This window comes from Carassius auratus, chromosome 34 (genome assembly GCF_003368295.1).
Source record: "Carassius auratus strain Wakin chromosome 34, ASM336829v1, whole genome shotgun sequence".
Taxonomy (NCBI): domain Eukaryota; kingdom Metazoa; phylum Chordata; class Actinopteri; order Cypriniformes; family Cyprinidae; genus Carassius; species Carassius auratus.
The window spans coordinates 5,102,184-5,310,130 of record NC_039276.1 but is presented as its reverse complement, the minus strand read 5'-3'; the positions used below and the strand labels follow the sequence as shown (position 1 = coordinate 5,310,130).

The 207,947-nt window shown below is 36.2% G+C and overlaps 3 protein-coding genes and 1 pseudogene across 6 annotated transcripts; all 4 read right to left on the bottom strand.

The window, feature by feature from the left end:
* Positions 1-1,636: 1,636 nt before the first annotated feature.
* On the bottom strand, positions 1,637-23,874 carry LOC113053697 (coiled-coil domain-containing protein 141-like). The gene is made up of 25 exons (XM_026218953.1): positions 23,422-23,874; positions 21,772-21,894; positions 19,743-19,934; positions 18,637-18,745; positions 17,999-18,252; positions 16,630-16,749; positions 16,095-16,289; positions 15,526-15,698; positions 15,230-15,371; positions 14,501-14,620; positions 14,153-14,344; positions 13,882-14,061; positions 13,589-13,768; positions 13,368-13,493; positions 13,084-13,272; positions 12,077-12,238; positions 11,695-11,844; positions 8,296-8,436; positions 7,889-8,086; positions 7,480-7,663; positions 7,084-7,196; positions 6,927-6,989; positions 5,657-6,127; positions 3,804-4,627; positions 1,637-2,631 (listed from the first exon to the last, which is right to left on the bottom strand). Exons 1-25 carry the CDS (start codon positions 23,521-23,523, stop codon positions 2,358-2,360), a joined length of 4,977 nt encoding a protein of 1,658 aa, XP_026074738.1. The 5' UTR covers positions 23,524-23,874; the 3' UTR covers positions 1,637-2,357.
* Positions 23,875-27,714: 3,840 nt separating this feature from the next.
* Positions 27,715-53,446, bottom strand: LOC113053004 (SEC14 domain and spectrin repeat-containing protein 1). 2 transcript variants are annotated; one of them, XM_026217586.1, is made up of 20 exons: positions 53,317-53,431; positions 51,676-51,767; positions 51,494-51,557; positions 50,324-50,402; positions 49,575-49,683; positions 48,771-48,861; positions 45,446-45,559; positions 40,269-40,382; positions 39,287-39,381; positions 39,025-39,080; positions 37,629-37,855; positions 35,700-35,822; positions 33,394-33,588; positions 32,547-32,661; positions 31,894-32,053; positions 31,712-31,793; positions 31,502-31,624; positions 30,101-30,292; positions 29,625-29,746; positions 27,715-28,861 (listed from the first exon to the last, which is right to left on the bottom strand). In XM_026217586.1, the coding sequence occupies exons 4-20, from the start codon at positions 50,376-50,378 to the stop codon at positions 28,705-28,707; spliced, it is 2,130 nt and encodes a 709-aa protein (XP_026073371.1). In that variant the 5' UTR covers positions 50,379-50,402; positions 51,494-51,557; positions 51,676-51,767; positions 53,317-53,431; the 3' UTR covers positions 27,715-28,704. The 2 variants fall into 2 exon arrangements, with proteins under 2 accessions (XP_026073371.1, XP_026073370.1); XM_026217585.1 differs by lacking the exon at positions 51,676-51,767 and having other exon boundaries at positions 53,317-53,446.
* A 14,264-nt stretch (positions 53,447-67,710) lies between these two features.
* Positions 67,711-183,731, bottom strand: LOC113053003 (zinc finger protein 385B-like). Of its 3 annotated transcripts, none has more exons than XM_026217582.1 (9): positions 156,450-156,465; positions 156,075-156,374; positions 101,655-101,797; positions 89,833-89,943; positions 75,214-75,388; positions 71,534-71,845; positions 70,079-70,263; positions 69,714-69,815; positions 67,711-68,846 (listed from the first exon to the last, which is right to left on the bottom strand). In XM_026217582.1, the coding sequence occupies exons 1-9, from the start codon at positions 156,463-156,465 to the stop codon at positions 68,634-68,636; spliced, it is 1,557 nt and encodes a 518-aa protein (XP_026073367.1). In that variant the 3' UTR covers positions 67,711-68,633. The 3 variants fall into 3 exon arrangements, with proteins under 3 accessions (XP_026073367.1, XP_026073369.1, XP_026073368.1); XM_026217583.1 differs by lacking the exon at positions 156,450-156,465 and adding an exon at positions 183,619-183,731 and having other exon boundaries at positions 68,634-68,846; XM_026217584.1 differs by lacking the exons at positions 156,075-156,374; positions 156,450-156,465 and adding an exon at positions 128,425-128,969.
* A 4,145-nt stretch (positions 183,732-187,876) lies between these two features.
* LOC113053802 (pre-mRNA-splicing factor CWC22 homolog) lies at positions 187,877-191,913 on the bottom strand (annotated as a pseudogene).
* Positions 191,914-207,947: the final 16,034 nt, after the last annotated feature.

Sequence of the window (207,947 nt, the reverse complement as noted above, 5' to 3'; positions counted from 1 at the left end):
ATGCCCCTCGTAAAGAGAGAAATCTTCACTTGCTTTATCTCATAAATTAATCAATCACTGAACAACATGTTGATCCTCAAGAAGTGAAAAACCAAATGGGGGAGAAGGGCTGTCACTGTCACTCAGACTCTGGGTGTACGAGGTAAACGATAAACAGTTTACTCATCTGTTTTTCTTTTTTTTTCTGTATAGTGAGGAAAAAAAGTGATTGTTGAAGCTTTAAAAAACAGAAGATGATATAAAATATTAATATCACCATCATTGTGGAACCAAGTTGGTTTTGCTGCAAAAATTGACAGAGAAACTGACAGAGACGGTGTTAAAGATAGCCAGTGACATGAAAGAATGGAATGCATGACTAGTGATAGCATTGACAAGGACATTTGTGAGACAACAATCGAATGACAAAATGTGACAGCAATGACTATAATTTTATTTTATTATAATTTTTTTTATATATAATCTCTATAGCTTCAAACGGTCTTCACTATACAAAAACTTGCACACATATATTAAGATAATAATTTGTGGGAGTTATATGATAGTAACGATTCATGAATTTGACAAATTTGTCCACTTTCGGCAACAAGCACTGAATAACAACTTAAGTCACCGCTTTTTTTAAGTTGTTTATTTTTGTTCAGAATGTGTATATGACATTTATTGCTATTGGATACAGAATACTTTTGTGAGGCAATGTATACCAAGTTATCAGTAGGAAACAACAGTTTTACAGATACAATAATTATGAATAATTAACAAAGAAAGTGAAGATCAGGCTCGGTGAACTCTGATATCCAAAGTTTTTCCCCTAAACAGCATCTGATGAGGGATAATGTGTTTTCCAGATCCTTCTTATATGTTCCATAATCAGTGGCCTTTATGATAGTTTTGGCTTGTGTCAAAACATACATATACAATTAATTTTAATGTGTCTATTGGACACATTTTCTTCCTTCTATTATGTCCATTTCAAAGGTATGGTGACAATGAAACAATTGCAGAATGCTATGGTTTCAGACTTTGTATGCTGTTTGACTCACATGCTGCAACCTTATATTCTTTCTTGCAAAGCATTTGAGGATGAGGTGAGCATTTGAGCATTTGAGCAGTCTTCTTCTATTAAGACTTTTTGCTCATCCGGTCTGGAGAGGAAGTGTGGAGTGACCCTGTGCACTGAAGAAATCAGGTTACATTATGATTTACTGCACTGAAAAGACGAAGCAGGAAGGATGACATCGTTATCTCAAACAAAAACTGTCTAACAAAGCTTTATAATTCAAAAAGGGTTGTCATAGCTTGAGCCTCAATAATCATGTGTCAGTTTTCCAAAGCTGCTTTATTGCTTACTGTGGGGAAAGAAAAGCAATAAGAAGTAAAATTAAAGTAGAGGGCCCATGTCTGTGCGACAGCTGTATCTGAATCAGCTGGGGTGCGGAATGACGCCTCAGACAACTTCTCAGTAGGGTGACATAGCAGCGAAGCAAAGCTGTAACCTGAGAGCCCTGAGTTACCCATGCTGTGTGTGATAACATTTATAACTTTGTGATTTCATTATCTTTTATCTTTCTAATCATGAAAAGCTCAGTAAATTTAACAAAACAGAACAAAATGTTAACACTAAATGTATAGTTCCCCCCCCCCAAATTTTTTTTTTTTTTTTTTTTTTTTTTTTTTTAGACATGAGGGAAAGTAAATGATGCCTGAATTTTCAGTTTGGAACCATTTAGAAATGGGTTTGTTTAAAAAGAACACATTCTTTAAAAATAAATAAAATGTAGACCAAGGCTTCATTACCGTCACAAAAGGAACTGCGTAGAGATCCAATGCTACTTCCATAATATAACAGGGGAAAAAACACAATAATTCAGTTCATTTTATTATTACAAAACATTGTTATAGTGATTTTAGTGTTCAATGACAAATCTGTGAACAAATCTGTGGGAAGGTGGCGCATGTCAAGAAAAAAAAAAAATATATATATTTGAAAATGTATGTGTGTATACTGTATATAAAATATATATATTTAGGTCCTGTGTCTAACCACCATTTCAAAACACGTTTTGCTTTCACTAGTTCACTGAAAGATTCTACAGTGTGACAGATTCATTTTTATAACTACAGATATTTGAATGTAGTCTTTCAAACAACATCCCAAGGGCTGCGTGCATTATAATTCTAAAATAATTACTAAACTACTAGTTTAGAATAGTTTTAGATTACGTTTCATATCAACAACACATGTGCTCTTACATTTGTGCAGTCACCAAAGACAGTTAATTCTGTGCACACCACTGGTTACGCTACATGAAGAGTCCACATCCATGTGTTTTTCCTTATGTTAATGGCAGTGTCCATTATAACAACAACAGACAGAGAAGCCACAAGAAGAAACAGAGGGTGCCGAAGCAGGTGTGCCAGTCCAGTTTGAGAATGTCCAAGTCAGGGCTGTTGTTACCTTTGACCTGCAGCATGGAGCTGGATGTGACAGTGGCAGCTGAGTTAGAAGCAGTGACCACATACTGCCCAGAGTCCCTCACTGCAGAGCTGTGAATGAACAATGCATGTTTGCCTTCTTTATGGGACAGTTCTATGTGCTCATCATTGGCCAGTTTGTGTCCATTCTTGAACCTGAACAAAGATTGAATTATTACGTGTTAAAATCACACCACAGCAAAAAAAATTAAAATTAAAATAAATTTAAAAAAGGGGTTAGCACACATTAATACACACTCAGTGAATGAAAGAAATTATAGGTAACGTTAAAGTGGATGGTCCTACAGAAGGTATAAAAAGGAAAGGTTAGCAAAAGGAAATGTGTATTAAGATACAAGAAATATATGCATGACATTACAAAAAAAAAAAAATAGATCAGATAAATGAGATCAGAATTAATGTAAAATGTTCATAACAAACCTGCTTCATGCAGGCACACAAAAATATATATATATATTTATTTGATAATCTATCTGAACTACAAATACTATGCTTTGATAAGAATTTGCTCATTTTTTAACAACTGGAATATCAATCATTATTTTGTATAATGAGAATTTGCCACCCATTTAGATGCGATAGCATTTAGATTATTGATAATCTGTATATATTACACTACCATTCAAAAGCTTGGGGTTGGTACAATTTTATTTTGTTAGAAATAAGTCTCTTATGCTCACCAAGGTGGCATTTATTTGATTTAAAAAATGTAAAAATGTAAAAAGTACAGTTAATATTGTGAAATTTTATTGCAATTTAAAGTAACCATTTTCTATTTGAATATATTTGAAAATATAATTTATTCCTATGATGGCAAAGCTACAGTAATTGCTCATTACTCCAGTATCACAAGATCATTGAGTAAACATTTTATTGATTTACTGATTTGTTTCTCAAGAAAGAAAGATTTGGGGCTTTCTAACTACTTACTGACCCATTTGAACAGCAGTAAATATCATATTGCATTACATTATTTAAATGTGTAATAATAAATTAAAATTAAATTAAAATTAAATGTATGCATTTAGCAGACGCTTTTATGCAAAGGGACTTACAGTGCATTCAGGCTATCAGTTTTTACCTATCATGTGTTCCCGGGGAATCGAACCCCCAACCTTGCGCTTGATATGGCAATGCTCTACAAACTGAGCTACAGGAACACTAATAATAAATAATAATAATATATTAACAGATTTTAAGAATAATATTTTAATATAGACTATTATAAAAGAAATAATGGCTAGTTTCTCTTCCAGTTAGCAAAGAATGTTTTAATTTATGGGTCAAGTTTGTTAGAAGCTACCCACCAGGTTAATGTAGGCTCAGGGAATCCAGTGACTTCCACCTCCAGGGTCACCGGAGAGCCCTCCATTACTATGGCATTAGACAAGGGTTTGGAGAAATTAGGGCCTGTGCCAACTGCCAGTTTTCCCACAAACTTTTTGGAAGATGCCCGCCTGATCTCTTCTCGGATGGCTGTGGGCTTGCAGAGATCCGAGTCCTGCTCAGTGGTTAATGGAGTTGGGATAGCATGCGTGTTATTGGGCTGACCACTGTGGTACTGACTCGTACTAGAATCATGCAAACACTTTTGCATCTCTGTGCGACTGTCATGCACTGAGTAAAGCGTTTCAGTGATGCTGCTTGGTGGCAGGTTGCCAGATTTGCTTTTTAAGATGCTGGATATGGTGTTTGATACAAGGCTAGGGGCAGGTACTGTGAGGGGGCTTTGAACAAAAGAGGACGACTCTGCTCTGAACCTGGCCCCCAAGCCAGTGGTGGGAGATGGGTAGCTCTCGGTCTGACTCGACATCCACTCCCGCTGTCTCTGGTGTAGTGTGTCGCCGTGCTGCGAGTGAGACTGGTGGCTGTACTGGTTGATGTGAAGGCTGTGAGAGCTTACGCAATAGCCGTCATCGAGGTCATTTTCTGACTGAATAATGTTGGATTCTGGGGTCTCAGATAAAGGAGGTAGGGAGATGTCATCTGGGGAGGTGCATTCGTACTCATCATTGGAGAGCGATTCCTCAGTGAGATGGTCAGCATGGAAGTCATATTCGGGTACAGGAGCTTCCGGCTCTTGTGTCCCATGTGGCAAATATTCCTCCTCTAAAGAATGATGAGCTGAAGTCTATAAAAAGAACAGAAAATCTGTATTATCCCTGTAATACCATTTTGTTAGTCAGCATTTAAAAGTACCATTAGAAAATAAACAATTAAGTGTTCTTCTAGCTTAAATATATTACACTGATATACAATATATAGTTATTTTATTAAAAATATTTCATGTGATTATAGTGTATAATTTATACATAGTTTAAAAGAGTATGCATTTTACATATCCACAGATGCAATATAAATTATTAAAAATATTTCTAAAGTGATGGTAGAATCAAGAAATTGATGTAATATGTATGTTGTACATATGTAGAAGTTTAAACTAAAAAAAAAAAAAAATAAATTTTTATATTTTTTTTTACTTAGCAAGGACATGTTGGATTGATCAAAGTGACCGTAAATTAATTTATATAAAGTTACAAAAGATCTCCATTTCAAATAAATCCTGTTCTATGAACTTTCTATTCATCAAAGAATCCTCAAAATATCTAAGCAACAATACTGTTTTAACACTGATAATAACTAGAACTGTTACTTGAGCACCAGGTAAGCATATTCCATCACATGAATAATTTACATTTTGAAATATATTAAAATAGTAAACAGTAATTTTAAAATGTAATAACAGTTCATAATATTACATTTCAACTTTATTTTCGATCAAATAAATGCAGTGTAATATATTCTATCATATTACAAATCAGTTATTTTAACTAATACAGCATTTATTAGTTTCTGTTCATATTTTCTTGTCACACCACTTATCACAAAATAACAATTTTAATTCTCAAAACAAACACAAACAGAATTATCAGAGGAGCCAAAACACACAAAAGAGACTTTATTAAATGAGTCTTTATTTTGTCATAAAAGTCATATTGTTGAATGTATTATCCCAACATATATACTTACCTCATAATGTAATTTATTAGCTCTTACAAAATAAGTGTATTCTTTCTCTTAATAAAAAAACATCTTACCTACTTGAAATTTGATAAATAAATAAATAAATGGAAAATGACTGTGTCAAAAGAAGGCTCACCTTGGAGTATGAGTGAAAAGGATGATTTGTACTACAGGCCTCTGTTATGATGCTGGGGCGTGATACGCCTGGATCCCGTGGAGATGGAGGAGGAGGAGGAGGAGGAGGGGTTTCTTGTGAGTCTCTCTTGGTTTGCTGCAGAATGTGACTCTTATCCTGCTCTGCAGGGGAATGGCTTACATTAATGTTTTGGGAGTGAGAGAAAGAAGTGTGCATCTCTTCTCTCCTCTCTATAGCAGATTTGCTCGTGATGGTCTCCACTTTGCTGGTCTTGGAAAAGGCCTCCTGTGTGTACGACCTGGTCTCTGACAGCACGTTTTGAAGCTCTGGATAATGTTTGTCTAAGAGATCTTGGCTTTGTGTCTTGCGAAGCTGAGGTTTCTTGTTTTCTGGATTCTTGCTGACAGTTATCTCTTTAGTACTGTCTGGGCCTGTCATCTCAGGGGTATGCCCACTTTCCTTTGATTCAGGCTGAAATGGTAACAGGAAAAAAATATGTTTTTTGGAATACTTATGATATATTTGCAGTGTATTTGCTGATTATATCCTTTAAGTCAATACACTGGTTTTATGCTCATCTTGTAATTTGTCTCCGATTTAAACTTTAGCAGCAAGTATTGTGTTAGAATTTGTATGTGAAAAATCTGATTTAATGATTCTTTCAGATCATATACGTGACTCTGGACCACAAAACCAGTCATAAGAGATTTGAAAAAGCGGAATAAAAAAAAAAAGACTTCTTTTGATGGTTTGTTATGGTAGGACAATATTCGGCCGAGATACAACTATTTGAAAATGTGTAATCTGAGGGTGCAAAAAAAAAAAAAAAAAAAAAAAAAATCTAAATACTGAGAAAATCACCTTAAAAGTTGTCCAAATTAAGTTCATAGCAATGCATATTACTAATCAAAAAAAAAAAACAAGTTTTTGATATATATACGGTAGGAAATATCTTAATGGAACATGATCCTAACTTGGTATCCTAATGACTTTTGGCATAAAAGAAAATTTGATAATTTTGACCCACATAATGTTTTTTCTGCCTAATGCTAAAAATATACCCCCAGCGACTTAAGATTTGTGCTCATCAAATATTCACATACTTATGTGGATAGATTTTATTAAATAATTAATTCATGAGTATTTTTTATATTTAATATGTTGAACTTTAAATGTAATTTATCGCAATAATAATTTTGGATGAGCAATATTAAGGACTATGTCCTTCTGGCATCTTTGCAACTGCAAATCATGTGTTATTGGTGTTTACCGTATCAATGGTGTCTAGTTTGTTGTTGTCTTCAGGTGTTAAAGGCTGTTTCAAGGTCTCCAACTACAGAAATAATTCATATAAAATGTTAGTAGAACTATATTTCATATTTTTAGATACTTATAACTGTCACAACTGTGTTTGACGTTTTCATCACCTGAAGTTTGGCCTCAAGGTCCAGCAGTCCATTTGACAGTTCTTTTATTGATTCCACAATTTCATGGTGTTTGTGGATTGTTTTCTCCATATATTTCTTTCCTTCTTCCACACCTGCATGCATTAGAAATAGCAGTCATGCTTTGAGGCCAGCAACACTACTACAGCTTAATAACATAAACATTATTATCCCTTAATATTATTTATGTAACTATATTGGAAGTTCCACATTTTAAAAGGGCAGGTCCACTTTGCGAAAGCACACAATGTTAAACTAATAATTCTGGGCTTTGAATAGGTCAGAGAAACATAAGGGATTTTAAATGTTTAAAACAAATAATGATTGCTAATTGCTGCTAATACCTTTATACTTCAGAATTGATTCTTAATTTCTCACCATGTAGCCGTACTGCCAGCTCGGTGATCTGGCTAATTCTCTCCTCTTGCTGTGGGATTGTGGGCCACACAAATTTTTCAAACTGTTTGTAGAGAGAGCTGACTGCTTCCTTAGTCTTACACTGAGAGGAATATTTACCCACACGTACAATTGTGGAGCTTGCTTCGTCGCACCAGAACTGATACTGTGTTTAAAATGAAAGTTGAGAGGAGAGACTATTTTCAGAGACTATTTATAGCCGTTTACTGTGATACTGCTTTAGAGTCATACATAAGCAAAGCATATTCAATTTGTTTTCTACTTAATTTAGCAGAATTATCAATGGAATGATTTGAAAGTCAACAGAAATACAAGTAAAACTGCTGCTGAATTGTAGTATAGTAGCTCCTATGTTCCTGGCGTACCCCACCTCCTCTAAGGCTTGCTGGAGCTTGACATTCATGTCCAGGTTCTGTTTGTGCTCCTCCACCGCCCTGTCAAAATCGCCCACCTGTCTCTGCAGCTCATTTAAGGCATCCTCAATCGCTCTGAGGCTGTTGCCATTTAAATGCCTCTCACTGCTGCTGGATACTTTCAGAGTGAAGGCTTGCAGCTTCTTCTTCAAAACCTACAACAGAGAGGGATTTGGATATTACATTTTATAAATAGACAACTGTCAAAATATTAAAAGATAAAGAAATCGCCTTCAGGTATGAGTCTGTATAATCCGGCCACTGCTGAGTGGAGATATTCAAAATATATACGCGCACAAACACACACACACACACACACACACACACACACACTAGCAAGAAGATTAAAAGAAAGCTTCTTTACCTGTAGCTTTTCATTGTAAATCTCAATTTGCTGGATCTGATTTTTCACCGCCTTTAAGTTTCTCGACTTCTCGTTTTTCTTCATGTAGTTGAATTTCAAATTGTTGAATTTCTTTTTGAGATCTTTTAAGGACTCTCTGAGCTTAAAAAATAAAAAAGGAAACATTTTAAGAAAGCAATAGAAAATCATCCAAAGACACCTTATTCGCCAATTAAAGAAGAAAAAGAAGTGATTGTGACCAAAAAAAAAAATAAATAAAATAAAAGGTGAAAGTATCTCAAATACTATACTATTTTTTGTTTGTTACTGCTGAATATTCAGAAGGCTACTGTGAAGATTTATCATTCAGCAGGGAATATTTTCAGTACTTTTGTTCTGTATAAAGTATACACACATACACACAATTGATTTGCCCCAAACATGTCTCATAATATACCAAATGGATGTATTGAAATATGAAGGTGATAACATAAATTACATTTTAGGGTGAACTATCCCTTTAAACCACCTCTCTAACAACACAGTGTCATCCTCTTCAAAATGCTGATTAATAAACGTGTAAGCAAATATAATAGCATAATTAATTATAAGATTAGGTGTGGATGGATATGGGTAGGGTATATAGCAGAGGGAAGAGTGAGGTTCGGCTGAGTCCAGGGTGATTATTTTAGAGGGATTTATTGTCAGACCAGTGGATGATTTATAATGCAGATCCATTTCTGTCCAGCCCGATGAGCTTTTGCAATGGTGTCGTGTCTCCAAATGACAGGCTCAAGTGTCGCTGAAGGACAGCTGCAGCCCAGCGTCTAGAGCCAGTTAAAGAGGGCTCACGACTGTCTTACTGGACTGTCCCAACAGAGGGCTGTAGAGCACGTTTCTGTTGCAGCCTGAACAGAGGGATGCACGCGGAGGAAGTTCAGATACATTCATACTGTATGACTGTCACATGTGCTCAGTTAACATTTATGGTGGCATCGGTTTCTCAGGGCCTTGTGATCTGTGTCCTATACGGACTAAACTGGCAAATCTGGTGAAATCATCACTGACATTTTACTTCTAAATCAACTCATCTAAAAATATAAATGGATCAATGCGACTACGATAAAATACTATCCATTTGTAGTCTATGAAAGCTAGACTGTGAGAGCGAAACAGTCTCACTTCTCCTCGGAGATGAACAGCAGCAACTGTCCGAGCTAAAGTGTCAGCTTGTTTATTCATGCATATTTATGACTGGGAGGTGGTTTGACTGGTTTGACGGACAACATATGGTCACTCACACTGACACTGAACTAGAAATGGTTGAGACATGGCTTATTCAAACAAACTATAAATTATCGCAAATAATCATATCACAAATGTGAAGTATTCTTTCAGCTTCTACTGTCTTTTACTGTTGAAGAGTAGTGTAAAGCGCTGACTGCATGTACTACTTTTAGATATTTCCTTGCTCTATTTAAAGCCTTGCAGCAGTCATACATTCTAACAGCATGACATCACGTGACATATGGAACTCGGATATGTTTAAGAAGCTTTGAATTCTGCTCCCGTTGAGAAGTAAGAGTAAGACATTGAGCTTCTAGAATATCGATTTGCAGAAAGAGATCCAAGAGCTGCATGGGTTCAATATAATTCATGTCTTTGTGTGAAATCTCCTCATGGAAAGATAAAAGAATATTTGATTAATTCAGTTCCCATCATTATTATTATGCTCTCGATCCATCTATCTGAATGTGACAAACCTTAGCACGATTAACGAACCCTTCCAACATTTTATAGTTCCAAGCGATTATTAAAATGGTCTAAAACTGGTTTTAAACCTTTTTGTCTCCAATGACCCTAATTGTATACAACAATGTTTGAAGGCCTCATGACTTTGCCAGTGTGCATTAATATATATATATATATATATAATGTTTTTTTTGTTTTTTGAAAATCACTGGTCTAAATGCCTATGCCTATTGATTTAGAGAAGGCAAAAAGTAAGATTGTCCTCTAGAGGGAGACATAGATTACAATATTACCACAATAGGGTTTTTTAAGAAATTCTAAAATATATTTAATGAATTATGGTATCTCTGACCAAATTATGAAATTAAACTATTATTGACATTATCCGTGTGTCAGTAAAACTGACAACAATCAATCATCAAAACAAAAAATCATAAAAAACAAAAACAAATATGGCTGTGCTTCCCCCATGCAGAAAACTATTTGTGCAGTAATCAAAAATCATAAAGGACATCATGAAAGTAAATCTATCTGATGTTCTGTGCCCTGTGAGGTTTGTGGTGTAATCCTGGGGATTGACTGGTGGATTTTGTGGCTGGGGGGCAGTAAGTCTGTGATAAGGGTGGAATCCTTCCTGCTATCTGAAGTGATGAGAGACAAATGGCAGGATCCCTCAGTCAACACGGGGAGAGACAAACCCTGCAGTTCACAGACTAAATTTAACAAGTGCAGACGAGCTATAAATAATTCAGGGAGAGAGACGATGAGAGTCAGCCACAAAAGCTCAACACAAGTGTGTTTCTAAGCCCTGGATCTGTGGGCTGGGAAAAAGAGTTAACGCATATTTAAAGAAAATTAAAAATCAATAAGTGCATAAGGGATCAAATCTTCAGTGATCTTTTAAAATACAAATACAATTTTTAAAAAGTACTATGAAAACATACTTGCGTCCAAAACTATTTATTCCCCAGTGAAAACAAGAGCATGAAACTTAAGCTGCTGAAATGGCTTGTTCTATTCTTTTGAAACTTTCCAGCATTATTCAGATTATGATCATCATTCAGAAAACATTTACAAACATGACCAGTGTTGGGCAGTAGCTATAGTAATAATATTACCTTTTGCAGTAACTAGTAAAACTAATATTACAGCTACAATCCATAAAACAGCTAGTTACTTAATTACTTTTAATGCCTCAATCCGGAAAGCTTGGAATATGCAAAAGCTTACATTCAGGGGAAGGAAACATTGCCATTAGAATGATTTTGTCAGTAGGAAATGTGATTTGAACACTGATGTGAAAGTTGTCGCATTACTTTACTCTGACATTACACTGGCTTGCCCAGCCTCAACCTCTGATCCCAATATAAATTACATTACTATAATGAAACATCTTATGAACTTATGTGATTCAAATAATGACCCTTTGAGTTCTAAGAGTCAGAGAGATGGTCTTATGATTTTAACTTATGATTGTTTGGGGCACACAAATAAATCTTTTATTGTACCCAAAAGACCTCTATTAAAATCACAAGATGAAATTGAGACACACCAACATTGTTTTTCCATAAAAAAACATTTTTCCTGGATTGAGCTTTAGATGAAATTAGTAGAAATCTGAGAAATTAGTGATTGATCCAAACCCTGACTGATAAAGACGATACCTACCTCACCGATCTCTTCCTTACAGAGGCAGAAGTGGATGTTGCTCGTCAAACTCTCTTCACACTTGTTGGCCTCAGTAATCCATTCAGTGCTCTCTCTCTCCAATTTTTCCAGTTTCTCCTGTAACTGCTGCACTGACAACACCAGCAGATGCTTGGAGAATAAATAAAGGGTTAAATGGAGAAAAATTGTCATTTATGGCAGTTGTTCATACGGTTTCTATCAAAGCAACAAGTATCAGTATGTATTTCTGATAGAAAATTATCAACATGATGGTTCTAAAGGTCTGTTCACATTATGTTTGTAGGTAGGGATATCCAAAGAATGCCTGAAATCTTTTGAAGAAAATGAGGGCATGCAATATTGTTCAGTAACTGACACACACCGACTGCTGCACAGTGCTGGTGAGATCTGCACCCAGAGAGAGAGCCAGCTTGTACAGATGCCGGATGTGACTCTGCCTCTCTTGATGTTGGGTCAGCTGAGTCCTGGCCTGGCTGGGGTCACTGAACACAGTCACTGGTTCTACATGTAATACAGTATCCAGCTTTAAAAAAAAAATAAAAAAAGAATCAGACTGCTTAGGCAACAAATGTCAGTATATATAATATAATATAATATAATATAATATAATATAATATAATATAATATAATATAATATAATATATATTTTTTAGAAACTATTGATCATTTCTATTTTGAAAAAAAAAAAGAATCAGATTGCTTAGGCAACAAATTTCAGTATATATAATATAATATAATATAATATAATATAATATAATATAATATAATATATTTTTTTTAGAAACTATTGATCATTTCTATTTGTAAAAAAAAAAAAAAAGAATCAGATTGCTTAGGCAACAAATTTCAGTATATAATATAATATAATAAATATAATATAATCTTTTTTTTAGAAACTATTGATCATTTCTATTTGTCTACAAAATCAAAAAAAAAAAATACATTTATTATTTACATAAAAGTTAAAATAATATTTGTAGCTCAAGGTGGTTGAGATATGGAAAAACAGTTAACAATTACCCAGCAAGTGTTCACTCATTCAGTACTTTTTAAAACAATTGTAAACTATTATTACATGATAATGATGATGATGATGAAATAATACTATACTATAATAATTTATAGACGTCAGGATACAACTTGTGATGCTGACTAAATGAATGAACACTGTCTGCACAGCTGTTATCTAGAGAAATTAAATTTTTTAGCCATCACAATTTAATTCTCATAATCCTATTATTTCACATAATTCATTAGAATGAGTAGGCGGCTGAATTTTAACAGTGCATATTGATTCTGGTTTTGAAATCCATTACAATCTCTTGTCAAATGATTCTTTAAAGTGTTCTGACAGAAATGGGACTTTACCTCTCGATAGAGCTGATGAAATTTACCGGCCATACTGAGAATGGTTTCATACTCCCTGATTTTATCTCGGAGATGCTGATGTAGCTGCAGGAGCTCAGAAACTCTCTCGTTCTTCTCTTTTACCGGTATTCCCTTCAAGCTGAGCAGCTCGGATGTCTTAACCAGGAATTCCACTTTTGCATTCAGCTGCTGTGGAGTTTTTAAAACTTAGGTTAGTTGTATAGACTTTTTTTTTGCTAAACAAATCATAAACGATGATGAGAAATCAAAACGATTATTCTTACCAGGAATTCTGGCTTTACAGTGCTGAAGTTCTCCTGTAGTTTAGACACAGCTTGAGAGTCACCCCCCAAATCAACTTTTGAAGCCGGAGCAAAAATCTCCTCCATTGCCCTTAAATCATGAAGAACCTGCAGGCAATTAACAAAAAAGTCGAGGGCAGTCTTTTTAAATGTTTTAATAATTATTTAAAATAATATGATGTCTAAAAGAAATTGAAAGTTACCTTTTTTAGTTGTTCCTTCATTTTTTTCCACTGCTTCTTTACAGATTTTATCTGACTATGATGCAATTGCCAGGATGTCCACAAGTCTGCTAGTTCAGATTTCTTCTTGGTCAGTGTCTCCATATATTTTTCTACAACATGCCCTGCTGCTTTAACCTTTAGATTCAGGTTGCCGCTGATCTGCAATAATAATGAAAAAGGTTTTCAAAGTTTTAAACCCTAAGACACTGCCATAGATTTCTAAAGAAAACTAGTTGTAAGTTTGCGTTACAATGCTTAACAAAGTTTCTTACCATGTTAGAGGAGTTAATAAAATTGTTGCCCAGATCCTGCATGGTGAAGAACTTCTGCAGCAATAACTGCCACTTAGCATCGAACATATCCTTCATGGATGCACCTGCTCCATCATGTTCCTCCTCTTCCTCTGGTCTGTTCTTGTAGCACTCCTGAAGTGTCCTTATTTGCTCCTCGACCTGTGCCACCACACAAAATGCCATCATTGGAATACTGATTTTAGTCTGGATACCTCAATACTATGAATATGTGTTATAAACATTATCATACCTCATCTGCACAGCGCAGAAAGTCTACATAGGGTCTGAGGCTTTCCGCATGTGATGAAATGTTTCTAACCAGTGTTTTCATCTCCTCTGCCAGAAGTGAAGCTTTGTTAGACAACTCGAGTGTACCTGAGGATTCCAGCCCCTTTAGTTCCTTTATAAAACCAGCTATAGCCTCTGATTCTCTCAGAGCATCCTGCAGAAACAACACCATTCAGAGAAAGATCACTATGAGAAGATCTTCATAACACTTTTACTTTACTTTAGGGATTGTATGAAATGGTAATATAACAACTCGTTTTGAACTTTCTGTATCATATCGTATTCTCTGTCTAGGTAAGCATTAAGTCACCTGAGACTGTGAGAGTAGTTCAACATGCTTGTTAAGGGTGTCCTCAGCCTCAGTCAGAGATGAACCAGGCTCTGTACTAGAAGAGAGGACACTGTTGCTGCTCTTAATCCAAGCAGAGACCTGTGGAGATTCAGGCGTTTGAATGAGGAAACATATGCACTTCTCAACAAGCTTCAACATTACGGCAAATTTATCAGCATATAAGAAATAATCGGATGATGCATTGAAATTTTAGGTTCATTTTAGGAAAATATGCACATTATAAATCAAGTTTTTTTAACAGCAAAAATAAAGAAATGTATTTATTTTCAATACATTTTTGCATTTTTAATCAACATAAAAGGCATGAGCAAATAAAGCCATGATGTTTGCACACTTTGCATAAATTATGTAATTTAGTTATTGTTATGAAGCTGACATTATGAAATACAATAAATAAATATTAAAATGTAATGTGTTATTTAATTAGCATAATAAATAATAAGCAAATAATTATAATAAATTATCGCATTTCATTTGTTTTTAATCAAAATAAATAAGAATAGCAAATACAATCACAAAGTAAATACTTGACATAATTTACTTTTTGTTTTTAATTATTATTATTAATTTGCCAAAGAAAATGACATTTCATGACATTAACCCTCAATTATTATCACCCTCATTTATTATTATAATTATTATTAGATTTAGATATCAACTACACACATAGATTGCAACAGATGTTACCTTATCCACTAGTTCTTCAAATGAAGACACCAGCTGCTGCCTTTTGTCTGTTAACTCTCTGTGGGCATGACACTCATGGCTCAGAACCTCCATTCTCTCTTTGATGTATCCCAGCATCCTTTGCAGCCCTCCACCTTGGCCACTAACAAACAAACACACATGCTCTATGGACGCCTGACACTGCACAGACCATCCCAATCCTTTTATCAATCCACCGAAACCTGGAGTCTGGATATCTGTTGTGATATAGGCTCTATTTTTCCCCACACTGCAGCATCTGCTCATTGTCTTCTCACCTTTGTGGGTCGAGCTTTTGAATCAACAGCTGACCTCTCTGAAGAGGCTCGGCGGATGTGTCTTTTATACTCCGTGAAAACTCTTCATGTTTCCTAGCCAGTTCAGGTAATGGCAGAGGTTGATTCTTCAGTTCCTTTATAGCAATCTCTATGGTGCCCAGCACCTCAAATGCCTGACGGCCAAAATAAATAAAAAATAATGATGGAATTAAATCCTGTGTTTTTAATGCACAAATGTGGACGACTAATGTTTGAGTCGCTATTTGAAAGCATTATGACCAACATAAAAATATATCACATATCAAATTGCTGAGGGAACCCAAATGGCGAATTAATCGTTTGGGTTGGATACAAATCGATGTCATGATGCCATGACTAAATAGCTCTATACCATAAATCACTCACATTATACAGTACATCTCCACTAGGGGTCACTATCTTCAACTACAAAAAAATAAAATAAAAAATAATATAGCCACTGAAATGTTTACCAAGAGTTATGGCTCTGTCAGTTCAGTTATCAAAGCCTCAACTTGAAAGCATGTGTTACGTGCTACTACATTACATACTTTATTAGCACTGCTGAAAAAGGCATTGCTCTCCTTCAGATGAGCCAGACGATTCATCATGAGGCTCCAGAATTGCTGGTGTGTAGCTTTGAGTTTTTCACTCTTCTCGGACATGTGCTGAAATTGCGTGGGCTCATTCGAGGAAAGCAGATCTGATGCCTGCTGTAGCAACCTCTCGACCAGCACACTCCACTCCTGAAGAAGAATAGATTTTAAAAAAAAAGAGAAAAAGAAAAATCACTAATTACACATTAAAAACACAACACAGCTAGTTTCGTTGGAAATATTTGATTACAGAAAGGAAAACATGATGATACACCTGAAATATTTTTAGCAAATTAGTCTATAATGCTTGAGGACAAATGCCAATATCCACTTAGACCAAAGATCTGAAATGATGTTACATTTATCCTTATGTTCTCTTAACTATAATATTTTTAGAAAAGAAAACAAAATTGATTTGATTGAGTTTAATATTTTATACAATATATTAAGGTATTTTATCAGCTCGTTAATAAGTCTGACAATCTTTTACCTTGGCTTTCTGTTCAAACTCTTTGTATTCACGTAGCAAGTCCTCATTTTCTGACAGAGATGAACCCAGCTGACTGGTTCCCAAAAACAAAGTAGCCTTTTCCTTAAACCACTGTGTTACCTGTTTAAAAGCACATATTTTCACAGTTGTAATATGAAACAGGGTCTAAAAGTGTCAGACCTCAAGAGAAAATGATTCTACTATTAGCATAACAATATGAGCTAAAATTGTTATTATTATTATTATTTGATATGTACTTAATGGCAGAAATTCTCAATCTTACATGCATTAAACCTGATGATTATGCTCCAAAACCAAAAAAAAAAAAAAAAAAAATCTGACTGAGTGCTTCTTTTCTTTTCTTTCTTTTCTTCTAAAGTTTAACTTATTTAAACATTATACATTTATTTCCAGGTTTAATGAGACAAAAATAAATAAATAAATAAAACATTTGACAATGATTCAATGAAAATATATCTTAGCTGAATAATAAAAACAAGTAATTTATGGATATTATTCACAGTGATTTAAAAAAGTATATCAGCAGTAACAACATTTAATAATTTTTGAAAATTAACATTGTTATTCAAAGCATTAGTGTCCTTTAATGAAAGCAGTAAGTGGGTTTTCCACAGGGATCATATCAAACACAAGCATGTGCCCTGTCCTCTCTCAGCATGTTAAGTGTGCTGGCCGGTTATTTCAGTTCAGCATTTTTAAAAAGTCAGCCGGTTATCAGTGGGTTTTGGCGGAGTGCCTTTGAGAATGCTTCAATAATCTTTACCATATCAGAGTTCAGACTATCGACAAAAAGCAACTGATTATAGCTAGATTTGTCATATTGTATTTAATTACCAAGCTATTCACTACACAATGGCAACGAAAATGTAATTTTTTCTTGAATTATCAACAGCAAAACTACATTTTCAGCAGCCATTGATCCAGTGTTACATGATCCTTGAGAAATCATTCTAATACACTGATTTGGGGTTTAAGAAACATTTTTTATTATTATCAACGTTGAAAACAGTTCTGCTTAATATTTTTGTGATTTTTTTTTTTTCAGGATTCTTTGATAAATAGAAACTTTAAAAGAACAGCATTTATCTGAAATAGAAAATGTTTGCAACATTAGAAATGTCTTTAAAACTCAATTGAATTCATCCTACTGAATAAAAATTAATTTTTCAAAACAAAAAAAGAAAAGAAGCCTTACAGACCCTAAACATTTAAATGGTAGTGTACTAAAACTGGTGCAACTGATGCCATATCTATAGTTTATTTATTTATTTATATTGAATGGGACTTTACTTAAGACAGTACAGTCCATTTTCCATAATAAATGACTTTTTCTCTGCGAGAGACTTACCTCCTGTTCCTGTATCTCCCATTGTCGAATCTGGTTGATCATTTCCAGCTCATGCAGTTTTTGTCTCATGCAAAGGTCCACCTGTCGGCGTCTGTCTTGCAGAATCTCCATTAAACCTTCCACCTTACCAAAGCTGCTCCAGGCCCCGTGAGATGCTCTGCCATACTGCAGGGCTTGCAGGGACTGGAAGTCCTTCAAAAATTCCAGCAACTCACGACTCTTATTCAACACCAGCATTGACTTCTCCAACATCCCTGTAGATAGAGCACAAGCTTCATAATACATTGGTGTGGTTTTTTCTACAGTGTTTATGTCAGATAATAAAAAAAAACTCTATTTGAAAGATATTTTGAGGTGAGAAATCCAATCATTCCTGATTAAGCTCCCAAAGGCCAATCTGAGAACAATTCCTCTTGATTCATTAGGTTTATATCTGCATGGCCCCTTGACAGTAACACAGTCTCATTATAGCATTACTTGTCTGTCAAAGCCCCCAGTAGAGATTGTGCTTTTTGGCAGGTGCTTGGGTGCTGCTAAGGGGTTCTAAGGCAATCATAAGCCAGTTGTGAGTTTGTTACAAGGGTGTTCAGAATGGATGCTATGGAATGACAGACAGAACTAGTGAACAAAGCTCTTACCTCTTCTAATAGTGCTGTGTTTTTGAAGCAGTTCATTCGTGTTGTCTGCAGTGGATGATTTCTGACCAACGCTCTGGAAGTCTTCAGCTTCATCTATCCTAATGGCAAACTGGAAATGAAAAAGTTTCAAAAGCAGCTGAAAAAAACTGGTAAGATTGAGAGGCAAGTATGGATTTCAAATCAAAATTGGCCAGATGAACATATTCATCTAAATTTCAAAAAGGCTGCATTTATTTGATCAAAAAAGGTTCAATCATATTTCAAATGTAATTTATTCCACAAAAGCTGGAATTATTCTAGAAAAGTATTTTAACACTCCCTTTTGATCAATTGAATGCATCATTGCGGAATATACATAGAACTTTTCAATGGTAGTGTAAATAGTTTCAAAATAAGAGCATGATATCAAAGTTTAACAAAAATTGTATGCAGCAACAAACGAACTGTGTAAGCGATTCATGAACAAATGACTCACAAACTATTATTTTTTTTTCATCTCTCTAAAAGACTTGAGAATGCTAATTGTTAAATTCCTTTTGATTCTCTTAGAAAAAATGATATCGGAGATCTAGTATGTTATATTTCTTTCAACATCTGCTCGGAAACACTATGTGTGTGTACAGTATTCTGCATAATCAGATTCTAGTGAATGACAACTCAATCACATCACATAAATGACAGCAGCAACCTTCAACAGATGAATGCAGTCCACTCTACATACATCATCATAACACTAATTTAGTGGGAAGCATGTTTGATGAAATTGTTCTGAAAAATACTCATGCTTGAGTTTATTATTCACACATTTTCTGCTGCTGTCATAGAGATTTTTCACGTTGACCAACAGGAAGCTACTTTCTCAATAGAAGGCTGCTTGCTTTTTGTGGGAACAGTCTGTTGACTTTGTTTTGCATTTTACATTTCAAAATTCAAACAAAGTATTAAGACACTTTCTGGTTAATGTGAATTCAGCATGTTTTACCTTACCAAAAGATAAATTACATTCCTCAGGATAAGGCAATAAACAACAACAACAACTGTATTTTCCTTCAGCGAGTCTCTGATGGCTCAAGCACTTCAGCAGGTTGTATAGGAAACCACATTACCTCCAGAGCACACTCAAAGAAATGGCATGCCAAGATCAGGAGTGATCTCCTCTTCTCCAGGTGGGTCACCAGTGATTTCCAAGCCTCGCTGAGAGAGACCGCCAAGGCCTTATAAACCAGCTCCTCTCCTTCCTTCTGAGCTGCTGTGTTATCAGCCTTCTCCAGCAAAGCCCACACACCTCCTTCATTTTTCTGTGTAAAATTTAAATTCAATTAATGTCCAGATCCGATCACGTGAGCGGAAATCGGGCCCGATCGCGTGGTTTCAGACTCGATCGGAATCGGAAGTTACCTCCAGATCAGGAATCGAATATATATAGCTATATACTCATTCGTTTTTAACACACCTTTAGTTATGCGGTGGAACAGAGTTAGACCCTTTTGACTACACACAGAAACAGCAACGCGTGCGGCAAGACACCACTTTGTTGAATCAAGAGCTGGTGTGAATAAATATAGATTCAAACTCAAAGAGACAGGATAGTCTTGCGCATAATCTGATATTTCATTCGGACCCAGAATACAGCGAGATGAGCATCACGGAGCGCTAAACTCTCATGCAGTGTGTGTTTCATTCGTTCATTCATACTAGAAGCCAGAGCGCGCTCAGGAAACTCCTAATATGGACAAAGGCGTCCAAATAGCGCTGTGGTTTTCCCAGGAAAGCAAACACGAAGACATTAATATACGATCACGACAATAAATTGTTTTTTAAGTCATCTCCAGCAGGTGATCAATAAAATATATGAACAATGCAGTGCTAATTGACATTTATTACAGTATAGAAACCATTCTGCCTTATTATGTGATAAACAGTGTTTGTAGTATATAAACAAATCATTATTATTTGTTATTGTTCAGCATTTAAATTAAAAGCTAGAAAATAAGAGAAAAATTATAGTTGCCTATACTACCAGTCAGAAGTTCTTGAACAGTAAGCTTGTAAGAAGTCTCTTCTGTTCACCAAGCCTGCATTTATTTGATCCAAAGTACAGCAAAACAGTAACATTTTTGAAATATTTTCACTAGCCTATTTAAAATAGCTGTTTTATATTTGAATATATTTCTAAATGTAATTTATTGAACATCCTGGATCTGCTTTTTTCGCTCTTCTTTATTCTTTTTTTTTTTTTATGTAGAAGTATCAGATCGGGACTCAGAACAAATGACTCGGACTCGGACTTGAGGGCAAAAAAACCTGACCGGGACATCCCTAGACTTGACTTACAGTGCCGTAGCGTTTTAAGTGTACACAGTACTTCTTATTTTTATTACACTCTTTTATTTAAATTGTAAACAAGAAGTAGCTCCCATGCTGATGAGACACGTCTGGTGGGCAGATGCACATGAGTACATGATGAAATATTTTAACTGTGGTAGAGGATTTTGTTCTGATTAAAGGCTGTACTCTTCTTTCTGAGTCTGTTGTTACTTTTGGTCAGATAGCTGTATGTAAAACCGACAACTATACAAATACATGCTAGCCAAAAATTTGAAAACAGATGCTATTTTTCACTTTATAAAGAAGTAATCAACACTACAATATTACACAACTAAAGTTTAGGAATGATCAAAACTTTACTATATTTGAGCTTCTTTGAAATTCACCAGCATTTGTCTAAGTTCCATTCTCTCATGAAACTTCCCGAGGTGCATCTTGGGATGCGCTTTAAGCTACGTCTAACGAGTTCACATATACTACTGGATGCTTTTACTTTGCACTTATCCCAATCTTCAGTGCCACATGATCCTTCAGATATCATCTTGTGCTCAAAAACAAACAAAAAAACTCTTACTGCTACAAATGCTGCAAAAATAATTCACAAGAAATGTAGATTTGTCTACAAAACTTCATAATAAGATTTAAAGTAAAAAAAAAAAAAAAGATTTATATCATGTGAAATGTAAATTTAGCTGGGTGTTTCCAAACGTTTGTCTGGTACTGTAGATAAGCTACTACTGTACTGTATAAGCTATTGAGCCTTAAGATCAAAACATTTTTATTTTGCATTGGTACAGTAGAGATTACCTTAAGTTTGGCAAGGAGCTGCTCATGTTCCTCTAGAAGCTTTTTGGTCTCATCCTGATTGTTTCCAATCTCCAGCAGGTTGGGTTGTGCTTCAGTCAGTTGTAGATGCACCATCTTGCCACACTTTAAAACACACACACACACACACACACACCCAAACAAACAAACATACACACACGCAATCCACACACCCAAACACTTAATGTATGTCTGTGCTGCTGCACATGCAACTCTAGTATCATTTACCCAGCCTTAAGTGCATCTCATGACTGTAAACAAGACTGAAAAACAATGTCCCCCACTGGCACCTGGCCAAAGAGGACTTCGATTAGATTGCAAAGCCCCCTCAGTTAATTCTCATCCGATCAATTGCAAGTCCCAAATGCAAACTTTGGCATGCAAATTGTACTGGTTTGAATTGCATTGCAATTTGCAAGTATGTGAAGAGCCATCGAATGAGAGAATGAAATGTTGAGCTGCCACAGCTGCCACAGCCTGTCATGTTTGTTATGTAGGTATGTGGACTGATGGCTAATTATCATTTCTGTATACATTAAGGCTGCTTACAGGGTCTGTTGCAGGCATCTGGTGATTTTTAATTCTAACACGCATTAACTTAACTGCTTTGTGTATGAAGAACAAAGAAAGAGATGAAAGCTACAGTACACCTAAAAATAAATTATGGCAAAACAGAACTCTTAAACCTAGACATGAGGACAACCTGTCACAGAATCATTATGAATAATTCAGGCCATAAGGAGTTTGGACCATCGCAGAGCTCTTTGTTTTTCTGTCAGCTGTCTTGCCTTCCCATTAAGTCATTGAGTCAGGCATTTTGGAATATTCATTCCACATTCAGGCAAAAACAATAAAGTTTTATTCATAGACAAAGCCAAGAGTCTGTTGAATAACCTGAGCGTCTGCCCATAACATCACTGGTGAGAGCAGTTTGCTACCCATGTTTGTAGCAGTGCTTGGGATTTTTTTGGTAGTCAAAAATATAAATGAAATTTGAAAAGCTTCCTTGGCAACTAACTGAAATAAGCTGAAGGAATGTATTTGAAATTAAATGTCTTGTAATATTAAAAATCATTTCAGAAACTGAATAAATATAAATATTGCTGATAGAAAATAGAATATTAGATGAAAAATTGTAAATGAAAAAAATCTAACGTTGCTTTGGCAACTTATTGAAAATGTTTCAATTGAAGTACTTAATTTTCTAAATACTAAAACAGATTACAAAAGCACATAAAATTACTCAAATTCAAGTGACAACTGATAATATAAAAATAAAAGCTATAAATTAAATAAATACTATAATAATATAAATAATGCTAAAATAACACTTGAGCTGGGACATTCTGCTACATTTCTTCTTTTGTGTTGCACAGAGGATATAGTCCCGCTGATTTAGAACAACATGGAGGTGACTAAATGACTTTTATATTTGAGAATTTTATTTCAAGACAAACTAACACTACAGTACAAGTCACCCTCATTCACCAAAGAATGTTCTGATTAACTGCACAGTAATGCAACTGAAATAATTAAAGCTGTATATACTGCACTTCCAGTGACAAACATTCAGTTCATATGTTCAGACTACATCTTTGCGCTGTAAAGCAGAATAGTTCAAATGCACTTTACCTTCAGCACTGCTACAACAATCTGCGAGTCTCCAGCCTGCACGGCTACGGTGCTGATTGTTGTTGTGGAAGCCTGACCTCCAGCATCACCTTCACTGGACATTGTGGGCTTTGTCCCGTTGAGTCCACACGTCCAAGAACCAGAAAGGTCAGAACTAAGCTCAGTACACACAGGTTCTTGCTGTAATCCAAATCTCCCCTTTTTCAAAAGTCCCCAACTGTCCCGACAGGTGGCTAAACCCAAACAGAGGGATGTCCTCTGTGGTTTTTAATGTGACACAGCCCACGTCCACATCAAAGATCCACTTGCACTGCAGGTCAACTCTTTAACATTTCAAAGATTTACCAGCATTCCTGGGCTCTTGCAGGCTCCACCGTGGACCACTGGCATGAATGAACAGTATGGTGCAAATACAGCCGTCTATGTTGACAGGGCAGAGAGAGGCGAGTTAAAAATAGAAATGTCCACTAAGTTTATCACACCATGCAGAAAGCCATTTGACACACCCGGTTTGGTTGCTCTGGCGAGTTTGTTGCTCTCTCCCCTCCCCTTGCTTTTCTCACTGGCTAACCTTTGCTTTCCATCACAATAGAGCATATTGGAAATAGTTACACTTAGAAAAATAGCTATTATTGAGTCATTTAGTCTCATGTCAAAAGGACAAAAAAAGCACAGTATATTCCAATACTGAAAACAAAAATCATGACTGAAAAGCACTATAAGACACTCCCTGTAAAAATCATGCATCTGCTCTAGCTTTCTCTTATTATTTTATCTTATTCTTGAACAATTACATTTTTCAATGATCCAATTCACAAAACCTGTCTAGATGATTCACTAAGACTGAATAAGCCTATAGATTGTTTCGAGATCATCTGACTGATGCAAATCACTGAAGGATAAGAATATCTTACACTTTAGTCCATCACACTAACATACGGCTTCAAAACACTGAATATAGCACACAAGCCATGTCAAAGTTTTCTTAATGTTTGTGAAATAAGCCTATTTTGATCATAAGCTCCGTTTATTTTGTCATAACTTCTTTTTTAATTTATTTGACAATAATTTATTTCTGTAATGGCAAAGCTGAATTTTCAGCATCATTACTCCACTCTTTACTGTCACATAATTCTTCAGAAATCATTCTGATATGGCTCAACTAGTTCAAGGCTAAACTAACGTATCTTAATATTGATGTTAAAAACAGTTGTGCTGCTCCTTTTTTACCCATTATTTAACATCTTTTTTGCTTTACAATGTCATAGAAGTTTTGGACAACTTGAGGGAAAAGAAAATGACAGAACGTAAATATTTGAGTGAACAAATCCTATCGGACTATTTTGTAATGAGTTTTATTGTTTTTGTCTTGTCATGCTGGTGTTCTGCCTGGGATATGCATCACAGTATGGCAAGGGGTGTAACATTTCCGTCACAAGCTTGAGGCATTCAGCCAATCACCACACACTGGATAGCTGGCCAATCAGAGCACACCTCGCTTTCCAGAGCAATGAGCTTTGTAAAGATCGACACATTTCAGAAAGGCAGGGCATAGAGGAGAAACAATAATGTACATTATGTGGGAAATAAACCACATAAACACATTTCATTACACCAAATACACAAAATAATGTTGTTTTTAGCAACATCATATGACCCCTTTAAAATTGATCATGGAAGATGCCTGTTCTGTCCTTAAATACCCGTTCCAAACCACAGACCACCAGAAAGCTATTCCTTCCTATTAAATGTAATGGCTACTAAATTATTCAAATAACTACTTTAAGAAATCCCTTATATTTCTTTCTGACACTATTCTAACACTATTCCACCGAACAACAACGTGCAACTCCCAATAAGGAGATGGATACACAATCACAAGAATCAAGTATTTCTGAGATTTTTTTACTTACATGTTCATACATTTATTTAGTATAGATTTATGCAAATGCACAATAATACAAAAAAGGTAACATTGCAAACAATTAAAAATAAATAAATCAACGAATAAAAGGTCATTTGAAGGTGGCATACTTTAATGTTTATCAGTAGGCCACAGTATAATGGACGTAAAAGGCCAGAGAGACTCTCTGATGGTGACCATTCCAAAGAGAAACAGTTCCTTAACCCTTAAAGGCATAGTTCAACCAAAAACGAAAATGTACTCTGATGTCGTTCCAAACCTGTATGCATTTCTTTCTTCCGTAGAACATACAAGATATGAATATAAAAAAAAAAAAAAAATGTCTCAGTGTGAAAAACAGATATCAATGACCACCAAAGCAGTTTGGTTACCAATGTTCTTCAAAAGCTCATCTGTTAAAAGTCGAACAGGTTTGGAATGACAATTAAGTGTAAAATTTATATTTGTATTAAACTGATCTAATCATCAAAGAAAAACAATGACAGGGTCCACAAAAACATTCAGTGAGCCAATTGTTTTCAGCACTGATAATGATTACAAATATTTCTTAAGCAACAGATCAGCATATTGGAATGATTTCTGAAGGATTGTGTAAATTCCAATATTTCACTACTGTTTTTTTTTTTTTTGGTTCAAATAAAAGCAGAATTGACTCACAAGGTACTTCTTTCAAAACATTGACACAAACTTACCAATACCAAACTTTTGCACAGAAGCATATTTCAGTGACATGCGTCAGATATTGTAATATGTGCATTTTATACTGTATAAAATGATGCAGATACTGTAATATGGGCATTCCTAAAATAAAACCCCACTTATGATCACCGTGAAACAGTGGAAAAACACCACATACAGTACTTAATGCTGCAATAATGTTGTCTTTTTCATTCAGGACAATAGCGTCTGCAGAACATCATGAGGTCCTCCTATGGGGTCATCCTATCAAAACCTGATGGAGGAAATGTTTTGAGAGACAGTCGGGAAATTTCTAACAACAGGACAGCATTGGAAGAGCAATTGAGCCTTACGTTTTACATTAAATAATTATTCCTGCATTTTATACAGATGATTTGACATTGTAAGACACCAGTTACAGTGAACATGGTGAGGAATACTATAGACACAATGAGATTTCATCTTCAAAGATCATTTTGAGCTTTTTGGTGAAAATCTACAGGCTGTCTACAGAACTGACTAAAACATTTATTATAACACTCTTTAAACAGGTTTTCCATCAGCAACTTTCTATGACCATGTGATTTCCAGTATAAGTTTTTTTATACAGTTTTTTCATCATTTAAATTCAGACTTAAGTGCAGAAATCCACTGCAAAGACTGGGAACCGTTTAAAAGGTTGGCAGTTAAAAACTACTATAAAGATTAAAGAGCCAGGAAAATGCCAGAGGGCTGTCTTTTTCCACTGTTACAGACATCCCAGCAGTCCTCCCAAAACCAGCACAGAAGAGGCAGCTGCTAAAACAGCTGAAAAATCCAACAGACTTTAGGGAGCACCAATGAGCAGTGCAGAACTAAGAAGGGCCCTGTGGCCCCGGACAACACCCATGCCATCTGTCAGAGACCTTCATAATCTCACAAGTTTATTATTAGACAGAACTCTGATTCTCAGGCCAGTCATCACAAAAACTCTGTAACTAAGCTTTCAGGAAACATGACACCCTAATATAAAAATAAGACCGATTATGACACAGCTCTATGAAATAAGAATATAAAGATGAATGTTGTTTTCACCGGAAATTTATTTTTTGTTGTGATGATGCCTAAAACTAAAATATAACATAAGAACATCACTTAATAAAATTATTGACATTAAGATAATATTGCAATAAATAAATAAAAACACATTCTCATTGCAAACTGTGATATATATAATATTATTTTCATTATGTCCAATTATGTCAATGATTTCCAGAACAAACTAACTGGAACATTTTGAACCTGTAAATAACCAGAAAGCAAGAGTCTGAGATGAGCCGCTAAAGTCTGGAGTAAAACATTGATGCAGTATTAAATATTCAGTTTATAAATATCTTAACCTTTTATATATGTTACAAAATGTACTCTTTCTCCTGAAATGCCACACAGGGCAAGGAGAATGTAAGCGAATAGCAACACCTCAAGCAACTAATAACCTGCCTGACTTATGCACTCAAAGACTGGCATCTTAGGAAGCTATAAGAAACTATTAATACAAAAACAAGTCAGACATCCATGCAATATGCATGAAGAGTTTGGAAAAATATTTTTACTGCACAAACCAGTCAGCAAAATCTTACAGTCCTCAAAGTATGCGTAAACGCACAATAACTAATTACAGCTAATAATTTGGCAAGGCACTGACAAAAATCAAGAAACACAATATTGCCCATGTTTATTGAGGGGTGCTAGAATATTCCTGTACAGCAATGGACATTAGGAGGCAGATTTATGCAAAGCACACATACAGCAACAAAGTCCCGTAAACTAACAAATTGCCAGCTTTATGACATCGTAAAAGAGAATTTTTTTCTTCATTTTATACAACTTATATTTTCATAAAATACACTATAGCCTTTAAAAATGGCAAAAGCATCATACAGTTTAAATGGTATGCAAGGTACAAAAAAGGAAATTAAATATGGAAATAATATTTTATGACATGCATCCATATGCAAGCAGCGTATGCATTTAGACTGACAATTTATGAGATGAAACATCGTTCCATTTCATATTTTACCGTCAAAACAAAGCTCTAAACATTGATTCTACATTGGAACTTAAAGCTTAGCTTTTTTTGTACCTTCATGGTTGAACCACAACAGCTTCACTTTCTGATGTCCTGTCCTGTGTCAATACCGGTTCTACATTAGACACCATCTTCAGTCATTTCTGCAAAGGCCTTGCCGATGGATATTTATACTTTCACAAGAGCGTAGGTTTGGTAATTCTCAACAGAAAGCAACTGAAAGAAAGAAATTGAAAATACAATGCTTATGGTCTGGAAAGGCCTACAGATCTAGAGCCCCAGGTACAAATGGGGTAAAGATGCCACTTTATGTACAATCTATAGGTTTATTAGCACCATTACAAGCTCAAGGCGCCTCACTGGGTGGAGAAAGAGTCGACAGGTAAGCTAAAGCTTTGTAGGGAGGCGAGAGATCAAAGTAGTGTGGTCGATTTAGTATTCAGCTGTCCACACAGGCAATGCAACACGAGCCTGTGAAGACTATGTTTAACTGCGCTTGGTAAGTTAAGATGGCTTGGTGAGGTGGAGTACAACGGAGACGGCGGGTGATCGCGGTCACTTCTGGACCGGGCCACAACGATCGCAACGCTTCCTGCAAGAGTGCATGGGGTTCTCAACTCTCCCTTGGCTCCGCCTCCAGAGCCTCCTCATCCAGCCGCTGCTGCGCCTCTTCCTGTAGGAATCTCTTTTCCTCCACTAGTTTCATCCGCTCACGGATGCTTTCGGCTGAGGAGGCCATGTCGCCCGGGCTGCCGAAGAACTGCTCGCTCCTACAAAACGGGATGAATGAGGAGGGCAGGAAATGATGACAAAAACAAAACATTTCCATCTTAGTGATTGTTGAATACAGGCTAATATGATAAAGCAATCCAGTTGAGGAAATAAATGTAAAAAGGTTGAGTTAAATAAGTTTGAGGCACATAGGAAATTTGCCCACATCATTTATTTACAGAAGTAAAAAAAAAAAAACTCTAACACTATTTAAAAGATTGCAATTAAAAAAAGAGACAAGGATTAATAAAAAATAAATAAATAAATAATAATAAACAGTATTTTGCATGTGGATAAATCACAAAAATTAGGTGAATATAAGTAAATAATTGAATAAATGCATACATAAATAAATGAAAAGCAGCTAACATTTTAAGTATTGACAGACACTTGTTCAAAGTGACATGGGATTTACATTCTATTAATTAATGCATTCCCTGGGAATCAAACCCTCGACCATGGCGTTGCTAGTGTCTACAGGTTGAAAATACATAGGAACTTCAATATGGTTTAAAAGGATCCTATTCTCAAACATATAGCATTATAATAACTATTACAATAAATAATAATAATAATAATAATAATAATAATAATAACAATAATAATAAGGGTATTTTCAATAAATAAATCCTGTGCATGCTGATCCATATAGAGTTAAAGACAATCGTGGAAGGATAGGAGTATGAGACTAACAATAGTTCAGAGAAAACAGAGAGTAGAGAATTTGATAGGCGTGCTGGACTTTGGTCTCTCGGCTCTTACCCATCAGGGAAAATGACTGGCACAGTGAGCCTGTCCAGAAGACCTTTCCCCACCGTCTCCACCTCTTCATATGCCTCCACATCCACCATCAGCTCGGCTAATTCAGGGCTTTCTCTCAGAATCTGAAAGCAGGAAGAAAGCCAAATAGTGCCTGGTCGTAATAAATATAATTAAGCTGACAAAGGTTCTACAAGATAAATTAACTCAATATATTTTAAAGGAACAATTCACAACAAAAATAAATTTATATACTCCCACGTTGGTAAAAACCCATCTGCTTTTATATTTTCCATGGAATACAAAAAGAAGAAAATTGAAATTATCATGCTGCTGGTCAAAATGTCTCCTGCTGTGTTCCATAGAAAGAAGGAAATTCAAACAGGTTTGGAATGCCATGAGGGCAAGTAGATGTTGACAATTATCCTTAAACTACTCTTAAATTTGCTATGACATTTGTTTTGCAGAACTGTACCAACCTTCTCCGCAGCTGTGTGGAAAGCACTGGCCATCTCCAGCCGGTGCTGCCTCTCGTCAGACGTGACTGTGAACTGTTTCCACACACGGTTGAGTCTGGGCAGCGTGTCCCCTGAGGAGCGGGTGGTGCATCGCAGAGACTGGCACAGCACCACTGTGGCCTGCAGCAGCTGGCGGCCGTAATCATAGGTGCTCTGAAAACAAAAAAGGAAATAGTTACTGTGAACAGGAAACAAAACATGGGCTTGGATACTTGAACATTATACTCTAAGATGCATAAAAAAAAATTATACATCATAAAAATATACATTTTATTATTAATTCGATCACATTTGATACAGAAAATTACTTTTTTTTTTTTAACCTTTTCCTTACCTGTAGCAATATATTTTCATACAATACATAACATAGATTTCCCCAAAAAATTTGATTAGGGGGTCTCATTCATGAAACACGAGCAGAACTAATTTTTGTGTAAATCGCGTGTAAAGTGGTTCTGGCGTAAATTTTCGGATTCATTAAAACGTTCGTATTTTCCAAATGTTAGTTGGTACGAAATAAATCTACACCTGCTCCCAGCCACGCGTAAATAGTGCGTTTAACGTCTGAACGTTTTGCTCATTAATACGGCTGCATTTTAATTCATAATCGGGTACATATTTACACAGCATATTGAAAAAAATATTATATATAGTAATTACATACAGTTTTTCTTTTCACTTCTGGGACTGTTCAATTAACAGATGAAACTCTATTAACAGCATCTGTAATATGCTGCCAGTCTTCCTTTTTTTAGGACCTGATACGCCACTATGTACGCTTGAAAATAAAACGTGGCGTTTTGAATGAACTTCTGATAATAAAACTTCAATTTCTGCAGCTGAGATATTTACATTTTTCATTCGCTTTTGAGAAGACATGTTGAAATCCTTCGTTTGGTGTCATAATATGATGCTCATATATAGTTGTCAGTCGGATTTAATGGGCGGGATTTATGGTAATTGAGAATAAGCGTGCACGTGCGTCCCATTTACGACTGATTGGAATTCATTAACACACACACACACACACACACATTTCACTATCACATCTGACGTTTACGAAGTATTTGTGAATCAGGAGAAGAGTTTTCGGGAAGTTCTCTTTACGCGCAAATCACTCACATATTTACTCGTATATTTACAAATGTTTCATGAATGAGACCCATTGTATTAATAAAAGATAAAAACAATTAAATTAAAAAAATATATATATATTAATAATTCATAATAATTGGAAAACAGATTTATTCATTGGGATTTCATGTTGTCTTTGATTTAATATTACTCTGATTATATAATGCTGATTTATTAAGATTAGGTGTGCCAGCAGAGCAAACTCAAAACCTCTACAGTTTTAAATACCTGTGCAACATCCACAAACTTCTTGTGTTTCTCCAGCAGCACTTTGGTTTCTTGCGAATCATCTCCCAGTCGGATGTGGGTCTTCAACAGAGCATCGAGCAACTCTCCTAACCACTCCACCGCCTGTGAAGAAATGAAACGGCCCTTATAGCCCCTCAGGAACTACAGACCCACTTCACACAGTTTTCCATTTGAATTTCACGCTCTGACCTGTGATGCATCTTCCTCACACTTGAAGAGCTGCACCATCTGCAGCATCTTGAGTCTCCTGACATCAACCATGTCCTCACACCTATAGAACACAAGTGAACACATCAGACCATTATCACTTTCTCTTGGTACACCAGAAGTGTGGTGTCCATGATTACAAATCATGAAAAGAGAAGAGGAACCTCTGTTTGCGGAGCTGCATGTCCTCCATGACGCCGTGAATATGGTCGATATTGTCTTTGTTCTCAATGTTTACATCCTTGCCATAGGAAAAAGACGTCTGGGTAGACATCTGGTCAAGCAGTGCTTGGCCTTTTTCTCTTAAGCTTTGCAAGGCACCCTCTAGAAAACAGTGAGAGACTCAATTCACAGAAAAAGAGAAACTTATCTCTGTGGATTTTTACATTATTTTTTTTACTGTAAAGGCATCTATTTGGTAAAACAATTGAGAATGTATATGCTGTTTGAAGCACTAATTACAAAGTAGAGTAGTATATATTGCTTTGTTTTAATGAATGGTTTATGTCAGTTAAATAATTGCTTTTTTTTTTATTTTTTTTATTAGTCACTAGATAAAAGTGTCTGTTAAATTTGAATGTAAAAAAATTAAGTTTGACAATAAATTTTAATGACAATTTCTTCATATTTCATGTTAAAACATGCCTCTGAGATGACCAGCCACAGTTTATTGTATTTTTATGTCTTGAGCGGTTCTTGAAAAGCAAACATTTGGTTATGTGATACGAATGCAGAAGCACTAAAAGTTCTGGTTTGTCAAACTATAATTACATGAACCAGGATCAGGCGTATGAGTAGGATAACAGAGCTTTCTGACCTACGCTCTTGAGTTTCTCCTCCAGATGTTTTAGAGTCTGCTGGATCGCAGCTCCATCTGCAGGGGCGACATCTGCACACAGCATGCCTAACAGCCCATCTAACTGCTGAGACAACTGAGACAAACACATAGAACAGTAGCATCAGAAAAAAGCTTTCTATATATTCACAGTTGAAACGTTCAATGAAATAATCTATAATGCCTTTTAAATAATATGTAGGCCCACAGTGAATATGTAGACCGGTTTTCTGACTGGGGAGGAAATCGGTGTGTAAATGGCCTGTGAATATCAATTTGTATTGCTTTTAAGACAATTTTATTTCTGTTATTTGACATACACCAAAGGGGAACAAGATATTCAGCTAAAGAAAACAAAGTAGGGAGAGATTTGATTTTATCCTTCTGGAATTCGGATTGGAGTGCAAGAAGCGGGTGTTAAATATCACAGTGGAGCCAGATGATTGAGGGGGATTGGATGAAAATCAAAGAGGGATTCATACCATTAAATGAAAAGAAAATTAATTTCAGAGGCTGAGCAAGTTATTGCATTTTGATTAGATTTCATTTGGAATAACATGCACAGACGACTTGTGCACAAAAATACCAGAACTGTTTGTCTGAAAAGTAAAAACGGGCCAATTTGAATTCATGTTGACTTTAAATAGAACTTATAGTGTTAGACTGTACCTACTGATAGCGGAAGCATCACAGTAGCCAAAATATTTTCTTGTTTCTACATGAACAAGATGTTTGCGTTCCGCGGAAATCTGTAGAGCTTTAACTGCAATTCAGTGAGTGCAGATTACATGAGGGTCTAGTGATATCATCGGACCCTATTGAATCTTACATCTTGTGCGGTCATGTGGAACTCATGGGCAGACTGCAGGACGTTCTGTCTGAACTCTAACTGGCTGGCCTGCCGGTAGCAGACGTCACTGAGCTGCTGCTGAAGACCCTTGAGCTCCATCAGGTCCTCCTCATCTCCTGCGCTCAGCAGTGCTGCGATCTGCTGGTTCAGCTCCACATAAACAGCAAACCACTCCTGCAGCAAACAGCATGACATAAGCTGTTAATACACAGTTAAATAAACCACCAGCAATCATAACAACCACAGGTCCATAAACACTGTACACCAATTCTGCAGGCCAAATGGATACAATAGCTCCCATGAAACACACATACAAACACGTGTATGTGTGTGTGTGTGTGTTTGTATGCATGCATGCATGCATCTCTATCTATATCCCAATTTTTTTTTAATACCACAGAGGCCAGTAAACAACCACATCCAGGCAAAACACCTTAACAACCATCTAACACCCTGGCAACAAATCATAACCTTATACCCTTGCATTTTTGATTTTCACATAGACAAAGACCGCTCACATGTTCTTTAGAAAAGGTTAAGATCATGATAAATGTCTATTGTGTTCAAAATCCTTATTTGAAGAATGCCGAAATAACAGCATCGCTAAACCGTCTTCCAAAAAAATAGCCCACCATTATGGCAACACTTTGCATGCTGCTGACTAACACTAAATCATTTTTACAAACCTACAGTTTGAACCATGTCTATAATTGGCTCGGTTCCTGACTCAACATGATAAAGCGGTCTCTGTTCAACAAAACCATAAAGCCACTGAGTCACACACACACACACACACACTCCAAAACAACACCTTCCTGTTGTAAAACATCAACGCCAACAAATCTACGTCACAGAGAACCCTGTAAATCAAAGAGGTTCTCTGGCTTTGTCTCGCTGAGCCACAAACCACACTGAAGAAATACAGAGGCAGTAACTACTTCAGACAAGCCAAGAGCACACCACAAACCACAAACCACTCCAGAGACTACAAGCCAATCAGCTGACCTTCTGGAAATCTGTGTGCAAAATCTTTGGGTGGAAAACCACTTCTTTAGAGAAAAATCAAATGCATTTATCAAGACTGTAAACATGAAGCTTTGATTGGTGACTATGAACTTAAATATATTAAGCAGCCTGAATCTGAGGTTCAAAATGAATCTAAACACAATATAATCTAATTTCCTCCAAAAATGTGCATAATTGGAAGCAAAAATATTCAAGAACAGCATGCGATTACCTCAAGTAAAATACGTCAATACTGCCACCTACAGGGAGGACTTGAATTGCAGCATGTGGCATATTGGCATCATCTGACTGACTTCAGTTGATATGACAGATCACAAATCTTAAATTAGCAATTATATCTTGCAACACAAAACCACAGTAAAATAGAAGACAGTTGCCACAATGTCTGCATTTTTGTCTCTCAGCAAACTGTTTTAAGTTCTATGGTCTACAACTGTGGTTCACAAACTTTTTATGCCAAGTGCCACCACAGAACATCCAAGTGAATCATTTCATACAAGCTTTAATTTTTCTAATAAGTTTGCTTTTAGCTCGTCCTTTGATTCTTTAAAAATGGGTGGAGGTGCAGGGTCAGAAATCAACTTTTGTATTTGTGTGGTCTTTAATGTCAAATACTTATTTTCAACCAAATATTTTACTAATACTTTAAACTATTGCCAGTAACAACTTACGGTTTAAAAATGGGAGCTAATAGGGCTGTTTTAAATAATAAAGAATTATTGTTATTGCTGTTGATATTGTAATAATGATAATTAATGTTGATTAATTGAATAAATACATCAAAATATGTGTCTGAATTTTGGAGAAATCATATGTTCTGGCTCTGGCTTCACAGACAAACATGTTGGTCTATTAAGTTATTCTATTCTAGCACAAGCTATGCAAAAACTCCCGTTATAATCACTGAAGCTACAAAACGAATCTTATTTACATTGTATCTGCACTGAGCTTTCTATATAGTGTTTTACACTCCCAGAAAAGTTCCAATTACCAGTTAAGAACCTTAAATTTCAGTCTGTTTCTTACACAAAGCTATTATTCGACTTGAAAACAGTTGGAATATAGCGCTTGAGCCGCACTGATGCCTTCCATGCTATTTTGTCATTTTTGGATGATTACTTACATGGTTACTCAATACTGTCCTTTTATGGAACAGACCTATGTGAAAATTTGTCAAAAGAATCTCCATTTGCATTCCACAGAGGCTTTACGTACCACAAAAACCATATACACAATCCAGACGTGATTGCTATACTTACACTGTGTTGACTCTCAATCTCCTCGTGTTTCTGCTGCAGGGCCTGAGACGCGCGGATGGAGTCTCCGATCCCCCACTGTGTGCGGAGCTGCTCTGTGCCAGGACCCTCCAGCCAATTCACAACCTGCTCACACACAAACACAGACAAAGAAACCTTTAATTAGGGAATCACTACCACATTCGACCCCCGAGCCACAGAGCAGCCTCTAATCGAAATCAAGAAGGAACAGAGAGCAAATCTAATTAACTAAATGACAGGATCGGGTCGATGAGAGCTCAAATTAGAGATTTCCTTAATCAGATATTTACTGGTTTACGAAAAGACAGATGTAGGAGAGCTGGACAATCCTTCAGCTGTCAGATTTAGAACATTAATTTAGAACATTAATATCAGAGCACAAATGGGATCTTTGAAAGTCCAATAAACTGTGTGGTGATGTTTTGTGCTTTCCCAACTTCTTCAAAATTGGTCCTTTTGTGTTGCACGGAAAGAAAGGCATACAGGTTTGGAATAACATGAAGGTGAACAAAATGATGACAATGTTCAATTACGGGTGAACTGATCATTTAATTAACTTGCTTGATATGCAAGTTCATTCTCAATTCAACAGCCGAGATTTAAACATATGAATTACAACTGAACTGGCAGACAAATTAATTTCACTTCTGTTGTTCAGTGAACTAGTGGAGCAAATGAAAAGCCTGGAACAGCAGCAAGAGAACCTGTTTTGTGAAGAAAGCCCTTAATTTGTCTAATGTGGAGGTGACTGAACTTTTTAAAGAATTACTGCTTAGCTTGCACGACTTCCTATCTGTAATTGCTTCAGGCACGGCGGCTTACAAATGATCTTCCTCTTCCCTGCACGATTTTTCACTGAAGGTAAGAAGGCGATCAAACTTCTTTTCCGATGCACAAGATGTGCACCTCCCAATATCCTGATCACCATGGAAACAGACATTTTATTTCATCTAAGACATAACATAACAACAACCTCGGTTCTCACCATCACTTTACAAGACAAACACCCTACACCAGGTGCCTCTAGATGTGACATGAAGAAAGAGTTTACAATTCTAAATTCTTATTGTCATGTAATGAAGAATGTCTATAAATGCACTAATAAATATAAACTATATTAATCAGAGAATCTATTTTAAAGAACCTAATGTTTTTTTGCCTTCTCATGGTGCCACATAAAGACAAATATCCCTCAAATTAAAAATATTTCATAAAATCTAAATATACTAATAATATAATAAAATGATAGAATGTTTAAAAGTACAGGTTGTAAACCATGTTACACGGATCTAAATTGAGATCAACTAAAAACTGAGGCAAAAGCGCAATATATAGATGCATCTATGCACAACTGCATCAGCGGAGCCCTGCTCTCTCCCAGCGATTCTCCACGATGATCGGATTCCTGGGGAATTCTGTGGGAGCGCATTCTGTAAGCCTTCCAAGAAGACAGAGCAGTAGATGTGTACGTGAAAGAACTGTGTGACAAATCTTTTCTGTGGAAAGACTCAATGATTGTATGGTGCGAAGAACCACCAAAAACTGCTCTATTTGTAGACCAAGACTGCTGATTCACCAAAGCCCAGCCACAGTCTGAACTGATGCTTCGGAATAAGATGTCTTCTTGTAAACCTCAGCGATATTTAGATACACGTATAAAGCAAAATGGATGACAGATGAAACTCCCTCACACTTCACAACATCATGTGGTGTTCAAGAAAGAGAGGTCTCAAATGAATTTGCCAAAACTCAATGCTACCCAGCTCAAACAAAGAGCACAGGAATTTGTGACAGCTGAACAGCACCAGAGTTATTCTACAACACAACTTGACTTATCTGAAAGTGATCGCTCACTTTTCCGTTTACAATTCTTATCATTATCAGTGTTGGTGATGATAAAAAGTGTTTTACCTGCATGACCTTGGTTTGGATTTCCTCTAGCTGGGAGCGTTTACTGCGCTGTCGGCACACTTCTTGATACTTCGTGTACTGCTCCCTAAGAGAGTCCAGGAGCTTCATCACCTGAGGCTGAGCCAGCAGCTCATCATCCATGGGCGACCAGGTTGTGCCACCTCCTCCTCCTCCTCCCTCAGAGCCATTGAAACGCCTCTGCTGGAGCTCCGACAGCAACTCATGCCCTGTGATCAGGCAGTAAAAAAAATCTTTTAAGCCATTTGAAAACTGAATTCAGTAATCAGTAATAAAATGTTTCATAAGCAATGTGTCAAGAAGAAAGAAACTGATGAATGCACGACGTGACGGCGAATGTTCCCATCTGTCATGGAGTGCGGATTCAATTGATGCAGTATGAATCCATCAAGCTAGTATTTCAACTAAATTAGACACGAAGTGACAGACTCAAATGCAGAAGAAAGGAACAGTACTACTGTTTTGTATTTAATTTTGTCCCACTGCTGTGTTTTTATTTGTGCCAATACTTGTGATTTATTCTAACGAAGGTTAGGCAAAATAAAGACTTCATTGAGAATCTGTTGCTTTTCAACTCATGAACATGAATTGAATTGGCCCTACAGGATGTTACATTGGAAAGAAGAAATTAATAGACAGAAAAACAGAGGAACTGAATTAGCCCAAAACAAAATAAGACAAAAATTGAAACATGTTGAGGGCAAAAGGCAAAAAACAACAACAAGAAAACACGGAATTGCACAATCCAAAAATTTAATACAAACCATCAAACCAAACAAACAAGCCAAACAAGATTTTTATATTTATATATATATATATTATTTAATAATTATACTGTTTGACATTTTTTAATAAATTTCCAATGCAAAACTTGATTAAGCATGTTTATTTAATATAGAAAACCAAATAGCATTACTTAAAAATTATAAATTTAACTGCATTCTAATTCTAATAAAATAAAAAAATTCAGGCTGCAATTTAAATTTTGAGGCATTTAAAGGGGATTCTCAATTTAGATTTAAATGGTGCACAACACAATGGTGCCTGAATCACTTACACTGGGCACAGATTCACTGAACCAATGAAGCCATTCTTTAGAAAAGGGCACGGTGTCAGACACAGAACACTTAAGCCAAGTTCTTAGTTCTACCTCAAGAATAAAACTGAATGGAGTCAAAGACCAGCTGGAAAACGGCTTCACTGTGGACAGCACATGCTGGATAGAGTATAACAGTTAAAATTCCCAGACCAAAATCTGCTTTTGAATCTAGTTTTACAAACGGACCCAAAATATTTCAAAAATAACTTAAGGTAGTTTTGCAATTTCAATGCAGAGTCTACATGTATACAAACACAGCCAGCACAGACCACAACTCACCAGTTTGAAGAACCGTTTCAGGATCAAATGAAGGCAGGCTGTTGCTCTCTGAAGACCTGTGTGTAACAACACATTGTTGCTGAGCACTTGTCTATAAAATGATGACCATTTAATGAAACAAACATGTTGATTTCTCTGTACATTGACTGCTTTTTAAATCCACTAAATATTTGAATTACACATTTCAGAATGACTAACAGCTGACAGAAAAACAGTGGCCTTTGAAATGACTGGTGTCTGGAGATAATGAGACATAAATGACCTGTCCTTCTCTGCCTGGCTTCCCTTCTCATTTTCATTGATGACGGTAAGTTCATCCAGAAGAGACGTGGATTCCTTTGTGAATTTTTCAAAGACCTAGATGAAGAACAAATGGCAAATAAGACCTCAAGTTAAAACTATTACACTGTTAAAAGGATGGGCGGTATAGCTAAACACTGCATTATTATTTTCAGCCTTTTGATGATCATCAATATCCATCTCAGTATTTATGTATATGCAGTGAAACAGCCAGACATGATCAGTTTCAGCCAGTGTTGTTTTAGTTGAACTAAAATTACTAAAATTGTTTTTGTTAACTGATACAAAGCTGAAATAAAATAAAATATAAATGAGAGGGGGGTAAACTTTGAAAAAAGAACATTTGAAATGTTGCCTTGACAGCTAACTGAAATAAAATAAGAAATAAGGCAACTTACTTAAACTGGAATAAAAATTAATTAAAGCTAAATATAAAAAAAGAACACTAAAGTACATAAAACAATGATAAATAAATAATTCAAACTATAAAAGAAATCACTAGACATCCACTAATAAACATCCACTGTTCATGAAGTAGATTCTAAAAGCAAACAATTAGCCATGTTTTCCGCCATCTTTTTTTTATATTCTTACTGTATGAATTTAAGAATGATATTTGATGCTCGTTTACATTCACCAATGCAACAAATTAAATTTAAAAGAAAACTTTTAAATTTAAAATATGTCTGAACATTTCTAACTGATTCATAGAAATGCAATGAACTAGCCTAATGACACTGCCTTTAGAAAACTAAAAAAAAAGGCATTTTTAAATTTTCACAATGATTTTCACAATGATGCTGCACTTTTAATTGCCAGCTATATCATGTGAATATATCATGAATACATTACCCACTCCTATTAACTACAATAACCCTGAATCACCGTGGTCTACCAATAAAGTAATCAAATTTAAGATTGAAAACAAGGGATTTGGTTCTCACCAATCTTTTGTTGAGCCAGTCCAAATGATCATAAACCAGACTCCCTCCAAATTCATCTGTAAGTTGGCATGGTTCGATGTAGCGCGTGAGTTTATTAGCAGACACCAGAATCACCTGAAATAGAGAGAAAATTAACTCTCAGGTATGACTGAAGACAATGCTATTTCATCATCTGTGCTGAGAATATTAACAGACAAGAAAATAAAACCATCCTGACCCATTTTGGAGAAGAAATTGTAGTAATAGAGGGCAAAGTGCAGCAGTCACTAATGTTACCAATTAAACAGGCATTTGTGCGTGTAATGTAGCATAATCTGAAACCGCTCATGTCATGACCTTCTGCAGCAGAAATGCCATGCATGGTTAATATCCATAAATAATTTATTTGATATTTGAAGGCATATAGGACAAACTCTGCAGGTGACACAGCTGTGTCAAAATCACAAACTGTCAATATAATATAATATAATATAATATAATATAATATAATATAATATAATATATGATACAAATTGCATTACTTTTGTAACATCGCAACAATAAGACCAACGGCCATTATCATATTATTATATTATTATTATTCTCTGTATAATGAAAAAAAAAAAAAATTATATATATATATATATATATATATATATATATATATATATATATAATAAATTCTATGACAAATTAACTACATTTCACTGCTTTCCTTAGCCATAAAATAATTAAGTATAAAGCCTGATGTATAAATTAAATACAAAAAATACTATTACAATATCTGACTATTATTACTATTTCTGTATAATGACAACTGTTATGATATACAAGTTATATAATACATATTAAATATGATAAACAATACTATATAGTAATATAATTAACAATAATACTATATAAAATCAATATTTTATTATTATTATTATATATTCCATATGGGAAACTAATAATAAAGAATATATTAGCATTAATAAATTTTTTGTAATGATTAATAACCTATATATTTGACTGATGTCCCTCATACCACTCAGTGGTCTCTTTATTTTTATTTAACTACATACAAATTAAGTAATAGACATGAAACATTGATTTAAGCTGGTTATGTAATAAGCAGGATAAATGTACAATCAGCTGGTCATTAATGCAAAACAAAACCGTTTACAGCTGCCAAGCAGCGTAACAACAGTGCATTAATTCAATGAGAATGAGGCTCATTAAATCTGAATTTAGAGGCATTAGTTTGTGTTATGCTTTAAATGCAAATGTTTATCATTACTATGTGCTTTACGTATGCGGCCTCAAAAATTAGTAGACCCCTCCGCTTTGGACAGGAAGAGAGATGGCAAAGATATTCAGCTGAGTCAACACAAGGGACTGAGGGGCAGGCCTCGCTGCAAACAAGTCCAGCCCGCATTCCAGCATACAGAGAAAAATAGTTTGGATTCATAATATCTGGGGTAAATTACTCAGAGGATGTCAGGGGCGTGTTTTTGCCCCCGCTGTGTGGCTGTCTGCCTGGGACAGTTTGAGATAAAAATAAAAAAAGCCTCTTCATGTATTAGCCACAGTGAGGTTTGTTTCATGTCAGTTTCACAAACAGGAGATCTTGAATTTAAAAAGCCTTGTTTTGAGCTGTGAGCTTTCAAAAATGGAGTTTGAGCATAAAAGCTTTTGAACTGTATTTCGTCTTATCTCCTGTCATGACATCATCACAAATCCACAGACGGAAGGCGAGCAGACTAAAAACTGAACTGAAAACTTAAGAAGAAAAAAACCTTAACACCTTTCACAGCAGCATTGGAAAGGAAGAGTTAGCTCAAAAAAAATACCGTCACCACCCATACTCCAGATGTGTAAGCCATTATATTTTCATCAAAAAAATTAAAAAATAAAATACATACACCAACAAATAAACAAAGATAAAGAAAAAGAGAAGCACCCTTAAAAATAGGGTGATAAAATATTATTTCTACAATATCCGTTATCTGAAATTTTGGGGTGTACTACACCTTTTAAAAAACATCTGCTCACCAAACTCAATCTATTTAATCAAAGTAACGTGAACTCTCTGAATCCTCCTCATGCACAGTGACCCTGAACACAGGGACGCACCAGCTTGGATGTGAGCCAGCTGTGCCCACACATCTGCAAGGTTCGCTGGAGGAGATTAAACACTGCATCTGCTAAAGCTCTCTGATCAATACAGTCCCCCAAACAGCTCGCATTCTGGTCACCTTGCAACTTCAGCAAGGACACATTAAACTGACCAAAAGTTAAAGATGTTTGCAATATTTGAAAAAGCATTACAAAAGTAATAAATGCTGTTCTTGTAAATTTATTCCAAGAATCCTGAAAAAAAAGCACTACAGTTTCCACAAAAAGACTACAATGATGATAATAATAAGATATGTGATATTCTTTAGCATCAAATCAGCAAACAACAGTCTGACTGACCCGAAGTTACCGTTTAGATAAGTTATTTCTAATGAGAAATTAGTTAGAAGGAAAAAAAATGTTTTTCCTATTGGTTAAACTGTACTTGTTTAACAACACCAGAAGAAATAATGCTATATACACATGAACTAAAATACATGATTGATATAATGCATATTACAGCACTTAAGTATCACACAAAAGCTTTAAGTTACTTTAAACAAACCATCTGAATCTTTTGTTAAAGTTGTATTTATTGTATTCATTTACGGATATAGAATATGCTAAACTGTCGATGGCTGCCAATCAGCTAATGCAATGAGATACAAAATGTCAAAACCGACCTGGTCAATAAATAAATCAATGGGTCAAGGGTTGACTGGTTAGCATGATCTACTTAGCCTCTGCTGCCAGATGTCAATAATACAACAATTGGCTGGAACCAAAAATATTCTTCCAGATAGACTATCAGTCTAACACGATCAACTCCCTTTGTTATAAAGGAAAGTGGAACTTTTTGCATCAGCATCTTTAACTCCTTAAAAGGAAAGAAACATCAGCAAAAATAAAGCATAAAAAAATATGCAGTACTGTAACAGATGGTCCTATGGACCCTAAGTGGCAGTGAAAGAGGATCCACTTATTTAATAAGGCCTCCGGGTCTCTTCCTTCCCATATGTTCACTTTTGCCTGACCAAGCGTCAGTGATGAAGAGGTTCTTGGGCAGAATGATTAATGTGGAGCGTACGGTCCATTCAAGAATGGATCCTCAAGCAGGACAAGAATATGGTGATGACTGTTTTCACTAGTCTCCACTTCTTAATGCTGATACACTAGCCTCCATTCAGCCAAAACTGTGCCATCTGGTAGTTGAGGGCAGCTAGAGGGGCCTGCTGGCCGAGATCACAGCCCAAACAACACAATGACCCCAACAAACATACACATACAGAGGTTTCTATTCAGGAGACAGTGGTTCAACTGTCCTTCTAAACACATCATCCAGCTCTTGGTGGGATCCATGTGATGGTTGCCAGGCAACATGGCATTATTGGTACATGCCCAAAGAGTGCACAGAGCAAGACGGCCAGATAAATGAGTATGCAGTTTGAGGCCAGGCCTCATCAGTGCACATACTACTAATGACTGCAAACTGTACTGGAGGAAACATTGCAGTCTGCTCCAATTTATGATATTACAGTGAAGGATCCAAACCAACCCATTTGAAACATTTCCTTGTATAGTTATTTAAACACTTACAACATGCTACAAGTACTATTCAGACCAATAAGACAATATAGAAAATATAAATGTGCATTTATTTAATTGTAAATATAATAATAATAATAATAATTATGATTTCAATTCATAATAAATATGTATGTAAATTAATAATTTTACATACAAACTGCATTACATCTTTATTATTAATGATTAGTACTTTTATATTAAATTACAAATATTTAAATATACATTATAATTATTATTATAAAAACAATTTGTAGATTCTGCAAGTTATCTAATCTACTCTATTAAGTTAATATAGTTATTAAAGAATCACTTTAAATGAGCACTAGGTGACTGAAAAGGTCAACTGAATGTAAAAAATAATATCAACCAAGAACAAAATGAAGGTTCTTAGTTGATGTAAAAAGGGGTCATACATGAATACTATAAAATTGTTATGAATACATTTCTAACATCACTAAAAGACCTCAAATAAAAAAAGAGAAACCTAAACATCACAGCATCATTCAAAATACCGAAAGCTAAAAAAGAAAGTTTCCCTGTATGATTGATTCATACACGCCCAGATGTGCTTCATGACCTTTAAAGCCCTAAAACCCTTATTCCCCTCACAGCACAACTCTCTGAGCCCTGACAAATAAATGACAAAAAAAAAGTCAATGCATTAGTGTCAATAACAAAAACACAGTGCAGCCTCGGACCACTGTCAATGAAGATGTGCAGCTTTTGTCTACTTATACGCATGAGATCCTTTGGGCATTACTAATTAAATATGTTGTCTGTGTTATTGCATTATGCACAGCTTTACAAAGTGATGACACTGTGGTATGATGCGAATGGAAAACACAGTGGAACCATTCTAAATGGTCCATTTAGGATGAGCACAAAAGCTAAAGTGACTAAATCAACTTTAAAAATAAATAAAAAAATTGGAGGAGAGGTTCAATTATTAAGTTTTAATTAATATTGGAGCACTGAAAGATCCTCAAAAAAATGCATTTGGCTCAAAAAGTTTGAAAAAAAGATGAATTTGCTTTTGCATAATCTTAACAAAAAACGGTTTAAAAAAAAAGTTATAAAACAACATATTACGTCATTTAAATTATTATCAATATGCTAAAATGTGAACAGTGTAATAATATAATAAGCAAGTGGGTCGAAACTTTTGACACTAAATGTTAACCTGTTTATTTTGTGGAATTTAGGTACCATTTCCTGTACAGCTGTTTCAGACAACAGGTATACGTATTGTAAGATTATTGTACAAATAAAACTATGCAACAGTATCAGTATAAATTTGTACAGTCCCAACCTTTAACTAATCAGACCACAAGATACCACCGCCACTGCAACCAATCATAAAATTAAAAAGGAAATGCTTAGAAGTTGGAAAGTAACAAATATTTTCATGTTTAATCACCAAGTGCTTGTGTAATCGTGCCCATGCCTGCTGTCAAATACAGTTTAGTCAAAGTGTAGCTTTGTCCACTTAAACAAAACACCTCTAGTACACTTACCTCAAAGCCAAGCCTGTCCTTCTCCTTCCAAAAGCAAAAATGGGTCACTTTTTTGTCCCAGAATTCATCAGGTTTCACCACACACACAAGAGAGACCTCAGCTGGGATCACATTCTAAAGGAAAAAATCAAATAAAAAAATCAGTTCACACTGCACAGCTGCAAATTACAAACAAATAAGAGAAGAGGTGAGCATTTTCTTTTTATTGATCAATAGTGATTGATCCATCCAACCCTCTACAGACACGTTGACAATTGAATCACCATTGGCTAGTATATATTTTTTTTGTTTACTCACCAGACTGATATACCATATATGCATGTGTGTGATAATATTATATATATATATATATATATATATATATATATATATTCTAGTGTTTGTAAAATGGCACAGCTTTTTAAATATCTGAAAGTACTACATTCTTAACATCAGTCAGTCAAGCATTGTATGTGATAATCAGGTATTATTTAATGAAATTAGAATTAAAACCATGTATAGGGCCTTTCGCATCGCTTTAGTTCTAGAACTAAATGAACAGTCCTGGGACGATTTTGCGGGAACTATTTCCCAGTAACGTTAACATTTAAAGGGTTGCATTCGCACCGACAGTCTTTACTAGGACGTGACTTAAGCCGGTCGACAGCATTGCCATTTGTGTGCGGCGTTCAACAACGTTAACAAAGAAGAATAATGTTAACAACAGCAGGATGGAGGACGCGGTGATCGGAGCTGTGTTTTTGTTGTGTCTTGCGGGTTTCATAATAATGGACATGGAATATCAACGTATAAGTAAAGCGATTGAAAGATCGGAAAGAAACACTAAGAATCTTCAACGACAACTGGCAGTGCTACATTTGTCACAAGTCCTTGCACATCAGTGTCCGTCCATTTATCCACACAATTAGTTCTGGCACTTTGAAAAGGTTCTGGTGGTGAGAAAGGCCCTTATAAATACATATTAGTCATTTTAGCAGAACTCAAAACAGTGATTATAACAGGCGAGCATTAGCCAATGAGATTGCCGTTTGCACATTACTTCAACTGACTACCGGAGAACCCGGCAGTTCTTAAAAGCTAAAAGAATTCCAAAAGGAACTCCTTTATTTTGACAGGGAAATACAACAAATGATGTTGCTTACTTGTAGCCGTCTCTTTGCATGTGTGTGTGTAACTCTCTCGCCGTCTCTTTGCATGTGTGTGAGACAGCGAAAGTGACGGCGAGTCATGCTCAGTTACATTAGAGTTTACGGTATGTCAAATACAGGTGTGCTGCGCATCCATTTAGATGAACTGAAAAATAACACCGATTGCTTGACAGAGAGAGAAACTCTGAAGCGCTCAGTCATTGTGCTCGACGAGTAATAATATATCTGTGCTAAACTTATAATTAGCCTCCAACTCACACACTGGTGAATAAAAATGTAGTCGCCCAGATTAAAGATTTAGTTGCATATGCGAGTGATTTACTCGCAATGTAGAGGGTTGCGATCATTGATTTACAGATATAAAAGGGGGACGGAGATTACACAAACGGTTTAATTTATTTGTACATAATCGCCAAATCAACATGTTAAAATCCACTGAAGAACTTTAATGAACCTACTGGTGTGAAGGACAGTTTGATTTCAGAACAAACTCTCATAATGTCATATTTCCTAAAGCTCTCAAATGGAGAGAGAAGGCTTAGTAAAATAAAAGTACTGCCAACACACAACTAAAAACTGCAGGTCATATGAGAACAGGGTGAGGCTTTGCCATCTCCACCACCAATAGTCTGAGCTAAATTACACAAATCTACGATGTAGAAACCACTTAAACGTTGTAGGGTTCAGGAGCTTTCTTTGGCAAATCAATATTGCAATTTATAGTAAAATAGTCCATATGCTGAGTTCTATTCAAATTGGATGTTAAAAGGTACTGATTTTTCCTAAAAGATTGTTTTTCTTCACAAATATATGCAATAAATTCAACAACAACTAGTAGGAATACAATGAAACAATAATTCAAAGCTAATGCTGTTTTAATGCTGCCTTTAAGCTGCTATTTCCTTCAGGAAATCTAATGCCTGAAACAAAATGACAAGTGCAAAAATGTAACCGCTTGTACAACAACGGGTCTTTTTAAGAATTCAACTGAAAAAAAAAAAAAAAAACATTTATATACACACACACACACACACACACTACTGTTCAAAAGTTTGGAATCAGTACTTTTTTTTTTTTAGTTCTTACGAAAAAAAAAAGTTTTTTTAAACTCATCAAGGCTACATTTATTTGATTGAAAAAAAAAAAAACCCAGTAATATTATGATTTAAAATAACTTGGAATTTATTTTAAAATGCAATTTATTCCTGTGATAGCGAAACTAAATTTTCAGCATTATTACTCCAGCCTTCATTCCCAGATATCATAATAGACTGATTTGGTGCTCAAGAAACATTTCATGTCAATACTGTAACATTAGTTTACGAACCATGATACATTACTTGCTTATTAAAAAACAATTTACTTATTTAAAAAATTTTGTAACATTATACTTGTTTATACGGTCAGTTACATTTGATCAGTTTAATGCATCCTTTATTTCTGTGCTAAACAAAAATAAATAAAAAAACTACTCAATGCAATGTCATTCAACAGCATCATTAATTTCACAACACAAATCTCCCAGTTGGAAGTTTATCCTCAAGTGGCATTCAATTGTAATTCTAATCTTTGTAATTCTGACTTGGATACAGTACAGGATACAGACTATTCACAGATAAAATAACTGGGAGAAACAACAACAATCAATACATCCCAACTTTCAATGAAAAGAGCCAACCACCTGTTTTTCATTCAAAAATGTCTTTTAGCTGGCCAATCCTAACAATTTCTGTGAAATATTGCTATTGACTAGAAAATAGCTGTCCAGAGGCACTGCCAAGATGGCCACTTAGTGACTGGACTTGCATTTTGGGACTTTGATAGAACAAAAAAATAAGTCATGATATAAAATAAAAGCCTAAGTTTACAGCAGCTATTCAGTGCTGTGTCACAGAAACAGGAGCAAATAACAAGCATCCATTCAGTTCAACAAATTTCCAACAACACAACGCGCTCTACAAAACCAGGAAATGCACACCACATGGGCTTCTCATAATAGCACTGCAATCTCATTATTTACAGGTATTCCTTCAGAAGTGTTAAGCATAAATCACCACAAATTTTAATGGGGTTCATTAATGGAAAAAAGCAAGAATCAGATTTCCACATAAACTACTCTGCCAATCTGAACAAAACCCAAAAGCGTGCAAAAAATAAAATAAAAAATATTTTCTCACCTGCAACATCAGAACAACAGTCTTCACTATATTCCACTGAGACTTCCTGCCGTCGACGATGACGGTGAAACCACGAGCTTTGCACTTCTCGCTGCAGAGACACAACAGAATAACATAACATGATTTTATTCGGCCGCATAACACATATGATACATGCTGTCAGTCCACATACGATGAATCAGTTACAATGACTCCACTGTGGCTGTGTTGTTGAACAGACTAATTTGTTTGTTCGGAGTTCGTTTGAGTCGCAGTGTCTCACAGATTCCAAGAAGCATGTATTCAATCATACAGTTACTATTAAAAGGTTTAGGCCTGAACAACATTTCTTTTCATTCTTTGAGGGGAAGGGAACAGCCAACTCACCCACTAAAATGTCACCAGAAAGTAATTTGGAGAAGGTCACTATAAAGCACTGAAAAATAAAAGGGACTCCAGAACCAGTGATGGTCTTACTGCCAGCATCATGTGAGGTTTCAGACTCAAAACTCAACAGGCCGCTGCAGCTCAGGGTATGATTATGTCTTTAATAATAGGATCAGATTAAAGCAATAAGCCATAAGAGACTGTGATTTACCTTGATTTTTATCATGGTTAATAAACATGCACAGGCCCATGCCAAGTACATCAAACTTTTTTTCTAGGTAAAAACAAGGGATTCGCAAGCTACATTTTTACCACATTTCTTCAGTTTTGACTGGTATTAGACTTTTATCATTTATTGGTATCATCAAATAATGAATTCTGAATGGTTTATGCTCATTTCCACCATTTAGATGACATTTTTCATTGCTTTTATTTTACCTGGGAATACTCAGTAGGTAATCCAGAGTGGCACTGAGCTCCTCCATGCTGGTCTGTTCAGTGCACAGTGGGATGGTCAGGATCAAACCACTGCGCCTGTCCTTGCCTCCTAGAAAACCAAACAGGCCGAGTCAGGAAATATGCAGAAAATCCAGCAGCACAGAGTAAAGCATGATGTACGAATGGAAAAACCGTGTCTAAGTGTGATTCTTTAAGGAAAAGATGCACTACAAAAAGCTACTGGAGGAGTAGAGCCTCAAGACATCGCAACGTGCAATTAATTCGCAGTATGTCAAGTGCTGTCTATGGGAACATGAAGTTCATATGAGTGCAAGCAATATTTCCTGTGTCGTGGCATTGCTGTCAGAGTTGTGGTCTAATAGACTTTGCATGCTGAGCTGTGGTGTCTAGTTATAGTGCACTCAGATAGTCTTAAAATTAAGAACAATTTTTAAAACTATATCTTAATTGTTCTCATTATAGTTATCCTTGGTGTGAATGGGCCTTTTAGAATCCAACTTGCACAAATAATTAATGTCCAGAGAGAATCGGCATTACCTGCGTCACTGAAATTGTGACGCAAACACAAAAGTACCGGTAGATTTAAATCAGCACAGCCAGCGAGGGAGCAAAACGCAACTGTTTTGAACGAGCGCACCTTTTTTTAACAACCCAAAAATAACTGACTATTCATTCAATTGATGAAACACATTTCATTCAATTAATTAACCCCAATTATTGGTCTTTACCTGACAGAAAGGCCAGTTTCTTCTTCAGCACAGGCAGTATTTTGAAGGCCTCCATTCTGGAATGAGACTATACACGCAGCTGCAAGAAGTTGACAACATAGTATCTTTTTAGATAACATCATAATAGGGCTAAAACAAATACCTGTGATTTCAGGATCATAGCCCCAAATTTTCCCTGAGAATGAATGAAACTACATATGTGCCTATGACTCAAAATACTTCAATAGATTCTCTCCAGGCAGATATAACATGCAGTTCTTTAAGAGATTTTAAACACAAAAACTGCTTTTCTGTAAATTAAAGGAATGGTTTACCCAAAAATAGGGACCACTGATGACAAGCTCCAAACAAGAACCAGAAAAATACCATAACAGAATCATAAAACACAATAGCTTTGCATGAGGAACCAACCAAAACTGAAGTCATTATCCACAGAACTTGTCTGGACTGGTCATGATTTACTCAACTTCATGTTATTTCAAACCTGTAAACTCTGACTTACATTCTTCTGCAGAACACAACAGATATTTTAAAGAATGTGGGCGACTAAACTGTTTTTGTCCATAAAGTAGAAGTCAACTGTGACCAAAAGAGAGACAATTCTTAAGATATCTTCTTTTATATTCTACAGAAGAAAGTCATACTGGTTTGGAATAACACGAAGGTGTGTGAAGCAAGATGACTTCAGAAGATGGCTTGAAGAATGGCAAGTTGTTATTAAGAGGGATCGGTCTAAAGATTTTTTTTTTTTTAAGATATTTCTTTATTATGGATTCACTGGAGAGAGAGAGAGAGAGAGAGAGAGAAAAAAAGAGGTTTGGAAGAACATTTTGAGTGAGTAACTAAATGCAGAATTTCAATTGAGTGGACCATTGCTTTAATGCCAAGACATTCACTGCATTCCTGTTCATTTTTATGATAAATAGTCTACACAAGCACAATTTTAAACCAAAAGTGCTTCCAACCATACCCTTAACAGAGCAACATTCACATGCCAGAAATATCAGAATGGTATAAAAATAGACAAACTGGCAAAACAAGCAGAAAAGTAGGTTAAATCACTACAATTAGGCAACACTGGACCATTCACAGTATGATTCAACTACATAGTGATCCGAGTCCTCAAATGCAGGCTGATCTAGATTTCAAAGAGCTGACAGTCTCACTCACCTTCAGCAATGATGCAGCACATCAAGAACATTCCATCTCATGCGATTCCTTCCTGGTACATGATCTGCAAAGATGCAGAGAGAGGCAGGAGAAGAGCAAAGGGAACAGAGGAGGAGTAAGGGAAAATGATGAAGCATGGGGGAGATACAGATAGTGAGAGAGATATAAAAAAAAAACACTACTTTAAGACGATTTGGATTCTGGCATCCAGCTTACAGCAATGACAGTTCAACCAGCCTGAATACATCAGAATTCATTTGAGTGATGATGAACTCTGCCGAGAATGGAAGTGGTCATGTAAGTGTCCAATAATCAACCAGCAGCAATCAACTGATAGTAATTTCAATTAAATGTCCATCAAAATATTTTTTAAAGGGAATAAAGATTTAGGGAGGATTTCAAAGGAAACACAGCTTGGCAAACTCATCTTAACATAAGCTGATGCAAGGAAAAGTGCCACATCATTTAGGAAAGGATGGAAAGGACAGCTCAGCAGTGATTGCAAGGTTTGCTGATGTGTCTGCAAGCAAGGAATGAGTGCTAGCAAAAAAATAAATAAAAATAATTGGCCTTTGGTCCTTTAGAAGTATTACGCTGCACTGCCATGCAACCCACTGGCCAAACCCAATGCAAATGTCTGCCAATGCCCATGTGTTTGTGCAAATCTCTCCAAATCGTAAGAGTTCTAGGACATAATAATCATTCTGCAATGTCACTGTATATGCAAAACTGATTTTTGCATTAAGAAATTTTTTTTTAATTTCCTTAATACATCTGCATGTTTCACTATTGCCAATGCTATTTTTGGAACATTTCATTATGACGTTTTCATGACAAATAGACAATTTTCCCATCAAAATTCACATTGCAATTCACATTCATCCTCATGACAGTAATGGTCAGTCATGAGATTATATTTACTGTAATTTTATGTATTCAGTAAAACCAATGCTGTGATGCAATGTTTTAAACTAGGCCTGCATAAATGAGAGGTAGTTTTTATCATTATGATAAAAACTATCATAATGAGACATTATTCTGAACTACAGTAACCAGAGGAAATGTGCTTAAGTCACAAACATGTTAATATGTTTAAAAAAAATTCTTTATGCAAACCATAATTGTCTTATTAATTTTCGTTAATTAAATTATGAAACAGAACTTGGACATGTTCTGGACACAATTCCCTCCATTTGTGCATGTCAATGCCTCTCTATAAACAAACATTGGCAGTTTAAGCATTTAAGTTTATCCTGTGGTGTTTGAGACTCATCTCTGGACACATAAAGACAACAGTTGGCCAGTCCTGGGAATCAAACCAACAGCTGGCTGAGAGTTGCAGGAATGACTCGCTCGTGCTCTGGAGCTCAGGCGCGAGACAAAGACGTGATCCACCTATAGGGCCTACATAATATTACAATTACAGGTCATCTGCGCAGTGAAACAATCTCCCCTACTAACAACAACATACGAGGCTAGGGTGTCATGGGAAAATACATATTTAAATGCAGTTTGGCATTCATTCCGCATGAGCCATATTTTCAAGCAGAGTGCATAGCTTCTGGCACGCGCGAGACGCAGATCCGATGGTAATGACCTATATTTCATACTATAGAGGTTAAGGCATGACTAACATGAATGCGGTGTATTTTGGGATTGATTAGAAGGACAATCCCTAACTAACGTACATTAGAGGAACGTCGACAATAACGCTGTGATTGTTAGCCCTGCTAAAGACGCGGATGCATGATCCATGTGCCTTCGCTCAGAACCTCACAGCATCCTTAATCACGTAAATGGATTATGATGAAAAATAAAATTACCTTTCTCCGTATTGTGCTCCGGAATTGATCTATGTTATTGATAATAGCCTTTGATACTGTGAAGACTCTCAGCGTTATGTTTTGTTAGAAAGAGGCTGGTCCTGTTCATATTGCTCCTCCCAAATGCTGGAGCAGGGCGTGTCTCTCCCTGTAATGGGCGGAGTCTAGAGTTTTTTAAACACACAGTGCATCTTTTAAATAAAAAGATATCCTATATTTGTAGAGGAACGATGACATCGAATACACTATGCAAAAAATGTCCGAACATGAAGTGAATTTCTGGTTTGAGCGATGATGTCATTTTTTGCCACCGGAAGACAGTCAATATAATCATATGGGTGTTTCTTTTTGTTGTTGTTTTTACCTTTTCTCAATCAAAATGTGTCAAACTAAACATATTTTATATTGAGAAATAAGTTGCAAAATGAAACAAACAGATGATAACAGACAAGTAAACAACATGCAACATGAAAAAGAAAGAAAAAGAAATAAAGATTTTATATATATATATATATATATATATATATAATGTGACGAGTCAGCTGCCTTCTCCCTGATTAGTCACCGGCACCCAGGGCTGGACTGGGACGAAAAATCAGCCCTGGACTTCATCCAGACCGGCCCACTATTCATGCGCGCGCGCGCACACACACACACACTACATGTCTATACATACATTAATCTGCATGCAAAATTATGATTAGAATGTATTACTATCAAAACCAAGAAAAAACTATTAAAATAATAAAAGAAACTGCAAATTATTTTATCAGGCTTTATTTTAAATTTTTAAAGGTCTTAATTGATGTGCTTCTTATTATTCTAATATAAATATTAATGCTTAGGGTACACAATTTCTGCTGTAACTATATTGCATGAGCTGCAACTTTTTTTATATATTAATTTACACAAATTACCTCAGACCTGTTGGCTGCTTATAGATTATTAAGACCACTGATCTACTGTAAACGTGATTTATAAAGACCACTTATCTACAATAAAATAAAAGAGTAATTAAGACAAAGAACGTTGTGTAGTGGTTTATAATTTTTCTTAACATAATCAAAGGCCTTTAAAAATCCTTGAAGTAGACTGGCTTATATATTCAAATGCAGAGCTCAATGCTAGGGTTCAAAACTGTACTTGCTCTGCCAAAAATAAATACATAAATAAAAATGAAATTGCTATTGTTTTGTTTGTAAATAAGCTGCAATCTCATTTCACAATTCCAATTTCAATACCACAATAAACACCAACTATTAAGTTACAAACATTAATGAAGACAAGTGAAGTCAGTAATAAAATAAGAAAAAAAAGATCATAAATAGCACCGTTTTCAGGTACAGATATTGCATAATTAAATGTAACACACTTCACTTAACACATACACACACACACACACACACACACATATATATATACACACACATGCACATTTCTCTTTGTCTTTTGTTCACATTAATGACACAGACCGACAGTAGGTATAAGGTTTCTCCCTGGCACTTTAAGAGATTTTTTTCTCAATTGATTACAAATTGAAAAAATATATCTCACATAAATGCTGTAAACATACAGATACATAAAGCATCAGCTAGTATTATTAAAGGTTAAAAATAACTAGTTAAAATATAATTCAGTTTTCATTATAATAATTATTTAATGACAGGTGAAAATATAATAAATATGTACCATAGTGCACATATTTAGCGAAATACTCCTTTCTTATGACTATTTTTGACTAATTGTTCTCCTGTTGTTTTGACTGATGACTGATTGATCGATATTATTTATGAGGCATATATACATTTCGGTAAGTTGTACTGTCTCTTTAAGCAGAAAGTAACAGATGATCGGAAAGCGATCTGTCACGTCACATTTTCTAACGCCAAAACAGTATTGTCTGAATTTTGTAATAAAATGGACAGAACATGAGAGCTTAGAATTTTAAATGTAATTTATATGGATCAGTGAGTGGTGGCGTATTACAGCTGGAATATCCTAACTTTTTGTAACAAAACAATGCAGTAGCCTCCGTGTATCATTACATTTCTGTCTCACCTCAGCAGTCAAGTCCCACCCTGCTGATATCTTCACTTAAGTCTTTTGCCTTCCAGCAAATAATTTATTTATCTTGACACATTTGGTGGCATCTGCCTCAAGTCCTTTTCGTTTTCTCTCTCTCAACCTTCTGCCCCTCCTTTACGCTTAGATATTTTATTATTTAACATATTGAATTTTGTAGCAGTTGTAACGCGGCCGCTTTTCAAGGCTAGAACTTGATTCTGATTGGCCAATGAACAGTGAACAAGTGACATCACGTCTCGCAGCTCGCATCAGCGTCATGCGGCTCCATGAGAGACACATAAGGCCGGAATTGGACTATACATCAATATACTTACGAATATATTTTCGATTGATAATGATTTAAGAACAAAATACATAACGCACCGGCCCAACCAGACCGCGGCCCACCGGGAATCTCCCGGTAGTCCCGATGGCCAGTACATGCCTGCCGGTGTTCTGTCGATTTGTCCTACGCTGTCAGATTTTCCTACCTCCCACTAAAACAGTGGGTACAACGAAAAATGCTACTGTAAAGTTATGATTTATTAATGTCTACACCTACCACAACCCTAATCATACCCTTACAGTACTACAAATACAGTAATTATGTGTTATATTCGCGGTTGTAGCTAGAAGGGATACAGTTACAGGAAACCAACAATAAATATTAGTTTCTACCAATTAAATTGCGTTTTTATTAAAGTCTACACCTACCCCAACCCTAAACCTACCCTTACAGTAATGCAGATACATTAAATATCGTTGTTTAGCATGAGACATAGGACGCGATATTGATGTGCGCGTGCGCAGTAAACCTCGGTAGGAAAATCTGACAGGGTAGGATAAAATGTCAGGACACCGGCACCCCGTCCTAAATCGCTGCCCTTCACCAGGCTCCCGACTGAAGTGGATGTGTGAGAGGAGGGGCGCTGGACGAGTCCTGGCTGGCGGCGTGTGATGGGGCACACCTGAAGGAAATGGAGCCTCATCACCGCCGCTGTTTAAAAGCCCAACCAAATGACAGCCTAAAAGAAAACATTGCCTCCCCTGCTGCCACCCCAGTTGGCAGCAACGAATTAAAGGTAATGGCCCATTTGAAAATTTACGAGCGCGAATCTTTCGTGATTCGTGATCCCACTCCCGAACTGATTCAAGTGATTCCCGATCCCTCTCCGAACTCCCGAACTGATTCAAATGATTTGCGATCCCCAAATTGACTCAAATGATTCGCGAACCCGCTCCGAACTCCCGAACTGACTCAAATGATTCGCGAACCCGCTCCGAACTCTCGAATTGATTCAAATGATCCGCGAAGCCGCTCCGAACTCCCGAACTGATTCAAATGATTTGCGATCCCCAAACTGACTCAAATGATTCACGATCCCGCTCCGAACTCCCGAACTGACTCAAATGATTCGCGAACCCGCTCCGAACTCCCGAACTGACTCAAATGATTCGCGAACCGCTCCGAACTCTCGAATTGATTCAAATGATCCGCGAAGCCGCTCAGAACTCCCGAACTGATTCAAATGATTTGCGAAACCGCTTTGAACTCGCGAACTGACTCAAATGATTCGCGATCCCACTCCGAACTTCCGAACTGAAAAATCTGCCTAGGGCACCAACTCCCAGAGGGGGCACCATCCCAGTTGCTCCAAAAAAACAAAAAAATCTTCCTTCATTCTCCCATCCGCGCTCGCGACCGCTCGCACCTCATGTTTGCGGCTGAATGTTCATAACTGATGGATGAATCCAATCCAGTGAAGAGAAAAGAAAAGTAAAAGTAAAAAAAAAAAAAAAAAACATAGAGTTGGCACAAATCATTGTTATTGTAGCCATGGTAACTGCAAATTAACCATGGTTTTGTTACTTCAAATAATAATTTACAAAGTATTAATATAGGCTACTGTATTTTTTATTTTTTGCTATAAAAAGAGACCTAAGCCATCAATAGCCTTTAAAATGACTTAAAATGCATTATATAAAAAAATTATGATGCAATAATGATTGGTTAATAATGACACTGTTACAATACATAATGTAGGCAAATACAAAATAAACAATTTATGTACATGTTATTACAAATGCCATGTGATTGCTACTGTTACACTTACAGGACAATCAAATCCTTGTTTAGGCTACTGACCAAACATTTCATTCAAATATTCACTTAATCTTTCATTTTTGGACACCTTTTTGCTATAGATGACACAGCCTTTATAATTTATTTTGCTATAGATGGCACAAGCTTTATAATTTCTTCAACAAAAAAACGTTCATATCACAACCCTTACAAAAATAAACCATGGTTTTATCATAGTAAAACTGCTTAGTTTCCTTTTGCATGATTTCTGAATGCTTGAGACTATAAAATAAATTAGAGTCATAATAAAGTTATAGCCACAGGGAAATGTCGAGAGCTACAATTGTGATTTGTAAATAATACAATTTATTCATTTAGTTTTTTATTTGATTAAAGTTCTATTTTCACCCCTATAGTAGGTGCTTTTTTCCATCATCATATTTGAGGAAGGGGGACACCACAACAATACAATCCTGTTTAGGGCACCCATTTGGCCAGCAGCGGCCCTGAAGGTGTTGTTGATGAGGCTACACATGTGCACGTCAGCGCACTATGAGAGGATTTCACCATTTCATTTGATAAAACTATCGTCATTCATTCGTATCGTATACACAGACACAAACTGCAATGTCTTTACGACAACCTGTCAAAATAAAATTTCGGTATAACTTGAAGAAATACAAACAGAACTATAGTACTATTGCACAGTAGAGTCAAGTAGGCCTATTAGATAATAGAAATAGTTTATAAAAAAAAAAAACACACAGAAACTCAGTCTACAACTCACCAAAATAAAAGTTTGGTCTAACTCAAAGAAATGATGTAAGAAATTGCTTAGTAAAATATACTTAAAAAAAGATATACTAAAACATTATTTTAAAGGAATATCACACAAGTTTTCGTAGAAGTTTTAATTTAAGCTTGCCAAAACAATAACACCATATTTTTCAAAAACAATTTCTAAAAGTACATTTTTATTTGTGCCTATAATGTTTATTTATTCATTATTATTGTCAGCTAATAAAGCTATGCTTCAGGGACCATATTCATATAACATCTAAGGCTAAATGTAGCTCTTGACTGGTTGAGTTAGATGGTGATGAACACTAAACAGTAGAAAATCAGTTGAGTCTCCCCATCTGTAAATGTAATTGGCTGTTAAAATCTTGTGTTTCTTATAATAAATTGACATATTGATAGCTTGAACCTTTTATAATGCTCTTAATTACATGTCGATGCATACTGCATGCATTAGTGAGTGTGGTGGTGCTTATGGGGTATGGTCACTTATTCTTTATATGAACTGTTTCAAATGCTAGACGTTGATTGCATGAGATTAAGTTTGTAAATGGCAGCCTGTGTCCTTTTGTAGTGTGCACATTTATCATCAATCTGTGATAACTGTGACTAAATTCAGTACATATACGTCTGCCATATGTTGCCACCCCTCAAAAATTCCTGACCCCTTCTCGCCACCCCATCAATATTTTTCTAGATCCGCCTCTGGTCCATCCCCTACCAGCGCCGCGGCCAACGAGAGTGATGCGCCCGCTAGAGGAAGCCGCCGCCCCTCGCGCCCCGGACAGAAGAGGGGAGCGCGTGCGGCCCCCTAGTATATATATATACTAATATATATATATATATATATATATATATATATATATATATATATATATATATATATATATTAGTAATAGTATTAGTATAATAATCATTAAAGTAAAGGACTTTTACAGTGTATGAGTTTCTAGTCAAATATGTTGATTATACATTTTGCACATATTTGTTTGCAAATATATTATTTGGCATGTAGAATCTAGAAGTTCATGCTGCACCTCTGGCTTCTCTATTTTAAACTCAACACGTTTTCTTTGGAATACTGGTTACTGGCATGGGAAGTAACAATTTTTAAAAAGAAAACGGCACAAAAATGAGCTATTAGATTTTGATAAAGGATTCTGTATAGTGTTTTGTGATTGCTGTTTTGTTGCCTTACTTTAAAACATTAATTGCATTCTGTTTAATCAATGACAGAAATCTACAAAACATGTCACAAAGTTAGGATAACGTATATTCAGAGAACTTTATCCTTTGCATTGACAATAAAAGTGGAAATGTTTACATTTACTACATTTTAATTTAGTCATTTAGCAAATGCTTTTATCCAAAGCAACTTACAAATGACTTACACACAGATGATAGCTGACTTTCCCTTCAATCATAATCACATGCTGTTCATTACTCTCTGCCTTGTATCCTCATAACTGATAATCAGTTAGTGGGACTGACAAGCAGTCAAAAAACCCTTTTGCTAAATGATACAATAAGAATAGACGTGACACTTGCACTTCTCAACAATATTGGCTTAAGATGAAAACATGATGTTGTGAATTGTAAACAGTAATGCAAGAGGTATTTGCAAATTATTTTGTGGTGAATTTGGGAAATATGCTTATTTGCACTGAATGCTAGTGTCAATAAAGAGTATTAATAAACACATTGTAATAGAACAAAGTAACAATGACATAAATATCATGCTTTAACTGATAACAGACTAATTAAAATTCCCTTGAAGATGCATGAAAGGAAAATTTGGATAAGTGGACCCACATCCTTTGTTGTGTTGGTTCCATAAATAGAAGAACATGGATAGATTCAGTTGCTATGGTAATAATATTAGCTCAGAGTAGCCTAATTATTGATGTTTTAAAAGGCGTAGAAAGATGCCACTAGATGTCTCTGTTTGCTCACTGAGTCACTGTAAATTGGAAACTGTTCTGGCTTGACACCTGTGCAAAGATGAATCCTTTGCCTACAACTGTGGCCAGGAACCTTTTTTGACCAGAGCCTTTATTTATTTAATTTCTTTCTTTCAATTTTTGGTTTTCCACTATATATACAGTGGCATGCAAAAGTTTGGGAACCCCTTGTTGAATCTGTGAAAATGTGAATTGTTTTAACAAAATAACAGAGATCATACTAAATGCATATTATATTTTTTTTAGTAGGCTGTCCTGAGTAAGATATTTTTAATAAAATGTAACCCAATTCCACGGCAAAACCAGGGGAATGTTAACGAATATTTAGAACTTTAGAAATATTTGACGTCACGGAGACTGGTTGCGTGATTTTGACTGCTTGTCCGTGTTCGAGTCGGAGCGATGAAATAGGCATTCAGTTCTATTTCGCACAAATTCGCAGCTTATTGCATATTAATATTTCCTTTTAATATACTTTAACATACTTTCTCTCATTCCTCCATGTTTATTTATTAATAACTTCAGTCAGCCCTCCCACTGAAAGCTGCACTGATTATCATGGGTAAATAGGACACATTTTGATGTTTCGAAATGTCTCTTTTCCCAAGTTTTAATACAAGGATACCTTTTTTTTTTTTTTTTTTTTTTTGCAATTTTTTCAGTGCTGTTCTAAAAAAACATTTATTTTCATAATTACCGCAAACAAGCTGATCCAAATCTTTGGGCATATGCCGCGCCTGGACATATTTGGAAACTTTTAAAGTCGACCGGAGAATTTTCCGTCACGAGTCATGACACTGGACAGTTGTATTTCAGAAGTCAGCTTTGAACAGGTTTTTTGGCCACTGGTGCATTTGCTAAATACAATTTGTTGGCTTGAATGATTTGGCAAAATAAAGTTGTTGGTCAATTAAAGCTGTTGCGGCTGAATGGGATGGCGGTGAAATGTTGTGCGGTCACCGCAGTCTTGAGACGGTTGTCGCTGGATTACACAATGATCTTTACTGCGGTTGCGGTAATGAGAGATGCGCAGTAATTGAGCTGCTGTCATGTAATTACTGCATGTCACCCCTGGGGGTATCTATCTATCTATCTATCTATCTATCTATCTATCTATCTATCTATCTATCTATCTATCTATCTATCTATCTATCTATCTATCTATCTATCTATCTATCTTTTGTAGTTATTGTAAGTTTCTCAGTAAAATTTGAAGGAAGTTTGAAACACTCACCAATAACAGCAGACTAAATGCAGTCAACAGAGGGCGCGCTCGAGCCTCTGTCTGACAGGATCCTGGCCACTTCAAATGGCCATAAAAGCACATCAGGCACGTCCTGATATTGCTGAGTTAGATGTGTTTCTAGGTCAACATATTTTGTTGACCCTGGAACAACATTTTACTCAAAAAATGTAGTCTTGACCATATCCCCACACCTAACATCTAACAACAAAGATGTTGTCCCAGGAACATGTCTCACTTGGTAAAATCAGGTTCTGCAGCACATCAGTAGCACATTTTAGTGTATTTTCAGTCAGCTGTGAATTAACACGCTAATTGATAGCAAAGAGAATTTATTCATTACATAACTGGGATTTGAGAATGCAATTTCTATACATAGGCCTGCTACAGCGGCTGTAGTAACGCATTCAAAAGGGTCAATCTCATTTTTGATAGACAAGCGGAAGCCCCACCTTACAGGTTAATGAGTCCAAAAAAACAACAACAACAACAAAAAAAGCCAGCTCAGTTAAAAGAATCACATTTTTATAGTTTATCTGCCTGTTTGTTATTAATTCCATTTCTATTTAACATTTTATTAACAGTCTTGTTTTATTTATAAGAATCTAAAATTGGCACTGAGTGGAAAATCTCTACACTTGGTTGTTATCCAGATGAATACCAAGAATTGACTTACCTTATGTTGTGTATGCTGATGACAAATCATTTGTTTTTAACACTTTTATTTAATAATGTTGAATAGAATGTAAACTACAGCCTTTATGACTTCAGACAAAATTTCTGCACTTTCCAGCATGCCCATGAGGCTCACTAATCTAATTTACACAAATAAATGGAAAATTTGCAAACAAGTCTGAATGAAATCAATTCATCCTTGTACATAGATGGTCTGATGGGACTTTAAGATGAAATGTTATGTAATTTTGTTGGTTGGCACTAAATTATAGGTCATTTTATAATGAAAACCATTGATCAGTCTTACCAAGCAAAAATAATTACATTAAAGACTTAATGACAAGAAGCAAACTATTGTGAGTAATTTCATTTATTCTGCATGAGAAATGACTTGATTTATGAGGAATGTATTAACTCACATGCATAAAAGTGTGGGGAAAGTTGGAAATGGTCAGTATTGGAACACTAGCTGGTTTGTAGCATTGGAAAAAACTTGATTCACACGAGACCCATCAAGAAAATACATTTTATAAACACATTTACGCCATCTTTATTGCTGTGAAGTACAGTTATGGTGTGATCTGAAGCAGAGCTGACTGATGTTTATTAGTAAAGAGCCCTTGTGAAAATGTTAAAGTGTCTTGCTTCAGTAAGTGACAGTGAGCTTGATTTACACTAACAGCCTTATAGTCAGTGTACTTTAGTTAGTTAACATGCTGGCACACAAGGATTTCGAGAGTGCTTATCAGAGAAAAGCTGAATACAGACAATTTCAAGTTGTGTGCTTTTGTGAGCAAAGGGGAATTGTTAGAATGAAATCAGCTTATGAAATTAATTCTTTTATGGAAGTAGCATTATGTCACAAAAGTGTGGACTCTGAGAGAAAGACTGCGAGGGTTTAGGGGACAGTAATACAGATGATGTTCCTGAGAAAAAGTCCTTAGTCTTCTCACATGTGTGTGTGTTTACCTTTGCTTCGATACCAACATAATATAATGATACTTAATATACAATTATAAAAATGTAAAAGACAGTAAAATTGCAGTCGCCTGTCAATGACGTTAGTTACCGCCCTTACTGACCTAAAAACCACATGACAACAGTGTCGTGGACAAATGCGGAATTAGCTTCGCGACACACTTCAACTAGAAAGAGATGTGTGTCGCTTGTGTTTTACTCAACAGGTGAGTTGCTTTGATTCGTATCTTTACAGAAAACATATGCTATTATAACAATCAACAGGATTAGTATTATGGGGCATATACTACAAACACAGGGCATCGCGACTCTAGACCCATGCAAGGACGCATCTGATCCATAGTCTGATCCACAGTCTGATCCATTGTCTGATTGTGTCTTTGCATTGACTCTGTATGTAACGTTAATCTACTCGCAATTTACTCGCGTAAATTGTTGAACTTGCGTTAAATCCATGATTTAACTTTCCGTCTGATTGATGGCCATCAGCGGTTGGGTAGAAGACAACAAATCCCATCATTCCATGCTCCTTCTTAGCGTCATCAAACAACGCAATTATTTTGGTAGTGCGCCCTCTAGGTGGCAGGTCCTACAACCTGTACCTTTAAGTGAAAAAGAACGCCATCTCAAAATTTACATTTACATTTCTCTGTGTGACAGTTCACATTTGTAGTTTTTCACTGTTTATATAGTTTTTTTATTAGTTTTTTTTTCCAGGTTTTATGTTACATCATATGTTGTTGAAATAATATTTACGGTTATTTTAGTGTCATGTTGGTATGGTGGCATTTTGTATTTTTTGTGTGTGACACCAGAAACGTTATATATTTTAGTATTTATCTCGGCTTGTAAAAAAGCTACTTGTAATGAACTTTAATCATGTGTCTTTCTGATCACCACCTGTGCTTTTAAGGTGGTTATCAGCATAAAATTTAACATTTTAGTAATTTGGTACATTAACATTTTTTCAGTTAATGAAATGCACTGTGTTTAACTGTATATTTAAGTTCAGTCTGTAAAACTTTTACAAGTTGTTGATTGTTTTTTTTTACCTTAAATTTCTTTGATATTTTTTTTTTTACAGTGAATATTTGCAATTAAAAGTTAAAGATTTCAAATAATTTGAACCCAAACGCTTGATTCTCCAAAGACCAAAAGATTTATCCAAAGTTTTTAGCTCCGTATGCTTTCTGTATGTCAATAATTGACTCATTGTGTTCCGCTTTTGCACCTGGAAGGATACTAAAATACACATCTGATACTAAAATGATATTTAAAGGCATTAATTTACCTCTGAATAATAACATTTACCAAATATGTCAAAGAAGGTCACAGGAGATTGCAAACACCTCCCTCGCTGGTTTCTGTTGAAGACAAATGAATTCAGTTCTTAATGAAATTCTGAGCAAACAGTGAGAATTAGCTGCCCTTCTATTTGAGGAGTGACAAAACTGCACTTTTTTTTTTACAGATTCAGCCTCCAAGGTACAATGTGGTCTCCGTGCAAAGATCTCTATGGCTGATTTATACTTGACACAAATGGAGTCTCAGTCCAGTTTAAACACAAGAGACCAAAGCATGAGCTGGACACACACTAGCTGCTCAGATAGACCCCCACTGTCACTCAAAAGGATTTACAATCAGCCGGCATTAGTGGCCACGTATTATATTACATTAGTTCGCTGCCAGCAGTTCTTTTATGTATTTTCGGATAAGGCTGGAGTGAACAGGCCGCTGAAGCCAGCGATATCCTCTGACAAAAATTCCTGTTCTTTTTTTTACACTGATTACAGAACCTACATAGACACAAGTATAGTACATGTAACTACGCAAGCATCTAACACAATCTATCCTACACTTTCATAATCTTGTTTACCAAGATTTGGTTACAGCTCAACCTGGACCCAACGACTTTGACACAAAACACTCTTTGAAAATGAGAAAATGTCACAAATAATTGGGACACTTAAAATGATCTTGCTGCTGCATCAAAAGCGCTGTATGGGTCAATGGAGAACATGTAAATTCTGTTTAACGTCTTTATATAACAAGCAAATATGTTTTTGGATGTAGGTCTTTACTGTAGATGAAACATCTGGAGAATCTTTAATCCTTTCAGCAAACCCTCTTTTTGGATCAGCAGCAGCTCTACCTTTCTGTAGTCAGAATAAAAAAGCTAAAAAGGCAAAAAGCTATTGTAGAATTGATGAGATGGGAACCTACCAATCACCTGCTCCACACAGAGCCAAGGATTTATCTGTGCACTTTCCCGGGGCATCAAAGTTACAGCACAGAATAAACCACCAAATACATTACTGACAAAGTCAACGACAGAAATTAATATTTACACTCCAGAATTGATTTTCAGGGCTTTTATGTAGGAATTATCTTTGTGAACAATTATATACAACTGAATGAACTTAACCCCATAAAGCAAATTTGTAACGCCTCTAAATGATCAACATGATCAAAACGTTGCAGATACACTCTTGTGCACAATCGACTACATGCATTATACCGTCTGATTGATAGTTTATACTTTTTTGTCTATTTAATGTAATTGTAAATACATCCTCCTTCAGGTCATGGTACATGTGTCTTTTTGCTGTGAAATCTTAACACACTTATTTTAAGTAAATGTAAGAATTAAGTATATATTTAATAATATTTCAAGACTAACACTTACTGGACTAATGTAACTTTGGTAAACTTGACTGTACTTACTTTTTTTTTTCCTCGTCTTGGTAAAAAAATCTAAGGTTTAGCTGTACATAAAAACTAGACAGCTTTGACCATTAAGCTCAGCATTTCAATATCTATAATTGGGAGATATAAAGTAACAACTTATATGCATTTTAACCTGATGTACCGTATGCTAAAAGCTATAAGTTGTTCATCTTTTTGGTCATTTTTTTCCCCTCAAATGTAGTGTCAAAACATGCAGGCTTTACAGGACTGTTAATAATGCACAATATCTTTCATTCACAATAGATTATTTATAATTAGCTTGTCTCTAGACTGTACAAATCTTTACTGGCTAGTATTTATTTTTCATCAAAATGATGTCGCAGCTCCATAATCAACAATATTCAACTCTGAGATGGTGAATCTGACAGCTACAGGTCACTATACATTGCTCATAACCAATATACTTACTACAGAATGTAACTGAACACATCAAATGTTAATAAAACACAGGAATGTATTTTTAAAAGATTTTTTTCACCCACTTTTGGTGACATCTAACCCATACCAATGGTTAATTTCCCTCCCCGGTCAACTGAGACTGGTTTTCTTTTAGCCATCCTGAAATATAACCTCTGACTTACCTCTCTAAAAGTACTGTACATGGAATGCACCAGCATCATTTTATTAATGCCAAGGGTGACATTGCTACAGGTCAGTTGAGCGTCTCTAAGCTGCTTGCACTGAGCTGGACATCTGTCAGCCAGTATTACTGTCACAATCCTAATGAAAAGCAGAGGTGAAGAGCAGTCCCATTATATCAGCAATCAGCATCCAGACGTCCTGATCTGTGTCTTATTGCATACATAATCACAGGCAAATTATCATGACAAATGAAGTTACAATATGGAAGAAATAGTGAGGTGGTGAATCAAAATGGCAAAACAAATAAATGGCACACTGTGTTTGACATTGACTACACAAATACTGTATTTTCCGGACTATAAGTCGAACTTTTTTTCATAGTTTGGCTGGTCCTGCAACTTATAGTCAGGTGTGACTTATCAAAATTAATTTGACATGAACCGAGAGAAATGAACCAAGAGAAAACATTACCGTCTCCAGCCGCGAGAGGGCGCTCTACGCTGCTCAGTGCTCCTGTAGTCTACACTGAAGACATAGAGCGCCCTCTCACGGCTGTAGTCGGTAATGTTTTCTCTTGGTTCTTGGTTCTAAATAAATGCGACTTATAATCCAGTGCAACTTATATATGTTTTTTTCCTCATCATGACGTATTTTTGGACTGATGCGACTTATACTCAGGTGCGACTTATATTCTGAAAAATATGGTATTTCTTGGTACATTGGGATGCAAAAGTCTGAAGTCACTTTGATTGGGAAATAAAAATTAAAAATTAAATATCCAAAGACTAAATATAATTAATAATAAAATTATAAAAAAACTAGAATTAAATTAAAATAAGTTATACACACACACACACACACACACACACACACACACACACACCTATAATCAAGTATATGGTGAATTAAGTTGATAACTACATTTGAAGATTCATTAATTGTATTGTTCAAACATGTTATTTATATTAGCAAACAAGATTCAAATGAGTCATTCATCAAGGAAATGAAAAACACTAGGGACTATGGGAAATAATGAATAGAGAATTAATCAAATCACACGACACTGAACTGGTTTTAATATAATTTATCAAACAAATCTCCTGCGCAATTAAATGAAGTCAAAGAAAAATGAACAGTAGAAACCACCATTAAAAAGTATCTGAAAATAAATATGAAGATGGTTCATGTGATATGGATTCACTTCACTAAACATATGAGCAATAATGATTCATGAAAAGTAATATACAGTATAACTTCATGAAGAAATCACTGAAATATATTATTTTATTGAAAATGTAGTATCTTTATGTACAGACTCTCATACATACAGACATTTATACTATGGACGGTGTAATTTCCAAAGCCAAAAAAAGATTTCTCAGTGAATGGAAATGATCTCTAAAAATACTTTACCAAATACCCAGTTCTCTTAGTGCCTCCTTCAGCTCATAAAATACAATTACTATTGCAAACTGGCAGGTAAACATTAAATACACTATGGAGAATATCAATATTTATTGATCTATACATTATTGCATCATCAGAGAGCTGCAGATGATTATAGTCTCGTGACTATTAAGGATATCACAGAGAGATGAAAGGCCCACGGTTTTCCTAATACACAAAAGAGAGTTTGTTTCATGATGAAAACAGGTTGAATCTACTTATATGACGAAAAGAGGAACCGGAACACATGTGAAAAGAAATGCTGTGTTTAGAGTTAAAATGGAAAGAGTGGACGGCACTGAAGTTCTGGTGATTGAGCTTATTGAACTACACGATACAAGACAGCACACGGGCCAAAAACTGCATCACAGGCTCCCTGACAACATCAAGCCGTTGACTGAACACGTACTGTCTTACGGTAAGATTTGGGATTGTTTCCGACAGCGTCTCAAGACATGTGCTTGTCTGGAATTGGTTGGTTGGTTGAGTTGAAAAGGAAGACCGTGATAATTCAAGTCTTTCAGGAAGCAGTTCAACACTTTTTTTTTTCTCGTTTATATTTAGTGTTTCAAATGCAAAAGCCCTCACAAAGACGACGTCCTTCCTGGGTTTTGTGACGGTGAGGACAGTTTGAGGATGAAGTTTTAATAAATACACCACTGTTTCAAGATCTGCGCTTCGGCGTACATCCGTAGTGTGGCATAGTTCGAGAAACAACTGCTCTGATGTGGGCGCTCGCTCAGTAAGGAGCAAATAAGATTGAGCCCGTGGTGGGTCGGATGGGTCCCGGAGCGGCGCGGAGAAAAGAGTGCGGAAGCGAGGCCGTCTGGAAGATGGAGGTGTTGGGACGAGCGTGGAGGGAGATGGACTGGACTGTGGTGGGGCAGAAGGTTGTGGAGAGGAAAGCTGGTGAAATGGGCTTCACCAAGTCATTCTGCAGGGCGAGTTTGGCCTGGAGGAAAAAGACAAATCACTATGTCAATAATGAAATCAGTGCAGCACAATTCATTGAAAGGACACTGATTTTATGGCCTGGTGCAAATAATAAACCACAAAAGCCTGAGACTAAGTGATTCTGTTTTATAATATATATTTGTGAAAAGAACAATAATAATAGTTTAATATTATTATTCTATAACTATTGCTATAATTATTATTATTTATACCTATTTTAACAGTTTACCGATGATAATAATAATAATCATCATAGAATTAATAATTATTGCAGCCATAAATACAATTATTTTTAGTTTAAATATTTTTATATTATAATAACATCAATAATAATAATTGTTTATTATTATAATTATTATTAACTGATAATAGCCACAATAACAATAACTGTAATAATTATTATTTTTTATTATAATAAATTATTATCATTATTATCTTTGTTGTTGTTATGTGTTAAGTATTAAAAGAAGTCTCTAGAGTAAGTCTATGGATAACGGATGTGTAAGTTTGGATAGTTTCGAATGGGAATAAATTCTAAATTATCCACAAATATGGTAAACAGAAAACAAAAAAAAGAAAGAAAAAGAAAATAATTTATGGGTGACATGCCTGTCTGAGCTAGCGATAGGAAAGGGAGGTGGAGTTCAGAGCACTGTCCTACAAACAGTAAGTTGTTTCAAACATATTTTGCATATAATTTGAAAAATGACAAGCGAGCGTTGAGCCCTTGTGAAGCATTAGCATCCCAAAGAGGCATTTATCAGCCTGGAAAGTGCGCAACAAACTCCTCACAGCATTGATACTTGAGATGCGAGTAACACTTGATGAAAGCGCTTGATTATAAAGAGCATAAATAATGCATTACTGCCAGAGAGCCGGAGCTCCGCTGCTGCTTGTTGTAAGGGCTGTATTTGGGTTTGGTGGGTTTGCCTGCCACTCGGTCCTTGTGCCGCCTGCTGGAAATATGCTGTGAAAAAAACAGAAATCATTACCATTGCAATACAACCGAAACATTTGTGGCTAAACTTAACACTGAACCAAATGATCAAAGCCTAAACTGCATAACAGGAAGTACAACTTGCAAATTTGGTGAGATCAAGCCACAGAATCACACTACTACTTATAATGCTTTCATTATTCATCACTGTACGCGTTACGTTTTGTTGTCAGCTGCATAAATAATGCTCATGCCAAATGCAACCAAAGATGCATTCGAACTGAACTGAATACCTGTTTAAGCTGGACTTCTGAGTTGACGTGGACATCACAGATTTCACAATGAAACGTCTTGTTCTGTAAACCTGAGCCTTTGTTAAGTTGCGTGGCCTGAATTTTGAGTTTGGACCCGGGTCTGGGGTATGATTTAATAGGTCCAGCTCCGTTTCGCGCTTCCAGCATTGTTTTGTGCTTTGAACCTGATGGAAAAGACAAAGCAGGATGTTTTCTCTGGCTTCACAAGCGGGGGAAGAAATAAATCTGTTTATTCAATGCAAACTCTAAGGCTCTGGTTGTTAGAAGTTAACTTCTAGCACTGGTTATTTGAATCAACAAAGGCATTAGAGTTTGATTTAACTCCATGAATTATTTTTGAACTGTGCAAAACTTTTATTCTGCAAAGACCAATTAAATTAACAATAAAGATGTTTATAATGTTACAAAAATGTTAAAATTTATTTTATTTCAAATTAATGCTGTTCTTTTGAACTAATCTTTCTACTAATCAGAGAATACATTATAGTTTTTACAAAAATATTAAGCAGGAACTGTTTTCAAAACGAATAATAATAATAAATGTTTCTTGAGCACCAAATTAGCATGCAGTGTGTGACACTGAACACTGGACTTATGATGCTTTGATTTTAAATTGCAATAATATTTCATAATATACATTTGTTTTTCAGTATTTTTGATCAAATACATGCAGCATTGGTGAGCAGAAGAGACTCTTTCCCCTTAGTATAACATACATTCTAGTGTATGTTTCAATAATAGACTTTTGAATGACTTATTCAATGTTATTCAATGATTGCTGTTTATTACTGTCTAGAATTCTTATAGAATTCTTCTTAATGTTCACTTAGTAAAAAATAGTGGGGAAAGTTTTTACTGTATTTTTCTTGCATTTTCTAAATCAACTTGCCAAAATGTTTGGTTGAAATACTATTTCTTCTTATTGAAAAAAATAAGCCTTTTAAGCCATTTCAGAGCAAATATGAAAATATTGAAATATATAGTGAATGTCATCAAAAGCATGAAAAAATATGAAAACTAGTCTGACTGCAGCCCACACATCTGACCATATTTCTCTCAGTGTGTCTGGATTATGTTTCTAAGCATTAAAAAAGACAATTTGTTGCAGATGAAATATTTTAAAGCTGAGCATAACTAGATGAAATGCATATCGACTGCATAAATGTCCTTTTTAATGACTTTTTTATATTTTATTAGTTCCCATGACTTTTCCAGGCTTAGAAATTGTCTTTTGAAAATTCCGCAATATCTCTAGATTTTTCATGACTGTGGGAACCCTGTTTACATTTTCCAGTTCTTCATCCATTATCAATGATGATCCAAGCCCCGGAAGGTCACTCTATGAAACATTTATGATAAAGAAGAACACATAACCCTGGGGAAGCCGTGGGAAAGACATTGCACTGCTGCAGCAGAGGCAGATGTTCGCCACACCTGTGTTGTGTGCCTCCAGCTGTGAGAGGGAGTTGACAGCCACTTTGCACAGCGAACAGTAAAGGAGCTTCTTGGCTTTCTCCTCCTCGGACTCCGCGCTGGGCTCTGACGGGGCCGTTGGCAGCGCTGCTGGTTTGGAGGTGTTCTTCAGGGCTGCCGCATGTCTTGTTGGCTCAGTGGGTGGGCTGGCATGCGCTGGCGCCGTCTTGCAAGGGTTGGACACCAATGCCACTGCAGGCACAGTGGGAGCTGGCACAAAGGCTTGTGGGGAGGCAGGGACTTTGTGCGCAGCCAGTGGCTCTGCACTTTTCTCTGGGAACATGAGAGAGAGAGAAAGAAGCAAGGAAAGAGCAGATCTGACAGTTAGGGGTGAAGGGCTCAGCATGTTGCACATTTTTCAACTCCTTCCTGTTTTTTTTTTCCAGTATTGTGGGTTTGATGTAAGCCCGTTCACTGCAAGTGCTCTAGTTTCTACATCAGATGACTTAGGTGAAGAACCTATGTCTACATTAATAAAGAAATTTGGTCTAGTGTGATTAATAAACCACAAAAAACTGAGACTGAATTAAATATATATAGTCTGTATGCACACATTCTTCAGAGGTTTTTTTTTTTGGGGGGGGGGGGGATAACAAAATAGTGAATTATAAGAATGAAACTCATTCAGTTCACCATGTAATCATGTAATTAGATTTGAGTGAATGCATAGAGTGATAATAATAATAATAACAACAACACTTTTTTAATACATTTTCCAGCTCTATAGTCAACATGAATCATATACTTCTGAGGTTTTTAATGGATATTTTTACAATAAAAAATAATAAAAGCTTGAAGGTTAAATTAGGTAGCACATAATAATAACAATAATAATAGATTATTATTCTAACACTTTTCAAATTAGATGTACTGTATTATTATTATTACAATTTACTGCTCTATAGTCTACATACAACATGTACTTTTGACATTTAATGGTTTTTTTTGTATTTCTTTTTTTTTTATACGAAGCATATTAAAACAGTCAACCATAACCTCAAATGTCTTCCTTCATTTCACCAAAATATAAAGCTTGAGAGTTTAAAAGCATGGTGTAGCAGTAGTGATAATAATAATTATAGTTTAATATCATTACACTTCACAAATTTTATACATACATACATACATACATACATACATACATACATACATACATACATACATACATACATACATACATATATATATATATATATATATATATATATATATATATATATATATATATATATATATATATATATATATATATTATTTTTTTATAGCTTATTTGATTATTATATATATTTTTAGTTCAATCCTCTTTTTTTTCTTAACCAATTTGTGCGGTTGGGTTTGATAAGGCCCTTCACTGCAGGCGAGCGCACTAGTTTCTATGTCAGATGAGTTCGACTTGGTCAGGCTCCCTTCTAACGCTGCAGTGAATGCTCGGGTCCCGCGTGCTGTAATGTGATAGGACATGACCCCTGGATCGCCCAACACCCTTACGCCCTTGTCATTGCGTTACATGCCGCGGGAGGCTCTAAAAGCACTCGATGTCGGATGCCTGTACCCTCCACCCACTCTCTAACAGGCCTCTGAGGGAATACTTCACTGCTTTACATGAATGTCACTCTATGCTCATGCTTTTCTCTCTCTCCCGGAGGACTCAAAGCAGCCAGAACGGTCTAATGTTCCCCCGTACAGTGACATTACACCCGCTGACACTAGCCTGAACCTCTAGGCTGGAACTGCTGCTGCTCTTTTACATTTTTTTCTCTCTATCCAAGTTTGAGTTTATATTTCAAATCTTCCAACGCGTGGTATGTAGACGTGGAGACATATGCCTCGTTGTTCTTGTTCTCAATATTTATGCGGTGAGTCATATAGAACATATTGTAGCTGAATAAGAAAATAGATCAGAGATAATATATCTGGCAAACTTTTCAAAACTAGTAGAAATCACAGGCTTTGTTTCAAAACCTAGTAAGCTTCCTCAATGCTTACAGAGGCAGCTGCCTTCTAAGCCAGTTTGGAACACCCAATATAGGCAGCAACTCTTCATAAAAAAATAAAAATAAAATACATACAAAGACAGAAGCACTCACAAATAGTAGAGCAGTCAATTTTTTATTAGAAGAAACTTTAATTAATAGTTTTGAACTGTTTTATAGGAATATTTATAAGTCTTTCCTGTACCTCAAACATTACAGATTTTGATTCCCAGGAAAAACATATTTTTATTATAAACAGTAAGTTCAGCAAAAGATCAGCGTTTATTTAAAACTGAAATGTTTAAAACAATGTCTTTACTGTCACCTTTCATATTGGTAGTGTATAATTCCAACTATAAAAACTCTCTACCTTATGGAACAAGAGTGTGTCTGTAATGCCTTAAAATACAGCCTACATAGTCAGCTTTCTAGGTTTGGAACAGAGCCACAGTGTTGACAGTTGGCACCTGTTGTTTGGACGTAGATCAAGCAGTGAAATGTTGAAACGACCTTGCTCTATCCTTTCTGAGAAAGTCAGTGAGTGCAGAACATTGCTTGGATCTTAAAAACAACAACAACAACAACAGGGCAATTAGCGTGCGCTTATAATCCATTCCCTGTGCACATACTGTATAATCCAACACACAGAGTTCTGAAACATTAAATAAAGAGGGCTCTTATATAAAACACTGGAGCTAGCAATTTTAATGATTTAGTGCTTGAAGTTTTCCCATGTAAACTAAATCTGACTGCATTGTGTGTTGCCAGGGCTTGGGGAGAGACGGCAACAGCAGCCCCCCTCCCGAGTCTCGGTCCGAGCTCAACGTTGCGTTACTATGACGGTGTGACAGCGAGGACCCATAAGCCATCTGTGAATCAGGCTGACATTCATTTGGCCTGATTTGTGTAAAGACACTGCATATCAATGAGGACCACCACTGCCTAATAAATCACCCAAATCTGTCTCCAGCTAGAGAACGAGCGAATTCGGAAAGAATGCACTGGCTCAGATACGCACCCTGTAGGGCATGTGTCTTGGTTCATCCCGGTCTCGATTCGTAATCAGACACAAGGGCCTGAAATTGAGTGGGTCACAGCGTGAAGCAAAGATCAGATGATTATGTTCTTTGAAATGTAACAAATCGAATTCAGTCAATTCAAAGGCCAAGGAGGAAGAAAAAAAGAGAGGAAAACAACAGCATCCCAGCACGCATCCGCCCTGTTCCAATTCTGTATGCATTTTCCATTATTAAACATTTAAATGCTACACTAAAACAGACAAAAAGATCATGTGCGGGAAACTCAATATGCATGTCATGATGAAACAAGCAAACAGAGCTGTGGGAAAAGTGATCTGTTGTCAGCGTGATAAAGCATATGGCTGATTACTGCCGCAGCAGGGCTGCACCTTACCTCGGCACACGAGCAATGAGCACGGTTTTAAGTTTGACAGATAGCCCGGTCATCCTAAATTGGCTTTTACAAGGAAAAATATGACTACATACAGTACACACAAACGCAAGAACATAGATGGAGCGTAAACAGGGTTTGGGGGGTTAGAGCATTGGAGAGAAAAGCATGGGAGTAAACACACATGGAGAGGGCAGGAGTGGAGAAACAGAACGGGACAGGTGATGTGGAGCAAGAACAAAAAAAGGAGCTATTAACCTGGTTGGTCAGAGCAGCTGGCAGTGACTGTAGTGCAGGAGGAAGTGGTGGTGGTGGTGATTGTCTTAGCACCGCTGTCCTGGGCGGCTGCACTTTTCTGCTTATTTTTCGTGGACTCCTGTGCTTTGAGCTTCTTGGCGTGTTTTGTGCCTTTGTAGTGCGCCTCGGCTTGGCTCTACAAAGGAGAACAAATGAACCATCCAATCAGGCTCATTTCTCACACTAGCATCTACCATCATGGACTGCAATCACACACACACACACACACACACATACAAACCTCAAACTTGCTTTCGATAGCAGGCACTGTTCCAATCAAGGTAACGATTAGATTGAGATGACCGAATTTTCCAGGAGGGGGAATTGATTCTCAATGGAGAAAACTAAATGGGTGTCAATAGCCGGCACTCATTGAGGCCGTTAATGGAGCGTTTACTCATATCCTTAGTTCCGACTGAAGATTTAAAGGGAAAATGACTGCTTCACACTTAAATAGAGTGAGATGGAGCGGGAGAGAGCGCTTATGAGGGATTAGGAGCCCTTTGAATATCTGACTGCTAAGAATTAGGGGCTCAATTTCTCATTATTATGACATCAGAAGTGACAAAGTCCCAAAGGACCTGCAGATGGATTTTCTCTCCAAAAGCTGAAACTCACTAACTGCAAGTTTAAAGGATTTCCGACAGTGTCAGGAAAAGTCTGACAGCACCGCTCATGGATGCTTTTACTGCAGATACTTCAAAGTTTGGGGTATTCTAGATGCTTAAAATAGTGATTTACAAGAATGCGATGGCTTTGTATTAATTTTTGTCCTTCATTTATGAGATAAACATTTAATGCAACGATTTTCATTATAATTAAAGAACTAAGATCCAAGGTAAGGTACATTCTCAATGACCGAGACTAAGAAATATGATTTATAAAAAATAATTTAATTTAAAATCGATCTATTTCATATGCACAGCCAGCGCTCCACACAGAGATCTGATATCAACATCATCCAGTCCATCTGGAATGACATTAAGAATCATAATCAGCACTGGCTGCTGTCAGACCCCTTGTGCAAACAAAAACTCTCTGGATTTTTCAATGAATGGCAAAGGAATGTTTGGAAATATAAACCAAAATTTCCTACTGATTTGACAGAAAATAACTGGCCACAATCTTCCTCAGGGTCCGGTCACCTCTTCTCATTGTGCAGCGTTTTTTGCCACACTTTTTCCTTCCCACAGACTTCCCACTGAGGTGCCTTGATACAGCACTCTGGGAACAGCCTATTCGTTCAGAAATTTCTTTCTGTATCTGACCCTCTCACTTGAGGGTGTCAATGATGGGCTTCTGGTAGTCTTACCCACGATTGCGGTTTTGAGTAATGAACCAGGCTGGGAGTTTTTAAAAGCCTCAGGAATCTTTTGCAGGTGTTTAGAGTTAATTAGTTGATTCAGATGATTAGGTTAATAGCTCGTTTAGTGAACCTTTTCATGATATGCTAATTTTTTTAGATAGAAATTTTGGGTTTTCATGAGCTGTATGCCAAAATCATCAGTATTAAAACAATAAAATACCTGAAATATTTCAGTTGGTGTGCAATGAATCTAAAATATATGAAAGTTAAATTTTTATCATTACATTATGGAAAATAATGAACTTTTATCACAATATGCTAATTTTTTGAGAAGGACCTGTATATATATATATATATATATATATATATATATATATATATATATATATATATATGTTTACAAATACAGAAATAATTTATAAATACATAATTATAAGTACATTTCATTATAATGTTAAAATATACATTAAATACTAAATTAAATACTATATATTATTTATTTCACAATTATTTTTTTTTAAATTAACAAATAAAATGTATTTATTAATTTACCTGAACACACCTTTTTTAAACCTGGATTTGGGGGACTTGACGTTTTATAAGGCCAGTGATTTCAGAACAGTATTGGATGTGCCTCTATTGAAAGAAACATATTAACTTTACTAGTTAATACATATATACATTTGATCAAAACAAACACACAAACAGTCAGACAAAGGAACATCTATAATAAAGCATGCGGCTAACACCATGTCGTAAAAGTGCGGCGAATAAAAAGGGGTCTAAATTATTTAGAATCTTTTTTTTTTCATGACGACAAAATGACAGCAGTTTACTTGTGATCTTGTGAAAGTGTGTTGAACCATCTGACCCAGAGCTGGAAAAACATGAAATATGATAAGATAAAAAAAAAAGAAGAGAAAGCCAACAGCACAGATTGCTTGTTCAAGTGACAGGAATGAGAGTCATTATGAGGAGGCTCCTGAGGACAGCGACAGGACAGAATGATGTGACGACCCGGGGCATTTTGTAGCAGCTCCTGTGACCTGGATTAAGTACACTTGACATTTATAAAATTGACTTTCTCCCAAGCTAAGTGTGTACATCCATTATAATATTCACAAAAACATCTACATTCTGTCTTTATAACATCAAGTGTCTTCCAGCTTAGTTCTAGCAATCACTGGGCCTCATTCATGGAACACGAGTAGCATGAATTTCTTTGCAAATTCTTCTAAACTAAGAATGGGTTTATAAACCTGTTTATGTTTTGTGAATATTCACACATTTCTTCATTGTAATGACTTTATGAATTTCTTCACTGATGAAATAGATAACATCAGAAATACAATAACAAATATAGATTCTACAGCGTTTAATACTTCAGTTTCATCCATTGCACCAAAAGATAGGTTGCAGTGATTTACAACTATAGGACAGGAAGAGCTAAATAAACTTATCACTGTATCTAAACCAACAACATGTTTATTAGATCCTGTACCCACTAAATTACTGAAACCTGTAGCAGAAGAACCGCTTCTCAACATTATTAACTCAACGTTATCTTTAGGTCACATCCCAAAACCATTCAAGCTGGCAGCTATTAAGCCTCTTATTAAGAAACCACAACTAGATCCTAGTGAACTGGCAAATTATCTTCCATTTATCCAGGGGCGATTCTAGGATTTTTTCAACTGGGGGGCACAAGAGGGGCCACGATTAATACAGAGGGGCCAATCTTGTGTTGTTTGAACTGTATATCCAAATCATTTCAAGAGTTCAGTAACCCTTAAAATCAGTAATAAACAGTGATACCCTATTAAGTTTTAATAGCAGTTATTCACTGCTCTAAATCAAAACAATCAAATACAATTTGTATTAACTTTTCACTTTACAAAAGTGAAAGAAAAACTGTAATAAATAAAAGAATCCAATGTATGAATAGTGTACAACTCACAAATAATAATAATAATAGAATTTATTTATAATAGCCTTATATATATATAAAAGCCTTATTTATATAAATGCAGAATAACATTAATAATTCATAGAACTAAATACACAATTAATGAATTAATATAACTAATATAAATTTAATATAATAAATTGTTTTTGTTTATTATCCACATCCCATTCAATTTGCATAGCAGTAGTTGTAGTAAATTTGCATTGATTTATAAACATAATCTACTTATGTCAAGGCTAATTAATCTTGAGCATATTGATTTAAAATATCATATATCCATACTTTGTTAGATAGCTACTTGTTCAAAAAGGTAGCTTTAGTTTAACATGTCAAATATGTGGATCCTATAGAAACAGTTTAGAATAGCTTAATTAGTCCAGTGTTATTTTAGTATTAGTTATTTATTTTGCTATTTAATCATGTATTAAATATTTATGAATGATTTTTTTTATTTGAGAATGTTTCTGGATGTCATCAAATGACGTTTTGTCAATAACTTCTGTGAAAACACAGTAGCCTACACGCCGAATTTGAGACTCATTTTATTTACTTTGATCGACACAAAATTCAATAAAATTACAATATATTGTATAGCAAGTAAACATCAAGTTATAGAAATTACATACAATTCATTTTAGAGAGAGAGCTTTCCAGGGTGCAGACAGCAATCGTGGAGCACCATGGTGATTTAGAACACCAACTGAATTTATGAGAAATCTACAGACGCAAATAGACTAAACGTGTAGTAAAATAAAGAGCTATATGTGTATTTTGGACTTTTTTTTTCACCACAAGTCTGAAAGAAGACGTTATTGAAGACAAACAGCCCCAAATCTAAAAAATGACCAGTAAAAAAACGATGTTTTGGCATGTGTCTCACCCATAGACTGTAAAAAAAAAGAAGTCTCAAGTGTGGAGCGTTAAACATCATACGATTTGTTTCATCACCTCACTTAAGTGAAAAAAGTTGACAATCGACTGCATGATTCAATAATGACTTTATTAGAACTGCAATTATACTTTTTTTAAACTATTGCTTTAAATTGCGTTGTTGCCTATATTGGTGCATTCAGCCTAGAAGCATAGTAAATATAAAGATTAGCATCTTGGTCTGCTCTATGAGATAACATTGTCAACGAACCTGGTATAACAACGAAAGACGTTAAAGCTAGTACCAAACACTTCTTGCACTGCAACAACTCGCTAATCCAAAAACATAAGCTATATAAAATAGATAAACTTATCGTGTGCTTTATTTCGTTGGAAAACAGCAGCTCGTTATTCTTGGTCCTTGTTGAGAAGCATCGCGAGTTATTTACTAAACTGAAAGATTATGATTTGAATTTGTGAGTGACAGACAAGTAGAAGGGTGGGGGCACACTGGGGAGCCAATCAGTTTTCAGGAGGGGCCAGTGGCCCCATGGCCCCTCCCCTGGCTACGCCATTGCATTTATCTCTAAAATTTTAGAAAAAGTTTTGTCTGCTCAACTGAGCTCCTTCCAGCAAAAAAATGACCTTTATGAAGAATTTCAGGTCTCAGGCCCCAACATAGCACAGAAACTGCACTTGTTAAAATTACAAATGACTTGCTTCTTGCGTCAGATCAAGGCCGCATCTCATTGCTTGTTTTACTTGATCTTAGTGCTGCGTTCGACACGAGAGATCATGACATACTCATAGATCGATTACAAAACTATAAAGGTATTCAATGGCAGGCTCTAAGATGGTTTAGGTCCTACCTGTCCGATCGCTACCATTTTGTTTATTTAAATGGGGAGTCATCTCATTTATCACCAGTAAAATATGAAGTGCCATAAGGATCTGTCCTAGGTCCTCTTCTATTTTCAATATTCATTTTGCCCCTTGGTAATATTATTAGAAAATAAGGGATTAGTTTCCACGGTTATGCTGATGATACTCAACTACTGTATATATATCAACTTGACCAGATGAAACTTTTAAATTATCTAAGCTAACAGAGTGTGTTAAAAAATTTTAAAGATTGGATGACCAATAATTTTCTCTTATTAAATTTGGATAAGACAGAGATATTACTTATTGGACCAAAAAACAGTACACAGAATCTAGTATACTATAGTTTGCAACTTAATGGATGTACTGTTACTTCCTCTACAGTCAAAAATCTGGGTGTTATATTAGACATCAACTTGTCTTTTGAAAACCATATTTCCCCTTACCAAAGGAAAATATATTTACCAATATAACATTTTCCCTTTTTATTTTCTAATATTTTATATATTTGAATACATTTAAAAATACATTGATGATACATGTATTATATAATATAGTGCAAAATATACAAATGATTGCCGCTTTCAATATATTGCAATATATTGGAAAAAAGAAATATATATAAGAATATATGCCTACTATATTACATGATATTTTCCAATATACTGCAATATATTTTTGTTTCATAAGGGTCCCATGTTACAAAAACAGCATTCTTCCATCTTAGAAACATTGCCAAGCTACGAAATAAGTTACCTGTTTCTGATGCAGAAAAGCTAGTTCATGCATTCATGAGCTCTAGACTTGACTATTGTAATGCACTTCTAGTTGGTTTTCCTACTTCTTCAATAAACACCGCCATTGGCTAGCGGACCCCCACCTGCTGTTAGCATTCCATTGACTCCCATTCATTTTGGCGTCAATTTGACAGCAAATAACTTTCCATCTGAGGCGTTTAAAGACTCCATTTGTCCATTCATTATTTCTAAAGAAACACGAAAATGTATAAAAGGCCCCATTACCTTGTATCTTACGTTGTGGCCCGGTAAAAGCAAATTTTGTAAAAATAGGCTAACGATTGCATCATAACCTGTGACTCTGTCGCACAGTAGAGAAATTAGCATATGGACAGGAGGAGAAGCTCGCAAGCAATCTTTTACTGTCTATGAGGCTATCGGGGGGAGGTGAAGGCATGAAGTCAAGGGAGAAGCCCATAGAGAGTCCATAAAAGCAACGGGACAAAATTATTCAACAATGTCTGCAAGATTCGGTGGGTGATTCAGATTTCTCTTGGCACAGCGATTAGAAGACTTACAATTGTCAGACAGGTTGCTCACATGACATCTACTGTCATCAAGCTCAGTTTGAGTCTGCACAGTATACTCAACTCCCAGGAAGTGCGTGCTTCATTCCACACTCCTTCTTAGCATCATCACAACACGCAATTGTTATTGGTTTGGTAGTGCAGGTCCTACAACCTGTACCTTTAAAGTCCAACTGAAATCAAAATTGACCATATTTACTTTGTTTGCCTAAATTGATCATTTTGTGGTGAACAATTCATCCATGCAAGTCAATCCACACACACACACACACAAAAAATTGGCTTCGTAATCTTTAATCAAAATCTGAAAATGCCCCTCCCCTCTGCATTGGAGGACCTTCCCTGATGACGTAGGTTTGACGGTTTGGGTGTCTGCTTAGCATCCGTAACACTCACAAAACACTTATCCCATTCCCTAACATTCCCTCGTTACGGTCCAGATGGCTCGAATTTTTACATTGAGGACGGAGGGATAACAGAGAGGTCACAGATGTGCTCGAAGCACTTCACGCACAAATGCTTAAAAAATTCGACTGAACACAAAATAGGGTTTGTGAGATATCTATCATTATCAGATAACGCGGTCCCGTTGGTACCTCACAAAGTTTGACGGCAAGTGAAACTAACATCTTCAGGAACGTCTTCAGGGCTGTCAACATAACTTTCCTAGATCCAATCAGCTGCTAGTTGGAAAATAAAGCCACACCCACTATTTTTCCTCATTTAGTATTTCGTTTCTCTCAGAAACACGTCACAACACTGGAGAAAAGTCGTTTGCAACTTCCGGTTCATGCATACTTTAAAAACACATCTCTTTCACCAAGCATTCGAATAATGCATCTCATAATTTGTTTCTGCAGTTGTATCTGATCATATGCGCATGAACAAAGCCCAATTACCATATATTTTATTAAATTCTTTAGCAAATAGTCAGACACATACATGCTTTATTAATAGCTATTTTACAAAAATGTCTTTGCAACAAGAGCAGGACACGAACAAGCAAACAAAAAAGGCTTGCATATGCAATAAGCACCAGTAAGCCTTTCTGCTGATATTTGCAAATAGGAGCTGCCAGCAATATCAGTGCACTACCCTACAGCTGTCTGTGTATCCTCCCGTTCAGTGCTCATGTACTGTACAAGAAACCTGTCAAAGATATAAACACCTACACATTGTAATAGCTTGTTGTATGAAAGTACACAGTTGATCTTGTACGGAGCCTATTTTCTCATGCATACAAGCTTTGACTTTATATTTCACAGGCTGGTTGCTCTATGTTAAAATACAGGACAGACTAGTTTTTATGTAGAAATGCCTATAAGAAAGCTATCTGAAACACTTTAAACAAAGCTTCATTTGTTGTAGGACTACCTATTTTACAAACACTTGCTGATGGGTAGATAATTCAGAAAACCTGTTTGGAAACAGTCATTATATCTGATTTTATTTTTGTTTTGGTGCTGGTAATGGATGACTTTTCAATGTGTATGTGCATGTGGTTTTGCATGCAACAAATTTGGTCTAGCACTGACATTTTTAAATGATTCAGCCAATTATGCAATAAACAGCATTATTAATGCCAACTACTGTTGTTTTTCCGAGGCCACAGGTCCCTGCCACAAAACCTCTGCTCACAAACTCCCTCAACACATGAAGTCATACAGCAATTATGACATGCTCTTTCCCTTAACTTCAAATGCTTAAATTATTTTAAGCACAATAACAACCTTACTTTGATGAAAAAAAAAAAATCATGCCAAATGCTAAAGCCTGATTATTGGCCAATTTCCACTCTTCAGTTCTTAATCTTAGAGCACAGATAAAAGAGTTTTTATCCAGCTTATAAAATGCATTTTCATTTAAAAAGACAACACACACACACTTTCCCCCTTACACAAAGCTCAACACATCAGAAGACTTTTAGCAGAACATGCCTTGATCTGAACTCCCACTGATAATCCATCTTCCAAAGAACTACTTTTATAAAGACAGAAGAATTAGCTCTGTTTTCTTAGGGATGGGAATCGCAAGTCTCGAATGACTCTGATTTCAGTTCCTTAATGATTGCATTACTGATTTGTTTTTAGTCCTTTTAAAGAAACATCGATCCTTATAATTAATCCTAGCCATAAATCTTTAGACTAAAATACTAAACAAAAAATAAAAAAAAAACAATAAAAAAGTGTTTATTTAAAATTAAAGATCTAATTTAAAAACTCTAAATTTTGCTAAAATGCTGTAGATTCAGTAGCAGTGCAGCATTTTACAATACTAGTAGCATAATGTTAAAGGCAATAACTGAAAAGTATTTCTACCAAACATACATAGTCCACCAATCGTGGCAAGCGAGAAGGTGGGATCTACAGAGAATGGTCAAAGCGATGCAAATACATTGTGCGATCCCAGACACTTTAGGCATGTAGTACCAGTATTAATGGAATTGATTTTTTCCTAAACCTTCACAAAACTTTCACAAAAACATCTGCAATGCAGCGAAACTCCTATTTCCAGCATTTTTCTTATCTCCTCACATGTAAGCTCTGCACACACCTGGTATTAAGATCTGTCTCTGATCCAATCACGAGTAGTCATCTGAGAAATACTGCTGTTTACACCTGTTAGCATGGTTTAGATTGAGGTTTTCAAGGTGGAAAAACCCAAATATCTGGCAGGCATTCTGATGCTCTGGACAATATATGATATAACATCTCTAAAAGAAACCCAGAACAGCTACTTATACTACCATTAAAAAGTCCCTTATGCTCACCAAAACTGCAATTATTTAATAAAAACCCAAATATTGGGAGAATTATTACAATATAATTTAATTTATTTTAAAATGTAATTCACTTCTGTGATGGCAAAGCTGAATTTTCAGCAGTCTCCAGTGACACATGATCCTTCAGAATATACAAATACAAATATGAAATAGAAATAAAATAGTGCAAAAATAAAAAACAAAAACAAAATATGAGCCCGTTTAGATATGGCGATGTCCACCATCTTAATTCCTGGTGCAAACAGGAAATTTGAGACTAGGATCTTCTTATCCTGCCGGGTAACGTTAGTCAAGCGATGACACAACAGTTCAACAGAGACACGTGTTGCAGTGGTGTGACAGCTGTAAAGACACAGCATATATATAAGAGACTATAAAGCTTTAATGAGATGTGCTGGTTATCTGCCATATTGGCATGTTCTCACATAAGGGCTGTAGGTCTCTGGAGGGAAGCCACCACTTCACCTAATGTCACATCAGAGCAGGACACACACCTTCAGATCAGGTAACTTCAAATGAAATGGCCGGGGCTTCTCTGTTACGCTGAGCGCAAATGGAGATAAAACAGCTCATTTACAGGAGATAAGGGAAACCCAAGAGTGTACGCCGGCCATTATTCGCATTTCTTTAATGCAGTCTTCAAAAGAACACACAACCTTCGAAAACGCACACCTTGTAAAGAAAAAGAAAAAAACATCAGACAATAAAATGTAACTGAAAAAACAAACAAACAAAGCTGCCAGGGAACAAACAGTTTCAGGTTTTGTGTATTTGTAAAAGGCAATAGAGTGAAACCCTAAAAATTCAGCTTAAATTTTCCCACATTCCCAGAGTTTATTCAGGCCACATCTGCAGAAATTTATTTTAACAGCTAAACAGAGGGCCAAGATTTCTGAGTCAAAATATGAAACAAAAACACCATATCAAACCAAAAACAATTTATAGAATTGTCAGCTGCCTGAAGGCCTTGCCTGAAATGTAATTATGGCATTAAAAAAGTTGCATTCTACAGAAAATGGGAGCATGTTTATTCCATGGAAAGCACATAAAATATAATTCCGAACATATTAATGGAAAGGTTATTTATATGAGGCATTTCAGAGGCTGAAGTTGAACTATAAACTTGCACATGGGTCAGTAAATTGTGTGGTGGAGCTGAACAGTTAAAGACTGTAATTATACGCCTGGCAAAGTTTTAAAACATAATGGACACAAATGCCATTTAAGGTTTGGCTTTTACACACATTGATCTGAGCCATTAATTAGTGCTAATCCATAGTGTTTCAGGGAACATGTAATGCATGTGAGTGTGTCCATTTATACCCATTAGCCCAACGGCATTGGTGACGCACCAGCAAGTCACATTCGCGATGCCTGATGATGTGAATACTTAGTGTGACAGCAGTTACACAACCATTTACAAGCCTCTCAGGTGCACCAAGGATACAGTAAAATTGTGAAATATTATTACAATTTAAAATAACTTAAAATATCTGTTTTTTATTTTAAAATGTTAATTATTTCTGTGTTGCAAAGCTGAATAATCAGCAGCCATTACTCCAGTCTTCAGTGTCACATGAAATCATCAGCTATCATTCTTATTAGGGATGCACGATATTGGATTTTGGCCGATATTCGATATGCCGATATTTTCAAAATAATTTTGGCCGATGCCGATACCGATATCGATATATATACAAATATATACTGATATATTTAAACTTTAATTTTACTGAAGAGAAATCCATGTATCTCTTCTGTACTGATTCTACCATAAATTTATTATTTTACAAATGTAGACAGACATTCACATCTGAAAAACAGGTCAATTATTTCACTTGGAGAATATCGGTTTGGCTCATCGGCAGAAATATTCATATCGGCCGATACCGATAATGGTCATTTTAAGCTTTTATCGGCCGATACCGATATTGTGCCGATATTATCGTGCATCCCTAATTCTTATACACTGATTTGTTGCTCAAGAAACATTTCCTCTTATAATTAATGTAGAAAACAGTTTAAAGGGATTGTTCACCCAAAAATGGAAATTGCACCATGATTTACTCGCCCTCAAGCCATCCTAGGTGTACATGACATTTTTATTTCAGACTAATACAATAGGGTGTTTTATTTAACAATGTCCTGGCTCTTCCGAGCTTTATAATGGCAGTTAATGGTGGCCGAGACTTGGAAGCAAAATAAACTGCATCCATCCATCATAAAAAGTACTCCACACAGCTATGTGGCCTTCTGAAATGAATCGATGCATTTGTTTAAGAAAAATATCGATATTTAAAACTTAACTTGAGAATATGCTAGTTTTGCGAGAACGAAAAAACGTTTCATTTACAGCAAAGAAAACCAGTGTCCTCTTGGCTTGTATCAAAATCCTCCAACTTTTTCTTTACAAATCCTCATTTTGTACTTCTAGGGCCCTATTTTAACAATTTAATCTCATGGTCTAAAGCGCATGGTGCAGGTGCACTCAGGTCGTGTCTAAATCCACTTTTGCTAGTTTAACAATGATTTTATAGAAAATATAAAATCTATGTGCCAGACTGTGATTTTAAAATCACATATCATTATTTTACGCCACTTTGGGAATATTTCACAGAACAAGCAGGGAGGAATATTACACCCTATTTATCTCATCTGTTTATGGTGTGCTTTCACTGAAAATACCCATTAGACACTTCATAGCGGCACACTTGGACTCATTATGGAAACAAAAGCACTGAGTGGAACTACGGCTTCCCTCAAAACTTCATTAGAGCTTGGCCGAAGATGTGTTCAACCTTTAGTTACACAATGTTTTTTCCCCTCTTGCAACAGGATTTGATGACACAGTGAGTCTAGAGCATGCACTAAATATGGGATTAAATTACATCACAGGACTGTGGCAAAACAAAGAGGCGTAATAAAGCCACAGGTAAAGTTCGTAGCTTCAAAGGGCGATGACTAATCTACATGAGCAAGCTGTGAGACTGATACGAGCCACTGTGCCTGTGTATAATGTGAGCAAATTTCTGTTCCCCTGGAACATAAGATGGTAACAACACAACATTTAAACACAGCAACTTCAGGCCCGCAGAGAATGAAGGTAAACATGGGACACGGGCTGATTCGTTCAGACACGCCAACTAGAGCATCACTTCCACTTAAACAAGATGTGCTTTGGACTGGGAGCACGGAGAGCAGGAGAGACAGCTCTATAGGTGGAGATCGCAATGTGACAACACACACACACACACACACCCAGAATTAGAATCAAAGAGCTCGGTCTGGGGAACATCCGTTGACACTTCTGCTCGCCCCATGCATCGTTCAAATTTGTAAGAGGAAACTGTTTTAAATGTTCACAAGAAGTGCAGTCATTGCACTTTGCGCATTATTGTGCTTGTTTGGAGTGTGTGAGAGAGGGGAAGACGATAACAGGAAGCTGAGACAAGTTAATCCCTAGCAGTCACTTCAATTCAGAAGCCTGTTGGCTGTGTTGGAAAACATTGGTTTCAAGCTTGATAGCAATCAAGCAATTATGCACCACAGGAGGGAAGAACAGGCTGGCTGGGACGCCCAGCAGCCACCCCACTGAGACAACAGGACCATGTCTGCCTTTGCTCAGAAGTCCAAAGGGGTTCCCTGGGCTCCTGTGCTTACATTCCTGTCTGTTTGTCATGATAAAGATGACCTGGAGGAGAAACAACAGATGCAAAATGGTGCTCCTGCGTCTGTTTTCCACTCTGAGAGAAACCTTTTCTCAATTGCCGCTCGCAGTGGGAGCCCTCTGTCAGCCAGGGCTTATTGCCACCCTGTGCCATTCATCTTAAATGAAATGGCTTAATCAATGCCAAGACAGAGTGGAACAACATGGCAGTACAGTACGTAATTACCCCTCTCCCATTGAGAACAACACAAACCTCTGCCAGTGAACTCTGTGCAGAGCCACACAACTGTGCACGCACTCATATACACAACGATACAGATATTTTACTGCTCTACCAGTGAGTAAGCAATGCCAAATTTTATTTGGGACATTATGCATGAAAATCTATTACAGATTACAAAAAGTAAGGAAAGTAGTGACCATAAGAAACTTATTACAAATTTGTGTTCCATCTTTTGTCTAAATACAGATAAACAAAAAATATAATTATTTAGATTTTTGGGTGACTTAACCCTTAAATTGGTTTTAGACTGAATCGTGAATCTTTTTGATGATTCAGCAAAAACAATCTCTCCAAAAGAGTCCTTCATAGAATGATTAATTCAGGAAACTGACTGCAATGTTGCTGCAGGGTATTATCAGAAATGGCAAGGAAAAATAAAGATGTGTTGCCAATTTATTGACTTTTTTCCCCCTCAAAGCCTTTTGCTTTCTTATTCAATTTAAACTGCAAGCTCACAACCAGAGTTTTGAAAATAAAACAACCCCCGCGAAGTTGAACTGGAATAACATGAATTGCAATTCAACAAATCTTTAAACCCCAAGGCTTTTAAAATAGTTTTCAAAGCTTTCAATCAAGGCTTTGTCAATCAAACTTTTAAGTTTTATAAATTCCTTTGAATTTGAAATGATAAATTCAGTTCCTTGCATTAAATTTTGAATTGGATTCTAGGTCAGAACTGACTCGGAATTGAAAACACATTCTCAATTCAGTTTCAAATGGCACCCAACCCCCTTAAACATTTATTTTGCCAAGGTTTTTTCTTTTCTTTTTTTCATTTGGCCATGATTCATGATACGGGAATCAAGCGCAGTTAATAAAACCAAACATTGTTAAATTATTCAGCAAACCATACCATTATATATTTTTATTTTTTATATAAAATGAAATGGTTCCTAATAAGAAATGATTCTCGATTCCCCATCCTATGTAAACACATTGCATATTCAACTAACAATAACAAAAGTTTATTTTGAAGGCATATTTGGGTATCTGTGCTGAATTGCTGTGTGTGTTATGGTCTCAATGACTTATGGGTGCAGTCAACACAGGTAAAGGAAGTGAATGAGATCAAACCAGCAAACATAGCAACTGATTTAATGAAACGATTCAAATTATCTGGCATGCGTTAAAAATGGCTGAGAAGTGTTCATTAAAAGCTTGCTGAGGGAACTGGCAGCATCACGTCTGCTAAAATTACCATACATTAGTGCACTTACCTTGTTTTGTATTATTAATGAAGAGCGTTGCCACTTGCACCCTAAACGGCTGTACTGGGGCTAATTTTAACCAGCCATCAGCATGCAAAGCGAAACAGCACTATAACAGCCACTTTTACATAGGCAGAACTGAAATGGGCTAATATCACTTATCTTTTCATATTTAAGAGAAAGGTACACTGGAAGGAGATGAGGCACATGCACAAACCAAAGCCAGACATTTACACATCCTCATATGAACACGCACGAATAACCAGAGAAAAGTGTTTGTTTTAATACTCACATCTGAATTAAAGCGGAGCTGACAGATGTTGCAAGTAATAACTTGCTTTTTCTTGGGATGAATGGATACTCCAAATGTGTGGTTGATTACTGCTTTCTGGACAGGGTCCATCTGGAAGACAAAGAGCAGAGGAACACTTGAGGAATCTCACCAGAAGCTTGAGATGCTGGCGTGGACCAGAGTCTGTTCGTTGTCAGAGTTTGAATCATTTGGCTGATGCGAAAGGGGTTTTCTGAAGTGAATGTGAAAATGCTGTACTTTTTCACATTATATTCATCAAAGAATCCCATAAAACAAGTATCACAGTATCAATTTGTGTAGGATCATGTGACATTGGAGACTGGAGTAATGGTTGCTGAAAATTCTACTTTTCCATACAGGAATATATTATAATATTAATTTAACCATATTAATGTTTTACTGTATTTTTGACTGGTTGAGACTTGTTGAGCTTCTTTCAAAAATCTTCCTGCCACCAAACTTTAAATTGAATGTGGAAACTGAAGGGCTGTTTGATTCCAGATTTATTTCTTAATTGACTTTCTGATTTCAATTCTGGATTTGTTTTATTCCTTTATTTTTAAACCAGTGGAGTTGAGTTTCTTTACTGTTTCTTTAGTCCTGGTATGCAAAAAAAAATATTTCATATGCTTCAGGTTAGTTCTAATAAGCCTATTTCAGCACAATTAGTTTAATATTTTATATAACTAGGCCTACGCATCATTTAGGGCTAAATAAGGTACAGAGGTACACTTTTTGAAAAGGTACCACTGCAGCAACAGCTTTTGTCCCTTTTTTCCTGTTTTACTATTGCAAGATTACTGAGGAATACAGGATCAAATGACAGCATAAACCAACCAACCAACCAACCATCCAAACAAGCAAACAGGAAATGTGCGAATGAGACTTGTATCGTAAAATTTGGAGAAAATATTCCTCCTTGCAAACCTTCGGATTCGGATTTGGAGTCCAAGTCAACTGACTATTATTCAGAGGTGAGTCACAATGATTATACTAATTCATTTAATGATTTAATGATTTAATGAAACTAGATTTGAGTTTCCATCTCTGCTCAACAGCTGCTTCTATTGCAATACATCGGCAGGATGCAAGCGCCTGTGTTCTGTGCACATAAAGGTTTGGTGGTAAATTCAAAGTGACACAAACATGAATAAAACAGTAAAGCTGTCATCTTCTTGTCCCGACTCATTACCTATTGTGGTGGTACACAGCTGTTGCTGGCACTCACAATGCAGTCACATTGATGCATGCGCCAAAAAAGTATAATTTGTAAAGAGACCAAGAAAATGAACAAAAATCAAATCGGCATTAGAAAAGAGAGTTAATGAGATGTGTATCAGACACATACAGGATCCACGACCCTGAACGCTAGGTGGAAATGAGAGCAATAAGGATTACAAGCTGCAGGCAAGACAGCTGTGTAATGGTGAGAATCAATGGCAGCCTTGTTGATCTCCTGGGCTCTAATAGAAATAGATACTCTGATTACATTACCGAACCAAAGAGGATGAAAAAGGACAGCAAATGTGATCTCTGCCACATCAGCACAGGAGAGCATCCAAGCCCCTCTGTGGACTTGATCACTTGCAGCTTCTGAAGTTCTGCCAGCTAGTTATCCTTCATTCAACCAAATAAAATGAATTTCAAGCAAAGAGAAGCCTTTTATAAACCTTTACAAATATGCCCTCATTTTCCCCAATTAAAGCTGCAGTAGGTAACTTTTGTAAAAATAGATTTTTTACATATTTGTTAAACCTGTCATTATGTCCTGACAGTAGAATATGAGACAGATAATCTGTGAAAGAAATCAAGCTCCTCTGGCTCCTCCCAGTGTCCTATTGCCATTTGCAGAAAATACATCGCTCCCGGTAAAAAACAACCAATCAGAGCTGCGGTCCGTAACTTTGTTTGTGTTCAAAATGTAGAAAAATGTATATAATACGCGAGTACACCATGAATCCATTTTCCAAACCGTGTTTTTAGCTTGTCCTGAATCACTAGGGTGCACCTATAATAAGTGTTTATATTCTGACTATTTTAGATTGCTTTGGGGATACCGCGGCGGAGTAACCCAGTACCTTTGTGATTCTTCATAGATGTAAACAGAGAGAAGTAGATCCGGCTACGATGTTCTTCCGCAAGACGCAAGCAGTTGTTTATTAACCGCTAGAGCGCCAAAAGTTACCAACTGCAGCTTTAAATCCTGTATATTTTAAATGTGACAGTAAAATGATACAACAACTACTGCAATCCAGGAATAGCTCATTTTTATATGTTTAAAATCAATTATATGACATGTAAAAGTCAACATCTGGTTTGTGCTGGAGTGAATGTGTCAATCAAAAACAAGGCTTAAAGTGACAGAACACCCCCCTCATATCTGTGTAGAATTTTCCAACCAGCAAAGTTCTAAAATCTCACTTGATAATATTGAAATAAAAAATGCAAACATGTGATGTCATTAATGTCCCTTACATGTCATAAGCGAAGCTGTCAGTAAGATTTTTTTTACATTTTTTTTTAAAGAAATTACACACACACACACACACATATTCAAATGTAATTTATTCATGTGATGGGAACCTTTTAGTTTTAAAACAGTTGCGCTGCATATTTTTGTGGAAATCATGATACATTTTTTTTCAAGATTCTATTATGAATAGAAAGGTAAAACAGCATTTATTTAATATGGGTATATTTTGTAACATTATAAATTAATTTATTGCTATGTACTGACCCCAAATTTTTGAGAGAATGAGAGTTCACAGCAGGATTTTCAGTGTAACAGTAAGTAGTGTCCCTGCTAATTTATATTTATAGATAAAATAATCTAATCAATAAAAATACACCAGAAACATGCAATGCTTAAATTACATACAATTACAGCAGCGATAATGATAAGGACTATATTCAGTAGTTTCTAACTGTGGTAGGGACATGTTTCCATTCATATGGTACCCCAAATCTGTGCTCATGGATCTGAGAATTTAATGAGACAAGAAAATAAACGGACAAAATTTAACAAGCTCTAAACTATGTGCTGTGCAGCATTCAACAGGATTACGCACAGTGTTTCACTACTTCTCGAAGCCATGCATGAAACCCTGGCTTGAGACAGCTTCTAAGTTTGCCTCCAAGTCATTTAACCATTTCACACACTCACTACAGCCGTCTCTTCCAAGCAGGAAAGCAATTAACAGCTCACTAAATAGACAGTCATATTTAACTTGAGTCACAATTCTGGCATATTTTACCTGGAGCAAACGGAGTGTGTCCATAGTGCACTTTGTATTGAATCACAAGTGAAAGACAGACGAGCGGAGACAGAGATGGATAGAGACGTGGTGTGGCATGCGCTCCAGCAGCGATGGAGTGGAGGTCTGTTCTCACAGCAACACCTCTCTCTCTCCTTCTCTCTCTCTCCATCTCTCAAACACGCACGCTGTCACCCTGCCTGCCTGCTGATCCTCGCATCTCAGGCTGATTAGTTCTGAATAACTGATGAGCTTGGGTAAACAGGAGTCAACTCTCCACTGTTCACTCCTGATAAGAGTTCGTATAAACTCGGTCCATTAAGTATTGACGGCAGTAACCCTTCAAGCTGGATGGATTACAACAAAAGCCTTGACTTTATTTAACTAAAATAGATGTTTTGCATGAATTCCTTGCTAGCCAGTTAGATGTTTAGTTTAATAACGTCTCAAGCCCTGTTCACAGAGACAGCAGTTATAATCACAGGAACATTGAAAGTCCCTGCGCTGTTGGTTATTAGTACTGATAGCTTTGTTAATTTAATAATAGCCAGTTTTTTCATTTCTTTTGTGAATTTTGAGTGAATTTCAGAATAAAAATCTAAGTACAAGAAATACATAGTAATATACATATAGTAAACGGAGTACATATTTCGTTATTTTTCCAGACGCCAACTAACGTGGTCGCATGTGTTACTAAAAATATTAATTTGCAAGTGAAGTTTATGCTGAGGTCGCCATTGGCACCTATAGAAATGTACGTTATGGTTAAAAAATGTGCATGTGATGACTTTTTTCCTGATTGTTTAGCGATCGCATCTTTTGTTATGTTGACATAATAAACGGACTCGATGCGCATCAAAGTTTTAGTGGAAAATCAGACCTCATCTCTGCTGAACAACAGCGCTGACGGCACACATATGCTAAAAGCAGCTTCAGCTGTGGCGGCATGAAAGAGCGGAGACATGCCAAGTACAAGTTCAGAAAAACAGTGTCTATTTCAAGCACAACAGGCAAAGCTGTTAACTGTGTGGACATTAGCAATATTGTCTTGATAATAATTATCAAGATCTTTGGTCTGTAGCTCATATGTGTTCTGTTAATGTGTACGTTTCATGGTATTTGTAGCACACTTGCAGTCCAATAATGGCAATAAGCCTTATGCTTTGCTTCATTTTAATAAACAAAGTAACACCCTTAAAATTCTGACAAACTCATAACGAAATTCAAACAATACATATCATTTTGGCCCTCTTTAATGAGGCATGAGTGATCGCTGTAGCACCTCAGTTCAAGCGGCATGTGAACCAATCATATCTATAAATGAATTTATAAATACATTTTAAATAGCATGACAGTTACTGATGTATTCAGCTTTGCCATCATGGGAATCAATTATTAAAATATATTAAATGGAAAAAAAAGTTATTTAAAATTGTTAAATAAACAAAACAAACAAATAAATATAATATTCCATTATCGCAGTTTTGACTGTATTTTTTAGATTAAATCAATGCAGCTTTTCTGAGCATGAAAGACTTCTTATATGTGTGTGTGTGTGTGTGTGTGTGTGTGAATAACTGTGGGGGCACATACACACATACACAGGTTTTTTGGAACATGCTATCATGCTAGCTACAAAGATGTACATTATGTCATCAATTGGACTAATTATGATTTTGCATAAACCGGACCACCTATACCACCTTTTCAAGCAGACTTTGTTGCATTTTGCTGATGCCATTTTATCCTTGGATAAGAGAGACATTCTCTCCATTTGATTATGGGGACAGTAGAGTGGACTAGCAGCCATCCATTCATGACCTCCGCAGGTCACTAATGCAGTTCCTCACCGCTCCACTGTACACTCTACAAACCAAAGCACAAAAATGCCCCCAACCACCCCCCTGTTTTTAAAGAACCCAAAGTCCATAGTTGCAGTCTGTCAGTTCACTGACACGCTAACTGTTGTGCCTGATGATGAACAGCTGTAATCTGTAATTAAAATCTCGCTCTCCAACCACAACAAACACAGCAGCTACCAGTGCAGGGAAGTTACAGGCTAAAGATACAATGACAGCGGGAGATGGAGAGGTCAGGAGAGAAGATCCAGCTGGTGGGACCATTATTGTGCTCTTTTTCGGCATGTGGCTGGAGTGTCCTGATGTGTATTAAAAATCTGGTGTATGGGACACAGCTCAATCTGCAGTGCTGAAACAAATTCTACAGAAGGGGTTGAAGCGTTCTTATATGGATAAAAAATAGCTCATGAATGTTAATTAGTCTGTACTGACATTGCTCTGAGATTACAAATCTGAAATGTCAACAATATGACTTTCAATTAAATGGACAATCAGTTTTTAAATGCCAAACATCAAAATACTATGAAATCAAAAATGACATATTCATAAATGTAAATTAATAAATGTAAATAAATGTTAAACCATCAGTACTGCAAATAGTACATTGAATGTAGGCCATATGAAATCCATTTTTAATCATTCATTCATTTCTTCCCAAATTCTGTGTTTTCAGTTACAATTTTCTGGATTCTGGGTTAATTTTTTAATTATATTTTAATAATCAAAATGGATTTTTAATCATTTGAATTCATAAAACTTAAAAAAAGGTAACAATTTATTACACTTTTAACAATAATATTGCCCAACGAAATGTGTTTTTATTTAATCATTTATTAAAATAGTATAATAATAGTATCAATTATTTCTGTTCTTTCAGTTCAGAACTGGTTTAATAGCCAAACCCAATGATTTTTATGACAATAAGTACATCTTGCATACAACAAAGTGTAGTTTAATTTGCATATGAATAAATTTATGAGGCACTTCTGTTAAAAATAACAAGAAAATCTAGCAAACGACTTAAAGTTATTCACAGACGCAGAAAACTTTTGGTTATTACTATACGACTTAGACAGTTGCAGTCTGTCAGTTCACTGACACGCTAACTGTTGTGCCTGATGATGAACAGCTGTAATCTGTAATTAAAATCTCGCTCTCCAACCACAACAAACACAGCAGCTACCAGTGCAGGGAAGTTACAGGCTAAAGATACAATGACAGCGGGAGATGGAGAGGTCAGGAGAGAAGATCCAGCTGGTGGGACCATTATTGTGCTCTTTTTCGGCATGTGGCTGGAGTGTCCTGATGTGTATTAAAAATCTGGTGTATGGGACACAGCTCAATCTGCAGTGCTGAAACAAATTCTACAGAAGGGGTTGAAGCGTTCTTATATGGATAAAAAATAGCTCATGAATGTTAATTAGTCTGTACTGACATTGCTCTGAGATTACAAATCTGAAATGTCAACAATATGACTTTCAATTAAATGGACAATCAGTTTTTAAATGCCAAACATCAAAATACTATGAAATCAAAAATGACATATTCATAAATGTAAATTAATAAATGTAAATAAATGTTAAACCATCAGTACTGCAAATAGTACATTGAATGTAGGCCATATGAAATCCATTTTTAATCATTCATTCATTTCTTCCCAAATTCTGTGTTTTCAGTTACAATTTTCTGGATTCTGGGTTAATTTTTTAATTATATTTTAATAATCAAAATGGATTTTTAATCATTTGAATTCATAAAACTTAAAAAAAGGTAACAATTTATTACACTTTTAACAATAATATTGCCCAACGAAATGTGTTTTTATTTAATCATTTATTAAAATAGTATAATAATAGTGTTTTTTTCCCAGAAATTCTGTATTTATGATTTAAGACAAATCTACTATCAAAAATGGTGGTAAATAAAATTATTTTTTTCATCCATAATTACTACGGTATAAAATGTTTGATCTGTCAAGATCAGTCACATCTTGTGTATGATTTTAATTTGAAATTATATTCGCTACTAAACCAAGAGCAAATTAGAGCCTATATCAGAAATGTGCTTTTATTCTGAACCAGGAGAGGTTGTCTATTTTAAGGCCATGAGAATGAGAACAACATCACTGTCTCCATTAATAACAGTTCACCTCCCATAAAAACACAGATGATGACGTCACACTCAATCTCATGAGATCTGCCTGTCAATCAGGCATTGTTAATCACATTAGCTTCAGTGGAAGTGAAGAGAATTCAGTCACTGTCAAATTAATTTAAATGACTTTTCCCTAGTCATTCACCTCCATTCTGACATAATTAAAAATCTAACAAGTAAACAAACATGAAATTTGAGAAGTGGTATCATCTAGAAGGAGTGCAGATCCCCTGCAATTCCAAGGAAGCAAACAACTGAAAAAGCAGGTTGATTGATTGATTGATTGATATACATGCAATTCTTCTTATTATTATGCAATTCTCTTCAATCTATTGCTAAGCCATGACAGTAGTCGAACTGAAAGAGTTCATGGTAATGTCCACTGTGGTATCTCTCACTGACAACTCTGACAATACAACAATCTTTTTTTTTCTTTCTTTCTCTTCCTTCATTCTTTCTCTTGCTGTCTCTGAGCCGTTTTACAAGCTCCCTAAATGACATCTGTAGCAATGTAAAAGAAAGAATATCTTGGAGTGAGCTGATATCTGTGACTTTGCCAAGGCCAGAGATGGACTCTGAAGCACAGAAAGCACAGCAGATGGATAAAGTGGTGCTTCTCTTCATGGCTGAGAACACCTGGCTGAGCACAAACCAGCCTCGGTCTGTTGTGACTTTGGCAGCATTGATTTCAGTCGTAGAGAAAAAGCTGTGACTACACACCCGCTGTAATCACACTGGGATCCCTGATCGGACGCAGTGCTCTCAAGCACATAAACACAATCACACTGATGACTAACTCCTCTTTATCCAATGCTGCCGCAACTGCCTCCACCGCAGAGATTCATTCAATATATTTCACAGATCATGAAACAAATTAGTCCAATTCCACTTACTGTTGTTATAATTTGTGCTCATTACATTTGGGAACTGAGAATCAATTATTTCTGTTCTTTCAGTTCAGAACTGGTTTAATAGCCAAACCCAATGATTTTTATGACAATAAGTACATCTTGCATACAACAAAGTGTAGTTTAATTTGCATATGAATAAATTTATGAGGCACTTCTGTTAAAAATAACAAGAAAATCTAGCAAACGACTTAAAGTTATTCACAGACGCAGAAAACTTTTGGTTATTACTATACGACTTAGACAGGAACCTAACCAAAAACAATAATGAGTGATACTTAAAATATGTTACCAATATATTTATGTTTGTTTAGAACATTTTTTTTTTGAAAGATATCTCATAAAAATAAATAGTACAAATTAAAATACCATTCTATTTCAATACATTGTATAATAATATAATTTATATCTGTGATGCAAAGCTGAATTTGCTATGTGTGTGTGTGTGTGTGTGAAATAGAAAGTAAAAAAAAAAACAACTATTTATTGGAAATTATACATTTAAAAACAAACTTAAATATTTATATCATTTATTTCAAAATTCTATGAAACCAGTTTCTGTCATTTAACCAAAAAGGATAAAACGAAACCAATAATACCACAAACATATCACAAAATGCATCACATTTCAAAAACTCTAATGATGCAAATAAAGCTTGAGCTGATTTACTTCCAAAATGATGTCACTTCCTGAAAGATGATGTCATTAAGAAATCATTAAGTGGCTTTTGTTATGTCAAGGGATATTACAAAAGACTAACAGGTTGTGAAATGAAAATATGAGGACAAAACCCTATAATTTGGTTATAAGTTAAAAAACAATCCCTTAAGAAAATTACCATAGTTTTACTACATACTACATATATAATAACCCATTGCACATCTAAACAAGTGGAGCTGGGGAAGGTGGAGGGTTTCAGTGCAACTCAAGGCACGTTGCGAAAGCTCTAGTGAATGCTAACAAGCCATATAAATGAAAAGCAGTAAGCTCATTGGCTACGAGTACATGCAACATGAACCAATCAGCTTGTGCCAAGTAGTTTAAGGCTGTGGATATCACCATTTTACGTTAACGACCCATTAGCCCGCACCATCTAGAGTTTCATGACAAATACAAATATAATCAATAAGCTAAAAAACATAGTTACTACAAACTTTGCTTGAATTACTTCAATTCAGTTTCAAAAATAATTAAACCAAACTGATTTCAAATGTTTACCTCTTATTTACCTCTATGTTCACCAAGTGATATTTTGATGAAAAATATATATATATACATATATTATTTCAATCTTAAAAATGAATTTAATGTTTTTGAAGTGGTAGAGCATTGCATAGCAAGCGCAAGGTTGGGGGCGTCTGCCAAATGCATAAATGTAAATTAATTTAATTTTAATTTAATATTAAGACATAAGATAGATGTGTAGATATGTACTACATAGTAGAAATGATCCAACTGAGCACCTCAGATGCTGATTGGAGGGGAGTCACCATGACAAGAGAGGTACAAGAGGTAAGTTCAGTGTAAGGGACAAACAAACAACAGCACTAATCAAGCGAAACCTTGAAAGTATCTTGTGCATCACTAACTAAAATTAGCCTATGCCATTCCTCGGAAGTTCAACAGAGAATACTGTGATTAGTTTCATTAGGAGAAAATAATTCATTTGATGGTCTTGTAGGGAGACGGTTATAATTATGCTAATTCTGCGGCGGTGTGATTGCAGCCCGGAGAACCTCTTGATTTGCACCAACAGTCAAGCAGTAATTATGACAGCTTCTGCAGAGCTTATTTGTTTATTTTTAGTTCAATCCTTTGGGTGCTGGGCCATAAAGTGCGGTCAACTGAAGACAGATCAGTGAGAATTTAAGAATTTACTTCATTTTAACTCATTAACTGGAATTAGAACTGAATTAGCAAAACCACACAGGAAGATGAACTGGAATTTGAGGATCGGGAAGCAGAATTGATTGAATTTCATTTGTATGTGTGGATGGATGGATAATATATATTAATTTCTATTATATCTGTTAAATCTCTTTACACAATTTAATGCATGCAATTTGTAATGCATTTCTAACATATTTAAATCTATTAACCCTACTTCAAATTTGTAAACTTTTATGTTTAAACAAGGCTTAAAAAAGAATGTTCTGAATGCCACACCATCCTTGAGTCACGCTGACCCCAAGCTTGGCCTTTTCTAACCACTTTAAAGAGCACAATCACTTTGAGTGAGAAGAGAGACAAGAAAGTGAAAAGAAAGAAGGAGAAAGGTTTTGAGCCGCACAATAAAAACACAGCAGTTAAACAAGCCCCAAATTCAGACTGACTTTCTTTCTAGTTCAGATCCCATCAGCCTCTCTCTCTCGGTCTCTGTCTCCCTTCATTGCCATCACTACAGCAGTCTGGGTTTGGGGAGATAAATGCACAAATCGATTTTGCTCCCTCTCATTTTGGGGTTTGGATCAGGGGCTGGAATCAATGCGTGAGGGGTCGACATGGCTGTAGTAGACTTTCTCTCAAACACTCACTGGCGATGTTCAGAATGGAACATACTGCATACTAGGGCTGCATATCTTGAAATAAATCATACTCTAATTAACTGTGATATAGTAAACTGAACATAGAATATTGCTTCTGTTTTAATATCAAGGCTACAAGAACATAAGGCTGGAAATAAAAACTGAAACAGTATCTCATGTTGAACAGTTGAGCAAAAATGTTGAGCAAAAATTCATTTTTAATGTCAGTCTGCTAGGAACACAAGGAGTTTAAGGATGTTCAAACAAAGTTTCAGCTGATCCAGAAGTGAAGTAAGTGAATAAGAATCCAATGCATGCTGAATTTACACTGAAATGTATAAATGTGGACACAAACTGCATAGGCCCAACAATATAAAGCATTTCTTACATTTGGTTTTTAGCTCTTGGCAGCCAGTAATTTACTACAAAAACACCTTGTGTCTGGCAAAAACCATCCTAGTTTATCCCAGCTGCAAGTGAAACTTACACAACTGTTCAAAAGTTTTGGGACTGTAACATTTTTTTTTTACTCTCACCAAGGCTGTGTTCATTTGATCAAAAACACTATAAAAACAGGAATACTGTTAATTATTATTACAAATGATATAAATGTATACATATAAAAAAATATTCTCTACCTTAGTTTTTTTTTTTTTTTGATGAGCACGTCATACCACCTTGTCCATGTTAGCAACTGCCTAATTTGGGAAGGTTATAGGTTTCTGCAAGCCACAAAATTGCAAATTACCTTTTAAACATCCAGGTTATTTGCCGACCTAACCATGAATTCAGCATTGTTTTTTCCCTATGGCTCATTTTTTGTGCAAGCCTAGTATGTGTAGTATGATATATGCCATTCTAAATAGCCGCTAGCATGCAATTATCAGACAACCAAACAACCATACATGCAGCAGTTTGCAAAGGACAATATAGACATAACACATAAAATTATTAAACAAAAATTATCACTCCTCACTTCATTTTTTCTGTGAATCTTCAGAGAAGGTTTTAATTCCATCAGTGTCAACACACACAGGAATGAGGCCAACATTAAAGAGGCAGACGGCCAAGAGCAGGGAGATGAAAGGAGGCTTGCTTACCGTATTGAAATTAGGGAACAGGCCGACCGGAGAGGAGCTCTCCACGGGGAAGGTCATGAAAGGTTTCATGTCCAGACTGGACTGCATCATTAGAGAAGGAGTCCGAACCAATGCAGGGAGTGTGTTGCTATGACAGGAACTTCCTGGAGTGGAAGAAGAGGGAGAGGATCAAAACATGGAGAATGAGAAAAAACCCAAAAAAAAACATCCCTTCCTGAATTCACTCATGCATAGACGAGGAAAGCAAGAGCAGGTTTGTTAGAAAAGTGATCAGAGGAAACTCATCATCATCATTGGCCAAAGAAGCAAAATATCTGCGTGCTCTGGGGAGGAAGACTGGATACAAAAATAATAATAATAATAATATTTCTGGTATGCTATGACTTAGTGATCCATAATGTTGTCATCATTTATTCTTCCTCATTTTTGGGTGAACTATCTCTGTATGTCATCACTTGCATGAATATTATTTGCAGAGAAACCAATCCAATAATTGCAAGCTCGATTGCAAAAATCGCAAATAATGTTGACTATGACAAAGCAATATGTTACAGTATGATTACTTAATTCAATACATCATTGTATTCGTAAAAAGTATTGTTTTGCCTTATATTCATCTATACATTTGTTTATTGAAGTATTCGAATAAAAAATAAATAGATGAAAAACTGAAAAATGAAAATTTTTTAGTGAAAACACTTAATAAACACTGCCTTGGCAACTAAAAACTAAACAAAAACAAAAAAGTTTAGGTCGAAGTTCTGAATTGAAAAAATAAATAAACAAAAATTAATCTAAAAATAACAAAATTACTTAAAAAAAATTACAATAACAAAAAAAGATATAAAATAAAAATAAAAGACATTTAAAAATGGATCTGTAAATAAGTAATGATAGTCTGCAAAAATAAAGGAAATTCAAAATATTGATAAACATGTATACAAGTTTTCAATAATCGCAACAATGACAAGTCTATAGTAAGTGGCTCTGAATAACAAAGTCCACTAAATGAAGACTTGTCATTTTAATATGTATATTTGTTACAAGTGAGCTCATTCATTTAAATATTTGTTTAATTCTATACAATCAGTAACTTAGTGTCTTTCATTTACTCAGTTATTCATCCTGACTGGAGATTTGTATCATGTACTTCCACAATAATAGAACCGAGCCGTAATGTTAGTGCAACATTGCTGAATAAATTGGCTCCTAATATGCTTTGATCAGCGTGAGCAGTGCCATGTCCGATCATTTGACACAATGACAGCTCCAGTCGCACGTGTAATGAAGAAGTATCTAGTGGAATACCCCATGGAGATATCTACTCATGTATATGACGAAAGGAAAAGGGTTATTTCCTGTGTTAGGCACGATTAAAAAGAGAGAGATCCAAGAGTACAGCTCAGAAAAAGTTGTCTTAGTCTTGAATTCCTGTATGTAATGGTTAACACATCCTTGTAATGCTCTTAAAAACTATACTAAAACCTTTTAGCATGGCAGAGGATATAGGAACATCTAAAGCTACCGCATGGCGCATTGGGAGGAATAATGCACACTAATGCTGCTTTAATCATAAGCTAGCATGACACATTTGTACTCTTTGCAGAAAAAAAACAAGCTACAAATGTCCTTATTTTCTTGTCATTTGGTCTGTCTGAAAATAAGAACGGAAAATAAACAAGGAATCAGTGGCTGCCAGGAATCAAAGGAGTACGGCAGAGTACGCAGAATGTTTTTGGCTTTCTTTTCAGATGTCATCCAACAAGTCAAGGCTGACGAGACACCCTCAATGAGGCGTCTCGTAGTATGTTTTGTGGCTGCCTTACAAGTATTATTTGGTTATATAAAAATGCATTCTGGCTGTAAAACAAAATCAAATTATATATGAAGAAAAATTGTTATGGGTACACTGTGTTCAGACTGTCAGAGTCAAGACATTTCAAGGAGATCACTTCTAATTTACGTTTAAAAGCATGTTCTTTATTTTTGAAACATCACTGATTGTAATGCACAAGCCAGAACAAGTCCACTTCGGTATAATATAAATGCACACACTCCATAACTAGACAGATGTCTCCATCACCACCTGTACATCCGAGTGCTGAAACAGGCTTATTTTATTCCCATTTGCTGAGTTTAATGAGAACCACATGCAATAACAGAACTTGGCCCTCTGACTGGCATCAAAATTCATTGCCATGATTTGAAGCTCTGTGGCCCCCACCAGAACATTTAGTTTCAATAAAATACCTGAGTTTTCATGATTCAGATGAGGCAAACCTTTGCATATTTCAAAGCTTACTGAAAGCATCAGAGATGCAAAGACTCAGATGGGTAATGATTTTCCTCATCATTTAGGTTTTGACTCACTGTATTAGTTTAACCGCTTTGATGCAGCAATTGTTTAATCGCACAGGAAAATATTTTTAGTGATTCTTTTTTTTATTCAAAATGAGACCATAATCATCACCATTATTTTTCTCTGCCAAAATGATTCATTTAAAGAGAGATACACATCTGGCCACTGCAACAAAAAGTATTTTATAGGTACTTTGTGCATTATCACATTTCTCTGCCAATTCTTTGCCATAAATAAAAACACAGGCTGTATCCTGAAAAACAGTATTTCTAAAGAGCAGTTTGTCTGAAATCATAGGCTGCATCCAAAATCACATACTCCCCTATTATGCAGGTGCATCTCAATAAATTAGAATGTCGTGGAAAAGTTCATTTATTTCAGTAATTCAACTCAAACTGTGAAACTTGTGTATTAAATAAATTCAATGCACACAGACTGAAGTAGTTTAAGCACGTTTACACCTGCAGATGACATTGCACCCAAAATCATCACAGACTGTGGAAACTTAACATTGGACTTCAAGCAACTTGGGCTATGAGCTTCTCCACCCTTCCTCCAGACTCTAGAACCTTGGTTTCCAAATGAAATACAAACTCATTTGAAAAGAGGACTTTTGACCACCGGGCAGCAGTCCAGTTCTTCTTCTCCTTAGCACAGGTAAGATGCCTCTGACATTGTCTGTGATATGACAGGAATATGACAACTGTAGCCAAATTCCTTGACACATCTGTATTCCTTGACCCCAGCCTCAGTCCATTCCTTGTGAAGTTCACTCAAATTCTTGAATTGATCTTGCTTGACAATCCTCATAAGGCTGCGGTTCTCTTGGTTGGTCTAGCATATTTTTCTTCCACACTTTTTCCTTCCACTCAACTTTCTGTTAACATGCTTGGATACAGCACTCTGTGAACAGCCAGCTTCTTTTGCAATGAATGTTTGTGGCTTACCCTCCTTGTGAAGGGTGTCAATTAGAGCTGTAATCGGGCCTTAAAAGTTAGGCCCGACAGGACCCGAGCCCGACAAGTACATTTTGATTGACAGCTTTTTTAAAGCCCGAACCCGTTTACAGCCCGACATTATTCAAATGTGCGCACGCACACAGCTCTTTTGCCTTTTGTCAACAATGAGTAATTTATTCATGTTTTAACTAAATTTACTCATAACTAACGTAGACTAGACCACTTGGAAGTTGGAATAAAGAAATAAAATAAGTCCTCTGTAACATCGTAACATCTCAGCATTCTAGACATATGGGCTCATTTAACCTATAAATAGACCAACGCACCAATAAAAACGAGTCATTAAAAAAAAAATTAAATTAAGATAAATTTTAAATTAAGATGGGTATTTGGCAATAACGAAATTAAGATAAAGGCTCCGCAGGATTTGCTTTATTTTATAAAAGAATAATGCCAACATTAGCGTAAATACTCTGTCAACATTATGAATTTAAGACTCAATGAATATTTAGTTATCATTTGAAAAACCTTTACTCACAGAGATTAGGCTAGGTCTACATGTTTTTGTGGAGGAAAATGATTTAATCCACTGTAGATTTCTTCAGCGCGTTCCTGCGCTCACTGATGGTGCGTCATTATTCACTCATTATTCTCATTATAGACATGGTCAAAACCTTTCCACACCTCGCTCAGAGTTTGCTTTAGTTGCTGGTGCCTGCTGGTGCAACCAAAACGTAATCACCAGAGGCAAGCCTCCATTACACCTGTTCAGCATTAATTTTCGCATCTTTCTCGCGCTAATCGAAACACATCACATGACCGCTCATTTACCTCGCAAACCGGAGCGCAAGCCCGAGCCCGGCCCGAGCCCGCATAAGATGATATAAATTAAGCCCGAACCCGTCGGGTTCCGACGGGTCCCGTCGGGTTCGGCCAAAGATCTTCAGCTCTAGTGTCAATGATTGTCTTCTGGACAACTGTAAACTGTCTTCCCCATGATTGTGTAGCCTAGTCAACCAAACTGAGAGACCATCTTGAAGGCTCAGGAAACCTTTGCAGGTGTTTAGAGTTGATTAGCTGATAATATGAGAAAAAAAGAATATGGCTGAATTCAGAAGCTGCATCCAAAATCGCATACTTCCCTACTACACAGAAGGCTAAACAGTATATGAAGAGTAAATTCTGTGTACATTTACATATTGTATCCAAAATAACATTATTCCCTTCTATAGTAGGCGAAAAAGCGTATGCGAAGAGTAGCATGCTCAAATTCACAGACTGCATCCAAAATCACACACTTCCCTACTATATGGTAGGTGAAACACAATATTAAGTAATTACTTTTTCAAAAGAAGTAACTAGGACACAGCCACTACGACCAATGAAGACAACAGTCACGGAATTATAGATAAGGGTCAAAGGTCATCATCCATGGTGGTTGGGACGTAATATTAAACCCTGAAGTAAGTAATAGATGCCATGCATCAAAGAGTTACAAACAAAGTAAACATATTCCCCTAAGAGTTTCTTTTTTCCCTCTATTTATTATATTCTTCTTTAAGCGTTAGCCTAAATTGCTGGGAACAATATTAGAAGACCATTACAGAGAGATACAGAGCTGTGTTGCAGGGCAGACATGCCAGTGGTTTGAAGACTGTCAGGGCCAATCACTAAAACCGATGACAGGATAAAGTGTGTGTGTGAAAGGGGCAGCAGTAATTACCATTCTTCATTGTGCACACTGCAGCCATAGAGCTGTGTTTGGCCAGAACAGGTGCTATGAAGCAGACCAGAGCATACAGGGCATTGGAAAAAACAGCAGCATGAGAATCATTGATGATTTATGGTGCGCACTGTAAAAATGTTACAGTAAAATCCTGTTAATGGTACCATTACCTTACCATATATTGTTTTATATACAATAAACAAAAACATTTTTAATAACATAAAATTGCTGACACAATATTGCCACTTACTTTGTGTATTTTTCCTCTGCCAACAAAGCCAAACTCCAAACCATGGCATTACACATCAGATTTTATAACGAATCGTTTGAATGAACGATTCAATGACTCGCCAAGACACTAGTTAACTTAATGAACCAGTGTGTTTGAATGAATCGACTCAATGAATGATACAATTAGTCACTTAAAGGCTGTGTCCAAAATTAGGCGAGTAGGTACTTATTCAGTCTGAATGTGTCTATGTAATCTGGCAAGAAGATCTAACTTCTTCGAATCTAACTTTAAGAAGTTAGGAGCACCAACAAAACTGAATACTACTGAATACCCACTGAATACTAAGGAGCATCTCAACTACCTTATTGAGTGGAAGAGTTGTCAACATTCTGATGATTAAAATCTTAAACAACTGAAACTAAATTCTTTGTCACACACTTGGACTGGCATTTCTTATTAGTAATGCATCAATCTTTATTCCGATTGCTAATGTTTTAGAAGCGAGTAAGCTGATTCTGATAGTTGCGCTGCACTGCTTTGTTCTTTATATGCAATATACAGAGTAGAGGTCTTCACGGGTCCAAAAATTCATGCCCGAACCCGAAAGAGACCCGTAATGTACTACACCGAACTGACCCAGACCCATCTAATATTTAAAACGCTGGACCCGGACCCGTTTAGATCCGAGAAATGCTACCCGGACCCGTCTATTATTTGAAAGCTGAACCCAAACCCGCCGGGAAGACACAGACCCGACTGGACCTGATTGTCACATATTCCACCTTAAATTGCTATTAAAAGTCAATAAATCTGTTTGTGAATCTTTTTGTCTTACCTAATTAAAGGACCCATAGTCTCTCTTCCTTGTACCTGACTGCCTGTGATGCATTACAATCCTCAGACAAGAAAGTTATCCATGTTATTCCTCTCGTTATTCCAAGTCCAAGCTTAATCCACTCATTATTTCAGCTTCAAAAGTCCTCTTGATGTCACGGTGACGGATGACAAATGCAACTGCTCACATGTGCATTCTGACTCGAGTTAACTTGCATAATAACATTGACTGTTTGCCCTTTTGAACTATAATAGCGACTGCTTGTTCAGTGCCATGGTCGCTGACGTTATTTATTTGCTATCATCTATGTGCTCTCTGCTCTGCTGCTTACCAAGCAGTGGTTGCACGTATATATGTCCCATGTCTAATAGGAGAGTGGAAGTGATTGGAGCGATTTGACAGCTGACCGCATCAGCTGGTCACAGCCAATGTCTCCATGGCCTGATTGAACTAATGCTACGCTCGATTGAAACTTTTCTCAGTCAAGACGGACAGTTTCCCACAGATATACATTCATTTAAACCCCCACTACCAGTTCAATATTTAGAATTTTCTTTCTATATTTTGTGCATAGTGATCAGTGTATTTTATTTTATTTTCATCCGTCTTCAGCGTCTATGTTCTCTGATGACGGCCGTTTACAGACGTTGGAATTTTTCCACACAAATTACAATTCGGAAAATTATTTTAATGCAGTTCGCGCAAGTCCAAAACAGAGAACGCTGAAATAAAACAAAAACCGGTCGGTTCCGAGTCAGTTCCGAGTGCATAACCAATCTAAAATATGCATTAAAGTTAAGAATGTAATGAAGCTGTTTAATTGCTTATGTTGGACAGCATGGTGGAGCGGACACTGTATCGGCTCACAGCAGGCACATACGGTGTAGTAATTCGCAAACGTTTAGCAGAGAAATTAAGACGTGTCATTCCACAACAATATATGTGCACAAATGCTCCCAAATATATAAATATATTACATTTCGGGAGCATATGCGATCAAAACAGTAGCAATTTCGAGCACTGTCTGGATGTACTACATTCACCATTTTGTCATTATCATATGTGTATTCATAAACAGTCATTGGTTGCCACCCACTATCTACAGAGTTTATGCCTCGCAGAGGGGGCATGGATTCATTAAAACTGTAGATACAGATGTATAAAATGGTTTTTATTGTTTTAACATAAAATGTTGAATACTGACATTTGAAACAATTTAAAATATAAAAAAGAAGTCCAAATGTGAAATTAAAACCGCCAGTAGACGTATCGGAGTAGAAGTATACATTATATTTATGGAAATGTAGTGGAGTAATAGTAAAAGTTGTCTGAAATATAAAAACTCAAGTAAAGTACAGATTATCCCAAAAAATACTTAAGTACTGTAACAAATTATTTTTACTTCATTAGATGTATCACCACTGGTCAAGTACATGTCCTAAAACTCTTTGGAGGCTAAAGGACAAATACATTTATTCTGTATATTCTGTTCAAGAAGATTATAGACTCCGAACATGAATCGACAGCGAGCTTCTGGTGTGATATTCAATTTGTTTCTCTTAGAGCAACAGTCATCATGTCTATCAGAGCCCTGAATGTATGTGTCATTCAAATAGATTCAAAAGCACCATCTCTTAAACCACATCAGCATCCAGAGAATGAAAGTAATGACTGTTACCTGGGTAACGGTGGTGACAGCAAGAGAACATGTTGTGAGGAGAGTTGGAGTTCTGTGTAATGTATGTGATTACTAAGGGATGTGATTTCAACCGGCCATATCAGGATTTGCACTGACCCTGATACTGGAGGGGAAAGAAACTCTTAATTTACCTTTTTAAATCTCTTTGATGTTTGCCTATGCCGATAGTAATTTTATCTGATTATAGGGTATGTTTTCATTTGGAGGTTTAAACAGGTAAAAAATAAATAAAACTCTTTGTTTTGCATCTGGCTCTGTTAACATAGTAATTAACCCCTTAAATGGGGAAAAACATCAGCAAACACTCTCTAATCAGCCACCAACAGGCTAAAGAGCCTTAAACACTCACACAAAGCACTCTAGCATCTACCAAATTCAGTTGTTGATGCAGGTATTGTAATGATCATACCAGTCCTCTGTTTCCAAGGTTAGTTTCTCCTAGCAATGCTTGCGGGCAGCATGTCATTAGTAAAGGTTAGAATCAATTGCAGCATATAATCCGGAGCTAAATTCATTCTGCCAGATAAACAACAGTTTTTTTTTTAACAACCTCACAAAATACCTGCTAGTGTTTTTAACCCCCACCTGATGACTTGTTAGCAAAGCTAAAAATATGTCCGCAGGCAGTCTTCAGGTTCATAAGAAAAGATTTATTCAGTCATTTTCAAACACATATTGCATTGTGTTTTGCAATTAATTATTACATACATTCTAAAATGCTAAATGCTAGCTGCAACTTGCAGTTTATTTATGCTACGTGAACAAAGCTGTATGATTAGTGGTTTGAGAGCATGAGGTTTGACGTTTGAGCTTAAGCCAATTATGAAGTTCTGAAAGTTGTACAAAATATTGGGGCAGGGTTTTTTTTTTATGCAAGGATGCATTAATTATAAGGTTACAAAACCTTTCTATTTCAAATAAATACAGTTCATTTCAGTAGTTATCAATGTTGAAAACCGAAAGAGACATTTCTTGATTAGCAAATAATCATATTAGAATGATTTCTGTAGGATTATGTAACACTGAAGACTGGAATAATGGATGTGAAAATTCAACTTTGGAATAAATTACATTTTAAAATATATTCATATAGAGAACAATATTAGTTTAAAATGTATTTATATTACACAACATTGCTGTTTTTTTCTGCACTTCTTTCTAAAATTTTTCTTTTAAGAGACTTTTTTCAAAAATGTTTTAAAATTAGGGCTGCCCGCAGCTAAAGAGTTTTCATTTCAAGCATTAGTTGACTAATTGCACGTTTATTAAAGTGAAAGTGAAAGTGAAAGTGAAGTGACATTCAGCCAAGTATGGTGACCCATACTCAGAATTTGTGCTCTGCATTTAACCCATCCGAAGTGCACACACACAGAGCAGTGAACACACACACACACACTGTGAGCACACACCCGGAGCAGTGGGCAGCCATTTATGCTGCGGCGCCCGGGGAGCAGTTGGGGGTTCGATGCCTTGCTCAAGGGCACCTAAGTCGTGGTATTGAAGGTGGAGAGAGAACTGTACATGCACTCCCCCCACCCACAATTCCTGCCGGCTGGAGACTTGAACTCACAACCTTTCGATTGGGAGTCAGACTCTCTAACCATTAGGCCACAACTTCCCCTAATGGTTAATAAACCATTTAAATCATGCTAATGATCCTTTAATTGCCTACATAGCCTAATAATCGCTCAAGCGCATGCATTAAACTTGCCACAGCACACCAGCAGAAGTAATGATGATGAATGTGTCAGTGAAAAACAGTAAGCTTAAACTACATTAACATTTTAATAACATATTGATAAACTAGTGTTTTCTGTGATTTGGGTTTAAGAGATGAAGACGGCGACACTGACTCATCATCTCCACAGTAGTGGATTTGCCTGCATGCAAGTTGGATTACATAATCTGAGTTTTTTTTTTCACATTCGAATAGCTTCATTTGAAAGTAGACATTTCACTCTCTATAGATATATTTTTCATGTCTGCAACAGTACATAGAGTTTCGTGCTCAAGTTCACAGAGAACAAGAGGGCAGAAATCACATCCTGTTTGCTTTCATTATTTTACAAAAGCACAATGTTTTGTTGTTATAGTGAGTGCACACAAATAAACGTAGAGGTTTTACAGATTCGAAAGATGTATAAAGGCGGGCGTACACAGTGCGATTTTTGCTGTTGTACGAGTTCGCATGCGATTTTTTTCAATCGTGTGGAAATCAGGTATTCTCGTATGGTCGCGGCGATCATTTGCAATGAATTATGAGCCGAGCAGAGTGGCTTACGAGCACTTCCCGACCTCCCAATCATTTTTAAACATGTCTAAAAAGTTTGTGAGCTATCGGTTTGAATTCGTGCCATTTGTGCGGTTGAACGAGCCGATTTGTTGATTTCTCTGAAGTTGACCAATCACGAACTAGGAAAACCACAGTAGAAGAAAGACGAAGACGGCAGCGCCACAGCGAATGTGGACGACCAGGAGGAAAAACTCGCTGAAGTCTGACAGGAACAGCGAGCACTGTATGATGTTTCTAGCAACGTGTTCCAATGCCTTTTTAGTTTTCTCTTTCACACACGCATATGTAGTTTACAGGAACTCTTCATAAACGTAACGGTATTCATACACTGTCTACCTCTATCCATCACGGAAAATTGAGCCATTTGGTTTACGAGGGCACATGAATTGTCCTCACAAACCATGTTTACAGTGTAATACCTATTTCAGATATTTATAAATCATATACAAGAACACACACACGGTAACCAAACGTCCCAGTTTCCTATTGCTGAAAAATAACCTGTACGTGTAGGAAACAGTCACGGCTCATATCAATATTTTATATGCAGTTATGAGAGAGGGAGATCAGTTATAATATGCGCGTTCCACTTGAAGCAGCACTGCTCAGAATGATCACCTGTATAACAGTACCGCGAGAGCGATTCGAATGCATTGGATATGTGTGCTCTCTATCGCTCTCGCGGTACTTTAATGTCATACAGTGATCCTTCTGTGTGTGCAGCGGTGCTTCAAGTCGAACGCGTTTATCAACTTTGTGCGATTGCTTCTGGAATTCGCAGGTTGTAAAATCGTGTCGTATATCATCTCATCCGTACGATTTTCAGATAAACTCACTCGTGCCGGTGCGTGGACATACGATCTTCCGACCATCCGAATTCGCACCGTGTATGCCCGCCTTTACGGTTATCTGTGTGACCAAAATGAGCAAGTGACTGCACCAGTGCCTCCATCTGTCATGCTTTGAGCATGTTACTATTCAGCTTTCACACTTCGCACAGACACTCGAACAGCGCACATTTCTTTTAGGTTAACATTAGATTGAGTGGCCATGTAAAGTTGCTACTACTTACATACTACAGATGATGAGACATATTTGAGGTAGATGAATGATGTTTTACTGTATTACCACAAATCCATCTGTTAACGCTCTGTCAGTTACGGACTGTGTGACCTCAGCACTTCCTGTGGATTTTTTTTTTTCCGAACAAGCCTCTTTACATTGACTATTATGAGGCAGCCCTATTTAAAATAATTACCGCCCCCAATTTTTTGGAATGGTAGTACATTGTGGAAATTGGTCAGAAGTTGGTTTAAAAATGGAAAGCTGATGGCTGTGCAAACAAGAAAATTATTCTAATTCTGACAAAGATCAAATCTCACAGAAGCAGTCAAAGATCTTCTATGGACAAAAATGGCGTATTTACACTTAAAATTATCTGCTTTTTTTCAGAGAATGAAGTTTGAATTCAAGGAGATAACAAATTATATTTGCACCAAGTGTCTCTTTCAGCTCGGTTTCATCATCTAGTCATGTGATTTCAAGTCTGATTTGAGAATTAAAACACCTGAGCAGCAGCTGGCAGTGGCACTTGTCTCTCAGAGGTTTGCTCAGACTTCAGCGCAGTTAATAAAACGGCAGCAGCAGCCTTTGGAAAGCTAGCACAAAAACACTTTTCAAGATAAACCTATTGCATAAAGCGATTTGTTGAATTGTAAATGATAAAAGATATAGATATAAATGTACAAAATGAAATCAAAAGGTAATTGGTCACACTTTCTGCTTGTCAAATGGTCAATATGTTATTATACGCTACCAATCAAATGTTTGGAATAATTGGGATTTTTGGAATGATTTTGAAAGAAGTTTCTTATATATATTATTACAATTTCAAATAACTGCTTTCTGTATATTTCAAAATGTTATTTATTTCTGTGATCGCAAAGCTGAATTTTCAGCATCATTACGCCAGTCTTCAGTGTCACATGATTCTTCAGAAATCATTCTGATATGCTGATTTGGTGCCCAGTTACTATCAATTATTAATAATGGATCTTCTTATGATCCGTATTGAAAACTTCTGCATAACATTTAAATTTTTTGAAGAAAACTAGTAACTTTTTCAGGATCTTTGATCAATAGAATGTTCAATGAACAGCATTTCTTTTTACTGTCATTTTTTTTTAATCAGTTTAATGCATCCTTGCTGAATAAGGTATTATTATTATTATTATTATTATTATTATTATTATTAGATTTAGGAAGTAAATAGGAGCATATACTTTAATTGTAAATTGTAATTCCCAGAATCCACTGTGCTACATTTCACATTTGGTGTTTTTTTTTAAATAATTATATTTCTTCTTAGTTTTTTTTGTCCTACCAGTTATGTTCATTAGGGTTGTATGTTACATCTAATGTTGTTAAATTAATGATTATTTGCATACTGTTAGTGTTGTTCGTTACCATGATGGTGTTTAGTGTTTGTATGAATGACACAGTGCACCTTCTATATAACATTTTTATCTTCTCAGCTTGTGCTTGTGCTTTTGATCTTAGTTCATCATGAACCATTTTGGTGGTTATCGGAGTATTACAAAGGAGCTAAACAGATTTCAAAAGTTCAATAGGTTGGTATATTAACATTATGTCAGTTAATGAAATACGTTTTTAAATGTAAATTTAAATTGAATCCGTAAAATCCCCAATTTTTTTTTTTTTTTTTTACAGTAAAATTCTGGCAACCACAGCTGCCAGTCTTATACTCTAAATGTTAGAGATTTCAAAGATTTATTTATTTTTTCAGTTATTTTAAATTGTAATAATATTTCCTTACCTTTATTTTTTTAATCACTGCTGAGTTTAAGATGATTCTTTCCAAAAAAAGAAATGTATAAATAAAATTAAAAAAATCCCTAAACCGAAAGTCTAAACCAGCCAAAAAAGGTTAATTTTCAGATACTTTCTTTCCAATTTTGTTATCTAAAGGAGTGACATTTGTTCAGTTTTAAGTGTGACTTAAATGTCTGAAATCCTTTTGGGCCACCGTAGGTCAGGACCGAAGTGCTTATCAGTACTTTGCCTTGTTGGATGAGATGCCGTGACATTTGCAGTGTTGATTTAGTGAGAGGTTGAACCCTCCTGCAGGGCTGGCTAGAGCCCCTTGGCTCACCTTCACCCTTTCGCATTTCTGAGTGTCTCTGTCTGATTGTATTTGACAATGACAAATCAAACGGTGTGCTGTGTGAGGCTGCTCTTTTCCCAAAGGTTAGCCAGCATGCACCTTATCTCACAGGGACACTCAGAGAGATAAAAATAAGGGAAGAAAACCACACAAATAATGACTTTTTACATTTCAAATGTAGCCTTCTTAAGAGTTTTTTTTTTTTTAAAGAGACTAGCAAGCTATCTATAAGTCACAATTTCATGAAAAGCATGGGGAAATTTATTCACAGTGAAAGGCTTTACTCGAAAAGAAATGTATGGAAAGATTACCAAAAGTTTTCCACACACAAATCTTGAATAGTTCAACTTTTTTCAAGTATCCTCCAAAACCCACAATAAAAGAAATAATATACAAAAACCTTCTGAAGAATCAGTGAAATGTGACAACGTAAAGAAGCCTGCAGTACAAAGCGGAGGATACGTGTCCTTGAATAGAATCCTAACATTAATTTAGTGCATACAGAACAACAACTGCCAAAAATTCACTCTCCATTAATCACAGGGACTGAATTGTAACGCTTTGGAACAACGCGTGGAATCAAGCAGAGCTTTTGGTGTCAAAAGTCTACGTTTGGGGAACTTTCTGTGTGCCTCAGGTGCAAAATCGCTTCCATTAACAGTTTGTTATAATAATTCATAATACAAATTATTCAATGATTCTCTCTCTCTCTCTCTCTCTCTCTCTCTCTCTCTCTCTCTCTCTCTCTCTCTCTCTCTCTCTCTATATATATATATATATATATATATATATATATTTTTTTTTTTTTTTTTTTTTTGCCATTCATTTATTACAAACAGCCAAGAGATGTAAATTACTTTTGTTTGAATAATTTATTGTTTAATGTACACCACAGTTCAAAAGCTTAGGCCCGATTAGATCTTGAAAATACAATAAACAATGCAATATTGTTTAATATTAGTACAAATTTAGAACTAAAACCTATTTTCTATCGCAATGTATTTTAAAATTCACTTCTGTTCATATTTCCAGTACATTTTATTTGTAAAATTTGAACGGAACAGGTGAGGTAGGTTTTGGGGAGGGGTGCATCTGTGGCAGGTGGGATTTCTAGTCAGTTTAATCCTTGTACTGGAAGCAAAAAACCAAGCTGAGAAAAAGAGACAGAGAGAGCGAGGGAGATGGTCTCTTGGTTGCACCCTGCAGGTCTCTAGCCACCTGGTGCAACAAAAGAGCAGCAAAAAGAAACATACTGGACCTGCACTGGCTCAGATGTCATTTGAAACCTAATCTAAACCAAACCAGTGAAAAAACACATCTTTGCACTTCAGTAAACACTACAGCAAGGGTGTCCAGAGATCATAAACATTGCATTTGTATTTTCACACAGTGCTGCCCTGACATTAACAACCACAAGACAAAATAACAGCTGAATTTATGTAATTATAGTAGAGTACAGTAAATGAGACTGGAGGTGACGCTTTTCAGATCTAGCTGGAAAAACAAGTAAATTAAGCCCTCGCAAATTTTGATGGCGTTCCAATCCAAACTGAGAGTGACTTTTCCTTTTAAATGGCCCTCGGAGAATGATTTCATCACTAATTCCTAAAAAAGGCTTTTCTAATGGGTGTACGTTATTAGACTGGGATAATGTTTCTTAAGCTTTTGTACAGGGGAAAACAGACACTGTGGTTATGACTTCATATTTTTTCTGGCTGTTACTATTGGAAGCGTAGAAACCCACTGAACGGGAAACTGAAAAAAGGCTGCGGTGGGATGCTTCTTGCAGAATTAAACAACAGCAGAACACTCCGAATTGCAGAAAAACTCACTGTTGACAGTTTGAGGACAATTTCCTATGCCAGCAAAGGAAAAGGTTTGGGATTAAATGAGCACACATCAGGCGAGGTATAGACGGGCTTATTGATCCTCGCCATAAACGATGAACATTCATTGCTGCAGCTATTCTCTGAGAGCGCAGCCGAATTCACACATCTGAATTTGATTCTGCTCGTATAAAGGAGATCTCCAAGGAGAGGAAATAATTCAGCCCAACAGCAGACTGTCTCTGTGATCTACAGTGTTTAGAATATCCACGAGCAGGTGCATGATTAAACTTGACTGGGGTTTGCTTCTTCTGCTGTTTAAAGAGTAGTACATCATGTATCCACCCCCATGTATGACTTAATTTCAACCATGGAGTTTCTTGGGATTCTAGTACATGAGCCACACTTTTATGATATTCTTTTTATAGAGCTTTTTTTTGGTACTTTTTGGAGCTTGACAGTCCCAGTTCACTTTCACTGTATGGAAAAGATCAGCCTAGCACCTCTTTTTTTCTTTTTCACAGAAAAGCATGAACCTACAGGGTGGTTTATTTTTGGGTGAACAATTCCTTTAATATTTTGTAACAGAAACTTCTGTTACTTTACAAGTACTGGTGCCAAAGTTGCCTGGTTTCTATCAAGATGTTTCTTCTCCATTACTGTCACCTCACAGACTTTGGGTTCCTTGCCTCTGTTGCCTTTGGCTTGCTTAGTTAGGGTTTAAAAACAGTTCATAATTTTAGAAATATTATGAATTTGACTGCACTAACAGTATTGGACAAGAACAAAACTTGAACTGAACTGAGCTGGAGAATGAGATCTGTCTTCTGAGGAGCTGCTTTATAGCTTAATTTAATGAATGTAATTCATTCTGATGAACACCACAAACATCAACACTGTTTTTAAACTGTACCAACACAGAACTGACTTCTCAGAATTAAATAATAATAATAATAATAATAATAATAATAATAATAATAATAATAATAATAATAACAATAATACAAATATTTAAAATATCTTCATATATTCTACAGAAAAAAAGTACTACAGGTTCAGAATTACACGAGAGAAGGGAATGATGAAATAATTACATCTTTATGAATTATCCATTTAGGACACACTTTAAATTATTTTAATTAGCATTAAATTATGATCAGGCTTGCTAACATCAAAGTTTCAGGTTCAAGTAAGGCAACTCAGAACTGAAGAAATACTGAAGACACTGTACTATTCATTCATCAGTGAGGCTTCTGAGGACAGCACTTAACCCTCGGTTCCTCTCCATATATAATTAGTGCACTGTAGGTCACTTTGGATGGGAAATGTCTGTTAAGGGCGAGTAACTTCCTTCCATCACAATGATATTCATTAGTAAGACACCAGCAGGTCAATGATATTAGCTTCAGCTGATACGAAGCAATGTAGAAGAGAGTCTAGAAGAGAAACAGAAGAATTGCGATGTAAAATGTAATCATAAGAGCAAACCATAAACCACAAGAGAATAAATGCAGTGCTATTACAACAGCAGCATTCAGCTCTCGATTCACCACCCACACATCAAGTTTACATGTTTACAAACTAGTGTCAAAAAACACTCTTTCATAGTAATTAGATTAAAAGAGGATTATGTGTTAGAGCAATAAATTAATTATTTACTTCCTGCAAAACTGCTCACTGATGCAAAAAGAGTCTTCTTTTTTATAACTGGGTGTAATAATGATCAGGTTTGAATCATTAAGATGCACTGAAATCACACACATAAATATAGTCCACTTTTATGGAGAGTGGTAAGATCAAGAAATAGTGTAAGTCAGATTTAAATGTGCACCAGAGCTCAATGTGTCAGAACAAGGTCTAGGTCTCTCACTCACACACACACACACACACGCAAATCTGAATATGAGAATTATTTCTGAAAGATCATGCGACAATGAAGACTAGTCGTATGGCAGCAAACAAAGTTAGAACTGTGAGATATAAAAGCACTTTGTAATACAACACAGACACATTAAGGGCACAAATAAACAGTTTTGAGATATAAAGTCACATTGTGCACATTAAGTTGCAAGCGTGTGACAAAGTTACAGCTGTGCGATATAAAGATCTGTGAGAAAGTGAGATTATATTTGTGAGATAAATTCATATTGTGACACAGTTGCAATAGGGTTACAAAGGAAAAAAAGTAAATGGGATCAATTTTAATTTCGATTTCTTGTTGACATCAAAACATATTTTGGGATTTAATAAGTCTGGGCTTAGTATCGTCTGACTGTCTGGTGTAAATGGACATGATGCTGAAATAGACCAACTAATAGCCAGCTTACATGGCTTTATGAAGTCAGTCATAGATCATGAGTGGTACTGAAAAGTAAAGGAATAATTCTGGTACATCCTCTGTCAGAATAGATGCCACAAAGGGTGATTTAAGCTGTCCTCTTTAGATGGCATATGACTGTGGTCGGAAGAAACTACTTAATGGGAAACAGCTGCTTTTTTTCAGTGGATCCGTTCACATGTAGACGACGCATCCAAAACCAGCACTATTTGAGGCAAATCTAATAATGTCCTAAATTCAATTTAAATGCAGATTTACAAACCAGTGCTTCAAGTCCGCATCAGAGCGAGGAAGAACAGGCACAGTCTGTGCCTTTAAACACAATTTGTGAAAATGAAGCTGGTGTGGCTTCTAATAAAAATCTCCTGACAACGGGGTAAATGAAATCATGCATCACAATGAGTGTGTGTTCTTGTGCTACAGGGAATGATTAGATTGCCAGAAATTACCAAGGTGATGCAATGAACAGCTTGGAATTACGAGAGCATCCACAGGTCACAACAGAGCTGTCTATACAACCATCCATCCATCCATCCCATAGTGGAAACAGCTTCCATAGTTAACTGGTCAAAGACAGTAAAGACTTTTTTACAACTACTTTTTTTTCTAATTAATGCTGTTCTTTTGAACTTTTTAATCATCCAAAAATGCCGAAAAAAGTATCATGGCTTAACAAAAATATTAAGCAGTACAACGGTTATCCATTACCATCAATAGAGTCCTCTTCAAATAAGTGTCTCATTAAAATCCAAATAAAGAAGAATTCCTTGGATTTTTAACACACATATTTAAAGGTGACTCTATCGCCCCCTTGAGTTCTGAGGTTTGTTACTTCTAAAACAGTACTGTACTGTACAGTGGGAACTTGCCTGCAATGACTAGCTGGCTCAGTCACATATGTCTTTGCATACATGGAATTAAATGGTTTCTGACTTCAGTTGAATGAACACAAACACACATCATCCCATTCTCAAAGCGTTGTTGCGGTCTACCATCTGTTTAGTGCACTCAAACAGTACTTTTACAATAAAATGGGTTCACTTATCTCAAATACTGGCTTTTGAGTAATACATATACAAGAACCAGACCACTAAAGATTGTTTTGGAACACATTCTGTGGGAGATTATGTTAAAGTTTCGCCCCTCCCTCAGGTGTAAGCGTGAGAGAAGTTTAGTGTGGTGTTTGTTCTCTAGAAAGGGGGCAGGCATACAGTACCTACCAAAAGTGAGCTTGCAAATGGAAGCGAGGTCTATGAGTGAAAGTGCAAATGTGCAGATGTATTTCAGCTATACTGAGATAGGTTTCCTCACTTTCTCAATCACCCTGTGGAATAGTGGGTGGTGAATCTTTTACTCTTATTTTACTCTATATATGTACCCCGGAGTGACTCACCGAGATTGACTAAATCCACCTGCAAGAGATGGTGGATGGGAAGAAAGACAAAGGCTGGAAGAAGACGGAGGAGGTGGAAGAAGATGAGGGTGGAATCAAAGGGCAAAGACTGAAGCCAACGTTTTGTGTTTGGATGCTGAGAAGATGCAATGAATCAAACTGTCAAAATCCACAGCTGTCAGACCCTTACCATCAGAATGAAGTACAGGAGTGTCCGCGGATGGATCGTTTGGTGTAATATACCCTCATGTTGACAGAAGGATTAGAGGTTCTCGGGAGGATAATGACTGGGAGACAATGCTCTGGGAACGTTCATGAGATCCATCACCTGCTTTATGGGCACCTGTGAACTCACCACACTGAGACGTGCCAGCAATGGGGCCACAGCTAAATTTGTATCCCCTCTGGGGGGGTGGGAAAGGAAACATTCAGCTCACTGAGAGACATGCATCAGATATGTAATGTTGCCGAAAATACACCATGAAAGAAATACCACCAATAGCAGATACTGTATGTGACCCTGGACCTCGAAATTGAGTTTTATACATCTGAATATATAAGCTTTCCATTGATGTATGGTTTATTAGGATCGGACAATATTTGGCCAAGATACAACTATTTGAAAATCTGGAATCTGAGGGTACAAAAAAAACAAAACAATCGTCTTTGAAGTTGTCCAAATTCATTTTTAACAATGCATATTACTAAAAAATAAATAAATACGTTTTGATATATTTACGGTATGGAAATTTACAAGATATCTTCATGGAACATGATCTTTACCAAAGTCCTTTCAGGCAAGTCATGCCACTCGGCCGCAATCTTGGAAACGCCCCCGGGCAGCTATTTCATACTAACAAGACCAGCTCCTATCTAAATGAATGGACAGAGAGACAGAACTGCACTTTCACTGGTCACCGGGACATAAAAACTGTATGTATAGAAACAGCAGTGAAATATTTTTGATGACTTTGCCCTAAAATAAAGTTTAAAACACCTTTTTTCCCACAGGTTATACTTTTACCGCGCATGCGCAAGCGTTCCTCAACTGTGCGCATACGTCAGTGGAACCAGACGATAGGCTGACATGATTCTCGGCTTGACTGTTAAAAGCAGCTGATTGGCTTTCCAGCCGGAGGGGAGGGACATGTGCACACAACCGCCATCTTTGCCGTTACGGGTTTTCCTTATATAGTTGTATTGAGGATTGAGGAAGTGTCATGTCTCTTATAAAATGTCTCTGTCGTTACTTAATATCCTAATGATATTTGGCATAAAGGAAAGTTTTTTCATTTTGACACAAACAATGTTTTTTTGACTAGTGCTAAAGATATATCCCAGTGACTTAAGACTGGTTTTGTGGTCCAGGGTCATATATACCAAAGCAAAACCACCAGAAGGAAGAAAGAAGGAAAGAAAGAAAGAAAGAAAGAAAGAAAGAAAGAAAGAAAGAAAGAAAGAAAGAAAGAAAGTAGACTGTGTCCAGTTATTCAACTACAACACTTCAGCCGAGAATGCCTGACATGTTGGCAGCTTGTCAATAATATGATTATTAGTTTCCCTAGGCGTTTTCTGAAAACTGTATCTAGAAGAAAACATTCAGTCCTCCCAATATCACAGTACACTGTTAAAACCTGTGATGAAGAAAAGGGGAGAACAAAATCAAACTAAATATTTACCCTTCCTAAAGAAAATGTAAGTGCTTTTGCATTTTGTAAAGAGTCTTCCAGTTGTTTGGTACTATTGCTAAGATGCTCTGAGTGGTGTTTTACACAGTTGCTAGGGTGGTCTGTGTGATTGCTAAAGCTTTTCCAGGGGGTCACTAAAGTGTTCTGAACATTTTAGAGCAATGCTATGTGGTGTTCTAGGTGGTTGTTAGGCAGTTAATAGGGTGTTCTGGGTGGCTGTGAAGATTTGGCTGAAGTGTTCAAAATGGTTTTAGCGTACTGAAAAAAAGGTCTTGCTTAAGTGCTGCTTTGCGTCAGGCCAAACAATGCCCATTAGTCGTTCTATATTCCCTGTAAACCACAGCTTTTTTTGGGGCTCATTGCATTTATAAAACGGTTACCACACAACACAAATATTAAAGGTAAAATATATATAAATAATCAACCTTCTATTAGAAAAAGAGTCCCTGACAGTCACAGTGAACAGTGACAGAATGTTCCTTTAACATGCCTCATCTTAATGAAGCTTAAATCAACCTCTTATAGTTAAAACCAGAGCTACAGATAACATCATTAGACAGTGTAACTCAATGAACTTACAGTACTGTACCTAAAAAAAAAGAAATTTTTAAATAGTATTGCATCTGTACTTCAGAAAACTGTGGGCTTCCACACACAATCATGCACATCAACATTTCTCCCTCATTATTAGACTTTCTTTTATGAAGAGCGTAGTCTCAAATAAGAGGTGAAAGACAAACATAACAGCAGCAGGTGTCACTCATACTTTAAATAAATAAATAACTAGCAGTTAATTTAGCCTAAATACATAATACATGGAACCGCAGCAACACACAGACACAGTGGTGCAGGAATACCGATGTCAAAGGTATATGTTTGTGGAATAATTTACAATGGTTTTGAATGCGACTCAACCGATCAGAATCAAGGACTGGAACTATCCGTTTACATTTTTAAAGCTACGGTCACACAAGATCGCACTCCATTACTTCCATTCATTAACATGCATAAGTTGTACACCAGAAATGCAAGAAGTTTTTTTTAAGGAGAAGTTTTGGTATCCGCTGGGTACCAAAGCTGATCGGTGAATTAAAAAATCTAAACGAAGACATCTATTTAACCAAAAGAGGATCTAAGCAACAATAACACACAAACTTAAAAGCTAACTTTGGACCCCATGTGATTTAAAAAACATATTTGGAAAAGCTGCTCAATGAAACCCCCAGAAAACTCCTAACCCTAAGCATCATGAATAAAAACAACAGTAATGTCTGGTTTAGCGAGAAGCACTGACAATTAAAAACTCCCCAAAAGTGCAATTAGATGCAGAGATTTACGACACTGTAATGTTTGGAAAAGTGGGAGATCACAAAACTCAAACAATCGTTAAGTCACCAACATCTGTTATGCAAAGAACAATAACAAGATCATTAAACCGGGCTGTCATGGGATCACAGGCACACGACTCGGGGAGCATGTTTCATTATTCACACTAAGAACAAACCCTGTCACATTCAGTGAGCCGAGCGACAAGACCCCCTGTTGGAAACAGATCTGCATTAACAAACCTCCCGTAAAGTGCGAGTGATTCAATTAGGGCTGCACGTGTTCACCTGATTGCTGAATAAAAGCATCAGCCGGCCAGGATCAAATGACACATTTTTGCTTTTCATGCGGTTCGGGATAAGCCAACACGGTATCCGAGTTTGCTTTTAACAAAAGAACGGTCAAAAATGGTAATGGAAATACCACTCTCTTAAGAGTACACTCGGCTTTGCTGCGACAAATGTGTTCGTATCCAAACGCAACTCTCTTGCTGTGCAAATTACTTTAAAAAGTGATTTTACCAGCGGCAGTACTTGTTGTTTCAGCTCTGAGGTTTCCATGGAGACTAAGGAACAGCAGGAACAGGAGAACCTCTTGTCACGCTCAAGCCCAAACTTCGTCCCTAATGCTTGTTTCCAAGTAACAACATCTCTCTCTTTAGTAACAACATCCCTTGAGCAGACAGACACAGAGACAGACAGACAGACCAAATGCCCCCTCTGGCCACCGGTGTTAATGTGCTTTGGGTGTTGTTTTTGTCAAAGCATCTCAAATGCCTGCTAAAAGCCAGCTCTGAGCGTTGGCAACTTGGCATGCCACTCCAAAACCCCAAGGGCTGGTTTGAAATGTACCTTGCGTTGGCCCCAATAGGTTTGCTCCTGCGCCACGTGGGCCTATGCTCCAAATGACTTCTCTCTCACTCTCCCCAATGTATTCTCTGATTTTACTTTATCAAACAATATTGGGCATTAATATTCAGTGCAGTGAGAAGCATAGAAGCGCATGCAAATCAAATCCTGTCAAGGGGATTATTGTGTCGCTCAAAGCTATGGCTGACACATTCGCTATGTACGTCTGCCATGCCATTCCTTCTGGCCAGGAGTTACGCTTTTGCGTCAATTAAAACCAAAACAGCGGCTTTATTAACCTAAGGTCAATGAAAGAGGCCTGTAGATTTATCACTGTTACTGCTGACAGTGTTGTTTGCTATAACAAATGTTTGCAATTACGATTATTCGCAGTGAAGCGTGGAAGAGCGCTTCGACTCTAATTACAGATAAGAGACCAGGTCCACAAATGGTGACCAGGGTAATTGTCATGCATATCAGTGCAGTCTACCATGGCAACACAAGGCACTTGGTACCTGCAAACTTATTTCCCTTAATGATCTGGAAATATTTTGAAACAATGGACCTCAGAGTTTTGCTTGTTTTGCATATTGATGGATCTGAGCTTAAAGGGGCAGTCCACCCACAAATAAAGATTCTGTCACTATTCACTTAACCTTATGTCATTCTAAACCTGAATGTGTTCTTTCTTATGTGGAACACAAATTATGATATTTTCAGGATCCAAACAGCAATGTACACCAGTGGCATTCAGTTTATGGACCAAAAAAAAAAAAAACTGATTGTATTGTTAAAAGTGGGTGATATAAACCAGAATGAAGCCAGATGTTTGAAGAAAAGGAGTTTGGTGACATCACAGAAAATTTAATTTCAGAGGTGAAGCAAAAATACATTTAACATTTAAACCTTAAAAATGTTATTCAGCAAGGACACATTAAATTGGCCAACAGTGAAGACTTTCACAGTTGTACAAAAATAGCTATTTCAAATAAATGCTGTTATTTAGAACTTTCTATTCATTAAATAATCTTGAAAAACACATATTACAAAATTCACACAAATAATAAAATAGTTGAATTATTATTATTATTATTATTATTATTATTATTGAGCATCAAATCAGCATATCAAAATTATTTCTGAAGGATCAGGTGGCACTGAAGACTGGAGTAACGATGCTGAAAAATTAGCGTTGATATCACTGGAATAAATACAATTTTAACATATATTAAAACTAAAAGTGTGTGTGTGTGGGGGTGGGGTGGGGGGGTACAATTACATTCAAAATTGTTTAAACTGTTAAAGAGTTGGATTCTCATGCTAAGCATGGACAAAGTTTCAAAAGACAAAGTATTTCTGTCCCAAAAATCTTACTTCCGGGTCCGAGTTTCAGAGAGTTTTTCTGATCATGGCTCTTCATGATGTAGACGAGGGTGAAACTCCTTATATGGGCATGTCTCCCGGAAAAACGCACCCACGCATGCATCGACCCAAGCTAGAGTGAGATCGCACCCATCAAACGAGCTTCATCCAGCGGTAAGCGCTGCATGAGACTTGCTCAGGGAGAATGTCTCCAAAGAAGTGTGTTTTTGGTTGAAATAATTTTTTATTATTTCTTTCATTGTTCAGCTTCCAAAAAAAACCAGCATTATGTAAACAGTTTGTTTTTCCGGGGCAGCAACGGAGTTTCACAAGTGTGTTTGTTGACAAGCTTTTATAAAAAAGGCCCAGTTCGACGCTGGATTTGCTAATCGTTTGATACTGAAAGATGGAGCATTCCCACCTCTAAAAGATCCCAGTCATGATTCAGAACTGCAGACAGTAAGTGAAATAGCATCAAATGTCTTTTGTGTTGGCGTTCGGTGCTCAAGTGCTCATCACTCTTAAGCTCCACCCACAGCGTGCCTTCAGGAGCATGGCCTTTTCTGGAGAGAATCGTAAAGCTGTATTTTCTTTTATAAACTATGATAAAACTAAAGACTTTTTGGAGATATGAAGGAAGCAGTACTAATCTATAGGTACTCAAGATTAACATGAGATTGAGTGAAACTGTGTGTTACGCCCCCTTTAAGATATAACAATTGCACAACTGGCCAACAGGGCAGCACAACAGGACTGGAGGGAATCATATTAAGATGATCTAATCTGTTTCATGAAGATATAGCAAGCCAAAGAGCATTCCTTCTTTCAACACTCAACTATCAGATTCCTCTGACAGAAAGAGGAAACGCCATGTGTTAGAGAGAGAGAGAGAGAGAGAGAGAGAGAGCACGCTTCTTACTTATTCTTAGATCAACAAAACCTCTTTTTGCTCCCAGGGGATGATGCTCAAATACAGTGCTTCAGTATTTAAATATACACATATACGCATATACACCAATTTAAGAAATCAGATTATGCAAATGCCTCTTCAATGAGAGACATTGTTTTCTGATATCAAATGATGTAGAATCTGCATTGAAACATTATTTTGGGTATATGGAATGTCGTGAATGTTTGAATATATCTGTGTGGGTATAAACACTTCTAAAAATGGTAGTAGTGGGTGAACATTCCTGGATGAAAAATTAAAACAGTTTTTGATTAGTATTCTGTATTGAGCAACTGATGAGATCAGAAGTCATGTACTACACCTCCACACTGTGCAAAGAACATGATGCACTTGTTCGAAAGAGAGAAAGCTGAGAGAAAATATATAAATACATACCACAGGGGAAAAAACGATGTATTAAATGTATTTTTTTTAATGACAAATTAAACAAAATAATTAAATTAAATGTTAAAACTAAATAAAATATAATAAAATAAAAAGATAAAATAAAACATAACAAAATGTTCATCAGTTGTCTTGGGAAAATAAAAAGGAGTTACAACAAGTTTTTTTTTGTTTGTAAACTGTCATTAAACCACAAATGCTGCCAAACTATAAACTATGTGATTTCTGTGCCACTAATACCATCCAATAAAATTTTGTTTTCAAACAGGTTTCCATAAGCACACACAGTCTTCCATAATCCAATAGATCGTCTCACCCAAACTCATGCCATGCTATGTCAAGATACTTAAACAAACAGCACAATGTTATGATATAGCCACAGAGCCACAGTGTTTACTCTTTTCGGTCAAATCACCCCATAAATGGCTTATTTACAGTCTCTGCACATTAAAATGGGGCATAAAGTATTTGAATGTTAAATGCAAAACTCTGCACTGAACTTGTTTCTTTAAGTCGCTCCATTAGTGCAATGGAGCTGCAAGCTTAAAGAAACTGCTAAAGTTCTGGCAAAAGAATGAGCCCCCCAGGTCTTCTCCACGGGGGGCTTCAGGAGACTGGCACACAGCCGCACAGCGACCTTCTCTGAAATATGGCACTGCGTTAGTACTTCACTGAACGAGGCGCTCCTTGGAGAGGCTTTCCATCGCGCTCGTATCAATGAGCTTCTGAAGGAGCCCGATACCTCATGAACACCCACACGTTTGGCGGTTGAGCGTGTGAGCCGCAATGTCATGCTACGAGGGTGATCAGAACACGTTCAGAGCGTGTAGGTGTGAGTATGACATGAAAAAATTCAGGATAAAATATGTTCAGCATGAAAATAATTGAGGAGAACTCAATCAAGTGTGTCAAAAAAGCCAACAAGTTATGACAAAACTATACATCTGGAAATACTGTAAGCCGTCAGGTATTACACTATCAAATGTCTGATCTTTAAATGAATTATTAATTGTCTTTATTGCAATAAGGATACAGTCAGGCTGTTTAGAGAAGTTAACGTCAGCCTAAGGTGTCGCACTGTATTATTGATGGCACGAACTTAACCCACATAAACAAAATGATGGTGCTAACAGGATCTCTTAGATAAATCCAAAGCACAGTTGTATTTCAAAGCTCAGTTCCCCTGGCAAACAAACGGCAAAACGAAACGGAATAAATCACAAGCCGCTTTCAACTACATATCTGGTTTGAAGGCAGGTCCGTTCTGACACATTCTTTCAGATGTTTACCACTGTGCTGCACAAGAAAAGAAGCATGCAGATGAATGGATGTCGTAAACTGTACTCACCTAAGAGCATGGTGGTTTAGGCGCAGCTGGTGAGGGTTTCTGTGCCGGTCAAGCTCACTGATGAAGCTCTCGTGCAGTACAGCGCTGACAGAGAGAGAATACACTCTGAACGTGTGCTGCTCTTAACGGAGACGAAGTGGAGAGAGAGAGAGAGAGAGAGAGAGAGAGAGAGTCGACAGATGCGGCTCCCACAGTCCCTCTGAGCTTGAAGAAAAAGGGAAAATCTGGGTCGCTGCGCTCTGGATGTGGCATGCGAAGCTGTGTAAAATCAGCAGAGCAGCTGATCAGACGGGGTTTTGGCCGATCTGCTTTGGAAATCGTGCACCTGGCTGTGATTCAGGAAACTGGATGGCGTAAATCAGGGGCAACCCCAGGCTCACTTTGTAAATGCTGAAACACAGACTCGTCACTCAGACGATGTACAAAGAGTCAGCGTTGGAGAGTGAGTGCTATAAAGTAGAATTCTGTTCTACAATAAGTCGTCACTGTCACTTTTGATCAACTTCATTTCACACAGCCGACTTGAAATTCCCTTTAAAAAATAAAATAAAACACGGTCTCTAAATTTTTTATCAGTAATATATATATTTACACTACTTTGCAAAAAAAGACAGATTAAAAAATGCTAAATATACTGTATAAAGTATGTGGTTTATTGAAATCTCAGATCAGTGCTTATATAAATATGTGTGTCTGAAAGAAATCCAGCAACCTTGACAATGTACAGACCCAGTAAATAGAACTCAAAAACAGAAACCTCTGAACAGAATCACACGTCAGCCACCGAGATAAGCGACAGCGCCTACAATGAAAACTAAATAAAATCATGACTGAGCTGCAGCAATGTGCCGCATTTGCAGAGAAATCATAATGTGATTCTGTCATAGCAGTGCCCCGTGTGCAAATACACCAGGATCGCAAACGAAACCAGATCCGCGCTCAGAGAAAACATCCGACCACACAGTGACTTCATGAAGGAATCGCTCTGAACATGTATAAATAAATACACAGGTGGATAGGAGGTGCAAACATCTGTGAGTGGGCTTTTTTCAGGTCTCCAAGCCCTTCATCTGGTATCAAGTTTCCTAGGGAACATTTTGAAAGAAATTATCTTGGGATCAAGTTACTCTTCTGGCTCGCGATGAGTGCAAGACCGCACATTCATGAATACAATGGTCCGTGGCATGTAAATCCAAGGGCTTACAAAGGAGAGATAGAGAGACTTTACAAGGGTTGCAGCAGAGGAAATGTCAAAATGAGATTACATTCAACCACTCCTACTTTCACACAACCTTGTTTTTGAAGTGCCTACATCTGGTTTGCGACCTAAACGTTCAACCTGAATGGAAACTTGTAATCGCTGTCCAATCGGACATACCAGAAGTATTATTTAAGTGTCTTAGATTAGGTTGCAGAGTCCATAAGAGTTCCATTGAGCTGACAAACCTGTCACAGCAGCAATTTTCATTTCCTTTTCAGCAGAAATCCATTTCGGAGAACAACGGTTTGCACAACAATGCTTCGCACTTTTCCGAACACCGCTGTCCTGATCAACATGACAAATGTTCCAGTGTCCAGTCCGTGCCTGTGGAGCCGAGGAGGTTATGATGGGTTATTGCAACCCCCCCCCCACCCAATACCCCCCGGAGGTGCTGATGTGATTTATAGGAACAGGGACGGCGGCATCTGTTTGCAGCATTTCAGCAACTGAAAGTTTGTGTCCATCTCTGGTTACAGAGCTGGATTGAGAGGCCTTACAAGCGCTGATCACTTAGCAGACTGCCTCTATTACCTTCCGAAATCTACTCTAACCTTTCTCTGTTTACAACAACATGCAAAGCTAAGGGGGAACTATAAATATAGGAAGCATATCAAGGATTCTTTCCATTGACAATACAATGCAGTCTTGAATTCAGAGTGTTGCATAGTGTGAAGTTCGCTTCTGCACCGAAAATAAACTACTTTAAGGTGCTGTATGTAAGTTTTCAATTGAAAAAAAAATTCCTCTACAATATTTTACATTTGGACTGCAATACCTAGTTCAACCACTCGGACATACAGCACCTTTAATTGGATAGTTTACTCCAAAATGAAAATTATGTCATTTTTATGCCCCCCATCCTTCCAAACCCACAAGACTTTGGTTAATCGTCGAAACACAAATTGAGAAATTTTTAATGGACCACTCTGGTTTCTGTCACTCCATTGAAAATCCAGGTAACCAAAACTTAGATCATCCAAAAAAAAAATAAAAATAAATCCAAGACTCCGTAAAACAAATCTAGAACTAACTACATCTAATATTTATATTGTATTTTATTATTTTAATTAACACAATTTTTAGATTTTATAGTTTCAAAAGTAAATAAAAAAAGTAAACAGAAGATAAATTGCACAAGAAAAAAAAAAAAAAAACATTTTAACTGGACAAAATTGGATTGTGAGTGCTGTTTGTGACATTTAACCACTCCATTTCACCTTTGTGCTAGACATTCATTGAGGAGTGTGGCCCTAAGCCCTTGTTTGGACTGTCATCATTCTACAGGATAGTATAGGAATCTATAAATTCCTATAAATTATTATCCGAATAAATTAAAAACAGAATAAATTGTTATATTTAAAACTAAACAAAGAAAAGTGTATTTGCTCAATTATACATCTTATACATCTTATTATCTGACCTAATTAACTAAACCTAATCTTATTGACTTAAGTTAAAAGCAAACTGTTTAATTAAATGTTAAATTGTTTCTACACCAATATATATATAATTTTTTATTTTTTTTTTCTTGCAGAGCAAACAACAGCAAAAAATGTATTTATGATTATTTATAGATTATATGGAAAACAGCTGTTTGAAGATGTTGCTCTAGATATAACAGATCTTACCTATACTTGAACAAAACTAGTCGTTTCTGAAATTTTTAAACAATAATATTAATAAAAAACTATAAATACTAAGACATCAGTGTTATTATTTGTTCTAATTTATTTGTTTGAATTTATTATTATTGTTTAACAGAGGAGAAGAAAGCAATAAATGCATAAATATTATTATTATTAGCCTTTAAATGTTTAAATACAAATATGAAAGAATATGAATATCAGGCACTAAAGGATGATGCACATTAAGCAATTATGATTTCAGGTCAACTTTATGGTGCGGTTGTGTGAGTCTGAGGTTGTTCTCATTTAAAGAATAACTGAAGAGAGCCATGGTAAAACTCTGACATGCTTGCGTCTGGAACACAGAGGAAAAACCCTTCAGGCCTTTCCGATTTCACACAGTTCAGAATGTAACAATGTTTTATTGCTTTCTCTCCGGGCATTAGATCAGAATGACAGACACTACTAAGATTCCACTTCTGCAAGTTCACATTTTCCCAATTTGAAGATTTATTCCCTGCTGTCTTCACGCTCTTGGACACATCGCACGTTGGGAATCTCTGCAGCCGGGGCACAAATATTCCCCTCAACATGGCTGGTTGCCTCTACCAGACTGTAAATCAAATAAGCTCACGAGACAATAGAAAGTCCAAATAAAAGATGTTAGACACATTGCACTAATGAACTCCGGTGTGGATTGCATACCTCAATGGGAAAGCCCAATCCCAGAATCACTTGGTGCGGTTGCTGGCTCTATCAGGATTCTTCTGCACATTAGACATCAAAACACGTTGGAATGTGGACTGCCTGGTCTGTCTCTTTAATTTATTTCAGCCCTCCCCTTGGGGCAGTCTATCTAGCTATCTTTATCTCTTACTATCCTGTTCTCTTGACCCCTCCTGAATCTTCCAGAGTCCTTCACCTCCCTTTGTTTCTCCTTAAACTGCTTTATTTTAGGACTTCTTCTGAGGACCTTATCGAAGCTAGGAGCCAATCTCTCTGTGAGAGCTCCTTCTCATGTCAATACAGTGCTGATTGAATTACCGGTCGGGTACTGGTTGTTTGTCATCGCCATTTGAGCTGCAACCCCACAGTGACTGGAATGATCACTCGTGTCAGGTGCTGCACAACTGCTTAATCCTGCTGTGATTTCTTCAGGCCGGGGCTGGGGTGAAATACAATCCCAATCGTGCCCCTGAGGCTGTGGAAACATGGGGCATGAGAATAGAAAAGGCAATTTGCGGAATTGCTGTAGCTGTCTGATACTGTAAAATCTCTCTTCGAAGCCATTGATTAATATAATTCGTAATTTTTGTGCAAGATTTGGGTGTTCACTGACATTTAAAGGGGTCGTATCATGCATTTTACATAATCATTACATATTTCCCATTGAGATAAACTTACAAAAAGCTTGACGCATCTCACAACATCTCAAACTGTGCTCCGATTGGTAAGTTCAAAAGTCTCCAAGCAAAAGCGGAATGACATTAAATAGCAATTGAAAAATAAAAATAGGCATAAATAAATAAATAAATAGTTATACTGTTAAATTGATCTGCCTCTTAAATACATAAATAAAAGTTCACCCTCTAAAGACTTTTTTTTTTTTACCCAAAACAGTCATGATTTAGTTTACAATGACCATTTCTTATCCTCTTTCTTAATCTTAGCAATAAACAAGTGTTTTTAATTAATCTTTTTTTTTTTTTTTTTTTTTTTGGTGCTGGCCCTTTAAGACTTTTGTAAAAAAAACTCTGTGTTCACTCACAAAAGAACAGGTTCGTTCCAAAAGCCCCATTCTTCAGTATCAGCCTCTTCAAAGCCTGAATTACACGGTGAAAAATCTACACTAAATCTTGTTAATAGAATGTGCCCCTCAAACTGTTAAGGTTAGACATTCAATCATCAGTAATTCTGTTAAATTTCAGTTGCAAAAAATATGAAAAATCTGCAGGTGCTAAACACAGTCAGGATTAACACCAATCTTCAACAGTTTTACTAAAAAAACACCTGCTTCCTATATATTACATCAACATGAGTGAGCAAGTGTATATAATATATACTGTATATATATATTAGGGCTGTCAAATGATTAAATTTTTTTATCAAATTAATCAGAATTTTCAGTGGATTAATCAGGATTAATCACTATTTGCAATTACAGCTGAATCCTAACCATTTTTTTTCTGAAATGTATACCAAAAGATAAATAACAGGACACAGATACATAATTTTCATGTATTGATTCATCAATACACAAGTTCTTTTTTTCTGAATTTCAAAAGTTTAACATTTACTTAGATCAAATTTACCTGAGCACTATATCAAACCATGCCATTTAACTACAGATAGTGTAAGAGTTTTAGGTGAACCAGTGGTTAAATATAGCCACATATCTATGAAATTATGCATAGAGAAACTCGAAAGAATGAACTCAGAAACACAAACATGCGCCACCATCACATAAGCAGCACTCTGGGCACTCTTGTTTTTGGGAGGTGTTCATTTGCTCTGCCACAATAATTTAGGATCGATATTTTCACGTTCTGAAGGCTTCAAGTGCCAGTAAAACCAAGTAAAAATGCATATGCTTTTCCAAACAGCTGCAATTTTCGCTGCATTGCATGTAGGCGTTCTGCGCATGCGCAGTGTGAAACACAGGACGCTATAACAGGAAGAAGCTCCATGTCTATATATATATATATATATATATATATATATATATATATATATATATATATATATATATATATATATATATATATATATATATATATATATATATACATACACACACACACACACACACTTTATTTTTTCACTGTGGGGAGAGTTCTGCGGTTTGAAATTTTCAGTATGTTTTGGTAGTACAATGAACTCTTTTATCTCACAAGATCAAGGGAAAATTTATCCCTCATGAAATGACCCCTTTAATAAATTGCCATCTCATTGCTGAGCTTCACATTATATTATCTGTGATGTTTTGAAAATAATGACTTGCTTCATTTCAAGTATGTTTGTATTCATTACCAAATACGACCAGTCATGCCAAAATCTGAATGAGGTCAAGGGAATTCCTCGAGTTCAATACAGCATCTGTGGCATACACTACCAACCTACAGTCTGGAGTGAGTGAATATCCTTTAAAATAGTTTTATGTTCATCAAGGCTGCAAATACAGTAAAAACAGTAACATTGTCAAATGAAAAATAAATGTTTTCTATGTTAAAATATTTTCAAATGTATTCTATTCCTGTGATTTTAACATTCATCCTGGTGCCCCATGGACCTCAACTGTAAGTGCATTATTGTAAACACAATTTTCGTCTGTTTTTACAAACGGAGCAATGAGAAATTATTTGTGTAGTAAACAGAGCTTAACTTGTATTGCACATGGAAAGTCACATCAATAGTAAAAAACTGAATCATACTCTAATAGTGTACACATTTGAAGCTTTTGAAGTAAGAATATCAAATTCATTTAAACGCCTCGCTACATCGGCACAGCCGTGTCCCAGAGGCCTGCTGGGAAATTCTCTGAAGGAAAGTAGCTACAGGCCTCTATTGTTACACCGCTAAAATGCCTCAAGAGTGAATGGTGCTACAATATTCCCAATCTGATTGGTTTTAATCTTGCTTGTAGAGTTAATTCATTCAATAATTGGCTCTTAAAAATGTCAGTCTACCCAGCTGCTACCCAGAGGCTTCTCAGGGAAAATTCTGTCTAGTGTTGGAAGGGCGACGGCATCGCACCATCAGAGGAGGCTAATCAAAAATAGATTAGAGGGACTTCAGATCAAGTCTTTTCCAAATAAAGGCTCAAATACGCCTTGAAGAGACTGGCATGATGATTCTTTTAGATCAGAACCATGTTTTATTCTGCCATGCCAATTTCAAAAATTAGGTTGCCACTCTCAGGGGAATTTCCATACACTTATCTTCGCTCATGTGCAAGAGGAACATGTTAACGAGTGGTGTATGTGGCCAGTCATTATTTGGAGGTGGATATGAGGCCAGTTAAGGATTTACCTTCTGCTTGTGAAGAACTGTGTACTTCATTGCACAATGGACAAGCCAAGCTATCATTTTCCATCTGGACTTTTCTTCCAGCAAGATGTCCTTCATGCTAATTTTCTTTCCTTCCAAACACTTCTCAACTTGATCACCGCATTATACTCCTTATGCCTAACTCCTGCTGGAGCTCTGTAATGGCCACCACTGCCAGGTTCATAAAAAGTCCATCTGTAAAGATTTTTTTTATAGAGGAAGAAGCCCTGATGTCTCTTGGTTTCCTGATTTTTTGTCTTCTTTGTTCTTTAGATCCATCGACTAAATCACATCCTTAAAGGGACAATTACTGAAATATCATCAGCGTTAGATTAGCTCTGTGTCAGAATGAATTATCCTGGCAATGAATACAAAAGTCGGCCCTTTTTAAAGTTAGAAGTACAATCACTGGGCCAACCTACAAAGGACTTCCTGACCTCTTATAAAACTACACGCAATTCCCAGTTTTAAAGACCACAGAGCAATAAAGGCTAAATTGCAACCTGTAATGAACTGGGAGCCGATGAAAAGAGGTAATAAAAGGAGCTCCCAATATCAATTTACAATAATGATGACAACATGACTTCCCAGAGTCTCTACCAACGCAATCATGACTTTCATGTTTCAATGGTAAAACTAGTTCAGGGCTCAACAAAACCACATTTTCTGTTTACTTAAATTAAGTATTTTTTATTTATTTATTTGACTATTTTCTATTTTGCACCTTTTATTTTAAGTTTCACAAATAAAATGCTTGTACACACATACATACATACATACATATATACACATATATGTATGTGTGTACATGCATTTCATTTTTTAGGTATAAAAAATTTATAGTATAAAAAATATGTATATAATTTTTTTTATCATAGTTAATAATTTTATATATATATATATATATATATATATATATATATTTATTTATTTATTTATTTATTTATTTATTTAAAACAGGCTTTGATGTGAAAACCAGCAAACCTGATCTGAACGCTCGTGCTGGAGATATACAACTAATTACAGGAGCGTGTTTACTGATGAGATGCGCATGAAAATCAAATTCGATTTTTTGCACAGTCCTAGATTCTTTCTTATATGGAACACAAAAGGGAAGCATTTTTTACATGCTTATATTTAAAAAGGTCTTCTTAAAAGTATCATAAACATCTATTTTAACTCTGAAATGGTGACGATACTTTCATTTTTGGATAAACTGTCCCTTTCAGACTCAACTCTATTGCTTAGGATTGTTTCTACAAAACAGCAAATCATGGGAAAGCTATCAATTGTACATCATAAAAGCATAACCATACCCTAAGTGAGTTCATGTTTATGTTGCAGTGCTACAAAGGACATCAACAATGGTGGACAGACATGTTCCCCGGAGAGTCAGACGTTTCATTAGACTAATGGTACAATAATTACTTCCCACTTGAATCTAGCTAAGTTGCAGAAGAAAGCTTGGAGACCCAACAGCATGGGATGGAAAACAGGTGCCGATTCTGGGGGCTTTCGTCTTCTTTTTCTATCAGCTCCCAATTCATCAGCTAACCTAATCCATGTGTAACACTTATTGGAAGGATGAAAATGAGGTTTGACGTGAGGCTTGGAAATGTGATCCAGGGCCAAAAAGTACAATCCTCTAAAATCCAGCTGCAGGTTTTCGCAATGACATCATCTCCGAATAACATCGTTTTAGGAAAAATGATTCCAGATAACCCTTGGAGTGAGTTTCCAAGGGAAACCACAACTATTGGCTTTCTCTTGTGGACTTTGATTGGAATTTACATCCAAGAATTTATTATACACCTCTCCGGCATTGCAGAGACTCCACTTATTCTCAGAAAAATTCAGTATTTCCAGAATATTTAAAACAGGTTTTCGGTCAGGCACCTTTTTTTTTTTTTTTTTTGTACTAATTGCAGCCCTAGCTCATTTGTTTCCTTAGACTAAATTAAACTAAAAAGACTTTACTAGTTTAGTTTACTTTTTTAATATCCTTGCAGTTCACTATTTACCCCCACTCCCTTACTGTAGTGAAGCAAGTCAGAAAAAGGACAGTATATTAATATACTTGCTTAGTTTAAGAGTTTGGTTTATTCTTACACAAGAAATCTTCCATAGTGTACCGATAGTTCACCCAAAAATATTAATTCATTCAACATATACTAACCTTTGTGTAGTTCCAGACCTGTGAATTTTCTTTTATCAATGGAAAACAAATGATAATATTTTGTAAAAAATAAAAAAGAGCAATCAAAGTCAATGGGGTCCACCATTGACTTTCAAAATATGTTCTTTTCAGATGAACTGTCCCTTTAAGAGTACTGTATGTTAGTCTAGTCATGCCCCCTATAAGTTTTATTGGGCATAACGCTTCTGTTTAGGTTGATGAGGTTTTATAAGACATCCAAAGAAAACTATTCACAAGTCATGTATCTACATTTTCAAGACTGGCAGTCACGCAGAAAGCTCATGCAAAATGGTATTACTCTGGAAGAACTCAAGCTCTGGTTCAGTGAACCGAAACTTCGGGTTACATTCAAATGCACCGTAGGGAACCTGAAGTCGACACAGCCTGACAGCCAGAGCCTATAGATGCTCAGATAGCGCTTAACTCATTTTGGATGGCCACTACTGCTAAGCAATAACAAAGAGAAGCCGAATATACAAGTGCTCATTTGAACTGAGACGGTCTCAATAGACCTTCAGTTATTTTGCAGGTTATATGAACATTATCTCCTCATGCATTCAGAACGCACTACAACAGAGGCATTTCAAATGTTCACTTTATGAAAATAAAACAGTCCAGCTGCAGTGCTCACAATACCAGTGTATAAAAATATCAGATCTGCATGCATTATGTGATCTGAATTATGAAAAATAAAATATATTAGTGAGAAGCATTATAAAATCAATAAAATCTTACTAATTATAGAGCAGCCTGCAAATAGATTTATATAAAAAATGCATGGTAAGACAGTAACGTTCATTAGTTAAAATTAGTTAACTACTATAGTTAACATTAACTAAGAACGAACAATACTTCTACAGCATTTATTAATCTTAGTTCATGTTAATTTCTTGGCTATATATAATACTCACAGTTTTATACGACTGCATGATTTTGACGTAGCACTGAAATTTTAAATGGAAACTGAAATGTTACTGACAATCCATTAACACATACACATGGAAGTAGTTGTTATCTTGAAGAAAACGGCTCCTGATTAGCTGATGATCTTCCGATTGACTAAATCCATCCATATACTGTATAGAGGTTATAAAAGGTGACTTAGTTTTATGAATAAATTCACTCTATTGTGTCTGTGATCAGCTGAAGATAAAGGCTGTAGATCCTTAAGAGCTGAGCTGCCCGTTATTCAAAGCAGCTGGCCAGGTAGCAAAATCCTTTATTAACTCACCACAATAAAGACATTATCAGCAGTTCACATCCATTTGTGATATTTAAGTTGAACGCATTCAATTTAAGAACAAGAATATTGTTTCTTCTCATCTGACTTTTATCACTGTCTCGAGGAAGAAAGTGAAGGAAACGCATTAACAAAAGAGGTTCATTTCTCACAGTGATTTCGAGAGGAACAGTCACTGCTGCGGCACCAATGAAATATTCATCTTAACAAAACTTTAGTTGGAGGATTATGACTAAATTTGACGTTTAGAAGATTAACTAGTCCAATAGTGCAAACTGTTTAACTGAGACCTCAGTTCAAAGTTTCGAGTCTAAACAAAGGTTTTAAGCATGATAGCATTGCAGGGGTAAGCAGACAGCCCCCGTAGCACACTTAAACAATGCTTTAGAGGGGAAAATGAGCTACGTGAGCCAGGAATTACATAACAGCGCACTAAATGGGAGAGAATGAGCTCTTCTAAATCATAACACACGTTTAGACAATCGCTGGGACAATCGCTGGGAGATTCATTCATAAACCAACACAACTACTGAAACTCCTCACAAGTCAGAGAAAACTCTATGAACACTTTTACACAAATGAACAAATTCATTATAAAACATTGTATGTAGTCTCTCAATAAATATGTAATCATAAAAACTGCACATTGTCTCTTCACAAAGGACACAAGCTGAACACCATGATAACACAGGCTTTGAAAAGACGGGTAACAAATGCGATTCTCTAATCCAAGGGCATCACAGGCTCTTTTGGCTATCTTGAAGAGTAAAACCTGATGCAGTAATGGCTTGCATATTGCGGAGGTCTCTTTTGACTGAGGACAAACCACACAAAAGCTTGGCAGAGTGTACGTGAACGAGCCACCAGCTGTTTCTCGCCATAATTCCACTATCAGGCATCGAGAAAAGACATCTGTGGTGGGGATGAAACCATAATGGCTTACATAAAAAAAAACAGAGGGGATGTTCATCACACGCAGGTCTCTATGCTGCGGTGGAAAGAGTCATGTCAGTTTGTGAAGACACAAGACCAGTGTCACCGTGGCTCGAAGCGCTTTAATACACAACGACACAGATCATTGAACTCTAAATCCTCACATTTGGCCATTTACCTCAGTCTTCAACACTAAATCCAGACATCTGCTGCTCCTCAAAAACAGAAAACTATATATCTAATAGTTCTGGTTCTGCAATCTGATCCACAGTTTGAAAATTAAACTGACTACCAACCTATAATAAAAAAAAATTATATAATAATAATAAAAAACAATGCTTATTCTGATTATTAATAACACAGATCTGCAAAAAAAAAAAAAAAAACTTTTGCTGATTTGCAAAAAATAACTAATATTACCCAATTTGATGATGTAGAACTCAAAAGATGTCAATCAAAGTGAACATAAGGTAAGGAAAAAATATCCATTAGGTAAGAACGAAAAACATTTCTAAACATAAACCAATGAATGACTGAATGTTCAGGGATAAAACAAGACTTCTTTACTTTACAAACTGTCGTCACAAGCTAAAATGCAATGAAATGCACACATTTTGAAAGAAAGTGTGCTAGAGCCAAACAGACACTATTCATGGAATCAAAACTGGATTGGAAACAAGTATTGGATTTCAATCATCCATTAGGTTTTATTTAAAACCGTATATAATAACGTCTTATTGAACACCAATGTCTTTTATCGCATTGCTGCTGTCGCCATTTATGCAGTATGTCACTAAAAGTTATTTATTAGTGATTTTACCATGAATACATAGATTTTAGGTGTATTTGTGGTGAAAACTGTATGACCCTCACAAAATGTATGACTCTCGTTTGAGATTGCGTATATACACAACCAGAAATGGATCTGTGGTGATTAAATATACATTTGTAAATTCTTAATAATCAAGTAGCAGTCTTATTATATTTGTTCACATTCATAATGAGTTGTGGAAGTGTAATGTGGTAATGTGCATCAATTAACATCAGCTGTGATCTGAGACGAGTCAGATTGCGTGCACAGCGGCTCAGTAGTGCAGCATCTGTATTTGCAGACTATATCAACACTGAAATCTTAATTGCTGCAGCACTACTTGAAGGTGATGAAGTAACAACATTAGAGAGAGGTATCCTCCAGAGATGCTGCAGATGAAAAGACCGAGATATAACGCTGACAGTGGCCTCGCAGGACTGTGGCAAACCCCAAAATCTGCAAAAATAAAAGAGCCTTTACCAGTTCGAGATGCTGGAGAAACCATATCTCTGCATGATTTTTTAAACTGAGGATATGTAAAATGAAGTGACTTCAATTGATGAGGCTAATCCAGTTTAATGTAAGTAAAAAGGTGGATGAAGACTGCTGGGGAAATAAATGAAAACAGAAACTTAAAGTGAAAAATCAAAGGAACATTGGATTGGGACGTTAAATGAACGCTGCTTTCATGGTGCTTCTTAAATACTGCATATTTACTTATTTCTATAGCAGCTTTAATGGCTATTGACTCATATTTTATCTCATGGCCAGTGTGCTTTTTTATGATATTCCTTCTTATGACTGCTGATAAGATGAAAAGAAGCAATTATAGGGGAATAAATCGTATGAATGAGTCTACAGAAAGGTCATGGGGAAGAAACTGCCAAGCTTAGAGCTAAAATATTAGAATTTGCTTCAAATGAAGCAGCTGAAAGTCATCTTTATCAACTGGCTCTATTCTTTTTTCCCTCCCAGATTAAGTGAAAAAAATAGTCCTCTATATCTACTAGTAATGAGCCTTTCTCTGTGAAGATTCATGAGCCAGACAGAAAACAAATTAAGGAAGAGCAAAAAGCGATAAAAATACCTGCCACTGTCCTTTCATCTCTCTGAACCTTTAGAAAAGAGCATTTCTCTACAAAAGTAGTCCCGAGTGAGGCACATTTTGTTTGTATTTCATAAGAGTTTGAATATTGCACACAAGTCATACAGACTACATTTATTAGGATTCCTGCTTTTATGGACAGTAACAGTAAAGTAAAGTAACAGTAAAAAAACATTTATAATGCATCCCTGGTTGAAAAAAATAATAATTTAGAAACAAAAATTCTAATTAATGATGTTACTTTCTAATAAAATAATCCTGGGAAAAAATGCATAATAGGTTCCACAAAAATATATGAAGCAGCCAACTGTTTTCAACATTGATAAGACTACAAAATGTTTTTTGAGAACCAAATCAGCATATTAGAATGATTTTTGAAGGATCATGTGACACTGAAGACTGGAGGAATGATGGTGAAAATTCAGGTGTCATAGGAATACATTTTATTTATTATTGTATTTTTTCAAACAAATGTCGTTTTTTTTTTCGTTCTCCTGAGGAGCCCGTTGTGGCCGCACAAGTTGCACCCACTTAAAAACGGACTTTGTTACTTTACACGAGAACACTTTGAAAAATGTAAATAACTGATCTGTTGAATGCACAGTCCCGTAACGGTGTCATTCGATTTAGTATAAAAGTGTGACCATCAGTAAAAAACGATTATCGGATAGGCTTTATTCGACTGTAATGACTACAAAATGTCCTTAGAAGACTCTCCTATTGTGTTCCAACACACAGGATTGGAACAATGTAAAGGTGAAGGTAATTAATGACAGGATTTTCATCTCTAGAAACCGTCCTCAATGCAGTAAGTTGGGAATCAGTGTTCTTGTGAAGGGAAAAAACAAAAGGACTCAGCGTGCCAAGCGATTACGGAGGAAAAGAGCCAGAGATCAGTTTGCGGCGGCTGTGTGGTCTGAAGGGAGAAATCGATTAGTGGAGCTAATAAAATCCTGCTCTTAAAGCTGGCCAACTCAGCACAGCTCTGCTGACATACAGCTCCTTTACGCCTCGTGCTTATTGATCTGCCAAGGAAGTTAAACTTCATGTGCATTGTCAGCCACACACACACACACACATGATGGTTGTAAAACACTTTCACACATCACAACAGTGTTTCTTGGAAACAAGCACACATACATCAAACTCTATGCTTCTCATATAAATATAAAACAGTGCATGAAAAGCCATTATATGAAATTAGATGGTGGTAATGAATCGAGCATTTCCCAGCACTGACAGTGATCCCACTGAATTAATGCAATAGTGTCCTTGGCATCTCGGACGGATGGTCAGCCTGCTCTCTGGTGTGTCATTGTGGTGTTTTATCTCACACAGACACCTTGACTGTCCCGATACCACATCAGGGCTAGAAACAGAAAGCAGCCAATCCTGGCAGTGAACCATAAACTGACCATTGCAATAAAAGAGCCTGTAAACAGGGGAAAGAGAGCACGGATCAAATGCAATTTCAAGCTTTCAAAGTCCACTCCAAAAACCCAAGAAGAGCTGTGTGAAGTTCAAAAGTCAGATAAGGAAAACTCATTTATTTCTGTGATACTCATTTGAAAGTGAAACCACCCTTCAGAAAATGATCCAGATTTTGTTCCAGTCATCAGAATGTCAACATAAGCAGCCTACAATCTGATTGACTACAACAAGTGTAACCTACAATATTAACTGAGAAGCAGGACCTTCAACAGAACCAGATATAACCTTTTGGGCTTAAACTGAAATGGGAACAAGTCCATTTCTGGTTGTATATGAGGTCTGATTCAACAGTCTCAATTTAAATAGACACTTGAAACACTAAAAATGCGATGTTCATGAGAATCTATAAAAAAGGGAGACTCAGTGCAACATTCAAAGTCTTGCATGTGAACAAACTAAGAATTAAAAAGCGCACAATAGTAAACCAGGGGCTTATTAATTTGAGGAATATACACAATTTATCAAACAGGCCTTCCTTCAATGTTGTTTCAATGTTGAATTTCTTCAATTTGTGTTGCTCATACACAAATGAATTTGTTTTCACATTTTTTCACCACTGTCCACTGTTAATATTATCTGGGAATATTATTAGGATAGTCGGGCTGTGCTACCCATAAAGAAATATGTGCCACCTTAGATTCAAATAAAAGTGACAAAACATATAAAACCACAAATATTGTATGGTAGTTTATTGTGTTTTAAAGTAAATGTTTTACTACAAAATCTATACTATAAAATGTTTTACTATAAAAATCTTATAAATAAATAATTATGGATAGAACTGTGTGCCCACCTTCAATTAATTAAATAAATAAATAGTATGCTTATCATGAAAATAATAATAATAACAATCATAATATCCAAGCACAGGATAGTTGTATGTGTTTAATGCCATGCCAACAACCAATTAGCATTATACTGTGGCTACGACATGATTAGTCACAGTCACAGCTCAGGTCATTGTCTCAAAGACACCACCAAGATGGCAATGCTTACTGAAATCTTCCTCTTCTCTCGTTGTTGATTACCTCTTCATCTGCATGCAGCAAGTCATACTATAATCTGCCCCACATCCACATTTGCTCCATATTGAGTGACGCAAGCTGAATTCTCTCCCTCTCTCATTTCACCTGATCCCAGCATCCTCCTCTCCTATGCATGTCACACTCCATTGGCTTTCACACACACACACACACACACACACACACACACAGGAGAGTGTGTCTGTTATGCCCCCCGGATGCAGACACAGTCATGGAAAGCTCCTGCCTCCTCCCCTCATGCAGTCCCAGCGCTGCCCTGCCTCTGACCTTAATGCTGGAGATGACTTACGGATGAAAGCATCTACAACTCGTGTCACGACGCTGGGTTAAAAACAGGGCTTCGAATTAAATGAGAATTTGCCTTAGAAATTATTGGAGATGAAGTTAGAAATAACATGCTACATGGCCAAATACCTACATTTAGGTTCAATTTAGCTCGCAGATGTTTCTCCTAAAAGTCCAGCAGAAATAAAGACAATTGCTGATGTACAGGCTAAATGAACAGATACAAAAGCTCAGACAATGCAGTCCTAGAAAATATTGAGATCTCTCACATTCGATTCAAGACTTTGATGTCTTTGGTGCCAAATGTGAGCACAGTCATTTCTGAGATCTTTTCTGAAACTCTAAGTGAGATTGCTGGGCTCTTTTTCTAAAAAACATCTGAGACGCAAAGACTCCATTTGCTCTCCATTTAATCTTGCAGCTGTCTGGGAGAAACGATTGAGATATTAGAGAGATCTCATTTGCCGTTTGTCTTTGCTGTGCTTACTGCTGCTTGAAATCATTACGATTCTTTCCAAAGCGCTTTTTGTCTAAAAAGAACAGTGCAAATGTGACTACAATGTCATTTTTCAATTACGGACAAGGGAATTCATTTATTCTGCAAGTGTCAGGACATTAATATGCAAACAAACAGCACATTTGTAATTCAAACAAGACTGCTCACCTCTGTTGAGAAAGCTTGTCCACATTTTTCAAAAACAATAATGTATTCGAATGACAAGTAAAACAATTTTTTAAAATAATAATAATTCAAACTGTAAGCATGTATTCCACAGATTGTGCGGTGCTGTGAGAAGAGCCTTGTGTCTTATCATCTGTGAGACAATAGTCTTTAAGATCAATGCATCACCTCAGACACCGCTTCATTCCCCCTCTCAGTGGAATCCCTGAATCTCTGGCACACAAACACACACACACACATAGGATCATACACACATCTGCATGAGGAGGAGGGAGAGAGAGAGAAAAACTGTGTCATCCGGCTGATTACCACGGGTCACTGATGCTCATTCATTATAATGCACAGAGCACACATTATGCACAAGATAAACACATAATTTCCCCTGTCTTCTTCCTATAGATTGGTAGAGGAGCAGCACAGATGATGCTAAATGACTACTTATTTGTCAATGCAATGATTAAACTTGTCAATGACAAATAAGTGCATCAGAGATGATGAAAGTGTAGATATCGGCTATATGTGTCATTTTTATGGGACACGTCCTGGCCAGGATTTTTATATTTGCCTTTGTTTTCCTGTTTTCATACTTCTTGAAGGTAATGATCAAAAAGTAGCTTGCCCAAAACCTGGGTATTTTAGGCAATATAGAAATCCTGGCCAGGATTGTGTTCCATAAAAATGGTACAATAAGTATGGTCACCCTACGAAAGTGAGAAATATATTTAAAATCTAGTTTAAAATGTAAAAGGCAACTTCTCAGTGTAAGCTCTGAATTCATTTTATTTGCAAATGCTTTTATTTGCATATGCTGTGTGTGTACACACACACACACACACACACACACACACACACACACACACACACACACACACACACACACACACATATATATATATATATATATACATACACATACACACACACACACACACACACACATATATATATATATATATATATATATATATATATATATATATATATATATATATATATATATATATATATATTCAGTAACACTGCATTTCATTTGTTTTTTGAAATATAAACACTAAAATTAAGTAAATAAATAAATACTAAATTTATATTATTATATATATACATATAAAATGTAATAGCTCCAAGTCAGAAAAAAAAACGCCAAATAGATTAACAAATTAATAAGGAGGAAAAAAAACAACATCCCTGAAACAATGTCACATCACTGAGAGTATCTAAAAAGAAATACTATATAATATAATATAATATAATATCTAATATATATATATATATATATATATATATATATATATCTAAATATATATATATATATATATATATATATATATATATATATATATATATATATATATATATATATATAAACACACCAAATAGATAAATAAGGGGAAAAAAACAGCATCCCCGAAACAATGTCACATCATTGAGAGTATCTAATGAACAATGACAGGGCTCCAATGATGACTGTACTAAACCGAATGACACATTCATGACACCCCCTCACTCAGAACGGGCTCGTCACAAATCAGAATGACTGGAAATCTGAAAGGACCTGGGACGCTGAGAGAAAGAGAATCAGATGGATGGGTCCTGCCATCAGAGGTGACAAAATGAATGGAGAAGTGGCTTGCACAAGCTGACACTCGTGAGTAAATGGCCATGCTGGCTTAGGTAAATGTGTGAGTATATATCACCGGATGAGCCCCGTTACCCCATGGCTCAGAAAGCTTCAAGCAGCTGCCAAATGACATACTAACACTGCTGGTAACTGAATATTTCAGCTCTTGTTGGACTACACGAGCCACAAGTAATGTCACACTGAGCTATCACAGTTACATCTAGTCATCATTTCCAAAGGCAAGCATCACCTGTTTGAGTGTGTGTGTGTGTGTGTGTGTGTGTGTTAATTACAGAACAGTGACAATGTTCCACTGATGACCACTGACTGAATGAGATGGATGTAAAAATAATCTTTATTTAAGCCACACATCTACACAGAATCTCAACATGTGATGCAAAACATTAAGTGAACATGAAATACAAGCTCCGTTCCAAAACCTTTTGCCCTGCACTGATGCACATTGCTGTTTTAAGATGGCATGATACTATAAATGAAATAAAATTGACTCTGTTAACAAATGATTCCCCTTTGACATTTCAGATTTCATCACCTGTGATATAATTAACTAACTAAATACATTGTCTTTATTTTGCAGCAAGGAAGAGATTGGTAGCAGCTACATTTTTTGGTCAGTGTTGGATTACTGTTATATCATACATATGCGGGCACCGAAGCATTGCTTACAAGCTTGGGATTCAGGTTATCATGGAGCATTAAGGTTTATAACAAATGTAAAAGCCTTACTCATCATTGTTGGATTGTAAATAGAAAATCATTTTAGGTTTAATTCCTTCGTATTTACAGTAGAATATCTTTCAAAAAGGTGTAAAGAATTATGGGCTTCACTAACAAGACTATTATCTTTAAGCATCCCTAAAGTTTGAACTAATATGGGTCAACGGGCATTTAGTTATGCTGGTCTATTGGATTGGAATCAAGTTCCAGATAAGTTATGCTTAAAAGAGGTGGTACTGTATCACTAAATTATTTTAAATGTATTTTAAAGGATCTATTTGTAGAGTCACCTGATTGTAAATGTTTTGAGTGATTTGTGTGTTTCGGTGTATGTAAATGAATGTATTTTGTTTTATTCGTAACTAAATGTGCTTGCTCAGGACCCTCTTGTAAATGAGAATTTCATTCTCAAGAGTTTTTAATTTCCGGTTAAATAAAGGTAAAAAAAAAAATAAAATAAAAAAACCTTCAGCCTAACAACTGTTAGACAAATATGGCAGTGCATGAGAGGAAATTATTCATGCAATCATCCGTTGAAATGCCGAGGGTAAATCCATTAGGCTTAAATCCATTGTTAATGAAATGTCACACCTCTGGAGAAGAGTCCTGCTGTGTTCCTCATTTACTTTACTTTCCATCTCATCTGTACCCCTGCTCTGGTCAGGCCAGCTCACTAGCTTTCAACTTTCTGTGAGACAGGAATACTGAAATACTCACCAGTCGTGTTGCTAACCCCGCGATAGATGCGATAGACGCTTTACTCAAACAAAGAATAATTAGATACATGTGTGATCTGTTTCTGTTATATAAAATAGAAATGACTTTCCTAAAAATTGGCTAAATGGTCTCATATTAAATAAGAATTAATTTCCCAATAGAATGTTTATTTTTGTTCATTTATATTTCATAGAAACAATTTGCACATTAATTAAATAATTGTATGTAACTGCTCCATTCTCTGGAAACCTTTCAAACTCCTTTCAAACATCAAATTCAGACATCAAATCAATATTGCATGTCCATTTGTGCATGCATCTGGCAAGAAGCTGTATAATAAGCAAGAAAAAGTCCAGTCAACTGGTCGTTATTGCAAAAAATAAACCCCTTTAGGAAGACCTGATCCCCCTGTCTGGGTTTATTTTGTGATAATGACCGGCTGACTTTCTTACTTTAGTGGGAAGATGAAAGTGAAGCGTCTGAAGTAAATGTGCAGCATAACAAAAAACAGGAACCAGGTGTCAGTCTACTGATGTGTCCCCACTGGCCACTGCAGACAGTCTGGTTGATTATAATGGACGTAATCTAGTTCCATCATGTCAGTCTAACCAGATTGAGCTGTTGTTTTGAATGCTTTAAGTGCTGAAAACATTATCCAGTACCATTAACTCTTCCAGATTTCCAGACTTTAGTCAGGATTTTTTTCAGCCCTTGTTTTTTGGTGGAATCCTGCATAACTTGCAAAGTTATATTCAATTCAATTAAATATTTTCTCTCTCTCTCCTTTGCAAAATGGTGCTTTTAGATACTTTGTGGTCACACAAAGCAGCATCTCTCTCCAAAACATGTTTTTAGCATAATGATGAGCTCACGCATTGGAAGAAAGTGTAAAAAGAGAACATAAACAACAGTGAAAAATTCTAATATCTTTTGTTTGCCTCTAAACATATGGGCCCATTATTCAACTTTAAACGGCGAGTAAAGGCTGTTTTTCAGAAACAAGGCATGGCATATTCAAAGAAAAACCCACACCAAACTAATCCCAGGCTACTTGGTTTACAACGCAGAGCATCAGGTCAGAGAGCCAAATGAAGATAAAGTGCCCGCTGCATATAAACAAACAGAAAGCAGGAAATTCACGCCACACACACATGCTCCCAACAACATCACAGCCATGAATAACTTGTCATTCTGTGTGTGTGACCCAAGTGATTTCTCTCCAGGGTAAATTTTGAAAGTTAATCTAAAGGAGCTGGATGGGGGGTACAAGTTCGCGGACATGGACAAATGTAAACCCACATGGAAAACAGGCCGACGGGAAGGACAGGCCATCTGCTGGGAGGCGTGCGCTGGCCGTCCTAGACTCATCAAACGCCTGTTGGGTGGGTTGTCTCTCCCTCTGGCTATTCGACAAACACGTTTGATGGCGTTAGAATAGCAAAACGAGCCATGCAGCTTTGCACTAACATTGAAAATCAGATCTGAACATTTGCATCATTTTTCTAATTTTCAAACAGGAGATGATTTTTTGGCATGGGGGCATTTTTTCGTTCCTCCATTTCTTCCATCACAGCTCATATATGGCCTACTCTACACCTGGCATGCTTCACAATCAGATAGCACATGACCACATCAAACGCCGGGTGATAGTGCGCCTAAGATGAATTGTAATCAGATCGCTGAATTCAAATGTGGTCAGTGATGGATAACACATCTGAAGAAGAAAGAGGAAGGAGGAGAAGAAGGTTAAGATCAAAAAGAAGAAGGTTAAGAAAAAGCAAAAGAATGCTGTAAAGAAGAATACAATTGTTAAGAAGAACAAGGTGAAGAATGTACAGAAAGTGAAGAAATAGAAGTTGAAAGAAAAACAATAAAGGTAAAGAACAAGAAGGTTAAAAAGAAAACCAAGAAGTATTTTTATTTTGAGCTGCTAAATAAATAAATCTGATCACACTGGAGATGCACTGGATTCTAAGGTATAAATGTAATCCAGCTAAAGAAAATCCAGATAAGAGATGGATGTTAATGGCAGGTGTAAAGGTGGCCTGTGTGTTTAAAGTGTACATTTATGCGTGAAGCCCACAGGGCGACATGCTCTCATAGCTCCAGTCTGACAGCCTAATGTACTCTTGATGAGATGAGATGAGGCCACATTCAGGACATCGGGTGAGAATACCGCCTCACACCTCTGCTGCTCTCTGAAACTTTAAGATCATTAAAGTTTCATTCCGGCGATGTTAGTACCTCCCGCACACGTCATGACTCATCAACTGAGACTACATCACCGTGAGGCCACCACATTTCACCAGATGGCAGACGACTCGCCGAATGATTTATGACATTTATTCATCAAACACGCTGCATAATTCAAGCAGTTGCACTAATGAGTTCATTTACAAAAAAAACTCTCCTGAGCAAAAAAACGTTTGTGAACAATTTTACAATTTTAGTCACAAATCTGGTGTTTTTTTGTAAGGGGGCTCACTTTTTAAACTGGTTCGGGTTCCTAAACGGACCCGCATGCATTAAAGAGCTTACACATCAGGAGTTAACAAATAAAAGGAGGCAATGCCTGTGGAGCTGATGTGCACTGAAGGCTGGCATCATGCTGCATGTTGATTAATTATGAGGACGGAAGGTAAAAAAGGGTAACATTTTTATAATGCATTCTAGGGAGTCATACACAACCCCAACAGAACAGTCTGGATGGAAGAATGATCAGAAGCAGGAAAGATGGGACACTATAAACACATTCACACATTACAACTTTGAAAAATGGCCCATCCTTTGACTATATGTGTCAGCTTCTTTCTACAATCCTACGTTGATGTTGAGTTAAAACTGACAGAAATGTCTCACTTGCATTTTTTATTTTTATTTTTTTATTATGTTTACTAACACATCATTAATCTTAGTTAAATATGATTATCTTCACCTGCAATGAAGAAGCCATAATGATGAAAATTTCCTTTTTTAAGATGATAGCACTGCCATCTAGTGGAAACTACTGCTCTGACCACAACAAGAATGTGAGACACATATAGGCCTACAAACACACACACACACACGCACTATCACACACATAGACTACAGAAATGTTCTCAGCATATAGTAAGTAATGACGTGCCATGTTGGCAGAAATACTCTCAATAATCCATCAGTCAGCACACAGATGTGAGGAGCTCTTTTCCTTAACACTGAGCAGAACTGATCTACTGTCAGTCAACAGGACACCGCAGTAAAGCGCAGCACATCTCCCTGCTGTAATTACATATGTCCGGCTCAGACTACAGCAAATAATGAGCAGCCTGCTTAAAGATTCAGAGCCACTGACACCGCCTGCAGCGCGGGGCATTGTCCAACTCAAATGAGCTCAAACACAAACACAAACACTCAATGAATTCAACTGAATGAGAATTCATTTTAAAAACACAGAATCCATACAGAAAAACAGATTTATGTTCATGTCTTTATGAAAAGCATATATATATATATATATGATTTTTTTTCTATGAAGATAGACAGACAGAAAGATATTTCTTTTAAAAAGAATTCAAAATTTGTTTAACTTTAGGGTGAAACATGACCTGGATGCATCTGAGATACTTTAGATATACAGTATATTATATTATAGTAAAAAATATTTCACATAAATCTAAAATTTAAAATATTCACAATAAGTTAAATAAGATTTTGTGTGTGATAGGAATGAAGAAATATTTTGTGCTTTAATATATAGTAGTAATAATAATAATAATAATAATAATATTAATCATAATAAAAAAATAAAATAAAAATATTATATATATGCATTTTTGAGTGTGTATCATGATATAAAGTAATGGTTTTCGAGGTAGAAAAAAATTAAAATAAAATAAAAGTGCAAAAAATTATAATAATAATAATAAAATAAAAAATATTACGTGAATGTGAAAATACTGAATCTAACCTGTTCATTTAAATGGCAGTTCAGGTGTTTACAGATGACTGCTCAAATGCACCAGGCCCTGCAGCTCTTACTGTCGTTTACTGAAGCTCCATGGAGCACCAGAGATTCTCCCACAGAGAGAGAAAGATGAAAACACGTGAGCTTTCCCTCCCAGACATCCCTGCAGGAGCAGCAGCTGTGCGGGGCAGATGAAACATCTCACATTCTCACATCAACACGTGCATGTGGGCTGACGTACAGTACACAACACCAGCCAAACGTTTAAGCTGACAAACACGTGGGAAACTTGATGACACACTTACAAAATATTCACTTACATCATGTTATACATGAAAAAGTGAATTTGCTTGTCACACATCTACTGAGTGCTTAACCCTGTTCTGTTCACACTGAGTTCGGTCATTTACAGGAGTGGAAACTGCTAATTAAATCTGCACAGTATGTACAGAACTGAATCGAACAACTACTTGCAAATGCAATTATGACATAATTTTGGATACTTAGAGCTATGCAAGTAGCTAGAATTATTATTATTTACATGTTTTTTATTTAGTTTTGTTTTGTTTTTTCACAGAAACAGATGTGTTTTGATATTTTAAAAAATTCTTCAGGATTCTATGATGTATAGAAAGTTCATAAGAACAGCATTTATTTAAAATAGAAATCTTTTGTAGCATTACACATATCTTTAATGCCACTTTTGATCCATTTAATGCATCCTTGTTTAATAATAGAATGAAATGAGTAGTTCATAATATAAGAAACAATACAGATGCAATCAATCACAAGAACTTCACATTGTCACTCAGATGTCAATATAAATACCATATAACCAGATTTCCGATTCACATTTCTAGTTTACAGCTGCAACCATCACAAGTCCAAGAATGAACACTTCTGTAGACAAACAGAATGATCATTTAGGGAATTCAGAAGATGTTTTCACTCCCCAAACGGTATATTGAGAAGGTGGCCAAAAATGGGGACATCTTTTGGGTTTAATAGTAGAGTTATGTCATGGTGGGAAATAATCATATCTATTCTTCATAAGGGAAAGCACACAGATTATTTTACCAGCATTCATACAGTCATGAAATTCACTCTGACAGAGTACTGTACACCTAACAGTGCTATACGCTCTTCAAACTGAATAATAAATTCCATTTTGCTCTGGCTGCCCCTTCAAAAGAGGCAAAAGTTTCCTCATGGACTCCAACACCGTCTGTCTAGTGTCTGTAGCCTGTATGCTACTTTTCCACCAATATAATGAAAGTTGGGTCACCACCGCTCTGACACTACACTGGCAGCCACAGTCTCATCTGCCAGTACAGGACCAAGTTCTCACAGTTCCTCTCTGCCCCTCTTGCACCAGGACAACCCAAACAGTTTCCCAGGTAACATGCAAAGCAAGTGTGTGTGTGTTTAAATATAAGGGTAACCCGGCATGCATGTGGAGCCTACTCTTAAGCTGAATGAGCCATTAATACAGTTTCATCTTTAGTCTCGACAGTGCAAATAGCTTTGTACCACCCACCAACCAGACTGTGAACACACTGATAAACTGTCACTTACTGGTCAAGTGCAGGTGCTGCCATTTGCACCAGTAAAACATGCCAGCACAACCACAGGCCTGTTAAAGAGGCACTTTATCCTCGAAGGCCCATGTGAGAAGCACTTCAGCGAAAAAAAAAAAAAAAAATACATTATTTGTCAGAGACACCCAGGAGGTTACAAAGATGATGCACAATCCTGGTTCTGCTATATCATGGCAAAAATGCTACAGAAAAGTTACAAAAATTCCCCAATGAATGCAGGAATTTATCTAAAACATCCAATTACAAAAATTAAGTAAAATTTAGTAGTATTTGTATTATATTTTGTGCATTATTTACAGGTATTTTCTACATGAAATATATTTGAATATGACAATTGTTGTAGGTAACTGTTCGTATATAGAATATAATTTTTATAAAAAATTATTCAATTATTTTATTAATGATTTAATTTCAAGTGTCTGACAAACAGATACACTCTGTGTTTATAAATATTAAATTCTGACAATGGATTTCATGCACATTCTCATCAAACTCTGAGCAAAGCTTGGTGTTGTTGCCAAAGTGGTGTGAGTAGTCTTTGTAGTGTCAAAGGTTCATGATCAGAAACTGGAAGGTTGTGGCTTTGAGCCCCACAAAAAAAGACCCTTGTGGCCTAAGGAAAGCAACTAATATGATTGATTGCATTTGGAGTGGAGGGAAACAAAGGAATGGTTTACTAAGAAATGAAAGGTTGTCACCATCATTTATTGTTGTTCCAAACCTGTATGGACTTTATTTTTCATCGAATAAAAACAGTAACCTGGCCACTGTTTTCACTACAGTGAAAGTAATAAAGAGTGAGGCAGCTAAATTAAAACATCATACCGTATTTTTCGGACTATAAGTTGCACCTGAGTATAAGTCGCATCAGTCCAAAAATACGTCATGACGAGGAAAAAAACTAATATAAGTCGCACTGGACTATAAGTTGCATTTATTTAAAACCAAGAGCCAAGAGAAAACATTACCGTCTCCAGCCGTGAGAGGCTGCTCTGTGTCTTCAGTGTAGACTACAGGAGCACTGAGCAGCATAGAGCGCCCTCTCACGGCTGTAGACGGTAATGTTTTCTCTTGGTTCATTTCTCTTGGTTCATGTCAAATTAATTTTGATAAATAAGTCGCACCTGACTATAAGTCACAGGACCAGCCAAACTATGAAAAAAAGTGTGACTTATAGTCTGGAAAATACAGTAAATGTTCCACTGAAATCACAACTTGTGCGCTATATTGTCAGTCTTCTGAAGTCATACAGTATATATATATATATATTTTTAATGATAAACAGGTAAAAACGTAGACATTAGTTCTGTTGTTACCAACATACAGTAGTACAACGATTCAGTGTTTCCCTAAAGCATACTTCTAAAAAAATTGGCAAACAGAAATGCAAACTTGTGCTGTTGGAACACTGTCTTAAGCATTATTTTTTATTTTTTTATTATTCTATTGTAGTTACGTCAGTGAGTTACACTGTTGTAGGCACTTGATTGAAACTTGATTAACTGATTCATTAAAAAGATTAAGTCGAAGTAAGTTGTTAGTTCACAAAAAAAGAAATTAAATCAAATTTCTCAGGAAAAGGATGTGACGTGCAGTACAGTGACCCATACTCAGAATCTGTGCTCTGCATTTAACCCATTCAAGTGTACACGCACAGCAGTGAGTAATGAAAACACACACACACACACCATGAACACACACCCAGGGCAGTGGGCAGCCAGTTTTGCTGCGGTGCCCAGGGAGCATTTGGGGGCTCGGTGCCTTGCTCAAGGCTCTCATCTCAGTCATGGTATTGAGGCTGGAAGAGAGCGCTGTACATTTACTCCCCCCACCTACAATCCCTGCTGGACAAGAGACTAAAACCAGCAACCTTTGGGTTACAAGTCCGACTCTCTAACCATTAGGCCATGACAGTTGTTAGTGAATAACATTACTTACAAAGATGAATCATATGACTTTAGAAGACCTATGAATGCATAGAAACTGACTACTTTCTTGGCAATTTGCATGATGTATTTTTCTCATTGAGCTTGACAGCCCAAAAACTGGCCAGGGTATTCTTTAAAAAAAGTAAAACGGATCTGGAAATGGCATGAGGGCAAGGAAATGATGACAGAACATTCATTTCTGTGTGAACTATGACTTTAATAAGAACTACTCCTTAAAAATGCCACATGAAATGAAAAGTCGGGTCCTCTGATTCAAACACAAACTCAGGGCACATTACCATCAGAGTGGTTTACGCCTGCACAATAAAGCATGTCATTCCAAAGCATTGCATGATTCTCTCTCCTCTGGGTTCTGAGGTCTTACCTTGACTGCTGCTGCTGAGAGAGTGCAGAGGAGCCGGAGCCGTGGGCAGCTCTCCATTATTCAACTGTTTGACCCTCTTGAGGTGAGACTTTCCATTGTAGTGGACCTGGGCCTGCGCAGCGGAGTGCAGCTGGATGTTGCAGACATCGCAGAGTGAGTAGAGCAGCTTCTTCTTCTCCTGCTGGAGCTGCATGTCTGTGTTGGCATCACTGGGCTCCTGCACCTCTACGCAGGCTGGGAAGGCGAAGCACAGCTGTCCATTTTCTATCAGCTGGGTGGGGCTCAAGGGGGTCTTCATACCTGCGGGACAACAAAGAGACAAGGGGTCGAAAAGCAAAAAGTGTTTGATTCAAACCAGGATTGGTGGTCACTCACCTTCTGAATTCAGCATCACCCCACACAGAGCTTTCTAAAAACCAGGTGAGGAGAGTTTACATCCCTAAACCAACCACGTAGAGAACTGAAAATGTGTGTGAGTGCGGATGTCTGGAGAGCTTGTGTGGGCTGCACGGGTGGCTGAATGTTCTCATCTCCCTGAGCTCTGACTCCTCCCCTCGACGCGCTCAAGCCAAGCTTCCCAAATTGTGGAACGGGCACAGAGCTACGGACTGACCTCCTGTGCCAATCTGTTGCCTTTGGTAAGAGATCCGACTCGCATACCTCATGCCCGTGGTTCTTACACAACCAATGTGAAAACAGTCATGAAAACAAGCAGCAACGATGAGCTTATTCCTGTCAGTGGCAGCAGATGCTAAAACCACTATTGTGTGTCTGGGGGTCTGCAAGACTGAATAAATTGCATAAAACCTCCCTCCTGAGCCACGACCTCTCAAGCCCTACAAGTGAATGGCCGCGTAATGGATAGCTGCGCTGGGCAACGGTGATCTCTTTAATCTGAAAATTGCAAAAACTGCACTAATGCCACGGCTGGAGGCTTCCCGGGCTGCATGACAGAGGATAAAAGAGCATAAAGATACCATTTGAGTGAGCTGCACCTTTGAGAGCAAATATGCGAATACAATTGAAATGTCCATCACTGTGCTCATGTATGCGTGCGTACATGAGTGTGTGAAGAGATAAATTGCTGCTAAGCTCAGCCAGGTGAATCTTTTGAAAACATGTCTACATGGCATCCCCCAAAATTAAAAAGATAAAAATGCATTTTGCATCATTTTCATGACATTATCTAAATATTTAAAGGTATAATTTAGACATAAAAAAATAAAAGTATTATATATATATATATATATATATATATATTAGTGCTGTCAAAATTAGCGCGTTAACGCATTCGATTAATTTGAAATATTTAACGCGTTAAAAAAAAATAACGCAATTAACGCGGTTGCAGTTTTTTTTATTTCCAGTTGTGGCCTATGTGTGTTCAACGTGCAAAGAAATATGGATAAGACCAAGGAAGGACTTTTAGACGGAAAGTTTCAGTATAAAACTCATGAAATCATGAACTCAAATGTCATTGCTTAAATAAAAAAAAAAACAATGACTGTAACAGTGCGTAAATCAGACCTTTCTGTAACGCTAACGTTAATAAGCTTAAACGAAAATAACGAAATAATTGTGTAGCGGAGTATTTTTTGTACACAGTGACGCGAACTGTCAATCACTCCTGTACGCGTGCATCACTGTCCTCCTCAGCTGCAGCAACTTGCGCTCTCTCTCTCTTCATCAAGCTTTAAAACAAAAAGGGGACAAAAAGATCATATTGTCTTTGTGCATAGGCTATAGATTAATTAGATGAATGAATATCTAAATTTGTGCCTTGCCGTCTACGGTATTTTTTTAGAACTTAGAAAAAAGATGCTGCAGCCAATGAACAGCCAGCGGGGGCTGCAGGACGACTCAACCTCCGCAGACAGTTTTTAATGTTTATCAGACAATAAATACTAAAGATTTTGCTTTAGTATAACTCACAACGAGTTTCACACACCTTCTCCGGCCACGTTGAGTTGTCGACACTAACAGTGGTAAAAGCGACACATGCGCTATTCAATTGTATAACTTAAGGGTGAATTTGTAATGTAGTTTCTGCTCTGGGTGGGATGAATTAGGAAGCTTGCATTGTGAAGGGCGCTCTGAAAATCGGCAGTGCAGGTAAAAGATTAAAACCTCTATTAAAACAGATGTCCAAATGAGCGTACCGGTACGCTACAAGCACGTTCTGGGCGCACGGAGAGGTGGCGGTACGCTCAAGAGCTATATTTTGAAGTGGCGGTACTGAGTACTGGTGCGTACTGGCCCACTTAAAGCACTGGCAATGACTATACTTTGGAATTTTTTTGCAGTCCACTTAGAATTCAACATGGAAATCATTTTTGTTTTTTATTGGCATTGATTGTTTTGAAATTCAAATGGTACTTACATGCCTGTGTTTTTATTTCTGTAATAAATATGGCTTTCAAGCCAACAGTTAATTTGGAGGATATTGATGGTTTATTGCAGGTATGTTGTTTACATGAGAAAATCTGTGTTACAAGTTAAACAAAAATTCCAATAAACAATCATATTTTGAATTTAAATAGTTTCTTTGTCTTGAGTTTACATTAATTATTTACATTTTACATTATCATATCCAAAAAGTTTCAGTCTTTTAATTGCGATTAATCGCGATTAATTTTAAAAAATTGTGCGATTAATTAGTTAATTTTTTTTAATCGATTGACAGCACTAATATATATATATATATATATATATATATATATATATATATATATATATATATATATATATATATATATAATTGTAATACAAAATTTTATACTGTATATAGTGCATACATATTTTATATATTAAGTAATACTAAATGTATATTAAATATTATCTATGCAATTTAAATAGTATCTAATTTTTTTTGTAGTTTCTTGAATATACTCTATATAAAACTTTGGTATTATAAATGTGCTGTTTAGCTTTTTTTAATATTACAGTATTACAGAGCAAATATACTTAATTAACATGACTATTTCACAATACAGATTTTTTTTTTTAAGCAAAATATAGCACGTCTTGTTTCTTCCTTTTGATTTTATGATGCAATGACCCAGATGGATGAAAGTATAAAGACTGCACACATGGAGTCCATGTTTGGGTCTCAGTCCAGTAATCCTCCTGACACGGTCTCAGTAATCTCTGTGGGCATCTGCACACTCTAATCCCAGCAGATAAACCTCCACTACCATCCTCTGCCTCTTGGGCCATTCAGATCTCCTCCATTCCTCAGCACCTTCTCAAGAATCTACTGTATTCAGAGAAAGAAAAACTGTAAGTGGAAATCCCTGATGTTAATCACTTTCTTTCAATGTTGTGAATCTATTTCTCTAACTCTGTGCTATTACTTAAGCTTGAGCTTTGCTCTACTTTTGCGGTGGAAATGAGGCCAGTGAGAAAAAAGAGAGAGAAGCTGCAGTGGTTTTGATGACAGGGATTCCAGATATGTTTTGCGGTTTGTGTCCTGGGGTTTGGAGGAAGTATGTCGCCTGTGATGCTCAGTTCACATCACAGACACATCTGTTCATTTAGCAGTCAACTAATCAACCAGCCAGGGTCCTCTACTTTCCTCCAGTGTCATCTCCAATACTGTGGCACTTGGGATGCAAACTTACATACTGCACAATATGAACTGTATACTGTATACTATCTTTTTTTAAATAGTATGTGATACTATACTAGTTATATATTATATATTTTTCCTTTTTGAGTCAATGAAACACTCCCACCCTGAACTGCTCTCCTCCCTCAGTTTTATGATGGAGAGCTGTGCACTCAGGCATGTCATGTGCAATCAATGCTGAGATTCTGAGATCAGGCAACAGGAAGTTAATAAGATACTAACAGGTCAATCCAGTCAGGCAAACAGTAACAGAGAGAGACGCCTGATGCGCAGATATAAAATAAAATGAATAAATAAAAAACAAAAATGCATCAAAGGAGGAAAAGGAAGAGTAAAAAAGAGCACAGTGCCTTAGATGTAGCCTAATGTGTTTGGTTGTGGCAGAATAGATTTGCTATTTGCACATATACCATAAAATAACCCCCATAAATATTATAAAGAAAATCGCCACGTTGCATATCTATACAGGTGGAGCTGGGGAACGTGGAGGGTTTCTGAAGCGAAATGGAGCAAAAACAGTCAATAACTTGTGTAAAATGCAAGTCAGTTAATATTAAACCTGTCATTATGTCCTGACAGTAGAATATTAGACAGATAATCTGTGAAAACAAATCAAGCTCCTCTGGCTCCTCCCAGTGGTCCTATTGCCATTTGCAGTTACGGACCGCTCCCGTTAAGAAAACAACCAATCAGTGCTGCGGTCCGTAACTTTGTTTGTGCTCAAAATGTAGAAAAATGTATATAATAAGCGAGTACACCATGAATCCATTTTCCAAATCGTGTTTTTAGCCTGTCCTGAATCACTAGGGTGCACCTATAATAAGTGTTTATATTCAGACTATTTTAGATTGCTTCGGGGATACCGCGGTGGAGTAACCCAGTACCTTTGTGATTCTTCATAGACATAAACAGAGAGAAGTAGTTCCGGCTACGATGTTCTTCCGCAAGACACAAGCAGTTCTGTTTATTAACCGCTAGAGCGTAAAAAAAGTTACCGACTTCAACTTTAATTCAATGTCACATTTGCAATTGTGCTGATTGTTGGAAAAAACATCACCCTTGGGCGTTTGATTTTGATTACGTATTTTATATAATATATCAAATCTTTTTTTTTTCTTCTTTTTTTTTTGCGTAAGCAGCACTGAAGGGATCCATCATTTTAGCTTGCAGATGGGTTATATATATTTCATACAGAGCAGTATCTTCTATTCTAATATATTCATTAAGTGAAGGCACTCCAAGTTGTGACACAATAAGACAGAATTGGTGCTTCCAGTCTAGATAGCTTTGCTGATGATAATGGTGACTATTTTGTTGCACTCCACTCATAGAATGTACATGGGGAAAATACTTATCTCATAAAGGAGAGAGGATCTAAGGGAAGCATGAAAGAAAAGTGAGTTTATAATATGAGAAGAGATGCTAACATCTAAACAGAGGCATTTCTATGGTTTAACATTGAATCAAGAATCAGCATTAAACATGTCTCAGGTAAAATGGTTTGTGGCCCTTGGCACAGAGCTTAAATGGGTGACCTTTGGGTGGGCAGGCACTGATAAATACACTGTAGGCACTATTTAAGAGCCACAGAAGTTAAATGTTAATGCTTTGGCACCCTTAGCTTATAATAGTTTGGGCTTAATTACCAGCTTTACCCAGATATTGAGTTATATGCCAGGTTGTGGGAGAGGAATAAAAATAGCAACATTAACAAAAAAATCACTGTTCACCTAGAGACCACAGACATAATCGCTATGTCTTTGTTGGGAAGGGTTATTGTATTTAATTTATTATTTAATCCTATTGAAATCCCTATTTAAAAAGCCTTGAAAATGTATTTGTGTCACTGGAACCTTAAAAAGTAATGGTGCAACTTAAAAAAAAAAAAAAAAAAACTAATCCTATGTATTAACAATAGAAATATGCTTTTGTTTTATTCATTATTCAATGCTTAAATCACTGAATTTTTGCAATGTATGCATCACTGGAACTTTAAAAAGTAATGCCACAACTTCTCTAATAAAAAGAAATAAATTGAACCCTACACATGAGCAATACTATGCTTTTATCACTGCTAATTATGATATTCACCACTAATTGAAAAGTCTAACAACATATTTAAGACCAAGAAACTACAGACAGACTGATATGTGTAATGTGTTTTATGATTTTAACATATATTTTAAAAACATAAATGTGTAACTATTTGGATGGCAAAAAAACTTTGCCTTAATTTGAATGGCTCAACAATTTATAATAATTAAAGTGAAAATTTATTGATTTATAAATGAAAAAAACTGAAATACATGCATACATACATACAATTAGTCCATTTCTATTAGAGGCACAGAGGGAAACACACACACACACATACATACATACATACAAACAGACACACTATTGCTAAATGCAAATGTCAATGGTCAAAAATACCACTCTAACACTAATACCACCATATACAAATGATTGTTCATTAAACATCAGACATCATTTGATTGTTTATGACTGTAATGCATTACACCGCATTTTAACTTTCAGTATGAACAGACCATTTTTTTTAGCTTTTCATACTGGGCCCATTTAGGACACAGTGTAAATGCTAGAAAGCACATCAGAAATTTAAGAAATTACTTCAAAGCTCTACCAGGGATCATAAAGATGGAGAGGCACTTGTGTCGCACCTGGTCACCTGTGCCTATTTCAAACTTACGGTCCATTGTCAAACCCGCAGCCAATATCTCACAGATGCAAAGGCCGGAGAAATGTTTCTGCAGCCTAATTCCATGCTAATGCCTTTCACTGGAAGCTCTTAGCAGAAACACAGAAAAAGAAAATGAATGTGAAAATGTTCCACTCTGTGTGTGTCTGTCACACAGCCCTGGGAGGGCTTGGCACACATATGTGTAACATCTGGACAGGAAGCGGTCTGTTAATGGAGGGTCAGCAGCTTACAGAAGTGTCAGGTGAGGACTGGAGACTCTCAATGGCAAAGCAGTTCACAGATGTCCTCAATGTGCCTTTGACCAAGGCATGTGGATATTACATAGCCACTTACGCCAATCCACTATATAAGCAGTTTTGTATGGAAAATACTTGCACCGATAAGGCTGCGAGCTTAACAGATGTATGTCTGCATGCTTTTGACGTTGTGGTGCTGTCTGATGTCAAAAATATTCACTGGTGCTTAAAAGCAGACAGAACAGACATAGAGACCGTAGTTGAGTGGAGCATCAGATAGGTAGATGTGTTGATGGGGGTTTTTCACAATGCTGAAGCGTGTGGAAATACAAGAGGTAAAACTGCTTACTAAGGAGTCTGGAATCACTGCACCTGCTCCGCCGGTTACACAGACCTGTGCTCCTGATGAGTGACCTCAGATTCAGCACACACAGAAACTAACTATGAGGGAATTAACATTTCCTGTTACACTATCTGTCTCAGCTTCACAGCTGTAGCTCAGTAAAGCAGAACATTCATAATTCACCTCTTATATTGGATGTTTCTGACCAAAAAGTGTTGTAATGAGAGATAGTGCTGATGCTTTTTTTTTTTTTTTTTTTGTTCTTTTGGAAATTTTAGTACTTTTTTTTTTTTACTTGGCACTGGTACTTTCAACTTCCCAAATTGGAAACGGAGCATGAACTCTGCAAAAAGTCATAATTCACCGCATTTTGGATTTTTTTCTCTCCACCAAGTGCTGTAATGAAAGATGGTGTTATGAGAGAGCAGCAGAATCTTTTTTTTTTTTTCTACAAGAAATGTGAGCTGTGTTTGCACATACTATTAGTAAAGGAACTTTTTGAGTTGTGTTTCATAACCGTAATAAAAGCAGGATATTGATGATTTGCCTCATACTGTATACTGGGTAGAAGTTTGTTAATTCCAATGCCAGTAGTCAATTCTAATACCACATTTATTTATTTTTTAATGTTCAAAGAAACAGTAAAAACAGTAATATTGTGAATTATTATTACAATTTAAAATAACAGTTTTGTAATTCAATACATTTTAAAATTATAATTTATTCCAGTGATGCAAATCTGAATTTTCAGCATCATTACTCCAGTCTTCAGAAATCATTCTAATATTCTGATTTGGTGCTCAGGTAACATTTCTTGTTATAATCAATTGTTGAAAACAGTTTTTACTCTCATTGAATAGTTTCAAGTAAACAATCAGATAAAAAAAAAAAATGAAAACAGTGGGTCTGTACATAAAACATATACAAATGTTTAAATCAGCAGTCTGCCTTAACTTAAAAACAGTATTTCAGACCTATAAAACAGACAACATATCACTTAAGAAAAATACAAATCGCATGGACACTCCACACACACACTCCACACAGACACACACATTCTCAAAAAGACTATAAGTAAGAGTGATGAGACATGACTGTATTTACTACTCATTATCAAAGAGATCCATGGAGAGACAAACTGAAGAAGAAAGAGACAGACAGAGAGACTGACGAGGGCACCGAAGAAAAGATGAAAAAATAGAGTGAAGGAGACAGAAATAAAAAAAGAGGATATGCGAGAGAAAGATCAGTAGAGGAAACATACTGTAGATTGTAAACAAGAAATACAGAATTATAGAAAGAGAGAATTAACGGTACAAGTCTGTACATGTCCACACAGCTGTTCCCAGATCTACATTACCGTTCAAAAGTCTGGGGTCAGGAAGATTTTATTTGACTTTTTAAAGAAATTGTCATCAAAACTGAAAGTAAAGAAATGTATCATGTAAAGGATTTGTCTTTTTAAATAAATCCTGATCTTTTGTATATTCTATTCATCAAATAATTCTGAAAAAAATCATGGTTTCAACAAAAAATATTAATCGTTGGTTGTAATGTTTATTGAGTGCAAAATCAGCATATTATAACGATTTCTGAAGGATCATGTGACCCTGAAGATTGCAATAACATCTGCTGAAAATAAGTAGCATTTTAAATTATAATAAAATACAATTTTATTTTAAATTGTACAATTATTATAATACGATTATTACTCATTTATAGCTAATCATATATATTCCGGTTAACTATAGTTTCTTTAATGAATAGGCTGAATGAATGATTCAATGACTCCTTCGTTCATTAAAAAAAAAAAAAAATCCAGAATAAATCAGGATTTTTAAAACAAATCCTTAAATAATGATTAAATGAGTGATCATTTAATGTGTGAGGAATAGAGGGAGGGAAGAAAGAAAGAAATTCAGGAAAATAATTTTGGATACTGAATTTCTCTCTCTCTCTCTCTCTCTGTGTATATATATGGCTGGGAATAAAGGACCTATATATATATATATATATATATATATATATATATATATATATATATATATATATATATATATATATATATATATATATATATATATATATATATATATATATATATATAGGTCCTTTATTCCCAGCCCCATTGCCTGAATATGTTAATGGTTGAATGGCTGAAGCACACAGAAGGCCTTTGGGCACCATGCTGCCAACTTAGTAACAAAGCTCATGTACTGCTTACAAAAACTGTCACACATGCCTTTCTCATGTAATCTCACCCTCTCACGTCAGACTTACTGTGGAACTCACTCAACTGTGACTTCATCGAGGTCCAAAGTATGTATTTCATGGCTCTGTCACATACTGGACAAGCTGCTTGATGGTAAAGTGGTCAAATTGGGTTTTTTCCCCATTTTGTGACTGTCTGAAAATGTGTCTGGTGTGTTTGACTAATTTGGACTTCGTTCTCCTGCTTTAGCTGGCATGTCTGGAAAAAACAACAACGTTTGCAACTGATTCTTGGAATAAAATCAAAAGGAGAGAGAGCAAACAAGAGGAAAGGATGCTACTGGCTTAGAGGTCCATGTCCTGTCATTTGTCATGTCTGAGAGGAATGCTCTTAAATAGTTCCTGACTTGAGTAAACCTTTCTCCTGGTTCAGCTGGCACGTCTAAGAAAAACAACAACATTTGTGGGTACTTTTTCAGTGAGCAACCTGAATGGGAAAGTGTGACATTCTCGACATTTGCAACAGAGCGAGGTTAGACTCAAAACCAGCTAGACGGTCTCTCCAAACCAGAGGAGGTAGAAATGCATTCAGGATGTTCAATGGAAAGTACAAATGAAATTCATGAGAAAACACATTTGAACATGTCCATTTCATGACCTTGATTTCAGGACAACATTTGGTTTAAAGGACTCTGAAATTAAAGTAACGTTCCAGGTTTAATATAAATTTTCTTGATTATAATAGAAATGATTTTGATTCAACCCACAGTTTGTAAATACAAAACAAACAAAAAATGTGTTTACATTGCAATGGAAGTCTATGGAAAAATGCTGCTCTCAATCTGCTAAGCTTTGTTACTTCACCATTATGTGCCCAAGGAAACCAGAAAGAGATGCAATTGACACCATTAAAAGGTGATTTAGAAATCTTTACAGCACAAATAACATATGCTGTTAATAAAGTTTATTTTGTATTAAACATGGAGCATTTTTTTAAAACACTATTTTGGCAATTCGTAGTTTTCTTAAAATAACTACTCATTTTTGTTTTTTCTATCGTTTAAAAATAAAATAAACTGAATATTACACGCTCAGAAAAAACAAATCTTTCACTTCAGTGGTACTTACAGGTAAAAAAGGTACATCTTTGTATTATATTTAAATCCTAAATAGTGCAATGTAGTACATTAAAGGTACTTATTTGTGCTTTAAAAAATGCATATTAGTACCTTATTTTCTGAGAGTGTACAGACAAAACTTATCCTAGAATACAGATTTAAGGTTGAAAAAGTGAAGTGAAAATGAATGAAAATCATCAGTTGAAAGTTATATTTCAAACAGTTTTAGTTATTGTCAGACCAAACCTCATGTCCAGCTTTTAATTCAGACCTCACCGTGTGCCAGCTCTCCTCACACAGTAGCTGCATTCACAAACTCACACAGAACAGACTTCAGTTCCAAGAGTTATTGCTCGCTGTACACAGAGAATGAACATGTTGACCTCTGACAGACTGAACTAGCCTACAACAACCCTATATGGAAATACATAAATGAATATTAATAAAAAATATATATATTTATTAAAAACCACAACTGTTTTCAGTATTAGAATTAAGAAGAAATACGTTTCCTGAGCAGCAAATCAGTATACTGTACTAAAGACTGGAGTAATTACTGCTTTTCCATAACTGGAATAAATTATATTTTAAAATATAGTAAAATAGAAAACAGTTGTTTAACATTATTATCATATTTAGCAATATTAATGTTTTCACTGTAATATGAAAAACTCATTTTAAAAAATTCTAACCGACTAAAATCTTTTGAATGAGTGTGTGAGTCTATATATAACCAATCTGTGTTACCATGTGACTTATCACATTTCACCATAAGAATAAGTCTGCTTTATATATACAGTACATATACAGTATATAATACCATGTGACTTATCACATTTCACCATAAGAATAAGTCTGCTTTATATATATATATATATATATATATATATATGCGCGAGTTATATATGTGAGTTATAAGATGTGACTTACAGTATGGGAATAAAAACATTGGTGAACTGCATGTGTTTTAATGCAAGACTGCATCCTGTATGAATTGCCCTTAAGATCATTACCAGTCTAGATGGGGATCAAGATGCTATAATCCCTTGAAACTCGATTCCCCATCCAGCACCAGTGCAACAAAACAACCACGCCTCAGACCTTGAAACCAGAGCAAAGCAGTACAAACATTTCCACCCTTAAAGTCCTTACGGCATCAGCATCATGCAAATAGTTGGAGTGTACCATTACAGAAAGCTGTCCGTTGACTGCTTATGAATGTCAATATTGCTGAGCTATTAAAAGCAGAAGGTGATGATGACGAAAATGCAACTGTATACAAGCCGACTGAGAAGAAACACTTGTTGAAAGCTGTGCTGTATTACAGAGGCTAGATTTCCATTTGCTGAGGGAAATGACAGTGCTTGCAAGGCAGAAAAAAAAGGTTACATTTTCCAGTGACATTTCCATGAATACATCATGCCATTGTCATGACAGTATGTGTCTTGCTTTGTGCAGGAGAATCAACTACTGTGTACTTGCCCATTCACACAGGTTTTTACCCTCCTATCTGTGCTAAAGATGTCAAAAGTACCATTACTTTGTCAAAAAAAAAAATTATGCCAACAATTTCAGTTGAATGAATAGAGTGTATTTTGAAAATACATTGTTTAGTTGATCCTGATTAGCGCTTATGGTCACAGTTGTAAACATCACCGCTTTCTTCTAACATGAGGGGGTTTGGAGTCACGGCATATTTGTTTCCAGGTGGAACGTTAAAGAACGCAAGATGCATGCCTCCCTAAAATCCTGCAAAATTCAATGAATCCGATGACTCCTGAAGTGTTTACAATTTTGTGTGCCATATGCATCAGACTTTCACACAGCGGTCCATGGGCATGATGTCTGAGGCTGAGACTATATTTTGCATGGCACCCAGCTTTTTCTGCAACGGTTTATTTCTGCTACAGAACTACAGGGCACTGAAAGTACTCTATCTTGAGCATTTTGCTCTTACTTATCCAAACTTGTCAACAAGTCTTCTTTAAGAAAATGCGAGCTCCTAGTTGCTATAGCCCCTTTCACATTGCGATTCCAGCAAATACACGGGTAATGTGTTCCCGGGTCGCTAGATTTTGCACTTTCACAATGCCAGTGATTGCCCGGTATATGTGCGTGCTTTCACACACAACCCGTAAAGGTCCCGTAAAGACACGTGATATCATGGTGTGACGTGTGATGTACGAGTCGAAAACGTTAGGCACATTTAGTGGTGGAAATTATGATTCTTTCAAGAGATTTGTTCATTCACCAAAATGATTCGTTCAGAATCGTTCACTGATTCGTTCAGTGATCATTTCTTCGTATTACACAAAATATGCCAGCAGGTGGCCAAAAAGAGTGTCTTGTGTGTTAAGTCTTAAGTCAACGAACTATGTGTGCACAATCACATTCAATATCTAAAGTCTAATTAAGTTGTTCAGATGAACAAAGCACAATGTTTTATAGCATAATTAGCATTTTAATTGTTTAGTCAGACAGTTTGTATATTATATATTCACATTCATAAACCGGGGATTAAAGGTGGAGTTCTGTTCTGTATGCTAAATACGAAAACAAGCATATGTGTCTAGTACCTATAACTGCGCTTTGCATTTTGCGAGATTGTCATGCTGAATGGCCGACTGACTCGGTTTACTCTCATTCATTTAGCTAACGAACGAGATAAGTTATGTACCAGTTCATTTCATTCACGAATGACATGTATTCGTTCATTCAACTCGTTCACGAACGACATGGTTACCAGTTCAGTCATTACGTTCACGAAAGACAAGGGTACCAGTTCGGTCATTTCATTCAAGAACGACACGTGTCAGTTCATTCGACTCGTTCGCAAACGACATGTGTACCAGTTCAGTCATTTCATTCATGAATAAGATGTACTAAAACATTCAACTCATTCACGAATGACATGGGTACCAGTTCAGTCATTTCGTTCACGAACGATCTCTGTAGATCTTGTTCAGACTCATATGAAACTTCAGTGAAGGGCGTATTCGTTCACTTCATTCAACAAATCACATGCTCTGTCACATGTCATACTCGAAGGCTATTTGCTCGAGGTTGAGTAACTCTTTGACTGAATGAAACGGATCACAAAGCTACACAGAGCATTGAGCTGCGCATGCGCTGATAATTGCGCTGCGCTGCTGTGGAGAGAGGAACTTCATTGAACGAGAAAAATGAGTCAGTGGCTTACGTGAACGAGAATGATTTGTTCACCTAAAAGATTCGTTCAAAAAGAACGATTCATTCACGAACGACACATCACTAGGCACGTTATACTTTCACTGAAGCTAGCGAACAATCTCAGCTTCAGCGCGGAAAGTGAGGAACTAACTGATCTCTACTTTTTTACAGTTTGCACATTTTTTCATTGCAAACGTTGATCTTCCTTCAAAACACCTGGTAAAAGAGTCGCGCAGTGACGTGCATCATCACTACAACATGGCATTAGATCTGGCTTTTGTTCACACAGCGCTCGTTCCAGGACTGAACCTGGCAGTGTTACTAGGTCCCCGACCCGGGATCAGTCCCAGAATCAATCCCGGGACTTGTTTGCTTTCACACCGAAGGTGACCCGGCAATGTTCCGGCAATTTGCTGGGTCTGTCGTGCAGTGTGAAAGGGGCTTATGAGGCTGAAACCAGCACATCCAGTGCAAGAAGGCTTTTACTTTATTTTACTTAACATTATTTTATTTATCCATTATACTGAAGATAGTTTTTTAAAAGGAATTATTATTTTTATTATTTATTTTTGCAATTTTGAGGTGTTCTGTTTTATTTTGGTTGTAGAAAAAAAAAGTTATTGTTCTCCTCATGCACAAATCAACTCTCTTGTCTCTTTGACTAGTGCAACTTTGAGCCTATATTTAGTAAAATACTTAAATACTGTTAAACTCAGATACTCTCAGGCTTTTACTAGTTGTTTTGGAATTGGTGACTTGTAACTTGTAATGGAATAATTTTCACTGTAAGGTATCTGTACTTTTACTCGATTATGGTTACTCTTTGCACCCCTGTCCAATTCTCATTGAAAATCAATGATTCCAAGTTGCTTTGCTCTCAGTAAGTGTGAACGCTCATTAAAGGCCTTGCAAGCACTTGAAAAAGAAAATAACATATGCTAATAGTTTACACATGTTTATTTGGTCACACATTAGAGTATAGTAGTGTCACTGCTCTGCCAAAGAGCCTGACACAGGTCAAAGTCATTGTATTTAGCCCAGAAACTCACAGGCTGCTTAGACAGGAGAACAATGTGATGCCATTACTGATGAATGAGAGCAAAATACACTCTATAAGCAAGAAAACCGAGAAAAGACTCTACCTGACAGTTAATTGCCTGACAGAACCAGGCTGTCAGCTCTCTCACTGAGCCAAAAGGAGTTGAAAACATCTCCTTTTGCCCTTCAGCGTGAAGAAAACCCCCTCTATTTGAAAGCACCTAAGGAGACGGTTCCTCGCAGCGGTGACACTTCCTGTCACTGCGTTTGCAGAGCTGGGGGGTAAAGCAAGGAGGAAAGATGCACAAGCACACGCATGCATCAACACAGATTATCAAATATGTTATTATTATATATTCTTACATAATAAAAAAAATTGTGCTTTCGTGTTCTACTTCAAAAACAATTATTTTTTGCTATGACAGAGAAGGGGAAAAAAAGCAAAAATGGACAATAGCATGTGAAATCAGTCAGATTTTGAACATTTTAAATGTATTGTATAATAACATTAACAAATAGAATGGTCACAGAAAAGTGTTTGAACCCTGACACACACAGATAACACAGTGTTCTAAGACACCATGCCTGACAGATACTTTGGCTGACCTTTAAAGCAGGCATTTTTTTCTGAAGGAGAGAAGGTTTTCAGGTTCGATTCACCTTGCTTTGGTACATCTTAATGAACCTGGCCTGACTATACATGCCGTAAACCAAGACGACAGATGAATTATTAAAAAGGGTCCAAAGACAGGACAAGGTGGACTTAAATTGCTGCAATGTAAAGAGCCCAGAGGTACGTGGACAATAATTAACCAAAAAATATTATTTAAAGTTTGTCTAGAAAAGAACAATGACTCAATCAAACTATATTGGACAAATCAAAGAAAAGAGAAATCTGAAGGGGACAAAATGGGAAAAAAGGGACCAAATTTGAACCTTAATTTGGTTACACAATTACTAACATTGCAGATATCTTTATTAGGTAGGTAGGCAAGTAGATCCATCTCGGTTAACAGATAACACAAGGCAAAATCCCCTCAATTTGGTTTTCATGGTATTTTACCAGGGGGTCATAAGGCATTTAATCATAGGGTGAACTAGCAACCGGATTAGCAGTCATAACAAATTTACATTCCACACAAAGGGAGAGGAAGAAAAAGCCTGGGAGTATTGTCAATTTCATAACAGCACACAAAAAAGGCCATGTTTGTCCATACTGCTGCTGTGTATTCAGGATTTGGGATTTACCCGCATAATTATCTCCGAGTTAGTAATCCATCGCTGACCAATCATCTAAGAGATGGGGCTTACAAAGCCCGGCTGTTACCCTACTTGTGTGGCCCTTTATGCTATAATTTGTACCTACTATGCAATCAGATTACTCCTAATCTAAATGACTTGCATCCTCACCGGACAGATAATCTTTAAACGTCATGTTCCAAGAATGAATGAACATGGGACTGTAAAAAAAATAAGCATGGCAGATGATAAATGACAGAATTCAAATGCATTTCATGCTTTACCTGCATTCATAAAATATCTTAAAGTAGTAAAATCCCTCTAGGTAGAATGATAATGCCTCATGAAAATTTTTATTCATGTGAATAGCATCCTATACCAGCACAAATCCAAGGAGGGGGGAAATGATTCTTTGGCCCAATCCCAATTCTATTTTATACCCCTTCCCCTTCCCCTTTGTTCCTTGAAACAGAGTGTCAGGGGTAGTGGAGAAAATATTCCCCTAAGGTATGGGACACACCACTACCATGACGTCTCACGCCATCATTGGTCATCTAGCTCTTTCAATACACACAAATACTGGTGGCCATTAGAGCCTTTAATTATCGTTCTGTATTAATGAGCTGCTTACTGACACACACACACCGGAAATCGCGCAGCTCACACATCCAGGAGAAAATAAACTTGTCAATGCTGCCCCATGACTTTTATTAAATACAGTTTAAATACTGAATCGCTACATTATATTTTCCAGTGAAAAGAGGATACAATTGCTGTTTTTAAGTAAACTCACTCTAAAAAGATAAACACACAGACGCGATTAAACGCAACTTTCATTTCTCTCTCTCTCTCTCTCTCTCTCTCTCTCTCTCTCTCTGTCTCTCGATTAGGCAATATTAGATAAAATTTAGCGATTTCTAATTACTGGGGGGATTAGTCTATGGCAGTTTTCGCCCTGATCAGACATATGCTGTGGCACTATCATGCAGTCTGTAATGATATGACGTTAGCAAATATTAAACGTGCAGTGTCACAAACCCTTTATTAGTGACAATTGACCTATCAGTAAGCCCCGCCCTTCTTAGTTACTGTTGCTAACTGTCTTACAATGACAGCTGTCAGTTCGAAAACCTTGTTCCTATCTTTTTGATACATTTTGGACACATAAGGACCACCATTCAAGTGGGACTTTAAATATGCCATGAAGGGATATCAAAAACATTTTGAAATAAATATTGTGGGTATTAATTTGGAAGGGAGGATTTTCGCATCACAATGCAAGCAGGAGAAGCCTCATGTTACAGTTGTCACGATCGTAGATAACAACATCCCGGATCAACACTGTTCATGTATCGCAGGGTACAATCTATGGTAACACTCTTAACATTCATTTAACCAGTTTAGTATGAAGAGACATTGAAATTTAGACCTTTGTTTATGTGTTTTTGCCCTATACTGTACAAGACGTGAGAACAGTCGGCTATTTAGGTTTGTATGGACTTTAATGTTAGCTAGTTAGAGATACCTTGCTAAAGCACAAGATGACATTATCATTTCTGCTTGAGCAGATGAAAATTTTAATTTAATGGGAGCATGACAACCAGAAAACAAACATTTTTGTCTTCATTGGGATTAGGGTGAATGCTTTGGGACATTTTGCTCCGTTTTGATTGGGTTTAGGAAATAAAATAAAATAAAATATATTGCACATGTTCTCAGGATACCTGGAATCACTGTTACAAGTACCAAAGGCACATTGTTTATCCATTTTTGAAGCATAAACCCCACAAAGAAACGATGCCAGCTTCAGATCTTCCAATGTTTCTCTTTGGCGCTGAAACCTACAGTTGTTCGAGTCCCATTCCCTGTGCAACTGATACTCAACTGCCATTGGCTCATCTGCATCCGAGGGGAGGGGCTTACCGATAGGTCACTTTTGTTCTGCAACATTATAGGCAGCAAACAAGGAAAAATATGGCCAAAAAAAAAAAAATCTCATGCAATCAACAGACCCCCATAAAGGGTCAGGCACTGGTATGTGATCTGCTATAATAAGATTTAGTGACAAATTATTAGCTGCTTGCAAAATAATAATAATAATAATAATAAATAATAAACAACAACATTAAATAACTTTTGAATAATGAAGACATTGCTTTTGGCCCACCTTATGGTGCAGCTACAACATCTACCAGAAGGTGCTAACTGGGTCATGCTAACCACCAAACTTCGACCCTTTGATGGAATTGCATTAACTCTTCCTACAGAGTGTGTATTTAGCTGCACTGAATGCTCTCTATTCAAACAGAGCAGGACATTGACCCATGCATCAGTTCTTCTCCTTCAGTAGCTTTAAGAGATATTCTGTGTAAGGTCTTCTACCCTGTGCGTTGGTTTCAGGCGCTGTGGGTGTGAGTTACCTCTCTCACACTCTGGTGTCAATGTTGAAAGGATTAGAGGAGCCCTAATGTTTCCCATCTGTCACTGAGCCAAACCGTCCCTCGGCTCATCTGATCCGCAAGCTGCTTCCTTCCTCAAAATCACATTTAACAAATGACTCCTCGCTTTCTGATTAAAGTCTAGATCCTGTTTTAATCCGCTGTCCGTATATTATAAATCGCTTACATTCTACATCAATATTTACCTAACTCTCACTTTTTTTTTAACACTTTCTGGGCCACATACGCAAATACCACCTGTGCAGGCCTATAAAAAGACACAACAGCTTTTCTCCAAAACCACGTAGGCAGCATTTTAAGGCATCATGGGCATGCACGTAACATGATTTTTCTGCTTTATAAGATCATTTGGATACATTCTAATGCAGCATGTGTCAAGGGTCCTATGATTTCCGCAATGTGGAAAGTATGAACAGAATCTCAGAATCCAGTTATAAAAATAACATTTGAACTATACCCAGGAATGTCATGGAATTTGGACTAATAAATCAAAAGCAGGATTGTACAACAAACCAAACTGTTATATGGACTGTTAATATTAAAGCACAAAAAGACTGCTATTGAATGTGAAGACTGCATGTTCTGCATGTCTCTATGTGAAAGAGCATTTAATAATTGAATTATAATTTAATTTATTAATTTAGCATTTAAATAACTATTGTCATATCATATACACACAATCATATACACAACTCAATGGTCTTCACCCAATAAAACAAAATTAAGGAATATTACAAAATTTTTCTTCTGTTTTAATTTTAACAAATCTCTGTTATGCAGCTTGTTTGCTAAAATAATTTAAATAACTCTTACATGTTTAATTTAACAGCAGGTTGGTGACGCATCTTCTTCTTCTTGCTTTACAGCCAATCGCAGTCTTATAAGTGCATTACCGCCACCTATCTCTCAAGTGAACCATTGACACTCCTAATTGAGCTTGTAGATAGAGTGTCAATGGTCCATTTTGTGGTGGTAATGCACTTATAAGTCTACAATCTGCACCTACTGTTGAGAACGTGCTCAGGACTGTTCAAACAGTTCGGGCAATGCATGAATCAGAAGTATAAAATTATTTAAATACTGTTCAGTTTCTTGCACAGACCGATTTTTTTGTGTCTTTACACATCAATGTATCATCATGGGTAGGGCTGCAGGGTTTAATTTGGTTTTGTGTATGTTTTGTTTTTTACTCTCAAAGCCGTGATTCCCATCCAATTCCATTATATGATTTGACAGACTGCAACGACTTGTGTTAAAAATCTTCATTTGTGTTCTATGACAATCTTGAATGCCCTGGGGTGGGGTGGGGTGGGGTTAACATTAAATGTTAATTCTTGGGTGAACTATCCTTTTAAAGAGCCTTTATCTTTAAGAGTGTAGGGCAGCTAGTCTGTCTGGTGCTGGATCCTCTGATTGAGTTACATGGATGCCATTATCTGGGATTAGGTACCTGGTGAAATTCCAACAGGAGCTGTACTCATGAATTAAATCATTAAACATTTCACATGTTGAAATATAAATAGAGAAGAGGGGCTTTTATCAGATTTTTGCAGGGTTACAAGTAACCTGAGGCGATGCTAAATAAACCACTACAGCCGGGGAAGCACTTGTAGTTCAGTTCCTCTATTAGGTCCATTACTCAGATCTGGATTTTAGCAGTGGGAGGAAGGTTCTATCCCACTTACTACAGCTGATTGATGGGAATTCTAAAGAACCTAGAAGTCTAAGTGCGGACAGACACCTCGTGCAAGCAGCCAATCAAAAGGAGATCAGCGAAAGCCCAGTTGAGCCAAGAGTTTTAAGAGGCAGTGGCTGTGTGCAACCTGATTAGAGCCAAACTGAATTAGTGGATGCAGACTCAGCACTTAACTGAACTACTTTCTTTAACTTTAGAAAAGAAAGAATATAATTTTGACTTCACATTGTACAAATATGTTTGTCAGCTGAAGTAAACTTGCACAGATATCCTCTGCTCAGTATATAAGGAGTAGTGAATGCTGTGTAGGGACCCTGTGAATCAGAACACAAATAAACAGTAGGACTCAGCATTTGTCACCGTTATGAAGCTCAAAGCGGTTTCTGGCCACTCTTTCCTTGCTTCCAGACAAGGACCAATCGCACGGCCTGTAGGAGCTACTGATGTAAGCTATTTTGACATCAAAGTTACAAGAGTCATATTCTAGATGATGGGAACATATAAAAAGATGACGACTTCAGCACGGACATCATTAAAACTGTAACAGTTTTAGTGCAGTATAAACTTTTTGAATGAATTCAGTTACTGTCAGTCAAAAAGGTACGACTAGGTTAATTGATTTGTGTGCAACACAGTAATAAAACTGCACCTCATTTAGCTGATGCAGAGTAACAGCATTAGGGGACAAAATGAGGAAAAAAAAAAGTCATAAAATTATCGGTGAGTATCCTGTTTCTCTGTCAGATACAAATGTTTTGCAACATCCATAGGACTTTTGTAGTGAAGACATGATAGAAATGATCTATTATGGATCTGCCATGTAAAATCTGCCAGTGAGCTTGTATGTGTAGTAGATGTATAGTATTTCATAATGCAAAAGTTGCTGTAACTGTTTGTCTCTCTTTGGGAAACGTAATGTCGTCTCAGTCCCTGTGCTGCTCTCTCTCACAACACCCATTGCATCTATCTCCTGTCATCGGCATGCAGTGTGATTTCTCACAGCTACATTAAAAATATAAATGCACATGACAAAATGGGGCTTTAACAAGCAGGAACTTGCTAACTTAGCATCAGCTCAACGGGACCCCAGTAGCTTATCAGTGGACTAGGAATGCAAATGTCTAATGAATCTTAATGGATGTTAAAAGAAAGATGCACACAGGAACATCCACAGAGGAGCTAAGCAGCAGAACCGAAGACAAGTTTTCATTATGCTGAAATATGTACAAATTGCTGTGTTATCATTGTGTTGTTTCTGGTATGTATTGCCACGGTTCAGAATTCAAATATCCGCTGACTGTCTCTAAAAGTTAATGCTCTATCGTGTTGGAAATATGCCCTATACCGAACCCAAACCTAAACCTATCCGATAGTGTTAAAAATGCAAAACTGATACAAAAATGCATTTGTTGATGCCATGCCATTTGAACTTCCTTATGTGCAGATTTGACCTGCTTTGTCGAACCATGGTTACACGGAATTCGAACCACAGAGCTCCTTGACTCTCAAGTACGATTCCGTACTCCATGAGCTACCGAACAAACCTACAATCTATGAAAACCTATAGATATGAAGCTCAATACGTGCATTGCGAAAGTTCAAAAGCATCAGTTTTCCTAATCTCCCAGCATAATAACATTGTTTGAAAAGGAATAAAAGGTGTCAGAGTTTTGATCATCGGCAGTTTTTAAGCAATCACCCAATGGCCAATACAGATCACTGGCCAACACATCAGTCATTCATATACAAAAAAGCTGTTTCAGGGTGTTTTGAAAGGGAGCAGTTGCTGAGGTCTTTTGCTTCACTATCTCAAAGTTTATGGTATAACTTTCAAGATGGTCTCGAAAGGTTTAGAATTTATCTTAATAAACAAGACATTTGCATCCAGAACCATGTTGTTGCGGTCTATTCTGACAGATTTTGAGAGGTTTCCCAATTATTAGATTTTTTAAGTCTCTCAAAATATCCCCAGTCCTGTCAGTAAAAATACAGTAAGAGTGATTCATTACCCCCTTACAGAAGAATCATTCCCCTCTCCCTCTTTCACCTTCCATTTCCATCCCTCCTGCTAATTACTAGAACTAGCCAACCTTCCCAATATCCTAGTTTCCCAGTTACATTATCATTCGCTGTACTCCGCAGAGACGCAGGAGATGTGGAGGCAATTTATTTCTGCCCCATTCCATACCCAGCCAGGAGCAGCAGCCCCCTCCCGGGCTTTTCCGTCAGTAAAAATAAATGTAAGGTCAAAGGAGCTACGCACACAATGACGAAGGTATACGTACATGCCTGGGTCTACATTGACAGTAATATACATAATAATTTAGGTCACGTCACACATCATGTCACAACTTCATGTCACTCCGCAGCAGTGGTGACCTTTAACAGCAAATTAGTTTTTATATAATTTAGCTGGTAAAAGACTCTCAGTAGTATTGCACTACAGTGACAAATGACTATTAGACTAACTGAGACATATGTTAGCAGACTTTTCTGGGGTGCGGTGGAATGATGGTCTATACACTGTGTGACAACAGAAATGGTAGAAATATTTGCATCAAAAAACAAAAAAAATAGAGGGAGAACAAAAATTGAGAAATAGCATTGGGTCATCCTTAGTCATTGCTTATAGACATTTATTATAACAGCAACAATGTAGAGCCAAAAAGGCCACAAAAATACACTAAAGATACATTCAAATATAAAGGGCCGATTAATAGTTGGAATTTGTACTAGGTTAAGCTAAATAATTGTACTAAAATATGAAATTGTAACTGGTTTGCTTATGCAGAACGTCTGTCTTTTTGGCTCATGGATCACATTCACGCATGATGGTGAGCTCTATAAATCACAGCAGACAGAATGGGACTAATTACCAGTCACCTATACAGGCATTTCACAGCTGCAGGGGGACAAGCTATACCACAAAAGCAGCCTTTATTGTGGCATGGCAGCAAGGCTTTTGTGCAACACACGGAAAAGATATCGAACTACAATAGAGTTAGTGTCTATAAAAATAAAAATAATATTAATAATAAAAACTTGAGGCAAACAATAACATTTATGTGGAGTATAAAACAAATTACTGAGAACGGCTCATGTCATTTGTTTACTGTAAGTAATGCACAATGAATGGTCTGACACCAATACTGGGTAGATATGAGGAAACAAAACATTTGTCTGGAATTGTACGTGGGTGAACTCGGCAACTCAGTTTCCAGTGATCATGACAACATACGTTCTTCATTTTATGAGAACATGTTTATATTTGCAACCTGTTCTGTCATGAGATAACATGATGTATTTCAGAGTAAAAACAAAACAAAATAAGAATATAAAAATAATAATAATAAATAAATGCAGAACTGGACTTGATCGTAAAAAGTGGGTAAGATTTGTTTATGTTTTTGAAAGAAGTCTCTAATCCTCACCAAAGCTGCATTTATTTCATTTAAAACACAGTAAAAACAGTAATACTGTCAAACATTATTGCATTTTAACTCATTTCTATTTAAAAAACATTTTAAAATGTAATTTATTCCTGTAACAGTTTACTCCAGTTTTCAGTGTTTTTCAGTGTGTGAATAAATCATTTGCAACATTATTTACTGTCACTCTTGATAAATTCCTATGTAAAAAGTATTAATTTCTTTAAAAAAAAGAAAGAAATAATAATCTAACTGACCACATCCTTATGATCGGTGGAGTATGCTAGAATTGCATTGTGGTAAAAAAAAAAAAAAAAAAAAAAGTACAAGGAATTTATGATGTCAGGTGAAGACTTCCAGATTTTTCAGCTGCAGAGTAATGCATTACACATGATAAAATAGGACAAAAACAAATCATTTTTTTTATTTAATAAACGTGAATCATGCACAATAAAACATGGAACATGGAGAAAAAAAAATGGATAGAACCAAGTTTGGCTTCAGTTTGACACCCCTCCCCCACTACTGAAAATCCATCAGATTTACACTATTCATACTACCCTTCTATTTTGGATTCAAAACAACAAACTTCACCAAAAGGTGACAAGTTTGCTTCCCTGCTGCAGACAGATATCATACTACAAGATGACACACGCTGTTCAGTTCTCACCAAGATGCTTGACTCCTGCTGTAAAGCTGCGAGTTACACCATTAAAAATCTCATGCCATCACCAAATCTCCAGGGTAGTAACCTTTCTTTCAGATGGGTGACCGTGTGTGATGTCATATCATATTTATTAAACCAACCAATGACATCAGGGGGAGCATTCTGGAAAACTGCTCGAAAACAAACCTTATTTTTGCAGCTCCATAGTGTTGCTAGCGGTGCAGAAATGACACACTTCACCTTTAAGGAAATCTATGACATTGCCAAGATATTCTTCTTGACCTTGAATAACCCTAGAGCACTCCAGTCTTTCCTTTAAAGATATCAATCAAATTGCCAAGATGTTCTTGTTAACCTTGTATAACCATTAGTAGAGGTGAGGAGGTTAAATACTGTACATAGAAGCATTTTCTCTCTGGATCTTACAGCAGGTCTTCTGTATAATGAGAAGCAGCATGATGTATGAGTGTGATTAACATAGATAATATATAGCAGTAAAGAGACGCTGTAACACTGCCGAGATCTTTGATTGTCTCTCCTCAAGTGCACATCGCCAGCTCCTATATTTCTGACGGAGACGGCGGGTATAATAACAGCCTTTTGAACATCTGAGAGCTCTGAAGTTCAATCTCAAAGTCGAATTAGATGGCTCTTTACTTAAAAAAATGCATAGATTAGAGTTCCCTAATACAATATTTCAGGCTTATTAAATGTTCTAGAAACTCATCCAAGAAGAAAGGATGTGAGGGAATAATGAAATGCAGAAGGAAGGAAGCAGTAAAAAAGGGAAGGGGGAAAATAAGCATTTGAGCTATACTATTCTATACCTGCAAACACTTACTTATTGTCACTGCGGGTACATTTATCTACGGGACGCCTAGAACAAAGGTGGACTAATATGGGTTTATGAAAAGAGGTTTTAAAAAAAAAACATTTCCCAAAGTGCTTTAAGACTACAGTGCAATGTGTTTTGCTTTACAAGGCATGACGCAACACTGCTGAACAAATTAGTCCTGATGAGGAAAGGACTTAAGTGCTCTATTAAAGTACAAGTAGACCACACTTCAGGGAGAATATGTGAGAAGCCACACCTTCTGCCTTATGTTCACATTACACAGAGAGAAAGAGAAAGACAATGAGAGCACATGGACCTTAGAATCTGACATAAAAGGGCACATTTTCAAAGCCTCTGGCTGCATTAAACTAAGCAATTTTTGTTGAAGTAATGCATAAATTAAACATTTTCTAACCAGCATGCAATCATTTTCAGTTGTTCATTTTCTATTTCCATGTATGGCATTTCTAATATTTTTTACAATTATTCAAATTAATATATAAACAAAGGTTGTTTAAAGAGACAATGTTTAAAGTCAGTATAATGCCCTTTAGATTGCATATATTATGAGGCTTACTGTAGAATTACAAATATGAGAGGATCATTTAAAGGGGTGGGGGGGGGTGAAATGCTATTTCATGCATACTGAGTGTTTTACACTGTTAAAGAGTTGGATTCCCATGCTAAACATGGACAAAGTTTCAAAAATTAAGTTGTACGTTTGAAGGAGTATTTCTGTTCCAAAAATACTCCTTCCGGTTTGTCACAAGTTTCGGAAAGTTTTTTTCGAGTATGGCTCTGTGTGACGTTAGATGGAGCGGAATTTCCTTATATGGGTCCTAAGGCCACTTCTGCCGGAAGAGTGCATGCTCCCGTATAGCAGAGCACTGAGAGCACAACAGATGTTCACTGATCAGAGCGAGAGCGTCGCGAAATGTCACAAAAGGAGTGTGTTTTTGGTTGCCAGGGCAAGACAACCCTGCACAGATTACCAAAAGAGAAACAGCATTAAGGGACCAGTGGATGGAGTTTATTTTACAGAGCATCAACGGAGTTGTGCAAGTGTTTGTGTTTGTTCCCTGCATTTCGAAGATGCTTGTTTTACAAACAAGGCCCAGTTTGACGACGGATTTGCACATCGTTTATTTCTTAAGGATAATGCAGTCCCAACGAAAAAGGGTCACGATCGTGTGTTGGAACCGCATGCGGTGAGTAAAACTGCTTCAAATATCTCTGTGTTGTTAACTTAGCTGTCGGCGTGTAAGCACATCAAGTAAACAACATGCGATGTTGTCATCAAACTGCACTTTCCACATGTACAGCTTAATAAAAAAAAAAAAAAAAAAAAAAAGACCACAAAGTGGAACTTAGTCATTTTCTAAAACCGCTAAGCAAATATATACAGTTTCAGTACATACCACATAGGGACGTCGTTGCTGATGCAGATCTTAAATTTCAGCCTCTGGATCTGATTCTGGATCATAAATATACGCTGACTCTGACTGTTAGCCATGGTTTGTTTTGGTTGGTTTTGTCCTCACGATAATGTCACAGCTTCCAAACGCTCTCAACGCAAAAGCTTACTCGCGCTCGTGATTCTTTAGCTCCACCCACACGTCACGCCTCGTGTTTTTCCGGGAAAAATCGGTACAGACTATCTTTCTCTTATGAATATAATAAAACTAAAGATTTTTGTAGTTATGAAGGATGCAGTACTACTCAATAGGTACTCAAGGTTAACAGGATATTGAGTGAAAACGAGCATTTCACCCCCCCCCCCCCCCCCTTTAATCCAAGGACGAATGCAAAAACATGACAGCAAACTGTGAAAGAGGCTCACTACAATCACATATGACTGGAGTAAATGCACTTCCATTTCACTGTCACCATCATTATTTGTGTTCTTAACTTATGTGCATGCGTGCGTGTGTGCGTGTGTGCGTGTGTGCGTGTGTGGGTGCGTGTGTGTGTGTTGAAACCAGTTTATTGAGTGAGCGAGTTGAACTCATGAACCGGATCAGTTTGATTCGTTAGCGAATCCTACAGCATATTGGTTTTATCAATTAGCGATTCACTGAGAAGATTCGATTCAAATGAATCGTCAATTCATCAAACGGACATTCTACTTCTCAAATGACAAGGACGCAATTCAAGATTATCAATGAATAACAACTGTATTGTTCGTCCTGCAAACTATCACATGTTTTATGAAAAGCTGTAATATGGACCACTGTCAAATGAATTACATTAGCTACAGCCTATTCTTCAGCAAAAGTAAAGTTAAGTAATTTTGAACAGTATGATGAGTAATGATATACATTATATATTTGTTATACGTAGAAAGGTTCAAATCCTAGTCGCTACCAGCCGATTTATATATAGCATGTATATTATTTATTTATTTATTGGCCATCACTAGCGCGTCAGATGAGACAACTGCTTTGACGCTGATTTAGAAAGCGACGCGAACAGGTAACGTTAACGTTTATACTACGGTAAAAGTGTTTGCCAAAGTTGCTCTCTGGTTACGGAAAGACTCTCCAAAAACGTTAAAGACTTATAGCTAAATCATTCATAAATCACACACAGGCGTCAGGAGATGGAATATCAAATACTGGCTTGATGCTTCAGGTTGCTGTCTTTCACTCACTAAAATGAAGTTTTGACTGAGCGGTTGTCAGTATTAACGCTGTCAAAAACGCGTTTGCATTTGAATTCTCCTGAGGTTCACTCACCTGAACAGATGATGTTTGCCGGTAAAGTTGAACAGACTTAGCGTCACTCTGTGTTGCAGGTTGCACCGCTCACTCGGACTCTGAAGCGATGCGCCGCGTTCTCACTGAAGGATACCAATCCTACTACGGCGACGGAGACAGGAGTAATACTCATTACGCACACCTTCGCCATTGGCAGGTTACTAAACAACGTCAACCTACATCAATTAATATTCACCAATGACATTTCTTCATTGGAGAAATAACTACAACGTCAGCGTGGTGTCATTAATATACACTAAGCGAGTCTAGGTATTGGACAGTAGCCACGCAACGTCAGCACGGCGTGAATTATATTCATAAACTGAAACTTCGCCATAGTATTTGTACAGAATTCGTAATTTCGAGATAGAAATCATCACGCATGCTCATCCCGAAACCTCAGGGACAGCGCTACCTGAGAGCACATACTGTATGCCCTACTTTCACTGTCTGTACACTGCCTTCTCTCATTCTTCCCAATGGGAAGCAATCATACGCCAGTAAATTCAAAGAAAATATCACTGGAATGAAAGTTTTCTCTTCTTGTAAATGAGGTCAAATATGGTTGATTTATCATTTTGCTACTCAAGGGAGATTTAAAAATAAATAAATAAAAACGTGTACCCTTTCGGGCTCCTATTTAAAGTACTTTCCATAAGATTTTAAAAACACTATCAGACCAATAATTTAAATAATAAAAATATATATTAAAAAAACTGTTTTATATATATATATATATATATATATATATATATATATATATATATATATATATAGGGATATTGCTATGCCTTTACTATTTAATACCATCCTAACAAAATGTAAGATAATGTGATAAAATAATATAACCTCCTTATTTAAGAGTTCAAAGCATCAACTTATAGCTGAAGACTTGTTAGCATAAAATTAAATAAAATATACAACTAAAATCTTTAAAAAAATATATATAATAAATAAATAAAAGTTATAATTTATTTATAATCTAGAAGTGTTTAGAAAAATGTATGCTATAACATGGAAGGACAACTAGGAATGTTACACTGGGCCCATCCATAACAATTGTCCTGATTACATAAATTTAAGCAATGGTTCTGGATATATTAAGTTTCAGACATAAAATACATTTTTTTATCAAAATTGTGCACTATTTTAATGAATGGAGAATCAGTCTCATTCTTTTGAAAAATCTCTCATTCTTTGAGCGCCGCAGGCACAGCTTGAGTCAAGTTGGAAGTCAGTAAACAAGGTTTGAATAATGTTTATGATGTCTGCTGTGGTGAGACAGTCTGCCAGAACATATAGACCCCTAATTGCACGCTACAGTAATAGTAATCTACAAAAATTCTATTTTAGAATTTAAAAACAGGGTTTGAAGAAGCACCCACACTGAGCTCCACCCGTTCATTCACTTCCTGTGGTGACGTTGGGCAAAGCTTCCATTCATAGAGATGTTTTCTTTTCAGGCACAGTTTTGCTTATTTTCACACTGACAGTGGCATGAGTATGAAACACACTGCCATTTTTTCCGGTGGGATATCTGTAGCAGTAGGAGGCAGATGAGTGTGTAGATGAGTTTCTTCATATTTGGAGAAATTCAACACTACATCAGTTACTCATTAATGAATCCTCTGCAGTTAATGAGTGCCGTCAGAATAAGAGTCCCAAAAAGTTGATTAAAAACATCACGATAATCCCAAAGTAATCAATACAACTCCAGTATATCAGTTAAGAAACAATCCATCAAGACGTTTTAAGCCGACATATTTGTTTAGAACTGTCTTGGACTGTTTTTACTTGTAAATAGTGCTTGATCTGTGCACATTTCTCTCCTGATTCAGACAAGATGGCTTTCAATATAGATAAGGGACTCCCATATTAGTCAGAAGGAATGGTTTTAAGTTAAAAAAGCATCATAATGATGAGTAATGTGGATTATAGTGATTTTTTTTTTTTATCAGGTGTTTGGTCTCATTGCAGAGAATCCATTGAGAAACTGATTTAATGCTAAATTTCTATTTTTAATTTTATTAAAGCCACAAATCCATCTACTGTACATCTTGGATGATCTGAGGGCGACTACATTTTCAGCTAATTTTACGTTTTAAGTGAACTATTCCTTTAATAATAGACATGGATTCAACAATCTTATGAGCATCAGATGTTGATAATTAAGTCTATCGAATAAGTCAGGTCTTATGAAAGCTGCTATTCCCGCATCTCTGAATGTACTCGGCTATCTCAACTCATTTCACAGCCTATAATAACCACAATAATGCATTTATGAATAAATGCTGACCTAATTGACACCAACAGAAGAAGATCAGATGCATATATGCACAAAAACTGAAACGTTCTGCAATAAATGACCACATGGAGCAAAGTGAATCTTGAGTCAGGCGTACAAATTGGCAGTTATCTGTGAATGGAAGGAGACTGCTTACAAAAACGTCTTGTGATACCAAAGTGCAAAATTCCTGCAGCGATGCTGGTGAGGAAGAAGGAGCTTTTCCAGAAGTGACTCTGACAGTGTGGTGTCGAAGGAGTTGGAAATAACAGGTCTATCTCTTGCTCCACTGATAATGAAACAGGCAAGCTTTCCCTCCAGACAGCTCTTCTGCTTCTCTTGTAGAATCAAGTGCTTGTAGTCAAAGCCTCTTGAACAGAAACCAATGATTAACAAGATATTTATGCACAGAAACAAGATAGTGATTAGTTTTAATGTCCTAGAACCATTTGAGTATGATGCTGATTATTATTCTATTAAAAAAGATCTGACTCTTAACAAATCTCACAAACCTGTCATGAATACATCTGGGTCATATTTCTCCCAAAAATCTAAAGAAACATTAGAATTTATATTTGCTAATACAAAAAACAATCCATTGTTATTTTTTACTTTCATGAAAATTAAGCAAACTTCCCCCCAATTCTCATCACCGAGAAGAAAAAATAAAATAAATATATATATATATTTTATATATTGATGCAACAAAATTGCATTAGAGCAATGAGTATGATTTTTTTGCCATTTAAATGCAATAAATAAATAAATATTTAATATATACAAATGATAGATCATTCATTCATTAGATTGTAACATATATATACACACTCACACAAAGTATAGTGCATAATTAATTCATTATATATTACCATGTATACTATATTATATATGTTGCATTGGGAAAAGTGACCGGAGCACGTTTTTGTACATCATTAAGCAAACCTGGGATCCTTCCTCTCTGAATTGACTGGCAGCTCTCTATTGATGATTTTTAATTCATATGCGTTTCGCTGCTTTACAATCCCAGTGGGCTTGTCCTGCATACAATTAACATCGGCTACAAAGAAAAGGACTGTTCCTAAATCGGGCTTCGCTTATGCAGTCTAGGCTCAGTTACCCCTGAAGGTCACGGCAGATGTGAATCCTAAAGGGCAGCACGGCAGAAATCAGTGAATGCAAAGCAGCTTCATCTCCAATGCCAGAATGTTGCTTAAAAGTAAAAGACTGAAATGAGATGTGACAGAAATAAATCAGATGTAGTGCACTACACTATGTCCAACACCCAACAGATTGTGCACCACAGAAATGTTACTTTATTAAGCTACAACAGTGACATGAGCTACAAACTGAGAACATCTAATAAAGGTAATAAGTCAAATTAAAATGAGAATCAGAGCAGTTTGGGTTGTGTGAAATACTGAAAAATATACATTTGATATTCTTGATAACCATTAGTTAGAAATATATAATATTTACCATTCAAAACCAAAATGTTATTTGATCAAAATTAAATAATTTTGAAGCGATTAATTGAAACTGACAGAATCAGCCTTGGAAATACTGTATTTGCACATACCAAACTTGCATGCACTGATGTAAAAATGTTGATATCCAAAATATATATAGCAGCAGTTTTCAACATTGCACCAAATCAGCATATTAGAACGATCTTCTAAAGGATCACATGACACAGGAATAAATTATATTTTTAAACATTACTACTGTACTAAAACTAAATACTGTTATTTAAAATGGTTATATTTCACAAAATTACAGTTTTTACTGTATTTTTTAAATATATTCAGCCTTGGTGCCTTTTTTTTTCAAAAACAAAAAACAAAAGTTCTTACTGACCCCAAACTTTTGAACGAAAGATTTTATATTGCTAGCAAAATCATTTTAAACAAAACAATTTATCTTTTTTTTCCCTAACTGGTTTTGAATCAAATGTGGCTTTAATAAGCACAGTGAACCTTTTAAATTTATAGCAAATGTCATCTTTAATCTGGTATTTCCCTATTACTTCCAAAACATCTGCAAAAATACTACTGGGCAAGGATAAATAAGATACAAAATGTGAGCACAGTCTCGTTTAACCGCTAAAATTGCTTCAGGAACACATTACACAGCATCAATGTGTGTACAGTACATTTCCACGAGTCCTTTCAACGGCTGCTCAAAACAATCATTATGATTTACTGTATAATAACACAGAGGCTAAGCAAAAGCACAAGGGTGAAAGCAACCATGAATGAGAAATGGCTCAAAATTTGTACGATATCATAATTTTATTCCGTCTTCCTTTAGACGGCTATCTGTGCCTCCTCGGTGAGCTATCCCCGCTCCTCTCGTCTTTCCTCCTGGACTCTTTATATCGGTCAGAATGCCGGTTCTCTTTGTCCGCCCTCTCTAAGCCGTTCCTGTACGAGTCCCTGGAGTCGATCTCTTTGCGGTTTCTCTCTCGTGACTTTGACCTGTCCCGGTCTGCCACAGAGGCTCCTTTTCTCTGCTTCTGCATCTATCTTTGTCCTTTTCCTCTCTGGAATTTTTGTCCTCGTCCTTGTGCCTGCGTCAATCCGGCTGTCGGTCTTCGTGGTCCTGATGCTCCTTATGTCCTCTCCTGTGCTCTGGTTCTCCTCGTTGTCGTGCAGGGGGTGACTCGTCCTCGTGTCCCTGGCGGAGAGAATCTCTGTAGTGTTTGTCGGACCCACGGCGGTCCTCATTGCTGCCGTCTTGCCGCTGGTTCACGTGTCTCTTGCTGGGCTGCTCCTCCAGAGGAGATCGCTGGTTTGCTGCCTTGCTGGACCTCTTCTTCTCCTTCTTCATGTCCTTTTTCTTGCCTGAGGTCTTCTTCCGCCTTAAGTCAGAGTCTGTGAAGGGAGAGAAGAACTTGGTAAGTATTAAGAAGAACATAAAACAAAAACAATGTTCAGTTTGGATAAGCTCATTCAGTAATGTAAGGCCCTATGATTTCTGAATCTAATTAATCAAAAGTAGGTCGTTACACTTAAATCAAATTGAGATATGGACTACTATCTGAAAATATTAAGCCGCTAAAGATGATTTAAATATGAATCCTGCATGTTCTGCGTGTCTTTGTTAATGAATAGGGCAGACGCGCTGTTTCATTTACTACACACACACATTGAAACAAGCGTGATGCTCGCATCTGCCCTCTCACTAAATGAGAATGGAAACACATGAACAACATCTCCAGAACTGCTCTGAGAGTCACTTTATGAGCATTTGACTGTTTGATTTGAGTACAACTAGCGTCACATCACATACACAGAACTGTAAAGGTATTCACGGTTTGATTTTGCCTATTACTATTTTTCAGCAGAATGTTCGCCAACTACTACTACAGCTGCTTAAATAAAACAAACATTATTTTTTAAGGAACAACCATCTTTTGCAGCAACTCGCACATGAGCATCTCATTTTTAAAATTTGACATACACTTTGCAGTATCTGCAAAATGTTAATTATTATACCAAAATAAGTGGGATCATACGAAATACTAAAAAAGAAGTTTACATATAGCCCACAAGAGAAAATTACAGTTGAATTTCTAAAAATCACCCGTTTAAAAAGGTTACATACGCTTGATTCTTAATACGGTGTTGTTACCAGGATGATCCACAGATGTTTTTTTTATTTCTTGCTGCAGCAGTTCTTAAGAAAGGTTTATGTGGACGAAATGTTTAAAGAGGCTTGTTGTATGTTAACAGAGACAAGTCTGTTGTTTTCACTGAGAGTTAAACTTTGATTCAAATGTACAAGTCAAAAAAAAAAAAACTATATGTGGATAAATCATTCACATTTAGACCAGTAATAATGCATATAGTTCAATTTCATGCTTGCTTTAAGTACATAACACACAGTGACAATTCCAACAAATAATTTAAGATATTATTCTTGAGCAGTGTGTGAGATTTTGAGAACCTGCAGCACTCAATCTGATCTGTTTCTATAAAGTCAGTAGGATCAAACCACTAACTCGTTTACACCTAGAAAAAATGAGCAGCGTTAAATACGCTTGCTCAAACAGGTTTGAAGGAACGGTTAGAGAATGCGAAGTATGTTTTCCTTGAAAAGCAGCAATAAACATCAATTAACATTCATTAAACGGTAGCAGAGGAGATGAGAGGCCTGACATCACATCTCTTCTAAAAATGTAACTTCATTAACAGCCTCGAGAACAAATTACTGCACTTGAATAGCTGCGGCTCAAAGACTTCTGTCAGAATCTGCCTGTTCTCAAATCTAATTATAATCCATTTTTACACAGTACTGAAACCATAAAAAGTGTCTATTTGCATGCAGATTGGGAGGGCAAGTGTTTATAACGGTGTTTGTCATCATTCCGTTATTCAAAATAAATTAGTTATGAGCAATTCCTAGTTTGGATGAATATATTTCAGCCCTGGAAATTTGTCCTATTAAATAAATGACTTTCATGTTAAAGAGTGTACAGAGTCTATAGAGTGTACTCAACAGGAAATATTTTTAAGCAAAACTAATGACTATTGTTTCTAGGTCTGGAAAATTTAAAAATGCCCCAATTCTTCCAGGTTTTCCATGACTGCAGGGATTCTAAAAAGCTGAAACTTTAAGGAAATTCTTGACATTTACAAACAACAGAATTTGAATTTATCTAATGGGATCTACAAAGTGGACACTCCATCCTGAAGTGCAGGCTGTTGAGTGACCCATCATCAGAGCTCAGGAAGGGAGGCGGAAAAGACTCCATAAGCAGAATAATTAAGGAAGAAAAACAAACACAAACACAAAACAGATCTCACGTCAAGTCCAGACACAAACGGCATGAATAATTAGGCACTGGGCCACTTTCTTTCACACTTAACAAAGTTTAAAAGTTATGGTGAATAACAGTATTGTCCCAGCTCATTTTATGGTTACCGAAAGAGATTTTGGTTGGTTTTTATAAAATAAAAAAATGCAATAAAAACAATTATATGAATTCCCACATTTTTCAAGTTTTTCCCTAATAATTCAACCCCAAAAAAAATGGTTCACACACACACACACACACACACACAAAAAGTTTTCAAAGCAAAAACCGTAATGGAATGCGAACCGATGACATATGTCTGCCCAAACAGGGGTGACAGAGTTATGCAAATTAGGGGTGTAACTATTCACTCGTTTTCCCGATGCATCAATTTTTAAACCCTGACGATGCATATGCATCGATCTTCAAACACGATTTTTAATGAATCAGGATTTCTATAGCGATTCAATGCTTTCAGAATATATACATTAGATTAAAATAAAATAAAATGTATGCATTTAGCAGACACTTTTACCCAAAGCGACTTACAGTGCATTCAAGCTATCAAATTTTACCTATCATGTGTCCCCAGGGAATCAAACCCCAAACCTTTCGATTGATAGCGCAATGCTCTACCAACTGAGCTACAGGAACAGTAAATTACCACAAGCATGAGTTAATGGAGACCTTGAGCAGTGTTCATGCCTCGCTTCTCTCCTTCACACGCTCCACTGTCAAAGGATCGCGCTCGCGCTCCATTCGTCTCTGATGTGTGATCTCTGTTTAGGACTCATATATAAAGTATATTTTCTACCTTATGCTGCACAGAAAATTTAAATAATTGCTAATTAAATGTAGCCTAGTAAAAAAAGGAAGGAAAAACGCTTCAGTGAGCATTATTTTTTAAATAACTGGAGCCGACCCAAAAAGAGAGACTTCACAGGGACGTACGTAAGTCCTCCAAGGCCAATTGATGTGAAGAAATTAATGGCAAATCTAGTTTTCCTTGGGTTGTCACATGGGAACAGACCCTCGAAGAAAGACTGAAGAGTCCTGAGGAATAAACAACCGATATGGTCCATTAAACCATTCCATTATTAATTATCCATTTATTTTATTCAACGAAACAGCACAGTACACAAAGAAAAGCACTTACATGTCCTTCAGTCTCTCGTTCAGTTTTGGAAAAACCCATTTAAGCACAAAGTTCCTGGAACAAAATCTTCACAAAGATTCGATTGGAGGATGTCGTTGTGTCTTCACTCATTCTAACACATTCAAGGACCTAAGGAAAAAATAAATAAATCAGGAAACCAGTAATGTGACTGGCTATTTTGAGGTGTTGTTGTCTAATGTAATTACAGCTTAAAGGACACATTTGTTTATTAGCCGTGTGGTGAACGTAAAGAAAGAAGTACTAAAAGTAACTCGCACTCCATCGAATGGAGTCTGTGTAGAGAAGATGAGCAAACAACTGAGCAACATTACGCAGTTTGTTGGTTTCAAGCCGGTGGATGGTTTCATACTGTTCCTGGAAGATGGCCTCAAAACTCTCCATGTAATCTTTCTTCAGCAGGCAAAACCTCTACATGAGAGATGAAAATATCACATGAATAAACAAAAACAACAATCTTGCACCAGTATTCCAGATGAGGTGTCAGTCACTTTTAATACTCATTAATCTAGATTCTAGAGAGAGGATAATGATGCCTTATGTCATGTTGGAATATATATATATATATATATATATATATATATATATATATATATATATATATATATAGAGAGAGAGAGAGAGAGAGAGAGAGAGAAATAAATGTAAACCATAAAAAAATATTTATATATTATGATATTTATATATGATAAAATTACAAACTAAAATAAAAATAAGTAATAGTAATAAATAATAATAATAGTAATAAAATCAAAACAAATAAATCAATAAATAAAAAAATAACATAGTAAATTAACAAACAATATAAATAAAAATACATAAAAAAATTAAATAAAAAAGTATAAATGAATAATAAACAAAAACAAACATATACATTGATAAATCAATATATACCTTAACATTCAAACTAAAAATGACATTAATTTTTTAATATAAAAAAAAACAAAAACAAATTTTTTTTATAATAATAACAATTTAATCATTAAAAAAAAATATTAAATAAAAAAGGTTTCATCTCATAATTATGGTTCTCTCAATATAACTTGAAAGCAGCATAACAGTGAAAAACAGGCTCACCCCAGCAAGGAGACCAAAGAACTTCTCGTATGTTCTTTGCTGGGCACAACAGTCCAGGATCATGTTGCACAGCTCTTTCTGTGATGGGAAACAGATGAAAAACACATGAGAAAAAAATAAATACTTGGATGCAGACTGAGCATCAGGGCACGGCACTTAAAACAAACGAAAAGGGAAGGTGTTGGGCTGGACATCCATTCCCAGCACTTTTCCACTTATGCCTATTGATCTCATAACCTCATATCTTCACCAAGAAGTCTAGGAGTCTGTCTGAGACAGGCAGAGCGACAGACAGGCTCAAAATCCATTTAACAAACTAAACCTGAATGCATCAGACATGATGATGATGATGATCTAAAAACAGTTCTGCTGAACTCTCAAGCCTCTGGATAACAGTCCAGGCACATGAAGCTCTAAGCACTTAAAATATGGATTAATCGTTAAGAAAGTTTTTGTAAAAAAAAAAAAAAAGATCATACAAAGCCAACAGCTACAGAAGACAAAAAAACTACTCAATTCATAAAAAATCCACGTCATGTGCATCAGGTTTTAAATGGACAGCGCTGAATTTAAAATGAAACCTGCTGAAGTCTGTCATTGATGTAAATCAAACAACAAAAGAAAAAGAGAAATTCTTGAACTGTTTCTAGTCACTGATTAACTTTTATAGCTTGAATAAAGATAAATCTGTATAGTGTATGCATATATAATATCATTTATGTGAAGACTTTTAAAATCACTTAAAAGTTGTTATATTAAAAACATTGTAAATATGTTAAGTCACTGTAGTAGTAATAACTGGCTGTTTTTGCAAAAAAAAAAAAAAAAAAAGTTTCATGTCCAGTAAATTTGGTACTGGTAAATTTGATCATGTCATCATTGGCAGGTGTGGCAAAAAGTGCGTTTTAGGCCCTGCTTATAACACTCCATGAGTCTATTGATTTCAGGCCTACATTTATTCATCAGGGAGCTCAAGATTATGAAGAAAGGCATGCTTGTGATCAAATTATAAATGAAACTCAGACGGGCTGAAGTCTGGCACCATATTAGAGTCAAAGCAGAAAACTTAAGGAGGTCTAAAACACTTTCAATAGAAGGGTATCAAAAATGTAGAGACTAAGCAGAACAAATATTGAGCACTTGAGGTAAGACTGAGTATTAGGACAGTTTGAGGTGGTTCAACCCTTTGGCACCAGCCTCTCATATTAACACCATATATACAGTACAGACCAAAAGTTTGGACACACCTTCTCATTCAAAGAGTTGTCTTTATTTTCATGACTATGAAAATTGTAGATACACACTGAAGGCATCAAAACTATGAATTAACACATGTGGAATTATATATGGAGTTATATACATAACAAAAAAGTGTGAAACAACTGAAAATGTCATATTGTAGGTTCTTCAAAGTAGCCACCTTTTGCTTTGATTACTGCTTTGCACACTCTCGGCGTTATCTTGATGAGCTTCAAGAGGTAGTCACCTGAAATGCTCTTCCAACAGTCTTGAAGGAGTTCCCCGAGAGATGCTTAGCACTTTTTGGCCCTTTTGCCTTCTGTCTGTGGTCCAGCTCACCCCTAAACCATCTCGATGGGGTTCAGGTCCGGTGACTGTGGAGCCCAGGTCATCTGGCGCAGCACCCCATCACTCTCCTTCTTGGTCAAATAGCCCTTGATGCCTTCAGTGTGACTCTACAATTTTCATAGTCATGAACATAAAGAAAACTCTTTGAATGAGAAGGTGTGTCCAAACTTTTGGTCTGTACTGTATATATATATATATATATATATATATATATATATATATATATATATATATATATATATATATATATATATATATCAGGGAGATGAAATTGACTACAATCTGTGCTTGATCACGGATAAGAAAACCCTTTTGAGTTATATCATTAAAGGAACAGAAGGGATGTTTTTTGGCAAATGATTAAAATTCTAGAAAACTGAATAATGAATAATACACTAAATGTGTATTAGTGCTTTCATGTTGCATTTGTGTCATTTTTGGAACCTGACAGCTCCCCATATTTATTTGTGGTATGTGGCACAGATCACTCTGAATATTCTGCATTATAAAATTATATACACCAGGTTATGTATAACCTTCAAAAGCCTGTGGTTTTTAAGATTTTTAAAAAAGGTTTCTGAAAAAGTCGCATGCTACAAAAAAACTGTAACATTGTGAAATATTATTAGTATTTAAAATAACTTTTCTGATTAAATGTGTGACCCTGGACCACAAAACTTAAGTCTTAAGTGTCCATTTTTCGAAATCGAGATTTTTATAAATAAGTACGGTTTATTAGGATCGGACAATAAATTGGCCGAGATACAACTATTTGAAAATCTGGAATCTGAGGGTGCAGAAAAATGTAAATACTGAGAAAGTCGCCTTTGAAGTTGTCCAAATGAATTCTTAATGCATATTAGGTTTTGATATATTTACAGTAGGACATTTCTAAAATATCTTCATGGCACATGATCTTTACTTAATATCCTAATGGTTTTTGGCATGAAAGAAAAATCAATAATTTTGACCAATTCAATGCTTTTCTTGGCTATTGCTAAAAATATACCCCAAATTTTTTTGTGGTTCGTGGTCAGATTTGTGGTCCAGAGTCACATATGTTTTAAAAATTACATTTATTTTTGCGATGGCAAAGCTACATTTCCTGCAGCCATTACTCCAGTCTTTATTGTCACATGATTCTTCTTCAGAAATCATTTTTGGTGCTCAAGAAACCATTTTAATTAATTCAATGCATCCTTGCTGAATAAAAGTACCAGTTTCTTTAGATATATATAAAAATAAATAAATAAAAACTTTGGACAGAGTGTATAAATTGGAACAAAACAAGGGTGAGTAAAAAAAAATAAAAAAAATAAAGTCAATATTTATTTTGCCATATTTCTGAGCTCGCCACTTCTCAGAAATTAGTAAAACAACCATCAGTAAAGCTTCCAGATCCAGAAGAAATTCAACTATGGTTCTCTGACTCAGCTAATACCTGTTCCTCATGCATGATCGGGGAAATCCTTGCAAATTAAACTGCTCTAATAACACCGGCAGCATTACGGTGCAGCAGACCAAGCAGGAGCACAAATCCGCACTTTGGCATTGGTGAATCACTCTCTGATTCACTCATTAGCATCATCCCTGTTGCCTTAAGCAAAGAAACCACGGTGGAGCTTTAGAGATTCTGTTAAGGGAGATCTCTTCAGCCAAAAGGGCCGGAATCCCAAAGTGACCCTTTGTGGTGATCCTACCAACACAGCAAACCAGAGGGATTACACGCTCAAAACAGACATATTAACACTTCCCTTCTCACACCTATGGCCCTCACTGTTAGAGCAACATCTCATCCCTCTCCCCTCTGCTTTGACTGCTTGGATACAGTATATCTAGAGGAACCACAGAATGATCAACGCATTGTGATTTACACAGAGCTGATAGAAGCGTTTCCCTAAGGACAGACCAGTAATTTCTGAAAACAGATAAGAGTGGAAAGGAGCACAAGAGAGCATCCGTGAAGTGAAATCTGTAATTGTGCACAGCAAGACTGTTGCTACAGATGACCAGCCATCTGCTCTGCAAAGACTGATGGAAAAGACGTGACGAAACACCATTAGCTTTTATTAAAGCAGCAGCACATGAAGAACAAAAAGTAACAAATGAAGGCCTTTAACTATTTAAAGAAACTTCAAAACTATGTCAGACTATTTCATTTTCCCAGAAAAGAAATTGGCAGCGCTGTCAAATCGAACAAACAGCACAAGGACTGAAACCCAGACTCACACCCAAACAATCAATAACCACTTACCTCCAGTATATCCACAACACAATAAAACTTCTATATTGAGATCAAAAAAAAAGAGAAAAATGATCTTGCTAAAACCCCAGTATCCAAAGATTAGAAGCTGAAACCTCACAAACCAACCAGCTCGACTGAATCACTGGCACACATGGGACATTGAGTGAACTCAGACACCTTTTACTTTTTGCATGGATGAGAGCAGCCTGAGTCTTACACATCTTACCAATGGGACGGGCAGAAAAATTCAGGCTGAAGATCTGCCCGGTCAAGAGCAAGCTGGAGGATTCAATCAATAACTGTGAGGAGTGAAAGCTCAGGTAAAGAGCACTTTGCAGGAGAAATGTATTTTCCATTCCCGCCATATCGGGTGTGAAATATACTCCACACACGTGATTTCACAAAGATGTCAAAAGCACAGGTACGGTTTATACGTAAAAGGAAAAAAAGGTAATACATTATTTGTTTCTTGTATTTTTTATACTGTTTTTTTTTCCATCTGTTCTTATTTATGATAACAAAGATAAAATAAAATAAATTGTTTTATTGTGATTATTAATATAGTAATTATAATTAAGAGAAGAACTGGAGGAAACAATGTTGTCTGGAACCTTCAGAAAACTTTAACTCGATTTTTCTTAAAATTGTCTTTGCTGACTCTATTGAACGGGTGCAGCCCAATCATTTTTCATCTGGAACAGGTTTCATTTCAACAAATCATACATCATTCTGAAGGACTTTTAATGGAGAATGTGAACATAAAATAACTCATTTTTGGGAAATGTGCTCATTGTGCCTCATTTTGCCAGCACGTGTCAAAAATACAAACATTTAGGATCAGTATGATTATTATTATTTTTTTTTTTAGATAAATGTTACAATGTTCCTCAATGTTTCAAAGTAAGCAGACACCTAAAATTTCCCAGCAAACACACAGCAATGACCAAAAACAAAATCCAGTTTCTTCTTGCTTAATATAGTTCTGATTTTTTAAAAAATAAAAAGACTTCAATTTCTTAATCTAAAGATAATCTGAGGCAATTATCCTAAATGAAAACAGACCACAGAGGAAAGCTAGTTATAAATACTAGAAGACACACCAAATCAACACAATGCTGAACGGTCATCCATATCCCTCTCTGCTCTCAATGCATTCTTGCTCAGTAACAAACACAATGGAGGCAGAAGCTTTGTGTGAAATGAATCATTATTCGATAGATGTCTCATGCAGCTGAGCTATCTATCTGCTTACTGAATCAGTCTCAATCCATACATTCATACTCCATGTGGCTGAGGCTGGCGGAGGCAGAAATGTGACTGAAAAATGAACAGGCCATCTGTGAAGTCCCATGATTCATTCTGCACTTGTGAAGTGTTTATTGCTCACAAGAGTAATAATCGCACCATCGACTCCACTGCCCGACAGCGGCTGCTCAGCATCAACTGTCATTGTCTTTGCTCATTTTTTCTCAAACCTTGTTGAAAGTGTGCACTGTGAAACATTTTACAATCCTCTTCTGGAACTCACTGTGATGTTTTAAATACTTTCTGCCCTCAGCATTTCAATGTAAACATCAACACAGCAAGTTAAACCATCTACATGTTTAGACACCAGGGTCTGGCCTTCATTTTTCTGAGGGTGAAGTATGAAATGATCTCTTTAAACTGAATGCTGAATAAGAGTGAATCATCTCCGCTTCATGGACCTCAGAGCAGACAGAATAATGTGACGTGAATGAAAATGAGGCTCCCAAGTTCTTTTTTTATATTAAGTACCACAACTGTTTTCAACATTTATAATAATAATAATAATAATAATAATAATAATAATAGTGAATTCTTGAACTCCAAATCATTCTATTAGAATGATTTCTGAAGGATCATGTAACACTGAAGACTGGAGTAATGATGCTGAAAATTCAGCTTAGCTGTCACAGGAATAAATTCCATTTAAAATATAATAAAATAGAATAAAGTTTCATTTAAAATTATCATAATATTTCACTGCTTTTTTATCAAATAAAGAAGCAGAAGAAACTTTTAAACTATTTGAAAAACTTGCCAACCCCAAAATTTTGAGCGATAGTGTTGGTTAGATGCTTTTTAACAACATTTCTGCAGACAGAAAACACAGTACATCTATGTTAAATGAAGCTGGGGGTAATATATAGCCTTAATTGAGTATTTAAGTATACAACCACACAAGGGACAAAATACATGGAATGATGGGGGTTCCAGTTCCACGTAAGTTCAGTGTGGGTCTTCAGCTCTGTAAAGCTCGTAAAAATCTTGTGTGGAAACTGGAAACCAAACATGTGGTGGACTTCTTGCAGACTATAAACAAGGTCCACCCTAACAGAGACACCTGCCAATCAGTAGCAGCTGTGCAGAATTTAAAGCTACATTCCTCCTTTTTACAGTTATCTTGAAAACATGTGAGCGCAAATGACCTCATCCAGAAGGATTTTCCTAAAATAGAAAAGTTCCTTATCTTATTCATGACAACAAAAACTAACCCTAAATGTTCAGCCTGGAATTGCAGCTATGAATGTTACTCAAATTGGGTGATATTTTATAGGGCTCCCTAACCATTCAACTAATACATTTCAATGAAAAATGAAAACCGATAAGGGAATATATAAGTTCAATACATAAAAACCATTAAAATTCACTAATTAATAATTAAGATTAATCAAAAACTAGAACCCCCCCCCCCAAAAAAAAACACAATTTTATATATATATATATATATATATATATATATATATATATATATATATCTATATATATACATTTCCATACATTTCAAGCTCTGATTATCCCCATGACTTTTACAGGCCTGGAAAACCATTTTCAAATTATTTTTCCATGACCGTGGGAACCCTTCAATTTAGGAGCAAAGCCAGATCACTGGGCAGAAACAGCCATCACTAAAAACTCAAGGACGGTTTATTCTGGTGCGACAACTCAGGAGGGACAAAACGCAGTGGGTTCCAAGGACGTGAACCCATATGTGTGAAAGAAACAGCACGCCATGATGTTAAAACGAGCTCTGAACAGGGGACTGCGTTCATTGTGTCTCATTAAAATGAACAACCTTTAAAAGATACACATGCCCCAGTACATCAATCATACGAGTAAAAAGAAATCCCTTTCAGATTCCCAGTTTCATATTTCTAGCTCCAATAATAACTTATTTTTGTGTTTCCTCAAGCTGCACAGACACTTGGGGGTTCGAGGCAGGCTCAGGTGGGTGTGTGTGTGTGTGTGTCCAATGACGCAGAGGGCTGTGGTAGGTCTGGACATGAGCCATGTTCTGCCAATTCTGGCTTCAGAGACAGATCAGAGTACATCCCACCGCTAACAATCTGCCAAACACGAGCACTTCCTTGCAATGATGTAATCATTCACAAAAGTATTTATTTCTTGATTTAAATCATGTATAAGCTGCATTATCAGCTCAGTAAAACAGTCTCATCAATTTGCTAATGTTTCTAAACTATTTACAGAAAACAAATAGAAAAAAAAACTGATCATAAGAACATTAACAATATTCTAATTATATGTATATATACATTAACAGTAAAGTAGCCATAGCATAAATAGTATAAATGTATTTTAAAGATATATTTATAAAATAAAATAAAAAGTTCCTATTTGCCAACATTATATAATCAATAAACTAACATGAACTAACAATAGATAAAACATTTGTTACAGTATTTATTATTTATATTTAAATACTAACTACTAATTAACTAATTATGTTAGTTAATAAAAATACAACTGTTTGTTGTGGGTTCATGTTAGCTCACAGTCATGAAATAATACTAACAGATAGGCCTTTTGATTTTAATAATGTTAGTAAATACAAAAACACATATTAAGAATTTACGACTCACTGTAATAAAAATAAAAAATAAAAAAATAAAAAAAAATATATATACACACATACATACATTTAAGACTTTTCCTGGTTTCTTTATACACAAAAGCAAAGTCAAACAAATTGACAAGACAATCTTCATTTTATTATATCTATTGTTTTAAATATAATAGTGTAAATGTGATTATAAATGTATATAAAAATAATTATAATTCTATAAATTATTATCATGATTAAATGTTTTATTTATTTATTGTGGGTGGGTGGTAAAGTAAATTTGGCATTTTTCATGTGGACTTAAAATATTGGCAAGGGAAGTGCAAAACTGAACTACTGGCAACAACTGAAAAAAAGACAAGGAATATTTACTTGGAGGTGACAGTGGGCTGTAGTGATGTCACTAACAGCACAGCTGACATATGTTTGTATGCTGTGGAGTGAGTAGATGCCTCTCCCCTCCCTGACCTGATCCCGCTCCTGAGCCTGTGCAGAGGACTGAAGCGATGCAATAAAGAAGGCATTTGTAGGATGCTCCCCCGTTACACAATCTCCCTCAGGCCTGCAAACACTATGTTTCCATCTTCTTCACCTCACTGGCTCTTTTCTCAAATGGCCAAAAAACAGCAGATGTGGTGGTGAGGGTGAGGGGACTATTCTAATTCGGGACATTTTTACAATCCCATCTTATTTGATACAGTTGAAGTCATTTCAAAAGGTGGAAAAAAAACGATGAGCCCTGCCATGCATTTTTGTTGACATTAGATATATACTCCAGGCACAACATCCATATTAATCTGTACAACACAGGCTAAACAAGACCATATTTGGAATAAAGGCGGCAGAGACTGAATCCAGTTATAATCCACATCTCTCTTAAAAGGTCAAATGGAGTGATTAACAGGCTGAGAGCCAAAAAACCCAGAAGGAGCAACATAGCTAAAAAAAATCACACATCTATCTCAATATTTGTATTAGCTATTCAATGACATTTGATATATAGCTCACTGAAAACTACGCCCTCTCGCGGCTGTAGGCGGTAATGTTTTCTCTTGGTTCTTGGTTCTAAATAAATGCGACTTATAGTCCAGTGCGACTTATATATGTTTTTTTCGTCGTCATGACGTATTTTTGGAATGATGTGACTTATACTTAGGTGCGACTTATAGTCTGAAAAATACGGTAAGCACTAATGTTTAGAAGTCTGTATCATGCACTGAAAAAAATGTTATGTTGAATTTACTTAATTTTATTACGTCAATGGGTTGCACGAAATAAATTTATCTAAATCCAGATATATTTTTTAAGTTGAGTGAACTTATATTTTATAAATTGGTTGTACTTATATTTTATACATTGAGTTTATTAATCTATTTCAGTAGTTTCAGATTAATTATATTCATAATTTTAGCTAAACTATTTTGAGTAGAATTTACTCAAATTAATTGTGCAACCAAATCAATTTAATCGTTTAATTTCTACATATTAAAATTAATTTTAATCCAGTATTTTTTTTTATCTATTGTATCTTTCAATAATATTCAGACAAATAAAGCAAATCCCATATTTTCAACTCTAACTTTATTTTTCTTATCCAAGAGATTTTTGCTCTCCCAAACAAGAGTGTGTGTAATGTAACTCAATATTGACCATTTCTCAGAGACCTCAATACATGGTTCACCACACACAATGACGGTAACAATCAGTGAATAGTGTTTGAGTATAAATTAGTCATTTTGAGTAGAAAATGAACTTCAGGCGTCACAAAAATGAATGTCACTAAAAGTAACATCAAAAGCAACCATAAAACTGTGTAAATACAACTCGAAAATTGTGAAAAGTTTAACATTTTTAATTATTCATGCCCCAGTGCATGATGGGAAATACACTGAAAAAAAATAATTCATTTAATTTACTTAAAAAAATTGATTAAATATAGCTAAAATAAATTGATTGCAACCACTTACCAAGTAAATTTTTTTAAGTAAATTCAATGAATCATACCATCATAATCATAATTTGTTTAAAACCAACTAATAATTATTAATTAAAATCAAAAACTAAATTTAAATGGATTAAACTAGCAAAATTGAATTACGCTTAATTTAAATGGGGCCATAATCATTTTTTTCAGTGTGCGTGTGACACTGCAAAAGACATGTGACACGAATGCAACACTCGACCACATCCATCTATTTTGTTTCTATAGAAAAACAATCTCAGCCTGCAACAAAAAACAGCCTCTTATTCAGTTAAAAATATCCTTAAAAAAATATAAATATAACTAGTATTGTTATTATAAATATATCTGCTTATGTTCTCAACGCTCATAGCGAAGAGAAAAGGGATTGTTAAATGAAACTAACAGTCTATAAATGCTCTTTATGGTTTACACTGTTGGGAAAAATTGCTAGATATTGTAAATATTCAACATATCACCCAGCCCTAGTCCAGCGATGTAAGGACAGACTTGAAGAGAACAGCTCAAGTGCTGACAAATACAGGCATTTCCATCAAACTGATGAGCTGCTGGCACTGAACTTGTGTTTCATAAAACAGCAGGGTGACAATCACAAACAGGCCATTTCTGGAGAAAGACATTTGATCAGTTAAACAGGAGGGAACACCCAGTTGCCATTAGCCAAAACAGACGTTTTTTTCCCACTGTGAAACTGCAAAACAAGGATATTAAGATGACAAATGCTTCCCAAGTGACCACAAAGGCACAAATTACCTCTGAGATTGAAAACAAATATTTAGATGAAGTTAAGAGCTTCCGATAAACAGCTGTGTGCAGGGACACGGAACGCAACACAGACCTGCAGGATTTGAGAGAGAACAGCAGCGATTATTTACGTACTGTCTGGCTCTCGGGGAAATCCATTTTTATCAACTTGTGGGCGCATTCTTCGAAGTCCAAGCTGTGAAAATAAAACATGAAAACGTCACCTTCTGCATCTAATGTGCTAATGAAATATAACACATTGAGTTTAAGCAGATCCCACGATATGCATATCATTTTAATATATTAAATGCAACTGCAGCACATAATAAATCAAATGTAATGTATTAAATATGAACCAGACTGCATTCAAATTAAGCAAAACTATCACAGCACCAGAGGGCGTCATCTGTTGAAGGTTAACAAAGGGAACAGCATGATCAGAATAATAATACAGTCCTAATACCCAAAAGATTTTACAAAATGTGTCCGCTATAAGGAGAAATGAGGCTTTCTAAGGTTTAAGGTCAGACTAAGATTCTCTCGCTTCAAAGCCTGTTTTGGGCCAATGTTTACAGTGCTGTAGCAGCATGGATAAAGATATTATATTACAGCTGAGCTGTGAATTTCAAGTCTGAATGTGAAAAATAGACAATAAATAAAGTGATAAAAGTATGATTTTATTATAATTTCTGTATAATGAATCAGTCAAGATAACTAGAAATGGGTCTAACAAATAAAATGAAATAAAAATAAAATAACAAAATAAAAGGTCTGATTTAAGAATCAGTCAAAATGAAACAAGAAATAGGTTTTCAAACGAATAAAATTAAAAATAAACAAAATTAAATAAAAAAAGGTTTGATGTATGAATCAGTCATATGACTCAAATCAAATGAAATATAAAATTAAATAAGTAAAGACTTAAATACAAGCAAAAGACTCATGGTGATTTCTAGAACTAGATTTCCTTATAATGAATCAAGACAACTCAAGAAACTGATTCCTAACTAATAAAAATAAAATGAAAAACAAAAAATCTAATAAAAACCAATTCGTATAAAGGAAAAAGTCTGATGTATGGATTAGTCAAGGAACATCCTCAGGGTCCCCCCAACCCCCAAAAAGGAGAGAAAAAGATATCAAATAAAAAAAGAAAAAATAATAAAAGGTAAAGGTTTGATGTACAAATCTGTCAAAACGATCACGAAAGAGGTCTTTAAAACAAATAGAAATAAACAGAAAATTCATGTATGTGCTATACCAATTATGTTTAACTCAACACTGGCATTTTTATTAAACAGGGAGTGTTTAGTCAAGTCTTTCTACTCTTTGCCAGTGCAAAGCAAACTAAAGCAAACATCTCTTTCAGACATTCTGCATCTATCAGTTAGTTTCACAATCTGCTGACAAACAGTCATGTGATGACCGCAGATACAAATCTCTCATACACACAGACCAACACAGCAGATGTCAAACTAAATACTTTAGTTTATGGAGTGGAAATGTGGTCTAAAAGTCTGACCAAGCTAGAATCTCTATGCGTGTTTCTGTTCTAAATAAAGTTCACTGTGCTCTACTTCTTAAGTGTTTGAATGCTGTGCCATGACCACTTTAAAGGGCAGGGGCAGCCAAAAAGAGAGGGTCGTGATGGCTAGACTTGACACTACAGATCCCATGGTGCACAGTTAGCCACCAGGACAACTCCATATAACTGTCAGTCAACATCACCACACTGCAGTACACAGCAGCACAGAATCAATCTACACAATCATAACCCTCACCTTCATGTGCTTTCAAAATGGTATGACATTGTTCTGTGGAACTGTTTTGTTTTGTTTTCTATCTTAATAAATGTTCCTGGTCATACAAGTTTGTTCAAAACGTTGGAGGTCAGTAACATTTTTATTCAAAAGTATAAGTTCTTCATCAAAACATTTATTAAATTGATCAAAACTGACAGTAAAGATATTTGTAATGTTACAAAAGATTTCTATTTTTAAATAAATGCTGTGCTTTTGAACGTTATATGAAAAGAAGAAGAAGAAGAAAAAACTTTATAAGAATGTTTCTTCAGTAGCACATCAGTATATTAGAATGATCTCTGACAATGAAGACTGGAGTAATGACGCTGAAGTTTCAGCTTTGCCATAACAGGAATAAACTGCATTTTAAAATATATGTTCAAATTTAAAATATATGTTATTTTTTGCAATTGCAATAATATTGTACAATATCAGAGTTATTTATTATTTTCATATCCGAGTTATTTATTAAATAAATGGTGAGAATAAGACACTTCTTTCTAAAACATTAAAACAATCTTAATGCCTCAATTTTTCAACAGTAGTGTATGACATTGTGAAAATGCCCAAACTTACAGACCCGGTTTACCACTCTCTTCCAGTCATTTCTTTTCTTCTATATATAAAAAGACAGAAAACCTCACAATGGGAATCACAGGGTTGTGCCACAAAACCATTCCACTTGATTTCAACAGAAAAATAGGTCTGGCTAATCTAATTTCCTACTGGGTCATACTTTTTCTTGTCCATACTCAAGCCTCGCCTCCAGGCAAGGGATTTGTGGGCCAAATCAGTCTCATCCCATCCTCAAGGCAGTTTGTATTAAGGCAGAGTAGGAACCGTTGTAGTGGCTCTTTCTGCACTCAGGGCAGTTAACAGAGGGACAGCAGCACCGGGCGAGCCCTCACTGAGCTGCAGTATTTTTATTTTATTTATTCTTTATTAAACAGAGACAATGGACAATAAAGTATTACCCCAGAGTTAGCTACAGAGCTAAATTTCATCTGCTGTCCCTAGAGCGCTGTGAAAGGCCAGGTTTGTTTTAGGAGGCAAATCCAGCTCCCAGCAGGCAGGTTTAAAGACTTTAAGGAAGCTATTCAACTCCCAACTAGTGAAATATTTAAAAGCTTGTTACACAACAGCAGTTGAATGTGTGAATGAAGCCTCGTTGGATGTTAGATGTGCTGCCCTACAGCTGTGATCACATACACAGTAAATGCACATAAAGAAAAACTTGTGAAATAAAGTTAGTATGCATGTAAAACCTGCTTTTGGCTTCACTAAGTTTTTGATACAGAATCAGCGTCTGCTGCATCTTTAATGTGCGAGTGCTCAGCAGCCCTGAGGCGCTGAGAGTTTTCGCTTTCAAACATTCTCCACAATAGAAGCCTTTTTAAAGCTTCAGGTAAATAGAAGTGGATAAGGGAAGCTGTGAGGATGCCTGTGAGTGCACAAACACACACACACACAGTGGAGTGTGACCTGGTGCCTGCTAGGGATGCATGAATATTCATGCTAGATTCACAGTGATTTTCCAGGTGATACAATATTAAGCCACACTGGGATTATTTTAATTCACTTTTTATTAAACCAATATGTTTCCTTAACACGGCATCTATACAGGATGCAAGCAGCACAACGCAACAGGACAAAAGACAATATAACCTATTATAATCAGTGATGCTGTCTACACTGGATGCGGCACGATGTGACACGACTGATGCCTTGTTCTATTTATGAAGTGCTAACGCAAAGTTGAACTCATATGCTACCGTGTCTTTGTCACGTCCAGTGTAGACAGTGTGTCGTGCTTAAGCTGTTGCAGCACGACATGAAAACTATTGTGTCCAGTGTAGACAATTTTGCAAACATTCCCAGTATCAAGACTCATCATTATGAGAGTGAAGTCAGATGTTGTAACAGCACCTATGATTTAAACTATAGCAACTATATATATATATATATATATATATATATATATATATAAAACAAAATTACCTTAACCTCATTTTAACTTTGAAGTTACAATGAAAATGGAAAATATATTAAAAGTATTCAAAATAATAATACAAATTTATGTAAGAAATTAAATGTTGTTGTTAATTTGTTAACATTAATTAAATGTTGTTTAAATGTGTTGGTGATAAAAAAAAAAAAAAAAAAGATTACGATTACCAGGATATGTATTAAATTTCATCGAAAAGCTGAAAAACTCCAGCTCTAGAAGGACAGTCATACTGAGTAATGGTTCTGTGATGCCCAGGGAAATAGACTCATCCTGCATTCCTCCTACACTCGTCAATCAGCTCATGAATTATTGTTTAAACGTCTTTCATACTCTCTTGATATTAAAGGATAACTAATTTTTAAGTCCTTCACTTCAGCAATTTCTGATCCATGACGGCACTCTGCTGCTCTGTGCCGGTAAAATCCAATAAAAAAAAAAAAAACTAATCTGAAATGTTCTTAATTCAATCTGTGTGTGGCGGCCCTCAGGGGCCTCTCGGTTCAAAAACAAGAAAAACAGCCTTGTCCCTACACATGGGATCTCAAATTTAGGTTGTTTTTCTATTTCATCCAAAACGATCTTTGCACAGGCTATTTCTGGTGGCTTTTAGAGCTGCTCCCATTCTGCTGACGGACGCATGGAACACGACACAGAACCTTGGATCGCATGATGCACACACTCACCTTGACTGGGTGGAGAGGTAAATCGTTTGACGGAACACACAACCA

Excerpts from the sequence above, each read along its gene's own strand:
- LOC113053697 (XM_026218953.1), bottom strand. The coding sequence starts at position 23,523 with ATGTCCAGTGAAGGTGATGCTGGAGGTCAGGCTTCCACAACAACAATC. Across the intron at positions 8,437-11,694 it reads GTAAGGAAGAGATCGGTGAG|CTCAGAGAGTCCTTAAAAGA; the intron begins GTAGGTATCGTC and ends TTATTTTTTAAG. Across the intron at positions 6,990-7,083 it reads ACCTTGAGGCCAAACTTCAG|TTGGAGACCTTGAAACAGCC; the intron begins GTGATGAAAACG and ends TTATTTCTGTAG.
- LOC113053004 (XM_026217585.1), bottom strand. The coding sequence starts at position 50,378 with ATGGAGGCCTTCAAAATACTGCCTGTGCTGAAGAAGAAACTGGCCTTT. Across the intron at positions 40,383-45,445 it reads AGGACAGGCTTGGCTTTGAG|GTGATTCTGGTGTCTGCTAA; the intron begins GTAAGTGTACTA and ends TCTCTATTTCAG. Across the intron at positions 32,662-33,393 it reads TCCACATGACCGCACAAGAT|TTGTCTCAGCAGTTAGATGG; the intron begins GTAAGATTCAAT and ends TGTTTGTCTCAG.
- LOC113053003 (XM_026217582.1), bottom strand. Across the intron at positions 70,264-71,533 it reads GCTGGAGGCACACAACACAG|GTTCAAAGCACAAAACAATG; the intron begins GTGTGGCGAACA and ends CTTTTCCATCAG. Across the intron at positions 68,847-69,713 it reads GGAGCTCCGGCTCTCTGGCA|GCCAAACTCGCCCTGCAGAA; the intron begins GTAATGCATTAT and ends TTTTTCCTCCAG.